Genomic DNA, 258475 nt, shown 5'->3' on the forward strand with positions numbered 1-258475 from the left:
AGATGCACATACATACATATGTATGTATGTATATCCGTTGTGTTGTCACCATTGTTCCACCCTCGGCCCACTGCAAATGGGTACTCTAGGATACATATATGTATGTACATATATATCGGTCTTGATTAGCACCATTTTTAACTATTTCCTTCTACTTAGACATGCTTTTGTTTCTTAAAGTCGACTTTGCCCGTACATCGGCCGAATACCCTATCCAAGATGATAAAATACAAATGATATGAAAAATGACTAAATCACAAAATTGTTCATAAATGTATATTATTATTTTATAGAAGCAAATAAACAAACGCAATCAATAAACATTCATATATGTATATCGTATATATTCAATCATATGCATACATATGTATATGTATATGTATATGTATATGTATATGTATATGTATATGTATATGTATATGTATATGTATATGTATATGTATATGAATATGTATATGTATATGTATATGTATATGTATATGTATATGCATATGTATATGTATATGTATATGTATATGTATATGTATATGTATATGTATATGTATATGTATATGTATATGTATATGTATATGTGTATGTGTATGTGTATGTGTATGTGTATGTGTATGTGTATGTGTATGTGTATATGTATATGTATGTGTATGTGTATGTGTATGTGTATGTGTATATGTATATGAAAATATGTCTATGTATATGAGTATGTGTATGTGTGTGTATTTTTATATAGATATATGTATACACATATGTATATGTATGTATGCGTTGAATAGAAGATTAGCATGTCGTAAATCGTAATCGGATTACAAATTATGAACTATAATATATGGTATTATATCTGATCAATTTCAGAAGTCTGAGTAAGGCAGACCTTCTGTCGCTACTGGGACCCTTGAACAGAGGACATTTGAGTTTCGTTGAGTATTCGAGGCTTGGCTCCAGCCACGAGCGCTGTTGTTAAAGCATTGGCCAGGGCCAGGGGCACGCAATTGATGAGATTCCGGACTATATGCATTCTGTCCATAAGCGCTTAATTGTGGCAGAGTTGAATTTGATGGGGTCGATGCAAAAGGTGATCGTTGGATATTATCAAAACCTGCACGATTGCCGATACCTCCAGATGAGAACGGAGTGGGGGATGCATTCCGCACATTTGTATATGCTGGCTGTTTGTTTACATTAAGATATCGCTGATTCGATGCACCCGCATTTCTTTGGTCGGATTCTTGAAATTTGGACAACTTGTCAAATGACAACGGCGAGGGACTAAAGTTGACCTGTGGTCCTGCCTGGACGGAGCCTGGGGGCACCTTTTGGTAGCTCGCCGGAGCATAGAGTTGTTGCTTGGGCGGCACTGATGAATATAATCCGGATGTGGGATTCGAAATAGGAAAGCCACTTGGTGTTTCACCAGCATGAGATGTGTGATATCCTTGGGAAAAGTCGCCTTTTGTTGGGCCTCCAAAGTTAGATGTTTGTTGCCGATGATCCCCTAGCTGTACTGGCGGAGGTGCGTAACTTGCCAGTGAGATTTCCTTAGGCACATATAAACCTACAGGAAAGTAAATCAATTAAATCAAATAATATATTAGAACTTATTGTACAATATGTTTGTAGGAAAAATACTATCACATCCAAATATTCATACAAATATACATACACACGTTCACATATTCACAAACATACAGGTATATCCAAATAACACTATGCAACAAATCTAGCCTTTGTTATCTATAGCTGTAGCTTTATATTATCGATCTGTATCAATATCCGAGTCGATCTAGCCATGTCTGTCTGCCTGTCCTTATGTCTGTCTGTATGTATGAGCGCGCCGACCTCAGAACCTCCTCCCCGTTTCCAAAAAATCGATATCAAAATGCTGTTTTTTGAGCAAATCTCTAAAGTTGTAGTCACCAAGTAGTATAAACAGTTCAAGTATCTTTCGTTTTTTAGTTTACCGCTTTAAACAAAAATCGAGAAGGAAGGGCTATCTTCGGCACGCCGAAGATTTAATACCTTGCAGACCCAACCTTTTCATAATGCTCATTGTGATTTGCCCGTATCTTAGAAGCACAGCGAAAATAGTTAATGTCGAGTATGGTTAAGATATCGTGAAAAACAAAAAAGTTTTCCATACAACTTAATATTCGACCGATCGTTCCTATGGTTCCTATATGATATAGTGGTCCGATCTTAATAGGATTTTGCATATATATGAAGAGCATAGTAAATCAAATAAATACCGAGTTTGGTCAAGATATCTTGAAAAACAAAAAAGTTTTCCATACAACTTAATTTTCGACCGATCGTTCCTATTTCAGCTATATGATTTAGTGGTCCAATCCAGCTGGCTCCGACATATGTACTGCGTGCAACAAAAAGAAGCACTTCTACAAAGTTTCATAAAGATAGCTTTAAAACTGAGACTAGTTCGCATAGAAACAAACAGATGGACATGGCTATATCGACTCGAATGTTGATACTGATCAAGAATTTATATACTTTTAACCATTGAAAAACTAGCTATTTCTTCGTTTGGGGACCACAGTCTATCAAATAAGGAGGTTTGCTATAGGATCAAGAGATTAGAGACTGGTCGAATATTTAGAAACAGGTCGCACTCGTGTTCAACAAATATATATACCTTATATTGTTAAACATATTGTGACAAAATTGTAATACAATATACAGATATTTATGTGAGCACATATATTGGAGGATATGAACAGAACAGAAAGTTGGAGTGGATGCAATCATGCCTTTTGTTGTAGGTCCATCATCAAAATTTCTTTCACTTTGTGATTTTGAATTATCGTCAATCGAACGCCTTTTTTCAGTTGTAAATTCGCATCGGTTTTGGTTTTTCTGAAGTCCTTCCTGTTCTCGCAAGGACTGTTGCTCAAATGAGAAAATTAGTTCACGCACATTAACTGGATCAGTTACTTCAGCGATACCCTCTCTTATATCTTCTTCTTTACATTCTGATAATTTCGCATTATCTGGAGCTACAATCTCAGAGTCCGTATTCCGTTGACCAGATGCCGCCTCAGGCATGCCATAATTGCTTTCTCGGTTAAGACGCAGCCTTTGCTGTTGCATAAAGCATTTCTGAAATTGTTCTAACTGAAGTAGCCTATGTTCGATTTCATCGTTAAAATAGTTGCTTGAATTATTAGTTAGATGTACTACGCTCTGATTAGCGCCATAGACCTTTGGATCTACGAGAACATGTTCATTTGAGTAATAATATTCACTCATATCATCAGTATTCTGTGCTTCACATTGTTGCCAATAATACTCTGAAATATTTAATTTGGCATTAACAAAACAAACGAAATCGCAATATATACGTTCACTGACTTTCTTTTAAATAAAAAAAAAAATAATAATAATTGGGGACTTCTTTAGGACTAAGAGAATCAAAATTCGACTTAGAATTACGCCTAAGGATGCAAGATTCTCAAATAAGAATCTATTTATGATATTTTGTTGTAATATTAAATTTAGCATTGACAATAAACTATAAATTAAAATAAAACGAATTGGGGATTTCCTTTTAAGGTACTTAGGACTAAGAAAATTAAAATTCGAATTAGAATTAGGCCTAATGATGCAAGATTCTTAGATAAAGAACTTATGATCTATTTATGCTATTTTGTTGTATTCTTATTAGATGAATAATTAATAATTAGTTTGAGCTCTCACCTCTTGGTAGTTCAACATTGCGACCTCCCCAGCCTTGGGCCACGCTCGGCTTGTATGCGAGTTCTCTTTGTGGATTGCACGGCTGTTGATTGGGTTGGCTTTGGCCGCGAGTCTGCGGCAGCTAAAAGCAAAAGATTGTGATTAAAATATATATATAGCATATAGCATACATATACCAATATTTCAAGTGAATGGAATAGAATGACTAACATTTTTATACGGATCCTGTACGTTGTTCGATGGAGCATAAAGAGAGGCAGGCTGACGTGACGGCAGCTCTGCTATTGAACTGGGTGAATCGGTAAGGTCTTGATTGAAATGCACAGGTGACGCTTGAGAGGCAATCGGTGTTTGGTTCTGATATCTGGAGTCCTCCAAAAATGCTGCGCTCGCCGAGCCCGTCTGGAGAGCAGCTTCCCAGGGCGATTTAACCACCTGAACGCCGGGCTTTGAGTATTTCTCGATGAGCTGATCCTGGTGAAGATTCAATTGAACCCGATGCTTGCCAGCATCCGAATAGGCGGGCAAAATGCTCGGCGAGGTTGCCGGTCTTGCCTGATATTGTTGGTAATCTGGAATACCAGATGGACTGTGAATGCCGGCATTTGTCTCGTCGACTACCCAATTTTCAGCCTTTCTACGACGCTTTGCAAAGAGCTCAGCTCCTTGATGCCGATGTTTGTATATATGCATATACATATATATATTTTTATGATCGTTGTTGTTGTTTATAGAAGAGCAGCAAGCAGACCGAGGCGGCGATGGCGGGCAAAGCAATATTTGTTTGTGGTACATGTTATTAAATAAATTAAATTATTAATTATTTAATTATCAAGGAACCTTTCAAAACCAGCAATAAATCAACAAAATTAACAAGTTTGTAAACGCAGCGGAAAACAAAACAATTCTTTACCTAATTTATGATTATGTGAGCGTGTCTGTGTGTGTGTGTAATTGTGTTATTGTTGTACTTAAAAATAGTTATTGGTAAATGTAATGGTAAGTTGTTTACCTCGGCCTTTATGCAGTTGCAGCGCAGTTATTAGCTCAGCGCAATTGTCAGGTGATAAAAGGCCAGATTCAACATTTATTGATTCTTTCAGTGAGTTATAATCGCGCATTTGTCCTCGTGGATTCATGACTAGCTTTAATGGCATTTTTTCCAGCTTATTTAAATCGGGCTTCAAAATTTCTTCCGTATTTTCTTTACTTAACGAGCGTGTTTCAATAATATCATCTTCTTCTATTTCTACAATACGATATTTATAAGTTTAAGTAAACACATTTTTATACAAATTAATCAATTACTTTTTTTACTTTTCTTTTGGACACACAAGGAAAAGGATAATCATTTACTATACTTAAAGGGATTACTGATTCCTATTGACTTGATTACATAGAAGGGAATAATAATAGAAGACGATAACGTTAGTAAGGAATATAAAAGCTGATAACATACATAGATCCATAACGGAAACGTATGGAATCAATTAAAATACTTATTATGTCTGTGCAATTAGTAAAGGCTAATTTTAAAATGATTCATGCTTTAATATTTGTGTACTTTATGTACATATGCATATGGATATATAAATATGAGTACAGTATAAATACCCTATATCTTCCCTGCCTAGACAGTCGTCTATCTAGTCTAACTTCATTTGGTTTCTTTCTATTTAAATATACATTAGTCTTTACTCGCAGTAGCTTAAAGTAGCTTAAATTTGCTTGCAAATGTTTCCAACTTAAAATAGCCAAAGTTAGCTACAAAATGGCTGAATTGGCAAAACTGACCGCCCCAAATCGCACAAACCTATGCCTCAAACCAAAATGTTCAGATCCCTATACTATATACCTATATTAAATTATCCTAAACAAGAAGTCTTATTTCCCCAAAAATGCTTTTTATGTTCTGGATCTTCATTTTACTCCATGTTGCGATGGCATAATTAAAGCCACACTAACTAATCATAAATGTAAGTACACCAAATTCTGTTTTTACACGGTTTGAAAATACAATTTGTTTTATATTTTTTCCACGATTTTAAACCATTTAACATGATTTGAAATTGTTTGGGTTTCGATTTTTTATGTCAAATTAAATTATTCCGAAATATGTTCATATCACAAGTTTAGGTGAATTCCCTTTTTGTGTCAGAGCAATTTTTAATATTTTCTGAAGAAATTTTTGATAGGCGAATTTGTTTTTCCAACTTTACGTTAAGATAAAAGGTCAGCCAAAAAATCTTTTATATTCATTCAGTTATTTATATTTTATTCATTTTGAATTGAATAACCTATTCGTTTTGATAGCAACAAAGCTGTTTTACATAATTGTTTTCAGTTCCTGAACTTACTTACTTTCAAGCTTAGAGTGCATATCTTTTTATACCCTTGCCGAGGGTATTATAATTTTGTCGTTAAATGTGTAATGCATAGAAGGAGACATCTGCGACCCCATAAAGTATATATATTCTTGATCAGTATCAACATCCGAGTCGATATAGCCATGTCAATCTGTCTGTTTCTATGCGAGCTAGTTTCAGTTTTAAAACTTTGCAGAAGTACATATGTCGGAGCCAGCTGGATCGGACCATTATATCATAAAGCTGCCATAGAAACGATCGGTCGAAAAGTAGGTTCTTGTATAAACAACTTTTTGTTCATCTAGATATCTTGACCAACCTCGGCATTTATTAGTTTTACTATACTCCCTCCATTTATGCAAAATCTTATTTACATCGGACCACTATATCATATAGCTGCCATAGGAACGATCGGTCGAAAATTAAGTTGTATGGAAAACTTTTTTGTTTATCAAGATATCTTAACCATATTCGACATTAAGTATTTTCGCTGTGCTTATTAGATACGGGCCAATCACAATGAGCATTATGAAAAGGTTGGGTCTGCAAGGGTATTAAATCTTCGGCGTGCCGGAGATAGCCCTTCTTTCTCGTCTTTCTTTTAGTAACTGTGCTTGTCTAAATGCACATTACACATGTATGCGATTTAATAAAATAAACATGAATCCTTCTTCTTAAAATATCCTTTTGTTTTTCTGTTTTTCACTAATTTTTATAGGTTTAAGAGATAAGGAACCAATCACATATTATTGGATACGATCAATGTCATTTTGTACTCGGTTCTTTGTCCTGGAACCAATCTACCGTGTAAAAACCGAATTAGGTGTACAGGTAGCAATGTTTTTTTAGACAACGAACAGTTTCCATTTGATGACCTAAATGATGTATATAATTATGTACATACATCGTATTAGAAGTGTACACGGATAATAGCTAGTAAAATAAGAGGACCTTATGCATGCAACAAGAGATCGATCTATTACCTTGGCCAGAACCTTCGTGAACCCATTTAACTGATCGTTTTTTGCGATTCACATACATTGATTGACCCTTAGAGGTGTGATTGCTTATGTCACTCAATGAATGCGATATTCGGCGAGCTAGCTCAACCTGGTCCTCCACGGTTGGATGCAGTGATGGCGAATAAAATGCTGATGAGGCATATAGCTTTCCTATTTTGAACAAATTCAAGTTAAATTCAATTCAAAGTATTGTTAAAGTGGTGCTTAAAAGGCGATACGTAATCCACAATGATTCCTAATTAACATGAAAGCATTAAACCATTAAGCAAAAAGCGAATTTCAGATATACAGATATGTATACAGATATGAAATATATATACATACATATATCATGTAATATTTGATGAAGATGATTAAGGATATGTGTGGTTATACTTTTGCAGAAATGAAAAGAGCTTACGAATGTAGAAGAAGGCTTCTGGATTGGGTAACCGCCGTACATATTTAACATTATAATTTTATTTTATTTTACGTATCACCTTTTTTTCAATTCAATTGATTGAATATTTATTACTTACGGTTCTTTGGCAATATTTCGGGTGCATCTGTAGCTGGAGTGAATATTTTGCGCAAATCTACAGTCCTCGACAAGTTGGATGATTCCTATTTTAATTACATACACATTCATACACTTGTTTCTAAATTCAATCAAATTGTATATTCAATGAACTTATATTCGAAATTCATATACTATGTATGTATGCTGACATTCGTGTATATTGTGATTATATTATCCCATTCATATCGGCAGATATGTACATATATATGTACATAGGTGTGGGATGCCTTTTGCAACGATCTACGTACATTTTTCCTTTGCCACAGTTTTGTGCTCAGTTCGAGCAAAATTTGTTTCTTGCTTTCATCATAACGATCGCTAGGTCGAAAGCCGCGTTTCCTTTCAATTGTACAATTGTTACAATTAATTTGGCCATGTGACCTTTCCACTTCACAAGAATTCCATAAAGATTGGGATAGGCCCTTAATATTGGACGTTGAAAAACCTTTTTGCATTGTTAAACACAAATTGGACTCGTAAACGCCTTCGCCTTCGCCTTTCTCACAAATAAAATTTTCTTAACAGATTCATCCACACACACACACACACACACACACACCCCTATGTGTGTGTGTGTGTGTGTGGTTGAGTATATAGTTGTCTGTGAATGATGTGTGCATATATGAGAAGCTCTCTTAAATGCTAATTATAGAGATACTCGGAGAGTGGGTAACAGATCACCCAAATGAATTTGAATAGCACGAGTACCACATACAAATGCAAAGACAAATGCAAATACAGATACATATATACATATATATGGATACAAATATATATAAGATATATACTACATGCATATGAACGTGTAAACTGAGTAAACAACGAACAAAATATACATACTGTACATATTTGACATTAGAATGTGAAAGTGTACAATCATGCTCTTATAATTTGAGATGAACGCGTTTTTTACAGACAGAGGGCAGGACGGAAAGACGAGTATGGGCAGATCGGTAGATCTGCTCATCGATCTGATTCGGGGGGATATACCTGAGATGGCGTCTCTCTGTTACAACTTTTGTAATGCCCATTTAACACATTTTCTTTGCGTACAGGGTATATACAAAAAGGCAGCCCGACCGTGTTGCTTGATTTTCTTAATTAGGATGAGATTTTTTTGCTTTGTGCTCTTAGTGCTATTATGGCCTACCTTTTTGTCGTATGCATCTTCTTGGTGGCCATAAACCTTTGTGTAATCCTGTGCTACTTTTGGAGCTATCTCCTCCTTATACTCGTTGTGGCTCTGGAACTGCTTTAGTTGCTGTTGCTGTTGCTGTTGCTGATACTGTTGCGCCCTCAGCTCCTGTTCCTTCAATTGATTTTGCTGATACTGTTGCGACCTCAGCTCCTGTTCCTTCAATTGATTTTGCTGATACTGTTGCGCCTTCAACTCCTGTTCCTTCAATTGATTTTGGGCGAACAGCTTTTGTGCTAATAGTTGTTGCTGTTGAATCTGGTTGGCCAACTCCTTTTGTTTCTGGATAAGTTGCAGCTCCTGTTCCTTAAGTTGCGTTATTTTTTCCTGTGCTTTTATATTTATATCAATGTCCGATATAATGTTCTCTATTTGATTATTAATATCCTTCTGAAAGATAAGCGCAAATGGTAAAATTTTAAAAGCAAACAGTTTGCCCCTATCCAATGGGTATTGATTGGCCCACAGTTTTGAAAATCTAGATTGTAGTCGAATTACTATTCAAATTTGGCGAAAATAATATTTAACAAGTAAAAGGTTCTAGTCGGGTCCTCCCAACTAGGGGATACCCTGAACCCTCTTCTTCCAACAGGCGATAGGTATAAAATGAAATATACTATTCTAGAAGATACATGTCGATTTTTATCGATTACTTGGAAACGGGACAAGTTATCGATTATCGGAAACAAACTCGATCTGCGCATGGACTAGGAGGGTCTACAGCTAAAATTTCAAGTCTTTAGCTCTTATAGGTTCTGAGATCCTTGCGTTCATACACACGGACGGACGGACGGACGGACAGACAGACGGACATGGCTAAATCGACTCGGCTGTTGATGCTGATCAAGAATATATATACTTTATGGGGTCGGAGATGCTTCCTTCTGCCTGTTACATACATTTGCACAAATACATTATACCCTGTTTACCCATTTTCAATGGGTTCAGGGTATAAAAAATAGTTCTTACAATACGGAATATTTGTAAATGCAACACAAATATATCAAATATAGTGTAATTACTTACATTCGCGTTGTTTGCTTTCTCAACCGAGTCTTGGGTTTTTTTCACTTCTGCGGCGGCAACAACAACTTCTGGCTGGCTAACTATATGGGATTCGTCTTGGTCATCTTTATTCTAAAGAAATGAAGTTGTTAATAATAATAATAATGTTAATAATTGGAAACACATTTGAATGTTCGCTCATCCTCAGGTAGTTGGCCTAGTTACTTGTTAGAATTCAAAACAAATGAAACAAAATATATATTATCCATAAAATAACTTATTTAAAGTTATAGATTTTGTATATAAGTCTATAGTATATAGTATATAAGTTAACGAGCATTTGCGTTAAGTATTGGAATACGCGCTAATATTATAGGCAAATAAAAGGTTTTATACTTTTTCAATCTTGGCCTCGGTCTTGGTCTCTTCTCCCAACTCTTCCTCATCAGACGTACTGTCACCCTCTTCTGATTCTTCTTCTTCTGCTTTCCTCTCTGAAAGGCTAACATTTTGCTCAGCGGCATCCGTAGATATATCTGGAATACTCGATTGCGAGCCACTTTTGTTGGTATTATCAGCGGTTTCTGTAATCGGCTTCGATTCCGGTTCGGGCTTAACTGGCTGCGATTCTTTAGTTTCGGCTTTTATCTGGCCGTTTTCAACACTGGATACATTATCTGTAGTCTTTGTTTCCAATCCGTCTGCTTTTTTGGCTACAACAACTGTTGATGATGTCGTTTCAGTTTCCTTTTGAGTTTCAGTTCCCTCTCCGCTATCCTTTTTTGTAAGAACGACCGTAGTCGTTGTTTGGGTCTCTGTAAGGGGAGCTTCATCGCCATTATCCTTTTTGGTCGTAACGATTGTAGTTGTCGTTTTGATCTCTGTATGTGACTGACTCTCAGTGCTATCCTCTACACTAGCCACTTCCTCATTTTCATCGTTAGTTGTGCCAGTTGCTTCAGTTGGGACATTTTCTTTCGACTCCTTAACCAATTGCGAATTTTCGGTTTCACTTAATTTCGTCTTAATGTTAAAATGAAAAACAATGACACGTTATTGAAAGCATTTTTGAAGGCAAGCACTTATGCACTTATGCACTTATGTAAAGAAAGCAATTGGCAAGCATCGTTATCAAATTGGATTGCATTTAATTGAAAGCCAGAATCGTCTATAGATGGCAGCGCATATCCTTGGTGACATTCAAGAAATCAATAGTCTATAGATGGATGGATATACATATTAAACTGCGTGTCCCGACTGACTGTCTGACTGATTGGTAAACGCATAGCCTAAACCGCAAGAGGTTCGAATCTGAAGACGGCAGGTCGACGGTCCAAATTCAGCAATCAGTTTAAATTGTTAGATTTGTTTGGGTGAACGCGTGCGTGTTGGCGATATGACCGGCGGCTTTGTATTTGTGCGACGTTGCATATTATAACAAGTTAGAGGTTCTAGTCGGGAGCTCCCGACTAGGGGATACCCTGAACCCTCTTCTTCCAACAGGCGATAGGTAAATAAAAAAGATAATTGATATATAAATGTTATTCCAGAAGCTACATGTCAAGTTTGGTGATTCTAGCTCATATTATTTACCGAAATTTCCCAAAAAACAGGATTTCGATATCGATTACTTGGAAACGGGGCAAGTTATCGTTTATCGGAAACAAGCTCAATCTGCGCATGGACTAGGAGGACCTACAGCTAAAATTTCAAAATTTCTTATAGGTTCTGAGATCCTTGCGTTCATACATACGGACAGACGGACGGACGGGCAGACGGACAGACAGACGGACATGGCTAAATCGACTCGGCTATTGATGCTGATCAAGAATATATATACTTTATGGGATCGGAGATGCTTCCTTCTGCCTGTTACATACATTTGCACAAATACATTATACCCTTTTTACCCAATTTCAATGGGTTCAGGGTATAATAATAAGAAAATGTGCCTAACGTTGGGCGCCATTTTCCTATTATTATATTATGTAACGAATCATTTTCTTATTATTATAATACTCCTTATTAATTTAAGTGGGCGATGCCGGCAATTGTTTCCAGTCAATGGTAAACAAGTTTGAGAGCCTTTAACTAAGAGATACTCCGTACTAGTAGTAGGCAGTTTGGGCATACAAAAAATGCAAATTTGTATGTCTTCTACACCCATTGATATAACAATCGGAAAATAAACAAAGAAATTATTTAAGAATGAATTCGGTTAAGCACAAGTAAGAACGTTGCAGTCGGGTAGAACCTACTTTGCAATACTCTCTTGTGCTTTTAGGAAATACGGGGTCCGACCATTTGTGGCGATTAAATTTTAAGGGAGATCATCAGTAAAAGCTCTGCAAAAATTGGTCAAACTAGCTCTTACATTGGGTTAGATATAGACTTTTCCAATTTAGTGAAGTAGAAGTGGACAAAAAAAAAACCGAAATACATGTTTTAAGCGGGTTAACACAAGTAAATATTCGAAATTTGAAGTCTTCATTGGCATCGAAACCAATATACCCCTTTCTTCTCGCGGGCAGAGTGTAAATAAAATATGGCAAGTACTTTGTAAAATGAAGTTGATGAAGTTTGAGTTATATGAATTGTAAAGTAATTGATGTGAAATAAAAAATTTTAGCTTTTGCACTTACCACAGCTTCAGAATCCATTATAAAAGATATTCAAAAAGGTGTATCTAAAAAATGTTAAAAATAATTAGAATAATTAAAGTCTATATTAATAAACTTATAAATGCCGAGTTTGATCAAGATATTTTGATAAACAAAAAAGTTAGCTATATGGTATAGTCTGATCTAGAATATATGTATATACTTTATGAGGTCGGAGATGTCTCCTTCTATGCGTTAAACATTTCACGACAAAATTATAATACCCTCAACAAGGGTATAAAAATACACTAAAAGATTTATAGGTCTTTCATGTAATGCCCATGTTTGTTTTATTCGAATGATATTTTAGCAATTCATGTAACAAATACATAAATACATATATATATATATATATATATATATGTATGTATGGAGTGAGAAAAATCGATCAAATGAGCAATTGAACATATTTGATATACACATGCATATAGAATATATTAACAACAGAATATATGTATGTATAAAAACATTCTATATTATTCCCACCTGTTGACACCGTTTATTATTTTTACGGTTTTGTTTTATATGTATGTATGTATGTATATATGTGGCTCATATGTACACATGTATGTGCATGATCTTTCGGCATATGTGCGCATACATACATGTATCCGTTTAAGCAAGCACGCATACATATTTACATATTCTAAAATACATACATATATTAAATGCATACATATTACATAGAAGACATTTACATATATAGTACTTGGTTGGATCTAAATGCTCGTAAATATAAATTGACATTTATATAAACAGGTTGGTATTTACAACTGTAATCTTATATAACCATTTGTTTATCTGCATGCATATACATATTTTTTAAAAGACTTTATTCACGTTTTAATAGAAGATTACTTAATCAGCTTGCTTTAACTTACCACTTCGTAATTTTGTTTCAATTAATTATACACGTACAACGCTGCACAGTCTTACCTAAATTACGCGGTCTAAACTTGTGTAAGATAACAATAAAATTAAAATACCATCCGGACTAAAATAATAACCTCGAATGAACAAAATATATCTACATACATATGGATGGATGTATATGCCGTTCGATTCAAAGAATATGAGTGCACATTAAAGATAGCGTCCACACTGTCCACATTCTATTTTTTTTCTATATTGCCAAGTTCCCGCACATTCACAATATAGTATTATAACATATACATATGTAGTTATATATGTATATGTATATTCATACATGCATACACAGCCACATGCGTAAACATATAAACATACATATGTATAAATTTAAATACATGCTCGATATGTTTATTTAAATACAGTCCTATATTAAAAGCCGTGCACACACAATCGGCCATATGTGCCATACATACATACAAACATACATTCACACATACATTCATACATACTACATGTTCCTATTTCATACAGATTTCGCTCACAATGGCTTAAATATCCATTTTATTGGGCATAAATTTACAAAGACACAATTGTCTAGTTTAGACTATTTAATAAGCCAAAATGTATATACATACATATGTATATACATATGTTAGTCTCTTTTAATGCCTTCAATTCATAATAGAATGTCTTTTTTAAACATTATAACTTATTTTTATTCGAAATATAACTTAATTTATTTAAAATTGTAAGTGTAATATAATTGAAATAAAAATGTGTCTGTTCATGACATATTCGTTGCCCATAGCTTATTTAGTGCCTGATAGCGAGCGTTGATCCTGTTATTTTTCCGCCTTGCTATTGGAAAAAAAAATACACATAACTTCAAAACTGTTCGTTTAGTTTAAATAGAAACAGACAGATCGCAAGGCTTTATCGATTTGGTGGGTTGTAACAGGGTAATATATGTATATACTTTATGGGAACTAAAAATGTATATTACCAGCGCGTACTTATATATTCTTTAAAAAATATCCGTCAATTGTTGTTCAGAGTTGCAACAATTTTGCTTCAAATTTAATTTAACAGCTGATAGCCGATTCCAAACAGCTGTCTCTCAATAATAGCACTATCAGCATTAAGACCTATCGATTTTTTCTTCACAATCAGAACGGTGATGATGTGCGTCAGATTAGCGTCGATTTTTGGTACTTGGAAGGAAAATTAATCGCTCACTTTTAACTGCCATTATTTGGGTTTTTAAGCACAACACGAGATAAATTTAAATGCAAAATTGCAAAAAATTCAATTATATACTGTCTACATTCATTTGTTTTTGAATTGCAGCTTCTAACATGGATAAACCAAGGGGTATCTTAATTCAGGGATAATGGCCCCGAAAACCTTACAAACACGATCAAAGCCTATTATTTCACCTAACCAATCTTGAAAAAATTATAAAAATCTATCAGCACGTTTTTAAGATATTGTACAACAGTTCAACAACCTCGTTGCTAGCCCAACACAAAATAGCCGCAAAAAAATAGCCTTGCCTTTTAACCCTAATATCTTTTCTTAGGAAAGATAATGATTTAGGAAGACTAACGCATTAATTCTAAACAAATCGATCAGCAAGTTTTTTAGAAAAATAATAAAATGTAAACACACCTCATGTTTTTCATTCAAAAGGCTTATCGAACTACTAGCTTCAACGGGAACCGAACCGCCGCTTGGAATCAGTGTTGAATAATTGTATGCAGTATTGAGCGGGAACAAATTAATTCAAATTATTTGTGTTCATGGAAAAACTGAACGGACTCTTAATGTGTCTTATCTATATGTTGTTTGCTTAGTGCTATAACTAAACAGACAACATGAAACTTAAAGAAAATTTAAATTAATTAGTTTCGAAAAAGGATTTATATAGCAGATTTTTTTTGCTTCTATTTATAAATTTAATCTTGATATAAAGTATCCGTAAAACCAAAATACCTGGTGTATGTATATTTAAATCATTTTTCTGTAAATTTCATTGGCGCCAAACTTTTTGATCGAGCACCAGTGCAACGTTGTGACCAGTGTTGCAAATCATTGGAAACTCACCAACACACGCACAAATCATTTTACCGGTGCGCCTTTTACTTGGTTATCGAAAAAATGAACGTGGAGTATGGAGCTGAAAAGTCTGAAGCTGCCGTTGTTGGCACCACAATTGGCATTAGAGAGCGTATTGCATCTTTTACTGATCCTATGCAAACACAGTTTGGTACGCCACCCGATGAGAGGCGTGTGATGCGTACTCTGATGAACCTACGGAGGACAAAGAGGAGATAAATCAGTCTGCTGACATCAATGATAATACCTTTACGACTCACAGGGAATTGCCCATGAAACGACTTGGCGATCCGCCTGAGAGTACGATCCTAACACCGAAATGCAAGAGGTCTCTGGTTAGGAAACATTACCGAAAGACACCAGCACGTTAAAGCTCAACTCTAGCAGATGAAAATAGTGCAGATGAATACATTTGTGTTCTCAGTCTTCGATAACAAAGATCCGATCCCCTTTACCACCGAAACTTGCTATGAACGTGGTTCAGCGATGCTGGAGCAGAAGAAACAAGTAAGCCAACAAGTAAGCCAAATGAAACTAATTTAATTAAATTCCAAAATTCTTCAGCGTATCGCAACGGGCAAGAAGCAAAAGAATCGCTTGTGCACTGCTTCTTTGTCTACTTGCGTCCCCAGCCACGCCACTGCAGCTTCAGTCGCAACTATATCTGTGTGGGATAAAAAGATTATTAAAAGTCTGCGAGCCACCATGCAGGCTATCGAGCATGCCATACAAGTACATGCGCCTAATCCTGCTGGCCCGGAAACTATCCGTAAAGACTAAGCACCAGGCAAAGTCGGAGAAGTCCGAATCACCATAATCCCAAACGTATTAGTTAGGTTCACAGAATCCAATGTATATATTTTTCTTCAGTTATGTTTTTAAGTTTAAAATTTCTCTGAATTTGAATTATTTTTGCATTGAATATCTTGTTACAAATTATTAACAATTACCCGTAGTTTTTTTTCTTTAGTTATGTTTTTGTTTGAATTTGAATTAATGTTCATTGTAAATTTTGTTACAGATGTTATATTTATGCTTATGTTATGTTTTTGTATAAGCTAAAATAAAAAAAAAAACAAATGAATGTAGAGAGTAAATAATTAATATTTTTGTAATTCTGCCTTAAAATTTATTTACTTTTGTGCTTATAAACATAAATAAATTCATTTAAAAGTGAGTAGTTCCGTAGCCGATACCAAGTACCAAAAATCGATGCTAAGTCACCGCCGCTAATTTGACGCACGTCTTAAGTCGTTAAAATACGATATATCGATACACAATCAGCATCCCTAAACAAAACTGTGGCAATGTAAGAACAAACACAAAAAAAATGGGGGCAACGATGGTGAAAAATGGAAATTTATTGGATGCCTTGCCTTCACAGGTAGCCCATATAGCATATTTAATGTTTATATATAATCAATGACAATAATAATTGCAGGGAACTCTACACGTTGTAATGCTCGGCTTGGATTCTGCTGGCAAAACAACAGCACTATACAGACTTAAGTTCGATCAGTATTTAAACACAGTACCCACTATTGGATTTAATTGTGAGAAGGTACACTATTCAAAGAATTGCAAAAGAATGAAGTCATTAATTTGTTTTTGTAGGTTCAGGGAACTTTAGGAAAGGCGAGGGGTGTTCACTTTCTCGTTTGGGATGTGGGTGGACAAGAAAAGCTTCGGCCGCTCTGGCGAAGCTATACTCGGTACGTAAAACAGATGTTTTCTGACAACATACACATGTATACCTATCTATATATACATGCTAATATACCGCGAATACAATTCAATGTTTATTTTGTTTACATATGGTAGAGTGCTATAATTATGCTATAAAATGTATTTTATTGAAATTAATTCAATTAATATTGAACAAAAATTGTGTATTTTACTAGGTGCACAGATGGAATCCTATTTGTTGTGGATTCGGTCGATACGGATCGTATGGAAGAGGCAAAAATGGAGTTAATGCGAACAGCCAAATGTCCAGACAATCAGGTATTTTTATTGAAAACAAAGCGAACGACCAAAATGACTTAAGACCTGTTCTAAATTTGATTTCAGGGGGTCCCTGTGCTTATTTTGGCCAACAAACAAGATCTACCAAACGCATGTTGTCCCAAGGAACTGGAAAAGCTCTTAGGATTACATGAGCTACACAATCCAATTTCGAATATATTGAGCTCGACCTCAACTTCAACAGGAAACATTGTCGGCTTTTCCACTTCAAACCAAAGTTATTCTAATCAGGGCACAGCAACCCAGATGGCACCTGATGCGGACAAGTACAGTGAAAGACACGTATCGTCAATAAAGGTCACATTTCCACATCAACATTCGCAACATTCGCATTCCCAAGCGGAGTCCAAGAGTAAAGACTCCAGTTTGCCAAACGATGCTAAGAGCAACGCACCTCATACAACATCACCAACAAAGAACAGCTCCCAGTTTACAGTTAAGCACAATAACATCAACGCATCCACGCAAATAAAAGGCTGGTACATACAGCCCGCTTGTGCTATTACTGGCGAAGGACTACAAGAGGGATTGGATGCTTTATACGACATGATATTAAGGAGACGTAAAATTAGCAAGTCTTGTAAAAAGAATAAACGGTAATATTGTTTTTAATATAGAATTTTAGAAATTAAAGTCTGCTTAGCACAATTAACAAAATGTACACGCACTAAAACAATAAATATCGCATATGTACAAATATCCGAAATGTGGATTTTTCGCAATTATCCATAAAATTTTTTTAAAAACAAATAACAGCAAGATTAGTTTGAATGCGACGCAAAATTTCTACCCTGGCTTTTCCCACTTCAAACGACATGCCAGCCGACTGGCTCTTCGCTCTCTAAACGCCACACGAAAAAATGTCCAACAGCAGGCTTGGTGATGATACGAGTCCTCAGCAAAGCTGATCTGCGTCATTTTCTTTGCGAGTACATTGAGCAAATATATCTAACATGAAAGATACATTAGCTTAGAAGCAAAGGGTAAATTTTAATTGCAATTTTAAAAAAAAAAATTTTTTACTGAGTTTGTTCGGAAAATCGTTAACTTGTAAACTGACGCAAATATTTAAATAATTCGTAGGTGTAACTTTTAAAATAGATCTTTATATCTAAAATATATCAAAAAGTATGTGTCAAAATGTATTTGTTTCTTGACATTTTTGAACAATAAAATTTTTTTTACTATTATTTAAAAATTATTTACCTATTTTTGAATTGGGGAATAATTTTGAGTTTTATTAACTAATGACTAAAATAAAATCAACATAATTAATAATACAATTTATGATGATTATTAAAATATTTCCCTCGATATACAGTACACAAAAATTTAAATATTCAATTTGAATTGGTTACAGTTATTGTAAGAAAACTAAACTATAAATACATTACACCATAGTTAAGAGGAAAGGGGACCTGTAGATAGACAGACCTTGCTGTTTTGCCGTCGTCTCTAGTCCATGACAACAAAAGAAGGTTATTAAAACTATTTTATGGGTATCGAGTCTCCTGGCTAGTTTATTAAAAGACTACAGTCTTATTCGTTTCACAAGAAATGTGTTTTTATTTTTGAAAGTCGATACAAAAATAATAGATGTCTGTAAAGCCAGATACATATCCATGCACATACTTATATGCGCAACATTTACTTAATTTTAAAAGCCTTAACCGTTCTTTGTAGTTTTTTTTTGATGTTTTATTTTCGGAATCTGATTTAATTAAAATAGTTATAATGAACGCCCAAGTTTGGCATTGTTACATTAGTTGGCACGTAAGTGGACCCGGGAGCACATTTAATGCAATCACGTTTAAGTGCAGGTCTCTGCTTTGACTTCGATCCCTGGCAGTGCATCGCGAACCGCAGCTCCTCGGCCATTTCTGAGCACAAGGATTGATTGTCAGTGTGCAGATTTTTCTTTGAATTCCAACAAAATTCAAAAATGGCCACAACCACCGCAAGCGCAAGTCCACACAGCAGAACAACAAATACACCACCTGAAAAGATTTCATTAAGGCTAAGCCTTCCAGCTCAATTCAATCGTCAATCGTCTTCGTTTACTTACCAATATTTTCCACACCCAAGGCATTTGCTTTTGATTCTTTGCTTTTGTCATCTCTGTTGCACACATCGCCGGTATTTTTCCACCATTTGTCGTAGAGTATCTGAATAATACCTTTCTCTTGCAATTCTAATATCGCTAAAGAAATTTTGTCCCTCCAAGGAGATCCTTTAGGTGTTGCAATACCATAACCCTTCGAATCCAACAGGCCGCCAATCTGTGTCAAATTACAATCTCTCTGAACGGCATAGTCCAACATTGTCGATTCCATTAGAAAGGCATAGTTGCCTTCCATTACGCGCTTTATTCCATCCTCGTAGCTTTTAACAAACACAGATGCTTTTCGGTTTTCCATGTAGCGCCACATTTTCTGATATATCCCAATTTTTGAGTCCTGCAATATAAGATGCATATTCGAGGCACAAAATGAAAAATAAAATAAAAGCGAATGTTCTCTACTTGGAAGTACCCGACTAGGGTACTAACAACTTCTTCTATCAACACCAAATACAGAAAAATTCCACTTCTTTGATTGTCCAGGTATCCTCACAAGCCGGTTATTATTTACACCAAAGACAATATAAATACTAAGATGAGTAACGCCCATACATTTGAATGCGACGCAAAATTTCCAGCATGGCTTCTCATCTGGCTTATACCACTTCACGCCGACTGGCTCTTCGCTCTCCAAAAGCTAGACGAACGAACGCGGCTTGTTGTTGCTGACACGAGCAACGAAGTTAGTCGCCAGCCTGTCTTCGGCAAAGCTGGTCGGTTGATGGTGCTCTGCGTCAATTCGTTCGGCCCTCATAGAGCCGAAGCTGAGAGTACATTCTGTTTTTAGCGTTACTCATCTTAGTTTTTATATTGTCTTTGCTTTCACTGTGCTTCTTATCTTATCTTATCTATTCTATTTTTTTGTTATTGTATTTTTCCTTATATACTCACCCTAAAAAATGTCATTGTTGATCCGCCTTCCAAGGTGCCGTAAGAGATTTCAGTTTGATCTGCCAAATCCGCTGCACTCTCAATGGGGGTTATCATACGTTCGACTGTTAAAAAGGCAGCCAAATTGGCTGTGTATGATGAGATTATAATAAGACAAAAGAAAAACCAGCAACCGCCAACAATCCGAGTAGATGTTGCCTGAGAAATAAATAAAAATTAATATAAATATATGTCTAACATAAGAGCTATAAACATTTCAATATTGTGCTATCCAATTTCCCCTGGCCTTAGTTTTTGTTTTTTTTCTTCTTCTTATCAATAAACCTGACATTGAGCCAGCTTTAATATATCTCTATGTACATAAAACTGTTTGTCCTTACAGTCTGACTGACCCAAAGCTGAACTTACCTTATGTAATGGAGGTGCACGCTAAGGAAGGGCGTTGGGAAACTTTTTGCTTACCATCCGATCGGCCTCAAACTTAGTTTCAAAGATCTTTTCTCAAATTTATTTGAGAAGTGCTTCACATTGGATGTAGTGGAAACAAAGACAATATAAACACTAAGATGAGTAAAATAAATTTCTAGCCTGGCTTCTCATCTGGCTTTTCCCACTTCACACGACATGCCAGCCGACTGGCTGTTCGCTCTCCAAAAGCCAGACGAACGAATGCCGAACTCGCAGCTTACTGATGCTGACACGAACGACGAAGTTAGACGCCTGTTTTCGGCAAAGCTGGTCGATGGTGCTCAGCGTCGATTCGTGCGGCCCTCATAGAGCCGAAGCTGAGAGTACATTCTATTTTTAGCTTTTTCGCTCTTTCAGTTGAGACAGCGCAATGATACTGATTTCGTTTTCGTTCTCAATTTTTGTGAAAATATATTTGATACCTGTCTCACGTGTTTCGCAAGTTATTCCTGTACAATCCTGAACTTCACGTCTATTTGAAAATATCTTTGGAGTGCATCGAATGAAGATCAAAAAATTGGAATCAAGAGTTTCCGGAAGCTCTAAAAGTGTGAAACACGTCCGAAATGATTTTTCACCACCAAATCTTTGACCCCCATTTTTACCAAGAAGGAAAGGATTTTTCGAAAAGTGTGAAACACCCCACAATTGAATTTAAACAACGATTTTTTTAAATGAGTTTAAGATCCGATCAGATCAGGTAAGCAAAAAAGTTTCATGCAAATGTTTTTCACGATTTTTCCACACACGCGGGTGAAATATTCCGAAAAACCCCGTTTAAACGGGCACCTTCATCCCAATATAAGACGTTGATCAATATAATGTCATTCAGTCAGGGAAAAACAGTTTTATGTGTAGAGAATAATAATATAGGTATATAGCATATATCCATACCCTTGGATATAAATCGGCCCCTTGCTGCATTAGAGCACCAATTGCAAACCAAAAACTATTTTTCAGCGTAAAGTCATTTTGTACGCTCTCTAACTCCAAGGGGTCATCTAAATCGTTTTCATCATCATCATCCTCAGTATCTTCCTGAATAGCAGGAGGTTTTATAAAATAGTCAACAGTTGGAGCATTATCATGATTATTAGCTGTGTGTTCATCATCCAGCTTTTTATCGTTTGGGCCAGCGAAAGATTTGAGTTCCAATTGATCGTAGGCATTGTTGGCTTTTCGAATTTTTCGCAACATATGGTCGCATGCCATGGAACAGGCGGGCTTTGAGCGAACCCATTCCATTGGGGATAATCGTGCTACTATCCAGATACAGATAGAGACAAGAATGTAGCCGAATGCTATGTAGAACCATATTTCAATGGCGAGTGGATTCATAAAGGAGAAGAACTTCGTTTGTGCTCGATCTGATATCTGAAAGACAATAACTCAAGAAATATAACGACTCGGTGTTTATCGAATACTCAAAAGCCACGGGGAAATAGGCACACACATCATCTAGTTAATCGCAAGTAAATACAGATAATTCTATTTGCAAACATACCTTTGGATTCAGGCCGGATCCTTGTCGCAGAAACGTGCCCGTTATAAACCAAAAACTGTTCGATATCGAAAACTGATTCTCAACGATATCAGTTTCCTTGTAGCACGGATGGGGATTCTTCCACTCATAGGGCGAGAAGCGAGCCATCACAAATAGCGCGAAGGATACTAATATATAAGCAGCTAGCACATACAGCCATATCTCGATTGCCAATGGGTTCATAAAGGAAAACAGTCGTGTGGGTTGGCTTGTCGGCACCTAAAGCATTTATGATTTAGCCTTTTGATCAAATTACAACAAATCTATCTAAAAGCAGTCAGTATCCCCTAGCAACATACATACAAGTTACTAAAGAAAATATCTTTTTTTTTTCAATAATTTTTTAGAATGTTACAAACTTTATGCCTCGATATTTTGACGAGTAATCATTGAGTAAAACTAACTCATTCACAGTATCACATGGTTAATTTTTAGATTATATACACAGAGAAAAAAAAAGAAGACTTTTCGTACTTGATTCTACTCCAAAAAATTCGTTTTGTTTTGAGAACGAATCGAGCTAAAAATTCTTGAGTTAAGTATAATTCCTACTTAATTTCATTATTTAAGCTCTAAAATGTCTTAGTTTTTTTTTAGCAGTATGTGTAGTTAACTCAAGTTTTAAAAAATCAATAAAAATAAAAGTTGATTCAAATTTTTTCGAATACTTTTGCTGAAGTTGACGCATGCCATATCAAGTGAAGAGTTTTTCGTACTTTAAAAGTTATACTTGAAATAAGAGTTTCATACTTGAATCAAGTATTATTGGTCTTACCCGACTTACTTGATTCAAGTACGAAATTTTCGATATTTTCTCTCTGTGTACGAATCACACCAAAGAGCACCGAAAGTCGATGATTATTATCCTGCTTGCATTTCAACTACCTTCAAGAGGGTAATAATATTTTACCTTGAATAGAATTCCAATGCCGAGATTCATAAATGGTTTGGTGAAGTCAATAACACTTTCTCGCGCATAGTTAATAGTCATCGACGCGACAGCCAAATCTGCGCGCTGAAATATAATAAGAAGAATTTATTTATTAGCTTGCATAAAAACCAAAGATTTAAGAAAAATACCATATATCCGTATATATATCCTGACTAACTGACTGCTTGGTGATCAATTCTCAGCCCAAATGATAAATCGGCCTCAATTTCTTTTTCAAAGATTTTTGTTTAAATTAATTTATCACAAATCATTCTAAAAAAATCGTTGTTCATATTTATTTGCTACGCTCTTAGCGATATTTCTTAAATTTATTGTATTGAAAATGCGGGTCAAATGCGGTTTATTGAAGGAAGATATATTTTTCGGCTTTAAAATTCTCATTTGATGGAATTCAAAGTTTTTTTTTTTACAAATATCTATGTAAAGAATAACTCTCAAGACGTTCAAGATTCAAGTTCTAGTAGAAATGGAGAAAAGTTTGGTTAGTTAGACCATACAATCTGAGAAAAGCTATGCGGTTCCAGGCCGGACCTCTAAGTTAGTTCACATATCGCGTCACTCGGATCTAGTAGTAGAAGGACAACTGGCTAATCAGGTAAAATTATTCCTACGAGGTCTCTTTTACCGGGAGACGAGAAAGAAGAATTGATTAGCTGCGGTTTAATTTCAATCTCTTAATTGCTATCGTCTCCTAGTAGACCCGCTGTAGCCCCTAATTACCCCTTATTATATCCCTCTAACCTCCGTCTTCTCCGTCCCTTAGTATTCTGTACACACTCCTGTAACTCGCGGTTGATCGAGAACTGCTGCAATGTTGTTATATGCTTATGTTAAGTCTTACCCCGCGTCACAAGTCTTAATAATTTATTTATTTTATATTTCTTTATATATATTAAATAAATAAAAATTGCTAATTGCTGCTGGAGTTAAACCACAAACAAGCCTGGCTTCTCATCTGGCTTTTTCCACTTCACACGACATGCCAGCCGACTGGCTGTTCGCTCTCCAAAAGCCAGACGAACGAATGCCGCAGTCGCGGCTTGTTGATGCTGACAAGAACGACGAAGTTAGTCGGCAGCCTGTCTTCAGCAAAGCTGATCAAACACCTAAACCACACAGGCTTGTAATAAGTATAGTGCTCGCAAAGCACAACTGAGTTGTATTTGTTTTTTTTTTACCCCACTTGCTCAGCTTTGTCCCAAAAGCAAGCTTTAATATGGATTTCAGGGTCGTTGCTTTTATGTTTTGGGCTGTGCTTTGGTCTACCATACAGTCATTCAGTAATTCAGTAATTCGGGACGAATTCTTTCATATACTACTTATATAAAAAAATGCGGTAAAACACATATATATATACTCGCCCTTTCCATCAATTCTTGCACAATTCCATTCCAAGAATTTGTTTCCGGTATGTAAACACCATACATATTATCGGGAACCAATTCAATTTTATATTGGAAGCCAACTTGCTGGGCTATGGCCTTCAGGAGGTCTATGCAAAAGCCCTCAAATCTGGCATTTCCAGTAAGATTTGCATCTTCCTTAACCATAACATATGGACGTTCCTGATGGGTCCAAATAAAGTGAGTATCAATTAAAGGACTAAAATCAAACAAATAATAATAATAATTAGACGAACCTCTCTGGTCATTACGACCAGAGTTATATTTGCAATGTTGGAGTCGTAAAATGCAGTAGGATCCGAAATGTTAACACCAACATCCGGTTGCCAATAGCCGACTTTTTGTATTATTTCCTGCTTCAGTTTTAGTATATCAATTTTGAATTTGCTTCTTCGACCCTCAACAAAATTAACCCTTCCAGTCAAGCCATCGACGGCAGCCTAAAACAATAAAAAAAATGTATATAATTTACAATTTAAAAAAATATATATATATAATTATCATTTTCTCACCGAATTAATATAATTATATAGCGAGAGTCCGTCGCTCCAGACTCTGTCCGAGTTACATGAAAGATTCCTGAACGTCAAAGTGTGACTGCTATCCAAATGTTTAAGCCCATATGCAAATGCATATACCGAATCGAACATAAGAGCAGACTCTGTCTGAAATAGCAAGAAGTTAGTTAGTTTTTTTCCATCATACGTTTAGACATACATTTTTCACCCATTTTCCGAACAGCTTGCCTATCAATATGTTACAGATCTTAAACCTGAACCTGATGTCTTCTGAACCTGATAGCCAATGTACGCTTAAGCTATTTATGTTCTGATTTCGATAATATTGCCTTTACTGAGACTTGTCTAAAATATTGTATGAGCGAAGTTTAAAGTTTTACCCAGTTGGTTTCAAAAATTCTGTATCAGCAAGTTTTGGAATTTTAAGCGCAACGCACAAACACTATTTAGTTTACCTCTCGATTAACTTCAAAGTCAATTTAATAGATCTTTATAAAAATTAATGTAAGATCTATTTCGCAAACATGGGAGAGCGGCTTTTCCGAATGCGTGTAATGCGCTTGAAACTATTTTTAAGAAAGATTTTTGATATGGAACGTATAGTAATAAAAACTTGCAAACAACAATTTTCCTCGATTTTTCCACACACATAAGATAAATACACGTCTCTTTTCTAACTTTTATGAACTTTTGAGCTTTGCGTTGATCACCAAATCAATCAGAACAAATAGTTTTATGTTAAATAAAATTCAGTTGTCAAAACTATTGATCATATTTTTATAAAATAATACATTTCTTATGAATGTAATATGGATAGATAAAACGAGTAAGAAGCTTTAGTCGGGAGCTCACAAGGGGATACCCTGAATCCTATTCTTCCAACACCAAATGCATTTTCTTTCGTGTTTCTTAACCGATCTTGATGAAATTTTTAGTAGTAAATCTTATTGTACTATAAAATATTCGTATATTCTGAAAATGACAATTGCATTTAAATGTGTGGCGTAATTGGTTTACTAACATGATTTATAGTTTTGTAGATATATATGTACTATTCTAGAAGCTACATGTCAAGTTTGGTGAATTTTCCAAAATTGCTCAAAAAACAGCATCGATTTTTATCGATTACTTGGAAACGGGGCAAGTTATCGAATATCGGAATATCGGACAAACTCGATCTGCGCGGGCATTAGGAGGACCTACAGTTAAAATTTCAAGTCTCTAGCTCTAATAGGTTCTGAGATCCCTGCGTTCATACATACGAAGAGACAGACAGACGGACATGGCTAGATCGACTCAGCTATTGATGCTGATCAAGAATATATATACTTTATGGGGTCGGAGATGCGTCCTTCTGCCTGTTACATACATTTGTACAAATATATTATGCCCTTTTAACCCATTTTCAGTGGGTTCAGGGTATAAAAATTCTTATTTATAGTATATTCCTTATATCCACTCACCTGTATGTACGGCATCCCATTTATCATATCTAATCCGCTGTGCTGTAGCTTTTGCATTTGATCTATAACCTCCTGGTAACGTTTACTTCCGACGTCCACTAAACGGAAGGCTGTTATATTTACGCTGTTGTATCTGAAATCCTCAAGGTCATACGTCTCCAAATCCTGTGTGTGCACAAATATGTTAACAAAAAATGATAATGAACGTTTATCTAGTACTTACGAAGGTGGTAAACATATAATGATATCGATGGTCGTTCATTTGCAGCTGCAGAATCTGAAATTGTAAGTCGACCTTTAGCTTATCTTAAGCCAAATCATATCGATTGCATAGAATTTAACTATATATATAACGAATTGTAAATGCTAACTATAATGTATCTATAGTAAAGGCCGAATGGGTTTCTATACTTTAAGTAAAAAAACATTTGCTACCCTCTTTGAATACGTTTGTATTAAAAAAAATATACAAACACAATCGAATAATTTAGTACAAATTGCACCGGTATTATCCTGATACTAATTCGGAATCCTTTTCATTTTTACACACTTATGCCTATTAATAAAACTTTATCAAATATTGGTTTGTCTCGATTTGTTTATCTTTTAAGTAAGACAGGCAGAGAAACGCGATGATTGGCGCACAGAAGCTTGATATGCATATAAAACGTACTTGTTCGTATTTCCCGGCCTTGCTCGGTTTTATGATAAAAATTTTAGAAAATTAATAACAAAATTTAAAATCTTGTTCCTACAACCTTGACCCGCATTCCTTTAAACAACAGATTTGAATTAGCAAAAAATATCTTTGAAAAAAGGGTTTACGTGTAGAATTTCCAAAATCACTGAGAACGTAGTCATTAAATCTTGATGTAGAGTCTTAAGCCCTACATTTAACCCACATTTTCAAGCCAGGAGGAGCATAAAACGATCTAGAAGCCGATCGTAAGCAAAACAGTTTCATACAACCGATTTCCGCCAATTTTTCGTAGTTACCAGTGGAATTTCCGAAATCACTGAAACAAGTATTCATTAAATTCTAATAAAGATCTTTGAAGACAACATTGAAACCCATTTTTGACCCTGCAGTTGTCAGTTTCTCGAAACGTGTGAAACACCACTGAAATAAATTTCAACAAAGATCTTAGGAATTTCCCTGTCTTACAGCCAAAAAGAAGACCTACGATTTTTGCCTAACAAAGTTGAAGGAGTTCTTTTTAGCCGGTTTTTAGCTAATGGAGATTTTCATTTTAAGTTTTAGCATCAACTACACAAATATGCTTAGGTTCTCATACATGTGCATTTTAGGACACAGATAATTACATACTAATATATTTAAATAAATGATATGAATCTTTCGTACTGATCGAAAAAAAGTTTTGATATTAGTTGGATTTGTGTCAACTATTATTTTGTAAATTTCCTTTTGGCGGATGGCTCGTAAAACTTGACGATAAGTCTCCGGATTTGCTTGCCTTATATACATTTCGGTTCTCATCTCCGCAGATGAGTGAATTAAATCCTGCTGCTTGAAAAGTCCTGAAATAAAAACGTTTTATATACATGAACACTTGGAATATTAACAATGAGAACTTTTTAAATTATTGAAAGCAAGATTAACTCGTTCGTTTGCTTGGACCCAAGAAAACACAATTACGTAGCTTGTCATTAGAAACAAATACATATAAATAATCTGAAAAACGAAAAAGTTGTTCATATAAGAACCTACTTTTCGACAGATCGTTCCTATGGCAGCTATATAATATAGTTGTCCGATGTTGTTAGGAGTTTGCATATATACGAGGAGCGTAGTAAAACTAATAAATGCCGAGTTTGATCAATATAGCTTGATAAACAAAAAAGATTTTTATATAAGAACCTACTTTTCGACCGAACGTTTCTATGGCAGCTATATGATATAGTGGTCCGATGTAAATAAGATTTAGCATAAATGGATGGAGCATGGTAAAACTAATAAATGCCGAGTTTGATTAACATAGCTTGATAAACAAAAAAGTATTCCATACAAGAACTTAATTTTTGACCGATCGTTCTATGGCAGCTATATGATATAGTGGTCCGATCCAGCTTGTTCCGACATATGTACTGCATGCACCAGACAGAAAGACTTCTGCAAAGTTTCATAAAGATAGCTTAAGAACTGAGCGACTAGTTCGCATAGAAACAGACAGACGGACAGACGGACTCGACTCGACTCGACTCGACTGTTGATACTGATCAAGAATATATATAGATTATGGGGTCGGAGATGTCTCCTTATATGCGTTACACATTCCACGACAACTAACTAAGCATAAAGGTATTTGAATAGGGCAGTAGTTACCATAATCTTCTTCGTAGATAATAGCGACTTTTGTCCAATTGAGATACATCATTAGATCGCGATAGGCTAAATTCATAATGTTTTGGGACGGATACAGATTGATGGAGAACTCCTTGACACTGATTTCTAAGTCGATGCGAACTTCAATGTGCGGAATATCGAAGGCTTCGCAAATTGATTGGACATGAGCCGCCAGCAGTGGGTCGGTTGGGCCAAAGATGGCCTGGACTCCGGCTTCCAATTGCCGACAGACCTTTTTCGTAGTCCGGAAGGAGTCGTCACGCGGCACATACTCAATATCGTAGACAAGCTGCGTGTTGGGCAGAAGTGATTTTTCTTTATTGATGCGGTAAATCGCATATTTAAATGCCGATTCAACGTTGCCTTCCCGTTCGTCTTCGGTAAATATAGCTCCTAAGAAATGGGTCAACAAAGGGTAAAATAAAAAAAGGAGAACGACATTAACTATAGTTCATATAGCAGCCTTACCGACTCGAATCACTGGAGGCAAGGCGTTCGCAACCAGCACCATGGATAGCAAAAACAAGTGTAGTATGGCGTATAGCCCGAAGGACGCCTTCAGGTGTATTGGCTCCTTTGTCATAAAGAAGGTGTTTCGTTTCAATTTCAACTGTCCGCAAAAAAAACAGCAATCGTTAACATTATCTAAGCATATCGTATACTCGTGTTGCACATTCATTTCACAGTCACAGTTTCTGATTGTTGCACATCTTCGATTTCGACAAGAATCGAAAGAAACAATTTAATCTGTATCTGTATATGTATCTGTATCTGTATCTGTATATGTTTTACGCAATTCCCTTTATTGTTGTTTCCTTTTTCAAATTGAAGTGCACTTTTTGCGTGTTTCGTATTAAAATGAAATCAATGCACTCTCTATTTATTCAATTTATACAGCATGAACTTCGCAAGTGCGATATATACAGCCACAAATCTTCAATTGTCAGATTATATTTTATTAGGGAAGCTTTCACATGGCTCGAAGCTTTCACCTAAATTCGCAGCACGCATGCGCCTAGAATTTTGCCCTAGAGCTTTGCCGACTACAGTTTATGAAACCTTACATCCTTACATCTGTCATTTACATTAATCCAATTAGATATCTTGAGTTTGAAATCAATTTATTAAACTTCAATTCAAATTAAAACTCAATGTGCTTTGCTCTCTAACCTTTCACCTTCCTGTTAGTATTCCATGCAGCATAAGTGCTGTATGTGAAATTGGCATTTACATGCATAATATAATATAATTTAATATATTTTCGATAAGTATAAACCAAGTTAACAGTACTTGGTAATCGTGAATGCATACGCATAAACATGAAGCCAACGTGCATATGTATGTACATATGTAGAAGTGTTATTGTATTTCGTTATTTGTACATACGTACATATGTATGCACCTATATATTCAATAGCTCTCTCCCATGGAATATTGGTTCAAGTTCAAGCTATTGATTGCACAGTTCAGCCAGTACAGAGCGTGCACTCTACATTGGCGGTAACATTCCCCAAAGCCCGCTTAAGATGGGGGAAAACGTAAAAGTTATTGTGCGCTGTCGGCCCATGAATCGAAAGGAAATTGACAACAAGTCAGATGTATGTGAAAGCTACTTACATACACTCTAACAAGCACATACATACATACATATATTATGTGACCACTCGTATAAATAATTTAAACATATTCATCATGCGTGCATGGCTGCATTCACATATGACATATCTATATAAATATGCATGCATGTCTGCATACACAGATGACATATATATATATACATGCGTACATGTCTGCATGTACAAATTTAATTATTGCCCAAAAAGCGGACAGATTTTAAATAAAAATATTAATAATGATAAAAAAAAAAGTTACAGATGACATATATATATATGCGTGCTTGTATGCATGCACATATGACATATAAATATGCATGCATGTCTGCATGCACAGATTACATATCTATATAAATATGCATGCATGTCAGCATGCACAGATGACATATCTATATATACATGCGAACATGTCTGCATGTACATATTTAATTATTGCCCAAAAAGCGGACAGATTTTAAATTAAAATAATAATAATGTTAAAAAAAAGTGTCAGATGACATATATATATATATGCGTGCTTGTCTGCATGCACATATGACATATCTAGATATACATGCGTACATGTCTGCATGCACAGATGACATGTCTGTATACATATATATGCATGCGTGCCCGCATGCCCAGATGACATATCTAGTTCCATACTATAGTTTTTAAAGCTAGCAGTCCTCGATAGACCAGATTTCTATGTTTTTTAGGATTTTGGCTGCAAATCAGATCTCAGTACCTATAAAGTCCCTATATATCAAGTCAACATGGTATCTTACACACATATTCAGAATATTTCACTTGTTTGATATCACTACTTCTTTCTTCCAAAATGGAACAAAAAAAATGTTGGTAGATATAGGCTTAGGCTTAGGCTTAATTTAAGGACATTTGATTGCCATATCTATGTAGGGGCTATTTCCTGCACCTTATGAAGCTCGCTTTTACAGGCATTATTAAAAGAGGTTAAAAAAAAAAAACAGTTCCATTTTCCAGTGTGAACTAAAATAGCAGCATCTGTACTGCATACAATAAATCTCAATCGCAAATTCTTTCCAATTGTACATCAAATTTTGTGACTCTAGCTCTACAAAAGCAAGCAATTGCAAGTCTCTAGCTCTTATAAAGCTGACCAAGATAATGTGCACTTTATTGGGTTGGAGATACTTTCGGCTGCACAAAAGGATATATCTGATCTCATAGAATAATTGGGTTTGTCTTGAATTGAATTCGTACAGAGTATTGTGGAAATTGGCGACTACGCTGTGTCTGTGGTCAATCCCTTGGCTCGAACTGGTCCAAGGAAATCATTTACATTTGACAGCGTGTATGATGGTCTATCAAAAACCGAGACAATCTACAATGATATGTGCTACTCCTTGGTTGAAAGCACCTTGGAGGGCTATAACGGAACAATTTTTGCATATGGCCAGACTGGATGTGGCAAAACACACACAATGCAGGTGAGTCAACGATATACATATAGCTTGCTTCTCAAATATTTTAACTACAGGACATTTTTATTGTTCAAAGGGAGAAGGATATTCGGACGCTGCGGAAAACAATGGAATCATACAAAGGTGTTTCGATCATATATTTGAAACGATCTCCATAGCGACGAGCGTTAGGTACCTGGCCTTGGTCAGCTATTTGGAGATTTACAATGAAAATATCAGAGACCTCTTGAGTGCAAACGAGCCAAATAGCCTTAGAAACCATCCGCTTAAAGATGTGCCAGGCGTAGGCGTCACAGTTCCCACACTAACTACTCAGGCTGTTATGAATGCAATGGATTGTTATAACTGGTTGAGTGTGGGTAACAAGAACCGCATTACCGGAGCCACATTGATGAACGAGAAGAGTTCACGATCACATACTATATTCACAATAAGTCTCGAACAAATTCAAGAATCCTCTTCAGACAATACAACAACCCCGTCGGATCAAACTATCGGCGGCATACGTCGAGGCAAATTAAACCTAGTCGATCTGGCTGGCTCCGAAAGGCAGTCGAAAACGGGCGCTTTTGGCGACCGATTGAAAGAGGCGACAAAGATCAATTTGTCACTCTCAGCACTGGGAAATGTCATATCAGCACTTGTCGATGGCAAAACAAAGCATGTGCCATACAGGGACTCGAAGCTAACGCGGCTCCTACAGGTAGGTATCCACTTAAATACTTATCGATGTGCTAGTCTAGTCGGGAGTGCCCGACTAGGGATTACTTTGAACCCTAATCAAATATTGTTTACCTATTAATAGGAAGAGGGCTAACTACTTATAAAAATAAATTTAAAAAAAAACGAGAAAGATAGCGCTTATCTTCGGCACGCCGAAGATTTAATACCCTTGCAGACCCAACCTTTTCAAAATGCTCATAGTGATTTGCCCGTATCAAAGAAGCACAGGGAAAATAGTTAATGCCGAGTATGGATAAGATATCTTAATAAACAAAAAAGTTTTCCATACAACAACTTAATTTTCGACCGATCGTTCCTATGGCAGTTATATGATATAGTAGTCCGATGTTAATAAGATTTTGCTTAAATGGATGGAGCATGGTAAAACTAATAAATGCCGAGTTTGATTAACATAGCTTGATAAACAAAAAAGTATTCCATACAACAACTTAATTTTTAAGTTAATTAAGAAGTTACTTCCCTCTGCCGTTGTCGAACTCGCAACAACTTTCAATTGACAGAGCTACTTCCCTTCGCCTCAAACCACACAACCGCACAGCCAAGGAAAATTAGCTGAACTAAAATTGCAGCACATTCTGCAATTCTACATATCTCTATATATAAAACTGTCTGTCCTGACTGACTGACTGACTGACTGATTGGTGATCAACGCACAGCCCATACCCTAAGAGCTGGGTAGCTGAAATTTTCACTGTAGTTACCTTATATGATGAACGTGCACGTTTCGGGGGGGTTTCGGGGTTTCGGAAAATTCCACCTGCAAGTGTGGAAAAATCGCGAAAAGCCTTTGTATGAAAGTTTTACCAAGTTATTACCATCCGATCGTCCTCGAAACTTAATTTGAAAGATCTTTGTTCAAATTCATTTGAAGGGTGTTTCACACTTTTCCAAAAATGTATTCCTCCTTGGTGGAAATGGAGATGAAAATGGAGATTTGTTGGGTGACGTTTTGCGCTACAATTCATTTCCAAAGATCTATATGAAAAATCATTTGAGACGTTTTTCACACTTTTCGCAGAATCCAAACTTCTTCGTTAGAAATGCGATTCAAAGATTTTTTTGGGCGAAGTTTTAAGTTGTGTCCGATTTGCTTCAAACTTACTTTCAGAGCTCTACATATGAACTTAGGGAAAATGTGTTTCAGTGATTTGAGAAATTCCACCCGCAGACTTATTGGGATGGGGAAGTGGGAAGATAATTGACCTGTACTAATACTATTCTAGAAGCTACATGCCAAATTCGCTGATTCTAGATCTATAAACCTAAGAGATATGTCCAGATCGGTTGCTTGAAAATGGACGAGTTACCGATCCTAGAAATTAGGAGGACCTTCGATCAACATCCCACGCATGGGACATGGGTCGGAGATGCTTCCTTCCTTCACATGCACAAATCCATTATTGCCTTTTACCCATCTGGATCTGTCTAAACTGAGAAAAGTTGTGTATAAAAGTTGCAAAATCGAATATAATCGACATAATAAAATTGGGATAATATATCAACAAAAGAGTAATAAACGGCCTCAAACTCATTTTCAAAGATGATTTCGATAAAGTGATTCCCTGCCGATTTGTTAATAAATCCGAGTCAAAGGTTCTAAGAGCAAAGTTTTGAAAATCGTCCGATCGGCCTTTAAGCTTAGCATAAAAACTTAAAGAGAACGTGTTTCAAAGATTTTGAATAAATTCTAGTCTATACAATTAAAAATTAAATTCATATTTATTTTATTTGACATCCACAGGATTCGTTGGGAGGCAACACAAAAACCCTAATGGTAGCCTGCATCTCGCCAGCTGATAGCAACTACGACGAGACGCTGTCGACGCTGCGATACGCGTGTCGGGCAAAGAATATATCGAATGTGCCCACAATAAACGAGGACCCCAAAGATGCCCAGCTGCGACAATACCAGGAAGAGATCCTCAACTTGAAGCGAATGCTCGATGAAAGCCAGCAGCACGAAAGTGCTGTGCATTACAAGTTTGTTGAGGACAATAATAAAGAGAGGGAATTATGGCTGGAGGAGGCAAGATCACAGATGCGCCAGCAGATGATGGCTGAGATGAGTTACCTTAAGGAAACACCTGGCGAGGCGGCTAAAACTGAACACGCTGTTCCACAGGAACAGGAACCGGAACAGGAGCGGGAAGATTTGCAGTTGCATGCCCGAAAACGAATTGATTTGATAAAACATGCTCTGATCGGCGGCGAAAGAGTTGACGATCTGCAATTGCGAGAGCGTCACAGGATGCGCAAATTGGAAGCCAAGCGTCATCTGAGCGCCATCGCCCGTGCCCTGGGCAGAGTGGAGAGCGAGGATCGTGATCTGTTGCAGGGCCATTATGCTAGCATTCAGCAGGAAATCAACATTAAAAACGAGAGGATTAAGAAGTGCAGCCAAAAGATCAAAATGCTTGAAAGAGAAGTGGCCGATCTAAATTCCGAGTTTCAGTTGGATCGAGAGGATTACTTGGATGAGATTCGTTATTTGGGTCGAAATCTAAAATTTTATCAGCTTCTCATACACAAAGCGCAGCCTATTCTTCGAAAAAGCGGCAGAAATTGGTAAGAAAAAAAAACTCTTCGGCATGCCGAATATAAATACCCTTGAGAATGATTTCTCATTTAACAATTTATCAGCGAACGATCCTTCTTTTATATAAAAATATACATATAGATTAAGATAGACTACTACTTACTACTTTTCTACTTACAAAAAGTTGTTTTTTTTTTTAGGAATCCAGAACAAATTTTGGAGAATTCGTTTTGGAATGATGATCTCAAAACCTGGAAATTACCCAATGATATTGAAAATAATTTAAAATTACCTCCTGCCGATCTTAGAGTGGGATTTCAGAAAAGAAATGTTTTTGAAAGCAAGGAATTGAATCCACATTTAGGAACTCCGGATGAAACAGACTCTACAGAATCTAATGATAGTACTGTAAGTATATTTGTATAATTATAACTGATCACCTGATCATTACAATAGTTTTTTGTTTTTTATTTGGAAGCTTATTGCTAAGGAAACACCGGAAACGTATAAGATAAATATACTGAAGAATTACTTTCGGCCAAATCGCAAGATCAACGATCAATGGCTTCAACGAACTAAAAGCTCCCAAGCATATATCCATGGTAAATACAATATAATAAAAAAGGTTTAAGCATAAATATTTATGTGTACTTGTGCATTCTTTCAGATTTTAAACTTCGCAGAAATACTCCTCTACCGATTAATGAGCTACAATCATCCTTTCTTTATAAAAATTCACATTTTAAACATGATTATGCAGACTTTCCAAATAAAAAGGCTTGGAACGATACGTCTGATTAAATAATTCAAGCTGAAATGCTATCAACTATTTTGTACAATTTTAATAAAAAAAAACATCTCGAATTACAATAAACCTACTGCAAAATAATGTGAAATTTGCTTAATATGCGTATTTTTTATAATTAAATGAGCCAAATTTTGTATTTATTGATTTAGAGACCGAGATCCATTTTCAAATAGAAGTTGAGTTCAAGATAGTACGGAGAGAATTAAATATTCCCCGGGTGGAAATTGGATTAAAAGGTAGTCTAGTTTATATTCAATCAAATCCAAAACCGACTCAAAAAGATTCCATGCTCAACTACCCTTATTAAGAATACCGAGGTAAAATACAAGAATCAGAGCACTGAGAATAAGCCAAAGTAGTTTCCTGTAGTGCGAGTGAAATTCAAAACGTAGATGCCGTTCTATCAGACAAAAAATACGGATCTCTAACTCTCTGGGAAAGTGAGCGAGTTTTGGAGGCGAAGAAAAACTAAGTCGACAGTTGACCTTACCTTAGATATTCACACTAATTAAAGGACAATAATTTACTACAAGCTTGTTTCGGAAATCGTAAGAACATGGAAAAACATTCATTTGCGTTCCATTTAATGACACTCTTTTTAGATAAAAATAAATGTTTCTTATAATATAACTTAGGTACGTAGCTACATATATACTTACTATGTTTTTGTTATTATTATTTTAAATATATATACTATATCCTAACAATACGCTAATCCAAGGGTTGAGTTTTTAAAATAAACTAACATTTTAGTCGGCATACATTACAAAAGGGGCATGGTTATCTGACATAGTTGTATCACGCAATTCTACTTTTATTAAATTTGTAGAACTTTCCCCACTGGGACTTAGAGGTTCGTTGCTGGGGCAAGTGGCATGGCGCGGATTACCTGTATTTCGCCTGAAATCATAGTTAATCATTGCAATATATTGTATTTTGAATTAAGCTTACTTACTTGGCTTTCGCATGAGTTAAAATATGTGATTTTAAATTTGTAGACTGAGCGAACTTTTTGTTGCATGCATCGAACGGGCACACGAACGGCCTGTCTCCAGTATGTATTCTCACATGTGTTCTATATTAAGAAAAAACGTACGATACAAAAGACGCTTCGATATTTAGATAGAGTTTTTACATACCTCAAATTAAAGTCGAGTGAAAATCGTTTCCCGCAGCCTTCGAAAGTACATTGAAATGGCTTTTCGCCCGTGTGAACTAGCTGATGCCTCTTTAGTTTAGAGCTTTCCACAAATGCCTTTCCACATTCTGCACAGACGTGAACACGGGGACCGTGTGTATGCAAGTGCTTGCGCATTGCGGACGAATCCCGAAAGTATTTATGACATCCTTTATGAGGGCAAGCAATCTTTTTATCGTTCGCAAACTGCGAAAAATCGGATGCATCGCTACCGTTTGCCACAATGTCAGTTGATGGCGCTGCTATAAATAAAACGAAATAATCGTATTACACAGATACCAAAACATTGTCTATAAGTGCATATATATATATATGTTATATCGCTACCTTGACGAACCACACCAAAGGGTACCGATCCTGTTGCAGCTACATCATTCATTATATCACAATCAATGTCATTTGGCACTAATGATTGATTCTCCACGGTTAGAAGCGATTCTTCGTTAATAAGCCGACACCCCTGCGACATAACTGCAAACGATGTGTGCGTTTCGCAATTTAAATTTCTTTTAGAGTTGCTGTTGCCTTTATCCGTTGTCCCAGTTGTCCCAGTTAATGGAACAATCATATGAGGCTGAAGTTGAAGGAATTGTTCTTGCTGTTGCTGGAAAAACAACTGTTGCTGATGTAATACTGTGTCATTTTTCTTAATCTGTTCTGGGCTCAATGGCTTGTTGGATGCCGCGTTGTGGCCATTTTCATTTTCATTTCCATTCAAATAGTCGGCTTCCTCTGCATTTTGATCAGAACTGGAATACTCATCATCCGATGTCCCAGAGGCCCACATAGTTACACTAAACTCTCCCTCCATAGTTTTGATTTGAACTAATTTCTGCTCCCATCGTCTCGACTTTCCATTGGCCGTCATCAATGAAATGTTCTTTCTGTCCATAGCTTCCGAATCATTAGAAGGCTCTTTAGCGCTCTCGTGTTGACGCTGCTGCAACTGCTGCATGCAATTCACGAAGTCTTGTGTGACGTCTTTTTCAGTTTCCTCGATAAATTGATTCGTTGTTTGCAGTTCCAAGTTGTTGGCGTTTGTTTTTGCTTGCCTGCAAAAGTTAATGAGTTATTTCTTAAAATAAAAGCCGAGTTCTTGAACTTGTACTTACATTTTAGTTGATAGGCAAATATTTTTTGCCGTCTTCAACAATGATTTACCATCAATGTTTATGCTGTTGTGTGCTTCCGACTGAACATATGAGTCATTCTGTGAAACAAGCACCATCCTGGCGCTCTGACCAATGTCCTCTGAGCCTAAAACTGACAAAATGCATAATGCAATTATATGAAACTATTTTAATAAACCTCTGCACGCTGAGGCTTATATATATATATATATATATATATATATATACATATATACTGTTGCACTGTTGCCCCTCGGGAGCAGAAACAATTTCTGGCATTGTCTATTCAACAATAAATTTATATATACTTACTGTTACTTATGTTTTGCACATTCAGAGTGCGAAGCTCGTCGGACTTGGACATTTCTTCCTCATCGTTTTGAACTAATATCCCATAATGTTCATAGGCAAAGTTATTTGGATCCATTACTGTTTCAATTATTGTACATCGCAGGTTATGCCAAAATATGCTACATACAAAGTTGTGTGTTTTATGATCTATGCAAAGTATTCACATACATATGTTATGAAGAGGATAATGAAGTTACTTTTTAGGCGACTTTCTGAGAGGTTGGTTCTGTTGCACTCAGACGCCGAGCTAGATTTCAATTAATTTCACACAATTACACACGATTTCCTAGTAAATTTGTACACTTGATTTGCCGTCACATACACATACATATGTAATGTTATTTATTTTGAGATCAAGAGTTAAGCGTAGGGTCCATCCATAGGCAATGAAATGGAGTTTTCATCAAGCCCGATGCCAGCCGTATCCGTATAACATTGAAGACGTGTGAGCAATGTTTTTTTGCTTTTGGAACGGATGCTTAAATTATATTTTGTGTGCTAGCACTAAATAAAACAAAAATTTGTAAAATATTGTTTATGAGAAAAACAATTAGAAGCTTTTTGGATTACAAAAATAATTTAAAAGGAACTAAGCAGAACAAAAATGGATGCGATGAATAACTGACGATGTGACCAAAATTTGCAAACAGTAAAATACCAAATTTCAATACAATAAACAGTCTATACACTGTAGACTGAATGAATGACGATGGAAAATACATCGTTTCTCTTTTTTATAGTAATTGATATTTTTTCTATATCAGATTTTTATTTATTATCTTAATACCAACAAATAAACGATATATTTCCATTGAGTATTCGTATTTAAGTATAAATATATTTTATACATAAGTATTTCTAAATAGTTATATATTTTATAATATTGTTCTTATAGAGTTTTCTAGTTGTTATTCACATGCTTATATTTCAACTACTAATTTTCTGACAGGAAAAAATTGTACTTATTTGTGCAATAATTGTTTGTTATATTTGCTTGTTTGGCTTCACGTAACGCGGCAGTAAACGATGTTTTTGTATTCTTCTCAGCATCATTCTTAATTTTTTTGTTTTTTTAATATTATTTAATAATTAAACCATTTTTTATCTGTCAAAAGTCATAGCATCCACCCGCGGCTTTTCCGCGGTGAAAAAAAGATTTGTGAAAGAATTATTCATATTTAATATTTGGTATCTTTGCTTAAGTACGTAAATTATATACTTTAGTCATGCGAAAGCAAGCGATGTGCCCTGCAGCATCAAACTGATTTGGTTAACGATACAAAGTTGTAAAATATATAATTCTAATTAATCATAAATAAAAACATGTTATGGTATTTATTGTTTTTTATTTTAAGCATCCCGTTTAAGTACTCGTGCATTTATCGAAAATCGTTTGGTGTAAGACAACCCTGAGGCAGTTTTCAGGCATTTATCAACACTGCTTACAGTTTCCTTCTTTTGACAGCGTAGTCAACGTGATTCGACCTTTTCCGGTTTAGGCGTTTACGATGGCGGTCGGCAAAAATAAGGGTCTCTCGAAAGGCGGCAAAAAAGGTGGAAAAAAGAAGGTGGTCGATCCATTCTCGCGCAAGGATTGGTACGATGTTAAAGCACCAAACATGTTTCAAACCAGGCAGATTGGCAAGACCCTAGTGAACCGCACTCAGGGCCAAAGAATTGCCTCTGACTACCTGAAAGGTCGTGTTTTTGAAGTGTCGCTAGCCGACTTGCAAAAAGATATTGACCCCGAGCGCTCATTCCGCAAATTCCGTCTGATTGCTGAAGATGTGCAGGATCGCAACGTGCTCTGCAATTTCCACGGCATGGACTTGACAACAGACAAGTACAGGTGAGTGCGCTCAAATTTTCTTTGACGCGGCCATGTGTTTATACATACATACATACATACATATGTATGTATTGTGTGTGTGTGTTTGGCCTATGTGAGTGTGTTACAACGTGTGCGCCTTTCACAAACAGATCAATGGTCAAGAAATGGCAAACTCTCATCGAGGCCATCGTGGAGGCCAAGACCGTCGATGGATACCTCTTGCGCGTCTTCTGTATTGGATTTACGTCCAAGGACCAGCAATCGCAGCGTAAGACATGCTATGCCCAGCAGTCGCAGGTCCGTAAGATACGCGCCCGCATGACGGACATCATCACCAATGAGGTCAGCGGCGCTGATCTGAAGCAGCTGGTTAACAAACTGGCCTTGGACTCAATTGCCAAGGATATTGAGAAGAGCTGTCAGCGTATCTACCCATTGCACGATGTGTACATTCGCAAGGTGAAGGTACTCAAGAAGCCACGTTTCGATGTATCCAAACTTCTGGAGCTCCATGGTGATGGAGGCGGCAAGACCACAGAGGCCGTAGTTTCCGCCGAGGGAGCCGTAATTGATCGCCCCGAGGGCTATGAGCCTCCCGTTCAGGAAGCTGTTTAAACTTGATTTGGACAAAGTGTGCGCATACATGGAAAACCAAATGCATTCAGAGACTCTGTCTTTCAATATCAAAAACAACAAAATAAATATAAAAAAGTAACATTTTACTTTATACTGGTTTGGTGGGTATTCTCTCGGGGTATTATGTTTCTTTCTCTTTACAGGAACCACGCAATTCCCAATTCAGACCCAAAACGGTGAGTAATATTTAATATTTCGATATGTTTGCGTTTGACATTCAATGATGTTTTATTTTTCGTCTCTGACAACTTTGTTGAAAGAAAAACAATCAAGCTGAGTGCCAAATTAACCTTTTTTTATTTTTTGATAAAACACCAATATTTATTTATATAAATCTGTATATTTTTATATATACTTGCAGGAATTCCCAGGAATTGCAGCAGAAAATAAATAAAAATGGTAAGCTGATATAATATATAAATATTTATATAATTTAATGATGAATTTTTATTTGCTACTCTTGAACAATTTCATTGATGAAAATTACACCTTTGCAACTGAACTTAATTACTCAAATCATTGTTTTTTTTCGCTTTATACATTGGGATATTAATTCTTAATTTATTTATTTTATTTCAGATACATTGCGCACTATAGGAAATAACTCAATGTTCCTTTGAAGTTGCGAGGTAAGTTTCTTTATTTAATTAAACATTTTCGTTTACATAGTAAATTTCCATTATTGATGAATTCTTATTTGCTACTCTTGAACAAAGTAATTGATGAAAATTACACCTTTGAAACTGAACTTATTGAATCAATGCTCTAATGGTGCAAAAATATTCTTTATTTAAATTAATTCATGATTTTCTATCGTTTCAGAATAAACTTTGAATGGTTGGATGATCGTCAATTCAATATTAAAAAGAAACAGGAATATAAAAAAATGTTCAGTTATCCAGAAAATTGATTAATGGACGTCCCAGGACGTTAAACAATTATCTCAAGGTTCGTTTGTGTATATAAAATAATTTAATTTTCGATTATACCGTGATGACAAACTTACCCAGCTCGCTTCGATCTACCATGAAGAGAACTGTTCCTAATCCAACGCAAAATTTATTAACTTCTGATGTTATTTACTTTAAATTTGTTATTAACAAAAGTACTGCTGATCTTATTTGAATCATAACTTCTCTCTTTGCAGTGTATGGCAATGTGATCGATTAGGAGGACAACTGATTTTTGATGCATATGCTACAAAGGTTCGCAAAACATATTGCTTATATATGAATACATTTTCATGCTAGGAATATATGATGATTTATCTACGGATTCCCCATCATTTAAACTATAAATGAAAAAGCAATCCACTGAAATTAAAATATTTATAAAGGCAAAGAATAGTCCGTTTTATACTCATAGCTAGTCAAATTAATCTGTACAGTTCTTTTTAATTTAAATTGAAGAAATTCAAACATTTATTCACCTGTTTGTTCTATACAATATTATTATTTCTTAAGATAAATGTATTTGTTAAACGTAGTTATGTGCCGCTTGGTTATTAGAAGAGAGAAGTAGATGTCTAAGATTGAATTATAATTTATTTATAATATACGAGGCCTAAACTAAACTAGAATTTCAAACTTTTTAAGATCAATATTAAATGAATCCAAATTTTCCTTCAGGCAGATGACCGTATACAGGAAATTAATTGATGGATATCTAACGCCGTTCAACAATTATCTCAAGGTTCGTTGACATATTTAAAGCAATTCAATATTGATTATTACTGTGATGACAAACTTACCCAGCTCGCTTCGATCTACCATGAAGAGAACTGTTCCTAATCCAACGCAAAATTATTCACATCTGATTTTATTTACTGTATAAATTCTATTATTAATAAGAAATGTAATCTTAGTTTGATCATAACTTATCTCTTTACAGTGGAATGGCAATGTGAATGATTAAGATGACAACTAATTTTGGCGATGCATTTGCTACAAAGGTTCGAAAAACATATTGCTTTTATATAAGTACATTTTAATGTTAGACAATGAGTAAATTTTAATGCTAGGAATATATGATGATTTATCTACGGATTCCCCATCATTTAAATTATAAATGAAAAAGCAATCCACTGAAATTAAAAATTTATAAAAGCAATTAATGTACCGTTTTATACTGATAGCTAGTTAAATTAATCTACAATTCTTTTAAATTTAATTTGAAGAAATTTAAACATTTATTTGTATGTGAGGATTCAAAAACATATATTGTTAATTCTTTAGCTTATGTATTTGTTTAAACTGAGTTTGATAGATATAAATATGTGAGATGCTTTGTGATTAACATACATAGACATTTAAACTTTTTAAGATTAATATTTAATTAAATTACCTGTTTCCTTAGGTAGATGACCGTACACCGGATAGATATCCAAGGCCGTCCAACAATTATCTCAAGGTTCGTTAACATATATAAAGCAATTCAATATTGATTGTTTACTGTGATGACAAACTTACCCAGCTCGCTTCGATCTACCATGAAGAGAACTGTTCCTAATCCAACGCAAAATTTATTAACTTCTGATGTTATTTACTTTACAAGTGTAATTTTTATTATATGTTATCCTATTTTAATCATACAATTATCTCTTTACAGTGAATGGCAATGTGATCGATTAAGAGGACAACTGATTTTTGATGCATTTGCTACAAAGGTTCGATAAAAATATTGCTTATATATAAGTACAGTTTAATGCTAGAAAATATGATGATTTATCTACGGATTCCCCATCATTTAAACTATAAATGAAAAACCAATCCACTGAAATTAAAATATTTATTAATGAAAAGAATAAAATCAGTTTGTTTTCCAATTTTTACTTAAGAGAAGTAATTATCTAAGATTCTTTTTGTTTTATATACAGGGCCAAAAGTGAACTAGACATTTGAACACTTTAAGATTTATATTAAACGAATTTTCCATTTTCTTCAGGCAGATGACCGTATACAGGATGAATATTCAAGGCCGTTCAACAATTATCTCAAGGTTCGTTGACATATTTAAAGCAATTCAATATTAATTATTACTGTGATGACAAACTTACCCAGCTCGCTTCGATCTACCATGAAGAGAACTGTTCCTAATCCAACGCAAAATTATTTACTTCTGATTTTACTGTATAAGTACTATTATTAAAAAATATGCAATCTTATATTAATCATACCCTTATTATCTCTTTACAGTTTATGGCAATGTGAATGATTAAGAGGACAACTTCAAACTAAGCTTTTTGGAATAACCTAATATAATCAGTATATGACAGTTGATATTGATATATTTATCCTTACTGGCTGGAGAACATGCAGAACCATTTTTCCTTTCTTAATTGGGGTAGATAAACAGACATTATGCTTTGAGATTAAAGCTGAATCTAGCAAAGTAAGTTAATAAAAATTTAATAATAATTTATCTTTTTATGATGAACTTTTATTAAAATTGAAATCCCATGTGAATGGTTTAATTTAAGATAGTAGAACTGATTATGCCATGCAAATTTAAAAAATCAAATATATTTACATAAAATCGTAACAGTATTTTTTGTTTTGTAGAATAATTACCTCTTCCCGGGATTGTTTACCTAACCAAAGGTAAGTTCATTTAAAATATGTGCAACCCGCGATGTTGGATCTACCAGGAAGAGAAGTGTTCCTCGACTAACGCAATATAATTATTTCCTAGTTATTCTTATTTTTAATGAATACATTTATAAAAGCACATGATTTATAACGGAAAATTGAATAAATAATTCTTTTAAATATTGCTACTGTACTTAATTTCCCCACTATTTCTGGCTGATTAGTGGTTTATCCATTCCAGATAGAAGTTAATGGATTAGCATTATTTAAAATTTTGGCAAAAAAAATGATTGTTTTATCGCCTGGTTATAAAATCATGCATTCGTGCGTGTTGCATCCAAAAACTGGTCTGAAATTACGGAAAAGTATATTTCATCCGATAAGTTTCAAACGTTCCAAAATAAAATGTATTGGAATCATTTATTTTTGTATAGATTGGGCCCCGGTTTAAGCAGACAAAATATTTGTGCCATTAAAATTAAAGAAACAACTCGTTTTTATCTAACATTCATATGTAAACTATGCATACATATGTATGTAGTTGGCGATATATGTGAGCCTGTGACGAATGTACCCTCTGGCCCAAATCAAAAATACAGAATTTGAATTTATTTGACGTGAATAAAGAGCAGTACCATCAAAATGTTTGATTAAAACACTAAAAAACAGGGGTAGGACATTTTGATAAGGTCGCTGTGAAGCATTGAAAAATATCGATGCGTAGTTTGGATATCGAATTAGTATATCGATAACATACATCCAAGCATCAGCTGTTCTTATATTTTGTAGCGAGTACAAGACTCGCCGATCTGAGCAATATGAGCGGGATTCCTGATTTAGATTTCGTCGATCAGCTCCATAATATATGTGCAGTGTGCTCAGAAAGAGCAACTCCGAGGTTGATTTGATTTCATTTTGCTTGCTTGAGTGACTGTTCTCTTTGTTTACCCCTGTTAAAATCTAATTTAATTAAAGGTTAGGCAATGTTAAAATTACCGCTATAACATAATACAAAAAAATCTGCAAGTAAACTAGACAAATATTTTTCACACTTGCATAATTTTGTGCTGTCGCGCATTCTTACCCAAATCAGTGTTCATAAATTAAAATCCGATTTTGGAATCCCATTACTTATATTAGTAGTCGTGTTGGTAAAAAAAATAAGGATATATCGAGAAAGTTCGTTTTTAAATTAAACTTATCGATACTTAACTCCCAAGCTACAGCTGTTTTGCTTTATGCTGAGTAGAGAACTAACAGTTTAGCTGTTTTTGTAACAGTGCCCTTTTGAAATGTGTCTACAGCGGTTTCTGTTAACAACAGTATTCAGTTGTGTTACGGAAGCATCGGAGCTCTGTTAATTTTTCAGTTTTTGTTGCGCGAGGTTTGGAGAGCGGTTGTGTGATATTTTCAAGCGTTTTTAATTATAAATTTACCGCATTTTAATTGCAATTGGCACAAAAATTGTGTAGCAGTAACTCTTTATTGATATTACATTGATAATGTTCAAGAAAAAAAAGTTCTATATGTAAAAGATCGCGCCGTCGGGTCAAATTTATGCTGCTTAACGAAATTAAGATACATATATCACTGGCGTATGTATATGTATATGTAAATCAACAAATACTGATGCATACATATGACTGTATCTGTATCTGTATCTGTTCACATATGTGTCTGCCTTTGTATGTGTAACGTGTTGCTTTGCGATCGCGATCGTCATCGTCTGCATTCGCTTGTGTTTATTTGTGTGTATGTGTTTCTGTGTGTGTGTGTAGTGGTAGCGGCAAGTGCGTGTGACGAATACAAGTTGGCAAGAATATAAAAAAAATTGAATAAGTGCAAATGAATCAAATAAAATTAAATAATTAATAATGTATGCTATAAAATATGTTAGCATAAATAATGTATATCCAATAAATATTACAATTACCGTATGCATGTACAATTATATGTATATATGTATATGAATACATACATATCTTTATCAGAGTGCACGTACATGTATGTATGTATATATTTGCAAAGTATCAAATGAGTGCCAATTTCTTAGTGAGGATTGTCGCCAATTCTAATCTTCTCGGGCCAGTGTCGAATCGTTAAACCTAAAACCAAGCGAAATATTCCAAAAACTTAAAGACGGAATAAGTGCAGTTTTTGCTGTTTTACCGTCGGGCAATTGAAAAATGCAATATTTTGCGTTCTTTAAGAAAGTACGCATAAGCAACCTAACAAATTGTAAGTATAGCTGTATTGCATTTGTATAAATGCATGTGTATCTGTACATGTATTTAAATACGGTACCCTTAAAGATTGGTTTTCAAGTTGACGGCACGAAAATCATAACGTAAATTCCTCGAATTCACGCAAAAACACAAATACTTGAACACACACACACACGCACACACACATAGATTGATGTTTGTTTATATGTGTGTATATACATAAATAGGTTTATTTGCTGAAAATACGAAACATTTTTCGTATTCTCTTCTTTTTGTTTTGTTACGCTCGTTTTTTTTCTACCTGTTGATATCCTACAATCACGTCTCTAAATAGAAACTCGTTGTGTCATTAGTTTTATGCCGCCACTGTTGTTGTTTTTGTCGTCGTCGTCGTCGTCGTCGTGGTTTTTGGTTCGCTTGTTACCTTGAACTAATAGTTAGCCCTATTCCCTGCTGCGAGTACACACACACACACGTACGCACACACGCTGACAATCACAATCTGTTGCGAGGCCCGCACCTCACCAGGTACATATCTTGTATATATATGTATGTATGTATGTACATGTATGATGCCCGTTCGAACTTCACATAGCCCTACGCAGAGTCACAACACACTGAGATACTCTCGGACGTTTCGAAATGCTCAAGTATGCAAGCATGTGTGTGTGTATGTGTAAATGTGTGCATATGTATATCTTTCATACGTTTGTTCGTATTCCATTGGCTGCTTTCTGCATGTGAATTTGGTCTCTTCGAAAGAGAGAGTGGCGACGGGTAGGGTAGGGCAGGGTAGGGGAGGGCACTCAACACAACAACACTCTTGTTCTAGGAAGACCTCTTCTCGATCTCGATCGGTCGGTCGGTCGGGGGACTGAGACCTTTTTAATTTTACTTTTAATTAGTAGGAAACAATATGACATATCGATTTATCCACATATATACCCATATAAATGTACGATGATCGCACTACCTGCTAGAAGGTGGCTATGTTTATTGTGACCCATTAATACATATACTGAAAAGCTGGTTTATATTCACGCATATCCCTAAAAAAAAAGCGGGAAAATGAAGGCGCGTCTAAGACATAATACCCATACATACATATGTGTGCATAGTGACGTGTTTAAGTGTTAGGTTTAATCAAAATATCTTAGAAAACAGAATATTTCGCTATACAAAACTCATTTTTCGTCTGGTTCTTCCTATAATTCTATATAATATGATTCGATATGGTTCTTATGTAAGCATCCTAGTTTAATTTGTAAATTCCTCGTCCTCGTCAACATATCTTCATAAACAAAAGCCACATAAGAACTTAATTCTCTACCGATCGTTCCTATGGCATTTTTATGATATAATGGTCCGAGTTTAGTAGGTTGTTGCATATATATGCGGAGCACAGTAATGATAATTAATAAATGCCGAGTTCGCTCAAGATGTCTTGATAAACAAAAAAGTTTTCCATACCAAAACCAACTTTTCGACCGATCGATCCTATGGAATGTATATGATATAGTGGTCCGATCGGGCCGGAACCAACAAGTGTACGGACTTGTAAAAATGAGATTAGTTAGACGGACATGGCTATAACAATATACTTATATATACTTTATGGGCCGGACTGTGCTCTAGTCGAGGTTGCCCGACTAGAAGATACCCTGTAACCAGCGTTCACACATAGCTTCCCTATCCTGCGGCACCACAGATATTTATATATAGAAGATATTATAAGGAAACCAAAATAATAACTTTTACGTGTGATATACGAGAATATACAACAAAATAAAACCCTCGCAAAGAATGTTTTCAAAAGCGTCTAAAATCTATTTCTGAGAATACATTTTTAGTTTTTAGAAAAAGAGCGCATCATTTTAGAAGAAAGGAAATGTAATTTTTTAACGCCTTTTCAACTATTAAAGGTGCCTTGTGAAAAACTTAAACTTATTAATATATTTTGAGCTTTCACCTTTTTAGAAGAGAGAATTTTAGAAGAGGGGTTTCTTTTATTACCCCGTACTCATTAAGATGAAGAAAATGGTATACTACAAATGTATACAAATGTATGTGGCTAATCGAAAATTGTTATTTATTTATCGTTTTGGCGAATAGTATGCACATACATATATATATATATATTTTAAAGCTTATTGCACCCGACTGCAACATTGCATTTGGTTTCGGATTCAACTTTGCCAGTTGGCTGACCCCATCAGATAGAGAGAAAGAGAGAGAGAAAGAGAGAGAGAGAGAGAGAGAGAGAGAGTTACATACTTCGCCTACATACCTACGAGGCGAATCCTATAAATACCTGACAGTATTTCGTATTATGTCCTCCTTCCCCGTCATTGTAAATATCCCAAGCTAACATATTTCGCAGTCTTCGCTTGGTAGAGATCAGATGGTAAAGATCGATTCCAGCTCCGAAAATAAAACAAATTGAACTAAAAGATATATCATCGTAGTCCGCTAATGTTAAGATTTGTCTCGTGTGTAAAGAGCGTACGGAAACTAAAATATTGACGAGTTTCCTCGAGATAAGTTTAATTTTCGACCGATCATATATACTGTCCGCAAAAGAAAGACGCACCTAGGCAAAGATTCATTAGCTTTAGCTAATCGAAGATTAGCTGTCGAAGATTTTTCCTTCTATGCGTTACAAGTTAGAACATTTTTCCAGTTATACGGGGATAATACAACGTATGCAGAATCATGGACAGTCTGTTGGACTCAATGATGAGCCGGGCGTAGATGGTAGATGTTAAATCTTAATTTTATTTAACTTAATTGTCTTAAGCACAAGGTGAGCATAATAGAGTAGATACCGAAAAGTATGTTCTATGGCACCTATGGGGTATGAATAGTGTCTGCTTTTAATAAGAAGTTGGTGGCAACAGGATATATCTATGTCCCATCTATTCAGCTATAAAAGTAACAGAGCTCTTCGATATGGATCCTTTAACTCAGCTCATCGTCCTGACATACTATATTGCTTAGCCACGCCCATCCGGGAAAGGCAATTGCAAACGCAGTTTAAGCATTCAACCGGTTCGTATCTGGACTTCCAAACGCATTTCCCTAAAAACAGCCGAGCCGCAATTGAAACATATATTTGTCCAAAAGATTTTTGACCTTTCGAGAACCATTCTCCCAAAGCAAAAATATTTTGGGCGCATCAATTGATTTTCTTAACATATAAATGAAGGTTTAACAAGTAAGAGAGCTCCAAAGAGACCCAAAGCCTTCTTCTATCAAGTCCAAATGCAGCTCGTTCTAAAATTAAAGATACTTGATCTATATATAGTAATCTAGAAGGTATTTGGCAAATTGTCGATTCTAGCCATTAAAACCAAAGTGATATGTTTCGTTATCGATTTTAATAGGCAAGATATCGATTTTAATCGGCAAGTTATCGAAAATACAATTGCACTTTTTATCCATTTTCAATGGGCTCAGGGTATAAAAGACAAGGATGTGTAAAACCGAGTTGATCTAGTCCTTTTCGGTTGTCTGTTAATCGGTTTGCATACATCAATCACAGACTTTTAGAGCTTCAAATTAATTGTTGGTTCTCTTTGAGAACGTAAATAAAGTTCATTCTAAATCTTCAATAACTTCTTTCGTTTTCTTGAAATCATTAATTATCTACATTCAACCCGCTTTCTTATACCCTTGTGAGGGTATAATCATTATACCCTGAACCCATTAAAAATGGGTAAACAGGGTATTATGTATTTGTGCAAATGTATGTAACAGCCAGAAGGAAGCATCTCCGACCCCATAAAGTATATATATTCTTGATCAGCATCAATAGCCAAGTCTATCTAGCCATGTCCGTCTGTCTGTCTATCCGTCTGTCCGCCTGTCCGTATGTATGAATGCAAGGATCTCAGAACCTATAAGAGCTAGAGACTTGAAATTTTAACTGTAGGTCCTCCTAGTCCCCGCGCAGATCGAGTTTCGATAAATTGTCCCGTTTTCAAGTAATCGATAAAAATCGATATCGAAATCTTGTTTTTTGAGTCACCAAACTTAATATGTAACTTCTAGAATAGTATATATATATCAAGTATCTTTCATTTTATACCTATCGCCTGTTGGAAGATGAAGAGGGTTCAGGGTATCCCCTAGTCGGGAGCTCCCGACTAGAACCTTTTACATGTTTTTTCATAAAAAGTGTAACCTATACAAAAGGTGACAGCCCCGACCTTATAGAGCATATTGTTAGTCCATGTACCTTTGTTCGTCTGTCTGCGTTGAATGCAAACTAGTTTCTCAGTTTCTGAAAGCTATCGTTCTGAAACTAAGAACAGATCTGCATTTCTGTGTAGTCCGGATCGGACATCTATATCAAAATCTCATTTTTTACTTAAGATATTTGGCCAAACTCGACTTTTATTCATATCTCTAAACTCTACATAAAAGCTTAGTCCCTTTCAATATCGGACCATATATCATATAGCTGCCATAGCATTGTTCGTTTAAAAGCGACCTTAGCCAAAGTCTTACTACGCTGAAGATTGAATAGAATTGAGTGGAAATACATATTTACATATACATAAGTTAGCTTTAATCATTTGACAGGTGTTTTATACATTTTTGGCTAAATCCATCCTTTGGTGGAAATGTGGTTCAAGCTCATATCCAAGGATCTTTATGAAAATATTGGAAAATGCGATTCAAAGATTTTTCGGGCGATGTTTTATGTTGAAGTTAAATTAACGAATGTTTATTTTTCTACTTCAATCTTAAGAACACGGAATTAAAACGGATAGTAAATATAGTAGGAATTAATTTAAAATTAAAGTTTTCGCGGTCGGGAAATGGGTGAAAATGTGTTTTTACCATCTTTGATCTTTATGGTTTTGTAAGCTTAGATGGAAAATGAGTGAAAATTGAGTGAAAGAAAATTTATTTTTCGGCTTCAAGATTCTCACCGTTCGATGGACTTTGAACTTAGTTCCAAACATTTATGTAAAATATTACTCTAAGAGGAAGACTTAAATTTAAAATGGGTGATAGAAATGGTTCAAAAAAAGTTTCATTATTATCCTTTGATTGTTCTTTCCACTTTCCACATTCGCGCTGTTGAGTACATTTAATATTTTATGGGATGGTTCTCGTATATTATCTTCGGATAATTCGTAAGAAAGTTGATATCTTCGACACACATAGATACAAAATTAAAAACTTATGTGAATACATTTTTAAGTGTGGCACAAGCTCTGCCTAAAAAGTAAAACTTTTTGACATGGAATACTCTTTTATCCAAGACATTTTTTAATTTTTGTGCCCATAAAATGTTAAAAATAACACAAATCCAACACGAAATTGATTAAAGACTAAACTTAAATATCTATACTTATACCTTATATGAACATAATATAAATGCTATAAATGCTGTTTCACGTTTAACTTACAGATATAACTTTGTAAAAAAGGAACTTGATGTTTGCGATTCGGCATTAGCGCGTATTCGCGTAAGGAGTTGTTCAAATCTGGTGGATTCGCTTGGAGCGACATGGACGGCAAAGCTTTCGAACAGGATACCCACATAAGGTTAAATGGAGCGGAGTTAAGAACACGCGAGGCGATATTTAAATAATTTAGGTAACACCCAAGTAGTGCCAACATCCTGAAGAGTTAAACCATGCCGCATACACATACGCGTCATGGATCATCCGGGGATGATTTAGGCAGCACGGACGAAGTAAAAATATTTAAGGATGAAGGCGATCGCGAGGATGAGAAAATATCATCCGAGAACCTTTTAGTCGAAGAAAAATCAAGCCTCATTGATTTAACAGAGAGTGAGGTATGATATCAATGGCATTATAAAACACAAACTTTCGTATCCTCAATTAAAGGTGGCTGCTTTGAAATTGACTTATTTTTCAACTAACTTTTCACGACGAAATAAGCCTTCAATACAAAACTGTCTAAAACTTACCCTGCTATTTGGGATTCTGTAATCTTTACCATACCTATAATCGCGACTTATCGGAATTTATACATACATATAATTTTAATTTTAATTCAACATTATTGAGATACACTTTGAAACCAGTTCGTTGAGTAAATCAGTCCTAGGTATACATACTCGAGTATATCCCCGTTACAGAAAATTTTACAATTTTCGCGGTCGATCCTATATTTTCTAAAGACTCAACGGTGGAGTGACCAAATTTCAAATGAAGACTACTGATAACCTCTTCTAAAGATCGATCAATACATACTTTCTCGACGCCTTTATGTCTTTTATAAAATTTAAAGTTAAAAGCCAGAAGGAAGCATCTCCGACCCCATAAAGCTTATACATATATTCCTGGTCAGCATCAATAGTCGAGTCGTCTGTCTGCCTGACGATATCATAATATGGACTTGGAGCATATCTCTTAGGTTTCAGGAGCTTGAAATCACCAAATTTTAATTTTTAAATGCCGCTCCCCCCCCCTTTACGCAATATCCAATAATAACAAGTAAGAGGTTCTAGCCGGGAGCTCCCGACTAGGGGATACCGTGAGCCTTCCTCTTCTTCCAACAGGCGATAGGTATATAAAATGAAAGATACTTGATATATATATACTATTCTAGAAGCTACATATCAAGTTTGGTGACTCTAGCTCTTATTATTTGCCGAAATTGCTCAAAATATCGTATATCGAAAACAAACTCGATCTGCGCGGGGACTAGGAGGACCTACAGCTAAACAGACAGACGGACATGGCTAGATCGACTCGGCTATATATATATATATATATATATATATATATATATAGACTTTATGGGGTCGGAGATGCTTACATACATATGCACACATACATTATACCCTGTTTACCCATTTTCAATGGGTTCAGGGTATAAAAAAGACTCCAATTAGAACAGCATATGATGAATTTGATGCATATTTTATGGCATTTCTTAATAGAACGCAGAAAAACTTATCACGATCGGCAACTTGGAAGATTAGAGACAACGTGGCCAAGGCACGTGGAACAACTTCTGTTTACACACGCACACATTCATTCATTCATATGCGTGTCGTATTTGAATTCTATAAATAGAATTCCGTTTCTTTTCTATAAAAGTTCAATTCGTATTACATTTATTTAAAAAAACTGCTCACTTTGTCCAATTTTAATGGGCTAAAAAAAAAAGTGCATTTGGTATTCGTGCAGGGTATCCTCTAGTCGGGCACTCTGATTGCTTAAACTATTTTTGGGCAGCGAATGTCTACGGCAAAGTCCATTACAACAAGGCAAAAGGGCTAAATTTGGCACGCCGACGATTAAATACCCTTACAGACATTTGGCTTGCGGCAAAGCAGATAAATATGTATGTATGTGAAATATGTGGAAAATGATACTGATCAATAATATATGTATGTATATTTTCTATGGGGAGTAGATATCTCCTTCAACAGGAATTTACACATTTGTTCTAACACACAATATATTGAGAATAATTACTAATCAAAAAAAACTATAACTATCTTTTCTTCACCTAGGAAAAGGGCAGCAAGACAGTGACGAGGCCGGATCACAGTCCCGTATTTAGTAAGTACAATATAAAATTAAAACTTTTATCTTTGACTGAAATTTTACATACATATATCCTTAAAAGAAAAAATTCTTTAATTTAAAGAAAAGAAAGTTCGAGTATAAAAAATAATATTAGTAATAGATGAGGGTAATTAAGTTGTTTAATTGAATTAAGTAGTTGCGTACAGGGTATGTAACCAAGTACGTAAGCTCGCAGCCGAGTGCAGTGCATATCCTAGTTGGACGGCGGACACTCTCGATTAAAAATTCTCGTGCATGCATACGTATGTATGTATGTATGTATATGCACGTACGTAAGTGCATACATATGCCTCTGCGCCTGTGCATTCAAGTATGTATGTATGTATGCGTATGCGTTATGTGCTGTTTTTATAAACAAACTAAAAAAGACGGCAAAAAACATGTGCTCACATTTGAAGGCAAAGCCGTAGTTGGCGTGGGGCAGATAAATAACCGGCTGCTGCAGTCACCGTCGCCGTCGCCGTCGTCGTCGCCGTCGCGGTCGCCGCTGACTGTAACTTTAGCATCCGTTCCATAGTGCTAACAAGGTGATGCAGATCGGCTCGTCGCTACTTCATTTCTTGTTTTTGTGTTTTTCTGTTTTCTGTTTTTCTGTTTTCTGTTGGCTATATTTTGCTTTCTTTCGGCCGTCAGCGGTTTATGTACCCTGTCTGTGTGAGTACATGCACATGCACATACATACATATATGTGTGTGTATATGCGCGCGCGTGTCTGTGTGGAAGTTCTCTTAAAAAGATCGAGTAAACAAATAAAGCGAGTGTGTATTTGTATTTGTTTTGGGTATATGTTTTTATATATGTATGTATGTACTTGCTTGAGATCGTATGTGTGTGTGTTTCTGTATTTCTGAAAGTTTATTTGTGTGTTGGACATGAACCCAAATGCAACGACACACACACACACACACACACACACACACACACACACTCTTACATGCATATCTTCATACGAACGATCGGAATTCAATTTGTTTGCAGTTCATAATCTTTTCAAAATCATATACTAATAATAATAATAATTCTAGACCGACCTACCACAAACTATCGCCCCTTCTTCCCGCCACGTCCACAAGTCATGTCTTCAATAGAACAGCCTGTACCACGTGTTCTCTAATCAACAATCTTCCCCTAATCAAATCTATACTTCCAGTATACCTTTTACACTTCACTTATCCATACCCAGCTATGAGTTTACTCAACTCTTAGCTCTGTCTTTTTATTTAATATTTCATAAACATTTTTGTCCCCAACTCGCTTTTCTCTCCATTTGATATTATATATTTTTCTACTCTAGTTATGTATCTATTTTCTTTATCTTTTTCAAGTCGATTAGTATTATCTCCATTTGCATTGTTATTAGACAATTTTGTATTCTGATCAGGCTTTTAACTTTAATTGTTCTATTATAATTCTCAAAAACAAGCTCGTTTTGTCGACTGTTAATAAAATAAAAAATGAATGCCTGTAGAGATACCACGCAATTCAACATACAGAGGATCCTAAATAACTAAAGGAAGTTTCATGAATTTCTGTTTAGTTTATTATTGCCCGGTTTTGCCCGTGCAAAATATATTTAATTTAATTTTGAGTTTTTTTTTTTTGGAATAGATGAAAAATTAAAAATTTCCGTGCAAACATTTCTACTAAAACAGAAGAAGTTTTTTAAACCATGTCGAATATATGTACATACATAGTCGTTCATAAAAGTAAAATATATTTGTTTTTCCGAGAATTACATTCCAAAAAGTGAAATACTCTTAATCTGCGAATGCTTTGCAGTACAAATATACATACATATTTATTTTTTATGCTTATCTCGATTTATGCTTCAAAAATCAAGTCTTCATGCGGTATTTATTGGTAATATGGAAATGGTAGAATATTTTGAACAAAATAATGTTATTGATTTGCGAATCATAAGCGAGTCTCTAGATTTTAGGGTTTTTAGATCGACGGATCCAACAGAACGTAGCTCATCGACCTGATGAAGAATACTATTATACTTTATAGGATCCGATTTCATTTTATCTTGAGGCTGGAGCAGTAACATTAATAATCTTATTTAGGGTAAGTTGAAAGAGTATAGGAAGTCAGATGACAATTTTGTGATTACAATTACACCTCCAAAATATTGCAAATTTCTACGTGTGCCCTTGATAATTACATATGTATATATTTTTGGTTGTCAATAGCTTGAAATAAACATGAGCCTGGTTAAGTTAGCTTTATAAACAAGTGTTTTTTTTTTTCTTAACTTTGCACAAGGATCTACTGGAAAGAAATATTAGGAAGTCCGTTCCGAACCGGTTTTTAGCCGTGCCTAAGAAATATTATATTATGCACATACATATATTTGTACATATGTACATATATGTATGTGCATTCGACATACATATGTTTGGGTAGTAAATGGCGATAAAAAGTAAATATGTAAATTCATATGCACATACATACACACATACATATGCACGTATGCATGTATGTATGTATGTAGGTATGTATGTGTTTTAGTAGTCTGCGAATACGACGGGCCTGCGTTGTGCTAAACATAACTTGTTAACAACGCGTTGTCGTCTCTGTCTCCGCTTTAAAGCCCATAACAAAACAGTTAACGAGCTTTTTACCTTCTTACTTCTTTGACCATTGAAGGAGATTCTGCGGAACAATGTTCATTCCAAGCGTTAAAAAAAATGACCACGAGGCGTAATCAGCCATGGGCTTAGGCGATCCCAGATTTAAAGGGGGATCCTAAATGGGCTAAACGTCTCCCCTGCGGGGGCTCTAATTAAACATTGATGTTCTACAAACGAACATTCATATATCCATATACATACATACATGCATAAAAAGCTTAACCTGTATCCTTAAAACATGCGACGGCACTGTAAGATGCTAGGCCTGTTTCTCAGCACTGGAGTGCATTTAAAACAAAGGTTTATGTAAATACATGTTAACACAGACACACACACATATATATGTATCAAAAGTATATATATATGTATAATAATGTGCTATTGAGGACAAACGCAGATTCTGACATATATATAAACATATAAATATACATATACATATACATATACATATGCATATACATATACATATACATATACATATGCATATACATATACATATACATATACATATATGTACATATACATATACATATACAATGTATATACAATGGAAGCTCCCATTATCCAGCTATGTGAGATGTCCGGTTATGGGAGATGGCCGCTTATGATCAAGATACAATTTTTGTACATATATTTTAATCGTTTTAATGTAGTTAAAAATTGGAAAACAATTTTTTATTTTTTCCAATATTTCCAGAAATTATTTTTTAAAAAACAGTAACTTTATCTCTGCCATTTCACGCATCGACAAATAGTTTTTTTTTTTATCAGAAAAATTGATTGAATCCATTTCAAAATCCATTCCTAAAATATAGCATAAATATATGTATGAATTTTTTCTGAATCATCAATTCCATTGACATCAATACAAATAATTTAAAGCTTTTGTCCGCTTATGAGGGATGATTTGTGCAATATTATGAATTTGCTCTGTTATGGGTGATTTCCGCTACGAAAGCTTTCACTGAATATGATTTATTACCGTTGTAATACATATTTGTACATAGATAAATTGGTTTCCATAAAAATACCAAAAAGTGATCATATGTATGTAACATAGTTGTGCGAGGGCTCGATCGTAGGCTGCGATTAAATCTGCACGTCAATAATTTGAACAATAGCGTCTAACGCATAACCGCAGATAAAACAATTCACCGGAATGTTCATAATTTTGAGGTGAAAATCAATACGTCGATAGTTGTAAATTAAAACAATATTGAGGTAGATTTCCCACTGTGCGGCGATCAGTTTGATTTCTTAAGTATACAAAATATGAATGTGTGTAAGCATGTATGCATGCGTACGTACATACATACATATAAACGTACAGATATGTACGTAAAATTGTATACATACATACATACATATCCCTTCTGCTTGCATGCATACAAGCATTAATGTTATGTTGTTCGTGTGTGCGTACATACAAACATACATACATACATATACCCAAATACGTCTGTGGTAGTATTGTGTATCCTTGGAAATTAATGAGTTTTCGTAGAATCGACGGTCTCGTTCCGTTCGTGCTGCCGTTGCCGATGCCGATGCCGACGCTGACGGCGCTGCCGGTGTTGAAATTGTTAGTGTGCTGTTGATGTTTGGCGTTCTCGCTAGTTGGCAGACGCTTGTTGTCTCGAGAACGCGTGGATTATTTTGTTACCCATTACTTTTCGTACCTTCTTTGCTGCTTCTGCTTCTGCTCTGCTGCTGCTGCTGCCTCCGCTGCCGGTCTGCTGCTGGGCTGCTGTGTTTGCCTTAGCTAATTCTCATTCCGTGCTTACGGCTTCCTTCTCCTCCACATTTTGATTTAAGATATATTTTGTTTTGTTTTTGTGTACTTCTCGTTTTTATCACCATTTTAGGGTATTTTAGCGAGTCTTTTTTGTGCTTGTTTTTCTAACAAGCTGTGAATTATTTAATGATACGACTCGGGTATTCTTCTTCGATGTTAACATCATCTCGTGTCTTTATATACATATACACTTCTATCCGTTTGGCTCTGACCACCGCACACACACATACATACATACATATCCACTAACAAAATAAGCGGGTACAACATACATACATATGTACATGTACATACATTCAAATATAATAGGTTAATAGATGCCAACTCTGATCCAGGCCCTCCAAAAGAGATTCGCACATACACATGTACATATACATATGTATGTGCATATGTACATATGTATGTATCGCGGAATTATTGACTTCCGACTTTTAGCAATTCAATGATTAAAATCACAGAGATCAAATCAAATAGGGTTTAAAAAAAAATTACGTATTTAGGTAGTTACACTGGAGAGTGTTCTTATATGTATGTATGTATGTACATATCGATCATGATCAAAAATAAAACGAATAAAGTAAATTCACAATATTATGAAATGCCTAAAGATTTCCATTTGAAGCTTTTGTGTACAGTGGGCCTATCTGCAATACCCATATACATATGTACATATGCGCACATATTTTTGTAGCGATCCTGTGCATACATATGTACATATGTATGTATGTACATACTTATGATCAAATGACAACTATGTCATCACAGAGCACTTGAAATTAGTTTTGTACAGTGAAAACAAACTAACGAGCACTCCAGTTTCCCCCCTCTTAGGCGGACACTTTTGATCAAACAATTATTATTTTTATTTTGCTGTACAATTTTACATGTTTTATACGGCAATTAGCTCTGTTAGCCGGACGCGGATCTTTTTGTCTGTTGATAATTCTGTGCTCGAGGCAAATAAAGATGATCCAGAGCAGATTGTCTGAGTACTGATACTGAAGACAACCATATTATGAATACAAGAGATACACTTAAATAGAGACGATTGAGTAAATTATCTGCGGATATGCAAAATTGACTTTTGGAGGGAATACATTACGTCTTAAGTTCAGAAATCTATACTATGATACTGAAAATATTGTTTGTCTCTCTAGAAATGTGTTTAGTATATTGTATTTATTTTCTTTATTATATGTTACAATAATTATTTAGTTTGTACAAATGTAAACGTATTATTCATCTATAAAGTGGATCTCATTTAAGCGCGTATTTAACGCTCTTCAATATAACAATTATTAAGACACCCAAAATGCCCTCTCTCTCTCTCTCTCTCTCTCTCTCTCTCTCTCGGTCCGTTCAAGAGAGTTTCCACTGTAATAAAAATAAATTTACTAGGTTGTCTGCCTGGCATAATTAATCGTCAAGCCACAAGAGCACACATACATACATGGATTCATATGCACACATACATTAACATGTATATACTTGCTTAGGAGTGTGCGTAAATACATGAGTGTATTCACGTCTTCTCACTTTAATTCAATTGGTCTTGGTCATTCCCAGTTCTAATACCCTATACTCATTGATCTTAGAGCATATAGAGCTAGTAGCTCTTAAGGGGTTAGATACACAAAATATGGTAGGAACCTACATATATAGGTTCCTGTTTGGTAATGACAGATCAGGAATATTTAATTTTTGTTTACACACATTTGGATTGCCATATTACAGTATTTGGAATGGGTACAGGGTATCTCCTCTCGACTATAGCACTTTTGATTATTTGTATTAGATTAATAAAAGAGAGAGAGAGAGAGAGAGATATTTTTGTATAAGTGAGAATATGTCTGTCGTCAAGCTAACTTACATAAATGCTTAAATGCATTGATAATTGTTTTTTAAGTAGAAGGAACACTAATTGATATAGACAGTAAAAACAATTTAAACAACTAATTAAGTTTAGAGCACAAATAGTTAGCTAGGTATGTATGTATGTATACGGACCGAAGTCTTTATGCAGGGAACTGATCCCACATTAACGACTTTCTCTTCAATAATTGATACCAACTAATCAATCTTAATGATAACTATGTATGTGATAATGTACTCCGTGTACTCTAAACACGTGTATTTCGTGTAAATGCGCTGTGATCCTGCTATTTGAATCTCTTCCTCATTATGGAAAGTTTATTCTTTCATAATGCTGATGGTTCGATAGTTGAGAGATTTTTATTGCACGAATACACAGACTATATCTCTGAAAATGAGGTTTTCAATTTATAAGTATAAATTATAAATATATTATTAATATTGTCTTGTTCTTAACTTATTTTTCATAAACACAGAGTATGAAAAAAGGGCCAAAAATAAGGAAGCATTTCCGATCTAATAAAGTACATATATGTTTTATTTCATCCGTCCGTTTTTCTGCAAGAACTTGTCGATCTTTGGAACTATTAAAAATGATTAATTTTAAATACATATGTATTCTTGTAATTCATATGCAGACCCGGCTAATAATTTTTGATAGCTTTCCTCATTTTCAAATATTGATAAGTAGTCGATATCGATTAATATAGCAAGATATACCCAGTTTGGCTTGGAGGTTCTCGTTTACTAAACACAGATAGGAATATTTCACCTCTTTTCCCCAAAAACGTATATATTTAACTTTTTGAGGCCTAGCTTGGGACTGTGGCATCTAAACAGATTTGAACGTTGTATAATGTTTGGACATGAATGTCAAAGTAGACATTACATTTTTATCGATTAAGTATAACATTTATGAAAATCGATTTTTATCGGTTATTATTAGACGTACAATTATTTCATCACCTTCATCTTATCTTATTTTAGATAAACTCGAGCCTCATACACCTACATTCAATATGGGATATCTTGTATCACCGTACTCGTATGCTAATGGTGCGCCCGGTGGACTGCCGGTAACTATGGTAAGTTTTCTTTATATATGTATATATATTTTTTGCTAACCTATTACGGCCAGGATACACATATATACAGTTCAAAATTAGGGCTTTCAAAGATCTGCATACAAGAACTTAGTTTCAGCAGACAGACTATGCATAATTATAATACCCTCTACTAGAGAGGTGCAATTTCAAAGAGGGGCGCAATCATCCAGATTCAAATTTAAATCCATAGTGCCACAGCCTTGGCACTTTGAATAGCCAAAACTTGCATCTGATATAAATACTCTTTTATTTTAAATGTTTACAATGTTCAATAAACAAAGAAACAGTTCTCTAAGTAGAGCTCCCATCTAGAAGAATCCCTACAACACTTTCCGACCTGCCTTAGCATAAATTTGAACTTACATATATAATATATATCTATATATAAAAGTGTATATATCTACATATATATATACATATATACAAACAGTTTTGTCCTGACTGACTGACTGACTGACTGATTGGTGATCAACGCACAGCCCGTACCGTAAAAGCTAGGAAGTTGAAATTTTAACTGTACTTAAGACGGGGTTTCGGGAAATTCAGGAAACCCGCATGTGTGGAAAAATCGCAAAAATCCTTTATATGAAACTTTTTGTTAACCATCCCATCAAACTCATTTTGAAAGGTCTTTGTTCAAAACAATTTGAGGGCTGTTTCGCACTATTCGGAAAATGCATTCTTCCTTCGTGGAAATGGAGGTCAAAGATTTGGTGGGTGACATTTTGCGGTAAAATCCAAGGATCTTTATGAAAAATCATTTGAGACGTGTTTTTCACTTTTCGCAGAATCCAAACTTCTTTTGTGGAAAGTGCGATTCAAAGATTTTTTGGGCGAACTTGTAAGTTTTGATTTAGAAAATTTGCCGATAATACTTAACTTAACTTTTTGGTTTATTATCGGTTTCAAACTCATTTTCAAAGATTTTTATCGGAATTTATTTGACACGCCTTCGCAAAGTTCACCTCTATTGGATCAAAAATGCGAATCTGTAAACGCAAGTTTTTAATTCGGCCCCAAGATTCTTACCACAAGATTTGGTTCTTTATCCGATTCACTTAAAACATCTTTTTAAATAGAAGTGGAGATTAAAATGGTACGGGTAGATACAAATTTTCAACAGGCGTGTACTAAAATGTGTGGCACAAAACGTTCCATGGGCAAGGCCGGGCAATACCCGCTAGTATCTTTATATATATAAAACAAGTAAGATGTTCTAGACGGGAGCTCCCGACTAGGGTAACCCTGAGCCCTCTTCTATATCCTGAGCCCTCTAGGCATAAAATGAAAGATACTTGATATATATATATATACTATTCTAGAAGCTACATGTCAAGTTTGGTGACTCTAGCTCTTATTATTTTCCAAAATTGCTCAAAAAACAGGATTTCGATATCGATTTTTATCGATTACTTGGAAACGGGGCAAGTTATCGACTATCGGAAACAAAATCGATCTTCACGGGCACTAGTAGGCCCTACAGCAAAAGTTTAAGTCTCTAGCTCTTAAAGGTTCTGAGATCTTTGCGTTCATACACACGGACAGACGGACGGACATGGCTAGATGGACGCGGCTGTTGATGCTGATCAAGAATATATATACTTTCTGCCTGTTACATACATTTGCACAAATACATTATACCCTTTTTACCAATTTTTAATGGTTTCAGAGTATACAAAAAATGTATCCAAAAAGTTCAATATTGTTGACCCGAGAATCTTTATTCAACATTTGATATCTCTGGAGAATCAAATAATTGATATATGTATCAAGGATGGAATTCGATTATCATCGATTTCCCGGAATACAACTCTGCCAGATCGTAATAATGTAAAATTTCATTTTACCTTCAAATAATCCGAACATTTTCACTCACCAATTGGATTCCTATACAGCTTTTATCAAGTCCACACTGGATTTGCTTGGATTACATACCTAAAAACCATAAATCAAAAGAGGAAGACTTTTCGCTGTAAGAGCATTAGGAAACATGAATACAAACATAAATGCGTGGGACGGGGCTGGGGGAGGAAGCAAATCAATTCCCTTAATAAGTATAATCTGACAGGTAGAATACATTGTATTCTTCTTGTCTCTTTCGTGTTTTGTACATGCAAGTATTGCATAAAAGAAGGTTAAGGGTCACTTTATTTTCATAGGCTTATCCTTATAATAATAACTTTTATCATTTTTCGGGTTGTTGACAAAACAACAAATCTATTCTGTGCGCTAAATGGACGAGAATTCATACACTTAGTGTAAATGTATGGACGATAGAAAACTACTTGTTAATTTAATTTGAGGTTTGTAGAAATTGTTAACATTTATTAAATAACACTTTTCAGCGCTACTCTCGATAATTATAGACGTAAGAAAATGCGTGGAAGCCAAGGGAGAGCTGTTTTTTTATAGGGGCGGATCGCTTTATCAGCACGTACTAACACAATAAAATGTCAAGGGTTGACAATATAACTCGTACTCTCAAATAAACGTGTAGCGTCCGAAATGTAGTGCAACGAAATGGTAATTACTTTTAAGGTTTTTTCGATAGGCTATTAGGGGAGGTTTTTCATACTGTGACGATTTATCTTCTTCCTTTTTACACACTCAACCCATTTTCAATGGGTAAAAAGGGTATAATAATTTTGTGCAGAAGGAAGGAAGAAGCCGGCAAAAGGAAGCATCTCCGACCCATGAACGCGCCGGTCGCAAATCCTATATCGAGCTTAAGACTTGAAATTGAATTGAACGTAGGTCCTCCCGCGTAGTACGAGATTGTTTCTGATAGTCGATAGGTTGCCCCGTTTTCAAGAAACCGATAAAAATCGATATCGAATTCCTGGTTTTTGAGCAAATCTCATAGGTTTTGAGAGCTACAGTCACCAACCCTGAAACATAGCTTCTAGCTAGTATATACAGACCAGATCAATATCTCAATATCTATAAATCAGATAAATACTCAATTGAAACTACCCACCAATTAAAGCCACAATTTTAATGCCTAAGTCCTTATGAGCATATACGAATATTCTATAGCGCAAAAAGGTCTACTGCTGAAAATTTGATTAAGATCGGCGAAGAAACACAGAACTTATTAAAGAAAATATGCTTTAACAGTGGCAAGCCACGTGTTAACGCGAGGTGTATTTGGTATTGGTAAAAGAAGATTCAGTGTATCCCCTAATTGGGCGTTCCCGGTTAGAGCATTTTGGTTGATTTCCTTAGTATTCTTCGGATAGAAGTTTGGTACAAAATTTCTATAGGATCTTGTCGAAAGTTGATATCGTCTTGCCCAGAACGATCAAAATAGTCATCAAGAGTAATGGTCGATATGCCGGGTACATAATGTGTGCTAAATAATCAAACACTCCTTTTACAAACGGTAATGCCCGACTAGGCAATACCCTAAACCTTGCGTTGAGCTACCTTTACAAAATGTGAATTATGGTTTCGTGTATGTTATACCAGAGTCTACATCTCCGTGACAGCCTTGTGTGAAACTAACTATGAAGTCCATCGCACAAGGAACCAAAAGCTGGAATGGGCGGATTCCATGTTAGAATTGTGGTGACAATCTTGAAGCGGGTTTCATCCAATAGTTATGTATTTTGCTTTGAAACTAAGTTTGAACCTGGCCGCTGAATCCTAAACAAAATATGTGCTAATTTTCTGCAAATTTCCACACTTGCGGGTGGAATGTTGGATTTCATATTCAGTAAGTTTTTATGAAGAGCTTTAAATAGGACGAAACTTGAAACTTCTCCTCAAGATAATCATGGACCAGCGCTTTTCAACGACAAGGCTTGGGTTTTGCGAATTTTCTGTTAAATACGTCTTAAATATAGTTGAATTTTCCTTAACATCTTTGAAAATGAGTTCGAAGCCGATCGGATGTTGAAAAGAAAACGTTCAAAAAACTGTTTTCTACCAATATACCACAGTTTCGGGTGGAAAAATTACTGAGACACGTATTCATTAAATTCTTAAAAAGTTAAAAAACAAAATAAAACTTTGAAAAAAAAATGAATTGAATCGCATTTTCTTTTGGGTTGGCATCGCGTGTTAGCTCATTTCCAAAGATCTTTGTGAAATTCGGAAAATGGGGGTCAAAGGTTATATAGTCGAAGATTTTAGTTTTTTCCAGCCAAGTTCAAAATGAATTCTAAAACTCTGGTATCCAACTCATGTTCAACGATCTTTTGTAGAAATTCATTAAATACGACTTAACACTTTTTGCGAAATCAACAAACTTTTGGTTGGAAAATGCGGGCCAAAGGTTGTATGAAGGAATGTTTATTTTCCTGCTTCAAGATTCTTTCTAAGTGCGCAAAAACGATAATTCCATATTTTAGATCTTTATTCGAATCTCATTTTAAAATATCTATGTTAAATATACCTTTAGACGCAGAATAAAAGACAGGTGTAGATAATAATCGGGATGGGAAATAAATGTGTTAAGTTTATATCAAAACCAAAATTGAACCACGCAAAGGGCGGGAAATACTATTAGTGTATCTATACTTGTTGAGCATGTCCTAAAAAAGCAACCAAAAAAAGGAACAACAAATAATTCAATTTACTAAATACGGAAAAGCCGTGGTTGCAGGACTATTGACAAAACGACAAACGAAGCGTTCGGATTGGGAACGGATATATTAGGTTAACTGAACTGAAGCTGATGTGAAGCTGAACGCCAATTGAAGGTAGTGTCAATTTAATTTCTGGCATATTTGCACTCCGTATTATTAAGTAAACCGAATCGCCAAGCAGAATAGAAAAAAAAAACAAAAATACACAGAGACCAGAAAACTATATATGGATTCAGAAGGGCCAGCTTGCCTAATGCTCCTTTTACCACAGCACGCTTGGGTAATTTTTAGCTCACGGATTGGGCGGGGGGGAGTTTATCAAACATTAGTTTTGTCAGACGTTCTGTCGGGGTCCTATTTCAGACAATGATAACAAAGGAAGGTTAAGTACAATACCTTGAGCAAACATCCTCAACGATAAAGGGACACTTTCAACAGTCACAGGTTCAGCCTCGCTTGAGATGACAACTTGAAGTTAAGAACTTGGCGTTTTAAATGGGCAGAAGAACAGATGCATTAACTGAGTAATAATGCTAGATGGATATATTCACATTTGTGACATTCGAACCTAGCTTTGATTTTACTAAATAACATATAAGATATGAATATAGATCAATCTCTTAGTTAACCTAACTGCTGTCGAAACGAGTTGCCCATGATAAATCGCTAAAGACTATTCTATTCAAATGTGTGTAAATACCAGAGTCCAAGATTATATCACCAACAATGCTGTTTCTTTCAGTTTTAAGGGGATCTGTGTTACTTTGATGTATGCTCTAAAACGGGTTTTGATTGATTTATATTGATCTCAAGGAAACCGGACAAGTTATGGGCGAACACATTTAAAACTAAGTGTTATAACAAAGACAATATAAACACTAAGATGAGTAACGCAATACAACAAAATGCAACTATGCAGCTTGATTTTTGGAAAATTGAGATTTAAATCGAAATCAGTATCATTGCGCTCTCTCAACTGAAAGAGCAAAAAACTATAAATAGAACGTACTCTCAGCTTCGGCTCTATGAGGTCCGAACGAATCGCCGCTGAGCGCTATCGACCGGCTTTGCGGAGGGCAGGCTGGCGACTAATTTCATTGCTCGTGTCCGCATTAGCAAGCCGCGACTTCGGCATTCGTTCGTCTGGCTTTTGGAGAGCGAAGAGCCAGTCGGCTGGCGTGTCGTGTGAACTGGGAAAAGCCAGATGAGAAGCCAGGCAAACTGTTTTGCCTGGCATTCAAATGTATGTATCTTGGTGTTTATATTGTCTTTGGTTATAATATGGATCTGTAATATTCATGCCAAACATGCCGAGAAAGAAACCCTTATTTGAAAATCGAGAAGGTTTCGTATAACGTAGCCTTTTTGCGTATGTTTTTTACTTTATATTATACTTTCATTTACTTATTTTATTCGACACATACTATTTAAATATATACAATTTGTTTAAATAATTGTATTTATATAGTATTACAATCATAATTTTTCTTATATGACGGAGGCATCGCCGACCCCATAGTTTATTTTAAATCCTTGGCCAGTATAAGCTTTGTCGATCTAGCTGCTTGTGTGTGTCCTTTTGTGTGTGTTGGAGACCTTTTTTGTTTTTGCTTCGAAAACTCGCATTTACCCTAAACTACCATTTTCCATAAATATTTAACTTTCATACCGTAAACGGAGAAGGTATTTAAAAATTAATTTTTCAAAAGGCAGAGCAGGGGCAAGAAGAACCGAACCACAAACGTTCGCGGGACTGCCTAGCTTTAAGCATCTGCATAAAATCGATAATCACTTTGGACTCGGTGCAACCGACTGCCGAATACTCTATTCACAATCTAATAACAGCTTAAATCGATCGGGAAATCTAATTAGAGCTGTGGGAGATATAGGTTTAGGATTGTGGCCATCTTTTGAGGTGGCCATTTCGTGACTCTCTCGTGTTTTGCATGTACTTTAACTTGGAATGCAAATTTTGAACAGCCGATATACAATTTTTCGATTCTTTTGAATCTGCACCTAAATATGGAACTAAAATGTATTTATGTTCCAAGGCCCAAGGGTTGATATTAAAATAAGTTATTTTCTTGCTGTCTGTTCCTGTATATTGAATTACGCCAACCTAGATATTAAGCTCTTCTAATTTTCGAGATGTTCTTGAAATGTCTCAAAAGCGGTATTTATCGCCACTTTGGAAACAGGGAAACACCATAAATTCGAGAAAAATGATTCAACTTGTTCTGAGAATATATATGAAATTACAAATCGCTGAGTCGATGGAGTCAAGAATATATCTATATGCTTTGTGAAATCGGAGATGCCTATTTTTGTCTGTTATTAAATATTATTATAATGTTCCTTTTTATACACTGAACCCATTGAAAATGAGTAAAAACTGTGTTATGTATTTGTGCAAATGTATGTAACAGGCAGAAGGAAGCACCTCCGACCCCATAAAGTATATATATTCTTGATCAGCATTAACAGCCGAGTCGATCTAGCCATGTCCGTCTGTCCGTATGTATGAACGCAAGGATCTAAGAACCTATAAGAGCTAGAAACTTGAAACTTAGCTGAAGGTCCTCCTAGTCCCCGCGCAGATCGAGTTTGTTTCCGATATTCGATAACTTGCCCCGTTTCCTAGTTATCGATAAAAATCGATATCGACAACAGGATTGTTTTTTGAGCAATTTCGGCAAATAATAAGAGCTGAAATCACCAAACTTGACATGTAGCTTCTAGAATAGTATATATAAATCAAGTATCTTTCATTTTATACCTATCGCCTGTTGGAAGAAAAGGGTTCAGGGTATCCCCTAGTCGGAAGCTCCCGACTAGAACCTCTTACTTGCTACTCCATTGAAACGTATAAAAACTGTATGTATGCTTCTGGCGACATTTTGCCAAAGTAGTTGCTATCGAATAAGTTCAATACAAACTTGTGAGACCCTTTTCTTCACTTGAAGGCCGAACACTCGGATTGCGAACCCAATCTTAGTGCTCGCTAACGTCTCAAACGGAACCTCGTTCTTTGTTATTAGCTAGAATAAACTTAATTTTAATAGAGTTTTATGTTTGTGTGTTGAGAAATAACATTTAGCAATGTATCAAATACTTATGCATAGATAATCCATGTAATTATGTGTTTAACTAAATCGATTTTGCCCGTAAACAGATTACAGAAAAGCTAAAAGGAATTCAAAGTTTAAAAAAGAAAAAAAACCAAGGAAAAACATCCCGTAGCGATTGCTTCACATTTTTTTTATTTTTGGTGCATTAAAAATATTTCAATTGAAATCTCTTTAATCAACGTCTAGAGCGCAGTGCAACACCCCCAAAGTATGGAACGCATTTTGCTCCACCCTCTTGGGCCGTATCTGATGTCGGCAGCTATCGGTTCGCTGTGCTTTGGTGGTAGAACTTTCAGGCTTTCTCGTTGTACACACAAACACGGACTCTCTCTCTCTCTCACTCTCTCGCTCTCTTTCTAACTAACGTATGTAAACATAATCAACGGACTTACATCCACTACACACACACACACACACACACACACACACACACACACACACACATAGAGAGAGACCCTTTCCAGGAAGCAATCTAAAAAGCGCGCCGACTACCACAACTACAAATCCTAAACAGGAGCAACAAGCAACAACCCCCCAAAAGTGCCGAGTGCTCAATTCCTGATGTGCCTTTTTAATGAGAGACCAAAAAACAACCCCCAAATCTTCCGCTGCAGTTCACTTTTAGACAATGGCGTCCAATTTCAATCTTACAGCATCGTCTAAATAAATTCATTTTCTCTGATGAGTCCCATTTCCTTGCCTCGATTTAAAAATACAAAAAAAAAACAAATAATTGTACCTGGTGGATTGACCTTAAGAATATATTTAATGCGCTGAGCCCACAAGAAAAGTAGCTTATATGTAAAAACTTAAAACTTTTTAGGAAGGGAAATTAAATTTGAAAATCCTTTATGAAAATGCTTTATACTAATATTCGGTATTCATTTCGGGTTTATTTATGAGAGGACACATAAGAATTTAACTTTAGCTTATAATACCATGATCGAGAACGTAGATTTAATTGATTCTTCCGTTTGATGTTGATCAAGATTGGAGTTATGTATAGCTTAAAGATGCCTCAAAGATGTAAATGTGTGTCTGTGACTCAAGTTACATTCTGTATGTAACAAGCAGAATGTGTATATATAGAATCTATATGTACTAGCGAGTAAAATTCGCATTTATCATATCCGAAGGGAACATTTGAATTTGATTTTAAAGCCGAACGTGTGTTAACCAATAAACTCTCATAGAATCATTAATCGGCATTTTAACAAAGTCTCAAATGGAATTTGGAAAATCGTTGAAACACGTATTTCTTAAGTTCTTTTGTAGGGCCTTGAATGTAATTTTTAGGCCAATCGGACGAAACTTAAAGCTGCCCTCAAAAAATCTTTTCGCCCACCAAATCGTTGACCTCCATTTCCACTAAGGAGGAATGGATTTCTCGCAAACTGTGAAACACGCCTCAAATGAATTTGAAAAAAGATCTTTGAAAATTAGTTTGAGACCGATCGAATGAATGGCAAACAAAAATTTTCATAAAAACGATTTTCTCGATTTTTCCACGCATGCTGTGTGGAATTTCCCGAAACCACCTTTTAACTGCAGTGAAAATTTAAATTTAATTTGAATATCGATTTTTAAAAGTTGATCCAGAATATTTCTACTACAAAATCCTCAGTAATATAGTTTGGCAGGTGCTTTGATTTATTGTTGAATAGCTTCTGTCGTCTTTGTTGTTCGATCTTCATGAAATTTGAAGGGCATTCAAATGATATTCGAATGTGTGTGCATAGGCCGAATCACGAGGAGGTAGCTCCAAAAGGCTCTAGCTTGTCGGGAGGTATCCAAAAAATTATCTTTTCGATTAGTACACACTATAGTACACCCTATTTTATCTGTAATACACCCCATTTTATCCATTTTCAGTGGATACAGATTATAGGGCAAAACAACCACATTGCAAATGACGCAAAAAAAAAACAAAAAAAAGAAAGAAACGGCAAACAGACGTTGAATCAACACACATGCGTTTATCGGCAGCTCCATGGGCGGTGGCGGTGGGTGGGTGAGGCAGAGGGAGGGATGGAGGGGGGTACAGAGGTACCGTCGAGAAGGAGGGTGGCGGGGGGGACGGGGCGCTTGAAACAGTGGGAAAGCCGCGCGGCGTTGGCGGCACTTTTTATATTCGTTTAGCGGCGGCAACATCAAAGGCATATTTTCGGTTTCGCTGACTCGCTTGCTTTGTAGCCGCTGCTGCTTGTTATTATTATTATTGTTGTTGTTGTTTTTGTTGTTTTCGTTTTCGTTGTTGTTGTTTGCATGTTGTTATTGTAGTTTTTTATTCATCAAGCCACAACAAGTACGACGGCGACAACAACATCAGTGATAATGCGAAGCAAACTTACAAATATGCATACATGTATGTAGGTATGTGTGTGTGTGTATGTGTGTATGTATGTATACGAGCACACGAGTGTGTTGAACGTACACATGGGTAGCGCGGGTGTGTGTGTGTGTGTGTGGTAAGGCAATGGTTTTTATGTGTGCTCGCATATGTTTTATAATTATGGAGCGTTGAATAAAATATAAAAAGTTTCAAGAACTCAAAGCTACAGATTACAAAATCTTTTTTAATTCCTATGTGTATATATGTAAAAATATATATATATTTGATCGTACTCGATTTATGTGCGATTGCGACAGACTAATAGAACACCTATTAGTTTTTTTTTTTAACTTTTAACATGGTTCGTTCAAATATTATATCCGACTCCATTTGTCCATATGTTGAAAATGCCTTGAAATTTGAAACATACGTACATATATTCTCCCATACCATACGCAAAACGAGTTTGTTAGTTTCTGTCACGCTTTCATCCCATTTGCCAGATATCGATAAAAATTGAGTTTGGGATTTGATTTTAAAAGCATTTTTGGAAAACTATAAAATCTAGACACTATAAGAGAAATATTTCACTTTCTCCGCTTGTTCCCGCCAAAATAATTATTTTTAAAGCCAGAGCCGTATTCATTTATTCGCAGTTGACGTTTTGAGAATAAACAAATATTCTATAGTACAATAAGATCTACTGTTAAAAATTTCATCAAGATCGGTTAAGAAACACAAAAGTTATTAAAGAATGTGTGTTTTGGCTGCGCACATGGTTGAGGCAGCTAGCGCAAATTGCAAGAATTTCTGTATACGTGTACGCACACACACATTCAGGCGCTCCTCCCGACTAGAGTCTCTTACTTGTTTTAAATGAAAATTTGATTATGTTTTTAGACGAAAAGCTATTAGACTACATTTTTATGCCTGCATCAAATAATAACAATAATAATATGTTATCAGTTGTTACACACATATATGTTGTTTTATTGTTTTTTTTTTTGGGGAGGTAATAGACTTTTTTGATAACCAAATAATCAAGCAGCTGCTGTGATGTAATGGGTCGCCTGTCGGCTGTTTACCAGTTGTCCGCTTCCCTGTTGGAGTCCCACTCACTCTTTATTTGCTTTTTGCCGCATTGCTCCTGTTGGGAGGTTAACGTAGGCGCACGAAGGTCAACGAAAGTTCAACGACCTTTCGTCTCTGTATGAATAGTAATTCTGACGCAATGTTCTGCAAATGTATGAGTACAAGGAGTTAAATCGTTCTTGTTAGAGATGCTGAGATGATGAGGAATGTTTATTGTCTCTCGATTCTACTTCTTTATGAATCCACGTGCATTTTCAGATTGGATAAATTCTGATTGTTTTTTAAGAGGTTTCTCTTTTCGCATAGGTATTTGGTTTGTTGAAATCTAGTTGTGTTTAAGACCTGAAATTTTCATAATCCTGTATTTGGCAATGGATACAGGTTATATCCTATCTGGACACTTTGTCTAGCGCCTTTTTATACTCTTGTAGAGGATATTGTAATTTTGTCATGAAATGTGTAACTCGTAGAAGGAAACATCTCCAACACCAAAAGGTATATATATATATATTCTAGATCAAATCTCTCTCTGGATCTCTCAGTTTTAAAGCTACAACTTTATCAAAATATATCTCAGCCAAATTTGCATTCATTGTGAAACTATGCTTCTCGTATATATACAGAACCTAATCAGCATCAGTGCACTATATCACAATGCTGCCATAGGAACGATCGGATGAAAAGTTGGTTCTTATATGGCAAAATATTCGGTTTTCTAAGAAATGATCAACAAACTCGGCATTTACGTTCTTCTTGTTCTTTGTATTGTTTGTATTTGTATTTATCTAATTTTTTTTGTAATTACAACGCTTTGAATAGATCGAATTCCATCTAATTACATTGTTATTTATTTCTAGGCAAATAAAATTGGATTACCTCCCTTCTTCTGTCACAACGGAGATCCACTTTCAACACCACCGCCTGCACATTGTGGAATACCTCCCTATCAGCTGGATCCTAAAGCAATAGGTAAGTCAACATAATATGTGGTTAATTTTTGAAATGTACGCTCTGGATACCCTGTACCCATTTAAAGACTGATTAGGGTATTAAAAAGTAAAGTAAAAATCCCAGACACTATTAAATAAACATATTCGTGACGAGAACTCGCCCTCTTTGTCCACAAAGAGCACACAAGATATTTTAAAGGAAGAATGAAGGGTAGATATATAAGTGTGTGTTCCTGTACGAAATATTTTAATTTCTAAAAAAGTAATATGATATAGTAGTAAGATATGGCTTATATTTGGCAGATATGCCAATTCAGTTTTCAACTGAATCGAGCCTCGTTTGTGCTCAAGGGTGCAGGGTATAATAAGTATCCTTGCCGCACTAAGACCGAAAAGCATTTAAGTTTGAAGACTCTGACATTAATCCAATTGAACGCTTTTCGCCTATTAAAATGCAAATGTAGTCGAAGTCGTGAATCCAAAATGACATGAATATGATAATCACTTGGCAATTGTGTGGAAAATTGCAATCATTGTCTCAAGTATTTTCTTAAATAGCTGGAATGGAATATACAATTTTTTTTTGAAATAAATAAATTGTATATATTATTTTATATGTATATCGAAGTATTTTCTTAAGTAGCTAGAATGAAATATATATATTTTTTTTTAATAAATAAATTGTATATATTATTTTATATGCATATCGATTTTTACGAAGTTTTAAGGACTTAAGCATGGCATTAAAATGTGACCATATATACCCGGGCGTACTTCATTTCTGTTAAGAGTTTAATGAGCTTTCATGTTATATATAAATATAACTTATTGCTGGGGTCATATTGGAATCCTTTTCTGTGTTTACAACATCATTGATTTATTTCACGAATTGATTGCAGCAGAATGATTCTAATTAAGCCACAACTTGTGGCATCATCTTTTTATGCCCTGAAATCACTGAGATCGGTTAGAAAAGGGTATAAAGAATTTTACGAAAGAAAGAGCAATTTGAAATATACATATATTCTACATATACCATACGTAGCACGCTAAACATTTATTTTGATGCTGCGTTTAAAAAGCATTAATCAAATATAATAAGAGCTAGATACACCAACCTTGGCTAGCGGATATTACCCGTCCTTGCCCGTGTCAAGTTTTGTGCTAGAAGTTTACGATATTACTTATTCAATCAGTTCCCGTCCGTGTCAAATGTTAACGTTTTATGAATCGTATTATTATTATTTTGTCGTGAAATGTTTAACGCATAGAAGGAGATATCTCCGACCGGATAAGGTATATATATTCTTGATCAGTATCAACAGCCGAGTCGATATAGCCATGTCCGTCTGTCCGTCTCTCTGTTTCTATGCGAACTAGTCTCGGAGCCGGCTGGATCGGACTACTATATCATTCTTGTATGAAAAACTTTTCTGTTTATCTAGATATCTTGACCAAACTCTGCATTTATTAGTTTTACCATGCTCCATCCATTTATGCAAAATCTTATTTACATCGGACTACTATATCATATAGCTGCCATAGGAATGATCGGTCGAAAAGTAGGTTCTTGTATGAAAAACTTTTCTGTTTATCTAGATATCATGACCAAACTCTGCATTTATTAGTTGTAGTTTGTTTCCTACATTTATGCAAAATCTTATTTACATCGGACTACTTAATCATATAGCTTCCATAGAAACGATCGGTCAAAAGTTAAATTGTATGAAAACTTTCTTGTTGTTCAAGATGTCTCAACCATACGACTATTTTCCCTGTGCTTGGTTGGGTCCCTGAAAAGGTTGGGCCTGCAAGGGTATTAAATCTTCGACGAGCCGAAGATAGCTCTTCTTTCTCGTTAAGTAGTGAAAATAAGTTTGAGGTCGATCGGACGAGGAAGCTTGGATTCTGCGTGTGAAACACGTCTCAAATCAATTTTCATAAATAGCTTTGGATATTAATTTAAAGCAATGAGGAATGAATTTTCCGGAAAGAAAAATAAGAACGCCTCAGATGAATTTTCGGAAAGATATTTGAGAATAAGCTCAAAGCCGTCCGAATGTTAAGCAAAAAACTTTCATACGAACGTTTTTCACAGCCTCGGGTGGAATTTCCCAAGAAGCTAGAAGCTAGAAACTTGAACTCAGGGATTTATTTCTGAGTAAGACATAGTTTTAAAATTTGTTTAGCGAAAATATACTCCTAAACAAAACTTGGTACGTAGACTGCGGATGAAAGATCGAGAATTATATTGGTTGAGCCCACAAATAGAAAGCATATTGCGATTCCCTGTAAACATAGTTTAAAAGCGACTTTTTGGGACCAAACTCTTGATGTTGGCAACCCAATTGTCTTTAAGTCATTTTGAAGTTGAAAGCATCCTTGATAGCATACCGCTCGAGCGTGTTAATAGTACTTCTAATGAAGTTAATGATCTAGGTGTCATCCTTGATCATAAACTTAAATTCGACTCTCTTGTTAATACCGTGGTCAATCAGGCCAGAATAGTTATGGGTTTCATCAAGCGATGGTCGAAGGAGTTTGACGTGTACGGATCACGACAAAAACACTTTATATATCTTTGGTCGTACCTATTCTTGAGTATGCCTCATTTATCTGGCCACCACAATATGCTACCAATCAGGACAGAATTGAATCCTTTCAGAAACAATTCTTGTTGTTTGCCCTTCGTGGTTTAAATTGGGATCCTCGTGTGCGGTCATCCGTCATACTCCAGCAGATTTCTGATGTTTAACCTTCCTTCTTTGATTAATCGTAGAACCATGCTGGGTGTAATATTTATTCATAAATTAATTACTGGTGAGATCGACTCTTCTGTGTTGACTAGCCAATTAAATTTCCCATTCCTACTAAACTTACACGTAATTTTGTACCTCTATCGCCTCAATTTTGCTCAACTAATTATGCCTTGATGACTATAACAAGCATTACAGAGTATTCTGCTCGGATGCTTCTCTTCCTCGTATAAAGTCTTCTATTCTAAACTATTTAGCAAGTAGATAGTTTTTATTTTTATTTGTAATTGTATTTGTACACACGGTCGGTTGGGCGGGAGGTGGGATGCAGTACGTTGCATCGGGATTCGCGTTAAAAGAAAAACATCCTAATTCATTGTTACTCATTATTATGCATGTAGTTTATCAGTCATGGTTGAATGCGATAAGCCTCCCAAATGTGTAAACAAGCAATAAAAAAGCGTCCAAGTCGAGAATGTCTGACTAGAAAATACCCTGTTCGGTAGGGATTAAATTCCGTAAATGTGTCAAAAGTTAAGGGTATTCCGCTAATAATTTTTTTGTGTGTTAGCAAGTCTCACAGTCATTTATCGAGTCGAGTTAATTTCTTCTCCTAATCTAGGATATAACATATTTGATTTTTGGACCTGGAGAGCGTCCGCCCGTTCTCTTCAGCCTGTTACATAAATTTGCACAAGTTCATTATGCCCTTTGCCTATCGAGTTTTATTGAACAAAGGGCATATAACAATTAGTGGATCAGAGTCCGAAACCGAAACAACCGAGCAACAGCCGAGCAACAGCGGAGTAACCCAACCGCAAGCTATTGACTTTCTCACCCTTCACCTCAAAAGCGAAATTCAAACAAATTATGAAATAATAATTGCACATGATGCGATGATTTTTTTGGTCGTGTCGAGTCGTGTGTATGCTCGATTACAGCATCCATTCTTTCTGCCAAATTTCCCTCATCGTTTCATCCAGTGTGTTTCTGCTCGAAGAGGGCTTCGCGGTGGTTGGCCGCTTAAGGAGGGCTCTGCTAATGGTCGACTGGTCGGATCTAATGGGAACCAGCAGCGTAAATAAAAGGCATGCACTTAAGAGCTGCTTGCGGATTACATGGCATTATGATCCTTAACAATGGTGCCATACTAATAATTGAATAACACAATCAAATCCCAGCTAGCCTGCCTGCCTGCCTGCCTGCCAGCCTTCCATCCTGCCTGCCTCACTGAGTCTCGCTCCTGATCAACTTCAGATGGGGTAGCTACCAAATAATGAAAACCGCTTTCTATAAAAGTGATGTTATGTAAAGCGGCGGGTAATTTATTATTATGTTTATTTCTGAGCTCTTCTCCGTAAGCACAAGTTTTAATTGCAATAAGTTTACACAAAATCGGATCTTAATTTTTACAGCTGTATAATATAAATCTCCAAAAATAAATCATACAAAATTCCGAATATGCGGCTACTACAATTACGCTTCTGTATATATCTATATTCGATCAGGAATAGAGGTCATTATGAGGTCGAAGATGACTTCCTTCCAAGAGGCATATATCATTTTGTACTATTACCTACAATGCCATCTTCAAATGTGAAAAATAGTTAAAAATTCGAGATATAAGCTAAATAACTGGATGGAAATCGATTTTAAACGATTTTTAGAAAATGGCGAACGTTCGCTTGATCAAAATTTAAGGTATACCTGTCTAATTTGGTGCCTCCGGATATTGCAGTCTTAGTGGTCGGATATATTTCTATATATTCTCTATGTGCATACAAATAAGTACATATCTCCTTTATACATTTGCCCTGTTTTTTTATTATTCATTTATTTTTATACCCTGAACCCATTGAAAATGGGTAAAAGGGGTATTATGTATTTGTGCAAATGTATGTAACAGGCAGAAGGAAGCATCTCCCACCCCATAAAGTATATATATTCTTGATCAGCATCAATAGCCATGTCCGTCTGTCTGTCCGTCCGTCCGTATGTATGAACGCAAGGATCTCAAAACCTATAAGTCCTATCTTACATTTTATACCTATCGCCACCTCCCCGCTACCACCATAAAGCTATAAATCAAGTTAATTATCCAACTTGTATTGCCCTTCAATTCAAGCCACAATTTATATGCAATTGAATTTTTGAGAATACACAAATATTCTTTATTCTATTCTACAATAAGATGTACTGTCGAAAATTTCATTAAGATCGTTAAGATCTAACAAAAGTTATATGTGCGCACGTGTTAGCAGCATAGCTGCTGCGCAAATTCCAAGAATTTCTGTATACAAGTACGATACACATTCATACGCGTCTGCTTTGAATTCTATCAACAGCATTGCAAGGCGATTGTATTGTTTTCTGTGCTGCTATTTTAATTGGTTTTTTTCTCATTAAAGCTCAATTATTGGTGTGGCCCTTGAGTAGAGGCAGCGGCAAGTGGTGCGGTTAGTTGCGATTTCGAACCCTGCCAAGGGAACAATTTTTATTTTATATTTTCATTTTTCTGCATTTGGTGTTGGAAGAAGAGGGTTCAGGGTATCCCCTAGTCGGGAGCTCCCGACTAGAACCTCTTACTTGTTTTATAATGATTTTCAGGTCGATGATAAAAGTTAATTGATAAAATTGAAATTTATTATTATTATTATTATTATTATATTCTTAACTTTAATAAACTATATATAAATTAATTTTCATTTAATAATTAATTTTAAATTTTTTAATTTTTATTTTTATTGAAAGTTGCATTTAATATTAATTTTATTTATCGATGGAAAACGAGAACAGAAGCTTGCACGGGTGAATGTTATAGTTTCTTCAGATTTGATTTTTGGTTATTATGCATTTATAACAAGTAAGATTGCTGCTGTCGGGAGTGCCCGACTAAGAGATACCCTGTACCTTCTTCTACCAACACCAAATACAGCTGCGCATGTATGCTCTGGCATTACAAAAAAAAAGTCGGAGTCGAACTTGCAACTCCCTCGCCTTATACCTCACAGCCGATCTTGATCAAATGTTCAGCAGTAAATCTTATTATGCGTTAGACTATTCGTATATTCTCAAGAAGAAAGAAGACAACAGCATTAACCTATACATCATTCCCTTAGTTATTCTTCGCTTGGTAGAGATCAGAAGGCACCGATCGATTCCAGCGCAAAAAAAACATGAGAGAATAAAAGAAGGGTGTAGATACTGGATATATGAATAATATTCTGTCAAATTTGGTGACTCTAGTCTATAAAAACCTTGAAGATTTGCTCAAACAGCAGGATTTCGATATCGATTTTAATGATTGCTCGAACCAGGCAAGCTATCAATTATCGATCGGCTAGATCGGCCCGGCTATTGATAATGAACAATAATTTATGTACTTTATGGGATCGTAAATACTTACTTCTGCCTGTTACATACATTTGCACAAATACATAATACCCCTTTTCACCCATTTTTAATGGGTGCAGGGTACAAAAATTAATGATATGTTTCGAACTTATTGTCAAAGTCCACTCCGTTGGATTGCAAATTAATACCCAAGTCTAAGGGGAGAGTTTTATTATCTTCCGTCCGATCAGCATCAATCTGCGCTTAGATAAAAAATAAATAGCCGTTTCGTCGATTTAATATTAGATTTTTCACACAGACGCTAAATGGATGGGAAAGGGATGTTAAGAGTTAAGATAACAACTTGGCCATGTAATACTCCCTACAATAATCTCTATATATAAAACTGTTTGTCCTGACTGACTGACTGACTGACTGACTGACTGACTGACTGACTGACTGACTGACTGACTGACTGACTGATTGGTGATCAACGCACAGCCCAAACCGTAAGAGCTAGGAAGCTGAAATTTTCACTGTAGCTACCTTATGTGATGTAGGTGCACGTTAAGACGGGGTTTCGGGAAATTCCACCCGCAAATGTGGAAGAATCGCGAAAAACGTTTGTATGTAACTTTTTTGTTTACCATCCGATCGGCCCCAAACTTATATTCAAAGATCTTTGTTCAAATTAATTTAAGGGGTGTTTCACACTTTTCGAAAAATACGTTCCTCCTTGGTGGAAATGGAGGTCAAAGATTTGGTGGGTGACGTTTCGCGCTCAAATTCATTTGCAGAGATCTATAAGAAATATCATTTGAGACGTGTTTCACACTTTTCGCAGAATCCAAACTTTTTCGGGTGGAATGCGACTCAAAGATTTTTTGTGCGAAGTTTTAAATTGTGTCCGATTTGCTTCAAACCTATTTTCAAAGCTCTACATAAGAATGTAATGAATACGTCTTTCAGCGATTTGGGAAATTCCACTCGCAACAGTGGTAAATTGGCGGAAAACGTTTGTATGAAAGTTATTTGTTTACCGTCCGATCAGTTTCAAAATCATTTCAAATTTTTTTGAGAACATTGATTTTATAACATACGTACCACGGGCAAGGCCGGGTTATACCCGCTAGTTATGTTATAATTGCCTTCGTCATTTTGGGCTTGCAAACTTTATGTGTTTGGTATAAGTGTAAATCTGATTCGAAACCTTTTTCAATACTCGTCGATATGCCAAAAAGCCAATTTTGTAAAAAATTGAGTAAAAAATAATTGATCTGCAATTGGTCGGGACTTTACTTCAAATTTGGAAGCACTCGTTTTATAGTCTAATTGCACTATGCTCAAGTAACGTGACATTTTCAAACTTCACATATTGGTGTTCCATTGGCAAGTGTTGTCGCTTGTCGTTAACATGTGACTTGCAAAAGTACCGTTCCTTTAAACAAACAGCTGATCGGTTTAATTTGTTTAACCTAAGCGTCACAAAGTTTTCCTTTCAAAAGTCAAATAATACGGCCCCGAAGTAGGTGCTTAAATGTTAAAAACTGTGGGATTACTACAATTTTAAAAATTTAATAATTTAAATCTAAATCAGCTGTTTTTGGTAATGATACTTTCATCCTTTTCATAACATCGATACGAATTTCGATAAATCATCGCAAAAAACACGAATTGTTCGGGGCGAATTCACACATTTCTTGAAAATGTCACATTTTTTAAAAAATGCTTTTTTTATGTGGACAGTGGAAATAGGCTATTAGTAATAATTGAGATCGTCGCGGCGGACGGGGACGGCTAGATCAAGAGGTCTATCCGGGATATCTTCTATTAAAATGTCACTTAATAGAAATGGATGGATGGGCAACTCATATCGGAGAAGCACGGCAGCATTGAGTAACAAGCTGGCCACACACATGAATGTATTTCAAAAGGAATACCAAATAGCGTAAACTGTATTTGGACATAATCTGTTTGTGTTACAATATAAACGCCTAATTGCTGGACTATTAGTATGTGCTGAAAAGGGGGCGTTTTTTCTATTCAATACCCGAATGTTGTGACCGCCCCCCTGCCAGCACGACACGGTACGGCACGGCACGGTAAGGTACGGCACGGTACGGCGGGGAACTCTAAAAAAAAGGACTACGCGCATGGCTCGTGGTGGCGGTTTGTTGCTAACAACCCTGGTGACCCTGAGTCCACAGTTCGTTCTGTTGTTCCACAGGATCGGAATCGGGATCGGGATTGGGATTGGAATCGGAATCGTCATCTCGGCACATGTCTCTTTAGATGCCCCGGTAATGATATGCGCAGCTTAAGTATTACTCACAGTACAAATGGCCGCATTGACAATAGAAAGGAAGGGGAAGGGGAATGGGAATGGGAACGGGTATGGGTCCGGCTTTCGTCATTTTAAAGCAATAAGCTTTAATACGACATTTGCAGTGACAGACGGGGTTGACACTGTGACGCTGGCGAATTGCTGAGGATTAAGTTACATCTACACTTACAGACTGTCGAATACCCTTTCTTTACTATTTGCAGTGTACAGTAATAGTAGAGTTAAAAGTTGCAATTAAATGACGTCCATTCACGCTGATAAAAGTTGCTAGACTATAGTAAAAGAATTTAGAATTAAAAAAATATGCAATCGAAAAATGTTAGTCTTTATTATTTAGATTATTATTAGCCAGCAACAAATACAATTGAGCATGAGAGTAAATACAATGAATATAATATAGTTGTTCTTGTGCCACAGTTTTAAATCGTTTCATGGACGTATCGGATAGAATATTCGTTGCTGCTCACAGTGTAAAGTGTATCAATTAAGGGTTGGACGGCAGCGAGGAAAAGATATCGGTATCACTAATACGGGCCAGACTCATTCAACTTGAAATCGAAAAATAAAAAACGCCTAATGAATAAAAACATGTTGCACGACCACATAATAATGACATCCTTTTTCGCTAGATACCGTGTCTCCCTCTCCTCTCTACCCTCCCTCTTCCCTCTACCCCCCTCTCGATGCGGCACACGCACTCGCCCGCGGGTGATTGCTGTGGCAATGCCAGCCCTTCACCCGCCCTTCACCCTTTCCCATTTTTTGATACATCTTGGTTTAGTACAATAAAACTTGAAAATGACAACAACGAGGCGAAGTTTATTGTTAAGGGAAACAACAACAACAAGGACAACTTCAACGGCCCGTGAAATAGATGCGACAACAAATTTTCAATTAAAATGAATACAACATAGGAATAGAATAGAAATACAAATCGCTAAATAATCCCATATTTACGCATCTACTCCAGGGCCAAAGGAATAAAGAATAAAAGGGCGCCCTTCCCTTCCCTTCCCGCCCATGTGAACCTGCCTATTATCGTTGTGGGCCATCGATTGAGTCCCCTGAAACTGATGCAACAAATTTGCAGAGATAAACAAATGTTCACAAATATTTTAAACACATATAGAGAAAGTAGAAGGATTTATCACCCAACAGGATGAGGCTTGTTAGCTTATCCATATCGACTCTGAGCAGGGCCCACACATAATGCATATCCAATAAATTGTACATATATCATCTCTATATATATACACCTAAGTCTGTTTTTACACGGTAGATTGGTTCCAGAAGAAGCCGTGTAAAAAAAACCGTGTAAAAAAGACATTGATCGTATACAAAAATGGGTGATTTGTTCCTAATCTCTAAAACCTATTAAAATTAGTGAAAAACAAGAATTTTTAAGAACAAGAATTCATGTTTATTTTTTCTTTAACAGCATCTCTAGTGTATGATGAAGACTTAACAGATAGGTTCGTTCCAGAAATCACCGATTGCCTAATAGCAATTTCATTTTTCTTTATAGTTCTTATTGTGGCTTCATTTAAACCGAACGTTTTACCAAGAGCAGTTGAGCCTTCTCCATTTCGAAGGCGATCTAAAATTTCAATCTTGGTTTCCAAAGAAATTGCCTTCCGTTTTAGTTTTATATCTGACATTTCCTTTTAGGGATACATAAAATATTTTACAAAATTAAAAAACATAAATAACTGAATAAATACAAAATATTTTTTGGCTTACCTTTTATCTTAATGCGTTAAAATTAAATTTAATGGAAAATCAAATTTGCCTGCAAAAAATTTCTTAACAAAACACGTCTTATTGCATTGACAGTTCACAAAATATTAACACGTTTCAATTGCTCTGACCAGTAAATTTTATTGTATGCACATAAAGGGAATTCCCCTAAATTAGTGCTATTCACATTTGCTTTGACCAGTAAAAATTGCTTGTACGCGCTAAAAGGGAATTCACTTAAATCTTTAAGCTAGTGTTCGCAAACTATCGATAGCACTATCGATACTATCGATGGTTTCAGACTTTTTTCTTTCATAAATACTTTTTTGTGATATGAACATACTTCGCAAAAATTAAATTTGACAAAAAAAATTTAAGTATGTACATAAAATTTCAAATCGTGCTAAATGGAATAAAATCGTGTAAAAAAATTAAAAATATTCAATTTTCAAACCGTGTTATATCAAAACCGTGTAAAAAAAGACCGTGTAAAAACAGACTTAGGTGTATACAACTGTTTGTAAGAGATGGAGATGAAGATGATGAAGGTGCATGCCAAGATTGGGTTTTGGGAAATCGTACAAAATAGTTGTGTGTCAAAGATCTTTACTTAAATTCAGACTTTTGGAATGTCTATACTCCCTTCTTTGAATCTTTATGAAATCTCATTTGAGATGTGCTTCACACTTTTTGCAGAATCCAGGCTTCCGATTTGCTGCAAACTTAATTATAATGAATTTGTGTTTCAGCGATTCTTGAAATTCCACCCGCAAGAGTGGTATTTGGCGGAAACAGGTTGTATGAAAGATTTTCGCTCTTGGCTCAAAATCACCCCTCTTGGATGATTCGAGTGAGATCCGTTCACAAAGACTCGTATGAAAATGTATCTATCTCTAAACTTAATTTCAATTTATTGGAACTTAATAAATGCGTGTTTCATGGATGTTGAAAACGCTGCAAAATTTGAAACTCTATTCTTTACTATCGGATCAGCTTCAAACTCAATTTTGGACATTGGATGAAAAATGCCGATCGAAGGTTAATTGAGAGAAAAATTATAAAGATCATAACCAGAAGATTAAACTTTAATGCCAACTTTTGGTTCCTTATTTATTGGACTTCAAATATTTATGTAAAGTATACATTTAGACGTTCAATCCAAGATAGTACAGGTAGACTTAAACATAAGGGATATCAATTCATGATCATTATCAACTGAATCGATCGTTATGATCATTATCAACTGATTTCAACTGACCTATACATATATATCTCTATATATAAAACTTATTATGCTGACTGACTGACTGACTGATTGATGATCAACGCACAGCACAAACCGCAAGAGCTGGGAAACTGAAATTTTCACTGTAGTTACCTGATGTGATGTTTTCATGAAATTCCACCCGCAAGTGTGGAAAAATCGTGAAAAAACGTTTGTATGCAACTTTTTTGCTTACAATCCGATCGGTTTTAAACTCACTTTTAAAGATCTTGATTCAAATTCTTTTGAAGGGTTTTTCGAAAAATCCATTGCTCCTTGGTGAAAATGGGGGTCAGACGTGTTTAACATTTTTCGCAAAATCAAAGCTTCCTCGGTGGAAAATGCGATTCAGAGATTTTTGTTTGATGAAGTTTTAAGTTTTGTCCGATTTGCTTCACTTATTTTCAAAGCTATACATACAAATTAACGAATACTTTTTTCAGCGATCCGCAATTGTGGAAATTAGGCGAAAAAACGTAACTTAACTTTTTGGTTTATTATCGATTTCAAACTCATTTCCAAAGATCTTTATCAGAATTTATTTGACACGTCTTCGCAAAGTTCACCTTTATTGAATGGACAATGCGGGTCAAAGGTTTAATAAACTCACATTTTTTATTCGACCTCAAGATTCTTACCGGGCGGAAACCTCTGGTTTCAACATTTGGTTCTTTATTTGATGCACTTTAAACAGATGCACTTTTAGATAGAAGTGGAGATCAAGATGGTACGGGTAAATTTCAATTCAGTTCAACGGACAGGGACGGGCAATACTTGCTAGTATATATACGCTAGCGGGTATAAACCGGCCTTGCCCGTGGCACGTATGTTAAAAATCAACGTTCTCAAAAAGCTTTGAAAATGATTTTGAAACTTATCGGACGGTAAACAAACAGCTTTCATACAACCGTTTTCCGCCAATTTACCACTGTTGCGGGTGGAATTTCCCAAATCGCTGAAATACGTATTTATTAAAGTCTTATGTAAAGCTTTGAAAATAAGTTTGAAGCAAATCGGACACAACTTTAAACTTCGCACAAAAAATCATTGAGTCGCATTCCACCCGAAGAAGTAGATACTTGGAAATGAATTTGATGGCGAAACGTCACCCACCAAATCTTTGACCTCCATTTCCACCAAGGAGGAACGGATTTTCCAAGAAGTGTGAAACACCCCTCAAATGAATTTGAATAAAGATCTTTGAAACTGAGTTTGAGGCCGATCGGATGGTAAACAAAAAAGTTACATACAAACGTTTTTCGCGATTTTTCCACACTTGCGGACGGAATTTCCCGAAACCCCGTCTTAACGTGCACCTACATCACATAAGGTAACTTCCTAGCTGTTACGGTTTGGGCTGTGCGTTGATCATCAATCAATCAGTCAGTCAGTCAGTCAGTCAGGACAAACAGTTTAATATATAGAGATAAAATGTATATATAATTGCCATTGCTTCTTTAATCGATGGGCTATGTTATATATATTTTAAGGTAACATGCCGAGAATCGTATTTAATATAAATCTGTTTTCCGATTTTCTCAAATTAACACTTGGGTAATATAACCGCCAAATTCAAAAACTTGTCTAAATGGTATGAGTTTCGTTTGTATTGTTCTTAGTTCTCATATTTAATTGATGCTTTTAATAGTAATTGTATATATATTCTTTTTAGGTCTTACTCGTCCTGCCTTATATCCATTTGCTGCCACCCAATATCCTTATCCGATGCTAAGTCCTGATATGTCTCAAGTAGCCTCATGGTAAGTTGATTAATTAAAACTATTTAAATATTATTACTGAATGCAAACTTAATAAAATTCCTTTCCATTGAAATTTTCACTGGATGAAGCGGCTGAGAGAGGCCTTGTTTTTCAAAAAAATTTTTTGTAACTCCTCACTTTCCGATATACAAATTTTAGTATATATTTTCCGGTGATGCAATTTTCCGGAGTCGATTTTTTTGCGCATAGAATATTCGTATGTATTTTGATGTTGATGTCAAATCTTGAAGCAGTAGAGAAATTCTCAATAAAACCGGGATTTCGAATTGAATTTGAACTCTACGTCTATTTGATAATATGCTTAAAGTCCATCGAATAAAGAAACAAAGGTTTCAATCAACAGTTTCCGCACGTGTCTGCTGAGAATCTTGAAGCCGAAAAATGAATCAAACAAATTTTGCCAAAGATCTCTGAAAATGGTTTTGAAGGCGATCGGTTGGTAAACAAAAAACATTCATACATTCGTTTTCCGAATTTCTGAATTGCTGAAACACGTGCTGCTCATTTAGTTCTTAGGTAGATTCTGATTCAAAAAGTGTGAAGCACATCTCAAATGAATTTTCATAAAGATTCAAAGAAGGAGGTTTCGATTTTCCAATTGTGTGAATTTCAACAAAGAGCTTTGAAATTAATTTTAAGGCCGATCGGTTGATTATGGGCCGAACGTTGATCTCCAATCAGTCAGTCCGTCAGTCAATAAGTCAGGAAAAACAGTTTTATATATAGAGATGATCAGCATTCAAGTTGACAACGTAGATTCCCATTGGTTACATTTTCTACATTGAAACACATTTTTATACCCTGAAATATATGTAACAGGCAGAAGAAAACATCTCCGACCCCATAAAGTATATATATTCTTGATCAGCATCAATAGACGATTGATAGCACAATAGACTATTGTGTCCAATAGTCGATAACTTGCCCCGTTTCCAAGTAATCGATAAAAATCGATATCGAAATCCTGTTTTTTTTTTAGCAATTTTGGTGAATAATAAGAGCAAGAGTCGCCAAACTTGACATGTAGCTTCTAGAATAGTATATATTTATCAAGTATCTTTCATTTTATACCTATCGCCTGTCGGAAGAAGAGGGTTCAGGGTATCCTCTAGTCGGGAGCTCCCGACTAGAACCTCTTACTTGTTTTAAACTATAATCTTTGATTTTTAGAAAAAGGTCCTCATGGGGATAACCAATGAATTGTGACGTTTTCCCTTGACACAGAAACTACATTAAGTTGACATGTTGTATGACATTTCTAATAGGGCAACTTCGAATAATTATAATGATTTGGTTGTGTTTGGGGGGAAGAGGAGTTGGGGGAATGCATGGTATTAGCCTGAGTCCCAGAGTGGTAGGTCCCGTGGATAAAAGCGCTGGGCTTAGATTAGATAAAGTGCTTAGTTGTTTAGTTGAGGCTATCTTCTCCTGAACCACCTATCAAATCTTGAGCTTCCTGTGCAGCCTTGTGAATATGTATTCTTGTTTTCTTTAAATTGTAAAATACCCATTGTTATATTTACCGTTAATTCTTTTCAGGCACACGCCGTCGGTTTACTCAGCATCTAGTTTTAGAACACCCTACCCCTCCTCATTACCAATTAATACAACGCTACCGAGGTGATTATGAAATGATTTTGTGAAGCGTATTGATTTACAACAATTAATTTATATAATTTATTTGATTTGCAGCGATTTCCCATTTCGATTCTCACCGAGTCTGTTGCCTTCCGTTCATGCGACATCTCACCACGTTCTAAATTCCCATCCATCGATTGTGGCGTCTAGTTCCAAACAGGATTGCGGCGTACAGGATTCCACAACGAACAATCGATATTCAAGGTAAAATCCATAGAAAAATTATAGATAAGTTTCGGTCCTTTCTTCCGATTCCCCGACAGATATTCTTTAATTGGATAAGTTTTGATTTTCAATCTCCTTTTTTGAGGCATTTGCATGCCGTGAGTTCAACGTTCCTGAACGTTCTAAACATCTGATACTGTATGTATGTAATATATAATATGTATCTGTATCTGCGGTAGGAACTTTAGTTCGTAAATTGCATTCTTGTATAAATATTTTGATGCTGAAGATATCTTAGCTAGACGATATAGGACAAGTATATCAAATTGGTTTGTATATATTTAGGCGATAATAATTGTATATCTCATTTTTCAAAATAAGTATATTTCATGTATGTTGCTCAAGTATAACGAAAACTTAACTTTATACTACTTATACTTATCAACAACGAGAGTATTTGATTGACGTTATTAACAAATTAATATTATTATTTTTTTTGTATTTTGTGATCTATCGAATGTTTTCACACTTGGTCATTAAGACTTCTGTACCGCTAGCCCAATGTTTTATTGGGTGGGCGCTTTCAAGACGCCATATTTAATTTACCCACAACCCACTTGAACGCACACACACACACACGTATAAGTATACATATATATACATGTATGTATATGCATATATGTATATACACACACAATACAGAAATGTCCACTTTCCTATTGGCCCACTCCAAAGTGCGCGTCTGCGCATTAGAAACCATCCCCTAAGGGCCTTTGCCCTGCAACTAATATTGAAAGAGAAGACGGAATGAAACGAAGCGATTGTAAAATTTCCCCACTATATTGCCATTATCCTATTTTATTTAAATTCTGTTTCTAATTTAGTTGCACTTCAAATTCGTAAGCCTATTCCTTATTTGAATCGGAAAAGGTAAAACTTTAAGCAAAAAAAAAGAAGTAAATAAATAATTAGCTTTAATTTATGTATTTAAAGTTGCTACTTTTGTTATGAATATGCTTAAATATTTACTTACATATAAAAGTACAAAAGTTAGTGGGAAATTTTGAAATTTTATCCTCGTACTTTAAGCACATAAAATCCTTTTGATAGAGGGCGCCACTGTCAACAGCTGCGCAACCGCTCACAGTAGCGAACACCAATTTTGTACTCTAAAGCAGCATATCGATAATACTTCATTGCGATAGTTTGCTAAATGACTCCCAAGTTCGATACCTAAAATCTGTTAACTTATTCTTGCTGAAGCCGCTCAAAATGTGAAATATTTCAAGTTTTGTACTCTGCGTCCATTCTAAATGAGCAAAATCAAATCGTATACTAATTAACCAATGTATGAAAAAAAAAAAGAAATGGCGACCAATTAAGGTAATATATGATTGAGACGACGATCTCCAAAAACATTAGAACTAGAATGTGTGATCAATAAATATCTTTTTGATCAAGAATAAGCTTTCCATAGTGTGAAGGCCATCCGACGTCTTGCTGAATACAGGGTATCGTCAAGAAGATGCTTCTTTGTTAAAAGAATTTAATTGACGGCAGGCATATATACCCGGTTGGTTGTTGATGGTTTTAAATGTAGTAATAATTAATGCCATTTATAATAGTAGAAAAATCAACTGCTCGGCCAGCCGACATATTGCGTTTTGCGCTAGTCCCAACGAACTAATAAGCTGCATTTCGAAATTTTCACGAGAGAACGTTCGATGCGTTTTCTCTCACCGCGCAATCGTTCTCTGCATTGGCCCACGCCGGCCTCTCTCGGAGAAGAGAGCGAGAGAGAGAAGTGATGAAAAAGGCGATAGAGTCGAATACGACTGTAAATTGTTAGCTTAAAAGCCCCCAAAGTCGGAAGTAATTCGTCAAATTGCTGGGCAGACAGTTAAGCAAAAATCAAAGAAATCTGCAAAAATCAAATACCTGATGTCCGAGACTCGCATTATTCGGTTAAAACTGTGAAATTTCCATACATTTAAGAAGCGTGTGCTCCTTCACAACTCACAACTTTGGGAGCAACTACTGTGCTAAACCTGCATTTGATGCATATATCCCATAAATAAAATCAAGTGCGATAATGTGCCAAAATCTTTAACAAAAAACCAAATAGAAATCAATTCAATTTGCAATTTGCTGTGTCGTGTTTGTGGCTTCAGTTCAGCATATTGGTGAAAATAGTTGAAAATAGAGAATAATGTTCGCCCATAATTAGAGAAAATGTATCTACATAAAATTACCATACACATATATTCATCTAAATTGCGTTTAAAGCATCCAGCCATAAATCAGCTCAGCAATACACACAGACAACAAGGGGATACTTGATGCGAAACCCAAAAGAGAACTCTATTTAAATACCATCAAAACAATTCAATTTAATTCAGTCGAAGCGCAGCATTTGTGGATGTGAGAATAAAAATAAAACTATAAACAAGAGCAAGAGTTAATCAGCAGGCTGAAAGTTGGACCAGACCGAATATGAAATGCAATTGCAAATAGATGAATTGTTGAATTTTGATAAAAGATACTCGCATGTGTACATACACATATCAAATGCGTGCAGCATATTCTCTTATTCAAATCCGCAACAGGCAGGCAACAGGGTTATGCTTGTGTTATGGTTAGTGCGCCTGTCTGTTCTGTTGCCTCAATAACGATAACGAGAGCAGTCCCAGTCCACTCTGAGAACGACTGAGCCGACTGCCCAATACCCTGTTGACAACAGCCAAGCAAAAGACAAGCTCTTTAAATATGCGGCTAGTGGTTCCTAAAACTTTACAACTTTGGCCAAATATGCAAATATTTGTCAAATATTCCGACCCAAATATAATTGCAATACATTATGTCAGACAGCAATAAAAACCAATCGACTCTCTTTCTATTGTGAACAGTGTGTAGTAAGAGAGAGCTTTATTTAAAAAAAAAAAAAAGCATCCAAACGAGAAGAATATAGATTTACTAACTACTCACTCAAGGGAATTACTTCAGTAAATCTCAATAGTGGCAGAGGGTGGTGTAGGTCAAGAATGAAAAATCATCAGCATCATAGCAGGGTCAAAGTGCAATCTATACAAATACTGTTATTGTCCACAAATTTGGCTCTCCAATAAAGTTAAAGAATCCAAATCGAATATGCACATCGCAAGCAGATACCCTGTACTTGTGTTGCGAGTTGTGAACGGGTGAGATGGGATATATTGTAACATTTTACAGTATAGTTTTGCACAAAATTGTCCACCTCTTTGAGGGTATAGGATGTTTAATGGTATTCGAATACATGCGAATGTGACAAATGTTGCTAGGACTTTACTTATTTTACATTTGCGTGCATATTTTAAGTTTAGTTTTGTGAACTCTAAAAACGTATGAAACTTTGATGCCGATTCTCTTCTAATCGAAATAAAAGAATCAAGAGTCTATTCGAAATAAAGTGAAGTGAAGTAGAAGAAAAATTCAAATGTCTCGACGCGGATCGGAGTTATTTAACTCTGAAGTGAATGTAAACGTATTTGAAATCCTTTAACGGCATCGACAGCAGCTCGAAAGACTATGACCTCCGGATAATTCGAATAGCTGCATTGCCAGAATTGAAAGTGTTATGGATACTACTACAAAAAGTGCCAGGAATACCAAGGGCAACAGCAAAAGCAGCATAGATGACACTCCCGAAGCGTTATCACCAATAAGAGAGTCAAATAGTTATAGACAAATACAGCTAAATGGAAATGAAAGCGCCGCCGATGAGAATAAGGAACCAAAGGACTTTTCTCTTCCCGTTGGCAATATAATGGAAACGATCTCGCAATCGTCATCGTCATCATCATCAGCATCAGCATTATCATCATCGACAACATCGACAACAACAACAACAACAGCCCCGAATGCACAATTCATTGATCATATACAGAGTGCGAGTGAGGCAGCCACAAAGGCCAACAAAGGCTCCGATGTGATGGATCACATATTTAATGCACCCGCAAGCAATGCTGTGCTGCCGACTGCAACATCCACATTGATGTCGGAAATTCTACTGCGGCAGCAGCACGACATGCTCCAGCACTGGCCAAAGCTGGAGGACCCTCAGCGCAATTGGGATCGCGACCAATTGGATACAAGCTGTAATCGTGATGCATTACTCGCTCGCATCTACACCAATAATGTGCTCTCCCAGCAAAAGAGCACACAACGGCAGCAGCAGCAGCAACAGCAGCAGCAGCAACAGCAGCAGCAGCAACAGCAGCAGCAGCAGCGACAGTTCCTGGCAACACAATTGCTTTATGCACAGTTTCTGCATCAGCCGCATTTGTCATTGGAGGTCGATCAGGATCGAGAGCGTAGGCTGCATATATTGGAGTTTTCTGGTTTGCGCAAATCTTCCGTTAGTAATGAGCCAAAGGCAACACCATCATCAGCATCATCAGCATCATCATTATCAATTGGCTTGTCACACGACAGCAACAACAATAATCGAACACAAAGCGATATCGAACAGAGTATTCGATATGATCACGATCACAGCCGGAGAGATAAAACAGATGCACACAACTCGAACTCGAACTCCAACTCCAATTCGAACTCGAACTCATTCACTAAAGACAGATGCAAGTTAAGCAAACGGACTCAATGCGCTTCAAGCTCGAAAGGTTACTTTTTGCGCGAGCAGAAGAACGTATTGTTCGATATAAAGAAGGGCCTAGAGCAATTGACATTACTTTGCAGTCAATTTCAGGATAATCTAAATATGCCACTCGAAAGGGCAGACAGACTTGATGATGACAATACAAACAGCTCGGCCCTTGAGGTAACCGTACAGCGCGAATTGGAAAACAATCGAATGAAAATCGAAGGCATGCTGGTGCAAGTAAGAAGTCTCTATCGCCAGTGGAGCAGTGCCGAGCTCTATTATCTACGGAGCCTGCAAAGACTAGGCCTTACGCCCGACACCAAGACAGATTCGCCCACCCATGATGTTATGGCCCTTGCTGCGATTGCTTTGTCGGCCGAATGCGATTCGGGGTCCAGAAACAAAATCGATGCAGAAGTTAGCCCAAAAAACAACAGCTATAGGCAAGAGAACAACTGCACAAGTAAACCCGAAGCACATTCATCACCCGACAAACTGCGCACCCTGCAAGATATCGAAAATATTATCCTGCAGCAGGCAGCAGCAGCAGCAGCTGGCCCAGGTTACGTGAATGGGCACAGCGAAAGTGCCGGGAGCAGTGATAGCGACGATGAAGAGGAACCCGCATCATCTGCGTCACCCGCATGCATTTGGCATCCAAGGAACAACGTCGTGCATCCGGCAGATGACGGTGACACCTGCAGCACGGCCGCCGAAATTCTTTTGGAATATACTTCGTTGTCGTCGGTGCAGGCCAAAATGAATGCCTTGCTAGCCAGCGGCAACAACTTGCCCCTGCCTGCCCCTCCCGGTTCGAATACCATTGCCGAGAACTGTTCCATCTTGAATCTATCGCCGGGCACGCAGCAATGCCGAGCAGCGATTAATCGAGAGTCTGCCACATCGGATGTACCGGTGTACTTGGCCGATCTTCCGTTCCCTCCAACGCCAGCCACACCGCCAACGAGTAGCAACAGCAGCTGTTCGACAGTTACAGGCCCGCTTGGCTGCACCTCGTACTCCTTGAGCTCGAGTAAATATAATCACCGGCGAAAATCGAGATATGCGCGTCGCATCGAGACTCCCACATCCTCATCATCGGCGAGCAACTGCCAGCCGGAATATTCCGGCAAGGAGCTCAACGGGGACAACGCGTACAAGGTTGTCGCTATCGCCAGTATGCCAATGTGCCCATCCTCGGTAGCATCGACAACCGCCGGAGCCGGAGCCTCATCCTCAGCCGGAGGAGGAACCCTTCAAGATACATCCTCGGCAGTTGCGGCAGTTGCTGCACTCCAGGAACGTGCTATTACGGACATGTTCAAGGCACAGTTTAGCGCTTTGACAGTGGCAGCCGGGATTGCAACTGGATGTGGTAGCGAATCGGGACTAGGAGCTGGTTCGGATACTCCCTACGATTTAAGCATTGGAACCAGGCTAAAAAAAATGTAAATTTAACATTCGTTTAAGGTTACACAAAATAAAAAAGTGTGAGAGCGAGCTCGTTTCTGGCCGACGTTTTCTCTCAAGATAGTTATTTCAAAAACGTTTTCTGATCATTTTCCCATCATTTCTATGGCAGATATTTGATATAGTGGCCCGATCCAGAAGAAGCTATAGCTATATCAACACGGCTTTTGGTCGGATACTGATCGGAGGTGTATGAATGTCATGACAAACAAGAAATTCATCCCTAAGGTTTTTGGGGACTAAATTTGCACTTAAACAGTTTGCAATATTGATTGATTCTTGTCCGATTTGTCGGCTTCAAAAGTCAAGGATTCAAAGACATTCAGATATGTCCAACAAATTAGATATCTGCTGTACGATTATTTGCTTTCTAGTGTTTATTTTGTATCTCTTAAAATGTTTGATTTTTGTTTGTGGATTGAAAGTGATATGCTTGTGCTTTTTGTTGATTCATTTCAGAAACTTGGATACCAAAAGCTCATCGAATTCGCAAGCAAACGACTGTAAAGATAGTTCAAATGATAAAAAGAAGCCACATATCAAGAAGCCGCTGAATGCATTTATGCTGTACATGAAAGAGATGAGAGCCAAAGTTGTTGCCGAATGCACCCTGAAAGAGTCGGCGGCGATTAATCAAATACTGGGCCGACGGGTAAGCTACATAGTCCATCGTAATAGCACAGTCCCTTTAACCTTTAACCTTTAACTTGGCTGCCAAGTCATCTCTGGTTACTCTCTCTCTGGTTAAGTTTTATGATTGGGGTTTTCATTTCATATATAAATACAAGCCTCGAACAAACCGGAACAGTTTTTAAATGCTGCGAATGCTACTTCAGCGCAAATAATCCTTGATTATAAAAGGACAGACTGACGGACTATAACTGTATAAAAAAAAGTACCAACTATTTGGAATTCGCACAAATCAAATTAACTAAATATATAATATATATGCATATTGAACTTGACACCTTGACAAAAAACCAATATAAGTTAATGCTAACTGATTCCCAAACATTAATGATACTTTTGTAGTGGCACGAACTTTCCCGCGAAGAACAAAGCAAATATTACGAAAAAGCGCGACAAGAGCGCCAATTGCATATGGAGTTGTATCCGGGGTGGAGTGCACGAGATAACTACGGTTACGTGTCAAAAAAGAAAAAGCGTAAAAAAGACAGATCGACAGCGGATTCGGGAGGTATTGCACAAAATTGTCAAATTTGTAACACACTTATTCTTCTCTAACCGCATTCAACCTTTATTATTGTTTCGTTTCGTTTTTCGTTTTCGTTTTCGATTTGAAAAATTTCATTCAAAACATGCATACCGTACACGAACACAACTACAATAACATTAACATTAACAATAACATTAACATTAACATTAACAGTATCGATATCAATATCAATAACACAAGCACACATTTAAAATCAGCTGCTACTAACACAAAAACTAGAACTAACAAATTAAATTAAACATGTACTACCTACTATTAATGTAATTTGTGTAAATACTTAGAATTTAAATTTAACTCGTACCACGCATCAAAATAACTGAAAGAAAACCAAAAAAAAAAACAAAACAAAAACCCGACATTATTTAATAAACAATTCCAAAAAAAAAAAAAAAATCACATTTTTGAAACTAGACAGAATCTTAGATGTTTCGTAGTTAGCTTTAGATTTGTACTAAGCAGATTCCAATTTGAAAGTGTACTTTAAAAAGTGTACCTAAACTAGAAAGTAATTAAACATAACATGTTATAGAGTATAGAGTACCTTTGATTCTCACTCTCTCTCTCTCGCTCTCGCTGTCTCTCTTCGGTAACCCGTAGCTTTTTGCTTGTATACACATTCTGGCATTTTTTGTTTTCAGAATATTTATTTATATTTATCTATTTTGAAAATGTGAAACTGTGAAAAAAAAGCGACTAGATTTCGTCTATTTGGAATGTTCGCTATCGTCTTTGTCAAATCCCATTGACCGTGGCTACTTTTCTGGGATTAGTTTCGATTCGATTTAATTCCCCTTTTTTTTTAGTAACAATTCAAATTCCCCTATTCTTGAACAAAAATTCAGAATTTAAAAAAAGAATGAAAGCTTATTGTTTTAATAATACAGAAAGAATACGAAAATGTTGATAAAAGAAAATCGATTAATTAGTAACAATTTGAAAAGATATAAAAGATGCAAAAACAAATCGTAGGAAAAGAGATTTGTTAACAAGAGAATAGTTTTGGAGCGTTACCTATGTATGCTTCCTATGCAGGACTTTCCATACCTATGTGGTTCAATTGGCAAAATAATACACTCACACGAACACAATATACTTTGTATGTATTGAATTGGCAAGCACAAAGTGCAGAGAACAGGAAAATATGTAGAAAAAAAAAAACAAAACCAAAAAAAAAAAACATTTCATTTTATTTAATGCTTTCATTTCCATAGATTCTTGAACACAAGAATCATATACAATAAAAACAAACCGAATAATCTATTATACATATAGTATATATGTGAGGACTTGAAATTGGCGAATGCATGCACCCGAAACCGTCTACAAGATCGATCCGTCAAAGCTTTTCGAACAATATTACGATTCCGGCGAATAAATACGATTCTCCTCTCCGTCGGCTTTTGTCCACTGTGTGTGCTCTGATTGGCGGGCGGGTGCCCGAATAGCATAATTAAATAGAGTTAAAAAATATCTCACCTGATTGATTAATGTATATAATTGCATATTATCTCTCTTTATTTTTCATAATTTTGATTTGCGCATATCGCAACCAAATCTAACAAAAACAATTCGATTGATCGCCAAAATACGAAAATACCAAAATACGAAAATACCAAAATACGAAAATACGAAATTTGAAAAATGTGTCGAAATTCGCACCGATTGCCACACACAACCACAATTATTACACAATGTTCTTTTCGCGCGACACCTCGCATATATATACATATATACATGCATATGCATTCGATTCCCTCCACTCGCAGTGGCATGCCTTGGGGCGTGAGGAGCAGGCCAAGTATTACGAGCTGGCGCGACGGGAACGCCAGCTGCACATGCAGATGTATCCCGATTGGAGCTCACGCACGAACGCGTCACGCGGCAAGAAGCGGAAACGGAAGCAAGATGCGACCAGCGACGGAGGAGGTTAGAAACATTTTCTTAAACTTTTCTACGATACATATTACAAATGTACATATGTACTATGTACCATGTACTATGTACCATGTACTATGTACTATGTCATACCAATACAATACCAAATCAAAATCGAAACCAAAACTTAAACAGCCAGACATACGTTAAATGATTATCAAACGATATAATCAGACTATTTCATATTAATTTGTTTAATAAAAGACACAAAAAAAATCACACACAACTTTGTGTAAGTACAAAAAAAAAAACATACTTGTTGTTGCGATTGGAACGAAGTTGAAAAAATAAGAAAACATAGATCAAAATGAATAAACGAAAAAAAATTCCCTCAACTTATTTATGACAATAATAAGTAGATTTAGGAAATCCCTAGAAAATTCACCCTACTAAATAATTTACCCTGTAAATAATTTGCATCCCCAACTTGCTTAACTCGAAACTGTTTACAGGCAGTTTTCCCTCTCTATTTATTGTAATAATTCATTTAAACAAATAGTACACATATCATTCATCAACCATTGTCGTATGTATGTATCTATATATATATTGATGTATGTCTGATTGTCAATAAGTGATTACGATCAAAAATTACAATTACCTAGCTTTATAATATCATTGCCTGCACGTTATAACTTTCTATTGATATGACTCTTATGTGTGTGTGTGTGTCTGTGTAGTATCAGCATACAGTATAATTATAAGTACTCATCCAGTATAAGTGCTTTTACTGCATACACTTATACTACACTCTCATATATGAGGAAAATAATTTCCATGTGTGTGTATACAGTATGCAGTATAAGTTAAAGTAAATATAAGAATAATAACTTAGACTACGTATAAGTAAACTTGATACTTATGCTGTATTTGTATACGTGTACGTAGTATCAGTCAACTGAATACTTATACTGCTTACTTATACGCGCTATAAGCAATTATACGGTATATTATACTATTATACTTATACACAGTTGACTTATACTACATACTCACATACATCTAGTTATTAGTGCATGAGTAATTAAAACGCTTTGTATACGAATGTTGTGTGTTAAATCATACTAAATCAGTTATGCTGACCAAATACAATTAAAGCAATCAACTAGTATTTATGTGTTAGCCAATGTGAGTTATATTAGCCAAATTTAATTCAAACGAAAATAGAATGGAAACATGCTGCTTCATACTCTGTTCACAAAAAAAATATATATATACATATATATATTCACATGTACTTATTGAAATAATCGAAATTGATTTTCTTTATAATGTATAAAATTCGGCCATAAATCGACTCGTTTTCACTACGTGAACAGATTAGAAAAAGTGGAAAACAAGTTTAATTTATAATTCGCGTTCTTCATGTGACTTTATCTCATCTTCATCTTCTTTTCAACTTCAACGTCCAGATGTTTAGCTAATATTCCTTAAAGAATATGATGTGGAATGTAGTTAAATGGAAATCTCTATCTAGTTTAAGGCTTAACTATCCATTATTAATTGTTAATTTATTATTTGTTCGTATCATGTTGCTCGTTGTGTAGTCTCTATCTGTTTCTTATTTAGTCCGAATTGTAATATGAATGCTTAAACTAGCTTTCTGCTGCTCAACTAACTAACAACTCGATCATGTTCAATTATGGTGTCCTTATAATGCAACATTTTTCCAAAAACCAATCTTAACTTCTTTTTCTCGTAGGCAACAACATGAAAAAGTGTCGAGCGCGATTCGGACTGGACCAGCAGAATCAATGGTGCAAGCCCTGCAGGTAGGTTACAAATTGTACAAAAGTATCTTTTAGGTTGACAGCGCTTGTTTAAGATATTACATACTGCGTTTATGATAAGAGAAGATAATCAATCCATCAGTTGTTCACATTGCAAATTGACCACAAATTGTCACAGCGTGCCCAAACTTGCTTAAATGGCCTTAAAAAGGTACATAAACATAAGCGCAGTAGCATGACTGTACCAAATACTCATATCGAAGACATGCATAGGTACACGCATATTAGAGTTGTAATTAGCTTAAAATTAAATGAAAGGTGAATATCTGATTGATGCATATGTTTAACATATTTTATGCAATATTTGATACAATATTTATTCACTATTTAAAAGTTAGTTTAGAAATGTAACAGACAGAATCAAAGAATATATATATATATATATATATATATATATATGCAGATCATTATTCCAGTTCCAACAGTCGTTCGTTCAACAATCGGATTTACTCCATTGTCTTGGCCTAATTCGATTGCTCAAATAACATATTAGAAGTATGAAAATAGCTAGCTCAAGGAAATAGTTCAGCTCTAATATGAACAATACAACTCTAATATAAATGTACATATGTTTGTGTATGTACATTTAGACGAAGGAATAACATATATTGTCTCATCAATTGAAATCTGTACACATCAATAATCTACATAAGTTCTATTAAGTATATCTATCACACATTATTCTACACTCACCTAAACACCTAAATACACACATATTATTCGATACCTGACTCTAGATAATAATTAACAGTAATGACAACTATTAAGTAACAAAGGGCATTGTGGCCACAATCTACATATATGGCCGAGATACTATTAAATGTATTTGCATGCAACTTAATGCTCTCTTTTCCATCTACAATGCCCCCCCCCCCCCCTTGCCATGCCCTTGCCTGCACCCTGCACAGGACCAGAGATTTTATGATTTAAAGTGGATAATTCCTCAGCGATAACAAATCTAGTAAAAATAATTAGAAAACAAACTCTGTTCTTCATTCGAAGCTCTAGTCACTTGTTTTTCTCTTCTTCTTCTTCTTCTTCTTGCCTAAATTTCAATGGAGAATTCTGAATAAGCTTTTGTCGATTGGATCAACAAATTAATACTGTACTGAAACCTTGCTTATTAGTTGTATTTTCCCATTGAATATTCATATGTATAAGCAGAAACTCGAACATATATTTTGAAAAAGTGTATTCAACCTCAATTTTTGTCATTTTTATTAATCAATACTAATAAGTATCTTTCAATAATACCTAACTTAAGTAAAGCGCTAGTTCAGCAATTGAAAAAATTGCTTAGGAAAAAACCAAAAATTGCGCTTCTGTCAGAAGTGCCCTACTAGGGATTACCCTGAACCTTTCCTTCTTCTTCTTCTTCTTCTTCTCCTTACCTATTTAATGGGTAAAGGAATACACAAGTATTATTAACACTATTTGTACCGAAGGTGTCAAACAGACACCTTTTCAGTTTTTAACTTGAAACTATTTTCTATGTTGAATAATTTGTTCTAAATTTTGACTTTTTGATGATAATTTATTAATTGATTGTTGAATTAATTTAGTGTTAGCATAATTCTCGACAAAGTAAATCAAAAGAGAACAATTTTAAAAACTTGTTCCTCTCTTATTAGCTAAGGTGTCAAAATACACCTTTTGAATGAAATAGGTATACACAAAACCTTCTTACAAATAGTGTTAAAAAATATATTTGAAAAAAACTAAATTAGTTAGAAGGGTTTAATGTATTTGTGCAAATGTATAACTTATATATAATATATATTTTATATAATTGAAAACTGGTCCCGTTGCCAATCATTTTTATCGAAATCCTGTTTTTGAGCATATCTGTTAGGTTTTAAGATCTAGTATTCCACACTAAGAGGACCTTTGTTGAAAATTTTAAGCCTCTAGATCTTATATTCGACTTGACTTTTGATGCTGACCAAGAATTTGTATACCCTTTGGAGATACTTGTCGCTTTTCTCTCTTTTTACCCATTTTAAATGAGTTCAGGGTATACATTTTTGGTTTTTGCCAAATTTATACTTTCATTCCTAAGAACAACAAGTTTTCCCAAGAGTGAGAGTTTGCGTGGGTGCGATTTTTGTGCATGATCTTAGATACTCAAATGGAATCTGATCGACTGCAACTCTTGCCTAGATAATTTCTACTTTTTATACCCTGAACCCATTGAAAATGGGTAAAAGGGGTATAAAGGGGTGTAACAGGCAGAAGGAAGCATCTCCGACCCCATAAAGTATACATATATTCTTGATCAGCATCAATAGCCGAGTCGATCTAGCCAATTCCATGTGTCCGTCCGTCCGTCTGTCCGTCCGTCTGTCTGTCTCTCCGTATGTATGAACACAAGGATCTCAGATCTGTAGATCGTCCTGATGCCCGCGCAGATCGAGTTTGTTTCCGATATTCGATAACTTGCCCCGTTTCCAAGTAATCGATAAAACTCGATATCGAAATTCTGTTTTATGCGCAATTTTGGTAAACTTGACATGTAGCTTATAGAATAGTAGTATATGTATGTATATACCAAGTATCTTTCATTTTATAGCTACCACCACCTTCCCGCTTCTACCTCTTAGCCATGAATCCAGTTAAAACACCAATTCATGCTGCCCACCAATATAAGCCACAATTTAAATGCAATTGACTTTTTGATAACACACAAATATTCTATAGTACAATAAGATGCTGACCTCGACTTTGGGGCGGCAAGCGCAAATTCCAAGAATTTCTGTATACATGTACACACACACACATATTCATGCGCGTCTGCTTTGAATTATATCAACAGCATTGCAATTGCGGTTGTATTGTTTTCTATGCTGCTATTTTAATTCTTTTTATTTCTTGTTAAGACGTAATGAATGTTGTGGCTGTTGGCTAGAGGCGGCGGAAAGTAGGGCGGTGTGTTACGAGTTCGAACCCTGCCAAGGAAAATGTTTTATTTTTTGGCTGGTGTGGCTGTTGAGTAGAGTCGGCTGCATGTAATGCGGTCAGTTACGAGTTCGAATCCTGCTAAGGGAACGTTTTTTTTTAATTTTAATTTATCTTTCTACTAAAGTCGGGACCTCCTGACTAGAACCTCTTACTTGTTAGTATAGTGTTCGCTCGTGGTTTTGAATATGAATCGCATATAAGAAGTCATTCCCGCCTCTATAAAGTATATATATTTCTAATATCAACCGCGGATTCGATATCTGTCTGTTTCTATGCAAGCTAGTCTCTTGGTTTCCGCATATCGGATCGGATCGGACCTCTATATACATATATCTGCTGTAGAAAAGATTGGTCGAAAATTTGATTCTTGTATGAAAACTTGTCCTGACCAGGCCCGAATCCTTATGAAAATGGCATTACTATAACATACAGCTCTATAGGAAGAATCGGTCATAAGTTTATTTTCACCAAGTTCGGCAATTATGTACAATTGTCAAATGTCTAAAAAATGATTTAGAGACTCTTTTTATGTCCGATTACAAAAACATGGCGATCCGCAAAGATTTTGAGCATGCAAATATCTACCCGCAACTTTTAGTCGCACTCCCATCCAGATCCCATCTTTGCCTTGAAAGTGTAGAAACATTTGGGAATATTTATAATATATGTATGTTTTTTTATTATTTGCTATCAGATGACAACAATGAACAGTAACACATAAACCTACATATATGAAAACAGTTCAATTGTAGGCTAAACCTAAATTTTAAAATTAATTTTGAACTTCCACTCTGATTCAATTGTGTTCATTTTGAATCATTTATATGCACACATAATTCGAAAAAAGGTATTTGTTTTAAAATCGTAATAAATTGGTTTTTGTAATGACAAAGTCATTAAACTGGCAATCCATATTTTTCCTATTCTCTCATTTTGTTGGCGGCAATTTAGTTTTATCATGAAGTGTGAGACGCATAGAAGGAGGACATATCCGTCCCCTTAAATTATATATACCCAAGATCAGATCAACAGCCAAGCTATAACTTTGCATAGGTCCGACTTTCTGTCTCGGAATCGGCCGAAAAGTTGTTCCTACTATATTATATTATATATTATATATGCCATAGGAAGCATCGGTCAAAAATAGGTTCTGACATCTATATATTATAAAATTGTTTTTCGAATATATTTTCATCAAAACTCGGCACTTACGAGCTTCTACAAGGGTTTTAAATCCTTGCTTTTTCGATTATTGTTGAAAATTGTCTCAATCCTCTTATTTCATTTTTTGTTTATTTGAATTATGTGCAAGGGACATAATTGTTGCTTTATCTATTTCCAAGAAAAAATATCGGCCCATTAATTTCGAATTATATTCAATTTTTTACACTGAACTTTTTAATGGTTTTTGAGATGAGACATCTTGAATTGTTGCGAATCGTTTCAGGATTGAATTGAATATATATAATAGAGCTTTGCGAGTTGGGTTTGTTCGATTAGTTCTGGCATTAGGACTGAATGATGCTTAATAAACAAAAAAAAAAAATCAAAATACACACACACACATACAAGCACATACATACAAACAAATATGCCTTTGTTTTTTTGTTGTTGTTGAGTAAACAAATTCGCTGACGAATATTACGAATTACCGTTCTTTTCATATTGCCTAACCAAATAATACATTTTGGACTTTCTCAAATTCAGTCCCAGTGTGGGTTTGGGCGTCAACAGTACCGTTGCAGGCGCAATTGTCAGCGGCCCAGGTGTGAATAGCATAAGTGTCGGCATGCTGACACCTGGCATGGTTGGGGCTACTGTCATGCTGCCCAATTCGTCATCAAGTTCCTCATCGTCATCCACATCGTCTTCGCACACGCACACCCACTTGCAAATGATGCCCAGCAATACCGGAAATGGATCGGCACCATCTCTCAATAATGGTGGAGGTGGAGGTGGCGGTGGAGGGGGAGGGGGTGGTGTTGGCGGCGGTGCAACTGGCGCTAACGCGAGCAGCCAGCAACTGTCACCGCAGGCACCCCCGACCTATGTAAATTTGTAAAAAAAAACAAAAGAAAAGGACGGCAGACCGCGGCGAAAATAAGCAGGCAGCAGATCTCTCCCGGACAACGAACCTGCGTCCGCATCCGCAACCGCATCCGCATCCTAGACTCGCCAAAGAGGCGGGCCGGGCGTACGACTCAGCTGAAATGCCAGTAAATAACGTATACGTTTACATATATATGCCATATGCCATGTACATAAATTCAGTGATTTCTAATTTGCATTACGATTAACCAAGCAACATATTCAAATTATTATACTCTTTGCAAAAAGCTAGCATTAGGCCGCATTAGCATTCATTCATTTTTCATATTATTATTACCCTTTTTTTCTATTGTTTATTTTCAAAAAATCCGTGCAAAATTAAATAAATAAATTAAATTTTGATCAGATCAGATCATTTATCTTTGCATATTGTTAATGGCATATATCATTATGCTTATGCACATTATGCCTAATGAATATGTTCAAGCCAATCGGGTTACATCAGGCTTAATCTGATGATTCAGTCAGAGAGTTTTCCTTTCGCCAATGATTTGTACGATTATTGATATATAAACAAATAATATAAATCGCATTCTTCAATTATGAAATTGGTCTTTAATGAACATTAAATGGACATTCTTATAACATTTATTTCTTTTTCAAATTTTAGTTAATGTCTGCGTCTTTGCCAATGAACGTTTGAGTAAAGACTTGTTGATCTAGTCAATTTCTAATTTAAGTTATAAATTGTTGAATAAGAATAACTGTGCTAATGCGGCATGCCATGATGATGCTAGGGACAAGGAAATTATGAATCTAATACAAAGAATGAAACTTAGTTAATTCCATGTACATTAATACTATTGCTTACCTGTGTAAGTTAATAATAATAAAGTTAAATTGATTGATTTAAATCATATACGAATATCATTTTGAGCACATGTGGCCTTTGATAGGGAATATTTTTTGATATATATACATATATATATATATATATATATATATATATATATATATATATATATATATATATATATATATATGTATATGTATCTTTGATAATTTAAATGTGTTGTACTTAAACCGAGCTCAATTTTAAATTTTTGCTAGAGCTGTTTGTTATTGTTGTCGTTGCTGTTGTTGTTGTTGTTGTTGTTGTTGTTGCAGTTTGTTGCCTTTTAATTTGAGTTTGTGAACTTGGTCCGTTTTGGGACGAAACTGGCTTTTCTTTTAAATGTTGTATGATTGTTATGTTTATTGAACCACAGCCGTTTATGCCTTTTAACCATTATTTAATATAACTGATGATTTATTACGTTTATTATTGTTATTTACTGCGATGAACAAATTTAAGTGCATTGATTGCTGCTAATTCTACCATTTCAGTTAACTATTTATATTTATATATATATAGATATATATTATTGTTTTTTTGTTGGAACATTTCGAAATGTCTGCAGAGAAATTATTATTATTATTATGCATGCCTTGTGGAACGTGGATTATCTCTAATTTATATGCTTATATGATACGTCTTGAAATATACTCTTTATTTACCGACCGATTATCAATATAACTTTCCCATTGCCCAAAATCTAAAGACAGATTGGAACAGTTTTATTCTTAGGATAATTTATACTTTATATTTTTTTTTTTAAATAAAGTGACCCCTAAAATTATTTGCATTTATCGATTTCCTTACTATATTTTTATTTCTTTTGTATTTTATTATATAATATCTATATAATATCATTATATAATATATATATAAGCATATATATGTCAAATTGAGAACCATTCATTTTGAATTGTTTTGTTTGTTTTTAATTCCATGTATTTATGTTAAGATAGTTTCCGATTTTGTTATGATACCTGCATGCAGAAATAACCCATTTTGAATGTGTCTATCAATTTGAAGGGGTTAAATGTGAAAGGTCAGTTACAGCTGAAACATGACCCTTTTATATTTAAAAGTTTCTGTTCTAAAGATGCTTCGATTGGAGTGTGAATGAAGAACGTTGTTTGGTTTTGTTTTGTTTTGACCTATCTGAATAATTGAATGATTTTTATTTATTGTTATGTTATTGCGCCTATATAGAACAATTTGTTGTTAAATCAAATAATTAGTACAGAATTAATTGGTAAATATCATTTATTTATCAATATATCAATAAACAAATAAATAAATTAACAAGAGCTTATTATTATAATTATGATTGTATAGGTTTGTTATATAACCGAATAAAATCATCATTTGAATGCCAATCGTCAGGTTGAAAAGAAATGAAAAGAAAAAAAAGAGATATTGTGTTGGTTTGACGCTTTGACCTTAAAATCTGCTCTCAATCTCAATCCTGCTTAGTCAACAGATGTGGGCCGCTCTCTTGATTTGATTTGATTGATTTGAAATTGCACTTGAGATTCATTTAATATGTAATATCTTTTCTGTTCAACTATGTTTTTGCACGATCATTAGCATTAGCATTAGCATTAGCATTAGCTTGTTTAATGAGACCGTACCATACCGTGTGTGCATGCACTTGGTCTTTTCTGTTTCTGCATATGTTGTGGAATGCCTTCATATATGTACTTATCTATTTGCAAATACCACAATTGATCGATTTTCATTTGTATGCCAACTAATAATGCATATGCGTATATGTTTCTTTTAATCCTGCAGACGCAAAAAGAAATGCATTCGCTACATGGAGGCATTACATGGAAACGGATCGCTGGCCAACGGCAACGGCAGCGGCAGCGGCATGGATGAGTCGGGCAATATGAGCCAGTTGAGCGATGATGACGACGATGACGATGAACTGGGCAATGGCAGCTGTGGCAGCGGGGATGAGACCGAGACGAACAAAATGGCCGACAACGAGGATGACACGGAGTCAATGAGCCAGTCGCTGTCGAGCCCGGGCTGCCTGAGCGGCCTGTCCAGTGTGCAGAGTCCCTCGACAACGACCAGTCTGGCCAGTCCGCTCAATATGAACATGCTAACTAGTCCAGCCACGCCCGCTCTGGCGCCAACCAGCAATGCAGGCCCTCTCCCTGAACAGGCAACGTCGAGCAGTCAATCACGATCAGCGCCTGGATCGGGATCTGGGACGGGGTCCAGCAGCGGATCAACATGTAACAGCATTAGCAACACACCGAATACCTCGAGCACAGCGTCGCCAGTGACGTCTGCGACCGGAACAGCGATGCTTGGCACACGCTTCAGCCATCTGGGCATGGGCCTTACTCTGCCAGTCTGCGGCAGTAATCCCGAGCAGCTATTCGCACAATCGCACACACACCAAGGCAGCGGCAGGAGCACTCCCACATCTCTGGCAACAAATGGCTTCAACAGTTATACGGGCTCTGGAACAGCGGCTGGTGCTGGTAGCATAAAGACAACTCCTGTATCTGGATCTGCAACTGCAACTGCATCGGCGACTACAACAAGCTTGCATCGCAATCCGATTGGCGCCAATCCACGTGACATTAACAATCCGTTGAGTATCAATCAGTTGACCAAGCGGCGAGAGGATAATAACATTGTGATACTCGGCAACTGTGACCCGCAATCAGCTTCAGCTATTTTACGCCATAATGCGGCCCATAATCCATACGCGCATCCGCATCCGCACCCGCATCAGCATCCGCATCCGCATCCGCATCATGCGCTCTTCAGCAGCAGCTTTAGTCAACACTTCCAACAACAGCTGAACAACCATTTGGCAGCCACAAGCAGCAGCAGCAGCAACATCGGTAGCATCGGCAACATCGGGTCAGTCGTGCAACCCATGGACACGCCCGTCCTAAATAGTATGAAACGCCGAAATACATCCGATCCGCCGGCAGCGACCGGAAATACGGCAACAGCCAACGCAACCGAAACTGGAGCCATAAGCGTTTCGTAGCAGTCTGCTGGCAATCCTGCTGCCCGCCCTGATGTCCTCCTCCATGCTTTAGTCATTAAGATATGGGGAGCAGCAGCCGACCGACAGCTGATAATCCAGCTGTTGTTGTTGGCCCCAACGTGCAATAAGAACCGTCTCTATCGCCATTTACCCCTCATCATCAGCATCAGCATCAGCATCAACAACGCCAACGCCAACGCCATCGCCATAGTTGTAACAAGTGTAACATGTGGCCATTATTGGATTAGTGCCAAAAGTGTACTCACTTCATATATACATACATACTTACTATATAACACATACTACATACTTATCGGACAGCATTTGAATTTAAGGTATAGTGTGCCACGAGATCTAGTTGGTGACAGAAAGTCTAGTTGAACTATCGTAGCTATCAAAATATACTACATACATATTCGAGTGTGAATGTGCACACACACACACACACACACACACACACATACATACAAGCATAAATATATATGTGGATAATCCATTAGAAATTAAAACCTAACCTTTTAGAGAGTACTCTGGATGATTCTCCGACTAGGCGAGAGAGCTGTCCAATTCAACTTTCTGTTATCTCTATAGAGAAAAGTGTGTTTTCCTTAAACTCACAGCCAACCATGCCGTAAGAGCTAGAGAGCTGAAACACAATTTAGCTTACGTAAGGGAAATTCCACCCACAAGTATGGAAAAACCGTGAAATTAGACCAAGAAACTTTTTAGTTTACCCTTCGATCGGACTCAAACCCATTTTCAAAGATCTTTGTTCAAATTCACTTGAGAGATGTTCCACCCACAAGTATGGAAAAACCGTGAAATTAGACCATGACACTTTTTTGTTTACCCTTCGATCGGACTCAAACCCATTTTCAAGATCTTTGTTGAAATTCATTAGAGAGATGTTTCTCACACTTTTTAGAAACTTAATCCCTCCTTGTTGAAATCGGGATATAGCCATAATAAAGCAGCTTAATGTGGAAATCTTACCTTCATTTAAATGATTCAAAAGACGGAAGTATGAGAAGAACTTACATTTCCATACGATTTTACCAATCGAAAGAAAAACCAACTAAAAAAATCTTTTTTGTGTAGTTCTAAACAACACATTTTGATTTCCCTGAATAACTACAATAGCAATGCTATAGAACATATAACAAATATAAAATACAGAAAGAAAATAAAGAATAAGAGAAATAGGGTTGATTTGCATAATTGATTTCAATAAAATTTTTGTTATAAAGCACAGTATTATTTAACGATAGTTAAAGAATATAATCTATTCATGTATGTATGTATGTATGTATACCTGGCTGTGTGTATGTGTGTGTACATATGTGTGTGTACAGAGAAGCAACTTAAGACAAAACGTACGAATTTATTAAAAATTGGACCTGATAGCTGTGTACTGTGTGTATGCATATCTAAGCATATATATATGCATAGTGTATAGTAATCTTCTAACGTACATATATATATGACTATATACTGCATACTATGTCTACTATATTTATAAAATTTAATGGGCAAAAATATTATTTTTCGATTCTTTTACATAACAAGTTCTGGTTTGGTAATTTAAAAAAGATTCAAACAGCATTTAATATTATTATTTAAATAGCCAAGAATTAATGAAGACATGAGACAAACTGCTGACACTTGCTAACAAAAGAAAGAAAGAAAAAAAAGTGTACCTCGAAAAAAGTGATTTTCAAAAGTATTCAACACAGATTATCCAAAAAGCAATAACTACGATCAGATTTCAATTGTTTGGCGTACATTTGGTAAAAGTCAAAAATAACTTGATGCGGGGTACAGAAAACTTGTAGGCTAGTGTTATTAGCCCATTTCAATAGAATTTACAAATGGTTGAAAAAATATATATTTTTTTTATTTGATTTATAGGGTAATCATCGTCATATTTGTCTTAAATGTGTAATAGGCCTGTTTGTATGATCATGCTCAGATATTTGGGTGCTCAAGAATCGAAATGATAACAATATTAACCAGACATTAAATGAATAGTTATCAATATCGGGTTCAACTTGAATATTGCTTTATACTTATAAATGATATGTGCGAAATATATATCAATATGTAAATATATATATACTATATACTATATACTATATATATTCAACGTGTACGATCAAGCCAAACATTTAGTACAGAAGTATAAATTAAATTAATGCGATATTAAGCAAATGTGTATGTACATAGTATATATGTATATGTAAGCACAACAATATGTGTGTGTGTGTTAAGCCATTGCCAATTATAAAAAAGACTGTTAATACATATTTAAATTAATAACATATGTACATAGAATAAGTACATACATATACATATATGTATGCATGTACTTATGTGGGCAAAAGGTGTGCATATGTACACACGAGGAGTGTGTTTTAAGTCAAGACGAGTATTTATATACTTGGCACGAATTACTTACATACAACAAACACTATGTACATAGGCACAGCACAGCAGACACGCAAAAGCAACCTAACATATTTATGTAAATATGTGTAAATGTAAATGTTAATGTTATTATTAACAGGCAAACATTATGTTGTACACACGTAATAAATACTTTGTATATGAGAGCAGACATTGAAAAAAGCAAATGGTTTGAGGTATATATACACATATCTATAAATGTATTTATATATATTTGCAAAGTGAACGCTAGCTTTAGTAATTATTCTAATCAAAAGCAAAACAAAAACAAAACAAACAACAGCAAAAATCAATATTATATATTTAACTACGTTAACTATGCTTCCAGTTTTCTGTGTTTATTTTTTATTTAAATGTTTACCTAGTAAATAGTGCATATGAAACCGTTTTGCAATATTTACAGTTTTATTTATTGACTTTAACTTCTTTATGTTAACATTATTAATTAGCACTCCAAAAGCGCGCATTTCGTATTTGGCGTTTCCGCATTATTAAGTAATTATTTAAATGCTAATTTACATTCAACACAATTTTTATGTATTAATTATAAGCCCACGCTCAAGTCCACAAATGCCTTTACATTTCAATGTGCAACGATGTACATACATACATACACACATACAATTACATGCGTGTATGTGTACTCAACTCTGGATAACAGAGACACTGTAAACAAATATGTTGTGAGTATGTTACAATCATATCAAAGCCTGCTAAATGATACCGTGTATGTAGGTTGGAATGACACCTACCCCCTTACATTCGTATACTCACATACCTTTGCATATCCGCTTCTCTGTTAACTTATAATTCCATGATATCGAAGAAAAAGTACAAGATCTACAATACATATACACTTGTTCGTATGTAATTTCATACAACAGAAATAAATGATATACTGTGCAATTTTGATTTGAAGCCAGAATGTATATGTGCTTCTTTCAACGTGGATTCGCTTTTTATCTGTCGTCAAATGGTGAGTTCACTGTACCATATTATTTGCCAATTAGCTCTCGAGCCATCCAGTACTCAAATGCACATCAATGTGTATATCAATAAATTCTCAAATAGACAACATTAAATGATATCAGGAGAATGTACAATGTACAATGAATAAATCCTTGAAATTATATATTATATATATAAAAAAAAGATCAAATCCATTTCAATATACAATATACACTTGTTGGTAGACTGCTTTGATTTGTTTGTATGTACATTTGTATTTGTAAAATGCACGAAAGAGAAATATGAAATAAGTACGATTTAATGATAAATTGCATTCAAAGTAAGCTAAGTCAATAATAATAATAATAATAATAATAATTATAATAATAACACAGATTGGTTAATTGTTCCGTTTATTTTTAGTAGCTCTTTTACTGTAAGTAGGCATAAATAGTAGAGGTTAATACTAATAATACATACACACATATCTAGATTTTAAAGTATTTATATATACACTTATATACGTACATATTAAATGTTATATATACACACACACACACACACACTTAATCTAAACATGTAGCTACATTATCTATAAATCAAAACGAAGCAACACAAAATAAAATAAAGCATTAACATAGGAAGATAAAGCAACCATAAGCTTAGGAAATAATTTGATGTATTGAAAAGAATAATTATACAAAACCAATAAGGTTTAATAAAAACAAAAACAAAAACATGTTGACAAGAGAAACCACGTGTACTTTCATTTAATTTGTGGACATACATTTTACTTCCCAATAAGATTCCCAATAAGATTTTGCAGTTGTTTTACGAAAACTGGATATTACTGGATATTTAAAAAAAAATATATTTGTTTTTTTTTTTGGATTTCAGATTTCTTTGGCTTGTTAGCTTGATAGTTGTTGTTATCCATAGGCTTTATCATCGATTAAATGTATTTTTAATTTAAATCGAAATATTAAAAATATTATAATAAATTGAAATTAAATTTATTATACTGAAAAGTGAATCTGATTTTAGACATTTCCATCACGAAGGACGATAACAACAAGAACGATAATAGTCAGAAAAATATGAATCAAACAAAAAACAATACAATACAATAAATAATTATTTAAATATTTGCCGCGGCTTTCCAATTTTTTCCAAATAGCTTGAAACTGATGAATTGAGCATTTGATGGATGCTAGATAATTGTTAGAATGTTAGATAATTGAGGTTAGCCTGTGTTAGGATTTGTTTTTTCTCGCTCCAGATAATAAAAGATAAAAAAAGTTGCGCTAAAAACATAGAAAAATGTATTTTGTTGTGAAAAGTGAATTTGCTGTGGACATTTATTGAATTATTAAAATTAGTAAGATGTCGTTTTTGAGTGGTCCTCCGATTTTATTTATTTACTTACTAGGAGTTGCTTGAATTAGTCGATTCCGATTGGGTTTCGGATGCTGAGGTCTGGTCTGCAGGGGATCTCGTGAACACGCCGATCAACTTTCGACGATTTCTGGAGAGACAAATTCCGCCGGTTGGAATGGTGACGGAATTGGCACATCAAGATGGGCCGCCGCGGAACCGAGGAACAGAGGTAATATAAATGCCCGTGGAAGAAGGAGGAGCGGCTTTCACCTGCTTTCACCTCGACTGACAACGACAACGACTGCGTACAGCATTTAAGGGAAGACAGCTGGGTGCAATTACGACATATTACCAAAGGAATAATCTTAAGGGGCTTACCATATAACGAACGTGATTGTGATGCATCTGGACGAATTGTTGAGTGGTGAGGACTCGGGCGACTCGGGAAGGAATCGGACAACTAAGACCAATCTGCTTGAATTTACTTCCTTGGTAAATGATGTTTTTCTTTTTAAAATGCCAACTGATGGCGTTTAACTCAGTGCACCATGAACTGTTACTCCTTAAACTTCACCTCTTAGGTTTCGCTCCGTCTCTTTTCCTATGGATTCCTTCGTATCCAAGGGGTAGGACCCAAAGGGTCATCCTGAGGTTGACAGGTTCGCGTTACTTTTGGTGTACCTCAAGGTAGTCATCCTGTTCCTTTACTCTTTACTCTTTACTCTGTTTATAAAAGATCACCACTCGTTTATATCACATGCCCGTGTACTTATGTATGCGAATGATGAAACTTTGATGAAACTTTTTCATTCATACACTAATCCCCTACATCATTCTCTGTGCTCGGCCAATCAATTGCTAAATCTAAATTGTTCAATCGTGCTACACCTTATATCTTGCCAGTTATCAAATTAGTTAAATATACAGTATAAGCTCTGCTTCAATCTTCATATAGATAGCATCGTTAATGATGCCAAACGTGTACTTGGTTTACCTTTAACGTTGGTCTAAAGAGTTTAACAATCCTTTCATCACCAAATTCCTATACTCCGTAGGACAATCCTCGGTGTTGTCTTCCTACATTAGTTGATTATAGCTTCTTCTTTTCTCTATTCCGTGTATTATCGCCTACCAGGAATTATTCCTACCCCTTATACCTACCTACGCTATGCACAATTCTTTTCGTTTTCTCCACCGGACTTTCTCTGCCCATAACAAAATCGTTGCTCTCAGGATGGATACCTTCGGGAACTCAGTGGCAATTCCCAGCTATGAGTAGCGTATCATAGCTTGCCGGACAGACTAAAAAATGTCCTCCACCGGGTCGGTGATTTCCCATGACTATCTCTTTATCCTATTTACTTAACGCTCTATATATCTAGAATAATTTTCCTTGCTTTATTAACAACTTCTTGCTATATTTTTTCCAATTTATTGTACTTTCTTAAATATCATAGTAAATTAAGATTATACTTGGAAGGATTCAAGCGCGTAAAACAAGGTATTCAGATACATTTTAAATAAGTTTCCCAACTCCCAACAAAGCGTTTTAATCAAGCATAATTTTCTTTTTTTTTTTATTTCGTATTAACTAATAAAATAATTATGCTGGGGCTCTTCGGGATAAACGTTAATTTTAATTTGTATATATAAAATATGTATATACATTTGACAATATAATATAATATATATTCCATGTGTATATATATTTATATATATGTGCATAAAGTTGGTTTATTGAACAAAAGTAATCATAGCTACAACGTATAAATATTTGTGTATTGGAATATAAATTCATCTATATTATTATTTTATATTCATTCTTATATGATTAAACAATCTTGTTATAAGTTTAGATTTGAATAAATTCCCTCATAATACGAGATTAATATTTGTACATACTAAATACGTTATTATTATTCTTTATTACTGAAATGTAAGCACAATATAAATTTAAGTCGATTTATCTGATAGATTAGAAGCCTATTTTATCGTGAGTCATGAAAAATGTCCAATTGCTAAATAATATATTTCAATTAAATGTTGTGAATGTATGAACATATGTATATATTTATTTTGTTTCTATAGATTAAGGTCTAAGCCCTGTGTATTTAAACGTAATTCTCTAACAAATTTTATAAAGAAAAAACACAATTGTTTTGTCGAAATTCACTATAAACGTCTTTTGGTAGTTTCGGAGCTCCGACGATTTGATACCCTGACAGACACTGACAATATGTTACTGATCCGAGACAAACCGTATTGTTATACAATAATAGCTTTGTATTTCTATTAAACAGTGCTTACACTCATATATATTAGAAGCTTACTTTACTCCGAAAGTTGGTCTATTTCGCTAAAATACCTTGAGAAGAACAAAGTTTTTGGCAGTTATATGAGATAATAGTAGTCCGATCTACTTTAACATATTCATTTATTACCAGCAGCAAAAAAAGGTTTGATCAAATCGCTTCAAAACTAAGAGACTTGCTTGACTATATATAGTTCTTCGTTTGTCTAATTTAAATTACATATATGTTCTTCAATTGTCTAATTTAAATGATATATAAACACCTGTATAAATGTGAATTCGCTCGCGAGCATAAAATAAATATTCTGATGGCCAAATCAAATACACTTTGAGATAGTATTTAACATTTAAAAAACATTGTACATAATAAGTATTAGTTTTTTTTTTTGGAATTTGAATTGGAAGAGTAGAAAGTATATTTGAAAGTGTATAATTAATTGTTTGGTTTATTTGTACATACTTCTTGTACATATTAGCAATGCGTCTGATGAAGAAATATGCATGTAATAAATATGTGGCTTGGTTTCCATTATTTTGATTAATTATCGTGTAATATTATTAAAGAGGTAATTATGTTTTGCAAATGTAAGTATTGATTTTTAACTCGATTTTAATTATATATTTAAATGAAGCACAAATTATTTTAGTTAATCGAGATCGTGCTTATAATTCGTACCAGAAAGAACTGTCCCATAAAATAATGTACATAAAATAATGAAATATGTCCATAATCGGGCTTATTATAATAATAAGTATTTGTATTCGAAAGATGGTGTTTAAAGATCCTCTATACATTCACGGAATATTGTATTATTGGTATCCATTATTGTTGTTATTGTTGTCATGCGACAGGACCAAGTGGACTTGGCTCAGAATAGCTACGAAGCTGCCATCAGAAGTTCATCCAGAATGGCCACTTTGTTTCCTTTAAGACCTTCTCAAAACCAACCGCCACTTCCCAGCTTTGAGCTAAGTCCGCCAATGCCTTTGCCAAGCAGATTACCAACCCGGCCAGCGACCACATTGGTGACAGCCGCAGCTTGGGCAGCTCCCGTCTTCGGCTTGGGGATGCTCCGGGCTGCGTGAGCGCCAGATTCATCTCCGCCATCCTCTTCGTCACCGTTACGGATATCGTCACAATTTCTATTGTTAATTAATACGGAACGTTCATTAGATCATTAGAGTACAACGATGTCCTATTGATGCTACTTACTCATCGCCTTCGGCGACTTCGGGCATGGTCAGCGCACAGGTTGCCTCCTCAGCATTCATTCGTTGTATAACTGTCTGATATGCTTTCGAATTTAGCTTGTCCTCGAGCACACCTTGAAGCTCAAAGTCCGAATAAATTTTCTGTTGATCCAATATAAACGATAAATGTATCAATTGTTCTATTAGCTAATGTTCTATTAAATTGAATATTGGATATTTGCTGCAACATAACTTTTCCAGAGTATTGCGAAAGCCAAATAACGAAATGTTTATTCAATTTAATTCAAAATATAGTTCTAAATTCACACCGTGAAACGGGTGAAAAAAGAGTATAAAGGTTTTTGGTATATCTAATTATACAACAGGTAGATGGAGGCATTTCGTTTATGCCCAATTCAAACAATTCAATTACTACCATATTCCATTGAACTATTGAGTCTTATTAAGACTCTGTGAATTGATTTGTGAAGATTTCCCTAGCGTATAGGTGTCGTTATTATAAAGTCGTATAATATTCTGTTTGGGCTTTCTTATATATTTAGCTCATACGCCTGTTAATGAATCTGGTTTCCAATTTTTAATTTGTAAATTTCCCGTTCTACTGAAAATATTGCAATCCGGGATTGTTTGGCATTTACCGAAATTGGTCGAAAGATATTTATACTTTGGACATGGGTCTCCTAAAGCATTATCTTTTTTTTAATTAAATCATTTTTCAAAAAAAAAATTCTGGATTCGAGGAGAGAAATTTAATTGAAACAATTACCGTCAGCATTAAAAGAGATTTCTGATATTGAAGTCTATTGACGATGATTATTTTTAAGGAATACAGCTTGTAATTACCGATTTTGGCTATAACTTATTATTGAACAAGTCATTATATTAGTCATTATATTAGCTAAATAGTATAACTAAAAAGCTTGATTTTTGGGTTGTTGACTGTAAGATTGTAAGCAGTTTATATGGAGGAAACTGTAAGATGGAATATTATAGTTTTTGTATACAAATTACAGAGTAAACTACATTAACAATATAGAAAGTAACAAAGTGTGAAGGAAGGGCTAATGCTAAATTGAAGTGCTTTTGAATAAAATGTAGACTCAAACCATTTTGCTCAAACGAGCAGTAATGAGTAATGAGTAATGAGCCTTATGTTATTTGATGCGTATTACCTTAATGATATGCGAGATGGAGGTGACCTGTGCATAGTGGAGGGCGTGGTCCATGCGCTCCGATAGCCAGCTGGAGAGCATATTTATTTGCTGAGAGTACCACTGCTCGAAAAAGTTCAGTGTCCATAGATCGTCGGCGATCTTGCCGCGTATTTGATCCATATTGTTGCGAAAGAAATTCACATAGCCTTGTCCCAGATCTTTGCCGGAGCTCGACACGTTCGTAAAACTTAGAATTGAGCCAATTAGGCTGCCTTCATCGTATCGCGCCAATTTTGACAAAGTCGACTCTAGCACTGACATAAGTTTGCCGCTTAATCCTTGTGTCATCGCTACATTCGCTTTGTCGATTTGATCATCGATCTTAGCATGGAATTTGTACTGTAAAAATAATCTGATTAGTGTAGGTTTTTATATTTATGAACATACTAGCGGGTATAACCCGGCCTTGCCCGTAGCACGTATGTTAAAAATCAACGTTCTCAAAAAGCTTTGAAAATGATTTTGAAACTTATCGGATCGTAAACAAAAAACTGTTGCGGGTGGAATTCCCCAAATCGCTGAAATACGTAATTATTAAGTACTTATGTAGAGCTTTGAAAATAAGTTTGAAGCAAATCGGACACAACTTAAAACTTCGCACAAAAAATCTTTAAATCGCATTTCCCCCGAAGAAGTTTGAATTCTGCGAAAAGTGTGAAACACGTCTCAAATGATTTTGATTATAGAACACTGGAAATGAATTTGAGGGCGAAAAGTCACCCACCAAATCTTTGACCTCCATTTCCACCAAGGAGGAATGGATTTTCCTAAAAGTGTGAAACACCCTTCAAATGAATTTGAACAAAGATCTTTGAAAATAAGTTTGAGGCCGATCGGATGGTAAACAAAAAAGTTACATACAAACGTTTTTCCCGATTTTTCCACATTTGCGGGTGGAATTTCCCGAAACCCCGCCTTAACGTGCACCTACTTCACATATGGTAACTACAGTGAAAATTTCAGCTTCCTAGCTCTTACGGTTTGGACTGTGCGTTGATCATCAATCAGTCAGTCAGTCAGTCAGTCAGTCAGTCAGGACAAACAGTTTTACATATAGAGATGAGATGATCATAGAATCTTTACTTACCAGATCGATGCCATCGATGGTAGTTAATTTAAAGCTTTGGTTTTTAGCATCTAATATCACATTTACCATAGCGCACATCTCTGAGGGTATTATATAATCGGTCGATATGAAGGCAACATTCTTTTTTAACCACGACTGAAAGGACGAGTCCGTCCTCTGTATGCACTGCTCAATCATATCAACAGCCATCATCTTCAGTCTCTGCTCCAAATGCTGACGGAACTCGGCATCTGGCCAATGCAGATCTCTAATAAACGATTGCAGTGCGTCCAGTTTCCAAAAAAGATCCTCCGAAGTTGCACAACCATTTCTGTGCGTATCAAAAAAAACAAAGAGGGAAGATAAGCAAGTTTTAATATATAATATAACGATACATTAGATACTAGAGCAATCTTTCTATACATTATACATACTCATAAATTATTATTAATTTTACTATCAGAAAGCTAGCTATGCACAAAATTATGCCCGAAATAACGTCGACCGATTATGTCAACATTTTGGATGGAGTTTTGGTTGAGTTTCTCGAAAGCGAACTTCGTTCGCACTCTACTTTTTCTTTGAGGTACTTTTGTCTTTCAATACATCAACTCAGAATGATAGTTAGAGGGGATTGGGGGGAGGCATGGTTCACAAATATCGTCCCCCAATCTCGAGAAATTCCATTTGATTCAGGGGCTATTTTTGAAAAAAGAATGCAAGAACTCTACAACAAATAACAACAATCAGCGAGGTCGAAGCCCATTAAAAACTATGGTTTTATTAAGTAATAATGCAATTTTCATCTTAACTTTAAAAATTAAAAATATCGGAATAAGAAATTTCTAACCTCGAACAGCAGTAGAGGGAATGGTTATAAGGGATCTTGAGTATTGAAATCATGAGGAAACACAATATGTAATTTGCTTTTCAATTAACCCATCCATTAACGCTCACATAATATCTATTGATAATTTGAAATCTGAGCATCTAGTTTGTTTGAGCATAATGCAACCAATAGAATAATAATAGTATAATTACAAATATCGGCGATTAACTTCAAGCAAGCAATGCAACTACAAAAATGTATCTTAAAAGGATGCTTTTTCTACATAATTGCTAATACTGATTAAAGGTGTAACTATTGCCATTGCGGTGATTTTGATATGGACTAAGATTATTTTAGGTAATAAGCGCACGCACAATGTGAACAATATGAAATAACTAATATTTATTTATTGAAATTTATCTGTTATGAACTTACATTATATATCGAAGATCACCTTAGTTTATAGACTTATAACAATACCGTTGCAAACCCGAATGTATGTACATAGATGTCCCAAGTAAAACCCGGATTCATAAAAATAGTATAAACATGTCGAAAACTCTCTAAAACTATAAGCTGCTTGAATTTTAGGCCCACTTTTTATAATCATATCTCAGAGATTATTAAAGCTAATGACAATAAAATAAGTAAAATATAAGATCTAGAATCTAGTATAACAAATATGCAGATTATAAATATTCCACTTGTTGAGTAACTCCTGCCGCTTCATCAAAAAGCAACAACAAAACATGAGACAAAATGGAATTTAAAATGATCAGACAATAAACGTAGTTTGGTTATATTGAACCTATCTTTGTATTAGAGGGGGAACAATGGCTTTTTTTGTGTGTAGATACTATATATTTGATACGCACAGGGTATTTGCTAGTCAGGCATGAAGCCGGCAAAAGTAATGAAGATAAAGAATTTCGACAGAATTCGAAATTTTAGTATAATTCATATAAATCCCATTCTTGCGGAGAAATTTAGCGATTCGCCCTCGAAGGACACCAAATGTGGCTAAACAGAAAATGAAATAACCATAAAATATATACATATACATATGTATGTACATATATATATATATGTTTGTATGTTAGTTCGGATGCGCATATGTATGTAGTATATAGTACTAACAAAGACAATATAAACACTAAGATGAGTAACGCACATACATTTGCATGCGACGAAAAATTGCATGCCAGCTAAAGCCAGAGCTGTGAATAGCAACACATTCAAATATGCTGTTATGTATGTATACTAACACACATACAAACATAATTGCTAGCACGGCTCTCATAGAGAGAGCCGAAGCGCAGTGTACATTCTATTTTTAGCTTTACGCTCTTTCGGCTGTGAGAGCGCAACGATACTGATTTCGTTTTCGTTCTCAAATTTCAAAAAAGCAAGCTGCATAGTAGCATTTTGTTATATGCCGTTACTCATCTTAGTGTTTATATTGTCTTTGGTACTAATAAGGAAGCAACATTTTCATTTCATCAGCAGTCGGTGTTGGTGATAGTTTTAATGGCAGGTGGCAGGTGGCAGTAATTATAATAGATAGTATTGTTAAAGCTATAATTATTAAATTTCTAGTTGGTTAGCATTACATATGTATATAAAATGAACATTAATTAACATTTGCATGTACAGATTTTCAGTTAATGCTGGCTAAAAGATTTCTAGATAAATCAACTCTTGGGCAATGCATGGCAATTGATAATTGATAACTGGCAGTATAAGAACAGAAAACGCAAAGAGAACATATTTTTGGTTTGAGAGAGAGTATGCAATTCTACGTAAGGTGCATCATTATTTAAAAACCTCATTTCATCAGCGACATTGGCATTGGCAGCTGTGCGCCTTGGTAGCTTCGGTACATAAAAATTGACTTGATCTTTCTTGCCGCTCAGCAGCCCCGCTGGATTGAGAGCTGCCGTGTTTAGCGCCTGGGCGGCATTGTTTAATGCGGCTGGATTCAAAGCGGCGTTAATCCTAAATTTTGCACACAAAAATATGTAAATATAGAATATATGAGCGGCATATTGAATTTCTAATTATGAAATGATTCAGAGAGATACAGAGCATGAACCTACCTATCAAGCCTAATCACAAAGCCCATCTGAACATCAAATAACACAAATTGCCCATCACCCAAACATATGTACACACACACACATATACACATCAATCAAACTATATATGTATGCATAAAAAATGGTTTTAAGGAACATTAGGGTCAATGTTTTCGATAATTGATATATATTAGTGGATATCACACGGCTTTTTGCCTGTTCCATGTTTTTTGTATTCTTCCAATTTGATTTGATTAATTTCCCGCACGTGGGAAAATGTTTATTCACACGTTCTACCTTAAGTTCCAGGGGTTAAGTCGATTTCGGAAATGAGTTTGAAGCCGATCGGACAATTGAAAACAAAACAACAGAAACACACGTTTCTCATGAATATACCTTATACTTGTTGTGGTTGCAATTTCTAAGACCCCATCATATAAATGACCTAAAGTTTTCGAACTCTTAGTCAGTCAGTCAGTTGAGACAATCAGTTTTATATTTAGAGAAAAAAAAAATAGATTTTTAAAACATGTTTTTTTGTCAAGCAATTCGAGGCAATTCCATGTATATTTTATGTGCAGTTGTAAATACCCAGCGGATCAACATAGAAGCCTTAGCGAGAGTCTCACAGAGAGACTCACAGAGAGAACGGCTGGAATGGATATATTGTGTATGGCAAAACACTCGCACATATATAAATATAAATAAATATTTGTGAAATAAAATATAAATTGTTACATTTTGAATGTACAACGTGTCACATGACATATCAAATCATAATGCTATCGTTTCCCGATTTGATTGCGAGAGTCTTGTATCTTATTCGCAAAAGCTAGATCCGCTGGATAAATACATTGCTATTTGAACATATTTGTTTAAAAGATTGTTATTTGTTTGCTGCTTTGATTTGTTTAGTTTTGAAACAATCGACTGTTCAATTTGATAATAAGTATGAGACCTTGAATGCGATTTCGGCTAATTTTAATTGTGCAATGTGATCGGATGGTAGCCCTTACCCTTTGCTCTCCCAACGTTCCTTCTCGAAGCCCTTGTGAATCGATTGAGCTATTGAGGATTCCATAAGATCCACGTATCGCACCACTAACGGCGCAAAGGTATCACGCAGGTGCTGGTGAAACCGTCCATTTCGCAGGTTATCTGTTTGACAAGTTTGACAATAAATCAATAACGAATAATTTGACATACAGCTCATAGGATTATAGAATTGTATTCACCACTTACCATCAGACCTAAGATAATCATTAAGAATTTGGAACAATGGGAATGAGTCCCATGTATCTGGTGCTTGCTCGGACAAGACTCGGTCCATGTCGACTGCAAAAAGAGACCAGAATATTTCCGCATGCTCAACCAGAAGATCGCTGAACCAAGCAAATGCCTATAGATAAAAACAATAGAATCAATATTGAAAGACAAACGCAATTCGAAAATTCTAAAGTTAGCTAGAGATAATGTAAACTCTTTCTTATTTTCGATATTTTTTTTGAAGTCCTCATGATAACGAAAGGCGTTCGTTTGACGATTAACAATAACTATATACATATTGGATTGTTATATTATGAATTATATTTATTTCAAATGAATATTACACGTGAAAATATGAAATGGAAAATAAAATTGATGAAGCCAGTCTATAATAATAATAATAATAATTATCTTCGCAGTCATGAACACCTCAACTTAATAAAAATTTCTATGCAACTATTTCTATGTATTTTCGGTAAGCCGAAATACTTAATACACTTGCAGAACTTGTTTATTTATTTAACAAATGATTAGCAAAACAAAAAATTATAATGCTAAAAACCGATCAAATTTATGGAGTGCACCTTTTTAAGGTGTTTGTAAGAAGAAAACAAATATATGTTATAAAATTATAAAGTTGTTTGAAAAAAATCAAGAAATATAATTATACCCTGTAATCAATAGATAAATGAAGTGTGCTAAATATATACAAATGAATTGTCCAATTGGACAGAAAGCAAGGACAGAAACATTTTTTGCAAGTGTTTTCTCTTTGATAATGGATATTGTATTTTGTGCTTATATGATATGAATGGCGTGCATTTGGTTCACATGTAAGTATTTAAATGTATCGATGTGACTTTAAGGTAAATAGAATTGGTTATTTTGAAACATATTTATTATTAAATATTATTCATTTTTTTCATAGGCACTATGCCTTGCAGGTAAGTGGTTAGCGTAATCACCATAGAGGGAACATTTAAGATCCTAAATACGACACACATGCAGTTTTTGGAAAAGCCTATTATCAATGGAGAACAAAGTACGTTACATTATAGGCTTATGGAAATAAACTTAAAACCAAATTTCCCAATCTTTTAACAACTTGTATTATTTTCTTTACATTTTCTTCTAATGAGGGTATACTAAGGAACGGTATTATTCGAATGTCAATGAATCTCTTTTGGGGATATCTTGGCTAAGCTCAGCAATTGCTTTGTTTTCGTTGTATGTCTGCAAAGGTATTCATAACTTGGCAAGGTAATAGTTCGATTTGTTTATACAAAAGCGCGACTGCAATTGCATCTATTCGAAAAGTATATAACCGATATAATCTTGTGGCAGACATCGAATATGTGATACTTTAAGGCTAACATTGAAGAGGAATCGTTCATATTTTTATAACCACAAAGACCCGGACTTTAACCAACTTGGCATATATGTTCTGTGGCATTAATGGGAAATTTGTATCTTAAGTAAAGGCCTCAAATTCAAAGTGACCAACGTGGAATATAGATAAGCAAGATACAAACAGACAGGGCGAGCGAGAGAAAGAGAGAGAGAGAGAGAGAGAGGAAGAGGATATTTAATAGTATTGAGTATTAACCTATTTACAAGACAACAGCAACTGAAATAAATACTTTTGTACGATATGTAGGTTAACAAGCCAAATACATTTCTGAGTCATGCTCATGCCATTTTTGGCTGGCATTGGATAACATGCATTTAGATAGATGTCGATAGAGTCGATCACAACAAGATCAAGCAAATATTACGCCATATATACAGTGTATGTTACAAATAATAATAATTGGGATAATTGGGAATTTGAATCACGAACCGAAATTGTGATCATGTTTAAATTATCAGGGTCTCTCTTTCTAATTACTACTGCTATCCTTTTTATAACCTTTAACATTTTATTTATATTATTATACATATCGACTCTCTCACTTTTCAAAATATTATTTTATATGCATTTGTATGCAAAGAAATTGAACTCACAAAGCTGAGTAAGATTTATACTTTCACTTTGCATCCATCGTTCATCCATGTATCATAATTTTGTGTGAAAATGTTGCTTAGTTTAGAAATATATTTTGAAAATTAATTATAATTTTGTAAGTGTATTACATTTTTGGCACTTGCACTCTACTCTACATATATGGTTTGATAAAATCTATTTGGGGTAATAATGTTCCTGGTTCTTGATTTTATACAATATTTTTGTTAGAGAGTCGATTTATTATAAATTATAATATAGTTTTTAATAGTTTTCATAATATTTGATAGGCTTATATGTCAAAAAATGCCGAGGAGGTTTTTCTATGACTTGTTATTTGTGTATGATGCTGAGATGTACGCAAGTTAAAAAAAAAGCAAAAGCATATGTGTGTGTATGAGTTGATGTATGTATTTATAGTTGTGTTCATATATATTGTTATTATGTTGTCTATCTTACGAGGTGGTTGTAAATTTATAGAGCTTATAAAGCTTGTACATGTACAAATTAAGAGGAGTACGTGCCGTTGGTACTGGCGATGTGTATACCGCATGTGTGGGCATACAGTAACGAAATGGGGGCGGCCCGTCAGTGACACCTGCTGCGCCACCTGCAGCGACATCCTGGTCCATGCTAGTGGCAACAGCGGAACCAGCATCGATCCGACTGTCCATGGTTCCTGAGCCTGTGCCAGTGTTATCGACGCCTTCCTTTATTGTTTTAAGTTTTTCCTTTTTGTCGTGTTTGCGAAGCTATATGTGTAAATCGAGTATATACAAATACAAATGTACTACAAACGAGTTATAACTAAATTCTACTCAAGTGTATATATTAACCCAAGATCGAAATCCTCATCTTGATTACCTTAGTCAAGTACAATGCATATCGTTTTTGCTAAATTACAAAAAATCATTTAGAATTGCATTTTCCAATTATAATAATAAACAATATTATAATATGGAGACAAGTACACATTTTCATTTTACAATGTACTTCGAACCTTGTTAATTAATTGGCGGACAATCTGTACGCATCTGTATTTGAAAAGTTTTTTTTTTGTTCTTCTTTTAACCATACAAATATTATAATATATCCGCAATTTTAATGATACATGCATGTATGTTTTTTTGTTATTCATATATATGTATGTATGAATTATTGTAGTATTAAAACAAATGTTGATACTAATTGTTGCTCTTAATTATAATGAGTGCAGTCTGAAAACCACTTTCGATGAGGTTTCGGGTGTTCGAATACGAATACGAATTGGGTAAAAATGTATGTTGCGACAATATAATTCAAATAATAATACATTTTCAATTTAAAAGCTAACAATCTATTGATTTGCAATGGGATAATGAATTGAATAAACATTACAATTTCTGAACAGATTTTTTCTAATTGACGTCTCGCGAAATGTAAACAAAACTATCCAATCTGTTGTTCCTGTCTTATATGTAAGTATATGATGATCTGCATGTAAGTCTCTCTTGGAGAATTATGACCAACAAAGAATAAATGTTGTGGATACAGAGATAGTATAATTAGTGGCTCCTGGGGTATAGGGTATAGGGTATAGGGTATAGAGTATAGGAAGGGGAAAAACATAACACATATACATACATACACGAAGACACGAAGTTAACTCGAATGGTACACACACATGTTGTTAAGATATAGAACAGGTTAAAATATAAAAGTAAGTTTAGTTAATACGAATAGTACATAGATTAATTAATACACAGTATTACACAATGCATATAAGAAGGAGTGCTGCGACATCTGAGTGAGCATTCCAATAGACAGATACAGATACAGATACATTTATTGCCACACATATTCAGAACATTGTTAGCTCATTGCAATGTAGATACATATTTGCCTACAGACATTTAAACAACACCTAAAAGAAACAGTTTACTCGTAGCAGAAGTGTGAAAGACGGAGAGTATATACTCCGACATGTTCATATAGAAATGTGAAAGAATACAGCATGAAGGTTTGCATTATACTTACATTGACTAAGACTATATCGTCTAACCCATACATATTGATTTTTTTATTATTTCTAATCCTATTTCATGATGACGATAACTTACTTCACCATAGTGCTCTTCATTTTGCTGCAACAAATCAACACATAGCTCAGCCAAGTGTATTAGATCCTCTAGTTTTTTTGGTGGCGGTACAATAAGCTCGCCGCGCAGATCCTCTGCGAAAGTAATGAATATGGTATTATTGTTGGACTGAGCAATGCCAAGTACAATCTTAATCTAAGGGTTACCTTCGATTCTCGCTTCCGCCGAAAGCCGTGTGTAGTTGACAAGCGCAGCGGTCTCCAAGCTTTTTTTAATCATTTGACGCACTTCTTCCGGTGGCACCGGGGTAACGATATCTTTCATTAGAACCCTTTCAAGTAGAGACAGCGTTGCTTTTAATGCTCCTTCAGGGCGGCCGAAAGGAAAACAATATCGAAAATTTGTTATTTGAAACTCCAGCAGCTGGCGCAAACGTTCTTTGATTTCCGAAAACTTCTCTTTCTCTTCGTGGGTTATGCTGCCTACTCCATCAGGCCTACAAAATTGTCATTAGTCCGTAGAATCATCACAAATAAGCATATATAGTACATTACCGATTGCCATGCACATGACTAGCACAAAATGCAAACGAATAATGAATCAATGTCGGATCAATCATGTGCTGTTTTTCAGCACGATCCAAAAGATCGGAAAGATAACATAAGTGCCTGTAGCAGCCTCGTACACCGTATCGTGCGCAATACTCGTCCAAAACAAATACTTGTCCCGGACTAAACCATCCCTATAAAAAATGAAGTATATATATGCATATGAGTGAAATGGAAATTGAATTTGAAATCAAATAGCTTACCAGAGATGCATAGGGATCATTTAGTCGATATTCGAGTGTTAAGTTTTGTAATGTCTTAAATAAGCTAGCATGATCGAAAGTACACGGATCCGCACTTATATAGTCCTCCATTCCATGTTTGCGTGCTTTATCCGCATCTGAATTATATGTATATATATTAGGAGGAAAGTTAGGCTCAGCTTCCAGTTGAGAACCTTCAAGTAAAGCTCTGATAACTTACCACCTTGAATTTTAGACATAGCCGAATTCTTATCCTGTGTTATGGGCGGCGTGGGCTTGTGTGATTGACCAGTTGCTCTATACATTGCCATTACCCAGAGGCTGCACTCGTTCTCATCGTCACATGCAAAAGCGATGCTGTCACCTTCGCGCACGGCATTGAAGAAAAATCGGCCACCATTCAAATCGATGCCGAACATCAGATTGGCTATGATACAAAAATACAAATAAAAATGGCAAATTTTGAGGATACACATTTCACACATACCACTAGCAGCTTCAATGTAATCCACTGTATATCCATCCAGCTGCATCATCTCGGACGGCTCTGATTTTTTTTCCTTATAGCTACACATTGCAAATGTGTATTGAGAGACTTGAACTAAAACAAAGTAACGCCGTTTCCATTTCTTCCATACAGATTTACCAATTGCGAAAAGATGCCTACGGTTGCGAATTGAATATATATATAGTTATATATCATATTAATATAGTCGTCTTCCTCTACATACCCACAATGCTTCATATTCAAGGGCTTGTCGAGTCTGCATGCTATCTTGATCCGTACATCCTGGTCTGGTAGATTTTTGGGTACGATCATGCGGTGCCATTCGGGTGACTTTAGAGACACAAAATATTAATTCAAATCCAGCTACACTTGAATATATTTTTTAAGAATATAGCTCACTTTGGAAGCAAGTGGTGTTGGCTTAATGGTAACTTTTCCTAACTCTTTGTCCTCCAGCGCCAACATTCCAGGGTTTTCTGTGTACAGCTTTACTTTTACAACAGGCAAAGCGTGAGTTGTAGTGAAATCTCCCTGAGTATCCCACCTGTATACGAAAATTTAATGAAATTGCCACAAATTGCACAAGGGGGATTTAATCTCACATTGGCTTTGAAGCCTCGGCTTGATCAGTTTGAAGCTTTTCCCCATTTTCAACTTCCATTGTACAGTACACAATCCGATTCGGGGCTAAAGATTTAAGGCCTTTTACTTCCATTACAATGACTTCCAATTGAAAAGTAAGTACAACATCCAATTTGGTTAATTGTGTAGTACCATCTTCTGAGTCACCTTCTAGCTTAGAAAGGGATCCATGGGAACGCAGAATCATTTTTCTTATTACAAAATATAAATGACCAACAAACAAAACAATTAATTAATTCCATACATTTCTGTCAACATATTGCTAATCGAATATTTCATAAATTTGCAAAATCCAAAATAAAAATCTGACACCTGACCCCTGACCCCGCCGGAAATGCATATACATATATTCTCTCCCGATTCTATTTATTGAACCTTCAACAGAATTATTATTATTTTGCGTGAATAAGTAAAGCGCGGATCCGACGAAAACTTCGTCCTATTCATTTTTAGAGCCCAACTTTTTAGTGCGACGGTTTTACGCCTTTGTTAATTTAATCAAAACCTGCTAAATTTGTACATCACATATGGTAACCTATTTCTAGCACCTTATATGTGTTTTTATGTATGCCTAGAAAAATGTATAAAGATGCGATGTTTTAACCCTGAACCACTGGCAATTTTTGTATTACTTAATTATTTGAAGCTGCTAAATAACGAGGACTTACAAAAAGGATGGTGTGCTGCAACAAGTTTATTAAAAGAAAAGAGAGAGAGAGAGCGTTAAATTCGTAAATGTTTAAAGGGCGATATTATGGATTGAACGCTTTACCTGTGGTTATAACGTTTCAATTTTTGTAGCCCATATTTACTGTCCATATTGCCTTTGGATACAGGAAGCGATTCCAGATTCGCCATCAGCAGATTAATCGAAGATTTTAATTCCTCGATATAAAGGGATTCCATTTCTTTAAGCACAAACTTTGGCATCAGTTTTCGGTTCTTCTCCATTTCGCCCACACGCTGCATTCGGCCATCCAATTCACGTCTAATAGCCGCAGCTTGCTCATCAGCAGAATCCAGCTAGTACGGTTGTAAAGAAAAATGTGAATTATCATTAGATATATATACAGTCATCAGTTGATAACATTTTTCCAATATTACTAAAAATATATATAAAAAAGAGAAAACACAAGTGCTCTAGTCTGGCGAACCATAAACCTTCTTCTACCAACACAAAATGCATTAGCATTAAAAAGTTAGTTCCCTGCCAAGAATTGACTTTCAATAAAAACAAAACATTACTGAAATAGTAGCATATACACAGAGCACGGTATACGACACAATTGCAATTGCAATTGCAATTGCAATTCGATTTGTTTATATCTCAATGTTTACTCAATTATCTCATCAATAGCCGTGCTGCTTCTAATGACAAGAGCAATGTCATCGGCGAACCCAATGATTGTATTGCCCTCCAATAGGCAAGGGTGCAGTACTCCGACTGGTCACTATCTTTATAGGCTGGCTCGGAATGTGTCTGGCCGTAAGTGTTTCTAGGATTTTCGTCCATATGGCAAAATAAAAGGGTGTCCCTGACATCCAAAATACAGACTTGGTGCAATCTACCCTGCTGGCGGCTTGCATTGCGCCTTGTACTAGATCTGTCACGGCCCTTTTATGTTTCCTGAAGCCATTTTGGCAGACTACAGATTATCTAAATTATCTATGAGGAGAGATCGATGCATTGGTCTTTTTGCGGGACGTTGCCAGCTTGGCTTTGCTGGGGTCCCCAGTTTTCGCTGGGCTTGCATGCTGCGATCTTTGGGGCCCTGTCCGGCAGGTTTGGTGCCGGTCTTCGATGTCCTAAGTTTTGCCCTTGATCTTGTTGGGCGGTGTACTGTTCGCGGCTGGTTCGTAGGGCTGACGAGTACCTTAAGCTGACCTGAGACGAAGCGTGAACGTCTAGCGAATGGTTTAGCCTCACGTGCTCCTTCTTCATCTTGTTCAACTAATAAGGTGGAATATGGCTTGTTCGGTCGTAATTTTTAAATTGGTCTCAACTTGAAGCTATTGTTGTCAATTCTGTTGTGCAGTCATCTTTGGGATCCAGTGGTTGCTTTCCCATAAAATGAGGTCCACGCGTGGGTTGACTCCGGGTCAGACGGAATTCAGTCCCAGAATGCCTGGCTCGTCGGCTCATGGCAATAATAGGTGCGTTAGGGGGCCCAGTTGGTCGTTCCCGAAATTTACTCAGCTAATATGGGGGCGTTATTTGTAATCAAGTTATCGCTGATTGCTGCTGATCTGAGGGCTTCAACGTGGCTTCACTTTTCCATCGAGTCTGCAGCTTCCATATGACAAAAAAAAAAACAGCAAATCCTAAAAGCAGGCAATAGTTTTCTATGACTTTCTGTGGACTCCAACAGCGCAGTATACTTTTGTGAGGGCTTGCATTTTCCGTTGCAGTATCCACTTCGGTGCAAGTTGGCAGATCTGCACAACTAACCAGGTGTGCATAGAGTCGTCCCCCCTTCAGGTGAGTGTGTCCGAACTCGCTAAAGTCTCGCATTCACCATCTCTGCATTTCAGGTGCACGCCGGTATCTGCCCGATGGCAACGCAGCCCACGGCGGGAAATAGCCGATGATCACGCGTCCATGCCAGCGACACGTGGCTTGCTTTAATACTTTCTGTGTTTCTTAACCGATCTTTATGAAATTTTCAGCAATAGCTCGTATTGTGCAAACAAAAATATTGGTATATTCTCAAAAGGACAATTGCATTAAAATTGTGGCTTAAATTTGTGGGCAGTTTCAATTGATTTATTTATTCGATTTAAAGCTATGGAACCAGGTTGGCGGTAGAAGAGCTGCATATCAAATTTGATGACTGCAACTTAAAACCTATCGACTCCTGTCGATTGCTGACAAACGGAGACAGTTGTCGATTACTGGAAATAAACTCATACAGCGCGGGCACCAGGAGGATCTACGTTCAAAATATCAAATCTCTAGCTCTAGCTAGAACCTATATCTCAGATCTGATTCTGACCAAGAATATATGTACTTGTACATACATTTGCACAAAACCAATGTACCCTTTTTTTTACCCATTTTCAATGATTTCAGGGTATACAAATAACTCTTTAACTATTGCTCTCGGCTTAGAAGTAAGTAAACTATGGATAATAAGTACTTAAATGGGGCTAAGTTATGCTTACCATCAAGGCATTAAAGAGGATTTGATGTTCGAACTTTTTCACAGATAAAATCTGTTGAAACATATCATATAGCTGCTCTTTGGAAAGAATCAGTTCGCTATTCAAAGATTGTTGCATGCGAGAAGGGCGTTTTGTATCTTCTTCGCCGCTGCCCTTCAGAATAATGTCGAATTTCGCCATCCAAGATGTCAACACAGTTTCCTTGCTCAATCCGTCAATCTCTGGCAAGGATCTTTGAGAAATATTATTATATAGAAAATTGTATAATTTCAATCAACTCTTATGGTGTATTGCGCCAACTACTTACCTGACACGTTTCTCAATATTATTGCGAAAAACTTCGCGGAAATCATGTTGCGAACATGCGCCAGACTGAACCATTTTCATAACACGTTCAGATTTTAGAAATACGTCGTGGTAGCTTTGCACAGCATTTTGGAAGGCTTCATCGGCCATTATTTGCGTTTCACCCTTCAAAAACGCCTTGAACAAGAAATCATATATATTTTCAATCAAATTACGTGAGATAATCGAGAGAATAAATATTTTATATTTCAAATCCCTTAACGCTTAGTTTTTGAAATAGACGAATTCATAGAGACACGCTCATAACTCAGCTCGTTGATCTGCTCGAGAAAAGCGAAAAAGAAAGGCTATCTTCGGCACGCCGAAGATTTAATACCCTTGCAGTCCCAATCGTTTCATAATACTCTAATGCTTTGCCCGCATCTAAGAAGCACAGGGAAACTAGTTAATTCCGAGTATGTTTAACTTAACAACTTAATTTTCGACCGATCGTTCCTATGGCAGCTATATGATATAGTGGTCCGATCCAGCTGGTTCCGACATATGTATTGCGTGCAACAGAAAGAAGCAAAGTTTCATAAACTGAGAAACAGACAGACGGACAGACGGAAATGGCTATATCGACTCGACTGTTGATACTGATCAAGAATATATATACCCCTTTATGGGGTTGGAGATGTCTCCTTCTATGCGTTACACATTTCACGACAAGATTATAATACCCTCTGCAAGGGTATATAAAAAAGGTCAGAATACCAACTTGGAATTTAGACTCTTCCATCAGCCACGCACATTTTTTGTGTATTCATATGCTAGTTACGGCAGCTCTGTGGGGTATTTCCTAGTCGGTCAGTTCGACTAGAGCAATATTTTTTTTTATAATAATTTAACCAAGTTTCATTTTGAATAAGCTATCTTGACAGTTTTTACTGATCTCATCAATTCATTGACTTCTGAAATAGCCAGCTTTACATTGAACTACTCGATCATCCAACAGAAAATGGCAGCAGAAAATTTATTAATACTATTTCAATTTGTAACTAGAAATGATTTTGCAAGTTGTATAATTTTTTCTAAATTTACTTTTTGATAATTCATTAATTGATTGTTAATTTATTAATTTAGTGCTTACATTAGCTACGGTGTCAAAACTGTATAAATTTGTATTAAATTGCCATGATCTTTAATATGCAGCACCTGAAGCTGAGAGTGTTTTCTTGCCATTACTAATTTTTAGCTATTCGATTACAGTATAGCTGGCTCGATACTGCCTGAAATTTTCTTTTCGCTGCAATAAGAGCTAGTATGAGAGACGTTAAGTGCATTTATACCAGGGGCTTTATAGCCATTTATAGCCGTTTGTAGCGGGTTTTAGCAGAATTTTAGTAGTACTGCATACTTTGGTGCTGTCTACATAATACGTTTGAGACCATTTTTTTGAAATTGAAATTAAAATTAAAATATCTCGGGTACCATATGTCCGATTTCGAAATGATATGCCTCTTTCTTCTCGTACGGATCCCGACTATCGATTGACACCAAAAAATCGGAATTCTAAGAAATAGCCCAATTTGAGATGTTTTTTGCAAAAATTACGATGTTGGCTGAAAATGGCTGTGACCACGAGTCGAACGAGACCAATCTTTCCAAGATCGGGGCTTATTTGGCCGAGATACAGCGATTTAAAAAACGCGAAAAAATGCCGTTATAATTTTGAAGATTTTTCGGTATAATTCGGATAATTCGGCTAAAAATTGTCCGATTTTGGAAAGTTATACCTTTTTGAACTCGTACTGATCTCTGGAATCGACTTGCATACCACATTTTTTGTTAATTTTGTTAATCGTTAAGTGCATCTAACTTATCAGCCTTTTGCATTAAAGCGCCTCCTATCTATCAAATTAATTTGAATTGTATTGAAATTGAATTAAATCAAATAATTTATTTAACTTTGTACGATTCACTTTAAGGAACAAAATAAACTAAGTTAACTGGCTTTTTAGAATATCTGCCTCCAATTTCTGTTCAAAGAACTCGAGGCATCTAAGCAAATTATACTGTATGATGTTATGGAAATTGGAAAATTTTTGTAATGTAGATTTACCTGAAATCGTTGTGTGATTATCTCTAGCTGCTGTTTTGTTATTTTCGGTTGCCTTTTAGTCATATCCGTGGGTTGTTTAGCATTGAATGGATACGATATGCAACGCGATATAAACACATACAACTGAATCCGGCGCTTGCGTTCCTCCTCCTCGCGTTCGTGTTTCTCCTGTTCAAAAAATTAAACATATATAAGGTATATACATTAATTAAGATAACACTATATAATATATATTGTAAAATACAAACGGCCGTTGGCTCCGTCGGCTCCGATTCAAGAATTGAATTCTTTTCACATAATAAGGGTTACATTGATTACATTCAAATTCACATTCGATTGGTTGTCGATCTTACAATATATTTACTTAACTCTCCCAATCGATCAATACCTGGTAAAACTTTCCACATGGAAGCTTTAGCCAATTAAGCTCTTTTTGGCTAGTACGAAAGATATCTTATGTATATTTATTTATATTAAGCCTGCCCCGACCTACTGATAACTAAATAATTATATATTGATTTGATCGTACTTACATGTGGATCGCCGCCATCGTGCTTGTCGCTTGCCGTCGATGGCGATGGCGAAAGTGGGCGTGGCAGCGAATTGGCTCGCGATGATCCGACACTCTGGTTGAGTGTCTCTTGGGAAATGCCACTAGACGATGATAGCAACGTTTGATTATTATTACTTTTTTGGTTTACCTTCTGAAACGGGCCGTCTAACAGCGAGCCACGGCCACTGCTACTGCTACTGCTACTGTTACTGTTACTGTTACTGCTGCTGATGTTGGTGCTCAAAAGGTGCGAAGGAGCTTTAATTCTTGGTACATTGAAGGCACCAGCACTAGCAGCCTTTTGACCGTGGCAATTTGGGTGCGGGTTGTGGTATGATAATTCAATTTGATTGTTGTTGTAATGATGATGTTGATATTCATAATGGTGGTGTTGACTTTGCTGATGACTTGACTTTGTTGCCGGGCACAATTGCTGAATTATTATTTTACTACTGCCGTGCCCCTTATGGGCGTGGCCCGGCCTCGCTCTATGCGCCCAAAATTCAACCGACCAACCACCGCGATTGTATTCGTGTTCAGATGTTCAAAAATATGTATTGGCAATGGTGATGAAATCGATGCTCGATATGGATGTTTTTTGGTTCAGATTATATATAGATATATATGTTGGTAGTAGTCGGGAATGGCCAATTCATGTTCACTCAAATAATCGATGAAATTTAAATCAAATGCGTTACACGAATTTTTATGTATTCCAATATATATTCACACATATATATATGTAGATAACATAAAAAATGTATATTTTTAAAATAATTGTTTTTTTTTAGATTTTTTTAGATGCATGTGTGAGTTATAGATGCAATCCATTTCGGAATTGTTGTATTTTATTATTGTTTTTTTTTTTTAGATAAACGATGTGCCAATTAGTTTTATTGTATTTTTGAATTTTGTTGATATGTACATACATGTGCATGTGTTTAAGATTTGGACGAACGTAGAGCCGAAAAAAATATTAAAAGGAGTTAATTTTTGCAATTGAAATAATTTGAATGTGGAAAATAAATAATATAAGGTCAAAATTGTCTCGAATTGCTTTTTTATCTTAATTAAATGAGTTAAGCGCAAGTAAGAGTGTTCCAGCCGAGTGTGTCCGATTGGAAAATAGCCCTGACTAGAGAAACCATCTGGTTTGACAAAAAAATGCAAAGCTCCTCAAATCAATTTCAAGCCTCTCCTAAACCCTGGCAGAGGGTATTGGCTATAATCTGATCCATCAACTGTGCAATGCCTTAACTTACACCCGATACATCGCCATGACCCCTCATTTATCATCCGAGATGGATAGATTTTGCGAAAAGTTTGAAAAATGTCTTGAATGAATTTCCACAAAGATCTCTGCAAATGGTTTTGAAGCCGATCGGATAATAAACAAAAAAAATACCATAGTTGGACCACGTATTCATTAAGTTCTAGCACTAACTAAACAACATCTAAATGAGACATTTAGAGACAATTAATGTTGACACCCAAAATTGCTGACATCTGGTCCAAAATCGTCTTCGTTTTTGTTCGGGTACGACGAGACACGCTTACAGACAGCAAGAGAGAGATATACATATGATTTGTGTGGTAGAACGGCATCGCTGTTTTTATCTCGCTCCCACTACAGGAAACTGCTTTGGCTTACTCTCAGTGCTCTCAGTGCTCTCTCAATATGTCTAGGGATCGTTTAAATGTATGTGTGTGTATGTGTCCGCACAAGCGACAATGCGGAGTTATTTCTTCCCTTTTGAAGGGACGAGTAATATGAAATAATGAAAGGGTTTGCCACGTGTGTGTCTGTGTGTGTTTTTTTCCGGCCGGGTCTCGACTGGAGCACTCTTACTTGATTATATGTATATTTGTATGTATGTAAATGAATAAATCAGTGCACCATTAAATTGCAAGCGAAAAGTACATTTACCGAGAAAACAGTGCACTGAGCTTTCTACAGGCATATGTTGCATTATTGTACACAAGTTTGTTTGCAGTTTTCATACTAACCTTGGTATTCCATTGTTGGGAACTTCAAGGCTGCCTCCCTCAGTGCCCAATTGGGGCTGATCATTTTTTGTTGATCCTCCTACTCCTCCATCGCTGCCATCGAATCGGCTGCTTCCACCAGAAGTATTCGATGGCCTTTGGTTTGTCGGAAAATCACCATTATGAGTATTAGGACCAGATGTAGTTATAGGTATGGTTGCAGCTGATGTTGATGTTGATGGTGCGGCTACAGGTGCGACCGTTTTCTGTTGAGCTCCGATTCGTCCTTTATTAGGCAAATTAGCGACGGTTTCATCGTCTCCCTCTTCTTCACTAGAGCTTGGGTCTATCATGGCCAGGTAAAAGGTTGATCACTTAAATGTTTTGACGGGCCCTAAAAGATATTCACGGTGAATCTTCTTGCTTAAATATTCACATTTTAACCAATCTCCCATCGTTCGATTTTAGAAGATGTATTTAGTAGTTATATATTACACATTTTCTGTAAAGCATTTACATATATGTTTCTAGTTGTACCTATCAAAGCTGTTTGCAAAATTTACTTTTTTTGATAAATAAACATTAATGCAATTTAAAGGACTTATTAATCTGCAAATAATCAAACAAGTTCTTTTATGTCAAATTAGATGCTCCTAAAAATTAAATTCTCCTAGTTCGGCGGGTTCTTATATACAGATATGTATGACAGAATCGATCCAGCAGTTGACGCTGATCAGAATTTAAAAATCGGATCTCTAAAAATATTAGTCTCTTGGCAAAATAATTATGGTCGATACATATACATATACACATGCATATACACATATGTATGTACATACACATATACATACACATATGTACATACACATATACATATACATATACATATACATATACATATATATATACATATACATATACATATACATATACATATACATATACATATACATATACATATACATATACATATACATATACATATACATATACATATACATATACATATACATATACATATACATATACATATACATATACATATACATATACATATACATATACATATACATATACATATACATATACATATACATATACATATACATATACATATACATATACATATACATATACATATACATATACATATACATATACATATACATATACATATACATATACATATACATATACATATACATATACATATACATATACATATACATATACATATACATATACATATACATATACACATACGTATACATATACATACACATAAATATACACTGTACAAAAAGTGGCTGTCATGTCGGTATGCCACAACATGTTTACAATGTATGCTGGGTGTAGGGGATTAAAATAACGCACTGCATAGCCAAAAGCCGAGGAGCCCCAACCCACCTTGAACCAGTTTCAGCCATGTGTTAATAATAAGGGTGGAAAACGAAAGAGCTTGGGGACAGAATGCTTCAGTGCGGAAGAACTTACTAACTGACTTACCTATAGTGAATAATGCAAATTTACTAAAGACCTTAACATATTTTTTACTAAAATTTGTTATCTACGGCATTCAGGCATCACACACACACACACACACACAACCTAGTGGGTGGTAGGAGAGTAAACACCCTATACACACATATATATATACATAACATATATACGAATTTGTGCCACTTTTGCTAATACCAAAAAAACAATACATTGTCAAATATTGGCATAAGATTTCACTGATTCGATTTTTAAATCACTACACTTACACTTTAAGAAAGATCTGTTTAGAATAACGCATAATTTTTTAAACTAGTTTATTTGCCATTATTAATATTAAAATTTCACAGCACCAACTAAACAGATTCGTATGAATATTTCCGCATTGGTTTGGGGTGGTTTTTCGTTGCCATCAACAGTAATGTAAAATCCATTGGAACGTGGTAGCCCTAGTCCTATTCACTTGAAACCTTAATATCATTTCTGTTTTACTACTTAACTATGATTTTGCCGAAAGATTAAACAATTTGTACTAATACTGGTTTAAAATATTTGTACATATTTTCGATAGTTCGTGGTGGTTTGCCGATGCAAGTATGGAAATTAGCTAGGTAGGTATGGTAGGTATTGAACGTCCAATTGAGTCGGGATGGTTTCTATTCCACTAAGTTTTTCTCAAGTATTCCAATTCCGGCGTAGAGCCTATTCTTATTGTATATATATTGTCAATAATACAAAATTGATAGTTCCGATAACCCAGTGGCGGTACACTTGCCGAATATTGTACAGCAACAATATGTCTTGACGATGAATATCCGATAGCTTCGAACTATCGCCAACACTTCCAGATAAGGATGCTCTAATTGTCGATAACAAATCAAACTATCGAATTATTTGGCGCCGACTGCTATGAACTTCAAATATGTTCAAAATATTAAAAAAATCAGCAATGAAACATGGTATAATTTTTTAAAGTCAAATCCGAGTTTTTCACAAATTCAAAATCATATATTTATTACATCTCAATATATAAAACGTTTCGCTCTGGTTGACTGAATGAATGAATATATATAAAAATGCAATGATACGTTAGTAAGTGTTATAGCCTAAATCCACTGTCATCTTTTCTTACTTTTTTTGCGAATGAATTATCGATGATTTATCGAATTTCGTATCGATGTTACAAAAAATATGAAAGTATCATTAACATGAACAGCTGATATAGCAACGAAGGCAAGCGGTTAATTTTAAATTTTATCTATTGCACAGTTTTTATACCTTGAAATGGGTAGGTTGATCAGTATCAATAGTCGAGTCGATCTAGCCATGTCCTTCCGGCTGTCCGTCCGCCCGTCCGTATGTATGAACGCAAGGGTCTCAAAACCTATAAGATCTTGAGACTTGAAAATTTGGATATTACTTTCTTTCCTTGGTATGGCGTCTCTGGAGTCTGTAGTAATCAACGAAATCAACATTTCATTGCATTTCATTTCATTTACACTAACCATGTTGGATATACATATGCTGTTGCTATCTTTTGCCTCGCAATAAGGTAAATATATACTTGAATAACTTCTGTATTTATTGTTCTAAGGTTATAAAAGGCAGTATACAAAAATGCATTTCTTTTAACACAAACTTGTTTTAATGACTTATTTGAGTTCTTGTTTTTCTTTTACAATCTAAACATATGGTCAAAATTGCAGTTAAGAAATAATATTGTATAATTTCATGTACAGCTTTATGCGGCTTTAGGTTTCTTATTCGGCACAAAGCTAGTCGACTTAATGACACACTTGTGCTGACCATGCAATCCATGGACAGGCAAACAGCGACAGTCGCTGACGGTTTCGGTTTTAAAGAGGGTGTCTGCAATGGAGGATGTGACCTGGTTGAGCACCTTCTTTTGGTCTGCAGCTTTGAGCTTATCGAAGTTTTGTGTGTCGAATGCCCAACCGCCGTTGTTGAGTACAAAATCAATGCCCATGTCGTTTTCGAATTGCAATTTGGCGCGCTTCTTGTTATCCTTGCCATCTAAGGTGGCCACTAATCGCGCATTAAAACCTAGTTTGTGGACGAGTATGTTAATGTATGTATTTAACTATTATTGCCATTAATTGCGCTTACCAACTAGCTTTTCCGATGGAACACCCTCGAGTGCAAGTCCCTTTATAGGCGCTATCAAGTGAAGAAGAGCCCCATCGAATTTGGTCACGGTTCCTGTTATTTGGGCTCGAACGAACTTCAACTTTGGGAATGCGTATAAAATTAGTATTTGTAATGTGTAAAGTTAAAAATGTTAGCATAACGTTTATATTAGAGCTGTCAAAGCAAAGACCAATAGAACCCATAGGTCTTTTGAGTTCCTAAATTAAACGTCACATATCGGAAAATGTAGCGGGATTTGCTAAGAATGATATGGAGATCGTCAGAGCAAATACATATAAATCAATTGACGTGACAATCCCTTTTGCGCCTTTTCAACAGCTGGCAGTCTGGGCACACTGAACATTTCCTATGAAAATCCAAATCAGTCTCAGGAATAAGGATATAAACAACGTTTTTGCTTTTCGAAAATACCTTGACCAAATCACAATCGGAGCATAAATATCAAATATCTGCCATAGTAAGTATTAGTAAGAAGCCAGCCAGCTTAATTTTTTGGCGAACTGAAGATCAACGCACATATTTGCATAATATAGGCCGATGGCTCTAGATTGGAGCTGGTCAAATGAAACAGCAGGGCGTTCTGGATAAATGAGGGCTGTTAACCACTCATTCCTCTCTTTACTAGGCACTCCATAGCCTATCTTATATCCGAGGAATTTCATAGTGCCAAGTTCAGTGGTCACTTGCGATTTTGCTTTATTTAAGCTCATACCAACTGACGCCATAAGTTGGTTCGCTTCCTCAAGCCGGATTACAGTACGAGTGCAAAATAGCGAATCGTCTCCCAAAACAATTATATCGGCAGGGTAGGCACCAGTCTGATCTAAACAAATCCAAGTACAGAGGATATGATTGATGACTGATCCAACCAATTGTGTAAAGTAACTGCCGCTCGCTATACCGGTGCTTTTTCTGAACCTAAGTCCACTAGCAGTTCGGATTGTTGTTCGTATGAAATAGTCCTGAATATATTCATACATCCGAATCATGCGCCTGGCATCTGCTACACCATACTCGTCATAATTAACAAAATCAATGTTAAGGGCTAGAATGTTAAAGGCGGCTCTGATTAACCACGTTGGTACGGTTTTATCAAACTTCGAAAAATCGAGGCCTGTGAAATGTTCGAAGCGTGCCATCCTATTTGTAATCCGGCGCATTCCTCCTAAAGCTGTTTCATAGCCATAAGCAATAGGGGTTCGATATTTTTGATAAGCTCTAATGAGAGGTAAAGCAAATACTGCTTCTCCAAATGTAACTGTTGCGGGGTAACCCCAAACAGCTCTAACCTTGTACTCTCCAATATCAGCGACGTGTGAACGTACATAAGCTAGACAATCAGGGGGATGTAAGGTTTGGCCTGCCTTGACTTTATGCCAAAACCAGCGCACGCGGTTGATTGCGTCAGGATCACGCTTTATCTCTCCCTTTGTCTTATAACCACAATCCTTCCAAGGTAGACCAGGCGACTTTGTCCAGATATCAAGATCTTGTTTGAATATATCATTAAGATGAAGCATCTTAACTTTATCTGGCAGAGTGAATTCACGCGTTGTATGCATGATTGCTGCAGTCAGAAGTGGATCGTCGGGACGTGTTGTATCATTATTAAATTCCATAATGTCTTTAACGATGCGGTTCTGAGTTACTGGAGATCTCCATTTTCCAGTGTCGATTTGTGGTAGAAAAGGTGTTTGATACACCTCAGCTTGTGTACGTTGGGCGAACCCAGTAGTTTTCTCAATGAAAGTTACAGTCATTGCTTGTCCGATATCAGAACAAGTTAAAAACCGGGCCAGCTTAATTAAAAATTTTTTGCTTTAACCACCAAACTTGTTATATACGAATTTAACTAAAAGTGTATCAGCCAACTTAATCAAATATCTCTATAGGAATGAAAGTTTAAACTTGGTTTTCTTAAGGCATCCCGCCTTTCTTAAGTCATGATAGCACTAAAACTAATTTTTGTTAAAAAAAAAAAAAAACTATCGAAAGTATTCATCAGGGTTACTATCGATAGTTTGACAGCTCTATTGTAAATGCACATCATCGTTTAAACTTGTTATTCCTAAGACAGCCGTTCTCTCCTGTTCTTTATTGCTTTCTTAAGTCACGATAGCACTGAAACTAATTTTCGTTGAAAAAAAAAAACAGAAACTATCGAAAGTATCGATCGATAGTTTGACAGCTCTAATGTAAATGCACATCAATAGAAGCTTACCCAGTTGTTGTACTGAAGGGAATTGCTGCGAATGCCAACAATGCTTTTGGCTGCGCCGGCACGGAACGGGTAATCCAGAGCCAATTGGAATGCCTTTTCATCTGATTGCGGAACAATGGTCTTTACAAAACGCTCAAGCATATTGTATATGTCCAGTATTCGCTTTTCCGTGATAATTTGCTCCACACAGTTTTCGCAGAAGTTCTTTGGCCCATTTAGTTGAACATTGGCCACGTTTCCTTTGTAATTAATTTTACCATTGTCGCTCGTCAATAGGGCAGGATAACGCTTGTTCTCATCAAATGCGATAACACCCACTTGAACATCAGAGAATCCACGTGTCTTAAGTGATTCGCGAATCTCGGTAATAGCGGGTGCAATCAAGTTGGCCAAAACACTGGGCGTTACATTAATGTCAACCACAAACACAACATCTGCCTTGTTGGTTGGCGTCTTCACGGTGAACTCCTCGCCGAAGTCACGCTGGCCCGGCGCTCCGGAACACTTGAGACAACGCGTTGGCAACAATACCCATTTGTGTTGTAACTTCAGCGCTGAGCCATATGCCAGGCCAAAGGTGCAGGCAACTGATTCCTTATCCTTTTCGGGGACATTCAGCACGGCAATATCGCACGCAAGGCGATACGGCCTGGAGTCCAATGCCAAATAATGGAGGGCCAGTGGGGATTCGATGCCAAAGATCTCGCTGCATACCTCATTGCGCGTCGGGCTTTCCAGCTGGGCCTTATCGAATGCCACGGGATTGCATTTACCCACACCATATTCGTTGCCCAAGGCCGCCGAATCGCTGGCTAGCGTTCCATCGATGAGCAGATAGTCATCGTAGGGCTCGGCGTTACCATTTCCAAGCAGACCGCGAGTTTTGCTTGTGTAAAATCCGTTGACATTGACATGACAAACCTTGAGGTCTGTGGTACAGACGATATGCACTCCGTACTCCGAGTGCAGGTAGACTGTGTAAAAGCGTCGCCAGCCATGAATGCCAGGTAAGTGTTGCGGATACTCGACGGGTTTGCCGTTCACCTTAAGTGCAGCCGTATCGCTGACCTCCATATAGTTTCCGTCTCGATCAATCAAAGTGATGGCCTTTAGTTTGCCATTGTTGAGCTGAGCTATGACCGTAAAGTTTTTGTCGACACTGTCCTGGGCCAGAATATATTTGCAATTGCCGGGATAGGCGTAGTTCTGGCCATCGAAACTGAACACATGCTGGCCATCCACAATGTGGCCGTGCAGCTCGAAGTCGTGGAAGAAGATCCAAGAATTGTACCAATTCTTGCTGAATATACCCTCCCAGTTCTCATTCAACAAGAAGTTAATGGCGCTCGATCGGAACGAAAGCACTACCGGCAACTTGGCGAACGCATCCAATGAGCTTGGCCAGAAGCTGAGCCAATCTTGCGAGTCGGTCAATGAGACTCGGCCAACTGGCGAATTACTCTTGACTGCCGCCCATACTGAACGCACAGCCTTCCACAACAGTTTTGAGAGTTCGTCCAGCGACTTTTCCTCATTGACGGGCACTTGCTTCAGCTTGGCCTCGAGATATTCGTGCAGCTTTTGCAACAGCTCGGTAACCTCAGGTGTTTGAGGTAAAATGTTCAATTGCTCGAATACATTGTTGAGCAGCTCTAAAGTGCGTTCAACAAGTTTAAGCTGTTTGACCTTGGTTGTCAGTTCGTTGCGTATGCTTTCAAATGTTGGCAGCTTGGCGACATACTCCTTAATTTCGTTGATTATTTCCTCAGCTGCATTCACAACTACCTTGATCAGTTCTTGGGCTGCTTCTTGCAATGGTTTCAGCGTTTCATTTATGGCCTTTCCATAGTTCTTCAATGCGGGTCCGTATTTCTCAAGCCAAGCAATCAGCTCTTTGAATGCCTTCGTCCAAATATTGAGCAGCTCTACGCGTAGTTGTCCAACCAGCTTTGTCGTAGCTACGACCAACTGTTCCCATGCTTTTAGCACTGAGTTCTCCCACAGATCTTTCAACTTTTCACTGAGCTCTACAAACGCCTTGTGCAATTTCTCATACTTTTCAGATGTCGTCTTTATTACTTCGTCGATTGTTTTGCTTATCTTCTCAAAGAGGGTTCGTCTGAAATAAAAATAAAATAAAAACGCATTAAAACATTTGACTTGGCACTTTTTTACAAAACATGATTTGAACGGACGATATAGGACGAGATATTGACAGGATACTATAGACCCGTTTCTAGTCTAGATACATTTTGCAGTTATCAAACATGGATATACTATATATTCGTAATATATAATCAGACTTTTCTAATCAAGGTATAGGATATCATTTTTATCAGGAACTCGACTAGGTTCTCTTTTTGACATCAGTCTAAATTCGAATTTTATTATACTTGTTCGATTTGTCAACTCGATATGGTTGGTGTAAAGATATCTACTTACATCGCATCGATAATTGGTTTCAAGGTGGGATCGCTTTCGAGTTCTGTAATTATTGCCTTCACTTGACCCTCGTAAGCGTTCTTCAGTTTTGTAAAATCTGGGCCACTTTCGGTGGCTAATTTAAGATTCTCCTTAAGATCGTTATAGACCTTATCAAAACGCTTTTTCAAATTTTCGGTCACTGAGTCCGTTTCTTTCTTGATTTCCGTTTCAACAGTGCTCTGTAATAAATAAATTAAATGTTAAATATATAGCTATATCTAATTGATATTGATTTGTGCTTACCAGGAACGCGGAAACATCGGCCTCATTTGTTTTGTAGTTGGTTTGCAGGAAGTTGGCGGCATCCAGAGCTATGCGTCCATTGTATATGGGCTTACCTGCGCCTATCACATCGAACTTCAACTCTTTGCCCAGTTTCACCTCGGCACTGGCATCAATAAGGTTTTGTCGCTTTATTGTGACCTTGGCCCAGGATGGTTGAATCTCGCTAAAGAATTCCAAAGGTATCTGTTCAAAGACTTGCAGTTTTGTGTTGATTTTAGCAATACGCTTCTGCAGATCAAAATCGCCGGCCACATGAAGTATTTGTTCATTTTGGGCGTTCACCGAAATCTCAACACGATTCTTGTTGCCAAACAGATAGGCACCAGCCTTCAGGTCGCCTGGGCTGCTCTGCAGCTCGGTGCTGGCACTGAAATCCGTTGTCTCCGTGTTCAATGCCGCGTGTGTGTTCAGTTCATATTGAATGCGTAATCCAGTGGAACGGATTTGTTGATTGGATGTAATATTGAAACCGTTTGTCGCTTGAATATTGCGAATTTGTGTCTTTGCAATCACCTTCTGCTCGGGGCTGCGGAATATATCGAATATAATTTCGCTGTTGATAATGCGCTGATCACGGTTGGCATCGACGCTGCCGGTAACGCTTAGAGGTCGTATCGTTGGATGTTCAACCTTCAGGTGACCCTTGGCATTGAGGGCAACCTGTTCCACGCCCGATAAGTCCAGCACGGCCGAAACGCGCGCCACATCATTCGGTCGCTGCAGCTTGTCAATATAGAAGGCAGCCGACTGCTCATAATGTCCAAAGAGCTGGCCATCCTTGGGCACTTGCTGGACTGTCTCAAACGCAATTTGCCGCTTTGGCAGTGTCAGTTGAATGGTCGAGCCGGCGGGCAGCAAATTGGCAGTGAGCTGATACTTGAGGTTATTGCTGGATATGATATGACCATCCAGATTGTATTGGTACTTGAAGCCTTGACGTATGTGCTTCGATTTGACCTCCAACTCATAGGGATAGCCGAACTCGCGTAGGTCGACCAAGACGAGCACATTATGCTGCACGGAGTCGAGTTGTTCATCGTTTGCGGTCACTGTAGACTGCAGCTGGATGTTTACGCATTGCTTCTTCTCCTCACAGATGGATAGCTTGGTGTTGAATTCCTTGTTGGTTACTTTAATCGTTGCGACGCCGTTCTTGGGTCCAAAGTTGCCATTGAATGTGTACGCAAAGCCAACTTCCTTATCGGTGTTCAGGTCGAAGTGTTGACGGACAAGCTTGAAATTGCCGTTGTGCGTTTTTCCCTGGTATTGCACCTGTCCCTGGCCCTCAATTATCGCCTTGTTCTGTTCCTTCTTCAAACTGTATGTGGCAGTGCCCGCAATTATTGTACTCTGTGCACTCTTGAGATTCACCTTAATGCTCTTGCCCTGGCCTTTAACATCCAAAGCATAGTTGTCTAGCTTCAATTTCTTCGAGTTCCAGTTGCCAATGATATAGAAATCATCAATACTAGTATACGAGGCCTCAGTGCTTAATTTGAAATCCAAGTCCACAACATTATCCAAGTCCACGGTCAGCTTGGCCTTGCGCTCACCCAGGACTTCCACAATGGCAACCACAACAATGGGCTGCTGCGTTGGCAGAGTAACGCGCAGATCCAGTCCCTTTTTATGCGTAGACTTATACAATTTGGTGTCCAGGCCATAGGCTTTGTCCGCCTGCTTGAACTGAGCGCTAAGCGAGCTGCTACCTTCGACAACCTTGTGCTGGCGCACAGATATCTCGATATTCTTGGCCGACTCGTAGCTGGTGTCCAGGGTGAAATGGATCGATGCTGTGTCGGCGCCACCGTAATTAATATCCGCATTTGTTTTAACGTATTTTTCGGCATATTGTGCTTGGAAAGCGTACTTTTCCGAGCCGCTGGCATTTCCTTCCGTCAAACTGCCCGACCTCTCCCTCTGATAGCTGCCATTGAATTTGATTGGAGCTTGCAGATTATTGTTCTGTGCATCAAATGTATAAGTGCCTTGTTTCGCGGCACCCTTCCATGCGGTATTGATCTTGGTGAATTGGCCATCTCCCGATTTGGCATTTAGGACAAACTCCACATCATAGGCCCCTTGGCTGTCCGTTTGCTTTAACCACTTGCCCTGGCTGCTTATATCCCAGGTTTTGAATTTCGTGCCAGGCGCTTGCACATTGTATTGCAGCTCATAGGTGGCAGGCACAGTTCCTTCACCCGCATTGTATTTACCATTCACGCCGACTGTTACACGATCACCAAATTTGACAGACGCGACCACTGTATCCTGCTTGCCGGACTCCTCCAACGTTATGGAAACCTCAAGCGGCTCGGTCAACAAGGGACTCTGTGCGGAAAGGAATAATTCGCGTGCGTTCGCTTTGCCCTTAAGTAGATATTGTCCACGATAGTTGAGCTCGGACTTTTGTCCATTGAATGGTGTGTATATTATTTGACCGTTAACCGATAACTCCTTCGTTTTGACATTCCAACGGTCCAGCTTACCCTTAAATGCCAGCGAACGTTTCTTTCCGCCTGCCGGCTGATCGTTAATCTGAACATCCATATTGCCTTGAGTTAGATGAGTTTTGGGATTTGATGTCACATGGCGATTGATGCTACCGTCGACAATGCGTCCCTCCGGACATGTGAACGAAAATGTGCCTTGTATATCGCCATTTGTACGCCATTCGCCTTTGAGATTTCCGCTCGCATCGAATGCGTACTTTTTGTCATTTGCCTCGAATATATTTTTCGTGCTAAACTTGAGCTTATCAATGGTGCTTTCCGTTTTCAGATGCACTTTCTTATCGCCATCGAGTGTAATAGTTGCGTCCAGATCATATTTCGGCGACTGTATTTGGAATTTGGCGTCAAGTTCGAGCTTATGCTTTTGTTCAGTCTTTTGCGTCTCAACGGTGGCCGTTAGCTCACCTTTACCATTCTTGGCTACTTTAAAATCACCTTTGGCCGTTAGCAAATTTTTAACAATCACATTCACCTTGGCTGCGGAGATTTTATCCAGCGGATGTTGCGACTCGCTGGTCAGCTTAAACAATTCAGCATTGTCGCGGCTAATGCGTAATTCGCTATTGGTTTTCTCCGGCGTGCCGATAACCTTGAGTAACCATTGTACGGGCTTCTCCTTGGCCGTTAGCTGTGCACTGCCCTGCAGATCGATATGGACATCCTGTGCCGAATAGCGTTGTCCCAATTCACCCTTGGCCGTCAACGAGCTGCCCCAGCTTGTAGTCAGTGTATTGTCAATAATGAAAATATTACCACTAACATCGCACTTGGAGACCAAGTCAATGGTATGCTTGTTCAGTTTGGCATTTGCCTTCAGTTCGTAGTCGTGCACGGAACGCTGATTGGATTGATATTTAACATTGAGAGTAGCTGACTTTTGGTCACGTGTTGCTTCGACATCAAATTGGAATTTGTTCACATCGAATGTGGACTTTACAGTCACAGAGCCAACTGGCTTGTTCTTGTGCTCAACAATCAGATCCTGCGAAAATTTGCCTGAACGCAGTGTGTTGGAATTCTCGGTACTCGGTGCATACTCCAGCTCTGTGCTACTCTTGATGGACCAGGCTACAGCCTTGCCAGTCAGTTGCAGGGAATACACCTTTTCGCCAATATTTAACTGTGCCGAGCTACCATAGACATTCTCTGGGGCACGTTCGTCATTGACAAACACACCGGCCGCATACTGACCATTATCCAGTTTAAAGTTGGTCTTCACCAGGAACGATTCCTGGTTGGGCGCAATTCGCAGCTCGGTGCTGAGCGACGTTGGTCCGATATCGACCCAACCATTGACCACGAAACGATCGTTGGTCCGGCTTGAAATTTGGAAATTCTGGAAATTGTAACGCGCTTGCTTCTCACCGGTTTTTTGTACTACGATCTTGCCGTCGACCTGGTAGCCGTTGATGTTATTGGAAACACCGTTTTTATCCTGGATTTCAATAATTGGCTTGTACTCATTACCATTTTTGGCAAAACCGATTTTGCTCTTCTTAATTGTTTTATCCTGTTCATATTGACCGTAGAGGACCAACTCCTGAGCGTCATTCGCAATGCCAGCTTCCACGCCGAGATGATACTGGGGACTATCGAGAGTTAGACGACCATAGGTTTTCGGTTTGGTACCGAGCTCAAGAGCCAAGCTGGTGTCATGGTTAACCTTGGAGCCAGGCGTACTATACTGTAGTTTCCACTGATTGCTGCCCGATTGTAGGGTTGAGTGCGTTCCCTTCAAGTTAAATTTACGCTCCGTTGTCAGGTAGACAGCGAATGTGAATGGACGGGAGAGATGAACCTCATCGACGAGTGAATTTCCCTTGCCGCCGCCGCCGCTGCTACTGGCTCCAATATCGCTCAGACTGGTCGAACTGACCAGGCAGACATTGAGGCCAATCACATCGAGCTGGTTGAAGCACAACTCGGTTGGTTTTGTACTCTTTTGCTTCTTGCCGGCCTTCAGAGGAACGGATTTAATTGGTTTGTCCTGTTCGGCAACAAAAAATTCCGTGTTCAATTGCACATCAATGAGCTCCAGCTTTTCGCGCGGCAGCTCAACATTGACATTGAAACCATCTCCGTCCTTGATCAAAGAAACGGACACATCGCTGCCGGTTGCTGAATGCGCGCTCGAAACAACCCGAAGGCCCGTGGCAAGCACCTGGGTATTAAAGCCAAGTTGTATATTGAAATTAATATCAACGCTTGGTACAAATTTCAAACGATATTTGGCTCTTTGCCAATTCTGTTCCAGAATTGCGTTCACATCGATGTTAACAGCGAAATCAATTTTGTTAGCCGCAAAGCCCTGGGCTGCCAATTCCAGTGGGACACCCAAGCCAGTTGGATAGGTTATCTCAGAGTCGAGGAAGAGATGATGGCTGGAGAACTGCTTCTCGAATGATGTCAATTCCTTTTTGGCCTTGTCAAATGCTTCCGAGAAGTGCTTGATAATGTCCTCCAAGGTGGTTGGAATATTGTCGCCCAGACTCAAAAATGCCAACTCAGAGCCAAACAGTTTCAGCGACAGATCCAAGTTCAAATCTTGTTCGTTCTTACTGCCATAGGTTTTGTACTTTTTAGCCGTCTTAGCAGCATCATCGACAATGGAGCGTCTGGCGCGACCGCCAGCACCAGTTCCAGCACCGTTGCCCACTTCAATCAGTTTGACAATCTCATCAAAATCTTTGTTCAGCAAACCCTTGGGTCCCAAATAATATTCAAGTAGATTCTCAAGATTCTCCTGTCGTACGTTTGCCTCAAACACATTAAAATTGGTGCCGAAGAGTTCCGTTGTCAAATTGAGACGCGCCGAGCGTGGCAAAAATCCGTGTTGCGAATAGATAAGCTTGTAATCGGAGCTGGCGCTCAAGCCCAATGCGTCCAGTTTATAGGAGAGCTCGTTGTTAAAGCTATATCTTCTGTAGTCTTTCGGAAACTGCTTAGTTACACGAATGTTGCCCAAGTAATATCTTTGCTGTTCACGTGTCGCGTCCGTCGAGTCGCGTATTGCCCTCAGATTGGATTCAATAAAGCCACCAACTTGGTATACCTTCTCCGAGTTGACAATTTCGGATATCTGATTGGCTAAATCGGCAGTTGGACAGCTAATGGCAGCCAGGTAGGCTTCAATGCGTAACTCGGAATCTTCGTTGTGGTCCTTGAGTAGGTCGACAGCCTTAGAGCCTAGGGCGGCTACGTTGCAGCCAAAGGTTGATACTGCCTGCAGAGCAGCGACACGTATGCGATTGGAGCGGCCGGGAGAGATGCACTCGCTCAATGCTTGGGGAACATTATTGGCCAAATTTTTAGCATTGCCAATGCCCTTCAGGATGTACACAATACGTTCCTCTTCCTTTTTCGAATTGGGCTTACAGTTCTTAAGGCCATCGACAAACCTTTTTGATATCGCTTCAATATCACCTGATTGACAGCCATTTTTGTTGCAATACTTGGCCACCAGGCTGCCTACAGCCAAATAGATCTCCTTTGGTGCATTGGGCGACAGTTGGGCAGCCGCTTGACTGAGCGTTTCCTTGTCTACCGATTCAACGAGGTTGAGCGACAATATGGCAATGATTTTCTCCTTTTCTTCAAATTTATTGAGCTGTTTTAAGATAGCTCTGGCCGATTCCGCGGTATTTGTGCGAAACAGTGCGTCCAGGTAAACCTTACGTGCCAGAACCTTGTTTGGATGCGGGAAGGCCGACAGCTCTAGCAAGGTTTCCGTGTCCGAGTGACGCAAAAGACGTATTAGCTCAACGAATTTCTTGGCGCTATCCTTTTTCACATAATCACCGGTTAGGTCGACAAGTTCCGAGAGTGCCGACTTTAGAGCAGCAATATTTTTCGACGCGTAAGTTTCGGACTTTTGAAAAACGATAGTAGCCGGACTCGAACCAGTAGCCGGCGCACTCGCTGCTGTACCGGCAGGATTTTGAAGCTTCAGTGTTGTGACCACCTTGGCAGTTATATCGGAGACACCCTTTGTCGTACCCGCGAATTTATATAGCTCGACTAGCTGAACATTTTGAACAACACCTCGTTCAATTTTCGATTCCTTATTATAGTCAGACTGGAAGATTGCGCTCGACTTAACGCCAGCCTTTTCATTCACAATGCCAGACAGGATACCGCTGGTGATTTGCTCTCGATGAGCGCAACTGTTCAGGTCGCGCACCTTGGTCACGGTCTCGACATTTCCAGACTTTGAGGTTGAGGTGTGCGTTGGACACTGACCAAATACATCCACTTCGCTCGTCACATCCGATCCGGTTTCCGACTGCAAAAGCGATATAATACCACGCTTAATGTTGAGCGAGTACGCGGTATCGCTGGCATCGGTACAGATCTGTGCTCCCAGCTGGCCATTGGCCAGTGTGAAGTGCACCGGCTTCTGGATATTGCTCAGTATCTTTTTCTCGATCGACTCTTTGGTGTTGATAACCTTAACGGAGCCAACCTGCAATGTGTAGCCGCAGTTGCCATTGGCAAAGATCTTCGCCGAGCCAGTTACTTTGAGGCTGGTGTCATCCGCTTCGTTGACAACGCCCGAACTTAATCCAACCGTTAAGATGCTGTCAAATGCGTACTCATAAAAGTTTCCAGCCGTATATTTTAGTAGACCATTGTCAGCTGTTAAAGAAAACTCATTGTTATTGCACGAACAAAAAAAAGACACCTTCCGATAAATTTACTTACGTCGAGGACATCCTTTATTGCAACTACCATCTACAATCAATAAAGAAAATATATTAATTTATAGCCTGCGCCCATCGAGAAATAATCAAATATAAAAGAGTGCTCTTCTAGAATATACCCCAAACCAAGCCCCGAGCTGCCTTCGGCTTCCTGGGAAATACCTTCGTGATTAGCTTCGATATTTATTGTCCAATTTTTAAGAAATTTTGAGGAGGGGCTACGCTTATGATTTAATGTCTCTAGCTCTTATGACTGTCTCGAGTCAGCTGTTGAAGTTGGTGCCAAGAATTTTTAGATATTACATTTCTACGACCGTGGAATCATCTTCTCTTAAAAAAAAATGTGTTTAAAGTGCATCGAATAAGAAACAAAATGCTGGAATCAACAGCCCATTTTAGTCGTGTGGTGAGAATCTTGAAGCCGAAAAATAAACTTTCGTTCAATTAACCTTTGACCCGCACTTTTCGTCCAGGAGCAGTGAACTTTGCGAAAAACTTATTAAATACATTTTCCAACAGATCTTTGAAACCGATTATAAAAAAAAGTGGAAATTTTCCGCCAAATTTCCACTGTTGCGGATGAAATCTCCCAAATCGCTGAAACACATATTAAGTTCTTACGAAGGGGTTTGAAAATTGTTTCGAATCGGATAAAATCGGATAAAACTTAAAAAAATCTTTGAATCGCATTTTCCACCGAGGAAGCTTGGATTCTGCGAAAAGTGTGAAACACGTCTCAAATGATTTTTCCAATAGATCTTTGGATAAATGTATTTATACGAAAAGTCTGAAACACGCCTCGAATGAATTTGAACAAGGATCTTCGAAAATGATTCCGATCGGATGGCAAACAAAAAAGTTGCATACAAACGTTTTTCACGATTTGCGAGTGGATTTTCGAATTTTCGACTGTAAAGAACTCTCTTGATTCGACTTTTGGCCTATTTATTCTGAATAAATATTCACATTTAAATTAAATAACTTTGTACATGTGCATTTTTATATATAAAATATTCTTTATATATATATTCTTTAAGCAACTAGCCTGAACAAATGTGATTCTTGCAGGCGGAAAACGGGCACTTCAATTAATTTCAATAAAACGCGATTATTTCAATACAATATTTGTATACCTTACAATAATTGATAGTGCAATTGTATTTCTCTGTTATGCTTATGATTAATTTATCCACATCATATAGCATATCATATAAGTAGCTCGCATAGGGACAATTGCTCGAAAATTAACTGATTGCATAAGTACTCCATTGTGCGGATATGTACAGATACATATGTACATACATAACAAGCATCTACGGTATCCATTCAAAATGTCTAAAATGTGCCTGTCCGTCTGAATGTACGCCTCGATCTCGGAATCTATAGGAGCTAGAGCAACTCGTACTACATACTCTGACCGAATTTATAGTTTTCTTTCGATATTGATTTATTAAAAAATAAAATTTAGAATTTATTTTCTTGTACAGTATCTCCGATTAATTACATGTCACTTTTTAGATGTTACCTCGCTTTTCTCTCGGAATTAAAAAAAAACGCACTTTTAAAACTCAAGTTTTGCCCTTTATAATTTTCTTTCAAAATTTGTAGTAATCGAGTTTATAAAAATTTGAAATATAAAATTTAGTATTTATTTTCTTGTACAGTATCTCCGAATGTGACATGTCACTTTTTAGATGTTACCTTTCTCTTTCTCTTTCCTCTCGGAATTAAAAGAAAACACTCACTTTTAAAACTCAAGTTTTTGTCCTTTGGTAAACGCACTTTTGTATCCCACTTTTAAGCTCTAGAACAGCGAAGTTTTCTCTGATACAGGGTATTCCACAGTCGGGCACATACGATTTGAGCACCCTAAATATATATTTGCGTGTACATACCAGAGTTAGCTGTAGTCGCCAATAGCAGAAGAATCAGGATACCACAAGTGTTAACGGGAATAGCCATCCTTTTAACTGTACCGGCCCCCTTTGGGTAAGCCTACAGAAAATGAAGTGATCATTGCACATTGCATTAGTAATTATATTAACACGTGAATTCATGCAATTAAATGTGTGTTATATTTTTTGGGAGAATATCATCCGTGTGTACAGTATTATGTTGCACTTATGTTTTTATGTACTTGGCTTTGTTATTGTATTGTTGGACACGAAATAGAAAGGATTCTGTACCTAATATACACGGAAATTTATACTGCAATTCCTTTTACTGAACTAAGTTCAGAGAAACGCGCACACAACTCGACAACCGTCTTGATATAAACCCGACGACAACTGACTTCGAATTAAGCCGCATTTTCCACTAGAACACAATTTAAATACATCGCCTTGCCTCTGCGTACAAATACGTATCTGTTTATAGTATAATATCTACATAGAAACTGTATATGTATGTGTTCGTGCTTGTCTGTGTGCTTGTATGCATATGCATGTGCGTGTGTGTATTAGTTGCTAGACGATATTCTTGATGAGCGTGTCGTCCCGTCCACTTGGGTGTCGTTCTTGTGTGTGCTACTCTCACGGTCAGGTTGCTCTCATGCATAGAAATATCAATTTTAAGCATTGAAGGGTGCGCTGCTTCTCAGCATTTTCCATTATCAGAAGAGGATTTAACGCATTCGACCCCTGCTCAGCCACTTTATCTCCACTGTATGTGTGTGTACGTATGTATGTACATATGCATGACAAGTGAGAGTGGCCGACTGGGAGATACCATGTAGCCTATTACAAATTGCAACACATACACAGACACGTCTTCATGTCGCAAGCTGACCCCCCGCCTGTTGGAGTGCCCGTGCTTCTTCTTATACCCTAAGCCTATTGAGAAAAAAAACGGTAAAAAGGTTTTGTGCAAATTTTTATAGCGTAAACTGCGCATCAAGCGGTATTTGTGAGTGTGTGTATGCGTGTGTGCGTGTGCATGTGAATGTGTATTTTTGTACGTACATATGTATTTATATTGAGGGATGCTAGAATGAAGTAAAGCTGGCTTGGGTATATCTTAGTCGAGCACACCCGACTGGAGCACTCTTACTTACCCTGCTCGACTCTTTAGAAAATGTATTTTCTAAATTATTTATGTGTTTATTGACTGAAATGAACGATAGCATTATCCAAAGCTAAAATCGAAAATAATTTCATTTTATGTGGAGTTGAGGGAGGTGGCCGAAAATTTCCTACGTACATCTATGCTTGTGAATGTGTGTACACATACATATGTATGTATGTATGTATGCATGTATTTGTATATGAATTGCAGCTTACGCCTGATAAGAAACTTTAATCGTTAATTAAAAGTTGCTTGAAAGCAAAACGCGGCTCGATAAGCGCACAAATTCTCGCTGCTCATACCTGACAGAAAAAATTACAGTTCGTAAGATTATCGCTTAAATATTATTGGTATAAGTCTGTGCATAGCGAATTTCTTGTACCTATCTCTATATAGAAAGCCGTTTATCATGGCTGACTGACCAACTGACTGACTGACTGACTGACTGACTAATTGGTGATCAGCTTTAAGCGTAAGATTTATGAAGCTGAAATTTTTACTGTTGTAGCCCTTTGTGCTGGAAGCGCACGGTAAGACGAGGTTTTGATCAATTTCATCCGCAAGTGTGAAAAAAGCGTGAAAAAGCGCAGCAGTGAAACTTTTGGTGATCAGCTTTAAGCGTAAGATTTATGAAGCTGAAATTTGTACTGTTGTAGCCCTTTGTGATGGAGGCGCACGGTAAGACGAGGTCTTGATCAATTTCATCCGCAAGTGTGAAAAAAGCGTGAAAAAGCGCAGCAGTGAACGTTTTTTGTTTGCCATCCGATCGGGCTCAAATATCAAGTTGTTCAATTGAGAGGTTTTTTACACGTTTCAGAAAGTCCATGTCTTCTTGGTCAGAACGGGGCTCAAAGATTTGTTTCTACCCACAACTATAAAATATAGCGCAAAATTATCAATATTTTTGTTTAGTATCAGATTGCTTGGATGGAAAGATATTGTCTTAAATTTGTGCCGTGCAAAGCTGGGTAACAGCCCCTAGGCCTACTTTTAAGAATCAAAGTAAATTAAAGACTTGATGGTCTCTCATCTTGTGACTTCATTTCTACCATTTCTAATCTCATCAATACAATTTAAGAAGCATTCATTTAACCTTTGTACTCACGATTGATTTTGCTTTTGTTGTTTTAATATTCATTTAATGTATTGTATTTGTTATACTAGACCGATTTATTGATTAGACTGGTATTTTCGCCCTTGTTCATTACATTTTTCCAATTTTGCACAAAAATATCTTTGGCATTCCAAAGTTTTAATACCCTTGCAGTCTTTGGCAGCATAGTTATACCAGCAAATATCGGATTTTGGACAAGAATCTACTTTTCGAGCGATCGGCAAAGAAAGCTATATGATATAGTGCTCCGATCCTGTCTGCAACAGAAAGACGAACGTATGCAACGCAATATAATTAAGAAAGTAGTTCGCATAGAAACAGACAGACGGACGGACAACTCGACTGTTGATGCTGATCATGAATATATATGTATACCAAATGGGGTCGGAGATGTGTGCTACTATGCGTTACACATTTCATCACAAAATCATATTACCCTCTACAAAGGTATTATGACGTTACAACCGATCGGATAGTATAGAGGTTTGGACTGCGAAAAACGTATCAAATAAATTCTGTAACAGATCATTGAAAATAAGTTTGAAACCTGGGAAAATGAATATGCTTTGAAAATACCAATTTTGTATTAAATGTGTTGAAAGTATCGATTTTGAAACGAAGCATATCTTGAAGATTGTGAAAACTACCGACGCCTAAGTTCTATGCAGGTCCTCGAATACAATTCACAATTACCAAAGTTATTCCAGACCGCATTTTCCCAATGTGTAGAGATGTGTGGGAAGAAGAAGCGCAGTTTCTCCATAAGGCGATTTCCGTAGTCAGTCGAGGGGTCAATCAGAAGGGTGTTACACTACCGGAGGGATAGGAGATAGGAGGCATTAAATTGGGCTAGGTAAAAACATATTACATACATTTCGATTTGTGATAGAGTTTATCCTTGAATTTCGTGATATAACCTTTATCAAAGAGGTATCAAAATCAGTCTACACTTGTGTTAAGCGTGGCCTACCTCTACTATCCGTAGATATGATATGATATGATCTCTTTTAGTCGGGAATTTACACGTATAATCCGAGGTTCAACTGTATTTAGCACGCTCTTAAAAAACCCAATGGGAAAAAGCGTTAAATCAATTGTCGTTTAAAGCTTAAAAATATTGTTTTTATTATTATTAATTATTACATGTTAATCACAAATTAACAAATTGTTGTGTTTACTGTTTACTTGTTTTTATTTAACGGCTTGGTTCTGAGCAACAGGAGTGTTAATTTGATTTTGATTTGGATTTTTATTTGTATTTTGTAATATCATAAATGTAAGTTTTTGTATTCAAGTGTCGAGAGTAATAAAGTAAAACATGCATATATGTGTGTGGATCTGTTTCATTCAGTGGGTAATGTACAGTATAATGATTAAACACAGCCACACACACACACACGCACACACTATATAGTATGTATATAATATCTATATATATATATATATATACTGACACATGCACACGCACATGCATTCGTATATATACTTAAGTACATTTCGATTAACATCATTCGATTTGCTGAAAGTTTTACTTTTTGATTTTTCGTCGAATTTATTTCATAAATTTAGCTTAGCATGACTTTTTAAAAATCGGCTCAGAATGACAAAATTTATAAGGGTATGAAAACCTTTATTCTAACTATGAAATTTTACTATCCGGCGGCATACCGAACATTTTTGTGCCTATTCCAGAACTTTATTTAAGATCAGATACATTTTTGAAGAAATACGAGAAACACAGCTCAGAATTACAGAATTAAGACAAATTAAACTCAAAAATCTGTATCTGTATATACAATTTTGTTGAAATCAAATAGTTAACAATTTTGCAGATGGGATCGGAATTGTGAAAACATAATAATAAATAAATAAAATAATAAAAGCAAAAACAACAGCAAAAGAAGAGGAGGAGAGTTTTAAGATAATTAAACTTAAAATGTGTAAGATTAAGCAATATATGCTTGAAAATTAAAAGTTGTTTATAGAATGAAAGTATTTTGTGTTCTCACAGATTAGTATTATATGGTGAGGATAGCCGATCCTGGCTGGCTCTTAAACAGATACAGACGGATATACGGATGCAGACTTGTTTTACATTTGAAGTAAATAGAAACAAAGTATGTTGATAATGTATTTAAATTCGATTGGAATAGGCATATTCTGAATATGAAACCCTATCTGACATTCTGGCTACGCTACAGCACAGCTCTACACTAATTGTCGCCTAAGAGTACTCGTAATATAAGTATTTGGTAAAGACACTTGTTGTATGTTGTTGGAATTATTACTTAATGTTATTCGCATTTGTTAATGTTTAGGTATGCATTTAGTATTTTTGTCGCTGATTTAGGCACTTTGTAAACTTTAATTCGAGATATAGATATATAAATACGTACATACATAGAATAAATACTCGTCCCCTTGACTTTAAAATTTAAATATGCCAATATATGCCAATATTACCCAAAGGTAATGTTTACATTTAAAATTTATTTAATTTTAATTGGGGCTAATTGTTTGGAGTTAATTCCAACATTCCCTTAAGTATTTAGGAGTGGAGCTATTATCTTATGATTTCAAAGGACGGCAAATAGTTAAGCTTAGTAATTCCAGTCCATTTTATCTTCGCTTTTCACAAAAAGATATACTCGAGTGCTGCAAAACAAAGTGGAAAAGATAATTAGTTCCGAGTATTTCTTGACGTGCAAAATCATTTGTGAATTCTTTTATTGATTAATCGCTTGCTTTACTTGCAAATAATATGACAAATATGAATAAATGACAAACTTTAAACTCGAATGTGTAATGTGGAATGTGGAATGTCCGTCCGCCTGTCCGTAGATCGCACAAATATAAATATATAGTCTACTAAAAATATTTCATTGTAATAGATTACAAGGTGTAAGAAATTGATTTGTTTGCCAATCATTTAATTTCCCTAATTGTTTAATTGTTTAAAAAACATTTAAGCCCACCAACTATTTTTTTTATAAATTATTGTTTTATCATTTCGTTATTTCCAAATAAGTTCTGTCACAATCATTCCGTACAAATATCAATCTTTTCAACGTGAAAGTTTTTCCTTAATTATTATTATTATTAATATTATTATTATTATTATTATTATTATTATTAATATTATTATTATTATTATTATTAATATTATTAGTATTATTATTATTATTATTATTATTATTATTATTATTTTTATTATTATTAATATTAATATTAATATTACAATGAAATATTTTAATATTAATATTAATATTGTTATTATTATTATTATTATTATTATTATTATTATTATTTTTATTATAATTATTATTATTATTATTATTATTATTATTATTATGATTATTATTATTATTATTATTATTGTTATTATTATTATTATGATTATTATTATTATTATTATTGTTATTGTAATTATTATTATTATTTTTAATATTATTATTATTATCATTATTGTTATTATTACTATTATTATTATTAATATTATTATTGTTAATTGATTGTACTTAGGCAGAGTTCTTTTTCTGTTTCATATAAAACATTATTTATGTACGATATGGAAACTTCATGTCGAAGGTTTAAATTCGCCAAGCCTCCAGCTACATATTAGAAAGGTTGCCAGTCAAACAATTTTTTTTAATGTAGCAAAAAGCTCGAAAAAAATAAACCGTTAAGCTGGCAATAACAGACAAAAAGGCATGCCAATTTGAACTAGCTGTTATGTTCCGGCTTTACCTTTTTTAAGTATTTGCTGCGAATATCAGACATCAATTGTCCACATATCGAATTAAGAAGCAAAAAGTGTAATCAACGTTTTCCGCCAAATTCCGTCGCGTGGTGTCAGGTGCAAATCCAAAAAAAAAGCTTACGCTCATAATAGCTATGTCATTATCAACCAATTGGGGTGGATTTTTCGGAAAAGTGTGAAACACGTCGCAAACGAATTTTGACGAAAGCGATTTTGAGGCCAATCGGCTGGCAATAAGAAATGTTTTGAACAGCTGCTAGTGCGGGTGAAATTACCAAAATCTGTGATCACGTATTCATTAATTCCTGAGAGTTTACAAAAAGTAAGTTGAAACTAAACTAAAACTTTGCAAGTATTTTTTTGCAAGTATTTTTTAAAGTTAAAATTCTCTTAAACTGTTTAATGTGTACCCATTCGCAAATAATAAGGGAAATGCTTTAGCAACGCCTAATAGAAGCACAAAGAAATCTGTAATATATGTAGATGCTGTAAAATGATGATGACTTACATTAAGGACAGCCGCATTCATCAACGACCATCTTGGGCAAATCACGTTTAATAATACCGTCGTCGCCGTAATATATCAGGGACATGCTTGAGAATTTAATTGGAGCACAACAGGGTCGCATGCCATTCAGCAGGCCCATTTTGCGATATTCCTCGATAAAGTGTGCGTGAAATGTTTGAAATGTGTCCGGTGTTCGAAAGGGTCCAGTGCACTCGCCTCTGCAATAATTAGCAAAATATCCCCTTGGCGCAATGATCCAATCGTCCCAGCCGAGCGCCTTAAACGACACATAAAACGATTCCTTGCAGCATTGTCCGCTCAAGGCGCCGCCGCAATCGACCGCCCGTCTTCTGACACGTCTTGGCCGAGTCGATTCAGTGTGGAGCACAAGGAATGGACGGTTCGGATTCACGTGACCCGAGGCAGTCTTCATCTTGGCATAGGCATTGGGTGCCGACCACTGGAACAGGTGCAGTGAGTATTGGCTACCACAGCCAGTGCAATCGATCAGTAGACGCAGATTTTCACCGCTTGTATCGCGGTACCATTCGCGAATCGTTTCGGTTAGATCGAACTTTTGCCAACCCAGGTGATCGGTGTCCACTTCAAAGGATGCCCGAAACAGAAAGGCCTGATCAATTGCCTGCCAATATGGAGCAGAAATTTAGTTACCAATTAGCAGCACTTCATCGTAAGTTAATTACCTTTTCAGTTATATTTATGCCCTCGGTCATTCGAAATACCCAAATTTTAATCCTTTGCCGTTGTGGATTTGCGTGGTTGTTCTTCCGTTTACCCTTCATTGTCGAATGTTGTATTTGATGCTGGGCTTCGGCTCTAGCGTCCCATTCATTCTGCTGCTGCTGCTTTTCGATGCGAATGTGCATTTGCGCACTCCTTATGGATATCTTTTGGTTTGGAACACGCGCCTTTTGAGGAGCAAACTCGACTATACGGTACTGCCGATATTGTGTTCCTAGAAAGACGAGAAATCACTTTATTTTATTAGCAGCAGGTTAGGTTAGTATATCGCTTTTTTCTATAACCTAGAAAAACTTTTAAGGGTGCTTTAGAGAGTATCTCCAAGTCGGGTACGCCCGACTAAAGCACTCTTGCATTGAATAATTTGTAATTTTATGTAGAAACGGGCTAATAATTCTTGTTTAGGATGATATCAGTTCTTCGATGAAAACAAAAGTAGACTGGCCAAAAACCGATTGGCCAAGAAACAGAAACAATTAAGTAAGAGGTCTGGTCGGGCGTGCTCGACTAGAAGATACCCTCACATCAACGCCGAGCTACCATAGCAAACACTCTAGGTTCCTTCTGTACATGCACGTACACAACAACAACAACGTGCCCGACTAGGCGATACCCTAAAACATCTTCCACCAACTCCAAATGCAGCTAAAGATAATTTATCTGTGTATACTATTCTACAATTTGGTGACTCTAGCTCTTAAGGCCAAAGGGATTTGGTTCTCAAACGTTATTTTGATAACGATATTTATCGAGTGCTCGGAAACGGGTCAAGTTATCGATTATCGGAAACAAACTCGCACACTTGGTAGACCTGAGTTCAAAGTTTCTCCAGATCTTATAGGTTCCGAGATTGACGCGTTCATACATACGGACAGACTGACATATCGAATATATATACTTAATGGGGTCGGACGCTGTGGCTGTACTAATTCTTTCCTTAGCTCCATACTATGGGAAATTCAATCGATATTATCTTCGGTGTCGATAGCCCGATCTTTTTCATGGCTTAAATATATGGCACACAAAGGCGCAAGGCTCTAGCTTTAAAATTGATTTATTTTTCATTTGGGAAGGGAATGGGAATTGCTGTATTTAACTCTAATTTTTTTTCTAGTTATGTTATATACATGCGAGAATATATATATTGAATGGCAGAGTTGAGTCAGCTCGTCATCTTGATCAAGAATACATATATATATATATATTATAGTATACATTATAGGGGCGGAGATGCTTCTGTCTGCCTTCTGTCTGTTACATAAATTTACACACGCATTATACCCTTTCTACCCTGACGAAGGCTAAATATCAACTAGAGTACTTTTCGTATTTTTTTTTTCGTTTTGCATTTTTAATTGTTTACTCTGTCTGTTGCGCTTGTTTCACACCTGAGAACAATAGTGAAAGTACTTCACCGCACACCAGTCTGCAATATCCACTCAGACGACAGCACATTACTTCCACACGTCTGTCTACATGTGTGTGTGTGTATGTGTGTGTGTGCAGGTTGTCTGGTCGGGGCCAGACAAATACATACATACACACATACATACACACTCGTCTTTGTAGATGTGTGAACTGTGGTCTGGAAGACTGTATGGCTGTAGGAGATACTTGAGTGCGCCTATGCCTCTGAGTGAGGACTGACATCTGTATCTGTAAAGGTGTCTGTCTATGCAAGCATACATACGTACAGGTGTCTACCAGCGGCTGGCAGCTCTTTTTCATGCCTCTTCAACCCACCCACCACCCACCTGCAACCGTCGCACCGTCATTGACTTGCTTGGTTTACGTATTATTTGTCTATCTATCCGTTCTCTGTTACTTCGTATGGACATACAAACATATTTACATTTGCATGTATTCCTATAATGAGTACGTATATATGTGTGTGCTAATGTGATACAGAACTTACGTTACTAATGAAAACCCTGCAAAGAATGCATACATTTGGTATTGTTTTCTTGTTTTGCAGTACAATGTGACCATCCATCCCCTCCCTGCTTGGGAAACCAACCAGACACGAGACACAACACACGAGACACAGACACGAGACACAGACGGGCCACAGTAGTAATATTCAGAGCTCAGATTCAGGGTTTTCAATGGCCAATTGTCGAAAATTGCTACGAAAAAGTAGCCGAACCTAAATCTGAGCACAAATTGACAATAATCAGCTTACAGTTCACGCTTTCAACTGTTTCCAGCTAACGATCCCTAAAATTAGTCCATTTTAGCTATAAACGAGAAAGACAGGCTATCTTCGGCACGCCGAAGATTTAATACCCTTATCTTTTCATAATGCTCATAGTGGTTTGCCCGTATCTAAGAAGCACAGGAATAGTAGTTAATGCCGAGTATGGTTAAGATATCTTGAAAAACAGAAAAGTTTTCCATACAACAACTTAATATCCGATCGATCGTTCCGATGGCAGCTATATGATACAGTAGTCCGATGTATATAAGATTTTGCATAAATGGAGGGAGCATTGTAAAACCAATAAATCCCGAGCTTGGTCAAGATATCTTGAAAAACAGAAAAGTTTTCCATACAACAACTTAATTTTCAACCGATCGTTCCTATGGCAGCTATATGATATAGTGGTCCTATGTTGATAGCCTTTTGCATATATATGAGGAGTATTGTAAAACTAATAAATGCCGAGTTTGGTCAAGATATCTTGAAAAACAGAAAATATTTCCATACAACAACTTAATTTTCGACCGATCGTTCCGATGGCAGCTATATTATATAGTGGTCCGATCCAGCTGGTTTTGACATATGTACTGCGTGTAACAGAAAGAGGCACTTCTACAAAGTTTCATAAAGAAAGCTTTGAAACTGAGGGACTAGTTCGCAGACAGACGGACATGGCTATATCGACTCGGCTTTATTTACTTTGTGCGGCCATTACTATTTTTGGGCTCTTTTTTTCTAAAATAATTATTATAAATTAACCATACCTCCCACGAATATAAAAATGCTTGGATTGTATAATATTTAGTTGCCAATACTTGTACGTGGAGTCCTGATCTTCGAAAGCTTATTACTCTGATCAAACTTTTCGGTATCTAAATGTATTCCGACTCGCAATTCAACAAAATGCTTGCCTTTGAGTTGTCGAAATATCAAACTTATCTAGCTTTGTCATCTATAATTCTATAATAATTCTCGAGGGCTTGGAAATCTAGAAATCGTTTGGTGCTTATGCCTAAATACAGAAATTCAATGGTACTTACCCTCCTCGGCAAAGGTAATAATCTCTTGTGTGCTGCCAAAGAAATCTTCGCGCTCAAGGCCGACGACATCATGATCTTGCATGGGCATGGTTGTGTGTATTAGGGCTTCTTTCTTTTTGCCTCGAGCATTATTGGGCGGCTGGTTGGGAGGTTTCTGTTTATGGTCTTTGGCATGTATCTGGACGCTGTAATCATTAAAATAAATATGATCATTGTGCTCGAAGCCGCCGCCGCCGCTTATGTCGTTATTGGTGCTATCACTATCACTACTACGATTTATATCAATAAGATATGTTGATTTTCTATAAGCATTTGACTTGGATTTCCTGTTGACACCATCCACCACCTGTTCCTCTTTTCTGGCGACTCGCAATGGTGAACTGGCCCTTGTGCCCTTTGTTTTAATTGAATCGTTCCACGACCAAGTGCCGGTATTTCTCTGTGAATGTGTTGCAGTCCTTTCGGCTGTTCGATTTCTTAATAGATTTCCTTTGTGGCTGCTCTTGGTGCTCCTACTATTAATCGTGTATGCCACATTTTTAATGGCAGAATTATTCTGATCCGTTTCCACATTGGGAGCAGTCATTGGGTGGTGGTAGTCATTGATCTCGGCAGCGGTCTGCAGCCTTTTTCGCTGATCGCTCAGGATGTCGCTATCAAAGACATCGTTGGTAACCATTTGGCCGCCGTCTGCCCGATAAATCGTCTCCCAGATGAACTGTTTGGGTAGCGGATGAGATACATTTGGTTTATGGGTGAGTCCAAGTTTCGTTAGGATTTGTCGCTTTATCGACTCCAACCGAACCCGGTCGCTCAGCCCAATATTGTTATGGTTTCGATTAGTTTTCTTATAGATGTAATTGTTGTTGTTGTTGTTATTGTTGTGGTTATTGTACTTGTCATTGTTGTTGTTGTTGTTGTAGTCTGTGTGTGGGTTATCTGTGTAAATGTGGACAATTGTTAAGTGTTTTGTAAGTATCAAAGTTGTATGGATTCGTGTTGTAAAATTGTGTACATATTAGAGATGGGCGCGTGCCTACTATTTTCGGCTCTAGCACAAGGCGTGCACTTGAAAAAAAAAATGCCTACGACTGCACTGGCATAATTTTGGAAATTCCCCAAAAAAAATACTTGAGTACACTTTTCTATAAATATTTTGTACACTTTTGCAAAAGTTATTCTCATTTTTCTGCTATTTATTTGCTGCGATAGTTGAAGATTAGCTGCGATATTCAGTTGTAGCCGTCGTGCCCATCTCTAGTGCGAATACAATGTTAACAGTGTGTTGTTCTTATTTTGCGCGCCGGCAAATAACTGTAGTCGGATATATCCGACTTTAAACATACTGCGTAATTGCTTAGACTTGATATTACCATGGGAAAATCAGTAATCTATCTGGAGATTCTAATTAAAAATGTATGGATGCCTTTTCCTAAAAGTAGCGTTCAGACGGACTGTTCAGATCTTTTCGGCTCTCTTTCTCGTGTACACTTCTAAAAAAATCTTCACTGACCTATTAGCTATAAGTAGGGACAGAGCTGGCCAGACAGGTTCAAGTTCTGTCCCCCATATAATATTTTCTTCATTTAGGGGCCCCAATAAACCGCAAGGGCTAATGTTAATGTGATTTGTTTTATAGTGCTTTTATAATTTAATAAAATTAAAATATATTATTTTTAATTAAACTTGAGAATGCTTTATCTCGTATAATTTTTGCTTTAAATTTACAATTTCTTATGACGTCACTGACAAAAAAGGCTGTGAATAGGGGCGTAGCTGGGCACACTCGTTTTATCGCCCATTTATAAATAAACAAATAAACAATTAAAATAAAAACAATCAGATTTGAATAAAGCCAATTTAATAATGTGGAATTTGATTTGTGGCATGTAAATACGATGGGTCTTGAAATGAGAGACTTACGCTTATCGCTGTAAAAATTGCCCTCCTCAAGCTGGCACAAAGTGCAACCCTTCTGTGTGACCAGACTTGAAACATATCCGCCGCTACTCGCAATGGCATTGCAGTTGATCAGCTTAACCTCAAGCCAAAACAGACAAATTAGCAGCCACACTAGATTCGCACGGTTGCGTTTGGCTTTAGAAAAATGGCGCATTGTGCCGTAATTGCTGCTCGATGGCCATGATGAGACGAAAGTCTTTAAAGACGACGACGTCGAATTTCGCGTACGTATTTTTGCTGTTACTGTTGCTGTTGCTTTTGCGCTGTCTCCTTCTCGTTCTCGCAGCACTTGCAGACTTGGCAGAAATATGCTACTATCCTGATATTGTTGCATTTTGCTGCTGCCGGTCTGCTGTCTGCTGCCGTTGTTGTTGTTGTTGTTGTGCCTGCGCCGTCGGCGACGGCGACGCCGACGTCGTCTTCTCTGCCTCTTGCGATTATTGCAAAACATCTTACACAGGTTGTTCGTCTTCAGCTGTTGGTCATTCGTGATGTCATAGGAAGCGTGACCGTGCCCATACTGTTCCTTCAATTTGCCGTCTCCATTGCTGGCCGGCGTGCTGTTAGGCGTTGCTATGGAGCTCGGTGCAGCTATTTGGTGGCCCATCTTATACAGCGTTATGTATCTGGTCATCAGCGCCAGGAGTGCAACCATCCATTGACGGGCAATTGTGACGACCACGCCAAGTACCATTATGGCCGCCACCTGAATGCAGGCATTCGCCTTGAGCCGCGGCGCTGACGCACAGAGGCTGCCGCTGCCGCTGCTGCTGCTGCTGCTGCATGTTGTGCAGCATATCAGGCTTAGGTTAGTGCAGCTGCAGCAGCATACTAGAACGCAGCAGCCCTGTCGGCAGCAGAAGCATGGACAGTTGTAGATGCATTTGATATCCTTGGCTCCTGTTGCTGCTGCTGATACAATCGGCTGCTGTTGCTCAAAGTCGAGTCTCATTGTCATTTTTGCAGCGCCTACTCCATGATTACGTGCATATTACGGCATCCACTTTCTCAATGCGCAAATTCGTTTACTGCATTGAATAAAGACATACCTTCACAAGCATAAATTATAAACAATATTAGTTATAAACAACATGTATCTTTGTATTTGCCCTGCTCAACCTGCTTTCTGTCGAGCGAATCAAATTCAAATTTCTTCAACCCGTGATATTTGAGTTGCAGCAGAAAAACGGAGTCGGTCGAATCGATCGGGTTCGCTTCAAACTCGATTTCAGCTGTGTTCGAGCCAATCGTAAATGCATCCATCAAGTTGCGTCTCCGTTTGGCTCGAACATGTTGCTGACTTGAAAAGGTTGCACTTCATTTGTATGATTGTCTGGGGTAATGGCTGAATCGTTTATTCTAACACTCCTCATCTCAATAATCGGAAGCTCGAGTCTGATTGAGTTTGGGAAAATTAAAGGTCGTATGTTTCACGTTAAAAAAACCTGCAACTTTTTACATACATGACCCATATTTTCCAACCAGGAGGGCTGGATTTGCCAAAAAGTGTAAGCAAAAGATATTTGCAAATAAAGGTAAAGTCGATCGGATGGAGAACAATAAACTTTAATACACCTGTGCTCCGGATATTTACCACAGAGGTCTCGACATAAACTTTGGAGTCATTGCATCCAGTTTTATACGTCAAACTGTGACCATTGATTAATGTCGAAAGAAATCTTTTCGTTTGCAAAAAAAAAAAGCTAGAATGTTCGGAAGAACATGATGGGTTTGGGTTTCAAAAAGTATTTATTTTGGGAAAGGGAATATAGCCTTTCGAGGGTATGTAACAACTGTAAGGAGGCACAACCGACCCCATAAAGCAAAGCTTTATTTATCAAAAAATCAAAGCCGATTTATCATGTAAACAATGTAAAAAGATATCGAAGTGTTGCCTCTATGTCTTCTATAATTTAAGGACACAAGACGAAATTTGGTTTGCACCCGACACTACACACAAATAAATAAATAAGCAAATATAAGAATATCAGAACTTAAGATAAAAGACAAGATATGAACGAGAGTTATTTAGTCAGAAATGTCCGAATAGGAGATACCCTGAATCCCGCGCTAAGCTAGTTTTACAAACACTCTCGCTTCCTTCTATAAATCTTCTTCTTACATCCCTCAGCCCCCAAATAAAATGATCTTGAATAACTTTTTAGCCACTTTTAATGGAAGAAGACTTTGATTAAAAATGAAAAACATTCACAGTCAAAGAGAGAGAGAGAGAGAGAGAGAGAGAGAGATGTGGGGTTGCTTCAAGCTTTAAAATAAAACACGACAAAATATTGGCAAGAACTAAAATAATTGTTGCAAAATGTAACAAAAAAACAATTATTATTACAATTTAGTCGATATGTCCTTTTGATTAAACCGATATCTATGAGATTTGGAATTAAGTTTACCAATTTTCGGGCAACATTTGGTTTTGGGATGCATTTTATTGCCTAGAATGACAGGTTCTTGCAATAAAATAATTACTACAAAATAAGATAAATACTAAAATAATAATAAATTATAATAATAATGATGAGATATTAGACAAAACTGACAATCAAATGAGATAAACTAAATTGCCAATACTTTCCTCCTTGACTGTGTGTATGTACTTGAGTATTTGTGTAAGTACACGAACAAACAAACATACACACACACATACATACATACATAGATACGTATAGATTATGTTCATATAGTAGAAACCATTTGTAACGACTGACAGACAAAAGGATGCGACGAGACGACGCCAGCAGCGACCAATATAAAAGCCAGCTGGGGCTGTGGGTTAAAGAAAGAGCAAGAGCGGGACACAGCGAGGTCCACAGCCAAAGCGGCAATCAAATGAATTGGAGAGTTTCTAAGCTTTAAGCTATGATGACACAATCTATTTGCCTCACAAATTTTCAAGATTTGCAATTGCCCTGCCATAGAGAACTACTATTTAAATTTCCAGCACAAGTGTTGCCTATTATATTTGATTTTTTTTATTTCGCAACAAAAAACATACTACACACAAAGTTATGGGAGTGTAAATTGCGGTTTTTCTTCATTTTGGCATTTCGCAACACACAACAAAATTGCGGGAAACATTTAATTTTACAACCCAGCCTAACGATTAACAATGTATGTACGTATGTATGTATGCTATGCATGTATGTAGGTCTTACATTAATAGTTAGTTAGTGGCAGACAAACTAATATTGCAGCTTAAATAGTTGCCCCAAGCTAGTATCTGACAATCATGTAATAGCGACTAATATTATGATTATTTAAATCCAAAAACCATAAAAGTTCTTTGTTTACGAATATGTCTGTGGACATGAGTAGATATCTACATACTTATTCAGACTTACACACACACACACACACACACATAATCACTGCTTAAGCATTGGAGACACTTCGTCTGGAGCACATTTATTGGAGATGGAGTGAAATTCGATTGTCAGCCAAAACTGGCAAATTCGCCAAGCTCACATACACACATACATACATTCAAATACATAGTTGTGTACATAAGTAATCGTCGGTTTTGATGTGTATGTGTGTTAAAAATACATAAGTGAATGTGCATGTGTATCTGCACATATGAATACATACATATCCATGTTGTGTGTTGTCTCCTTCATATGCATGTACATATGTACATATGTACTTCATTTAATTGTGCTTGGTAGGTTTTCTAAGTCTTTTAACTCATTGGTGTTATTTATTTAATTTATTATGCATAAGTAGTAAGAATAAATTAGTTTCTTTTGTTTTCTAGAACATTTGAATTTTTTAAATGTGCTATAATAATATATGTATATATTATATATATGTATAATTTGTAATGTTAAAAATATATTAGATATTTTGGATATTTTTGCTGTTTTGTCGTTAATTGTTACTTGAACCGATCGAAGCCGTTTACTTAAAAAATACAATTAGCACACTTTTAATTTCTAATTGAATTCATAAAATAAACTGCCGAATTTATTTAATTTATGTTAATTGGCACTTTAAAAAACGTTAACTATTTATCTGTCACCAAATTGTGACAGTTGCAGAGCAAGTTTCTTTGCGAAATAAAAATAACGTTTATTCCGCTCGGTGTTAACGGACTAAATGAAAATTGAAAAACGAAAACACGCTTACGAGCGAAAAGGCAATAGTATTGTATCAGCTGGTACAGTATACGCTCGATATGAATACTCCTTAACATTAACTTTAAGCTAGGAATAAGAATATTTATTTGGAAACTATTATTATTTTTTTTAATTGGAAATCCAATTTGAATGTTTATTAAAGATAAATAATCGCAAAATGTAATATTAACATGTTTGCTTGATATTTTCTATGTATCCATTTTATCCATGCTATTTGCCTTAAATTTATATCGATGTAGATATCAGAAGTGTTGAGAACGGCAATTAATAATAATAATGCCAGGTTAATAAACAAAGTTTGATAACAGTTTCTTACACCGAGTTACCACTGTGTATAAAATGTACTCTTTCAGGTTAACGGAAAACGAAGCGAACGAAATTACATTGGCCACATATCAGCTGGTCGCATATATTAAAGGAGAGTGCTACTCGACAAAAGCTCACTGCTACGAATCTACGAAAGCCCTAGCCAATATTCAAAAACTGGCCACCCTTTTGTTCGATTAAAAAAAAAGATGAAGAACGAGACAAGCGGGTGGCCCACAGTTAACTCAATCAATTTGCATAATTTGTTTTTGCTTTTCGCGCCAAACTCTGACAAAAACCGACAGCTTATATTATGTTTTGCTTTTACGTTCTTTGAGATATAGAATGGGTACATATCTACACGCCCATGCGTTTGGCGGGCACCTTATTGCTTCTCGATTCAAACTTTGTTGTTATCCACTATATATTTTAAAACTTGCCGCAACATAGTGTTTTTTCGGCTCAAACTTTGGCCACACTGCTTATCAAAGGAATTGCTCATTTAAATGCATGCCCTGCTGTGCAGCCCTGGTCACTATCGATATAAACCACATACGATAATTTATTATTGTTCGCGTTCGTTTTGCTTCGTGCTTTAAATAATTCAAATTCGTACTTTTTGTTGTTCCCACACACAGGAATGGCAACAAGTGCTGCGACTATTGCAACACATAGGTTGCGGTCAATTAATATAGTCAAAATATTGATGTTGTGGGCCGCATCTTACCAGGAAAATTCGCTCCGTGGCAGAGCAAGAATCCCTTTGCACATTGCACTGGGATCTGCGCGGGTAAATGTCTATTCGTATTGTCTTTTCCAGTTGTTGCCCGTTTATAAACTTGTCTTTGTTTGCTTGCAGAAGGCGCCACACAGAGGTCGGGCAGCTGCTTTGCATGACATCAAATGGAGTCACAGACGTGGGACGTACGTTGGCCACAGTCAGTCGAGAAGGCACCGTCAAATAATTTAATGAGTGAAATCGCAGCAATGCTGAGAAGATTAATAAGCAAACAATCCGGCTGCATAGGATATTTGTCAAAGGAGGACACCACTAATGCTGGATTTGAGTCAGCAACAGTTGCAGGATCATGGCTTGCGCTGCGGCTCATTTCACGAAACTTGTCAGGACATGTTAGAAGAGCGGCGCAGGCTGCATTTAGCCATATATCCTGCCTTGTTAAGGTAGCGCTGTCCGCTGGCCATGGCCAATCTAAAGCGGAATGGCACACCCTTCGATCTGCATTCCACATTGGTGCAGTTGTTATATATGCTCAATCTGCGGGGCGCGGAGCTCAGGGATAAACATGACAAACATAACCTGATTCAGTGATTTTATTAAATTCAACCGCAACTGTGGCAGGGCGGAGAATGGGTGTTGAAATCTTGGACCGGGTAAGAATGAAAGAAAATCTGTAGACAAAGATTGCAATTTAGTACAATAAGAATATCTTAAGGTAGCGTAAGCTGATAAAGTCGCAGTCCACAGAATTTTATGTTTGTTTTGATACTTTGGCGGTTGTTCCTATTAGAGATGAGCGATATTTTCTCAACCAGTTTCAAGTACTTTGAAGTATTTAGTTACTGTTAACAGTTCATAAAAATAAGAGTTCCAAGTAAAATTCAATACAATGGTAATTGTTGGTTACAGTCACTGGCCCTGGTTTTTTTTTGTTTTGTCAGGATTCAATTTCCATTAAAAGTTGTCGATAACGTGGTGGCGGCACGATTTTCAAGCATCGTGCAGCAACAGTAGTACTTGATGAATTTTCGCCAGTTTTGAACTATCGCGAGCGCTTCGAGATGAGCGATTGCCGAGTGTCATCCAGCAACGATACTAATTGACGATGAATTTCCGATATTTTTGAACACGAGCTGGTGACCTTCGACGACATGTCATCACAATTATCAAATTTTGATTTGGCGCCAACTCTTTATATATTTGAAAGCACGCAAATTATAGATGTTGTTTGCGTTTGCTATTTAAATTTGTTATTGAAAATTAAATATTAATTAATATGTCAAAATTGTCAGAATTGTCGTGTGCGTTTAATTAAAATAGGGACAAAGACTAGAAGTATCTACTTGCTAAATAGTTTATAAAATAAGATTTAATAAGGGGAAAAGAAGACCCGACACAGATTTTCCTCTCGGAATTAGAACGGACCGATTCATGCAAGGCATAGTTAGTTAGTTCGTCTAAAGGGGGGATTTAAATCATCTGGAATTAATTGGAGTATAATACTACGTGAACATTAGGATCCCAGTTTATTGCATTTGTAAGATTTGAAAATGATTGATTATGATGAAAACTAAATAAAGAAGTTTTTTTTTACCTGAATGTAGGAAGACGTAAAGAAAAAACTTTAAAAACAGAATATGATCTCGAATTTATGTGTGCCTGTAAATATGCCTACATTTATAAGTATGAAAAATGTTTGGCGATTGAGAAGTAACTTGTATCCCTTGACCAGAATATTCTTCTATTGTTATCAATACTCTAATAACATTTCAACTTAATTGTTATTCTCTTTTTTCGGTATGTGAAGGAACAATCGATTCTAAAGTAAACTTTCCTTACAAGAGCATTTGCCTTTGCTTTTACTAAAAATATTGTATTTGTAAATACTGGTACAGCTCATATGGGAGAGTCGGTGGAGTTTTGATTGTATTAGTGGTTCGAGGAATTACGGTTCGCTGCTTTATTTCCTATAAACATAAGCACATGCATACGAGCAAGCATTTTCTACACACACACATACATACATATACATATACATACATATATATTTGTACATTTGAGCACAACTGTAATTGTGAATGGGCTTTGCCACCAAGAAGTTAAATTATTTTTTTTTGTTTAATTTACCAAAAAACAAATTTGGGTTTTGAAAGATACTCCCAGAAGTGGGTGACCCTCAAAATTAACTGATATCTCAGCAGAATCCAATGGAATGTGTCGATTAGATTGCCTTTTGATGGGTCAAAAGTCCTTATTTATTAAAATATGTCGTTGGACCTGAATAACTATACATTGTAAGTGTTGATGAGCAAACAAGAGAGCTCAATTCAAGCCAGACTAGGATATACCCTGTACCCAACCTGGAGTAACCACAAAAAACACACACACACAAAAACAGAACGCAATCTGGACTCAATCAATCAATATATGTATGTATGTACATATATATTAGGGATTTCAAATAAGTATTGAGATCGATGCGGACATATGTATGTATGTATAGACGGTCGGACAGGCTGACGGAAAGCTGACATACATATGTGGCAAAAAATACAATATACCCTTGTTAATCCATTTTCAATGGGTACAGAGTATAACAGGATGTCTATTACAATTAAAGCACAAGAAGAAACCAAAAATAGCTTGGTGGTGTCGAAGATTTAATACCCTATAAGAGCTGCAATAGATGTACGATATATTTCTGATGCCCTAACTTAAATAATTGGACACAAATGTGTGTGTACGTTCAGTGCGTTACATATTTCATGAATAGCTGCTAACATCCTCTTCGGCAAGGGTATTAAAAATAATGACGACGATAACAACAACAACAACAGCAACAACGACAACAACAACAAGAGTCGCACATAATGGCAACTACAGAGCGGTAGCCAAAGCAAAATCAACATTAACAGAAAAAAAGCAACAGTCAAATACCAAAAGAAACGGCAGAAAAGCAGTTTCGGTTGACTTGCAGACCGTGAAAAGCCACGAGCCACGATTGAAATACCGAATTTCATACCGAAAACATATGAATACTGATTGTTTAAATAAAGAGCAAGCGGTATAGATGACTCTACATACATATACACACGTACACACATGCACACACATACCTATGCACAAGCTGATGATTGCACAAACAGACAAACATGTAACAACAACAATACACACACACACACACACATAACAATAAGTGCTCATACAGATCAGCATACATACGAATATGCCTTGTGCATGTGCCTGTGTGTATGTGTGAACATACGGTACACGCATATTAATGTGAAATTGCAATTACACACATTGACGATGCTTGTGCATATATTTACTACATACACACACACATACATAAGTACGTATAGAATATCCAAGCTAGAGGAACTTTACTATTTTTAGCTAACTCGAAAACTGTTCGTCCTGACTGACTGACTGACTGATTGACTGACTGACAGGTGATCAGGGCGGGTTTTGCGGTTTCGTCCGTTTGGATTCGAACTTTTTTTCAAAACCCGGCTTAAGAACAATTGTAGGAAAGTCTTTGCCGCTTGGCTTTAGAATCATTTTTCAATATTCTTTGTACAAATTCACCTCATGAGTGTTTCACACTTTTCGCAAAACTCACCAGTCGTCATTTATGGAATATGCAGGGCGCAGGTTGACTTCAAGATTGCCAGCACAAGGCTAACTAACAACTTGAGGTTCTTTATACATACATATTTTCTATACCTATCTAAAATATCAATCTATATATTATGGCTAGATTCAAATATTCCACGGGCGGAAAATGCGGGGAAAGTTTATGTTTAAAATGAAAATGTTGTAAATATATGTAAATTTATACATGTTTACTTATGTATATTATACGATTGTATATTTTTGGCATGTTCCGAGCTCCTGCTGGGTAGAATTAACGTTTTTTTTCGGGCAATTTCTTGTATGAAGTGGTTTTAGGCAATATCCATCAAAGTCGTAACCAGTTAATATTTCAACTGTTTTCCGCTAGAAAATATACTGATATATAATATATTGACAATAATGCTGCTCAATAAACCCACAAGAGTCAGGTATTTTAATCCAAATGTTTTTGAACAAAAAATAGTTTGGTTTGAGTTGAAGTTTCGGCTTGAAAATGTTTCCCAGTAGGTCAGAAGTTTTCAAGGATCAATTGTTGTATAAACCCAAAAGTAAGGAAGCAATTTTTGTGGTCAGATCGCAGAATAAATTCCGCCCAGAAATGGTTATTATTTATGTTAATATACATATCTAACTTTTGGTAGGTATTTTATTACTACGCAGACGGACGTTCTTGTTTTTCATACCCTGAACCCATTGAAAATGGGTAAAAAGGGTATAATGTATTTGTGCAAATGTATGTAACAGGCAGAAGGAAGCATCTCCGACCCCATAAAGTATATATGTTCTTGATCAGCATCACTAGCCGAGTCGATCTAGCCATGTCCGTCTGTCCGTCCGTCTGTCCGTCCGTCTGTCCGTATGTATGAACGCAAGGATCTCGGAACCTATAAGAGCTAGAGACTTGAAATTTTAGCTGAAGGTCCTCCTAGTCCCCGCGCAGATCGAGTTTGTTATCGATAGTCGATAACTTACCCCGATTCCAGGTAATCGATAAAACTCGATATCGAAATCCTTTTTTTTTAGCGATTTCGGCAAATAATATGAGCTAGAGTTACCAAACTTGTCATGTAGCTTCTAGAATAGTATATGTATTCATATATATAGTATTTTTCATTTTATACCTATCGACTATCGGAAGAAGAGGGTTCAGGGTATCCCCTACTTGTTACTTGTTACCTTTATATTCCTGTACAGAGCGTTGAACCCAGACCTCGGACCTCTGACGTCAAAGTAGAGACGCATATTAAAAAAAAAACAAAAACAAAAAGGAAAGAAGAAAGGAGGGAAGGAGGGCAAAGTAACTAAAGGGAAGGCATGGGGTGGTTTTTCTGATCGCCAACACTCGCTCGGTTGACGGCGTCACGGTTCCATCTATCAAACAGGTGTTCTGTATAGAAAGCGCGGGCTTTGCTACCATAAAGAGGTTTTCACTTGTAAAGGCGAGATCACGGAAAACAAACTCAACCGAACGGATGTATGTATATCTCTCTGTGTGTGTGTGTCGTACATGCACATAGATATATGTAGATATAAGTATATTCAAAACATACCCCGAGTCTTAGCCAGCTGTCTTCTTCATCGACAATTAGCCCGCTTTCTTCCATAGAGAGACTTTAGGGCCTATAACACAGCAAGTTGGAGGGCACGACCAGGATTTCATCCGTGTATATGCTATATATTTGATATGTTCTTACATTCTTACATTATCAGCGGGCATTACCCGGCTTTGCCAGGGCCACATTTTTGTTGTTGTTTAAGTTGAATTGCTTTTCCAAACGTTTCTCCCCGGGGAACCCATCGAAATAGATCGCAATCGTTGAATCTCGTTTCAAATGGATCTATATATGGAAATAAAAAAAAAAATTAAAAATAATTTGAAAGTCTATCGGATGATAATCAAAAGGTTACGATCAACAATTTCTGGCCTTGGTGGTGGACATTCCAAAGTCGATGAAACATTCATTTATATTTTTTATGGTGAGCCTTATGAATCATTTCGAAGCCAATCGGAACATTTTTCTATATATGTACATAACTAGCTGATATTATCCAAATTTATCCAAGAACTCTCTTGTACTGCACGTCTCAAAAGCTTTCTCAATTGACTTTCTACGAAAATCTGTGAAAATTTGTTTCAGGCCGTTCGAATGGTAAACAACAATATTTTATACAATCATTCGTTTTTCAATTTTCCACGGGTGCGGGTGAAATCTTTCAAAACAGTAAACACGTCATTTTGCCAACTCCTGCGGCATGCTCATCAATCTGTCGGTCATTGATTCAGGACAAACAGTTTTATATATAGAGACAGATCGGATAGTAAACATACACTCATTTTTCATCAATCTTTCACAGTTGCGGGTGGAATTTCTCAGCTTTCCAGCTCTTTCGGCTTGGGCTGTGGATTGCTCATCAATCAATATATATATCTACAGATCTATATATTTATACCTATATATATCTATATATCTATTTATCTATATATGTGTATATTTGTATATCTATATCTTTATCTATATATGTATATAGAGTATAGATGCTGCGACTTCTGCTGCCAGCCTTAGAAATTAGACTTCGTGAGCGTATTGTACTGCAAGCCATATAGGAGATGGTTCAGTGATCATTCTCTCTCTCTTTCCCCTCCTCCTCCTCTTCTTCTTCTTGTGCCGTGGCTTACAACGGTAGTAGCCGTTTGTTTGGCACGCGCCGTCTTGTCAATCTCGCCAGCAGCACCTGTGCAATGTGTGCGAAGAGTATGGCTAACCAGATTTATGTCTATATACATGTGTATATATATATATGTGCATGACTGTATGTGAGCATATCTATATATTGTATAGCCTTCCGACGGGTACTCTAATTTTGCAACAAGGTATGTAACACACACAAGCAGTCGTCGAGTATATATACCATAGAGTATATATATTCTCGGTCAGTATCAGCAGCCTCTTCGATATAGCCATTTAGACTTTTAGATTTAATACAATTGCCATAACACTCCGCATAGTATAGTACATCTGTATATTTAATATATATCTTTAATTAGATATTTTACATCTTGCATGAAATACTCTTTCGATTATTTTTAAATGCTTTACGCAAACTTGGCCCCTAGCGAGCATTATTGGAAAGCCTCATTGACATCGCACTTCTAAGTCATATGCTTTTATGCGAGGGTATTTGAAGTTCGAGTCGTTCGAGTGGTTCGAGTGGTTTGAGTACATGCAACATTTACATGACTCGTATACATTCATAGGTACATATAAGTAAATCGTGTGTATTCCCTTTAAATTCACATGCATATAATCATATATATATATATATATAATATATAGATTTTATAAACTCATGCCAGTTCTTACAAAGATGTACAGCAAATACTGTGCAAGCTTTACTTGGTCTCACTGGCATGCAACAGATGAATAAAAGTATTTCTTGAGTTATGCATTTTAATGGATAATATTATTATCTATTAAAATTGGATATATCAATTTGTAAGTAGAGACAAGAAAAATTAAGTATTTAAGAAAAGAGAAAGATTTTGATTCAATTTCTAACGTATACTATTTCAATATTCAATTTCAATAAAAAAAAATCGGGTAAAAAACATTAAATATTTAAGAAAAGAGAAAGATTTTGATTCAATTTCTAAGGTACACTATTTCAATTTTTAATTTCAATAAGAAAATTGGGTACGCATTAATCTTACAAGTAGGACTATGTAATTACGAATGCGAATACGAGTGTCGTGAATACAAGTATGTTCGATTTTTTGAATTACATATTATAATATACACATATAGAAAAAACCCCAACTTCGTGTTCGGTTCGTGAAGCAACTCTGAATCAGGTTTTGGTATAATCTAAAGATTTAATGGAATTCTACACTTGTCCGTTCTGCTGAAAATATTGAGCGTTATATCTTTTTTGATATGGAATTTACAGACTTTATTTGATCTGGACCCAAAATCGAAAACTAAACAAATGCTTGGGACCAAGTTATTTATGCTCTAGGGTTAACTCTCCGTTAAAATTAGATCAATAAAAAAGCCAAACCATTTTTGAAAAACTGTATTTTTGGTATCGGTATAAATTCCTTGATCGAACCGGTTCAAACCTGGTTTGCAATGTTGGTGCGTATGTATTGTGTGTGTGTATGTGTGCCTCATACGAAACTGTACTGTAGAATTGTATATCACAAAGCTTAAGATACATACATATGCATGCATGTATATTCTTTATACAATTACAAAATACATACATATATACATGAATTCATACGTATAAACATCGGAAAGGAGATGAATAGTTTTCGTAAACATGTAGAACATTCAACTTGCCAAATAATTGTCGGAAGAGGGTTGAAGGGAGACTGGCTTTCCTCTGTTTTTTTTTTCTTTACCTCTCTCTCTCTCTCTCTCTTACCTCTCTTTACCCTAAAACAAGAAAAAATCATAAAGCTCCGCTTAATATACACACATATGCCATGTATAGTAACACACACATAATTACATACATACCTATATATACATATATATACACATATACATACATATATATATACATATATGTATTTATGTGTTTGGGGGAAATCAACGGGGGCCCAGCCCAGCCCTCCTCACATGCATCGGTATGTTTGTGCTTGCATATGTAAATAGACATGTATGTACATATGTAGGTGTGTATATACATATATGCGTAAGAGTGCATATAGTGTAAGCATATTTGAGTCTGTGACTGGGTTGAAGTGACATACATACATACATACACTTGTTCATACATACACATACATACATGCATACATACTTAGCTACGAACATGGCCACGCGCGTTTCTCTGAGCACGCACACATATGTATGCATGTATGTGTGTACTGTATGAATGCGTACAACTTTTAAAATCGCGCTTCTCTGTTGATCGTGGAAGCACAACAAAAATAAAAAACAACTTGCTCACACATCAGGTAAGGTAACGCAAACGCTCCCGATTAGTCGCCGGCCCGTTTGAGTAGAAACGAAACCGACCAACCGTAAAGCCACCAGTAGCATTTGTGCTCAGGCCTGGTTTTGAGAGTGGCTCAGAACACACATACACACATAAATTCACCAATGCACCAATACACCAACACACAGATATATACATATCGCTCTCACTCCTCAAGCTGGTTTTAATATGCACACACACACACACATATATACATATCGCTCTCACTGCTCAAGCTAGTCTTGATATACACACACACACATGTATATATATTTATTATATATATAAAAAGCAATAAGTATGCGTATGTATGTATCGAAAGCAGCTTGTTGTTGAGTGAGAGCGGCTTCGAGCTGCTTCCGCCGACCATTCACATTCAACAGCCAAACAGTTTTGCCTAAGAACTCTTTGAGCGCGGTCTACCGATCCACCTGGCAGGGACCTGAAGCGCGGTCGCTAACAAAAGCAAAAGCAGCAGCAGCAGCAGCAGCAGCAGCAGCAGCAGCAAGTGGAACGCGGCTTCTTCTTCTTCTCTATCGCTGTAACGACAAAGAATAATGTGCAAACACATACCCTGTATATTTGATAATTGCACACGAGATCGATGTAGCCGTGATGTACAATCAATTCATTTGTGAAATATGTGAAATCAACAAAAATACTTGAATGAAAAAGCAGACAGCATTATTCATAATTAGTGAGTGAACTGTTGAGTGTCGATTGTTGTTTAGTGGATACTCAAAAAGTGGCATTATTTAACGATTTTTTACTCTTGTTATGCAAACGAATATTGCCAATTAAGTTGTTTACTGTTTGAGCAGCATTTGGGTGAGGTGAGTTCATTTTTATACAATATTAACCTCCTTGATGTATATGCAGGTGCCATAAATGATCACAAAATGGAGGAGAATTCATAAAAGGAGAATTCTCCAACATTATAAAGTTGCTGTCTCAACATCCGAGTCAGTATGCGAATCTTTCAGAAAAGCTCAAAAGTCACCCCAATAAAACTTGGCATAGATCCGCGCTCATAATGCTATATAGCTCCAATATGTACCTATCGATTATTTGTTATCGATTATTGCTAAAGCCCTTACAGTCTCCAATATTTTATTACCAGGGCTGCAGGACCCAAAAAAAAACAGTGCTTCCTTGAGTTTGAGGGATCGTGAGCCCGGTTTTCCAAAGCCAGGATTTCGTGCAAACCTAGGGTTGACTTATATTTAGACATGTTTTTGTTTAGTTTTTGCTAAATTTGATCTCTACCCAAAATTTGCTTCTTCCAAATATAAAGTCAAAAGTGTTTTTAAGACAAAACATTTTTGAAAATTTCGCTTATTTTTTTTTTAGCTCATGGTTAAAGTAAATTGGAATTCCGGGTTCAAATCGGTTTTTGTTTTCAACCCAGTTCAAAATCTTATGATCCAATGAGAGGCTGGACAAAATTATTTTTGAGTTTAAATAAATTTGCTTTTCTTGCGGTTTGTAGTAGCAGGGGCTAAGTTTTTGTTGTATATTGTAATTCTTACTTGAGAATTATAAATGAGAATTAGAATTAGAATAGAATATTCGACTAAGAGCTCAAATCGTAGTAGACCTCATGATAAGGAGGCAGATCTGAGAAAATGCCACTGAATGCCACCGCAAATGAAGATCAAGACCAAGTTATATTATGGACTCTATCTAGCATATACATGTGTATGTATGCGTGTGTGTGTGTGTGTATTTAAATAGAGACAAGCTATGCGCAAATTTACCCACGCTACTGACCTTGAGCTTGTTTTCCCGTTTCTTAGTGGAGTTTATTCGTAAGCCTCGTGTTGCGCTAGGTCGACGTAGTCATCGTCGTCGTCGTTGTCGGCGTCAGCGTCGGCGTTGTCGGCGTCGTCAGTGTCGCCGCCATTATTTAGCGCGAGTGTGTGAAAATAAGTTTTTATTTTCCCACTTTTATTTTTCAAATTGAATGTATTACGCGGCCAAAATATGATCTAAGAGAGAATACTTACGCCACTTTGCAGCGAGCCCTGCTTTGAGGTTTCGAGTGGATCCGTCCGTGATCTCTATACTCTTTGCTGAGAATAAGTCTATACATAAGAGAATACTTTCTCTTTCTCTTTCTGAACACATTAATAGACAGAGAAATAGGTGCAGTATGTTATCACAAGCATATACAAGTGGGTATTTATTTAAATGGTGGGTCAGGATCTGCGATCTAATATCTTGCGTCCGTGAGCTCTATACTCTTTGCTAAGAATATATCTTTCTTTCATTTAACATAGAATCCTGACAATATTATCACCAATATAGTTATAGACAGAGAAATAAGTACATTATCTTATGGTAAGCGTGGCATGGAGCGGGATCTGCGATCTTAAAAAAGTATATCCATATGTGTTCTTATTCAACGTCAACAACCAAGTCAAGGTCTACCTAGAACAAAGAAAGAGTCATCGCCTGAGTCGAAATATCCAAGTCCGTATCTGTGAACGACTCGATCTCGCAAACTACGAGAACTAGATACTAAAAAAAATATAAAATATAAATCCTCATATATCCCAAGCTTAACTAGTTTGTCATTTTTTGTCATTATCTCCTCGCATTCCCAACATTTTGATAGGAATCTGTCTTGACGCGTAGAAAAATATATGAGATAGATGAAGAATAAAATATTTTTGCTTTTTTGCATTCCTATCACACATTTGAAATCGGAAATCTTGACATAATGATCGGACTATAAACACCGAGGCATACGTATGTATGTGTATGTATGTTTGTTTCTATTGAAGGAAAATGTTTGGAGGGCTAAGTGGGCTAGGTTGGGTAGGGGGTATCTTCTAGTCGGACACTCCTACTTGTTTTTGTGGTACTCTTCCTTTCTTTCGATCTACTAAGGATCAAGTTTCCTCTAAGATCAGCTGTTTGCTACGAAATACATGGTATTTGCTAGTTGGGCCCTCTCGACTAGCGCATTCTTAGTTGTTATAGTCTTCCTCGGGTTAAGTTTGATGCATTCGTGTCTGACTTTCCCGCCACACTCGGCCACAGCCGGTACAGCCGGCTCACAAGAGGTGCCTCTGGTGGTGGCAACGTTTAAAGTTCATGGCGGCAAAGGGGCAAGAGGCACAGCGTAATATGTGTCTCAAGAACATTTTTATTGCGACGACTTTGAAGCTACAAAGCTCCACAGTTTGGACCATAAAAAGTGTTCAATATATATGAGATCAGGATCTTGTGTAAATGGACTTTTAATTATCTAATAGAATATGGCAATCTGCTTTTTTTAATATGTTCAGAAACATTATTTAAGAACATTCTTCTTATGACGTTTTTTACTTATTTGAAGCTAAAATATTCCAAAAGATTGGACCATAAGAAGGGTTTAATTGAAGGTAAATTAGATCAGGATCTTGTGTAAATGGACTTTCTTTTTTATCTAAAAGAATATTGCAATCTCCTTTTTTGAATATATATCCAATATCTGTCCGGCTGAATAAGAATATATATATATATATACTGTATGGGATCGGAGAAGTCTCTTTTAAATGCGTTACACATGGCAGGATTAGAATACCCTCTGCAAGGCTATGAAAAAAACAGATGGTCCGTTTACTGAATGCGGATAGAGATAGAAACACATTCGACTCGACTATGCATCATATGCAATTCCCATTAATATCATCAGCCCGAATGCCGGATCCCGCACCCCGCACATGCCAATGCATATGCACTTGCCCGACCGACGACGACGACGGTGACGACGGTGACCTGACCCTAGGAGAGGGCGAGCCTTAAAAAGGTCAATTAACAACAGGTGAATAAGTGCGCGCGCGCGCGCCCTATATGCTCTGTCTGTATGCAGGTGTGTATGTATGACATTCATACTTACATACATATGTGCATGTATTTAGCTCGTGCGCGCTGCAACACGAAGGGACGAAAAAAGGTGGAGAGCCGGCCCAAAGAAATGAGCGGGAAAATATGATTATACGATGCACCTAATATAGCTAAGCTAGATGCAATTTGGTTCTATTAAGAATCGATGCGTACAACAAGGTAGTCTCAAGGAGTCCAAATGATCCTTAAAGGACTCTATCTAACAACTAGACTTGGGCCTGTGCACAAGTCTACTTAATGCAGCTATGCATTCGACTGCGAATATTCTAACAAACCTGTGGAGTATTTGAATATCCTATCAAACCTGTAGAGTATTCGAATACTCTAACAAACCTGTAGAGTATTCGAATATCCTAACAAACCTGTGGAGTATTCGAATATCCTAACAAACCTGTGGAGTATTCGAATATCCTATCAAACCTGTAGAGTATTCGCATACTCTAACAAACCTGTAGAGTATTTGAATATCCTATCGAACCTGTAGAGTATTCAAATACCCTATTAAACCTCTAGAGTATTCGAATATCCTAACAAACTGTGGAGTATTCGAATACTCTAACAATCCTGTAGAGTATTCGAATACCCTAACAAACCTGTAGAGTATTCGAATACTCTAACAAACCTGTGGAGTATTCGAATATCCTATCAAACCTGTAGAGTATTCAAATACCCTATTAAACCTCTAGAGTATTCGAATATCTTAACATACTGTGGAGTATTCGAATACTCTAACTAACCTGTAGAGTATTCGAATGCCCTAACAAACCTGTAGAGTATTCGAATATCCTAAAAAACCTGTAGAGTATTCGAATACTCCAACAAACCTGTAGAGTATTCAAATACCCTATCAAACCTGTAGAGTAGTCGTATACTCTAACAAACCTGGGGAGTATTCGAATATCCTATCAAACCTGTAGAGTATTCGAATACTCTAACAAACCTGTGGAGTATTCGAATATCCTATCAAACCTGTAGAGTATTCAAATACCCTATTAAACCTCTAGAGTATTCGAATATCTTAACATACTGTGGAGTATTCGAATACTCTAACTAACCTGTAGAGTATTCGAATGCCCTAACAAACCTGTAGAGTATTCGAATATCCTAAAAAACCTGTAGAGTATTCGAATACTCCAATAAACCTGTAGAGTATTCAAATACCCTATCAAACCTGTAGAGTATTCGTATACTCTAACAAACCTGGGGAGTATTCGAATATCCTATCAAACCTGTGGAGTATTCAAATACCGTATCAAGCCTCTAGAGAATTCGAATATCCTACCAAAGCTGTCTACTAAAGACTATATAAATATTTTCGAAAATATTTCGAGTATTTTGGGTTTTGTTGGCCTGGTATAAAACAGAGAGGGAGAGTGGGAGAGGTAGGGTTGGGAGGGTTTTTTGCCTACCTTGTTCTTGTTGGTTATGATAGCCAACATTGGCCTCGAGCTCTAAAAAATGTGTTTCTTTTTGTTTGAGGAGCAGGAAGTGCAATCGTTTTGTGGTTCCAGTTTAGCTCATAATCAACATGATTTGCCTCAGCATTATCATCGAGATTTCTTGTGCAGCGTTTTGTCAGACCTGTAAGCAGCTTGAACGTGCGCCGAGTCCGAGTCCCCACTACTGGTTACCGCATTTGATACTCTGTTTTCAGAGGAAAGTGAGGTATATCGGCATTAAACTCGACTCTCATATATTCGTCCTGTTTGACTTGGCTGTGACAAAGTAGGCTATGGGTATGAAAATATGAACATAGAGAGTAGCTCAATTTTCTCAAACACACTTCAGTTAATATTACTAAACTGTCCGAAAGCCCCGACTTATATTTATATAGTTTTTGTATACCATAAGCACACTTTTATATTAATTGGAGCGAGAGAAAGACGCGCTGTTGTTCCGTAAAGCAGTCGGCATTTGGTACAGGGTATTACTTTGTCGAGTTCTATTGATAGGAGAACCAAACAATCCATATATATCTGGGGAAAAGGGTATACTGATTTTGTGCAATTGTAGCTAAATTGCAGAAACTTCATCGAAAGCATCTCCGTATCCATAAATATATATTCATATTCAATTCATATTCATATTCAATTCTTGTCCGTCTGTCTGAACGGAACTTAAAATATTTGAAATATATAATAAAGTTAAAAAAAATAACTAAAAATAACTAAAATAAAATAAATAAAATAAAACAATTCAAATAAATTAAATGAATTAAATAAATAATATAAATCAAAGAAATAAAATAAAATAAATAAAATGAATAAAATAAAAAAAATAGATAAAATAAAACAAAATAAATAAAATAAACTTTATAAGAAAAAAGACTGTATTTTTACTGCTGATTAGAAATTAAATTTTCATAAAGAAATGTTATAATATATATATATATATAAATGTTATTATAATAAATATATATATATAAAATAAAATAAAATAAAATAAAATAAACTGTATAAGAAATAAGACGGTTTTTTTTACTGCTGATTATTATTATTATTTTTAAATTATTTATTATTTTTCATAATGAAATATTATATTTATATAATATATATCTATTATATATATATATACAAACGATATGACGCTTCAAAAATGTTTTTCTTACCTTTTGTTTTGTAATTATAATTATTATTATTATTATTAAGGAAGCGGTTATATATGTATAGGTAGCTCAGCACTTGGTTCAGGGTATCTGCCAGTCAGGTACGCCCGACTAGAGCACTCTTGTTGTTGTTGTTGTTGTTGTTGCCTGTCTACCTTGTGCAATACTAGTTCTGGCTGTCTGCCTGCTGCTCGCCTTTACCTTGTTGTATTCATCAGGTTGTAGTTTCGTGTTCGTGGCTCGAGCGCAAGGTAAAAAGGCAAAAAAAAAAAAACGGTTACCATCCGTTCCCCGTCCCCTGCCCCTCCGTCCTCCCTCCTCTCTCCTCCGTCCTCGGTTGCCCGGCTGCTGAGCTTGTATCAGCAGGCTTCTGAAATTCTATCGGTTACTGCCACTGCACTGTAAGTAGCACACTTTTCTCTAGTTATCTATAATTATGAATAGACAGAGCGGTCTGTGTGGATCCATCGAATAGGCGAAAAAAGCCCGAAGCCTCAGGCAGGGCATTTAGCAGATGCTAAGATTGTGTGGAACAGGTCAACTGAGTAACTGAGTAACTGATGTAGCCCACGTTCGCTTCGTTTTTGCAGGTATTAATGATATGCTTATAATGGAAATGCAGACGTCGCCACATCTTAGCCATGGGCTAGCGACACTCTCGCCGGTACACCACCTAGTACACCAGCATCAGCATCAGCATCACAATCAGCATCAGCACCAACACCATATTATCCATCAATCCCAAGCCCAAGCCCAGCACCAACAGCATCAACAACTCCCACAGCAAATGGGCGGCTCATCAACATTGCACACACTCCAAAGCAGCTCCACAGCCAGTGAGCACCTCCTCGCCGTCAGCATCAGCACCCATCAGCATCAGCATCAGCATAGCCAAGTCTATACCACGACATCGTTGGATGACAAGTCTAAGGGTAAGTTATTCCACTCACTTTTACACTTTTGTTGCACTTTCGCTCTAATCTTGTTAACGAGGCTCGAACCGGCTTCAACTTGTAATACATTCGTATCATATTTAATGTACGAACATAATATGGAATAGCCCATTCAAGAATATAGACTCATGATCACTTTTCAAATTATCTAAGCCAAACTGGGATATTAAAAACTTCCTACGAGTACTCAGAATGTAACTGAGTTGATTTATAGCCTAATTCCACTGTCAACATTTGCTAATGTGAAATATGTTTGCCCATAAGAAACCACATTTTTCACATTTGCGAAAATTTTTGGTATTCGCCCCGAATAATTCGTGTTTTTTGCGATGATTTATCGAATTTCGTATCGATGTTATGGAAAATATGAAAGTATCATTAAAAGAGCTGATATATAGCTGAATACCGCAGAGTCCATTAAATGCGGAGCCCCTACTTCGTCGAGGCCGTATTATTTGACAATAAGAAGGACAACTCATTTAATCTACTCAAAGAAGCGATATTTTTCCCATTTGTATGTTACCGATAACTGAAACTTGCTAATGGAATCGCAGAATGTGAAAAATGTAAATGTAAGAAATGTTGAGCATAGTAGAATCAGGCTTTAAACCATTTTGGTCCTAGGCTCTCCTAGTTCACGAAAAGCCCGAGTTTATTTTATATAATCGACGTAGACCGTTTCCACGAAATCAATAATAGTAAATATAATTATATCTTGTCTTTGAACATATCTCGGAGCTTTCATAAGCTGAAGACCCTAAATAATGGGATGTATGATGTCTTAGAGTTTACACATATCTTGAACTTTCCACATTTTGATGCCATTTTATTCCCTGAAAGTAAAAAGAAAATTTCTGGACAGTTGCAGAGTTAATATTTCTTTCCGAGCAGGCAAAATGGTTGTAAAGTTAAGTCAAGTCTCACACAAGGGAAGAGGAAGAGAAAGAGAATATTGGTTTTGTGTATTGTCCGTCCGGAATATATGGTCATAAACATATTCCACATTTGTAAAACGAGTCATTTTTTGTACTTGATTCAAGCCTTTTTGTACTTATTCTAAGAGCTTTTAAAGCTTATATGAAATGAAGTACGAATTACACTTGATTCAAGAATTTTTATCTCGATTCGGGCTCAAAACCTTACAAATTTCTTGGTATAGAATCAAGTACGAAAAGCCATGTCATTAGCCTGTCGTTTTTCTCTCCTGTACTCAAAAAAATGACCTTAACAATTTTTTTCCACGCCCACTAAAAGTCGACCTTCTTTGAAGATCGCAATGTTCAGTCGACAGTTTGAAGGTTTGAAGGTTTGAAGGTCAACCGCAGCGAGAGTTTTCTATCGTAAATAATATTGTGCTTATACTTAAATCTAATACATATATTAAACTGCATAAAATTAATAAAGGTAAAATAAGAAAAAAACATACGGGCCGTTATGTAAATACATGTGTGTACTGAGCAGCGAGTCGACTCGATTTGAATACGTTGTAGCTATTCATAAAACATTGAGGATAACAAGGAACTAAACAAAAGATTGCATTTACATTTCCGAGTTTCCATAAGTAGCAGTGCTCTAGTCTCTAGGGAGTGCCCGACTGGTCGGATACCCTAGCTTTAGTCTATACATAGATAGCGCATTTTCGCTGAGCTCTTGCGTGTTCCTTCCTCAGCCCCAAACTGTGCATAAAAAAGGTTAGTCGTAGCTAGTTAGATTAAGTCAGATGTTTTCAATATTTTCTTGGCATACAAAAGTGTGTATAGGGAGTTTTAGCTGGGTCTAGTTCTTATGAATTGCAAGTTTATCGATTTCAAGATATCGATCTTAATCCATATTATGATATAGCAGGAGATATGGCACACTAATTGTAATTTATATAATATGTACATACTTTTTAAATATTATATAATATATATATACTTTTTAAATATCAAGCACAGCTTTTGTATTTTTCGAGATAGACTCAGGTCGTCGTCGTCGTGTTACATAGATCTCCACGAACCCATTCAACCCCTTTTACCCATTCTGAATGGGTTCAGGGTATAAAAAGGGTCAACGAAATAGCATACATTTATAAGTACACGCGGCTTGGTAGCTTCGACCATTGAGAAAGGCATAGAGACTGAACTCTAGTTAAAATTTTGTCAAAGAACAATAGCCTTGGCTCGCGACTGGCCTCTTACCTGGGCAGGTGGTAGGGGGGGGGGGGGTGGGTAGGCCAAAGACAAGTGTTCGACTTAAGAGTAAGACACATGCTGGTTGTTATCGCCAGGCACGGACCTTGTTCTTCTGAGCCCTTCTTCTTCTTCTTCTTCTTCTTCTTCTTCGTTTGTATGGTCTCGGAATTAAATGAACAAATTCTGTTGCCTCAGTCACGGATTTGCCAATAGAAATTTGCTGCAAAGCACAGTGGATACGACTTGCATAAAATTGGGCGAGACGATCAATACCCATTCCGATTCATCCATTTGATCTCTTTCATATCTGTTACTTTCTGATAATGTCAAAAGTTGGGTATTTGACAAACCAGGCTCTCATCCCCAAAGCTATAGTAATAAACTATATATATTTATAGCTGTCGAGATATCTTGATCAAACTAAGTATTTACAAGTTTCACAATGATTTTTAAATGTTTTCCATCAACATCCAACCACTATCTCTATATACAAACCTGTTTGTCCTGACTGACTGATTGAATGACTGATTGATTGACTGATTGACTGACTGACTGATTGGTGATTAACTCACAGCCAAAACCGTAAGAGCTATATTTTCACGTTAAGACGGGGTTTTGGGAATTTCCACCCGCCAGTGTGGAAAAATCGCGAAAAACGGCTTTATGAAACATTCTGTTTGCCGATCAGGCTTAAACTCATTTTGAAAGATATTTGTTCGAATTCATTAGAGGGGTGTTTCACACTTTTCGGAAACGTAACGGGTTTAAATTCATTTTCAAGGATCTTTTTGAAAAAACATTTGACAAGTGTCTTCATTTCTCGCAGAATCTAAGCTTCCTCGTTGGAAAATGCAATCCAAATATTTTGTTGGGCGAAGTTTCAAGTTTTCTCTTATTTTCAAAGCGTTGAAGTAGAACGTTATGCAAATTACACGAAGAACTTCTGCCATGTGTCTGTCAGGATATTTGCATTCATTTTTTATAAGAGTCTACATCTAATGAAGAAGGTTTTAGTAGAGAATAGTATTCTCGAGTAAAAGTTAAAAATAATAAGAATATTGACTGTTTTTCATTTAGGAATACACATAAAATAGGAAAAATGAGGAAAAAGATGTTGAATAGAGTAAAGAAATGTGTACAAATTTGTAGAATAATAGAAGATAGGATGTAGAGATGGGAAATCTCAGACTCGGTGGGCAAAAATGTATAAGTTCTCGAAGGTATTTTACTGGGAGAGAGGGAGAGAATGTTCGGTGGAGAATACGTGGTACAATCTATTAAATTCTTAATCTGCAGGGGTAAAGGACGATAATTCTCGGTAGGTCTGAACGAAGCAGAGAATATTAGAAGGATCTACTTTTATTTGTAACTTTTTTGATTCGTTATTAAACGGACAAAACCTATCTGAGTCCGAGCTTAGCTCGTCGTCCCGTTTGAGAATATATGTGCAAGTTATGCGATTCACATTGAGATAACTTTGCTAACCGACAATTTATGATTTACCATTTGATTGCAGATCAAAAGTTTGACGAATACTCGAGCGGCTTAGTGCGCGGAATATCAACGCCGACGATCCAAGAATCGGCTACGCTGGCTGGAAACAGTTTTCTGGGCCAGTCGCAGGCGCAGAATGTGGAATGGATAACAGCCATGGGTGATGCCCAACACAACACAGGTAATTCCTATAGATATCATATATATGCATACACACAGTACAGTGAAAACTCTCTTGGCCGGACAGCGAACTCCAATATGGAAGGGAATGTTGGGAAGGATTGGCCAGATTTATTCTAAGTCATGTCAGGTGGAGCCACAATTGAGTAAAATACACTAAATATAAAGACAAGAATAATCGTTTATCGTCTGATGGCATATTTTCAAAAAATTATAAACATATTTTTGACACAGACTGAATTATTTTGAAATGGACGATTGGCGTTAATTATACCCTGAGCCCATTAAAAATGACCCCATAAAGTATATATATTCTTGTCCGTCTGTAGCTGTAGGTCCTCCTAGTCCCCGCGCAGATCGAGTTTGTTTCCGATATTCGATAACTTACCCCGTTTCCAAGTAATCGATAAAAATCGATATTGAAATCCTGTTTTTTTTTTGGCAATTTCGGCAAATAATATGAGCGAGAGTTACCAAACTTGTCATGTAGCTTCTAGAATATTTGTTTTTTCTTACCCATGGGTTTCGAAATAACTAGAATCGTTTTTCAAAAATTACTTTATATATGCAACGTATAAAATTGAAATTTACTCTAGTTTAGCATAGATTCAGCTAATTAAAAATAATGATTACACGGACATTTTTTCGATTATCTATCCATCTATCTGTCCCCACTCCCCATTTGGGTCGAAAGTAACTACTAAGAAGGTATTTTTGCAAAGTTCAAGCATCAAATGGTGGAAAAGGTTGCTCAAAGTTGATATTTGGCAGTCGGGTTAACAAGTGCCAGTTCGCCGGTTCAAATCCAACAGCAATTTTAATATTTTATACATAAATGAGGTCTACTTAATCGCTGGCCTTGCAATCAATTTTAACCAATTTTAATTCGCATTTTATACCATAATTTGGTGCTTCGTGTGGGATCCGTTCCGTTCCGGGAAGAGAAAGAGGGGTATCCGGCTGATTGGAATGGCCGCTGGGAGAGTTTTAACAGTATTTGTATATTGCCAACATTCTAAGTATGTTTAATTAATTTGAGTCGGTTCTCATTTGCATTCTAGAAGATTCGCACAGTTCACAAGGCAGCATTTCTGGAGATGGTAAGTAAAAACCATTTTATGGTCAACCCTTTATTTAGTTAAGTAGCTTCACAGGTGGAAGATGGATACTTAACACATTTAAATTGTATTCCCACCATAGATATATGTCGTCATTTAAGTAGGCTATCGATTACCAGTCACCGATCTCGTGTGACAACAACCGACAGCCTCTTCCCCTTTCCCATGTCCCATAGTCGGAACAAGTCCGTCCGTCCCACCATCCGTCCGTCCGTCCGACCGACCGGTCAATCTTTTGTGGTTTAGCGAGAAATGTCTCAAGTAACTACGTGTTTAATTGAAAATAACGCAGTCCAACCACAAAGGCGGTTTTAGTTTCTTTACTACTCATCTCGTATTGCCGAGTTTTCTCGTTTTCTCGTCTTGTTTGCCCGAATCAAAATAGTGCTTGATAAGTTTTCTCTAACGTATTGGTATGGGTATCTGTATCTGTATCTGTATCTGTATCCGCCGGTTGTGGATTGCGGGTAGCAGGTATTATTGTTGGCCTTCACATGCCTATGAAGCGACCAGGCCCAGAGGCCCACACTGGTCACCCCGATCGTCGAGGTATGCATTACAACTTTGACAAGCGTACTCTAGTCAGAAGTGCCCAACTAGGAGATACCCAGACAAATGGGCGAAAAGGCTAGATAGACTCAGCAAGAATATATGTATGTATATAGCTTGTGCGGTCTGTTAGGTGCATTTCCAAACGACTATCATACCCTTTTTGTATATTTTCACTGGGTATTAAAACACAACAAATAGGGCCAAGCTAATAACCGCACAAATGCAAAACACTTTACTTTACCGTTCACCTGCATCAACAGGTAGAAATAAGCCACAAGCTCGGAACAGTTTCCTTCCTTCTTTAATCTCATGCCTTTTCTTTGGCTGTCATTATTCGAAAACCTTAGAATATATGGATTTGTTCTCATAGTCTTGTAGAGAAAAGTCAGTCAGTTTTAAAGCTTTACTGATGACTAGCGGATATTTCATGGAATTTCCTGTGGAAGCTTAAATTATCCGTACTATCTTATATATATTTGAAAATAAGTTTTATAAGTCCATCGAATAAGGAAACCAAAGGTTAGAATTTACGGCTTCTGTCCATGTTAGTCTTGTGGTGGATTTTCCGAATAGTGTGAAACGCGTATTAGATGAATTTTCACAACGATTTTTGAAAATGATTCTGAATTCAATCGGATAGTGAACAAATTTCATACAACCATTTTCCGCCAATTTACCACCGTTGCGGGTGGAATTACACCAAAATCCGATTTTTTCACGGTTTTCAATGAATGTACCTTTACTTGCGTGTTAAATAAGCAAATATGATTCCTTAAAAAATATAATTTGGCATACATCCATTTATGCCCTGGAAATTTAGTGAAGATCGAATAACAAACAAAAAAGTTATTCAACATTAAATATCCATTTTTATATTATACATAATTTTATCTATAAATTGGGATACATTTTATATGTTTGAGAAATTCAAAAGTAAAATATTATATTGACTGGGGGGATTCTCTGAACCTTTGTCCATCTTATTTTAAGATATGTTTTCATCCTGAATTTCCACTTAGACGGTGTGGATTTTGCAGAAAGCGTGAAACAGCTTTCAAAATGAATTTGATGAACGATTTTTGAGATGATTTTTTCATACTTGCCAGTAGAGCTCTCCAATTGCCCGTCTTAGCATCCACCTTTTTCATATATATATATATATATAGATAAGAGCAATCGAAAGCAGGCATAAACATCTATAATAGGAATTATGCAAATGATATGATTGCGATTTACATAGTAGACCCCACAGCGGAACGCAATTCGACTTTAATTGCAAGATGTAAGAGAGAGAGAGAGAGACATTAAAAGGAAAAGTCAAAGCAGCACAATAATAATTAAAACAATCCCCAAAGGATGTTGCTCGAAAAGTCAAAACATAAGTTAAAAGTGATTTGTCAAATTAAAATGAACAGTACCCACAAATGCGCAGATATGCCGGCTCTTCCTCCACCTATTTGTCGTAGTCGTCGTAACGAAACTCCTGTGGTATATTTAATAACAGTTGAACACACAACTGGGAATTCAGAAATGAGCACAGCTCGGCGTTAAACAGAAACAACATCTGGTACCAGGCCGCTAACGAGTGGATGGGGCACTGAGTACTTCGCGAAAGATGCTTCGTATGATTGATTTTTGCGACAATGATTAGATATGTGTATACACGCGCAGTTGCCGGGAGTCTGGAGGAGGTCATCCCTCGTCTACCTACAAAAGATGATGAGCCTAGCTCTGAAACTGTGCGAGATATAGAGCGAGGCACAAAAGTTGTATCACTTTGTCTAGTTTATGTTACATATTCCGAACCTCAAGCATCAATTTGCTCAAATAACGGGATTGCGATGTTGATTTTTATCGATTTATCGGGACAAGTTATCGATTATCGGACACAACAACGTTCAAAATTGCAAGTCTGTATATATAAAATATATATACAAATTATATGCCCGTTTATTTTCCAATTGTTGTCCAAATATGGGAGATTGACTCGGATATGCTTCCTTCGGCCTTATATACATACACATTCCCTCAAACATTTTTGCCATTTTTTACCCATTTGCCAAGATGTACACAGAAAGAAACGCGGCGGGCTTAAAAATAGTTAATGTATCTTAATTAAAGACCAACAAATGATTAATAAAAGTATTTTTGATCATAAATTTAGTATAATTTAAGTTCGAGAGCTCTTGAACCAAGTTTAATATATACTTATTTCAAGCTCGAACTGACATTTTATTAGGGACAAATTGGTATTATATAAAGAATCGTTAAATTTTGATTCAATACTATTACGTTCTTAAATTCAGCCCAATAAGGCTGCACAGCTTAAGTCGAGTTTTTTCGTACTTAAAAAGTCATAATAGAAGTAAGAATTATTTAATTTAAGATAACCTGAAAGCTACCAGCATTGGTTAATAAATAGATAAATAAGAATTTCGTACTTAAATCAAGTATCAAGACTTATCGTACTTTTATTAACGGTTCTATTTGATTCAAGTACGCAATTCTTGATTTTTCCCGCTGTGTACTCCCGTGCTACCACTACAAGCATACGTATGTATGTATATGTTTATGTGTATAACTGTATAAGTGGATCATGAACATCGTCCCCTCCCGCAGGTAGCTATTTTAATGAAAGCGCGGAATCAGAAACTCGACAAGTTAGCAATAATCGAATTACATATAAATATTTAATCAGCGGGGAGAAGAGCTCACCGACTTTGCGGTGGTTAATGGATATAAGATTTATAAATAATTTGGGCATGCGCTACTTAGAAGTCTCGGCTGCAAAATACAACAATATTTGCCTATATGTACATGATGCAGTATACACTCACATACATATGAACGTGTGTCTGTGTATGAACAGGAAAACCCGTTTGTTAATATTTTTGTCGCTCACATAATTACTTTGTTTATATGTGACAACTTGATGTCATCATCATACATACTCATAGCGCACACAGAAGAAAAAAAAACGGCAATAAAATTTAGTACAGCGAGCAGAGAGCACGGGATGCACACGCAGACAAACAAAAAAACAACACACTAACACAAACACAAACAATCACAACAAGAAAGCCTAAGCGGTGTGTGTGTATAAGCGAGATGGAGAGATAAAGAAACACAGCGATAGAGAGCTGTAAATGCTTAAGTGGTAGAAACGAGAAACGACAACTGTGATTGGTGCTAAGCACATCTTGGTCTTGGTGCTGATTGGCGGAAATCCCACTGCGTGCTTACTGCGTTCTTCTCTCTCACTCTCACTCTTTCGTTGTGCTGTGTTGTGTTGTGTTTGCGCGTGGGTGGGCAGCAACCTCTTGCTCCGTCCCAGAAAAAAAAAACAACTTATTTTTGTACGAAGCTTTAATAATAGACCAAAGACACTTATTCGAAAGACCATGAAAAATATATTTAAGATGCATTAAATCTGATATCGATTGGAAATCACTTTTGTTGAATGAAAAATATATTTTAAAATACAAAAAACTCAATTATTATGATAAGTAACTGGAGGATATGATTGCGCAATGAAACAGGTCTTCATAAAGCGCTTAATTCGGGATAAGTGAGAGAAAAAAACACAAGCCTTCTGCTGTGTTAAAAACCAAAGCAGGAATACACACACACACACACACACACACACACACACACACACGCACACACATACATACATGCATAGATACAAAGCCAGTATCTGACCATAAGCCATGGGCTTAAACATTTAGCGCCAATCCAAAAGAAGGCGACACCAACTGCCCACAACACCACCGCCCCCCCGTATCCTCCCTCATGCAGCAGCAGCAGCAGCAGCCGCAGCACCAGTCAGAGGTAGTCGGTATGCAGAGCCCAGTTCTAAATAGGAAGCAAATGACGCTACGCTGTGGCTGTGGCTGTCTCTCGGCTGTTTGGTTCGTCTTCATTGGCTCGCTGCAGTGAGTCGTGGTCGTGGTCGGAGTCGGAGTCGAAGTCGGGCAGTCGTGAAGTATGCGCAAGCCGATGTGGTTGGGCGGTGCGGTGCGGTGGCGAAACAAGGACCAAGGACACGCTCAGCACGCAGTACACACACGAGCTGCAATCGCAGACGCACGCTCACACAGACACACACACATACACGACGACTCACACGCACAAGCACACGGACACGCACAGACAACACACAGATAAGAAACAAAACGTGCGCAGGATCTCGGCGACTGAAAGCAAACAGTCCGGAAAAAATGGCTAGAAATATTTCACGGCACTGAAAACGAAACAAAAAACCAAAATTTATAATAAGTAAAACAACGGCAACGGCGACGACGACGACGACGACGCAAAATATTTGAACAAAAAAGAAAAAAGGAAAAGAGCAAAAAAAAAGTAGAAAAAGGAAATTGGCTCGGTTCGCTTTCACATGAATGCCATGCACGAAAATAGACACCGACAAAGCAGCAAACGCCTCGCCACCATCCGGAGACGCGGATTGTGAAAATCGTTATCAGTTGAATGCTGGTATCGTTAATCGTTATCGTTATCGTTATTGCTATCGGTTATCGGTTATCGGCTGTCGGGCTGCCCACGTGCGTGCATATCGCAACTTGAAAATTGTTCAAAATCATCTCAATTGCAATTTGTGTCGGATATTGTGTATTTTGTGTCACTGTGCTCCCAAATTCTCGGGATATACCCATTAATATCGTTCGCATTAAGATCACAGCAGCACCAGCAGCCCAACATGGATCTCTCAACGGCATATCGTTACAATCAAAACATGATGGAATATTACACATGTATATAATCTTACAAACACTACAAATATTTTCCTTTATCATGTGATTTCCTCCTACTCCCCAACAAGTAGAGAGGAACACAAGATAACAAATTTCTTATATACATATATGCTTAGCCTACGACAGATCCTTAGTTTGTTTACTATACTTAGCTCTGTTTTCGATAGATAGTCCCAATATGATATAGAATTTCTATGTTAAAAAGCCAAAGCGAGCTTGGTCGTTCCCCTTGAAGATATCTAATCTCGTATCGTATGTTGACTTGGTCAATTAATCTGAGGAAACCAAAATGTCTTTACACAAAGTCAAACGGAGACGTAACATTGTTGTATTTGGCTCTAAGGAACTTCCGTACACAGACGAGTTTGTTATCTGAAAATTTAGTTCGTTTCAAGCTCCTAAAGTATAGATATTTCTGATATATATTTGAATATCCGAATCCGTTTGTTTGCTTTCAATCACGGATCCAATCTAAACTAAATTATATAGTCGCAGTATGAACTATCGGTTGAGAACAGTTCTTGTTTGAAACACGTTCGTTTATCAATATATATTAATCAATATATATCAAAAATTATGACCCATTCAATATATGAGAACACCCCTATTAACTTCGGCCTGCAATATCCATTTGATTACTTTAATAAAAAATTTAAACCTAAAGCTTAAAAATGTTTGATCAATATCCGTAATGAATTTTTAAGCGTGAATTGTCCAGAACGAGTGAAACACATATTGGTTAATTTTTATATAGAACTTTGTATCTGGTCGCACGAAATTTGAACTTTCGACTTACAATATTTTAACATATCCGAGACATATCCAAATTTTGGGGCGGTAAATCAATATTTATTGATTTTATGAAAGACCTTACATATTTGCAATGTTTCACCCTCATCTTTTATTTTCATAGAGATCGGATTTGAGTATATATTTTATGTGGCCCAATATTGCCGACTTCATTCTATGTGTTTTTCGTTAAACTCATAATACCCTGAACCCATTGAAAATGGGTAAAAAGGGTATTATGTATTTGTGCAAATGTATGTAACAGGCAGAAGGAAGCATCTCCGACCCCATAAAGTATATATATTCTTGATCAGCATCAACAGCCGAGTCGATCTAGCCATGTCCGTCTGTCGGTCCGTCTGTCCGTATGTGTGAACGCAAGGATCTCGGAACCTATAAGAGCTAGAGAAATTTTGAAATTTTAGCTGTAGGATCGAGTTTGTTTCCGATACTGGATAACTTGCCCCGTTTCCAAATAATCGATAAAAATCGATATCGGCAATTTCGGCAAATAATATGAGCTAGAGTCACCAAACTTGACATGTAACTTCTAGGATAGTATATATATATATAAAGTATCTTTCATTTTATACCTATCGCCTGTTAGAAGAAGAGGGTTCAGGGTATCCCCTAGTCGGGAGCTCCCGACTAGAACCTATTACTTGTTTTGAACTCGTATAGGGACTAATAAGCCAGCAGGGCCATATACTAAATGTAAATGGCAATGACAATGTTGACTGAGAACGTATTTTCATTAAATATTATCTGACCATGATCCTATGTTTTGATTTGAAAATGGGTTTGAAGTAGATCAGACGAAAATATTTGATCCGCAATCGCTTCCCAGGAGCCGATCGGATGGTAAGCTAAGTAGATTCGCATTCGCATAAACGTTTTCCACGAATTTTCCGCGATTTTCCCTGTCTGCACGGCTTGGACTGTGCCGTCGATCAGCAATTGGTCAGATATAGCTTAGATCTGTTCAGGTCGTTAATCCAATCCAATTGAAAAATCGTTTAACGATATAGTTTCAAATTAAAACAATGAAAAGGTGTGGCACAATACTCGTTCTTGGTCGCAAGCTGGCGTTAAATATAATAATGGAAGTTGACAGAAAGCAAAAATAATAGACAAAAAGAATACAAACACAAACACATTGTTGAGACGAGGGTCGAGCTAGCTGCCAGGCTGTATGTTATGTATGTTATGCATGTATGTGTGCTTTGTATGAAAACAATATCTATTAGTTATGAGCACATCCATTGAAAATCAATAGTTCATTAAATGACAATCGCATTCGCCGTTTGGCACTCTGTCAGCCACTCAAAGGACCTTTGTCCCATGCAGGACTCGAGCTCGTATCCCGCTGCGCCCCTAAAACAGCATCAAATTCTTGTCGTCCGCTTATGTTCTTCGTAATATTGTAGATAGATATTGTGATCATGATCATGATCACGCGCCAAATGAATTAACGGATATCAGGAGCCCATATTCAAATTGAGTTCTAGTTTAAAAGCCAGATAAGTAGACAGTTGAGCTGATTGATATTTGTCAAGCATTCATTTTCAAGCTAAGTCGATCGTTTCTACGGCAGCTATAAGATATGGGATATATATATAGAATATATAACAGGGTTAAAGCCATCTCACAGAAAATAAGGCTAAATAAGGTCCTTTATATTAAAAACGAATTGTTACGGCGCTGTTGAAGTTAGAGTTGTCAGTTGTTGGATATATACTTGGATTATATATTCTCAACCGAGATTATCAGGCTATAGATCTATATCATCTTCTGTTTTAGAGCTAGGAGTGATCAAATATATAATAAAGACTCCTCTAACAAGTCTTAATCTGTTATCGAAGTGTGATCTAATTTTACACAGTCGCAACATTTCTTGCTTGTTATTTCCTAAACCCATTAAAATGGGTTAAAGGTTAAAGGAGTTAATTCGACATACAAAATCGGGTATTCACGGCCTAAAAGTTGAAGCTTTTACTTTTTCAATCAGTTTCTGCCCGTGTAAAATGTAAATCAATTATCCTGTTAACTCAACGTCTATTCAAAAACAGTCTTAAAGTCCATTAAATATAGAACCTAAAGTTTGATTCAACGGGTTCCGTCCGATATGGTAAGAATCTTGAAGACGAAAAAAACACCGCATTTTCGATTCAAGAGCGGGGAATTCAGCGAAAAACATATCATATACATCACAAAGATCTTTCGAAATGATATTGACGCCGGGCCGATGGTAAACAAAAAAAAATGGCAAATTCCGCCAAATTTCCACAGTTACGGGTGGATTTCGCTTTGAATATAAATTTGAGGCCAATCGAAGGAATCGAAAAATTATGCTTTGGCATCCTTTAACCTGCAAAAACGTAAAACACTTCGGAAATGTTTTTATTCAAAGATCTCGGAAAATGATTTTGACGCCAAAATGATTTCCACCAATTTACAACAATTGCGGGTGGAATTGGCAAAGTCCCTGAAACACGTGTTTATTATGTTTTTTTTTATGGCATTTTGACCATAAATTTGAAGCAAATCGGACGAAACTAAAGACTTCGCCTGAAAAATCTTCGAACCGCATTTTTCACCGAGGAGCCGTGGATTTTTCAAAAAGTGGAATTGAATTCGCACCCGAAACTTCACCCACCAAATCTTGCGACACACCCTCAAAGGAATTTGAGCAGAGATCTTGCAAATAAGCTTAAAGCAAATCGGAAAAAACTTAAAGGGAAAATCTTTGACTCTGCGTTTTGGGAAAAGTGTTAAATCCGATTCAAATAAATGTTCCAAAAGATCTTTAGGAATAAGCTTACACAGGAAACTTCGACCATTTAAATTCAAAAGCCGATCGGATATACAAACTGTTTTTTTTTTCAATAGTACCTACAGTAAAAATTTTAAAAAGTTTTATACATCGAGATAAATAAAACCAAGCTTGGTTAGGTAGTCATTTTTTTGATACCTCTCCTCATTCCCGCAACTTGGAAAATAACTCGCTTTGGCCCGTAAATTTGAGAAAGATCGGACTATGAACACCGATGCTATTCAATAGTTCATTTCCCCAAAGAAGAAGCACGGCCAGAGTCCGTGTGTTTTTTGATGAATGTATTATATGTTTAGAAGGAAGCTGGAATATTTAGGAAGGTTTAGGTTTAGTTAAACATCCCCTGGCACAAAGTTGATCTGATTTGTTGGCTACTTCGAAAAACACGCCTCCCAAATGGTGAACAAATTTCAGAACATATTTTAAATGTTTTGAGACTGTTTGCAGGCAGTTCGTACTTAATTAGCAATTGCATATCAAGTGCGAAATTTAAGTGCAGAAAGTAAATGATGTGTAAACGACTCCCGCCTTGGCTCTGTTTGTCATTAGGACAGATCTCTTCTGACCAATTAAGGGCGGCCTCTTTCTTGTTCTCCTCGCATGGCTGTCGATGCTTCGTCTGTCTGCTTCGGCTTATAATTAGCAGTTGTGTAAAACATAAATAAATTACCACAAGGAGCAACTGAATTGCATAGCTGCAATCTTTTCTATCAAACATTAATTGCCCGTAGTGTTCATTAAATGCTTTTATAGAGATTACACATTAAATAAGGCCGATCGGAGAATAATGTAACCCTTATCTGTACAACCTTGAATTTTTTTTTTATTCAGGGAACGGTGGGTTTTCTTCAATATGTTGAACATGTTCTCAATGAATTTTCACAGAGAGAGAAATTTAAAATTCATCGAATCGATCGACTATATCAATTTAGATATTCCGCCCGTTGCGGCGGATTCCGTTGTGGAATATTTATGTGAAAGCATTATAAAATCCACTTCAAGATATCTTTAACCCGCCGGCGGGCGGAAAATGGGCAAAAAGTTAGCTTTGCAAATGGGAAATTTGAAATTCATCGGATCGATCGACTATATCAATTTAAATTTGAAAAATTCGACACATATTCCGCCCGTTGCGGCGGATTCCTGTTGTGAAATATTTATGGGAAAGCATTATAAAATCCACTTCAAGATATCTTTAACCCGCCGACGGGCGGAAAATGGGCAAAAAGTTAGCTTTGCAAATGGGAAATTTGAAATTCATCGGATCGATCGACTATATCAATTTAAATTTGAAAAATTCGACACATATTCCGCCCGTTGCGGCGGATTCCTGTTGTGGAATATTTATGTGAAAGCATTATAAAATCCACTTCAAGATATCTTTAACCCGCCGACGGGCGGAAAATGGGCAAAAAGTTAGCTTTGCAAATGGGAAATTTAAAATTCATCGGATCGATCGACTATATCAATTTAGATTTGAAAAATTCGACACATATTCCGCCCGTTGCGGCGGATTCCTGTTGTGGAATATTTATGTGAAAGCATTTTAAAATCCACTTCAAGATATCTTTAACTCCCGACGGGCAATAAGTTAGCTTTGCAAATGGGAAATTTAAAGTTCATCGGATCGATCGACTATATCAATTTAGAGTTGAAAAATTCGACACATATTCCGCCCGTTGCGGCGGATTATAAAGATTTTAAACCTGATGTGGAATATTTATTATTAAATCCACTTCGCTTCGGCTTCAAGATAATTTCAACTCCCGACGGGCGGAAAATGGGCGAAAAGTGATGTGTACATTTTAAAGATTATAGAAATCCAGCACCAGGCTGAAGAAAGGATCCAATTATATATGAGCAATAGTGATTTTCTGTCCAATCGGTTTGAAACTCAGTTTCAAATATATTTTTGACAAACCCATAATACCCTCTGCAAGGGTATAAAACTATAATATGTATGCAATTTCACGTCGACATAGAACCTTATTCTACTTAATTCCAAACGGTTCTCATAACCAATTGTCGATTAAACTTATTATTTGCACTTAATACTAGAGTTAAAGTATCTAAAACTAGGACTTACCACTTACTATTCAAGAGTTTTTTCCCCTTATTTCAACATAGGTCACGGGGGCGTCAATCAATTGGGAGGCGTGTTCGTTAACGGTCGGCCCCTACCCGACGTCGTCCGGCAGCGAATCGTGGAGCTGGCCCACAACGGCGTCCGTCCGTGCGATATATCCCGCCAGTTGCGTGTGAGCCATGGCTGCGTTTCAAAGATATTATCAAGGTTAGTAAATTCATTCATTAATAAGAAACCAACAGCGATCTGGCCAAAGGTACCCCGCCTAGCAGTTATCCTGATCTGCTTTAACAATCGTCTATATATAACGTATATATCCGACAAGCCAGAGATTCCGGGCACTCCGACTAGGGGATACCCTCAATCTTCGTTTGCCTCAATATTCATAAAATAAAATTAAAAAAAAAAGGGTTCCCTGCGCCGGAGTCGAACTCGCAACTATCTTCAAGCGACCGAAACCGCTTGCCGTCGCCTCATGCACCACGGCCATACCAAGAATAGAGCGCAAAAAGAAAAACAACTAATTTAAATAGCATACAATACAGTGTATATGTGCACATGCATACAGAAATTCTTGGAATTCGCGCTACCACGTTTCTTGCAACAAAAACGTTTTCTTTAATAAAATCTGTGTTTCTTAACCGATCTGGGTGAAATTTTCAGGAGTAGATCTTATTGTGCTGTAGAATATTTGTATATTATCAAAAAGACAATAGCATTGTGGCTCTACTTTGTGGAGAGGTTCAATTGGGCTCTTTATTATACCCTGAACCCATTGAAAATGGGTAAAAGGGGTATTATGTATTTGTGCAAATGTATGTAACAGGCAGAAGGAAGCATCTCCGACCCCGTAAAGTATATATATATTCTTGATCATCAATAGCCGAGTCGATCTACCCATGTCCGTCTGTCCGTCCGTCCGTCCGTATGTATGAACACAAGGATCTCGGAACCTATAAGAGCTAGAGACTTCAAATTTTAGCTGAAGGTCCTCCTAGTCCCCACGCAGATCAAGTTTGTTTCCGATATTCTATAACTTGCCCCGTTTCCAAGTAATCGATAAAAATCGATATCGAAATCCTGTTTTTGAGCAATTTCGGCAAATAATATGAGCTAGAGTCACAAAACTTGACACGTAGCTTCTAGAATAGTATATATATATCAAGTATCTTTCATTTTATTCCTATCGCCTGTCGGAAGCAGAGTGTTCAGGGTATCCCCTAGTCGGGAGCTTCGGACTAGAACTTCTTACTTGTTTTATTTATTGCTATGGGGCAGAGGCGGCGGTGACTATAGCCATAGAAAGAAATATATTTGATCGGTATATACTTTTGCACCTACATGCCCAGGATTTTGATATCGATTCTTACCGATTGCTTGAAAAGTTTCCAGTCTCTTGCTCTTATGGGTTCAGAGATCGAAGCGTTCATATATACGGACAAACGGACATATCTAGGTAGATTGACACGGTTATTGGTGCTGATCAAAAATATATATATATATGTACTTTAAGGTGTGCAAGACGCTTTGCATTTTACATTCATCAGGGTATAAAAAGTGAAATAGTTTTTGCATACTAAATTCGATGTCTTTGTCTTCTTATCTCTCTTATTATGAAATTAAGAAGAGCTACCGAAACTTGTCGTGAGAATGACATACAAGAAAGTCCCCCAATTTAAGGTCTCGGGCAGAAAGTTCTTAAAAAAGATTTTCCATTTTCATTAACAACAAGAATAAGCTTTTATTTATAGTAACGTATCCTGATACATCTCGTTATAATAAACTGTTTCTCTCTAAGAGCTAGAAACTATCGTAAATAAAGATTGGGCTGTGAGAAATTCCACCTGCAAGTGTGGAAAAACCACGAAACTCATTTTCAATGATATTTGTACAAATTCATTTGAGAGATGTTTCACACTTTTCAGTCCCAGGCGAAAAATTACCTTAGGGGTCAAGATTTGTTGGGCAAAGTTTTAAATTTCTTCTGATCTACTACCAATTGTTAATTGCATTTTTGATTAATAGTTTTTAATAAAATGGAAGTTGTTCGTGGTCCATTTATTTGGAGCCTCATGATGAATCTCTCTCGCTGGCGCAGCTCAAAAGGATGTGCTCATCCTGATTAAGGCTCGGTCGCGCCTTGAGATTGATTTTTTCTTACTTGTTTTTAATAGAGTAAACCCCATTATGTTTCAATAAAACGATATTATATGTGCTATTGCTTAAAGCGTATATTTTACAGTCTTTATTCGGCAACTCGAAATCCCTCTACGAGTTGTAATTGGGATGACTTTGTATATTACGGCGGGCTAAATATGTACATGTGTACATTCCGTCATTGTCAGATGTTGTACAGGAGAGGGAAAACAGAGGGAAATGATGGCAGAGAGAGGGTGCAGGGTGCAGGGTGTAGATATAAATGCATGCAGTCGTTACATCCCGTGTGTACAAGGTTTGAGTTGGCCACAAAATCCAATGCAAATAGGATAATAAATCTCTGCGAGCGCATGTCCTGGCCATGACTGGGTGTAATCATATGTTGCTGGCTTCGGCTCATCCTCATCCTCGCATTGAAGGAAAACATTGTCCGGGACCTAAACGATGGCTGACATTTAAATTGTTTGTAATTGAAATGGTAAAATTTGTGGTTCCGTATGAAAATGTTTGCATTAATCAACGTGTCCGCGCTGATGTGGGCCGATATTGACATTATAGTACTTAGTTATTATACTCAAACAAAAAATGTTTTCTTTTTTTACGGTCCTACTTCTGCTCCCTTAATACTCCGAACCCATTGAAATAAATGTTGTATATATTCTCTATCGGCATTAACAGACGATTCGGTTCTCTGTCTACATATGTTAATAATGTTAATCTTGAAAATCGTAAGAGCTAGACTCTTAGAGTTTAAGGCGTAGATCGTCCACTATCAAATTATCGATATGTTTATCGTTTGCGTTAAATCGATATCGTAATTCATTCCTTTCCGCCTATCTCACGGCTTATAGGAGCTATATGTACAAAATATATGTAGTGTACACATCAGAATGCCAGACTTATTCCCCTATAAATTTAAAAAAAGGTCGGACACCGAAGTGTATTTCCCATACTGCGGGGCTAATGGAAAAGGAAGCACAAGCAATCGGCGAATATGTCCGTTTTTTTTCTTTGTGAGTTGATTGATTTCAGCATCCATCAGGCACTGATAAATAGTCAGGTGGTAGTCAGGTGGACAGCTGGAATAATAACAATGAGATGAGCTAATACAACATTCCATATCAATGTTCAATTTTTAAAGGGTTGTCGATTTAGTTGTTGAAGGTTATCCGATTACTACTGGGCATCATTTTTGTTGGGCTTTATCCTTAATATAATATAATATAATACATAAGTAAATATATATATAATGGTAAAGCGATGGTAATGTTTGATTTAATATCTATATATCGGAGATAACCCCTTTAATTAAATTTTTGTAAATTGTATTTTCACTCTTTAAGAGCTCAAATCTATATCTTCAACTTATGAATATGGAGTGCTTTATAAAATCTGATCAATTGTGGGAAAGTATTTTCTATTTTTATGGTTTATATCAATTGTAAGAATTATTTCTATATCACATCTGGTAGGCAATGGGCAATTCTTCTATACCATAATACTTTTAGGCATCCGAACATCCGATACATATAAACTGTTTTTTTTTCAGATACTACGAGACTGGTAGCTTTAAAGCAGGCGTCATAGGCGGCTCCAAGCCGAAGGTCGCAACCCCGCCCGTAGTTGATGCCATTGCGAACTACAAGAGGGAAAACCCAACAATGTTCGCCTGGGAGATTCGGGATCGGTTGCTGGCAGAGGGAATATGTTCGCAAGATAATGTCCCCAGCGTGTCCTCAATAAATCGGTAAGTTTATTTTTATCCTAATAAAAACAGGAATATGTAAGCAATTTTTGTAAAACGAAAACTCGGACAAGTTTTTCTATTCAAATTAAAAATATCGTTTTTCCAGCCGCTTCCCTAGCCTAAGCCCCTCAAACACATTCCAGAAGATCTTTGCCAATTTATCCGACTCTTTGTAAATAATTAGAATTATTCGAACCAGCGACCGCTCTCGCTTGTAAGTCCGACGCGCAGTCAGTCAGAACTAGCGCGTTAATCGAATAACGAACCAAAAGTTTGAATCAACTTTTCCTGCCAATGTGTTAGTCTTGTGGTGAAAATCTTGAACCAGAAAATAAGTTCGATCATTTCCAAAGGTGCGAGTGGTATTTCCGAAATCGCTGAAACACCTATTCATTAAGTTTTTATAAAGTGCTTTGAAAATAAGTTTAAGACCGATCGGACAAGAATTAAACATTCGCAAATTTCCAATGTTGCGGGTGAAAATTCCAAAATCAATGAAACACGTATTTATTCGATTTTCATGCTTTGCTAATTATCGCGATTATCCATAGAAGAGTTTGGATGCTGCGGAGAGCTTGAATATTGGCTCAAATGACTTACTTTGTAAATAACACTTGCGAGTGGAATTCTCAAAATGTTTTTCACGATTTTTCCACACATGCGAGTTGAATTCTCAATGAATTCTACATATATTCTCTATCAGAGGCCGTTGCCGATTGGCACTGTGTTTGAGCCCCACTTACACCAGGGAAAATTTTTGAAACACCTCTCGAAAGAATTTGAACAATGAAACGTTTTTCACGATTTTTCCACACATGCGAGTGGAATTCTCAAAACACCGTCTTAGCGTGCACCTCCATCACAAAATCTAACTTCAAATCTAGCTATTCACCAATCAGTCAGTCAGTCAGTCAGTCAGTCCGTCAGTCAGTTCGTCAGTCAGTTCGTCAGTCAGTCTTATATATAGAGAATATGTTCGTGTAATTACATATCTGTGAGTCGATGTGACCTCTATCAGGGTCCGTTGCTGATTGGTGATATGCAATCATGTGTACAAGTAGATTTGTGGACTTGTATACCTTGGAACGGAGTCAACAGTTGGATGCTCGTTACCATAATGTGAGTATTAGTCCTGCAGTGCTTGGTTGCTGTCATGCAGCTTACTTCCGAATCCGAATCCGAATCCGTTTCCGGCAGAGTCCGTGTTGATGGGTGCGGCTTACAGTGGCAACGGCAAAGGCAAAGGCAGAGGGCTAATAAAAATATCTAAGTAGTTTTCAGCGTTCATAATTGTGGCACAATGCTTGACACACGACCACCACAAAAGCCAGCTTCCTATCCGTGTTCCGGCGCAACATTCCTGCCATCATCTTCATCATTTTTGTCGTCGTCGTCGTCGTCGAAATGTACGCACTTCCTCTTTGACCATAATTCATTTTATTTGGGTGCCAAGGATATGCCAGCAGGCAGCTGCTCTCAGCGGCTCGAGGACCGCTCTTTTACGAAAACCATAAATTAACTGGCTACAACAATAATTGTAATTCGGGCGGCGGCCAAGGCGGTCGGCTGTCGAGAGGGGGGGGGGGGGGGGGGTGTCGGTACTGAGGTCAACACGCAAAAATGTTCCGCATTTGTTCAACACTCAAACACCACGCGAACAGTGTTACCAACGTCCGCTGCAAAATTGTTAAAAGTATACGGAAAATGGCTGATTTTGCTTTCTGAGCACAAATTCTCAATAGACAGGTGGCAATGTCGAGAAACAGGAATTAACTAGCCCATTTTTGATTTTCGCACGTCCCGATCCTTTCTTCCATATTACAAGTCTTCAATGTTAATAAATAAAAAGAGAAATTTGTAAAAGACTCACATTTAAATACCGAATGGAAGGATTTCATTCCGGCAGAATGTCTTTGGGAATTTCGGGATACCGCACAAAGTGCGCGCATATCGCAAACTTAAAAAATTAGTTTCCGTACCGATCATTCCGGTGCTGTTTGCACAACTCGCAGGATTTTCATCCCAATCCGATCTCAAGTTTTTACTTAAAAAGAAGCTAAACCATTTTAAAATTTCAACTGCTGCCTAGCTAGAAAATAGCTGAATTGGCATCAATCCGCCTTTTGGCCACCCCGAAGCCAAGCCAAAGCCAGCCGAACCCATTGCTGTGTTTTTGGAAGCTGCAACCACACGCGGCACGTGCACCCATTCAGAATCAATTCGCCACGTCTAGGAGTATGCAAAGCGTCGTCGGTATTAGGGCATTTGATGTGACCGATGCGATGGGTAATTCAAGAGCGTATTCCAAGGGATAATCAGCATTAACTTGCCTTAATTCGACAATGTGTGATTCAATGTCACTCGAGCAATGATTAGGGCGCACGATTCAATCATCTAACACATATGTATATACGAGTATGTATGTATGTTTACAGATTTACAGGCCCTCACAGCAAGTGTTAGTCCAGTTTCCCGTCCGTCCGTCCCCCCATCAAATCCCAGTTCAGTCTCCCTGGGGAAAAGCGCTTTAAAAGTGACTTTGCCAGCACTCAACGTAGGCCAATCGGCTGCCCACCCACCCCTCCCTCACTTCTCCCCTCCCTCACTGGCAAACAATGGCAAATAAACAAATCGAACGTATATGAAGGCAGCATAACACCGCGCATCCCAAACATATGTCCCAATTGTGTGCACTGTCCAACGAGTCAGCCAGGCAGCACCCTCTTAAAATTATATCTCAACCCGGTGAGATTGTTCTTTTTGCTGACAAAAACATAATTTGATTCGATTCTGCTTGAGTTGGCCCGCCAATCCACAAACCCCTGCGAGCCGAGAATGTCCTTCGAGCACTCCAAGCACTTATGTACATATGCTCTGCACAATATTTAAATAGACTCGACTTTGTGCTAGTCAGTTGACTTAATATGGGCTTTAGAGCAAGCTTGAAACCAATTAACGAGCCCCTCAATTACCCTCTTAGCTACGTTTTTTGGGGTCGCCAAATTACAATAGTTATTTTCTCACCCGCGGCCATCGACATAAAGTTGAAGTTAATTTAATAGAACAATCCGTATCAAAGAGTCCCCTGGTGGTGCCGCCGCCAGGCCGCATCATCGCAATCATGGTCTTGTGAAATGGAGCCTTGAGGTGGAAAGAGAGTGGATTTTCCCCCGCAACTTACCTGAGCCAATGCCACAAATTGACATTGCCAGACAGAAGACTTTATTTAGTTTGATGCGACAATTACAGCGTTATATAGATAAACATTATAGAACATCCCAGCCAAATACTTGAGTTTCTTTGCAATGAATAAATGGATTCCTTGCCTTGTACCCGACTAGGATATACCCTAACCCCGTGCCGAGCTACGTATACAACCATATCATAATATTTAACAGGCAAAAGAAATGTTTTCAATTTTGTATAGAAACTCGAACATTTTTTTCAATTCAAATTAAAAATATCGCTTTTACCGACTTCCTTTCTAGGATATCTTGCGTTTGCAGTACACAGGGATGGTAACAAAAAAGGACATAGAAAAAGTCCTGATTACCCGACTAGGATATACCCTGACCCCGGGCCGAGCTACCTTTACAAACATTCTAGCTTCATTCCATAAATACTCACGTATACGTACGAACTTCTTCTTCTTCCACACTATGGAATGTGTTTTCTTGAATGTCATCAGCTTTTATGGACCAATCTTAATGAAATTTTCGACAGTACATCGTATTGTAGAATAGAATAAAGAATATTTGTGTATTCCCAAAACTGCAATTGCATATAAATCGTGGCTTATATTGATGGGAAATATAAGTTGGATAATTAACTTGATTTATAGCTTTGAGGTAGTAGCGGGGAATTGGCGATAGGTATAAAATGAAAGATACTTGATACATATATATGTATATATATATATACATATACATATACTATTCTATTCTGGTGACTCTAACTCATATTATTTGCCGAAATTACAAAAGTTATGTGCGCACGTGTGTTAGCAGCATAGCTGCTGCGCAAATTCCAGGAATTTCTGTATACATGTACACACACACACATTCATGCGCGTCTGCTTTGAATTCTATCAACAGCATTGCAATTGCGATTTTATTGTTTTCTGTGCTGTTATTTGAATTGGTTTTTTTCTCATTAAAGCCCAGTTATTGGTGTGGCCCTTGAGTAGAGGCAGCGGCAAGTGGTGCGGTTAGTTGCGAGTTCGAACCCTGCCAAGGGAACAATTCTTTTTTTATTTTCATTTTTCTTTATTACTACTAAATCAAACGAGCGCGTAGCGCGAGCTGCATTTGGTGTTGAAAGAAGAGGGTTCAGGGTATCCCCTTGTCGGGAGCTCCCGACTAGAACCTCTTACTTGTTTGGATATATTATGATTAATGGAGATGGTCTTTTCACTCTTTTCAGGATCGTTCGTAACAAAGCAGCGGAAAAGGCAAAACACGTACACCATCACCAGCAGCAGCAGCAAATGCAGCCGAGCCTGAGCAATGGACACATTGGCAATGAGAGCCTTGACAGCAGCACGGGCGCTGTCAGCGAGCAGCAAGCGCCCAGCGCCGGCGGCAACGGTAACGGCAACGGCAGCAACAACTCCAGCAGCAACAACAACAACAACACAAATACTTCAGCGTCGGTCGTGGCGCGTACAACGGGATTGGGCGCAGTTGCGGCGCAAGAAACGGGCGCTGCCGTCAGCAACAGCGCTGCTCCGCACAATGGGAACAGTAGTAATGGGAACAGTAGCGGAACAACGAGTCAACAGGGCACAGAGCAGCGATCGTCTGGATCGGGATATAGCATAAACGGCATACTGGGCCTACAGCACGGCCATCATATACACAACAACAACAGTAGCACAAATAACAATAACAATAATAACAACAATACCTCGGATTCAAATTGCAAGCGCAAACGAAATGAAGTTCATGGTAAGTAGGATATTGTATTAAAATCAGATACATACTTTTCAGATATACTTTTCTTCAATTCGGACAGAATAATAATTAAAATGTTCTCTTTTCTGCGCCATGATGGGCTGAGATAAGTTTAAAATATCGCGTTGAAATCTTGCATGAATCCGATTTGTTTTTTTTTTTTCAACACTGAACTATTATATTTTGGTGTTGTCGTACACCAATTTTAGAGAAGTTAAAAATCTAGTTAAAAACTATCGATACTTTTACCGTTACAGAGATCAATCGTTATACATTATGTTTAGATAATATTCTGGCTATGTGACAATGTGGTTTGACAAAGTGACAAGTCGCCAAAATTACTTACAGAAAAAGATAAGCCTCAGAATTTGTTTTTCTATATTAAACTCTCGTTTCTTAAGATAGTTTACCATGCTTCTTACATATAGCTAGTATGGTATCAACATCGCATTAACTAATCATATAGCACTATATAAAGAATCGGTTAAAAATCAATTACAATCTATCAAAAGAACTTTCTTCATAAAAAGAAATGAGCATGTCATCCTTCTGCGCCCTCTCTGAATAAAAAATTCTCCCAGCCATATTCTGTCAGATACTTTTTACACTCTGCTAGAAGAAATTACCCGGCGTTGAACGGGACATATTAATAATGGTAAAATGCAAGAATTCACTGATATCGGAATAATAAGTTTGAGGCAGATCGAATGTAACTTTGACCCTTATTTATTTATCAAAGAGGCGCAGATCTTTCGAAAAGTGAGAAACACGTAAAACCCTTAAGCTTAATTTTCCACTGAGGAAAGGAGCGTTAACTTCCATCACATAAGTTAATAAAAGTCAAAATTTCAGCTTTCTAGCTCTTACGGCTTGGGTTGTGCGTTAATCACCAATCAGTCAGTCAATCAGTCAGTCAGTCAGTCAGTCATGACAAAAAGTTTTAAGTATATAGATATACAAGTATTTAGTACGAAGGGATATAAGTATTTTATATGTATGTGTGTGTGTTTGGCTCTGTGTGTGTGTGTATGTATGTGTGTGGGCGTGTGTATGTTAGTGTATGCATGCATGTATGTACGCATTTATGTATATACATATGTATGTATGCATGAATGTTGGTTTTCTAATACCAAAGGCAGACCAAGCTTGTCGCTGTGCTGCAAATTTAAATAAAACGAATTTCTGCCAAGTGCTCTACTCCTCGATTCTCAAGAATTCAAGTAGGCTCTGCCGCTTTTCATGCTTAGCTAGTAGTGTAGTTTTTTCTGGTATTCTTTTTTGGTTGTTTTTTGTTGTTGTTTTGTTGTTGTTTTGTTGTTGTTTTGTTGTTGTTTTTTTGTTGTTTATGCATGTATGGATGTATGGATGTATGGATGTATGGATGCATAGATGTATAGATGTATGGATGTATGGATGTATGGATGTATGTATGTATGTATGTATGTATGTATGTATGTATGTATGTATGTATGTATGTATGTATGTATGTATGTATGTATGTATGTATGTATGTATGTATGTATGTGTGTATGTATGTATGTATGTATGTATGTATGTATGTATATATATATGTATGTATGTATGTATGTATGTATAAATGTATGTGTGTATGTATGTTTGTGCAAGTATATATGTATATGTACGTATGTATGTATGCATATATATATATGAGTTTGTACGTATGCAAGTGTGCATGTATGTAGGTATCCGGACATGTATTCATACATGTACGCATGCATGCATGTTTGAATATAAACAAAAGAAACATACATACATGTATTTACAAACAGGCATATATGTATATACTAAAATGCAAACTTAAAACGTCGCCCAAAAAAAAGTTTCACACAAACATTATTTGCGATTTTTCCACACATGCGTTTGGAATTTCCCGAAACCCCGTCTCAACATGACCTTCATCACATAAGGTAACTACAGTGAAAATTACAGTCTCATATATTAGAAGCAAAGTGAAACTTGAAACTTAATTATGATGAATTTGTATACCCTGAACCCATTGAAAATTGGTAAAAATGGTACAATGTATTTGTGCAAATGTATATAACAGACAGAAGGAAGCATCTAGCCATGATCGCATCTCAGAACCTATAAAGGCTAGAGACTTCAAAAGTTTGAACATATGTTAGGTCCTCCTAGTGTCTGCGCGTTACGAGTTTGTTTCCGATATTCGATAACTTTCCCCCTTTCAAAATAATCGACAAAAAGTGATATCGAAATCATGTTTTTTGAGCAAATTTGGTAAATAATAAGAGCTAGAGTCACCCAACTTGACATGTAGCTTCTTGAATAGTATATATATATTAAGTATCTATATACGTATAGAATATACAAATATTCTATAGTACAATAAGATCTACTAAATCTAAATTCCATTAAGATCGATTAAGAAGCACAGAAGTTATTAAAGAATATATGTTTTGGCTGCCCACGTGTCTGGGGCAGCAGGCGCAAATTGCAAGTATTTCTGTATACATGTACACACACACATTCATGCGCGTCTTATTTGAATTCTTTCAACAGCATTGCTATTGCGATTGTATTGTTTTGTGTGCTGCTATTTTTATCCGTTTTTTTTTCTCATTAAGGCTCAATTATTGGTGAGTCTTTTGAGTAGAGGCGACGGCAAGTAGTGTGGTTTGTTGCGATTTCGAACCCTACCGAGGGAATTATTTGTTTTTTATTTTAAATTTATTTTGATTACTGCTAAAGCAAACGAGCTGCATTTTGTGTTGGCAGAAGTAGATTCAGGGTATCCTCTAGTCGGGAACTCGTGACTAGAGCCTCTTGTTAAATCAACTTGTTTATATAAGAAGAACATTCTCAATAGCTATGTATATCGAATCAGCTCGTCGAAGTTGTCGCCTTCAGAGCGTTACAGATTGCTTTTGCAACATTTGATAGCCCTCTTCAAGGGTATAATACTAAGCACAGTACACTTACAGAGTGGATTTGGACATTTGCAATTAATTTGCTTAAAATTGATGCAAGTTGAGAAATCACTACCACTTTTTGCACGAACGATGACGATGAGACACGCCTGTACACACTAGGTGTTTGTTGTAATCCTATCTGGAAGGGTGGAGCTCAGTGCTCACGCCCAGTTTCCATCCCCTAACGACACTTTGACCAGATATTCAGTTTCGTTCTGCCCGTTCTGCGGAAATCAAAATGATTTGAACAAATTTGCCACAAATACAAGCCTAAGTATCTACTACATACATTCACTTTAGGCAACTGAACTCTATTCCTCCGGGAATCGATAAGCAATCTCGAGCAAATGCACAACGATGGGCCACAAAAGGACGCCGAAGGCTGAAGGTCCGGGCCTAGAGATGGAAGTTCGTGCAGCGACAAGCTCAGACTAAAAGAATTGAATTTGAGAACAGATGTCAAATTGATATGGTGTCAGGAAAATTGTAAGCAATTAAAGCAGATCTCGACAATCCTTTGGAAATAAGCAACATTTTAGTACAATTTTTACAGCAAATACTTTCGATTAAGAGCGAACACGTTCAAAGGACAATTTTTGGTAATTTTCTTTGGTAATCTTAAATAAAATTCAGCAAAAACAAATAAAGCGTTCTTCTCGACCGTATCGGGCCGTCCCTCGGTGTGCTTTTTTCGTGTGGAAAAAGCGTGTTTCGTGTTCGTGCTGGACCGTGTCGTAAAAACACGCACTGCGCTCATCTCTAGTCTGGGGCTGATTTAGGTTCAAGTTTGCTTTTGCTCTTTTATTGCCGCTCAGGCACCAGTTGTAGTTGTAGAGTCTGAAAGGATCAGAAGGAACGTTTTATCAAATTCTTGTGTAACTACAATTGCTTTGGCTGGCAATGGGCTAAAATGGTTCTGCAATTTTTGAATGAAACATCATCATTGTCTTCTGAATTTCCCGCCTCCGGACGACTGTCGCCGGGGGTGCGATTTTTTGTTAAATTACTGTTTGTGGGCGATTATTGAAAATGACAAGTGCGAGTCGTGTTCCATTTAGAAACCCATCTGACATGGTATGGCATTATTATTATTACTTAACGGCCTCTATCACCCCATTAAGATGCAGTACGGCCTGATTCCGTATCCCTTAGTACCTCAGCACTCTGTCCAAAGCCAATCATAACCATCGCATCTTTTAGAGATGATATCTCTTTGGACCAGCTGCGGGGAAGCATGTGCTGCGGTTAGATGACGACCCTAATGTAGCCACAATGTGTCAATGTGTTCTGCTATCCCCCCTAACTCGGACCAGATTCAGCGATATGCAAATTACGGATTATATTCCCGCGAAGTGTGATTTCCGTGTCTCGGCTTGACTTACTAAAGATACATCTTGAACGAAGCGCTACATTAAAGCAACACAGATTTACGTATCAGGCAGAAGAAAGCATTGAGCGGAGATTTTATTTATAAAGTTTATATATGTTCGTGATCCGGACGTCGATTTTCATGATATAAAACTCTTTTGTTTTTTATGTTATACGGTATTATGGTATTACATTCCCATCTCAGAGACTAATTAATTATTATCCAGATCCAGATCCAGAATATTCAACTTTTAGATCTGCCCACATTCCCCCCAAGTGGTAATATCTCATTTTCGGAGGTATATCCCTTGGATTTGATAAATATATTGTTATCTAAACCATTTAACTACAAAAGTTCATAAAGATCGGACTATAGGCACCGAAGTTAAGCGGATTCAGGGAGTGTGCGGGACTATGAAGGATGCAGCGGGTATTACCCGGCCTTGCCCGTGCCAAGTTTTGTGCTAAAAATATTACTTCTTCATCTGGCTGCCGCCCGTAATAAGAAACATGTTAATATAATTATAAACTTGTTATAACTAAAAAAAGATAATGTCCAGATGCAGGTCTCGTTTAGTATGTACAGACTATAAATATTTCACTTTCTTGAAGTGAAAAAAGCCGCATTCTTAGAACTAGTTTGTCTGCATGAAGAAAGCTAGGATGACTGTAAAGGTAGCTCGGCTTTTGTTTCAGGGTATCTCCTATTCGGACACTGTGCTTTTTGGATACGGGCAAAGCACTATGAGGATTATGAAAAGATAAAGTTGTTGTATGGAAAACTTTTTTGTTTTCCACGATATCCTGACCAAACTCGGCATTTATTTGTTTTACTGTGCTCCTCATATATATGCAAAATCCTATCAACATCGGACCACTATATCATGAAACTTCCATAGGAATGATCGGTCGAAACTAACTTGTTGTATGGAAAACTTTTTTGTTTTTCGAGCCATTTTAACCATACTCGGCATTAGCTATTTTCCCTGTGCTACTATGAGCATTATGAAAAGATTGGGTCTGCAAGGGTATTAAATATTCGGCGTGCCGAAGATAGCCCTTCTTTCTTGTTTTTATAATGACATACGAAAATAACAATTATATGTTGTCATGTGTATTAATCAATTAGCCGTAAGCACATGTTATCAAGATCTTGCTTAAATTCAAGGGTGTTACGGAAATTCCGAAAGTGGAGCACAATACGTTCCAAATAAGGCCCTATTGCTTCTTGTTTCTTTTGAGTCATCGTTGTCGCACGTGTTTTTGTTGAACTTGGCTGAGTTACACAAAATGAAAGTAGCCAATAATTTATCCAAATCGCTACAATTTGAATGGAAGCCAGCATATTAGCTGGGAGCTTGAATATGACATTTTAAGCCTTCTTGTTTTCGCGTATAACATATTTATCTTAACACATTTGCGTCTTGTGCCTACTCGCAAATGCACTTAACTGGCACGTGTCCCGTCAGAAAAGAGTCCGGCGCAAATGTAACAGCCGTAATTGAATTAACAGCACAAGTTGGGGGTGAGAAGAAGGAGGGAGGTGGGAGAGACGGAAGGCACATGCCACAGATGTAAACAGATACTGATACTAACATTAGAAAGGGATTAATCAAGTAAAACACAAGTAAATAAACACACATATTATTTACATAGACGACATATGCTAAATTGAAAAAACTTAACAAATATGCTTAATATGTTATTCACTCTTTCAGATGAGAACCGAGATGTTAACATGAATTCCGAAGAGGATGTAAAGCGACAGCGCTTAGCCTACGGCGGAGATCAGATATACACAAATGTAAGTGCAACCTACCTTAACACTTTTTATACCCTGAACCCATTGAAAATGGGTAAAAAGAGTATATTGTATTTGTGCAAATGTATGTAACAGGCAGAAGGAAGCATCTCCGATCACAAAAAGTATATATATTCTTGATCAGCATCATGTCCGTCTGTCTGTCCGTCCGTCAGTCCGCCCGTCTGTCTGTCCGTATGTATGAACGCAAGGATCTCGGAACCTATAATAGCTACAGACTTGAAATTTTAGCTGAAGATCGAGTTTGTTTCCGATAGTCGATAACTTACCCCGATTCCAAGTAATCGATAAAAATCGATATGAGCTAGAGTTACCAAACTTGACAAGTAGCATCTAGAATAGTATATATATATCATATATATATATATCGGGAGCTCCCGACTAGAACCTCTTACTTATTTTAACATAAATATTTTATAATACTAAATAATAAAGTTGTTACTCATATACTATCAGGAGTATTAAAAGTCTTTTGTAGAGACATAAATGACATGTTTACGGACTGAACAGAGAATTGCAAGTACATAAAAGAACGTATATAATATAGTTGATTATATGAGTCCGATTTCATTCGTGTTCAATGTTAACCTGAAAATCAAAGTCGAAGCTAAATCCGTCTGTCTTCTTGTCCGGCTGTTGTATCTCTTACAATAATTATAGCATAAGATCTGCTAAACTTCAATAAGGTAACTTTTAACCAATTAGTCAGCCAGAACAGACAATTTTAAATACAAATTAAATGCAATTTGCGCTCGCTTCTTTTTTTTAGTTAGGAAATGCCATGAATAACTTCGGAGCTTGTTGTCCGATTTCTATAAAATTCCCAGGTCAAAATTTAGCATCGCAAGGCTAAAAATCAATTGAAATTAGTTTATTTCATAGATGTATATATAATATTTTTATATATTATTTATTTAAAGAATAAATATATCATCGAAATATTTGTATATACCAAGACTAGTTTTTTTTAATTTTAGGGTAATGTGAGTTGGTGTCGGAAAAGGGGGATATGTTTTTAATCAATTAGAAGCCAAACTAATAATACCCTCTAAAATTATATAAAATGTGCAGTTTAAGGGAACTTTTCCTATATTTTTTACAAATATTGCTTATCTATTTATTTATGTGTCATTTAATTGGATTTTTTCTATGAAACATTTGAAGATTTGGTCTGGAAAATGGTGCATCAAGGATGAGCACAAGCTGCTGTCGGAGCTTGGTAATTTCACAACGACCAGCACAAGTAGCGCACCTGCCTATTTCGAGGCTCCAAATGGATATTCGACGAGCACAATACCCTGTGCGGGAGTCGGCGGTGCCGTGGCGGCGAATGACTCGTCCATGATGTACGACAGCATAGCCTCGATATCGCAGGGCCAGAGCACGCTGTACACGCCGCCAATCGGACCCTCAATCGGTTAGTGAATGCGAAAAGAAATCAAATCAAATTCCCTTTACTTTATTTATTTATTATTATTTGTTTATGCATTTGAATTTTGATTTGGATTGTGCACAACATTTCTTGACCAAACTGTAGGCAGCAGTTCTTTGACGCCATTAATGCCTTTAAGCTTGCAAGACATGAAATTCAGTGCAAATAATCAGGAGCAAACCATTTCGCCTTTTTACACAGGTAAGGAATTGCTCAAGCCAACTGAAGATTAAAGATACTATATATGTTCTACAATAGCGAAGAAATTACTAACAATAACTCAAGTCAAATGAGACGAGTTTTCTATATGTGTTTTGCGGTCAAGCAGGCAGACAATTTATTTATTTATTTACTAATGGTCGACAAAAACGAGTCTCTTCCCAGTTATTCAATACATCAGCAATACATCAACAATACATCACATTATGAAAATTAAATGCTAAATATGCCTAGTTAGAATACACAATTTTCGAATAAGTAGCATCATTTGCCCATCCGGCCATTTACAATATTATCTAAGAAAATAGAAAGAAAGAAGTTATTTATAAAGCATAGAAATTTCTACTAGATATATAGAGTCTTAAGTAGATGGGAGAGAGAGATAGCGATGGGAAATCTCCGACCCGTGGGGAGGAGGGGGGGAATATATATAGCTTGCCCCGAGTTCCTGTTGCTATCCTGATGAGAGCAACGATTCTATTAGGTATGCCAATCCCCAGAAATGTGTCTGCCATATATCTGCTGCCAAATCGAGTCTGTGCACTTTAAATCGGTTCTTCCAAATAAACTCATTTTAGTTGTTGTTGAAAGGTTAAAAGGCTATTGAATGAGCAAAATAATATTTTAAGAAATAGGAAGAAATAATTTTAGTTAGCTTGATCTTCGGCCTAAACTAAATTTGTGTCAAGGAGCGGACGACAAACCAAGTTGGGTTTCTTTTTGCAATCATAAATATGACCAAAAAGAGGATGCAATCGAAGAGTTGAAGAGCTTGTGGTAAGGATTTTGTCGTTGCAACGAAACCATTTTGGGGATCAGGCGCGAAGAGGTCAAGGCTCTCTCAATAAGCGCATTATTGAGAACAAAGATAGAAACGGGTCAACTAAAGGTTTACAGAATTCGTATTCGGAAAATTAATAAAAATGAAATAGCATTTAATTATAGAGTTAAATCTTATTGTCTTGAGTCTGGCAGGTTTGACCGAATCGTTTTTTTGGTAGGCAGATATTTTGGAAAAAAAACATTCCGCTTTGACAGATTTGAGGAGCAAATGTTGCCTTGACGTAATAATTTTCGATTTGAAATAAATGAAATGAAATGAAATGATTGATCAATGATTGATGCTTTTAATTAGCAATTGCCATTGAAAACGGCAATTACCCGACAATAACAAGCCTGGATAACACGAATAGTAGCGCGGCATTGGTGCGTGTTAACGTTGCGAGTCCCGCGAATTGTAATAATTCGCCAAGCTTGGCTCCTTCGAATGAACATGACAATGAGCATAGTGTAGATAATCTGAAGGATTCGGTCAACGATGTGGCCAGAGATGAGAATGCCAACAATAAAAGCCTACGCAATGAGATGGGCAAGCAGCGCGGGATCAGCCATGTCGATCTTCACATGCCCATTACTCACCTAATGCCCGAACCAGTTCCAGTTCCAGTTCCAGTTCCGGATCACCAGCAGCAGCAGCAGCTGTCGAGCAATGGAAACTCGAATACCTCATCTCTGATAGTGCCGCAGGCCAATGCGAATAGCTCCTCGGTTGAGGGACGCCCTGATGTCGACTATAGCACGGCAATATATGCCACGCCCACAATGCTACCCAGTTTTAGCCACTACTCAGCAGGCAAGTCTCGACTCTCTCGAATCGCACTCCTGGCAATCTCTCAGCTGGCATTTAGAACAATTAAGCTCTCGCACAATACTTGGTGGTGGCACTTAAAATTTACCTACAGACAATAATAATAATAATGTCAATAATAATAATAATGATAATAATAAAAATAATATTATTGCCGAGGCATCAAAAGATTTCAACAGTTTTAAGATAGAAATGTTCGCATATTTAGTTATATCTATTTTTTTTGCATAATTTTTTCCATTTTCCTTTAGTTAACCTTAAATAGTTGCAATCTGGTTTCCCTTAGCTTACATTCGATATTAATCAAATGAATTATTTTTTGCAGCGTGCGGCTCGGTAGTGCCAAGTGCCGATTACGCCTATAGTCCCGCCTATACACAATATGGTGGCACCTATGGATCATACAGCTACGGCACTAGCAGCGGCCTAATAAGTAAGTGGCTATAAACAAACAACTCGGAGTGTACTAGTCGCAAATCGCAAGTCCGAAGTCGAAAGTGTCCGCCTATTTAATTCCCTGAGCGCACAGCTACCTTTGCTTCCTTCAATATATATATGTATAACTTTGCCTCGACTTGTATCAACGTTATTGAAATTGGGACAAGTTATCAATAGCAAGTGATAAACAATTGTTTACTTTTCATTTCAAGTCTCTAGCTTAGTTATTGATGCTGCCCAAGATAATATAGAGTAGTTACTATGGGACTCGAATGACTCATTAGTTCATTAGCTCATTAACTGAATCAATCGATTCAAAGTGTAAACAAACGAATTCGAAGTTAACCATGAATATTGATTCCTTTCAGATTCATCGTACTACTATGAAGGCGGCCAGAATCAGGCGTCCCTCAACCAGGATTTACGCTCCCCGCTTGCCGCGACCAGAGCCAACTCTCTGGTCTCCGCCGCATCGCCGACGGGCAGTGCGTGCACAAAGTCGGAGACATCAGATATATTTCTTGTTTAGTGTAGTTCAAACAGAAGGTGACAATTATTATTGATCGACCAATCATTGGAATGCCGGATGGATCTTCGTCAGAGCAGACAGTGTCCAAAGATGCAAACTGGAAGGAAGAACACGGAGCGTTTAGATTTAACAACTGTTCCAAAGAAACATACATATATATATAGATATATATATATATGTGTGTGTTAGCTATCTGTACAAGTACTTAAACGTATTTATCTAAAAGTAGGCAAGAAAAGAAAGACAACGAGTCTGTTGTTATTCGAATGGAAGAGATGAACTGAACTCAACGAGAACAATTCTCATACATTAGTTTATTTGCATTTAAAAATTGATTGGTACGTACGTTCGAAATAATTGCATTTCGGGATGATGAGCAGCGAACGATACTTCAACCAGACCTTAACATACTAATATGTATTAATAATTATTAAGATTACAAAATAATATATCAACTAAGAATGTCGAATGTCGAATGAAACCCGACTCAATACTCGGTTCACATCGTAGTTACCGATTAAATCAGTCGAAACAAGAAAGAATTCTAGCTCTAGACGGGAGTGCCCAATTAGGAGATACCCTGTACCCTGAACCCAAATGATAAACATATAAATATCTTATCTTCTATGCATACCCATTCGATATTTATGAAATCTGCAGGGCCTGGAAAATGGCCCACAAAATTGTGTTCATATCAAATCGCAAGGCTTTTAATTTCCATTACGAATCTTCCAACTTTGGGGGGAATGGTAAGAGCTATCCAAAAGATAAATATTTGTAATCTGTTTTACTATACGAGAAACTACATACACAATTTGGCATATCAATCTATTACCATGTCTCCAGTTCGATTTTTGTCGATATTTTAAGGATGGGTAGGATAAATCAAAAGGAACGAAAAAGAAGGGCTATCTTCGGCACGCCGAAGATTTAATACCCTTGCAGACCCAACCTTTTCATAATCCTCATAGTGCTTGGCCCGGGGGAAAAAATTGTCAAAGTTTAAGGGAAAATAGTTCGATCGTTCTAATGGCAGCTATATGATATAGTGGTCCGATGTAAATAAGATTTGGCATAAATACAGGGAACATAGTGAAACTTATAAATCGCGAGTTTGGTCAAGACTACCTGAAAAATAAAAAACGTTTCCATACAGCAAGTTAATTTTCGACCGATCGTTCCTATGGCAGCTATATGATATAGTAGTCCGATGTTGATAGGATTTTGCATATATATGAGGAGCATAGTAAAACTAATAATTGCCGAGTTTGGTCAAGATATCTTGATAAACAGAAAAGTTTTCCATACAAGAACCTACTTTTCGACCGATCGTTCCTATGGCAGCTATATAATATAGGTGTTCGATCCAGCCGATTCTGACATATGTACTGCGTGCAACACAAAGAGGAACTTCTGCAAAGTTTCATGGCGATAGCTTTAAAACTGAGAGACTAGTTCGCATATCGACTCGGCTTTTGATACTGATCAAGAATATATATGCTTTATGGGGTCGGAAATGTCTCCTTCTACGCGTTACACATTTAACGACAAAATTATGGTACCCTCTGCAAAATATATAAATGATAAGCTTGTTCTGCGTATGGTACAGAAGACTATATATTTTGAAGTCTCCAGGTTTTGTAGTTTCTGATAGACAGAAATGATTAGATCGACATTCTGATCAAGATTATAGATACTTAATGCTTCCTTCTGCCTATTATTGTTACCTTTTTATTTACCGATTAGGGTATTCGTCTTCTTCCTTTTTTATGTTGGTCACTCCAAGACTTTGCATACTGGAACTTTAGCAAAAATCGATTGTTACACTTTGTGAACCAAGTATAGTACATTAACTGGTAACGAGTATATGTACTCAAATGTTTTGTTGTAGCAAAATAATAAATAATAAAATTCACCTTCTTAATAAGATACAGATTGAAACCAAAATCTCTACCAAGAGAAACTCAACCAAAAACTATGTATGCAAGTTTTTCGAAAACTTTTAAAATTATGTAATTTATGTGCTAGGCTTAGATTTAGATTTATATTATATCAAATTTACGTGCATAATTATAATAATTACCTATATGTATGTACATATGTTAAAATTGTACATAGTGATCGTATAAAAGAATGTTATTTTAATTATTACATATTTTTGTTAGAGGCAAAACATTTTTTCGACGAGGCTCGTAATTGAGAAAAGAAAACAAATCAAATCATATATTAACTGATATTTAAAACGAGCCTTGCATATTTCATCCAAGAATATCCAAGAATACCTTTCGACGAGCACTAAAAAAAAAACAAAACAAAATAAAATTAAAATTGGTTGGCAAAATGGAATACGTTCAAAACTTATATTTTAATTTAAACATAATATTATTTACGCAAACACCCACAGAATAATAATAATAATTTTAGTGCTGGTGTATACATCGAACTGTATTTGTACTCGTTAATGTAATTCGTGGATGTAATAGAATATAAGAAAGCACAAACCAAATTCTGTATAAATACATACATACACGGTAAATACTATTCAAATGCATATACAAACATACAAACTAAAAGCAAAACACATAAGAACATAGGGCATGATTTAAATAAACATGGCGAAACTTATGCTAATGTATCGTATCAAATATAATTTCGAAATCTAAACCATTGCAAACACTCCAGATACTTCTTTCTATACTCAAAAACAATTAAGAGTGCTCGAGAGTCGATCTTGATGACATTTTATCAGTAGATTTTATTGCGGCCCAAATTGATTTATATTTTTTTGATTTTGTAACTCCTTAACTCTTATTATCCTAGAGATTTGGTAAAAAAAGAATATCGATATCGATTTGAATCGATTCCTTGGAAACGGGGCAAGTTATCGATTATCGGAAACAAACATGTACGCAGCCACCAGCAGGACCTACGTTCAAGTCATTTTCAAGTCTCTAGCTCTTGTAGATTCGGAGATCCATTTGATACATACGTATGGACGGACAGACAGGCAGATGGACATGGCTAGATCAACGCGGCTATTGATTCTGATCAAGAGTTTATATACTTTAAAGGGCTGAAGATTCTTCCTTCTGCCTGTTACATACATTTCCACAAAACCAATATACCATTTTTACCCATTGATTGGCCAACTTCCATCGAAAATAATATTGTGCACACATATGTTTGATGTCGATGTTGTATTTGTGTTCACATGTTTAATGGAAGAATTTACATGCGTGTACCTTAGTTCTCTTAACATTGATATATAATAATATAAGTAGTATATTTAATAATTATATTACATACAATTGCTTAATTGCGTTTAATACAGAGTGTAGCGTACAGGTTACAATAAGTATTTAGAGCTGCAGAGTTGGGTATTCTCAATTATACATATACATAGTCGCCCGCCCCCCAATCAGCATTATCTCCTTTCACTATAATATTTCGTCTACAGCACTCATGTGATGTATGCCTAGCAAAATCGTTTTTAGTGATTTAATTTCATCTGTTACTTTGCCATCGAATGGAACAGAGAACGAGGAAATTGCAAATTTCCTTTCGAACTTGGCCGTTGCATAGCTAAAGTATTTACGATAAGCTAACGAATTCTATTTGAAGAAAGCCTAATGCTCTCGATCCGTTCAGATGCGGAGACTAGCTTTTATGTAACATAGTTCAATAATCGCCGACAATCGGCCAGCAAAACAGTTGAATCAGTTGGCCTTGGGCATCGATCGCTTACTTGTTCACAAAAAATGCCGGATTAGGAGAAAGATTTGGTGGCATGGCAATCATGTTGCCACCACCTTGTTGCTGTTGCTGCTGCTGCTGCTGCTGGCTCCTTGTGTTCGTTGCGTACAGTTGTTGTTGAAAGCTGTGATATTGCTGGGCATACTTAAGATCATTCGACGAGGGACCAACAAAGTTGACGCCGATTCCACCGCCACCGGAGACGCCGCCGCCGCCGTTGCCAACAGATGACATAAGGTTGCTGTTATTGGGCCCACCCATTACAGGATGTCCTTGACCCTGTACCTGAACCGGCGCAGGGCCTTGCATGCCCACGTTTGGAACGACTTGAGATTGACACATGTTTCCCGGTAGAGGCTTTATGTGCTGTCCCTTCGGTTGCCCCTGTGATGCTGCAAACATTGCTGGCGAACTATTACATGATCCTGGGCCATTGTTGAACATCACACTAGGATCGTTGCAGTCCAATCCATCCGAGCCGCCAGGAAACTGGCCCTGGTGTCGATTGACAATATTGCCACCGGGCGCCTGCAAACGGACGCCCAGTCCACCATGCTGCCGCATGCCGTGGGGCCGCATGCCACGAATCATTGGCGTTTGACTAATGCTCATGTCATGGCCTGGCATACCAACACCTAACGCACCTTCATCGTCGAGGCCAGATAGTTGGTTACAGTTTTGGAAAAAGTTCATATTGATTCCGTTGCCGCCGCCGCCGCCGTGATTGTTGCCCATTTTGTTTTGTTGTTGCTGCTGCTGCTGCTCGCTGGGAGAGTTCATATTCATGGGCCCAGTTCCAATCATCATAGGTCCGCCGCCGCCGCCGCCATCATTTCCAATCGTGTGCCCGCCGACGCTGTTAGCCATATGTGGATTGGCATAGCGCTGCAAGAACTCCAAGCTGGGTGCCATGCGCACATTGCCATTATTATTGCTATTGTTGTTGTTGTTTTGCGGCCGGACTGGCATATACTGTATTGTGTTCGGGGTGCTGGCCTTCACTTGAATATTTGGATTAAAGTTGGGGCCAAAATTGACGGGCATCCGACCCATCATACGAGCGCCTGGTGGTAATATTCCATGATAGCCTGGCCCAGGAACTGGACCCGATCCGTCACGTACTACACCGTTGGGACCTGGACTAAACCCTGGCCCTAAGCCAGCCATCTTGGGATTAAGCATGCGCTGACCCATCGAATTTATCAACGGATTAATTGGATGGCAATTGTTGGGTGCATTGCTACCGGAAGCATGGCTCATGTGATCCATACTCGTCCCATCCAAACTAGGCACCATTCCGCCATGCTCCATGTTCATATCAACTGGGCCCGGACCCATCATATTCATCCCGCCGGCGGGACTGCCCACGCCAGATACACAGCTGGTCAGTTGCTGCGACATCTGTGCTAACGATGATATCGGATCAAAGTTCTGAGTCATTTTGTTCGGTGGTGGTCGATTGCTGCTGTTTGGATTCAGCGGCATATTATCGGATCGACGAGCAAATTGTACAGGTTGTCCACCAGGCCCGCAATTTTGTCGCTGAGAACAACAAAAAACAAAAGAATGTATATTAGTGAGCGACAAGATTCATGCGAGTATGCAAAATATAATAGACGGACAGACAGACGGACAATAAACAAATCCGTATATACTTATTTAAGATTTTGGAAATCGCAAATATTTACATTTACTTCCAGAGGATTGTTGCCATTGGGGCCTTTGTATGCATTCATGGCAGTGTTTGGATTATTTTGCAATTGTGGGTGGGCATTAAAGTTCAGACCAGGACTGGTTGCCGGAAATCGCGAATCCATATTGTTCGGCTCGATCAGATGATTCGAAGAGTTGGGGTTGGCGGGCGAGCGAGCTCGCTGCGGACTTGGCCTTGTGCTTTTCAGATCACCTAAAATCAAAGAAATAAAATGTGTTCCTTTTCTTATTCAAGTAAATTCAATCAATTACCGCCACTTGATGTTGCGTTAAACGATTCGAGCTCCTTGGGCGAGAGGTGCGCAAGCGGCGTACTGGGATTACTGTTCAGATGATGATTCATCACATTTGCCGGGTTGCCAGCAGCACCACGATGCCGACTTGACGGCGATCCGCCATCTGCTTGAAAACAGTTCTTGGATGTTGTTATGGGACCCATATTTGCAGTCGTGGATTGGCTCGCAGATGAGTTTGGTGTCGGCAGCTCCATGTTGGGTGAATTCGATGGCAATCCAAGAGCTCCAGCAGTGCGCGGGGATGGCAGGGAGAGATTATTGGGACTCGATGGATTTGGTGATTGCGTAGCTATTGGCACCGATGCCGACCGTTGAGTGGGATGATAGGGCGGCGGCGGACCTTGAACATTATTACGCATTACCGCATTTGATGTGTTAACAATGGAGCCCGCATTGCTACCCGAACCAGAAGCAATCAGTGGCTGCTGAACACCTGTACCGGCACCTGGGCCTGTACCTGGGCCTGTACCTGGGCCTGTACCTGGGCCTGGGCCTGGGCCAGGCATGCCTAAAGGTCGGCAAGCCGGTTTGCCGACTTTTAAACGTTCTTCGAAAAACTGTTGTTGTATTTTTGTCCATTCCATTGGTGACATACCTCCTTGTGGCATTGGCATTCCCTCTTGGTTACCGATTCCTCCCTTATCACCTATCCCCATAACGCAGTTTGTGTTGCCAAATCCGGCCATCATTTCAGGCGAATCGGCCATCATGTTTGGATTATTTGAGCACTGCATTCCAACATTCATATTGACGTTCATACCACCACCTCCTCCTCCTCCTCCTGGTCCTCCAGGTCCTCCAGCTACAGGCCCTCCTGAAGCGGCAGCTGCTGTAGCTGCAGATGTTTGTGGCCCACATGACATATTGTTTTTTGGGCCACTATTGCACGACATTACGGCTCCTATTTCACCAATAACATCAGCAGGCAGCGGCATCAGCACATCCTCGCCCAGCTGTACAGGCATGTGATCCGATTTCTGTGCCTGAGCCTGAGCCTGCATTTGTAGCTGCATTTGTCGCATTTGGGCATTCGTGGCGCCTCCTGGCATGCTCATCATGATACTACCCATTGCCGAGTCGTTGGGTAACTTGTTTATCTGGCCAGGCCCACTATCGTTCTCCGGAAACAGAAACTGATTCATTTTCTTTATTTTCGCTAGCTGCTCCTCCCGATGTTGGCGCTGCTGCGGTGTCAAGTTTTCGTCCGGCACTTTGACACCCTGCAATGATATTATATTGTTGTCTGCGCTCAGATCACTGTTGCACTTGCCCAGGACGCTGTCGACGCCTTCCATCAGCTTCATTGCGTGCGACTCGGCAGCCGCCGATCCGCCTTGCGCGCCATCAAGATTATTTCGACTGACGGCAGCATTAGCGTTTGCCGTCTCCCAGCACATTAGGTCGCTGTCATTCACAAGAGAATCGGCAGGGGATGGGTCAGCAAAGGTATTTCGCTTGTTGCTGCTATTATCTGTTTGACTGTTGAAATGCGACTTGGGGCCGCCACCAGCTGCGACGCCTGGGCCTGGTTTTTGCTGCGGCTGAAGCATTTTGGCCAGGTTTGGATTTGAATTTGGATTTGGGTTAAGGTTGTTGTTGGAATTCGCATTTGGGTTAAGCCAGCTTTGTCCACCGCCAGGGCCAGGCATGTTGCAAATACCCAGGCCCAAAGAGTTCTGTCGCTGCAGCTTGTTCATTTTCATTGGATTCTTCATAAAGAAATCTTCAAGGAAACTTTTTGTCGCCGGCTGCGTGCAGTGGTAAGCGATTATCGTCTGAAACTGGCCGCTCAGCACCGACTCTGCTCCATTATTGGCCAACTGTGTGGAGAAGACAAATATGTGGTTCTGCTGTTGCATATAATCCAAACAGTTGCCCAGAGCGTTGCCGACGCTGTTGTTGCCCATGAAATTTGATGCACCAGGCGACACATTGATGCCAATGCCAAGGGATACGCCCATCCCAGGCCCGGACCCGGACCCAGCTGGGCCACCGACTGGCCCACCACCAGTAACATTCGAATTGGACGCGGTGTTATCGCTCATTCGATCAGCTTCCAATGCATTGGCCAATGCATTGCATCCGCCGATATCATTGTCACTGCTTAGTCCCATAATTGATGACGGCTTTTCGGTGATATTAGAGCTCAGTTCCATTTTGACTGTTGGCATGAAATTCATTTATTAAGCATACCACATATCGCAAATAAGCAAATCTAAAAGCTAAGCCTTACCAGGTGTAACGGATCGATCCGGGCCAATATTACCAGAAGGTCCACCAATAGATCCAAATCCAACCGGGGACATGCTTGGCGAAAAGTTGTCTTCCTTCTTCATATTCCCTAAGCTGCCCAACAGATCTGAGCTGCAGGGCTCCTCCTTGACAGCATTCGCAGCCGCTGCAGCAGCACCCACAGCACCGACTTTTGTGTTGCTATTGCCAACTCCTCCTCCTGAGCTGTTTGTACTGACTTTCTCCAGCGCTGAGTTTCCAGACGTGCTCGCTTGCTTCGGCTTGACTGTTAAAGATTGCACACATTGCAAGAATTATAGATTACATTTCGTTCATTTTGTAGGATCCTGTTAAATACTTATAGGAAAGGCGATGCTATAGAAAGTTTTGTTTGAATTATCACAAGGATGATTTGACTTCTAGCATATTAATCAATTGGATCATAGTCACATGTTATTATTATATCATATTGAGAAGAGTAAGAAGTTAGAATTTATATAACTCTAATTAGCTAAGAAACAACCTAGTTTTTACCCATGGAAATGCATGCTCAGACGTGGATTTGCGATGTTCCCCCCGAAAGTGTGAAAAAAATCCCTTAAAACGGTCGCTTGAAACTTTCTTGTTTGCCATCAAATCGGCATCAAACTCATTTTTGAAGATCTTTGCTCAAATTTATTTGAGGGGAGTTTCAAACATTTTGGCAAATCAGTACCTTCTTGGTGGAAATGGGATTCAAACATTTGGTGGATAAAGTTTCGAATTCAAATCCATTTCCAAGGATCTTTATGAAAAAGCATTCGAGGCTTATTTCACACTTTTCGTCGAATCCCAGCTTCCTCGGTAGAAAATGCCATTCAACGATTTTTTGGGCGAAGTTTTATTTTTTCACTTATTTTCAAAACCCTACATAAAAGCTAAAAAAACAAAAACGCATTTGTTGAAATTTTACGTGGAGCTCAAGATAATACGGGCAGATTTAAATTTTCCACAGGCGGGAACTGGATATAAGGTTTACTTTACATTTGAAGTACAAAAGTTGACACGATCAAGGCCGGTAAGCCCGCTAGTTTTTATAAATACATATACATATATTATATATAAGCGGACATTGCCTGGACTAGCCCGTGGAAAGTTTGGTGCCAATTTTCCACAGCTGCGGATGGAATTGCCAAATTTTCCGAGTGTGTCTTTGAATCGCATTTCCATCGAAGAAATTTGGATTCTGCGAAAAGTGTGAAGCACGTCTCAAATGATTTTTCATATAGATCTTTGGAAATGAATTTGAGCGTGAAACGTTACCCACCAAATCTTTGAACAAAAATCTTTGAAAATGAGTTTTAGGCCGAACGGATGGTAAACAAAAAAGTTTCATATCGCGTTTTTCGCGATTTTCCCACACTTGCAGGTGGAATTTCCCGAAACCTCGTCTTAAATCAGTCAGTCAGGACGAACAGTTTTATATACAGAGATAGATTGAAAAGCGCCTCAGGAATATATTTTGTAATCTATCTAACTATGCTTATATTTGGGAATCTAGTTGGCGAGTAAAATAGAGAGTTGTGAAGCTCGTAAATGATATGTTTGGTGAATGTATTTTGTAATTCAGACAATTTTGAGTATTTCAATTTTAATAAGATTTTAGTCATGAGTATGAAAACACACAAAAGTTTTCACGCAAGTCCTTAATTTCGACCGATCATTCCTATGATAGTTATTTGATCCAGCTTTCAACAAAAAGACGGATCTATAGAAAGATTCATGATAATAGCTTTAAAACTGAGTTTGCTCAGAAGGGAACAGGCAGACATTGCTCTATCGAATGGGCTTTTGGTCTAATCAAGTATATACTTTATGGGGTCGGTCCTCAATATTCTCAACAAGGCTATAAATATTATTTAAACGCGCCCAGCCCCAAAGAACTCTTTAAATGAATGCACCACATTATTGGAATTTGTAGCGATTGGGATTGTAGATTGCATATTTGCACAATGATTATTCTAATTGAATTATTGATCTTACCACAATCGTCGTCCTTTGCGCTGCTCTTCTTTTTCTTTAGCAGATCCTCCTGATGCAAGTCACCTTCAGAATTCACCCTCTGCGAGAGGCTGCCAGAAACGTTGCTGTTGCTGCTGTTGCTGTTCGTATTCGAGTGATCTCCGGCATTGTTTGGTGGCGAATTGACGCTATTATTTGATAAATTCTGTCTCTGAACCGGAACGCCGCCGCCGACACCCACATCTGATGTCCCAGATGCATTGACGTTGCTTGTATTGGGATTTGATGTGTTTTTACTGCTGTTGTTGTTGTTATTGTTACTGCTGTTGTTGTTATTGTTACTGCTGTTGTTGTTGTTGTTGTTGTTTGTGCTGCTAGTGTTTTTGGCAGGTGCGTCCACTTCATCTGACATGGTTTGGTTTTGATTGCTTGCGTTCTCTAAAACAAAAAAAAAACAAAAACAAAAAATAACTATGTTATTGTCTCTTAAGGAATTCACGCTGCTTGCTTACCTGGCGATAAAGTGGAAAAGGGTTCGGTTTTCACCTTAACCGTTTTCAAGCCATCAATTTTAGTGGCTCCATCGGGGTTCGTTGGTGATGATTGGCTGGCGCCTCCAGTTGTTGCGGACAGCATTCTAGATTTGCCTACATGGAACACTCGTGTGTGTGTTCGTTCTGCTCTGGTTTAAGATCGCTTGGACCGTCTGTATTTCTATGTGAATTTCGGGTTATTTTTTGTCCATGGTCTCAGTGGAGAATATTATCTCCGGCTTACCCATTCAGTCTCACTTTACTTTATTTATTTCATTTAAAATACACACATACGCTCGTTTGTGTTTGTGTATAAACGCTACCATTCAAACAAAACAACAAAAAAAATTCTGTATACACACAAAACACACACACACACAAATGACACAATTAGCTTGAGAAAATTATACTAGAATGCAACGACGCTCAACATGCCTTTTGAAGTGCTTGCACAATGATTTTATAGCGAGTTATGTACAAATAAATATTGTTCGCGCAAGAATTTAATTTATTTTTAATTTGTAAATACAAATCGCACAGCCACTTGGCATGCTCCTTCTATGAAATACACAATGTGTGTTCGAAAATACTAAAAGTATTATTTTGGTACTGGGGTCGCGGGGTACGATACGACTGCATGACGTGTACGGCAATAAATGAGTACTTTTAAATAGCGGGTACTTAGAAGTAACTGCTTGGCTTATTTTATTAAGAATACTCAAATGAAACAGTATTTGCAACAAATTAGCTAATTTCGACACATAGTTCCGAATTTCTATGAAGACAAATAGATAAATAAAGATTTGGTATTTGGGAAATTACTTACTAACTATCGATAACACTTTTAGATTAATTCCATCAGTTCGATAATACATCAGCCATTTATTTTGGTAATTTCATACTAAAGAAAAATTTACTACATCCAAAAATTAATGTACTATTGAAAAAGACACGCTACACTTAAATAAATACAGCTTAATATACATTTCGGATTCTCACACTTTCATAAAACTTAATATTTAGAATTACCATATTAGTTCCAGTAGTAATTGGAAGACTCGCATTTAATTGAAATATAATATTATTTTGGGGGTTTAATAGGTTTCGGGCTTACAAAAATATTGCAGTTACAAAATTAAAGCACAGAAGATATTCTGAATCCAACTGTAACATCAACTCTATGTTACAGGTCCTTTATCAGCCGGCTGGAATTTAACAGGAGTTTTCGCTGCGAGGTAAAGTTTTGGCAAGATTGTACACAAGGAGATTCATGCAAATTTATCTACGTAGACGAGAAATGTGTGACATTTAATGATGCTGCGCCACAGGTGCCCACCCTGAAGACACTTGCACAGCTTTCCACGGCCAAAATGCCTTTCCGAACGTTTACGTTTTTTCCTCCCCTTTACGAACATTTTCAGTCATCGTTTTGTAAACTCTCATATAGTCATTTTAATATTACAGAAGACGCGCTCGATGACATGTCATGGACAGTGGCAGCGCATAGCTTGTAAGCCCAATTCTTCGCATCGGATGAAACTTCTAATAATAACAGGAGAATAATTTCATGTGCTAGATGTTATTTATTGCACAATTACTTCAGATATGATACTTAAAGAAAGAGTAGGAGAGGCAGCTTAAAAAAGGATTGAAATTAAATAATTAGTTGCGGAATTTGGATTTGTTTTATTTATTGCATTTACCTTATTTATACATATGTATGTAAGTATTTGAATGGGTCTACGTAAATGTACGTACTCCATTTATAATATTTGTAGTGTTCATTGTATGTGCATTGTATGTGTTTGCACCTCGTTTAGACTAAATTGACTAGCATATATGTATCTTAGCGCTGCATCTGTATGAGTATTCGCATTCGTGTTCATATTTTTCTTCAATAACTGTTAAATAATAAGTAGTATGCATATACCATATATATATATATATATATGTATATGCACCCACATAACTAATATAATATTATATATTAAGTCATTCGTGCTACTTGTTTCTAAATGTTTGGATTCTATCTTCAGTGAGAAAATATAAAGACATTAAACATTGGTATTTTTTTCTTTTGGTATTTGGTATTTGCAAAACTAAATAACCGTACATACTTATGTACATACAATATGCACATGTGTGTGTGTATATATATGTATGTTCCTTTCTAATAGTACACGCGTATATACATATACATATTTATATAGTTAAATTTCGATAATGTAAAAAGCATTACAGTATTTACACATAGTGTTATTTGTGTGTTTAAGTTTAAATGACTTCAGTGTATTATTATTATTATTATATATTTGTATTTAGTTGTACCTTGTTTATTTTATAAATTTGACTAGATTTACATAGTTACATTTTTGACATTCTTTTTGTGAGATTTTAAAAGTTTCCATCACTCGGTTTCAAACGCATCTAATAATGTATGTGTGTATGTATGTATGTACATGCGTTTTAAAGTGTATGTGTGTGTGTGTGTGTGTACATGTCCGAGCTTGTCTAAAATGTCTGTAAACTAAAATATTACGCTCGCAAAAGTTAGTATATTGCCACATCAAATGTACAGTACTATTTTCTACTACTTAACGGTATAGGGTAAGAGAAAGATTAACAAAGAAATTGTCTTACAAAATAAGCTGAATTTTCGAATCAGGTACCAAAGAAATTTGCATCATTTACAAGGACTTTTTTTATTGGTTCAAAGAGACAAAAACCATATACCATATACCATATACTGAGCATATTGGCTTTCAATGAAAGTTAACTGAGTGAAACTTCCAAAGACTTTTTTGTCTACCACTTCGTTAGTCCCAAAATATTTATGGAATTGATTAGTTTTTTTATTTGAGAAAAAAAAAACAAAGATTGTTAAGTACTCAACCAGAAGATATCTTCACACTTTGGAAAATTGATTCTTGCATGACTTTTTTGAAGATTGAGCTTTATATAGGGTTTTCAGGTCGAAAAATGGCACTGAACCTTTACAAAATAAATGTGCCCAAATTCTAAGCTATATATCTCTCATTTTGCCAGATTTTTCCCAGAATATTTACCCAGAAGTTATCAATTTCCAAAATTGTGGTTAACATTTTTTGTGCATTTATAAAATTGGCGTTTTCTCCACGGCCTATTACCTATTTAAGATATCACTTTTCCACACATTCTCCACCGTGGCAAATCGAAATATACCCTCATTTCCTTGAACAGCATGTCTCAAATTATATTTCACATATCTATGTTTGAAAATACGTTTTAAGTTTCTGTATTCACTTCCAATATCCTTGAACCATTTGTTCATTCAATAAGATAAAGAGCTTTCGTACCATTTTGGGAAAAAGTAGGAAATAGCACAAATCGTTTCCACCCATTTTCCACCAAGGAGGTCTGGATTTTGCGAAAGGTTCGAAATGAATTTGCACAAAGATCTTTCGAAATGAGTTATGGGTCGATCGGATGTTAAATAAAAAAGTCCTAGCATGAACTTACATCACAAGAATAACTACAAGAGGAGAGAGCTTACGGATTTATTGGAAATGAAATATTGCTGAGTATCTCCTAGTTGTGCACCGTCGACCACTTTTACTTTCACTTTGTTTGACAAAAATAGGTCTGTGGTACCCAAAAACAAAGAAAAACACCCTTTATATTATAAGTGTGTGTAGGTGTAAGGATCGATATTTTCACATAGCTCTTGTGAGGAGAACGAAATGTAAACTAGGTTAATTGAAGTGGTGTAATTGAAGCTTGGTGGACCAACGATCATTTAGTTTTAATTTCGGATCTTTGTAATAATTTGAACCTAAGCGAACCGACACAAGCTTTGCCGAGTTGATGCTGGCCAGCAAGCTGTCGTCCACTTCTACCTGATTATTCAGGTACTCAATACAATCGGCAACCCCCAAGCCATCAATCGATATGTCCGCCTGTTGCACAACCAAACTGGGCGACCATTGGCCCGGCAACGAGTCCGGGTCGGAGTCTGGATGCGATCGTGTCTGATTAGCTTGTGGTTCCTCTTTCTCAGACTCGAGCTCAACTAGTTGAAAGTGGCCTAGTTCGTCGGGATTTACGTTGAAGGCTGTTCTTACGATCCGATTCTTATGATTCGGAAGTCTTTTGGTACGCTTCGATAATACGATCTTCCTATTGGGTCTTGAGTGCGTAAACGTCGGACCTGGATTCATATTATTATCCGTAACCGCATCCGATTCGGAATCGTCATGGGTGTGGCTGTGAGTAAAGGTGCGAGTGCAGGAATTCTGAGTAATATTTTCACTCTGGGACTGTTTGCTGCGCTGTGTTCTTCGCGTCTGTTTGCCATTATGTCACAACATGTCGTCGTGCTCATCGTTATCGTCGTGATCGTCCACCAGGAAATCATGATGCTCCAGGTCCAAGTCCATTTCGCCCTCATCGTCGAAGTTCCCCAATGGCGACATCGCTGTCGTATGCAGACTTCCGTAATGCCCATGCGTTCCACTGTTGCTCTCCCTCTCCTCCTCCGTCTCCTCCGTCTGATGCGCATGTGACCGACCATGCGGATGCTGTGCATTCTTGGTGTCGTCATCGCGCCACTTATCCATGGAGCGTCGACGAGCGTTCATAAAGAAGTTGCCCACCGTGGTCGGCTCCAGCCCCAGCTGGCGTGCAATTGTCACTTGCATCTCCTTTGAAGGCCTCTTTGTTTCCTAAAAACAACGTCTTGACATTACACTCAATTGTCCTTCAATTGTCGCTCCCCAAAGATCACACTAACCTTAAAAATTGCTTGTAGTGTCCGCCGCTGTAGATCCGTAAACACTAGACGCGGCTTTTTTGGCTGCGGCATTTGTTCTATATGCGGCTCCTCCTTGCGACGGCAATTGGACCCGACGCCAACACCAGAACCGGCAGATCCGCTTAACATGGCTGCAAAGGATTCAACAAAATATTAGAACATATAACGATCATTCATTTACAAACTTGCAAAAACAAGACTGATTTTAAAAAATAATAATGATGGTGATCAGGAATATATATACCTTATAGGGTCAAAGAAGCTTCCTTCTGTCTGTTACATTCATGTCAGGAAATAAATACACGCTTTTACCCATTTACCCATTTGGGTACATTAAGCCAGAGCCTATCAAATGATAAGTTACACGGAGCGGTTACTCCTTTCCTGCAACCTTTATAGTTCCATCTTAGTGGGAAAGGTCATACTCTGGCAAATAAAACTTGTGGTGTAGGGCGTAATGTATAAATATATCAAACTAGCGGGTATAACCCGGCCTTGCCCGTGGCACGTATGTTATAAAATCAAAAAAGCTTTGAAAATGATTTTGAAATTGATCGGACGGGAATCAAACAACTTTTATGCAAATCGGAAAACTCTTAAAATTCACCAAAAAAATCTTAAAAATGCATTTTCCACCGAAGGAGTTTAGATTTTGCGAGAAATGTGAAACACGTCTCTAATGATTTTTCTTATAGATCTTTGGAAATAAATTTGAACACTAAACGTCATCCACAAAATCTTCGACCCCCATTTGCACCAAGGAGGGATGGATTTTTAAAAAAGTGTGAAACACCCCTCAAATGATTTTGAATATAGATCTTTGAAAATGAGTTTGGGGCCGATCGGATGGTAAACAAAAAACTTTCATACAACCGTTTTCCGCCAATATACCACTGTTGCGGGTGGAATTTTCCAAATCGTCGAAATACGTATTCATTAAGTTCTTATTGAGAGCTTTGAAAATAATTTTAAAGCAAATCGGACACAACTTAAAACTTCGCCCAAAAAATCTTTAAATCGCATTCCCCCCGAAGAAGTTTGAATTCTGCGAAAAGTGAGAAACACGTCTCAAATGATTTTTCATATAGATCACTGGAAAGGAATTTGAGCTCGAAACGTCACCCACCAAATCTTTGACCTCCATTTCCACCAAGGAGGAACGGATTTTTCGAAAAGTGTGAAACACCCCTCAAATGAATTTGAACAAAGATCTTTGAAAATAAGTTTGGGGCCGATGGGATGGTAAACAAAAAAGTTACATACAAACGTTTTTCGCGATTTTTCCACACTTGCGAGTGGAATTTCCCGAAACCCCGTCTTAACGTGCACCTACATCACATAAGGTAACTACAGTGAAAATTTCAGCTTCCTAGCTCTTACGGTTTAGGCTGTGCGTTGATCACCAATCAGTCAGTCAGTCAGTCAGTCAGTCAGTCAGTCAGTCAGTCAGTCAGTCAGTCAGTCAGTCAGTCAGTCAGTCAGTCAGTCAGTCAGTCAGTCAGTCAGTCTGTCAGACAGTCAGTCAGGACAAACAGTTTTATATATAGAGATTGGAAAACACGATTTACTTAGGCTTAATTATTAATCTGTCTAGCAGCTGTGACGGACATGTCAGAAAACCGAGTGACCCCGGTGCCAGTTAATCAACTTTGTGTCTGACCTCTCTGACTGTAGCTCTACTATTATTGTATCTGGAGCAATATTTATTGCAGAGTGTTTTACTTACAATTTCCCGAAATGGTTGAGCCATGCGATGCGTCCGAAGTTGTGTTGGTCAACACGACGGCGGGGGCCGTCGATGCTGATCCCGATGAAAACACAACATTTCCCATGCTACCCACACCAGAACCGGAACCAGAAACGGAACCAGAACCAACGCCAGTTGCTGGTCGCTGGGGTATCTGTGCGGCTGCCATGCGCAAGGCGGACATGCGCTGGAACTCTGGCTCTTGGAGCCATTTGAACATGCGGCGGAAGGTCTCGCGTCCCGATTTAAGCTTGGACCATGGCTTCGGGTTGCGCAATAGATCCGACAGCGTACCCTGCGATCGGCAAAGGACACGCTGTGCAAAAATCGCCTGCGGTATGCTGTAACGCTTCAACTCGGCGGAGATGCGTTGAGCCAGCTCCTTGGTATTGATCTCCTCCATGTCATTGGGACCGTTTGAACGATTGTTGTTGACCGCAGCTGTCGAGGAGACGTTGCTGGACATTGTTGCCGCCGATGCGACTCCAGTTAATTTCGGGGAATGCGTTGCCAGCTTGGGCTGGGTTTGTTGCTCGCCGACGAATCCGTTCTGTTGTTGACTTATATTGCACACTTCCAAGTTATTGCTACTAGTTATATTGGTTAGGTTATGGTCGCCGTTTGGATTGCATTCATTGCCGTCGTGATGACTGTGCTGTTGTTGTTGCTGGTGTTGTTGCTTTTGACTCTGTCGCTGGACAATTTCATCGATATTAACAGCAATCGAGCCATCGCCGGGCGGCGGTGTCGGCGAAAGCGAGACAACGACGGGCAAGTCAACCGTAAGATTTGCAACGGATCCGTTCATGTGCGGCAGCGTAACAACCGATGCCGGCGAGTGCAATGACATGGAGACCACGGAACCGGCAGATACCGAGTGCGGACTAAGCGTTGGGCTATGCTGCAACCTTAGCTGAGAGCTGCGACCGCCAGTCGAATTGTTCGATGTGGAGGACGTGGCCATTAGAAGTTCATGCTCATGATGATGATGATGATGATGATGATGTGTGCGGTAGGATGATTCATAATCGCTGACAACGACCCCGTCGGAAATGCCACTTGTTGGCGAAAGGCATATTATCTGTTTCTGAAGAGCTACCGGTGCCAGTTGCATAGCCTGACTACCTTGATTATGATCATGTCCGTGTCCGTGTCCATGTCCTTGTCCTTGCTGGCCGGCTTTATGCACATTCAAACCAACATTACCCTGAAGTTGAGGAGAATGTGAGTGCGAATGCGAGTGCAACTCGGAGTGAGGCGAGAGCGTATCACAACCACCACCTGGCACCGAGCCAGACACCGGCGATGGCACCGAGGAGCTGTGAGTGTGCAGATCGCATGAGCCAACCATTCCGGACAGTCCGTGCGATGGAGAGCTGGCAAAATTGTGAGGCGGAGGTGAAATCAGCGAAGGCAATTTATCATAGGAGGAATACGGCGACTGAACTCCGCCCAATCCGCTCAAGCTCAGGTTACCCAAGGAGCCCTGGTGTGCGCCCTCAATGGGCATAGGTAAACTGGTGAATGAGCCATCCGAGGTGCCGCCAGTGCCACAGTTGTTGCTGATCCTGCCAGTCGAATTGTTGCTGCCATTGGCGCTGCCCGACGAACTGGCGCTGCCGGAAATGTGACCCACATAGGCGAACTTATCGGACATCGTGGATATGGGCGGAAGCGGCTGGATAGGTGTCAGCGTTGCATATGACGTTGGGCTGAAGCCCGGCTCTGATATGCGATTATTGACCGATGTCAATGTTTGGTACGTGCTATGCTCCAGTGCATTGTCAACGGCCAAAGCAGGGCTAAGCAACTGCCCCCCCGAATCGCGGTCATCATCATCCTCGTCCTCATCAATGTCCTCGTCAATGTCCTCCTGTGCCTGCACAATAACGGACAGCGCCTCTCGATGATGCCCATGTCCATGACTGCCCATTCCCAGTTGTACTGGACGCTGATGTTGACGCTGCTGCTGCTGCTGCTGCTGCTGCTGGACCTGGACCTGGTGATGGATCAATTCGGATGAGGATGCGGCAAGTCGATGACCATATTGTTGGTGGTGGTGCTGCTGATGGGGCTGGTGCTGATGGGACTGGTGCTGATGGTGCTGGTGATGGTGGTGCTGGTCATCCAAAAGCTGTTGGTGATGTTGGTTTAGAGTGACCTCCTCCATGCCGCCGCCGACGCCGCCGCCGCCATCAGAGGAGAGCTCATCGATGACGCTCACATTGATATTTGACATGTTAATGTCGATATGAGGGCTGGCGCGGCGATTAATCCCATTGACATCGGCGTTTTCCCGTACAATGACCAGCTTGTGCTCCTGTTTGACTGCAATTATCTGGGATGTTGTACTTACGCTCAAGCCATCAAGGCTTATGTCTGAACCCCCGAAATCGACTGGACTATGACGCTCCTGGTGCATCGGAAGCAGGGACATTGGCAGACTCCGGCCACCGTGCAGTTGAAGCTGTTGAGGCACAATTTGATAGGTCGCCTGCAAATTGTTGTGACCCATTTCGTCGATGACCATAACCACAGACGTGGAATCCTCATCATCATGCAACCGGCTGCTGTCCGTGTGTGTTGCGATCAGGGTCTGCATGGCCTGGCTGCTTAGAGCCGCCGGCGAATGCGGATCTGAACGTGGCTTGACGTACTTCATTCCTGTCACTGCATCACCAGACCCCCCACCGCACTCGGACTCGCCCTCCTGTGTCTGCGTCTGCGTCTGGTGTGCTGGTTCAACTCCAATAAATTCACTTGTTTCCACAATCAGCTGCTGGCTGAACGCTTGCGAATCAATTAGTTCATTCATCGATTCCATTCCTCAAACTACCCGCTCAAAGTTTCTCAGGTAACGCAAATATGGAATTTCGGATATCCAAGATCCAGTTTGATTTCAGCTCACCAGCTGGCCGGTACACTGTAACAAAAGAACAAACAAATCGAGTTGGCTAAGTAACACAATCATCATCACATCAACAAGGACTCGAGTTTATAATAGAGTTTAATAATTTATTGTCATAACCCATATACAATTGCTGGCGTATGTTTCCCGCCTTGCCCTACCGCCCTACCCGTCTACCCTTTCTTATATTTAACCTTTCACTCGCATTTTCCAAGACGGGTGAATTTTAAAAAAGTGTGAATCAACTCTCAAATGAACTTAAAATGATGATAAAGTTGTTTACAACCGTTTTTCGCGATTTTCTCTTACTTGCTGGTGAGTGATATTTCACAAAAGCCCAGTTTAGGCAACCTTTATCACAACTTATGGATCTCGAAGAAGTGGATTTCAAGACAATACAAACGGCAACTGGGGGAAACGGTAATAGCTAACATATTTAGCACAAAACTTGCCACAGGCAATGCCGGGTAATACCCGCTAGTATACTGTATATGTATAATAGTCTCGCAGAGCAATGTGTCACGAAATGTGAAGGACACACGTCTCTTACCTTATCAGAGTGGATCAATAGGTTCTTATATGAAACACTTTTTTGTTTTTCAAGATATCTTGATCAAACTCGGCATTTATCAATCTTATTATGCTTCTCATATGTATGCAAAATCCTAACAACATCGGACTACTATATCATATAGCTGCCATAGGAACGATCGGTCGAAAATTAAGATGTTGTATAAAAAAGTTTTTTGTTTTTCAAGATATTTTGACCAAACTCGCAATTTATAAGTTTCACTATGTTGCCTACATTTATGCAAAAACTTATGTACATCGGACCACTATATCATATAGCTGCCATAGGAACGATCGGTCGAAAATTAAGATGTTGTATGAAAAAGTTTTTTGTTATTCAAGATATTTTTACCAAACTGGCAATTTATAAGTTTCACTATGTTGCCTACATTTATGCAAAATCTTATTTACATCGGACCACTATATCATATAGCTGCGATAGGAACGATCGGTCCAAAAGTAGGTTCTTGCATGAAAAACTTCTTTGTTTTTCAAGATATCTTAACTATAATCGCCATTAACTATTTTCCCTGTGCTTCTTAGATACGGGCAAAGCACTATGAGCATTATGAAAAGCTTAGGCCTGCAAGGGTATTAAATCTTTCATGCCAATTTTGGCCTGGTTATTTATCCTAATACATGGATAATATGTAGTATATTATTATATTATACTTTTAAATAAACCAAACCGAAACGAATTACGTCCGACCTGGGCTTATGCATGTGAAAACCAGCTCCATTAACCGAACCTCATGACAGGAAGTCAGTTTGACGACCAACAATTTTTTTTTTTTTTGGGTTTTCAGTCCATCTTTAAAGGCAAGTGTTGCACAACTTTATTATATAGTTTTTCATTGACTTTTAATGGCTGCTTTGGGGATTTCCCGAAAAAAACTTTTGTCACACACACCAATGCCGCAATCCTTTAACAAGTGCGACTAATTTTAGTGAATATATTACGGATACATATTTGTTTCTTATTTGTTGTCAGTTTGCTGACTTCGTTTTGTTTTCGTCCCTGGCTGTTGCCATCGTCGCCAAGCCTTAAGGGTTGATTTCGTTACCAGAAATAACATACGAAAATACATATAATACTTAACTAATTTATGTATATTTGTATGTCATTTTGTATTGTATGTATTTTTTTGTCATTTACTTTTATTTAAATGGTTAAAATCTAGTTTTTTTCTTCTTATAACTACATACATGTTTTTTTTTCGCACTAGCTTCACTTTAACTGCGACCCAGACACACACACCCACACACAAACACGCACACTCATGCAAATCGAGTCTCTTGCCTTGTACATGCATACGCATGCCAAGTTATGTCTGTATGTATGTATGTATGTGTGCATGCATGCATATGTTTGTCGGTTTGAGTGTTTATGTTTTTATATCATGTAGCTGTCTATGTGTATGTGTGTGTGTGTGTGCGCGCGTGTGTGTGTGTGTGTGCTAAAAGGGGGTTCTTGGGGTTGTTTTCACATTTGAAAATAAACTTTTTCCACAAATATTCGCATCCAATTTTACCTTAAGACATTGCTGGGTCTTGACTACATCTTTACTGGGTCGTTGGTTTGTTTGTTTGTTTCTAAGTTAGTTAGTTAGATTGTAAGTACACTTAAGTTGATTATAACCAATTGAAATTTAGTGCCATTTCCACATGGAGTCGGCACAGCCTCAATTTTTCTATGTATAATTTCGGTAAAATTAGTTGGGTTAAATTTTGGCCCGAATTATTAACAAGAACTTTCGCGACACGTTTGATGGAACTATTTACAATAATTATTATATTTGATTGAAACTGGCACAGTACAAATGTATGTATTTATCATGCATGTGTGTGCGTGCGTGCGTGCGTTGTAAAACTTTATTATGTATATGTATATGTATTTGTGACCGAGAGCCCGCGTTGCGCAAGGTTTCGGCCGCACGCAGAATATACCCAATTTGAACTGAACTGAAACTAACAGCCACATATACACACGAGTATCTTAAGCCTACCCCTACCCCTGCCCCAACCCCTGGCCCTGCCCCTACCCCGTATCAGTGCAGCGAAAGCACCAACCCAACCAACCACCCTTGCTGCCACACAGGAGAGTTGCCACACGATATATATTTGTATTTGCAGCGTACTCCTTTGTGTGGGAAATGTACTCGGTCTGCATTGCGAATATCGAGAATGCACATTTGCCATTTCCATTAATGTCCCAAATACACAATTTAATTTGCAAATCAAATAATACAGTTGCAGGTGATACTAACCAGGCAACAACTTCCTGTGGATGTGGCAACGCCAACCTACCCCACAATAATAACGGCGCATGCGCTCTCCATTTTCGAATACTGTTACTTTCTCTCTCTGAGCAACTATTTCCGTTCAACTGAACAGAAAATGATTGTGCTTTAACCAACATCCACTCGAATCACTTGCTTCATTTAAAACTCGAACTAACTTTTCTGTCCTCGCAACTAGTATACTAAACTATCTAAATATATATATATATATATATATATATATATAAATAAAAATATATATTATATTTATATATAGGTGTATCTATATACACATATCGTATGTATATATGTTAATCTGTTAGATTACGATTTGTCACGAATTCGGTCTTAGCCTCATCGCGCATGTGCCATTCAAAATGATATATCTTTTAAAAACCCTTATGGAGGGTATGATAATTTTGTCATCAAATATGTAACGAAAAGCAAGAGTCAAATTTGACCACATCAAGATATACATACATATGCTTGATCTGTCTGTATAAACAAATCCTCTCTCTCAGTCTTAATGATATCGTATTGAAATTAGGCAAGGGTTCATATTTTCCTGTAGGCAAACGGCCGGACCGGATCATTATATCATATATGTATAGAAACGATCGTTGAAGTACTACAAATAAGAATAATACCTTTTCAAAATAGAAGGAATGATTGACAAACTATTAAATACAATTTGTAACCACGATATGTATGTATGAGTGTGTGTGTGTGTGTGTGTGTGAATGTGTGTCTATGTGTGTGCGTGTGTGTATGTATGTATGTATGCATGTAAATTGTCTTATAAAATGCCAATAGCAGACCAATTTGTCTTGTTACACGGCAAATTTAAATAAGAAACGTATTTATTAAAGCTGCCCTCCTCCTCGATTCTCAAAAATGTAGGTAAGGCTTGCTGGCTTCACCTATGAATTAGGCGCAGGCGGCTTCAACGCTGGAAGCTGAGGAGCCGGAGGAGCACCAAGGAGGCGGAGCAGGAGTCGTAGGCATGTAGGTATCTAGGTATGTAGGTATGTAGGAATGTAGGTGTGTAGGTATCTAGGTATGTATGTATGTATGTATATATGTATGTATGTATGTATATATGTATGTATATGTATGTATGTATGTTTGTATGTATGTATGTATGTATGTATGTATGTATGTATGTATATGTACGTATGTATGTATATGTACGTATGTATGTATGTATGTATGTATGTATGTATGTATGTATGTGTATGTACATATATGTATGTATGTATGTATGTATGTATGTATGTATGTATGTATGTATGTATGTATGTATGTATGTATGTATGTATGTATGTATGTATGTATGTATGTATGTATGTGTGTATGTATGTATGTATGTATGTATTTATGTATATGTATGTATGTTTGTATGTTTGTTTGTGTATGTATGTATGTATATATATGTACGTATGTATGTATGTACACCTCCGACCAGCCTTAGACCAGCCACACTTGAGCTATAATAAAGTCGTGGACAGCAGCGAAATGTAGCATGTTCGGGATTTGAAACTGAAAGAATGAGATTTCCAACGGCATTTTATTAACAACTATTATACAGAAAATACAATTGATTTGATCAGTGATTGACTTTGTCTAACAGTTGTCATGGGTGACGATCTGTACTTAATAACCACTTAAAAGTTAGGCGTGCTTAAATACTTATGTGCTTCATAGATAAGGATAGTTAAAATCTTGCGAATTGCCTCGAACAGCATGACTTTAAAATACATATACACAATTTCAGGTGCACTCGTTGGTTGTTGTTGTTGTTTTTTGTTTTACTGAATATACCTATGAAATTGTTTACAGGCATGTTTAAAGGTTGCAACAATAACTTTTAAATATTTAGTTAGTTACTCATTTTGATTACTTTTATTTTTATTTATACAAGTACACCCAAAAAACAAAATGGCCTATACATTTTCGAAAATCGAATTGAAATTTAAAACTTACTTAATTTCAGAAAATGCTTTTCAGACAATTATTTTGATAGGTGCATTACAACTTTATTATTTCAAGACAAAAAAAAAATGTTCATGAATATATTTTGAAGTAAATTGAATTTTAATTCTTTGAAAAAATGTTTTCAGAACTTATTTTCTTAAAAAAAAAATCGGTGAATTTCTGAATTTTAAATCGACAAAGGGCCTTTTTTTTCGGAGTATATTTCTTTTCATATAGATTTAGTGAGTGTATTTCTTTTCATACTCAATTATTATTTCATATAGATTTATGTACGAATTGATTAACGGATACTCGTATTATTTTATATATATGTTTACGAGCCATAAAAGTCGACATATGTAGGAATCTGTGTTACATATATGTTTAACTAGTTATTCATTTACAACTTTGAAACTTTAACAACTTATCTGTCATTTTGATTTAGGTACTCGGGTCACTCTCTCTCCCTCTCTCTACCTTTTACCCAACTAAAAAGGGAGCAGAGCTCTGAAGCTTGTCCGTCCGAAGATATCTAGTTGGTTTTTTTATTTATATTTTGAAAATGAATCGAATCTGATTGCCGATACTACAATTTCGTGAAGGCAATTCAAATATTCAATTAAATACTGTAATGAGCACGCGTCAATTTTTAGGAAAGGTTGCATTCAATATACTAGCCGAAGTCAATATACTAGGGCCAAGTTTTCATAACCTGAACCCATCGAAAATAGTTAAAAGAGGTTTTGTGCAAATGTATGTAACAGCCTGAAGAAAACATCTCCCGACTCCATAAAGTATATATATTCTTGATCAGCATCAATGGCCGGGTCGAGTCGAGCCATGTCTGTCTGTCTGTCCGTCTTGGGGGTTCAATGGACCAATGTAGTAGGGCATGTTGCAAATTTTGTGGTAACCCTGGTTGATTTGGACAACCAGCCAATTCGAGCTGCGAAATAAGATGACCCATTCTTTGTCTGGCAGGGGACTAAACTGGGTAGAATACAGCTACTGTAAGTCAATTTGGTACCACGGGTAGCCAGGAGCCCGCGGAACTCGTTCCGTCCTGACCTGAGTATCCTGGTGATAGTGGTTTATACCTAAATCGCGGCTGCAGCTTTGCTCGACGTGAAGTTGCGTTTCAACCAAATTGTACAATCGAGGTTTCAGGTCGGCTTCACCTCCCACCAATGAAGGAATGTATTGTTCCGCCCAATATGCATTCAATTGGTACCGAAGGTTCTAACCCTGGGCAAGCAGGATTCCGGAGGTGCGCTAGTCCGACGCACTGTTACACCCCCACGGGGGAAACTTACTGTCCGTCCGTCGTGGTCAAAACCTATAGGAGCTAGGGCCTTGAAGTGAACTTAGTTGCTCCTAGTACAATTCTATTTGTCCGATTATCAATAACTATTCCCGTTTCCAAGCAATCGATACTTGAAAATCGATATTTAAATCCCGTTTTGGAGGAAATCTCTTTTAGGTCTTAAGAGCCAAGAGTCACCAATCTGGGCATGTAGCTTCTTCTTATGTCAAGTACCCCCCTTCGCCACACTGTGTGCCTTACCTATAAATCAGAATTAATAATAAATAATAAATCAAGTAAAATTAATCTTTATAGTTTAAAATTAACCCTTTAATCATTTTCACGGTTGAGTTCCTATATTGATTCTATATTCTATATTTTAGCCATTGAATATGGCTAAAAAGGGTATATTGGTTTTGTACGAATGTATGTAACAGGCAGAAATAAGATTTCCCCCCCCCCCCCCCCCCCCCCTCTAGCCATGTCCGTCTGTCTGGGTGACCCTCCGTCCGGCCTATAGACTTAAAAATTAATTCCGTTTTTGATCATATGATCTCAGTTTTTAACAAAATGTCACCAAACTTAATCATCATTTGGCATCCCGCAAAAAGAAATAAAATTAAAAAAGTATAAGATCTATAGGATCGGTTCAGGGCATACAAAAATGTACATTAAAATCGGAAAGCTTAAAATGGGAAATATATGTGGATCTTATGGAACACACTCCCGATAAAAAACTGAAAAGTCTAGAAAGTCTTGATAGCGCTAATTGGGAAAAATAATCAATTGCTCATTACGTTTGAGTAATCAAAAGAAGCTACATAGCTTATTTCTCTGGTAGATTTTTCGTAAATGTTTTTGCTATTCGACAGACCTTGAGTCTCTAGACGGAAGATGTCGCGTTCCTGCCGCTGTCGATGGTTAGGCTCGAGGCGCGCATACTCAGCGAAGCCAGCGACAAATTGCTGCGGTAGACGGCATTGGGCGAAGCATTAGCTGTAAGCAGTAAGGCCGTGTTCTCTATGCTGGGCACGGATTTATTTTGTAGCCCGTTGCAAAACACCGCCGACTCGTTGGCAGAGGCTCGCGTTGGCAGCGGCAGCGGCAGCGGCAACAGCGAGTCCGAGTCCGAGTTGAGCGTCATAAATCCATCGAGATTGAGTCCATTTGCGTTTAGCGTCGCGATCCTGCCACCATCTCCATCGAAGTTCTCAGTTTCGGCTGTCATCTCGTTCCCATAGAGCTGCAGCCGGGAGCTCAGCAATTTATTACACGCCGGACACGAACGTGCCGATATACTCTTATCCCGTCGGCGAAAAATTTCATGAGCACATCTAAAAACATCAAAAAAAAAAAAAAAAACAACAACAACAACTTAAAATAATTAAATCACATTCAAGCTGATATTCAAAAGATCTGTTTTGAAAAATGAAGGCCCGGTTCGAATATTTAAGGGCTAAGATTGTTCGACGCAAAATTTCAATTTTTCTTTCTCACTTGTCATAAAATGTATAATGCATAGAAGAAAAAATATTCTATTCCCCTTAAAGTATTCTGATTAATATCAGAAGCCGAGTCGATATGTACCCATGTCTGTTTTTCTATTTCTATGCTTACTAGTCTCTCACTACTCTTAAGCTATCGTCTTGTTACTTTGCATAGGTCCGTCATTCTATTGCAGGCAGAACCCACCGAAGCGGACCAATAATATATTTTATAGCTGCCATGAAATGAATGGGAATGATTGGTCGAACACAAAAGTTCTTGTATGCATAGTACAAACGAGCCCTATGCCAAAGGTGGGCAAAGGGCAGACCTTAGACCTTAGTTGAGATAGGAGAGGCTTCTACACGTAGTTTCTGGCTGTGTATCTTGCCTGTTCTCAAATCAATTAGCTTCCAGGTCAGCTGTCTTTCCTCTGAGCTGAACAGTCGAACATATGTTGAATATGACGAAAGATGAGGCCTGGGGAATACTCTCGAAGCCGAAGTTCGGGTCGTCAACCGATTACAGTTCGGATTGGACGCATCTAGTCAACGAATAGGCTCTAAACTGACTCAGGTATTATCGTAAATAAGTTTCTATATATATTTGCCTGAAGGTTCTCACAGATTGAGAATATTTCACTTCTTTCTCTTTTTTTGCCTGATGGGGTCGGTTCCAGGGCATCTCCTGATCCCGGCTAGTAAAAGTAGTTACCTGGCGTGCAGTATGTGCGCACACGGTAGGGCTTCCAGGCTGGCGGGCTGAATGCCAAAAACTTCTCCACAGGCGCCGCAAATCAGGCCAAGGGCCGCGTCAGTCTGATCAGCCAATCGGAGGTGAGTGTTGCACTGGTCCTCGTCGCCCAGGGCCCGATATATGAGAGCTAATCGACTACGAATTTTTCGCACCAACAGCTAAAATATATACATAAAGAAAGATTTAGAAAGTCTTCGTATTGTTATATCTGGTCAATTGGAATAAGTGTCGCACCTTCGCCCCAATCGAGCTGGCAACCTCCAATAGCCGCGTATTGAACTCCAAAGGCCTGCAATTGCAGATCTTATTTTGCAGCCGCAGCGTTTCCAGACATCGGGCTGCACCATCCATCGCCTCCATCTGGGCCATGCGATCGCCCAAAGTTGCCGAAGTTCCCATCGCCTGCTCATACTGCCGAAATGCTCTCTAGGTTTGAAACGACAACAACAACAAAAATACCCATTAAACTTATTTTAAATGTAATATATATACTAAAACCTTTGCAGAACATTTTATAGGTTTGAAGAGAAATTGATACAGACACAAATTCAAGTCTAGGAATATTTCATTCATAAAATAAATTAAGAACCTATTGTCAAATTCAGCAAGTCGATTGGTTGGAACCAACCGTAACTATTTTATGATACCCTGTACTCGCTCTTTCATATCTGCGTGCCTCTTGATAAGCTAGCGAGGTCTGACAGACCCTCCTGCAAGATATTTTCGGTCTACAAGGGTATAAATATCCTTCAAGGGAGCTTGAACCGAAAAATCAACTCCATACTTCATACTTACGTCAATATCCATCTTCTTGCGGTAAATGTCGCCCATAACACGGATACTTCGTGTGTACGTGGCCTGATCTCCGGAAATCAACGAAAGCCTAGTTGCTTCCTAGACGGGATCAAAACAAATATTATTATATGGGAGAGTAATGGAGTACTTAATTGGACGCACCAGGCAATAGTCGTGGGCATCTCCGAGCTCGCCCTGCTTGCGCAATGAAGCTGCCATTCGGAGCAGGGCGGCCCGGTGATGGCAGGAGTTGAGGTCGCCCAGTTGTAGGGATCGGGAGAGATCGTATGCCTTGGATGCATATGTGGCGCTCTTGTCGTTGTCCTGCAGCCGACTAAACAGCTCGGAGAGCGCCACGTAAACTTGCAGTTCCAGCGAGGGATCGCCAATGGCAGTGGCTATTTTGTGGGCTCCCTGCAGCCCTTCCAGGGCTCGAGAGAAGCCGCCCATTTCCAGATAGACGCGTGCCACTGTCAAATGCACCAGGCCACTGCGGCATTTCGTGCCGGACTCATTGTAAAGCGAGTGACGAGCATATGCCAAAGCCCGCTCCAGACCACCGAGGCTGGCGTGAGCCCGGCTCAGGTTCAAGTACGTCTCGGCGCGCATATTGGGCGAATCCAGCTCCTCGGAAATGCCCAACTGCTGGTGGCCAAAGTCAATGGCATCGCGATACTTGCCCCAGTCCATGTGCGCCTGGTAGAGGTAGCCCAGCAGCTGAAAGCAGTCCTCCCGCCGACAGGTGCCCTTCAATGCACTCCGCCAGGTGCGAACCGCCGCCGTCTGATTGTGCTGCTCGTACAATCTCAATCCGCGTTCGATCTGCAAACGAATTAAGATAATTAGCTCTGATCGAAGGGATAGAAGGCCCGACTAAACGATTGCCTGGCTACAGCCTACAGGTGCTTCAAATTATCGTAATATCGATTTGAATAAATAGCTCCCATTTTTTTATTACATGATCTTTTTACTTTTTTTTCCCCCTTAAGTGTGTTCGCATTAATTAAGAAATCTGTATCTCCCAAATTCTTTGATATATACAAAAACAAGTAAGAGGTTCAAGTCGAGAGCTCCCGACTAGCGGATACCCTGAACCCTCTTCTTCCAAAAGGCGATAGGTATAAAATGAAAGATACTTGATATATATATACTATTCTAGAAGCTACATGTCAAGTTTGGTAACTCTAGCTCAGATTATTTGCCGAAATTGCTCAAAAAACAGGATTTATTTTCCGATTACTTGGAAACGGGGCAAGTTATCGAATATCGGAAACAAACTGCGCGGGGACTAGGAGCACCTACAGCTAAAATTGCAAGTCTCTAGCTCTTATAGGTTCTGAGATCCTTGCGTTCATACATACGGACGGACGGACAGACGGACGGACAGACGGACAGACAGACAGACGGACATGGCTAGATCGACTTGGCTATTGATGCTGATCAAGAATATATATTCTTTATGGGGTCGGAGATGCTTCCTTCTGCCTGTTACATACACTTGCACAAATACAATATACCCTGTTTACCCATTTTCAATAGGTTCAGGGTATAAAAGAAATAACTTAAGAAAATGAGGAAAGAATTATCAAAGGAAAACTAAGTCCCTGAATTTCCCCTTCCAGATATATTAAGTTATTTCTCCTGCTCATCAAATTGATGGGGTCTTAGACGATATAATGTAAAAGGAGACTAAGACAAAACTCGTAATTTCCAAATGTTTGTCAAAAGTAGCATAAAATTGCAGTGAAAGTGTGCAAGTTATTCAATATAATATAGATAATGCATATACTACGTATATTTATGTACCTTTCGTTTCGCTATGTACTGACGTAGACTTCTTTGACATGACCAAAAGCAACTGATTATGGTGTTGACCTGGCCGGAACGAGCGAGTCCCGGGCGAACCCACAATGAACGGGGTCCAACATCAGCATCGGGGCTTGAGCCGTGTCCGGCGATTCGCGAGTAATTCTCCTCAAACTGGCACAGATCTGTACATATAGATAAACCCAATTCAATAATTCTTTGGCGTACATTAGATCTAGCTGATGATTGAACAGACCATTGCAATTATCCAGCAAGTAACGCGATCCATCGGGAGACGCGAGTAAATGTGTTGCTGATAAATTATGACTTTGCGGGATGCTACAAATAATTGATCCCATAAATAATTGAATTCCCAAAATTTATCCAGCAACTAACCTAAGCAGATCCTTTGACGCGATGCTCTCCCATGACATGGCTCTTCCTTATTACGTTTTTTTTTTCACAATAAAAAGATTTATTTCTATTAATAATTAATTAAGTACATATATTTTTATGTCATCTCTATACCGTATATAAAACTGTCTGATCAGAGAAATTCTTGAGAAATTCCACCCGCATGTGTGGAAAAATCGCGAAAAACGATTTGTAAAAAACTTTCTTGTTTACCATCCGTTCTGCCACAAACTAATTTTTACAAATATTTTTGTTCAAATTTTATTTCACACCTTTCGGAAAATCCATTCCACTTTAGTGTAAATGGGTGGAAAAAAAAGTTTTAATCGGTTGAATGAAACTCTTTTGTTTACCATTCGATCTGCTTTTCAAAGTTCTACATATAGATGATGTTTTACTTAGAGTAATTTCGAGTTTTCCAATTGGGCTTTACGAGTTGTTTACAACTTTCCAATTGAGATATTCCGAGTTATTTCGCTTTTTTCAAATTGGGATTTTACGTAAGGACGAAGATTTATATGCTCCGTGAGAAAACATTGCCTGGTCGTTTGTATAGTGCGAAATTGAATACACGTGACCTTGAACTATTTGAACAGAGCTTCACTTCTGAATGCACTTTTACTTGCGACTCTCAAGGCAATCCGAAAACTACGAGAGTCCATGTTTTCACCCCGCCCTTCTAAGCGCAGATAAAATTATCTTACCCTCTCACTCAATATTGACGAGAACTGTGATAAAGTTTAAGAATCGTAGACAAACAGTTGCGGAATTTGTTAATTATTTGTTAACTTAAAATTGTTGCTTCATTTTTAACAATTTAAAACACACGAACAGGGGTTGCTCTTACTATTTGTCTGGATGCTGTGTCCAAATTAGAGTTGACGTGTGCCCTCCTTTCTTTTAGGGCTGCCAACATTCGTGAAAGCAAAGGACTCGGAACTGGAACTAGTTCTGTTCCTTCTGTTTTGTCTGCTAAAAGAAATGTTCAAATTGAAATAACAGATGAATACAGGTGGAAAGAACCTTCTTGATTACAGAGTCAATGGCCATAAAACTGTACTTTAAAGGGCATTTATATGTTACTCATATATGCATATATATTGTAAAGTATGAATTTCGGTGTTTTATTCTCTTACACAACCGCACGGTTTCACTATCTTTCAAAAGGCGATCGCTTGCTTATAGAAACAATCGATACAGGCCGGAGGAATGTATCGATATTACACTTAACAGAGTTACAAACCAAATGGATGTATCGATAGTACATTTAACAGAGTTACAAACCAAATGAATATATCGATATTACATTTAACAGAGTTACATATGCATACTCATCGATAACTTAGTTTAACAGTGGATTTGTTCAGATTTCAATTCAAATTATTCAAAAGTCTTACAATATAAATATTTGCACGGGTATAAACATTTGTTAATGTTAGTTTAAAATGATATGATTGATGAAGAATCCACCCATACTATCTATATTTGATATTTGAGTTGGGAAGCTTTCTCATGTAATGAAGTTCTGTCTTAACGGTTTTTTGGGAAAGTGTGAAAAAAACTGCGGAAAACTTTTGTATGAAACTATTTGGTTTGCCATTCGATCAGCCTCAAACAATTTCAAGGATCTTTGATTAAATTAATTTCAGAAGGGTCTCACACATTTCTTCAAATCAATCTCTCCTTGGTGGAAGTTGGCGCCAAAGAACTTGTGGGTGTTGTTTCGGGATCAAATTAATTTCCAAGAATCTTTATGAACATTCATTTGAAACATTGCTCACATTTTCTCGGCGAAAAATACGAACCACAGCTACACATAAAATCTTCACTCTACATAAAAACTTCCCTCAGACCTGTTTCAGTGATTTTGGAAATTCGAACCACAACCGTTTATTTTTTTTAATTGAAGCAAAATACTTGCCACCAACAAGGACGGGGATCCAAGAATATCAAAAATGTGCATACTTTATGGG

General features: G+C 37.2%; 15 protein-coding genes and 1 long non-coding RNA gene across 45 annotated transcripts; 6 read left to right on the plus strand and 10 right to left on the minus strand.

The window, feature by feature from the left end:
• Positions 1 to 262: 262 nt before the first annotated feature.
• On the minus strand, positions 263 to 13606 carry LOC135427916 (uncharacterized). 9 transcript variants are annotated; one of them, XM_064681655.1, is made up of 13 exons: positions 13545 to 13578; positions 13391 to 13459; positions 12492 to 12535; positions 10246 to 10872; positions 9871 to 9981; positions 8800 to 9234; positions 7609 to 7693; positions 7052 to 7240; positions 4715 to 4951; positions 3913 to 4367; positions 3703 to 3823; positions 2757 to 3296; positions 263 to 1549 (listed from the first exon to the last, which is right to left on the minus strand). In XM_064681655.1, exons 3-13 carry the CDS (start codon positions 12507 to 12509, stop codon positions 846 to 848), a joined length of 3522 nt encoding a protein of 1173 aa, XP_064537725.1. In that variant the 5' UTR covers positions 12510 to 12535; positions 13391 to 13459; positions 13545 to 13578; the 3' UTR covers positions 263 to 845. The 9 variants fall into 9 exon arrangements, with proteins under 9 accessions (XP_064537725.1, XP_064537726.1, XP_064537724.1 ...); XM_064681656.1 differs by having other exon boundaries at positions 8800 to 9231; positions 13391 to 13592; XM_064681654.1 differs by having other exon boundaries at positions 13391 to 13591.
• Positions 13607 to 15481: 1875 nt separating this feature from the next.
• LOC135427873 (uncharacterized) lies at positions 15482 to 15913 on the plus strand. Its single transcript, XR_010436153.1, has 2 exons — positions 15482 to 15645; positions 15757 to 15913. It is a non-coding gene; the product is annotated as an uncharacterized LOC135427873 (long non-coding RNA).
• Positions 15914 to 16720: 807 nt separating this feature from the next.
• On the plus strand, positions 16721 to 18218 carry Arl4 (ADP ribosylation factor-like 4). Its single transcript, XM_064681533.1, has 5 exons — positions 16721 to 16878; positions 16936 to 17055; positions 17109 to 17206; positions 17396 to 17498; positions 17565 to 18218. The coding sequence occupies exons 1-5, from the start codon at positions 16825 to 16827 to the stop codon at positions 18117 to 18119; spliced, it is 930 nt and encodes a 309-aa protein (XP_064537603.1). The 5' UTR covers positions 16721 to 16824; the 3' UTR covers positions 18120 to 18218.
• A 793-nt stretch (positions 18219 to 19011) lies between these two features.
• Positions 19012 to 30182, minus strand: LOC135427822 (glutamate receptor ionotropic, kainate 2). Of its 4 annotated transcripts, XM_064681444.1 has the most exons (14): positions 29710 to 30182; positions 29221 to 29634; positions 28240 to 28415; positions 27100 to 27153; positions 26877 to 27041; positions 25408 to 25560; positions 25132 to 25335; positions 24854 to 25057; positions 23451 to 23555; positions 22502 to 22759; positions 21892 to 22371; positions 20530 to 20727; positions 19585 to 19975; positions 19012 to 19516 (listed from the first exon to the last, which is right to left on the minus strand). In XM_064681444.1, the coding sequence occupies exons 1-14, from the start codon at positions 29918 to 29920 to the stop codon at positions 19236 to 19238; spliced, it is 3294 nt and encodes a 1097-aa protein (XP_064537514.1). In that variant the 5' UTR covers positions 29921 to 30182; the 3' UTR covers positions 19012 to 19235. The 4 variants fall into 4 exon arrangements, with proteins under 4 accessions (XP_064537514.1, XP_064537511.1, XP_064537513.1 ...); XM_064681441.1 differs by lacking the exon at positions 22502 to 22759 and having other exon boundaries at positions 19013 to 19516; XM_064681442.1 differs by lacking the exon at positions 21892 to 22371 and having other exon boundaries at positions 19053 to 19516; positions 29710 to 30178.
• A 534-nt stretch (positions 30183 to 30716) lies between these two features.
• Kif3C (Kinesin family member 3C) lies at positions 30717 to 36479 on the plus strand. Its single transcript, XM_064681445.1, has 7 exons — positions 30717 to 30839; positions 32081 to 32305; positions 32376 to 33002; positions 34785 to 35608; positions 35780 to 35987; positions 36058 to 36181; positions 36247 to 36479. The coding sequence occupies exons 1-7, from the start codon at positions 30768 to 30770 to the stop codon at positions 36378 to 36380; spliced, it is 2214 nt and encodes a 737-aa protein (XP_064537515.1). The 5' UTR covers positions 30717 to 30767; the 3' UTR covers positions 36381 to 36479.
• A 558-nt stretch (positions 36480 to 37037) lies between these two features.
• Positions 37038 to 39671, minus strand: pho (pleiohomeotic). 4 transcript variants are annotated; one of them, XM_064681447.1, is made up of 7 exons: positions 39264 to 39669; positions 39028 to 39185; positions 38698 to 38848; positions 37913 to 38637; positions 37527 to 37827; positions 37343 to 37462; positions 37038 to 37287 (listed from the first exon to the last, which is right to left on the minus strand). In XM_064681447.1, exons 2-7 carry the CDS (start codon positions 39140 to 39142, stop codon positions 37137 to 37139), a joined length of 1563 nt encoding a protein of 520 aa, XP_064537517.1. In that variant the 5' UTR covers positions 39143 to 39185; positions 39264 to 39669; the 3' UTR covers positions 37038 to 37136. The 4 variants fall into 4 exon arrangements, with proteins under 4 accessions (XP_064537517.1, XP_064537518.1, XP_064537516.1 ...); XM_064681448.1 differs by having other exon boundaries at positions 37527 to 37824; positions 39028 to 39671; XM_064681446.1 differs by having other exon boundaries at positions 39028 to 39668.
• Positions 39672 to 40539: 868 nt separating this feature from the next.
• RpS3A (ribosomal protein S3A) lies at positions 40540 to 41612 on the plus strand. Its single transcript, XM_064681413.1, has 2 exons — positions 40540 to 40915; positions 41047 to 41612. Exons 1-2 carry the CDS (start codon positions 40575 to 40577, stop codon positions 41510 to 41512), a joined length of 807 nt encoding a protein of 268 aa, XP_064537483.1. The 5' UTR covers positions 40540 to 40574; the 3' UTR covers positions 41513 to 41612.
• A 4868-nt stretch (positions 41613 to 46480) lies between these two features.
• Positions 46481 to 113594, plus strand: pan (pangolin). Of its 6 annotated transcripts, XM_064681416.1 has the most exons (13): positions 46485 to 46715; positions 47174 to 47358; positions 52768 to 53160; positions 54853 to 54901; positions 62216 to 62313; positions 74333 to 74444; positions 87532 to 87619; positions 89180 to 89260; positions 89333 to 89482; positions 96012 to 96204; positions 96585 to 96750; positions 100427 to 100496; positions 108202 to 113594. In XM_064681416.1, exons 3-13 carry the CDS (start codon positions 52996 to 52998, stop codon positions 109427 to 109429), a joined length of 2400 nt encoding a protein of 799 aa, XP_064537486.1. In that variant the 5' UTR covers positions 46485 to 46715; positions 47174 to 47358; positions 52768 to 52995; the 3' UTR covers positions 109430 to 113594. The 6 variants fall into 6 exon arrangements, with proteins under 6 accessions (XP_064537487.1, XP_064537490.1, XP_064537486.1 ...); XM_064681417.1 differs by lacking the exon at positions 96585 to 96750 and adding an exon at positions 98556 to 98715 and having other exon boundaries at positions 46481 to 47358; XM_064681420.1 differs by lacking the exons at positions 96585 to 96750; positions 108202 to 113594 and adding exons at positions 98556 to 98715; positions 105180 to 105677 and having other exon boundaries at positions 46484 to 47358.
• A 3317-nt stretch (positions 113595 to 116911) lies between these two features.
• Positions 116912 to 140451, minus strand: Cadps (calcium-dependent secretion activator 1). Of its 5 annotated transcripts, none has more exons than XM_064681537.1 (25): positions 140340 to 140451; positions 138364 to 138736; positions 136337 to 136457; positions 135804 to 135971; positions 133701 to 133876; positions 133394 to 133625; positions 131004 to 131254; positions 130900 to 130914; positions 130192 to 130422; positions 129989 to 130133; positions 129813 to 129919; positions 129569 to 129744; positions 129302 to 129508; positions 129082 to 129218; positions 128825 to 129012; positions 128477 to 128766; positions 128292 to 128404; positions 126717 to 126944; positions 124167 to 124323; positions 123941 to 124082; positions 122674 to 122844; positions 120042 to 120351; positions 118913 to 119293; positions 117742 to 117881; positions 116912 to 117671 (listed from the first exon to the last, which is right to left on the minus strand). In XM_064681537.1, the coding sequence occupies exons 2-25, from the start codon at positions 138693 to 138695 to the stop codon at positions 117467 to 117469; spliced, it is 4623 nt and encodes a 1540-aa protein (XP_064537607.1). In that variant the 5' UTR covers positions 138696 to 138736; positions 140340 to 140451; the 3' UTR covers positions 116912 to 117466. The 5 variants fall into 5 exon arrangements, with proteins under 5 accessions (XP_064537607.1, XP_064537608.1, XP_064537606.1 ...); XM_064681536.1 differs by having other exon boundaries at positions 116913 to 117671; positions 140109 to 140450; XM_064681538.1 differs by lacking the exon at positions 122674 to 122844 and having other exon boundaries at positions 140109 to 140450.
• Positions 140452 to 141461: 1010 nt separating this feature from the next.
• apolpp (apolipophorin) lies at positions 141462 to 156542 on the minus strand. Its single transcript, XM_064681648.1, has 8 exons — positions 156398 to 156542; positions 156107 to 156206; positions 154213 to 154242; positions 146957 to 154146; positions 146672 to 146892; positions 144230 to 146348; positions 141967 to 142087; positions 141462 to 141903 (listed from the first exon to the last, which is right to left on the minus strand). Exons 2-8 carry the CDS (start codon positions 156171 to 156173, stop codon positions 141581 to 141583), a joined length of 10071 nt encoding a protein of 3356 aa, XP_064537718.1. The 5' UTR covers positions 156174 to 156206; positions 156398 to 156542; the 3' UTR covers positions 141462 to 141580.
• A 4171-nt stretch (positions 156543 to 160713) lies between these two features.
• Actbeta (Activin-beta) lies at positions 160714 to 169578 on the minus strand. Of its 3 annotated transcripts, none has more exons than XM_064681604.1 (5): positions 168582 to 169578; positions 166659 to 167597; positions 163361 to 163632; positions 162657 to 163299; positions 160714 to 161043 (listed from the first exon to the last, which is right to left on the minus strand). In XM_064681604.1, exons 1-4 carry the CDS (start codon positions 169576 to 169578, stop codon positions 162658 to 162660), a joined length of 2850 nt encoding a protein of 949 aa, XP_064537674.1. In that variant the 3' UTR covers positions 160714 to 161043; position 162657. The 3 variants fall into 3 exon arrangements, with proteins under 3 accessions (XP_064537674.1, XP_064537675.1, XP_064537676.1); XM_064681605.1 differs by having other exon boundaries at positions 166659 to 167376; positions 168582 to 168797; XM_064681606.1 differs by lacking the exon at positions 168582 to 169578 and adding an exon at positions 168172 to 168327 and having other exon boundaries at positions 166659 to 167376.
• Positions 169579 to 189527: 19949 nt separating this feature from the next.
• On the plus strand, positions 189528 to 227779 carry sv (shaven). Of its 4 annotated transcripts, XM_064681436.1 has the most exons (11): positions 189528 to 189866; positions 193578 to 193736; positions 194797 to 194835; positions 205927 to 206092; positions 209592 to 209789; positions 214212 to 214735; positions 220779 to 220864; positions 222047 to 222299; positions 222420 to 222515; positions 224507 to 224614; positions 224988 to 227779. In XM_064681436.1, the coding sequence occupies exons 1-11, from the start codon at positions 189536 to 189538 to the stop codon at positions 225146 to 225148; spliced, it is 2121 nt and encodes a 706-aa protein (XP_064537506.1). In that variant the 5' UTR covers positions 189528 to 189535; the 3' UTR covers positions 225149 to 227779. The 4 variants fall into 4 exon arrangements, with proteins under 4 accessions (XP_064537506.1, XP_064537507.1, XP_064537508.1 ...); XM_064681437.1 differs by lacking the exon at positions 222420 to 222515; XM_064681438.1 differs by lacking the exons at positions 224507 to 224614; positions 224988 to 227779 and adding an exon at positions 222573 to 222710.
• Positions 227780 to 228326: 547 nt separating this feature from the next.
• lgs (legless) lies at positions 228327 to 236267 on the minus strand. The gene is made up of 7 exons (XM_064681435.1): positions 235921 to 236267; positions 235656 to 235857; positions 235165 to 235581; positions 233144 to 233428; positions 230867 to 233071; positions 230590 to 230807; positions 228327 to 230443 (listed from the first exon to the last, which is right to left on the minus strand). The coding sequence occupies exons 2-7, from the start codon at positions 235777 to 235779 to the stop codon at positions 228890 to 228892; spliced, it is 4803 nt and encodes a 1600-aa protein (XP_064537505.1). The 5' UTR covers positions 235780 to 235857; positions 235921 to 236267; the 3' UTR covers positions 228327 to 228889.
• Positions 236268 to 237239: 972 nt separating this feature from the next.
• Positions 237240 to 240013, minus strand: LOC135427880 (uncharacterized). Its single transcript, XM_064681597.1, has 2 exons — positions 237380 to 240013; positions 237240 to 237312 (listed from the first exon to the last, which is right to left on the minus strand). The coding sequence occupies exon 1, from the start codon at positions 239870 to 239872 to the stop codon at positions 239408 to 239410; it is 465 nt and encodes a 154-aa protein (XP_064537667.1). The 5' UTR covers positions 239873 to 240013; the 3' UTR covers positions 237240 to 237312; positions 237380 to 239407.
• On the minus strand, positions 237240 to 247612 carry onecut. The gene is made up of 4 exons (XM_064681596.1): positions 247223 to 247612; positions 242192 to 245135; positions 240445 to 240596; positions 237240 to 240376 (listed from the first exon to the last, which is right to left on the minus strand). Exons 2-4 carry the CDS (start codon positions 245034 to 245036, stop codon positions 240014 to 240016), a joined length of 3360 nt encoding a protein of 1119 aa, XP_064537666.1. The 5' UTR covers positions 245037 to 245135; positions 247223 to 247612; the 3' UTR covers positions 237240 to 240013.
• Positions 247613 to 251722: 4110 nt separating this feature from the next.
• On the minus strand, positions 251723 to 257362 carry LOC135427858 (43 kDa receptor-associated protein of the synapse homolog). 2 transcript variants are annotated; one of them, XM_064681542.1, is made up of 9 exons: positions 257350 to 257362; positions 256485 to 256530; positions 256345 to 256427; positions 256089 to 256273; positions 254445 to 255104; positions 254283 to 254381; positions 253722 to 253913; positions 253446 to 253645; positions 251723 to 252580 (listed from the first exon to the last, which is right to left on the minus strand). In XM_064681542.1, exons 2-9 carry the CDS (start codon positions 256520 to 256522, stop codon positions 252130 to 252132), a joined length of 1908 nt encoding a protein of 635 aa, XP_064537612.1. In that variant the 5' UTR covers positions 256523 to 256530; positions 257350 to 257362; the 3' UTR covers positions 251723 to 252129. The 2 variants fall into 2 exon arrangements, with proteins under 2 accessions (XP_064537612.1, XP_064537611.1); XM_064681541.1 differs by lacking the exon at positions 257350 to 257362 and adding an exon at positions 257207 to 257343.
• Positions 257363 to 258475: the final 1113 nt, after the last annotated feature.

This window comes from Drosophila montana, unplaced genomic scaffold, assembly GCF_035044405.1.
Source record: "Drosophila montana isolate Dmon_TW-CO22-7 unplaced genomic scaffold, ASM3504440v1 contig_2397_1, whole genome shotgun sequence".
Lineage (NCBI taxonomy): Eukaryota > Metazoa > Arthropoda > Insecta > Diptera > Drosophilidae > Drosophila > Drosophila montana.

What these genes read in the sequence shown, in the direction of transcription:
- LOC135427880 (XM_064681597.1), bottom strand. Translation starts at nt 239,872, where the DNA reads ATGAATCCAGGTCCGACGTTTACGCACTCAAGACCCAATAGGAAGATC.
- apolpp (XM_064681648.1), bottom strand. Translation starts at nt 156,173, where the DNA reads ATGGCTATTCCCGTTAACACTTGTGGTATCCTGATTCTTCTGCTATTG. An exon ending in CCGATGTTTCCGCGTTCCTG is followed by an intron (nt 146,893 to 146,956) that starts GTAAGCACAAAT and finishes TATTTATTACAG; the next exon opens with AGCACTGTTGAAACGGAAAT. An exon ending in TCCATCGGAAAAGCTAGTTG is followed by an intron (nt 141,904 to 141,966) that starts GTAAGCGCAATT and finishes TCCACAAACTAG; the next exon opens with GTTTTAATGCGCGATTAGTG.
- LOC135427822 (XM_064681444.1), bottom strand. Translation starts at nt 29,920, where the DNA reads ATGAATGTGCAACACGAGTATACGATATGCTTAGATAATGTTAACGAT. An exon ending in ATTATATGTTTACCACCTTC is followed by an intron (nt 27,042 to 27,099) that starts GTAAGTACTAGA and finishes GTGCACACACAG; the next exon opens with GATTTGGAGACGTATGACCT. An exon ending in ATGGGATGCCGTACATACAG is followed by an intron (nt 25,561 to 26,876) that starts GTGAGTGGATAT and finishes TTGCTATTTCAG; the next exon opens with ACAGAGTCTGCTCTTATGTT.
- Arl4 (XM_064681533.1), top strand. Translation starts at nt 16,825, where the DNA reads ATGGGGGCAACGATGGTGAAAAATGGAAATTTATTGGATGCCTTGCCT. An exon ending in TGGATGCCTTGCCTTCACAG is followed by an intron (nt 16,879 to 16,935) that starts GTAGCCCATATA and finishes TAATAATTGCAG; the next exon opens with GGAACTCTACACGTTGTAAT. An exon ending in CCAAATGTCCAGACAATCAG is followed by an intron (nt 17,499 to 17,564) that starts GTATTTTTATTG and finishes ATTTGATTTCAG; the next exon opens with GGGGTCCCTGTGCTTATTTT.
- lgs (XM_064681435.1), bottom strand. Translation starts at nt 235,779, where the DNA reads ATGCTGTCCGCAACAACTGGAGGCGCCAGCCAATCATCACCAACGAAC. An exon ending in TAACGCAACATCAAGTGGCG is followed by an intron (nt 230,808 to 230,866) that starts GTAATTGATTGA and finishes CTTTGATTTTAG; the next exon opens with GTGATCTGAAAAGCACAAGG. An exon ending in ACAATCCTCTGGAAGTAAAT is followed by an intron (nt 230,444 to 230,589) that starts GTAAATATTTGC and finishes TGTTGTTCTCAG; the next exon opens with CGACAAAATTGCGGGCCTGG.
- sv (XM_064681436.1), top strand. Translation starts at nt 189,536, where the DNA reads ATGCTTATAATGGAAATGCAGACGTCGCCACATCTTAGCCATGGGCTA. An exon ending in TGATGCCCAACACAACACAG is followed by an intron (nt 193,737 to 194,796) that starts GTAATTCCTATA and finishes TTTGCATTCTAG; the next exon opens with AAGATTCGCACAGTTCACAA. An exon ending in AGCGTGTCCTCAATAAATCG is followed by an intron (nt 209,790 to 214,211) that starts GTAAGTTTATTT and finishes CACTCTTTTCAG; the next exon opens with GATCGTTCGTAACAAAGCAG.
- Actbeta (XM_064681604.1), bottom strand. Translation starts at nt 169,578, where the DNA reads ATGACAATGAGACTCGACTTTGAGCAACAGCAGCCGATTGTATCAGCA. An exon ending in CAATTTTTACAGCGATAAGC is followed by an intron (nt 167,598 to 168,581) that starts GTAAGTCTCTCA and finishes ACATTTACACAG; the next exon opens with ATAACCCACACACAGACTAC. An exon ending in GCATAAATATAACTGAAAAG is followed by an intron (nt 163,300 to 163,360) that starts GTAATTAACTTA and finishes CCATATTGGCAG; the next exon opens with GCAATTGATCAGGCCTTTCT.
- RpS3A (XM_064681413.1), top strand. Translation starts at nt 40,575, where the DNA reads ATGGCGGTCGGCAAAAATAAGGGTCTCTCGAAAGGCGGCAAAAAAGGT. An exon ending in TTGACAACAGACAAGTACAG is followed by an intron (nt 40,916 to 41,046) that starts GTGAGTGCGCTC and finishes TTTCACAAACAG; the next exon opens with ATCAATGGTCAAGAAATGGC.
- LOC135427916 (XM_064681654.1), bottom strand. An exon ending in GCAACTGCATAAAGGCCGAG is followed by an intron (nt 4,368 to 4,714) that starts GTAAACAACTTA and finishes ATCGGCATCAAG; the next exon opens with GAGCTGAGCTCTTTGCAAAG. An exon ending in TGATGGACCTACAACAAAAG is followed by an intron (nt 1,550 to 2,756) that starts GCATGATTGCAT and finishes ACTTTCCTGTAG; the next exon opens with GTTTATATGTGCCTAAGGAA.
- Cadps (XM_064681537.1), bottom strand. Translation starts at nt 138,695, where the DNA reads ATGATAGACCCAAGCTCTAGTGAAGAAGAGGGAGACGATGAAACCGTC. An exon ending in GCCGAGGCTTCAAAGCCAAT is followed by an intron (nt 130,134 to 130,191) that starts GTGAGATTAAAT and finishes TTTCGTATACAG; the next exon opens with GTGGGATACTCAGGGAGATT. An exon ending in ATGAAGAGCACTATGGTGAA is followed by an intron (nt 126,945 to 128,291) that starts GTAAGTTATCGT and finishes TTACACATATAG; the next exon opens with CTTCGCAAACACGACAAAAA.
- onecut (XM_064681596.1), bottom strand. Translation starts at nt 245,036, where the DNA reads ATGGAATCGATGAATGAACTAATTGATTCGCAAGCGTTCAGCCAGCAG. An exon ending in CTCAACCATTTCGGGAAATT is followed by an intron (nt 240,597 to 242,191) that starts GTAAGTAAAACA and finishes AATCCTTTGCAG; the next exon opens with CCATGTTAAGCGGATCTGCC. An exon ending in CACTACAAGCAATTTTTAAG is followed by an intron (nt 240,377 to 240,444) that starts GTTAGTGTGATC and finishes CGTTGTTTTTAG; the next exon opens with GAAACAAAGAGGCCTTCAAA.
- Kif3C (XM_064681445.1), top strand. Translation starts at nt 30,768, where the DNA reads ATGGGGGAAAACGTAAAAGTTATTGTGCGCTGTCGGCCCATGAATCGA. An exon ending in AAATTGACAACAAGTCAGAT is followed by an intron (nt 30,840 to 32,080) that starts GTATGTGAAAGC and finishes GAATTCGTACAG; the next exon opens with AGTATTGTGGAAATTGGCGA. An exon ending in AGCTAACGCGGCTCCTACAG is followed by an intron (nt 33,003 to 34,784) that starts GTAGGTATCCAC and finishes TGACATCCACAG; the next exon opens with GATTCGTTGGGAGGCAACAC.
- pan (XM_064681415.1), top strand. Translation starts at nt 94,200, where the DNA reads ATGCCACTCGAAAGGGCAGACAGACTTGATGATGACAATACAAACAGC. An exon ending in GGAACCAGGCTAAAAAAAAT is followed by an intron (nt 95,531 to 96,011) that starts GTAAATTTAACA and finishes GATTCATTTCAG; the next exon opens with AAACTTGGATACCAAAAGCT. An exon ending in ATCAAATACTGGGCCGACGG is followed by an intron (nt 96,205 to 98,555) that starts GTAAGCTACATA and finishes CTCCACTCGCAG; the next exon opens with TGGCATGCCTTGGGGCGTGA.
- pho (XM_064681447.1), bottom strand. Translation starts at nt 39,142, where the DNA reads ATGGATCCAAATAACTTTGCCTATGAACATTATGGGATATTAGTTCAA. An exon ending in CTTTGGTGTGGTTCGTCAAG is followed by an intron (nt 37,828 to 37,912) that starts GTAGCGATATAA and finishes TTTTATTTATAG; the next exon opens with CAGCGCCATCAACTGACATT. An exon ending in TCACTCGACTTTAATTTGAG is followed by an intron (nt 37,463 to 37,526) that starts GTATGTAAAAAC and finishes TTCTTAATATAG; the next exon opens with AACACATGTGAGAATACATA.
- LOC135427858 (XM_064681542.1), bottom strand. Translation starts at nt 256,522, where the DNA reads ATGTCATGGGAGAGCATCGCGTCAAAGGATCTGCTTAG. An exon ending in AGTACATAGCGAAACGAAAG is followed by an intron (nt 255,105 to 256,088) that starts GTACATAAATAT and finishes ATTCGTTTGCAG; the next exon opens with ATCGAACGCGGATTGAGATT. An exon ending in ATGCCCACGACTATTGCCTG is followed by an intron (nt 254,382 to 254,444) that starts GTGCGTCCAATT and finishes GATCCCGTCTAG; the next exon opens with GAAGCAACTAGGCTTTCGTT.